The sequence below is a fragment of the Eschrichtius robustus genome, chromosome 4 (assembly GCF_028021215.1).
Source record: "Eschrichtius robustus isolate mEscRob2 chromosome 4, mEscRob2.pri, whole genome shotgun sequence".
NCBI classification, from domain to species: Eukaryota; Metazoa; Chordata; class Mammalia; order Artiodactyla; family Eschrichtiidae; genus Eschrichtius; species Eschrichtius robustus.
Genome location: NC_090827.1, coordinates 109,302,211 through 109,559,148, shown reverse-complemented (window position 1 = coordinate 109,559,148; position 256,938 = coordinate 109,302,211). Strand labels below are relative to the sequence as shown.

Sequence of the window (256,938 nt, the reverse complement as noted above, 5' to 3'; positions counted from 1 at the left end):
AGTGGAGGGGCCAAAATGGAAGAAGGGCACTTCCAACAGAGGGAACAATGGGGACAAAGCATGAAAGTGAGAGCAGAGACCAAAAAGAAGAATCCATAGGCCATATTTCAAAAGTCTCAAATATCTACCTGAGGATTGGGGACTTTATTCATGAGAAAGTGTGAAACCCCTGTGTGTTCCAAAGCTGGGTGCTACTATTATCAAGGGTGAAATTTACAATGATCAAGCAGCTGTACATAAGGCCAATACTTCCTTCTCCCATCTTGCAGATCTATCTTGCTTTCATCATCTTCCTCTGCCTACCATGCATTATCCATTTTTTTCTCTCCTTCTGAGTCAGGACATGTGTCTGGGAGACCAAGGGCAATAAAGATTAGACAAAGAACAGAGAGAAGAGGTGTTTGAGAGAGTCACCTACCTCTAAATAGCATCTGCACCTGGAATTCCAAACTATAAAGTATTTCTAAAAACACCCAATGGAAGAAGCCAATGTGGGGAACAACAAAATATGGGCCCTTTGAAGACTATCGGATTTGCTGGAGAAACTGAAAATGGAGAAGTCATTACAGACAGTCAAAACCCATAAGAGTATTATGTAATTTAAATTTTCTTCCGATCATGAATCTTTAATGCATTCATTTTTGGACGTTGTTTACTTACTTATCTCTTAAATGCATTTCATTACAAAACGTGTTTTCAGATCCAGAAGGATTTAAAGCCACTTACAAAGATTGATAAAATACAGAAAGAACACATTAGTCAAAAGCACATGAGAACAAAAAACACCCAGTTAGCAGAAGGAAAGAAATCATAAAGATCAGATCAGAAATAAATGAAAAAGAAATGAAGGAAAAAATAGCAAAGATCAATAAAACTAAAAGCTGATTCTTTGAGAAGAAAAACAAAATTGATAAACCATTAGCCAGACTCATCAAGAAAAAAAGGGAGAAGACTCAAATCGATATAATTAGACATGAAAAAGGAGAAGTAACAACTGAAACTTTAGAAATACAAAGGATCATGAGAGATTACTACAAGCAACTATATGCCAATAAAATGGACAACCTGGAAGAAATGGACAAATTCGTTAAAAAGCACAACCTTCTTAGACTGAACCAGGAAGAAATAGAAAATATGAACAGACCAATCACAAGCACTGAAATTGAAACTGTGATTAAAAATCTTCCAACAAAAAAAGTCCAGAACCAGATGGTTTCACAGGAGAATTCTATCAAACATTTAGAGAAGAGCTAACACCAGTCCTTCTCAAACTCTTCCAAAATATAGCAGAGGGAGGAACACTCCCAAACTCATTCTACGAGGCCACCATCACCCTGATATCAAAACCAGACAAAGATACCACAAAAAAGAAAACTACAAGCCAATATCACTGATGAACTTAGATACAGAAATTCTCAACAAAATACTAGCAAACAGAATCCAATAGCACATTAAAAGGATCATACACCATCACCAAGTGGGGTTTATCCCAGGAATGCAAGGATTCTTCAATATATGCAAATCAATCAATGTAATACACCATATTAACAAATTGAAGGGGAAAAACCATATGATCATCTCAACAGATGCACAAAAAGCTTTTGACAAAATTCAACACCCATTTATGATAAAAACCCTCCAGAAAGTAGGCATAGAGGGAACTTACCTCAACATAATAAAGGCCATATATGACAAACCCACAGCCAACATCATTCTCAATGGTGAAATAATGAAACCATTTCCTCTAAGATCAGGAACAAGACAAGGATGTCCACTCTTGCCACTATTATTCAGCATAGTTTTGGGTTTTAGCTACAGCAATCAGAGAATAAAAAGATATAAAAGAATCCAAATCAGAAAAGAAGACGTAAAACTGTCACTGTTTGTAGATGACATGATATTATACTTAGAGAATCCTAAAGATGCTACCAGAAAACTACTAGAGCTAATCAATGAATTTGGTAAAGTAGCAGGATACAAAACTAATGCAGAGAAATCTCTTGCATTCCTATACACTAATGTTGAAAAATCTGAAAGAGAAATTATGGAAACACTCCCATTTATTATTGCAACAAAAAGAATAAAGTACCTAGGAATAAACCTACCTAAGGAGACAAAAGACCTGTATGCAGAAAACTATAAGACACTGATGAAAGAAATTATAGATGATACAAACTGATGGAGAGATATACCATGTTCTTGGATTGGAAGAATCAACATTGTGAAAATGACTATACTACCCAAAGCAATCTACAGATTCAATGCAATCCCTATCAAGCTACCAATGGCATTTTTCACAGAACTAGAACAAGAAAATTCACAATTTTTATGGAAACACAAAAGACCACGAATAGCCAAAGCAATCTTGAGAAAGAAAAACGGAGCTGGAGGAATCAGGTTCCCTGACTTCAGACTATACTACAAAGCTACAGTAATCAAGACAGTATGGTACTGGCACAAAAACAGAAATATAGATCAATGGAACAGGAAAGAAAGCCCAGAGATAAACCCACGCACATATGGTCACCTTATCTTGATAAAGGAGGCAAGAATATACAATGGAGAAAAGACAGCCTCTTCAGTAAGTGATGCTGGGAAAACTGGACAGCTACATGTAAAAAAATGAAATTAGAAAACTCCCTAACACCATACACAAAAATAAACTCAAAATGGATTAAAGACCTACATGTAAGGCCAGACACTATAAAACTCTTAGAGGAAAACAGAGGCAGAACACTCCATGACATAAATCACAGCAAGATCCTTTTTGGCTCACCTCCTAGAGAAATGGAAAAAAAAAACAAAAATAAACAAATGGGCCCTAATGAAACTTAAAAGCTTTTGCACAGCAAAAGAAACCATAAACAAGACGAAAAGACAACCCTCACAATGGGAGAAAATATTTGCAAATGATTCAACTGACAAAGGATTAATCTCCAAAATATACAAGCAGCTCATGCAGCTCAATATCAAAAAAACAAACAGCCCAATCCAAATATGGGCAGAAGACCTAAATAGACATTTCTCCAAAGAAGATATACAGATGGCCAACAGACACATGAAAGGATGCTCAACATCACTAATCATTAGAGAAATGCAAATCAAAACTACAATGAGGTATCACCTCACTCCAGTCAGAATGGCCATCATCAAAAAACCTACAAACAATAAATGCTGGAGAGGGTGTGGAGAAAAGGGAACCCTCTTTCACTCTTGGTGGGAATGTAAATTGATAGAGCCACTATGGAGAACAGTATGGAGGTTCCTTAAAAAACTAAAAATAGAACAACCACATGACCCAGCAATCCCACTACTGGGCATATACCCTGAGAAAACCATAATTCAAAAAGAGTCATGTACCACAATATTCATTGTAGCTCTATTTACAATAGCCAGGACATGGAAGCAACCTAAGTGTCCATCGACAGATGAATGGATAAAGAAGATGTGGCTCATATATACAATGGAAAATTACTCAGCCATAAAAAAAACGAAATTGAGTTATTTGTAGTGTGGTGGATGGACCTAGAGACTGTCATACAGAGTGAAGTAAGTCAGAAAGAGAAAAACAAATACCATATGCTAACACATATATATGGAATCAAAAAATAAAAATAAAAAGTGGTTCTGAAGAACCTAGTGGCAGGACAGGAATAAAGATGCAGACATAGAGAATGGACTTGAGGACACCGAGGAGGGGAAGAGTAATCTGGGATGAAGTGAGAGAGTGGTATGGACATATATACACTACCAAATGTAAAATAGATAGCTAGTGGGAAGCAGCTGCATAGCACAGGGAGATCAGCTTGGTGCTTTGTGACCACCTAGAGGGGTGGGATAGTGAGGATGGGAGGGAGACGCAAGAGGGAGGAGCTATGGGGATATATGTATATGTATAGCTGATTCACTTTGTTATAAAGCAGAAACTAACACACCATTGTAAAGCAATTTTACTCCAATAAAGATGTTAAAAAAAATTTTTTTTTTAAAAAAAAAAGCAGTTGAGAAGAAAAGGACAAAACTAACCAAAGTGAGGCTAATACAAAACTGTGTGTACGTGAACATGCTTGTACCTATGTTACACATTTATAGAACCTGTGTATTTCCTTGTATCTGTGTGTGCAAAAGGGCATCCTCAGGTCATTCATCACTGTGAATGATGTTGTTTGTAGTGAAAAAAAAAAAGATTGCACAAACTTTAAGTATACTTTTTCTCTACCACTCAATGAAAAAGATCATGGACATAAATACATTTTAGATATTAGCTATTTGTTGTTTTATACCTTCCTCTCTCTCTCCTTCTGTAGTTCCACTTTCAGTGAATGGCATCACTACTCACCATGTCACCAAAGCCAAAACCGAAGAGATATTCTATATGTCTTCCTTCCCTTCCCCAGTGAATTTTGTTCAATGTAAATGTTTATGGTTCTAGCTCCTGTGTGTACATTTCTGAGTCATTGCAGCTTTCCATTCCCAATGCCAAAGTTTCATTCATATACTCATCATCTCTTCTCCAGGCTAGTAAAAACTTTTTAACTGAGCCTTTTCCTATGGCCACAACCCTCCAATCCATTCTCCGCATTAGGTTAGATCTATCCTTCTAAATTACACATATGGTCATGTCACTCCACAGCTTAGAAGCCAGCAATGTCCCTCCAATCTCTACAATATAAAATGTGTCTTGAACTTATTTGGGTTTTGCTACCTGATATGTATATCCTTTTTTTGGTATTCATACCCAATTTCCTCCTGAAGGACCACCATCCTTTACATGCTAAGTCTTTAAGCTTCTAAGTAGAATTGACTCTTGCAGTTTGTAAATTTCAGGCCTGATCAATCAGACATAGCATTCTGCTCACTAAAATAATTCATTCAGGTGACTCAAACAGAACCGTGAGACTTTGCTGGTAGGTCTGTAAAAGAGAATCTCATTCTTTCTCAGTGGACTTGAGCCTGTAAAACTCTAACACATCTTATGATAACAAAGCATAATACCATATGAGAATAGAACCACACACAGATGAAGTCGAAAAACAGAGATAAAGGGAGAAAAATAGCACTCGGAGTCATCACTTGGATCCTGATCTAGACATATCTATAATAGCCAGCTCTTCCTTTGGACTTTTCAGTTATGTCTGCCATTAAATGCTATTTTCACTTAAGCCCTTTTGAGGTGGGTATTCAGTCATTTACAAAAGATGTTATCCTACCTAATATTAATGCAAGCAGCCTTTAGCTAGGCACATTAGGCCCTTTGGGATCTAGCCTCTGCTGACTTTTATAGTCACATTTCCAAAAGTCACCCACATGCAACCTATAATCGAAGAAAATGCAGATAAATGCAGTCCCAGGATGCCTTGCTCTTACATGCCTCAGGACCTTTGCACACAGTTTCATTTGCTCATAATGTCATTGCTGTCCTTCTCTGCCTGGCCAGGTCACCTTTCAAAGCTCAGCTCAAAAGTTACTTCCTTTTCTCTAATCTTCCTATTCCTCTTCCCCTGTGCACAAGGGGAATCACAGGTGACCTCATGTGTCTTCCTTACCATCTGGGAACTAGTGCATAGTCACGGTAGCAATAGTGAACACTTACTGAGCACTATTTCAAGTGTTTCACGTGTATCATCTCACTCAGTCTTCACAATAATTATTCTCCCCATTTTACAGATGAGAAAACAGAGAGACAGAGAGGTTAAGAAATGTATAAGTGGCACAAGAAATAGTAAGTGGCACAGTAGGCCTAGGCAGTCTGGCTCCAGAGTCTACTTTTTTAATCATCATGCTAGGTCCTTGTCCTATTTCACACTCATTTCACAGCAGTGCCATCACCATATAGCTGGTCCTATATGATGTCTATTTCTACATCTGTCTATCTGATGGAGGTTTTGTCCTATCGTATTCACATTCCAGGACTGGACACAATGCCTGCCATAATATGTGCTCAATAAAAAATGGGATGAATTAATCAGTGACAAGTTCTTTTCAAATACAATTTTTGCATGTGGAGAGAAAGAGATCACAACAGAAAAGCCCTATGATCGTCCTGTGCATTAATCAAGACTCTTGAGATTACAACTGACAGAATCCAACTCAAACTGGCTCAAGAAGAGGGAATTCACTGAAGTCACATAAAATTCCAGAGCCATATCTGGGTTCTCATTCATTATCATCAGGATTTCATCTCTCCCCATCTCACAGATCATCTCTCCCCATCTCACAGATCACCTCTCCCCAGTGCAGACTTCACTTTCAGGCAGGCACCTGCCATTGTGGCAAAGACAGCCACCAACAGCTCCAGGTTTGCATTTTGCAGCCTCAGCAGGAAAAATACGTATACTTCTTTTTCTCAATAGTCCTAGCAAAAGACCTGGGGATGACAGCCCTTTCGTTCTGCTTGGTCCTGCTTGAGTCATGAGTATGCCCCGTAATCAATGATCATCTAAGGGGATGTGATGTTCCCATTGGCCGGGCCATGTCATATGCCCATCCCCAGAGCTAAAAACGGAATCAGTCCCACCTAAATCGTATGGAAAATAAAGGTGCCAGGTCTAGAAAAAGAGAGATTGTTGATGGTCAGTCAAAAGCAACAGGTGACCCTTGTGGGTTGATTTCATATAAAATCAAAACCACATTTATTTTGTCTGCATTATGCAAAATAAATCTGTTGCCAGAATGATTTTTCTCTGAGATAATTTAATTTTTTATAATATTTTGTCAGACGACTAAATATTGTATATTCTATGAACCTGGCATCTGTGATGATCTCTTGCTACAGGCTGTCTTAATGCTAGCTCCCAGTCAACACTTTTAATGAAAGAATGTATTATCCTCAATTGAAATCTTCTTCTCCCCCTCCAACCTTCAGATTTTTGACATCAATAGCCTAAAAGGTACAATAATCTACGCAGTTATCTTTGATAACTATAAAAAGAGGGGAGAAAGCATCCTTGGAGATTAGTCTCTTTGTAGGATTAAAAAATGGCCAGTAAATCCAATTCATTTCTTGGCCAACATAATAACAGCACTGAAATTGGGGATTGAAATGCTATCCTAGCTTATCGACTGACTGTATCGCTGTTCTCGTGTTTTCCTTCTTGTTTCTTGAAAGATCATCAATCGATGCCTAATGATACCAGCAGCTGTCATTTACTCTGTGTCTTCTTAGTAACCAGTACCATGCTGGGTCCTTTTAGCTTTGTACCTTATTTCATTCTCAGGAAAAACAGTGCCTCTCCACCTCTCTCTCCCCCTAGAAGGAGGAGCATAGTGTGAACATGTCAGGACGCCCAATCCTGAGATGTTGCTTAAGAATGACAAGGGATGAGGTCAAAGTTGAGGCCACATACCACAGTCTAAATGGGTTCTTCTCTCCTGGGAACATGTCACTCAGGGTCCAAGAAGGGAGCAGCAGGGCACACTCAAAAGGATTTCCCTATGGAGAGTTCAGTGGAATAACTGGATTCAGAAGTGCAGGCAAGGTTAAAAGAACCAAGCAGAGGTGTTGAGGTATCCAAGCACTAGCAACGGCAAGAACCATCACAACCCCGAGGTCTGAAGGGCAGAGGAGGCAAGACTCGTTACTGAGTGCAGCAGAGAGCGGAAGACTCGGAAGAAGACCCTCCTCCAGGAAGCACACCTGGAGAAGAGCCTGGCCACTGCTAGAACCAGGCAGAAGTGGAGAAGAAGCCAAGGCAGTAGATCTCTGACCATGCTCTCCTCCACCCTCCAGTCTCCTATCTGTCCTCCCCCGGCCAAACCCAACAGCTCCAGGAAGCAAGGGAGACTGGGTGACACCATGCACAGAAAGGGGATTCTCACATAAAGAGCAGTACAAGGAAGGATAGAAAATTGATGGCGAGTCAAGAATTAGGGTGGGAACAAGTGGAAATTAAACAGCACAGGGATCCTCTCTTTAATACCTTCCATCTCTAAGGTGTGGAGAGAAGGGAACCCTCCTCACTGCTGGTGGGAATGGAAATTGGTACAACCACTATGGAGAACAGTATGGAGGTTCCTTAAAAAACTAAAAATAGAGTTACCAGGTGATCCAGCAATCCCACTCCTGGGCATATACCCAGAGAAAACCATAATTCAAAAAGATACATGCACCCCAATGTTCATTGCAGCACTATTTACAATAACCAGGACATGGAAACAACCTAAGTGTCCATCAACAGAGGAATGGGTAAAGAAGATATGGTGCATGTATACAATGGAATATTACTCAGCCATAAAAAAGAACAAAATAATGCCATTTGCAGCAACATGGATGGACCTAGAGACTGTCATACTGAGTGAAGTAAGTCAGACAAAGACAAATATCATATGATATAGCTTATATGTGGAATCTAAAAAAAACAGTACAAATGAACTTATCTACAAAACAGAAATAGAGTTACAGATGTAGAAAAAAAACATGGTTACCAGGGGGTAAGGGTGGGGAGGGATGAATTGGGAGATTGGAATTGACATATACATACTACTATATATAAAATAGATAACTAATAATAACCTGCTGTATAGCACAAGGAACTCTACTCAATACTCTGTAATAGCCTATATGTGAAAAGAATCTAAACAAGAGTGGATATATGTATGTGTATAACTGATTCACTTTGCTGTGCATCTGAAACTAAAACAAAATTGTAAATCAACTATACTCCAGTAAAAGAAATTTTTTTTAATCCCTCCCCTCTCTAGATTCTCTCCAAAACTCCATAGATGGGGTGCAATAGAACTGGTGCCCCATGTTGTTAAGGGCAGAAGGGAAACCTTCTAGTGCTGCTTAGGGCTGCCTGTTAGTTCATGCACAAGGAGCCCTCCAGTCTCAGAGTGGTCCAGCTCGACTTACAAGAAAATTACACTGGCGTTTGGGGCCAAGACCTGGCAGTGCTGAAGAGATGTTGATGAAGTGTCCCCTCCGTAAATCCCTCTCCTAAACTTGCAAAGGCCACAGGCAGCTGGTTGTGCATTCAAGGGTTCAAGATTCTACCAAATAGCTTTCCAGCTCATCATGAGTTAACTGTTACCCCTACCCCATTAGAGATGAGAAAAGCAAGGCTTAGAGCCATTGAGCAAGGAGATCAGAGTCAAGCCTTAATACACATGGGGTTCGAAGTCCTGCCTACTCACCTCCAACCCCCATGCTCTGTCATTAGCACACACACCTCACTCCCCACCTCTCAACACCACTTCGTTGAGACACTGTTTCATAGATAGATCATTGCACTATGAGGGAAAAGCTTCCTTCCTCAATCCTCTTCCTTGGATGCTGGTAAATATCCTTTCCCTCCTACTTCAGCTGGGAACTAAGTTCATCACTATCAGGACATGCTCAAGCACGACCAAGATATTCAGTGCAGCTAGACCAGGCAAATTTTAAGAAGCTAAAACTGCACCACCTTCCCTTGTTCTGCAAAAGGGACAAAGACTGGCCCTAAGAGATTGGTGCTGGGTCCGTGGGTCTGGTTTGGTTCTGCCAAGGAGAACCCAGGCAATCGTTTAGCATCATCATTATATCACATGCTTAGAAAAATCAGGCAGCCTGAATGCCTCAGTTTTCTTTGCAAGACAGTCTCTATAGTAAACACACACACACACACACACACACACACACACACACACGTTCTTGTCAAGATTAATCCAAACAGAAGCCAGGAGCAAGCAGGACAACCCTTTTCACAGACCTCATGTGTCCCTCCACGTGGTTGTAGATCAAGTTTAAGACGTGCCGAATACACTGGGTAACTGAAGAGTCCTTTGGAGAAGATAATTTAAAAAACAAAAACAAAACATAAAATTTGCCATGAGGATGGCTTAAATGCTGTGTCATGGTTTCCAAGAGACACAGTGACATTGACACGCCTTTTCTTTCTGCTCTACATCAGGGTTTCCCAACCTCAGCCATATTGACATTTGGGGTCAGATGATTCTTTGTTCTGTGGGTCTGTCCTGAGCATTCTAAGATGTGTAGCAGCATCCCTGGCCTCTACGCTGGAGGTGCCAGGAGCACCCCCCTCCAGTGGTGACAATCAACAATATCTCCAGACACTGCCAAATGTCCCCTGGGGTCAAAACTGTCCCCAGCTGAGAATTTCTGTTCAACATGTTCATGGTGGCAGAATCTACTCAGTCCCCACAATGTACCTGTTTGCCAACAACCATTTTCCAAATGACTTTTTTTTTTTTTTTTTTACAGACATAACCACATGGCTGTTCACCATTTCAGGTAAGATATTTGCTCCCTTCTGAGAACCCCTAGTTGAACTGTACCCTGTCCTGAAAGCACATGAGAAGCAGCCAGAAACTCTACCCTCACCCAAATCCCTCTCACTATAGCCAACATATTTCTTTTTTGTTTTGTCTAGGATACAAAAATCACAAAGTCTCCAACTTCTAAGAATGTATTCCAAGAAAATAATTAATAATGTGCAAAGATTTAATTACAAGAAAGATCTTTGCAGCAAGGTTCATAATATAGAAAACTGGGAAATAGCCTAAGTGTCTGTTAATAGAATAATGTGTAAATGAGCTGTGATACATTCATCCAATAGAATATATACAGTGTCATTAAAAGTGATGAGGATGGAAATGCACTGGCACAATAAGACATTTATGAAATATTAAGAAAACAAAGTAGATTACTAAAAACATTCTCAGTGATTATCTCATTTTAAAAATATCTTTGCATGTGTGTATAGAAAAGGTCTGGATAAAAATTAGTTATTGATAGAGGCTTTTAAGTTTCTACATCTTGAATTTCAATTTTTATAATAAACATATTTTACATAAAACATTTTTATATAAGCTCTTGGATAATCAGGGTAGTTGTACATTATTACACTCCCAAAGGATTACAGAAAAAAAAAAGTCTAAGAGAAGAAAACAATCTCAACACTGTAGGTTGAAGTATGCACCAACATCATTCTTGAAGTTTTCTGGTGGCACATTTGCATGTATATTCCAGAGGATTCTTCAAAGCAAGAATAAAACAAAATAACCCTAGTTTATATATATTTTAAATTATCCCACCCTAACATGAACAGGGAAGGACATGAGACTTGAACTGACATCATTTTATTGAGTTTTTGTTGAGTCAGGAACCATAAACTCAATGGGTTAACCACAGTATGAAGTCATTTAGAACCGATGCATTTCTTGGATAGCAAAGACGTTTATGAGCAGCCATATGAAGAAGACTGAATTGTGGCTTTGCTCCAGTGCCATCACGGAGGTGGCAGGATTTATTGAAGCAAAGCCTTGCTCAACCTGGTCAGAATTCCAAGAAATGATCTGAAAACACTGAAAGTAGAAAAAATCATAAATTCTAAGAGGTTGCAGAGATGCTCTTAAATTACGGTGCTATCTTTTACAAGATTGCTTGTGAGATGCTGCCTTGGCTGAAATAATAGGAAAAAGCTGTCTCTATAATCTCTCCCTACCACAAATTCAGATAACATTCTTTGCACTGCAGTGTGTCCCTGTTATTATTGAAATTACTCTGAAACAATGACAGGGAGTTGCAGGGATTTTCTACAGAAAACACCCAGGTCTTACTGTGCAGTCACCCCTCGGTATCCCCATTCTGCTTCCGAGGATACCGCAAGCTGACTGGAAGGTACTGGAGCATCCAGGGATTTTGGTATCTGCGGAGGACCTAGAAACAACCCCATGTGGATACTGAGAACCAACTGTATTCAGAACTAAAATTAAAGTACAGCTGCCTGAAGTGTTCCAGTGGTCAGATAATTGGCAAAAAAATAATCAGATGGTTGGTAGGCGAGATCGTCAGAGCCCAGGATACACATACATCAATATATAAAGATAGGCATACACACAAGAAGTTCTTATCCACTTGACTCCTCCTAGGCACAAAATTCAGATTAAATTCAGGATGTCAAATCAAATTGAATTTCACATAGCACAACAAATAATTATTTAGTATAAGGATGTCCCAAACATTTAACCAGGTGCCTTGTATTTTTAAGTGTTAAATCTGGTAACTCTACACCCCCTAGAATTCTCCTGCAAAGGCATGATATGATTCCATGTGACCTTCAGAAGAGCTATGCCTTAATTTCTCCTATAAGAAGCAGCTTTTCTTATGAGAAGGGATCCTTAGCTTCCAAAAACAGTGACAAAGAGCCAAATTTAACTGAATCAGAAATCAGAAAGAGAGGATTGGTTCAAGATGGCAGAGTAGAAAGACGTGTGCTCACTCCTTACGAGACCACTGAAATCACAACTAACTGCTGAACAACCATCGACAGGAAGACACTGGAACTCACCAAAAAAATTCCCCGCATCCAAAGACAAAGGAGAAGTCACAAGGAGAAGATAGGAGAGGCACAATCACAATAAAAACAAATCCAATAACTGCTGGGTGGGTGACTCACAAAGTGGAGCAAAATTATACCACAGAAGTCCACCCACTGGAGTGAAGGTTCTGAGACCCACCTCAGGCTTCCCAACCTGGCGGTCTGGCAAGAAGAGCAGGAATTCCCAGAGAATCAGACTTTGAAGGCTAGCGGGATTTGATTGCAGGACTTCAACAGCACTGGGGGAAACAGAGACTTTACTCTTGGAGGGCACACACAAAGTAGTGTGCACATCAGGACCCAGGGGGAAGGAGCAGTGACACCATAGGAGACTGAAACAGACCTACTTGCTAGTGTTGGAGGGTCTCCTGCAGAGGCAGAGGGTGGCTGTGGCTCACCACGGGGACAAAGACACTGTCAGCAGATGTTCTGGGAAGTACTCCTTGGCGTGAGCCCTCCCAGAGTCCACCATTAGCCACACCAAAGATCCAGGAAGGCTCCAGTGCCGGGTCGCCTCAGGCCAACCAACCAACAGGGAGGGAACCCAGCCCCACCCATCAGCAGACAAGCAGATTAAAGTTTTAAAGAGTTCTGTCCACCAGAGCAACACCAAGCTCTACCCACCACCAGTTCCTCCCATCAGGAAGCTTGCACAAGCCTCTTAGATAGCTTCATCCACCAGAGGGCAGATAGCAGAAGCAAGAAGAACTACAATCCTACAGCCTGTGGAATGAAAACAACATTCACAGAAAGATAGACAAAATGAAAAGGCAGAGAGCTATGTACCAGATGAAAGAACAAGATAAAACCCCAGAACAACAACTAAATGAAGTGGACATAGGCAACCTTCCAGAAAAAGAATTCAGAATAATGATAGTGAAGATGATCCAGGACCTCAGAAAAAGAATGGAGGCAAAGATCAAGAAGATGCAAGAAATGTTTAACAAAGACTGAGAAGAATTAAAGAAAAATCACCGAGAATAATTAAAGAACAAAAAAATGGAGATGAACAATACAATAACTGAAATGAAAAATAAACTACAAGGAATCAATAGCAGAATATCTGAGGCCGAAGAACAGTGAAATGACCTGGAAGACAGAAGGGTGGAATTCACTGCCATGGAACAGAATAAAGAAGAAGAATGAAAAGAAATGAAGACAGACTAGGAGACTTCTGGGACAACATTAAATGCACCAACATTCACATTATAGGGGTCTCAGAAGGAGGAGAGAGAGAAAGGATCTGAGAAAATATTTGAAAAGATTATAGTCAAAAACTTCCCTGACATGGGAAAGGAAATAGCCACCCAAGTCCAGGAAGTGCAGAGAGTCCAAGGCAGGATAAACCCAAGGAGAAACACACTGAGACACATAGTAATCAAATTGACAAAAATTAAAGACAGAGAAAAATTATTAAAAGTAACAAGGGAAAAATGACAAATAACATACAAGGGAACTGCCATAAGGTTAACAGCTGATTTCTCAGCAGAAACTCTACAAGCCAGAAGGGAGTGGCATGACATATTTAAAGTGATGACAGGGAAGAACCTACAACCAAGATTACTCTACATGACAAGGATCTCACTCAGATTCGACAGAAAAATCAAAAGCTTTACAGACAAGCAAAGGCTAAGAGAATTCAGCACCACCAAACCAGCTCTACAACAAATGTTAAAGGAACTTCTCTAGGCAGGAAACACAAGAGAAGAAAAGGACCTTCTAAAACAAACCCAAAACAATTAAGAAAACGGTAATAGGAACGTACATATCAATAGTTACCTTAAATGTGAAGGGATTAAATGCTCCAACCAAAAGACACAGGTTTGTATCGCTGAATGGATACAAAGACAAGACCCATGTATATGCTGTCTACAAGAGACCCACTTCAGACCTAGGGACACATACAGACTGAAAGTGAAGGGATGGAAAAAGATATTCCATGCAAATGGAAATCAAAAGAAAGCTGGAGTAGCAATACTCATGTCAGATAAAATAGACTTTAAAATAAAGAATGTTACAGGGAGAAGGAAGGACACTACATACTGATCAAGGGATCAATCCAAGAAGAATATATAATAATTTTAATTATATATGCACCCAACATAGGAGCACCTCAATACATAAGGCAAATGATAACATTTAAAAGAGGAAATCGACAGTAACACAAGGATACTGGGGGAGTTTAACACCTCACTTGCACCAATAGACAGATCATCCAGGCAGAAAATTAATAAGGACACACAAACTTTTTTAAAAATTTAATTTATTTTTTATACAGCAGGTTCTTATTAGTTACCTATTTTATACATATTAGTGTATATATGTCAATCCCAATCTTGCAAGGAAACACAAGCTTTAAATGACACAATAGACCAGATAGATTTAATTGATATTTATAGGACATTCTATCCGAAAACAGCAGATTACACTTTCTTCTCAAGTGCACATGGAACATTCTCCAGGATAGAGCATATCTTGGATCACAAATCAAGCCTCGGTAAATTTAAGAAAATTGAAATCATATCAAGCATCTTTTCCGACCACAACGCTATGGGATTAGAAATAAATTACAGGGAAAAAAATGTAAAAAAACATAAACACATGGAGGCTAAACAATACATTACTAAATAACCAAGAGATCACTGAAGAAATCAAAGAGGAAATCAAAGAATACCTAGAGAGAAATGACAACAAAAACACAATGATGCAAAACCTATGGTATGCAGCAAAAGCAGTTCTAAGAGGGAAGTGTATAGAAATACAATCGTGCCTCAAGAAACAAGAAAAATCTCAAATAAACAATCTAACCTTACACCTAAAGGAACTAGAGAAAGAAGAACAAACAAAACCCAAAGTTAGCAGAAGGAAAGAAATCATAAAGATCAGAGCAGAAATAAATGAAATAGAAACAAAGAAAACAATAGCAAAGATCAATAAAACTAAAAACTGGTTCATTGAGAAGGTAAAAAAACTTGATAAACCTTTAGCCAGAGTTATCAAGAAAAAGAGGGAGAGGACTCAAATCAATAAAATTAAAAATGAAAAAGGAGAAGTTACAACAGAAACTGCAGAAATACAAAACATCCTAAGAGACTACTACAAGCAACTCTATGCTAATAAAATGGACAACCTGGAAGAAATGGAAAAATTCTTAGAAAGGTATAACATTCCAAGACTGAACCAGGAAGAAATAGAAAATATGAACAGGCCAATCACAAGTAATGAAATTGAAACTGTGATTAAAAATCTTCCAACAAACAAAAGTCCAGGACCAGATGGCTTCACAGGTGAAATCTATCAAACATTTAAAGAAGAGCTAACACCCATCCTTCTCAAACTCTTCCAAAAAATTGCAGAGGAAAGAACACTCTCAAACTCATTCTATGAGGCCACCATCACCCTGATACCAAAACCAGACAAAGACGCCACAGAAAAAGAAAACTACAGGCCAATATCACTGATGAACATAGATGCAAAAATCCTCATCAAAATACTAGCAAACAGAATCCAACAACACATGAAAAGGATCATATACCATGATCAAGTGGGGTTTGTCCCAGGGATGCAAGGATTCTTCAATATACACAAATCAATCAATGTGATACACCATATTAACAAACTGAAGAATAAAAACCATATGATCATCTCAATAGATGCAGAAAAGGCTTTTGACAAAATTCACACCCATTTATGATAAAACCTCTCCAGATGGTGGGCATAGAGGGAACCTACCTCAACATAATAAAGACCATATATGACAAACCCACAGCAAACATCATTCACAATGGTGAAAAACTGAAAACATTTCCACTAAGATCAGGAACAAGACAAGGCTGTCCACTCTAACCAATATTATTCAACATAGTTTTGGAAATCTTAGCCACAGCAATCAGAGAAGAAGAAGAAATAAAAGGAATCCAAATTGGAAAAGAAGCAGTAAAATTGTCACTGTTTGCAGATGACATGATACTCTACCTAGAGAATCCTAAAGTTGCCACCAGAAAACTACTAGAGCTAATCAATGAACTTGGTAAAGTTGTAGGATACAAAATTAATGCACAGAAATCTCTTGCATTCTTATTCACTAACAATGAAAAATCAGAAAGAAATTAAGGAAACAATCCCATTCACCACTGCAACAAAAAGAATAAAATACCTAGATAAACCTACCTAAGGAGGTAAAAGACCTATACTCAGAAAACTATAAGACACTGATGAAAGAAATCAAAGATGACACAAACAGATGGAGAGATATACCATGTTCTTAGATTGGAAGAATCAACATTGTGAAAATGACTGTACTACCCAAAGCAATCTACAGATTCAATGCAATCCCTATCAAATTACCAATGGCATTTTTTATAGAACTAGAAGAAAAAACCTTAAAATTTGTATGGAGACACAAAAGACCCCAAATAGCCAAAGCAATCTTGAGGGAAAAAACTGAGCTGGAAGAATCAGACTCCCTGACTTCAGACTATACTATAAAGCTACAGTAATCAAGAGAATACAGTACTGGCACAAAAACAAAAATATAGATCAATGGAGCAGGATAGAAAGCCCAGAGATAAACCCACACACCTATGGTCAACTAATCTATGACAAAGGAGGCAAAGATATACAATGGAGAAAAGACAGCCTCTTCAATAAGTGGTGCTAGGAAAACTGGACAGTTACATGTAAAAGAGTGAAATTAGAACACTCCCTAACACCATACACAAAAATAAACCCCAAATGGATTAAAGACCGAAGTGTAACACCAGACCCTATAAAACTCTTAGAGAAAAACATAGGAAGAACACTCTTTGACATAAATCACAGCAAGATGTTTTTTGACCCACCTCCTAGAGTAATGGAAATAAAAACAAAAATAAACAAATGGAACCTACTGAAACTTAAAAGCTTTTGCATAGCAAAGGAAACTATAAATAAGACAAAAAGACAACCCTAAGAATGGAGAAAATATTTGCAAACGAATCAATGGACAAAGGATTAATCTCCAAAATATATAGACAGCTCATGCAGCTCAATATTAAAAAAAACAAGCAACCCAATCAAAAAATGGGCAAAAGGCTTAAATAGACATTTCTCCAAAGAAGACATACAGATGGCCAAGTGGCATATGAAAAGCTGCTCAACATCACTAATTAGTAGAGAAATGCAAATCAAAACTACAATGAGTTATCACCTCACACCTGTTAGAATGATCATCATCAGAAAATCTACAAACAACAAATGCTGCAGGGAGTGTGGAGAAAAGGGAACCCTCTTACACTGTTGGTGGGAATGTAAATTGATACAGCCGCTATGGAGAACAGTATGGAGGTGCCTTAAAAAACTAAAAATAGAACTACCATATGACCCAGCAATCCCACTACTGGGCATATACCCAGAGAAAACCATAATTCAAAAAGACACATGCACCCCAATGTTCATTGCAGCACTATTTACAATAGCCAGGTCATGGAAGCAAACTAAATGTCCATCGACAGATGAATGGATAAAGAAGATGTGGTACAGATATACAATGTAATATTACTCAGCCATAAAAAGGACTGTAATTGGGTCATTTGTAGAGACGTGGTTGGACTTAGAAACTGTCATACAGAGTGAAATAAGTCAGAAAGAGAAAAACAAATATCGTATATTAACGCATATATGTAGAATCTAGAAAAATGGTACAGATCAACCAGTTTGCAAGGCAGAAATAGAGACACAGATGTAGAGAACCAACATATGCACACCTAGGGGGGAAAGCTGGGGCAGGAGAGTGGAGGAATGAATTGGGAGATTGGGATTGACATAAATACACTAATATGTATAAAATAGATAACTAATAAGAACCTGCTGTATAAAAAATTTAATTTAATTTAATTTAAAAAATTGAGAAATCAGAAAGACATAAGAAAAGCTGGATGGAAAGTCAGAAGACAGAAGATCTAGTCCTGGCAATTCCAGTAACCAGCTTTGCGTGACTTTTGGACAAGTCACCTAAATCCTGTAATTCTGTTTCCATATTATATCTGTAGTGGAAAATAAGCGGCTGCATTCCTTTCTCTGAATTCACAGCAGACATTGCCAATCGATCACAGCATTCCTCCCCACTGTGCCCAGGTACAGCCTCAGAATTCTTCTCAGCAAAGTCTCCAGGGAGCCACCATCTATTGACAAGACTTACAACCTTGAGAAAAAAATCTATTTATCTTCCTTGAATTAAATGAGCCAGCTCCAGTGAAAGTTTGGAATACTTTTTGTTCCAAATTCAACCCTAAAAGGCAAGATCATACCTAGTTTCGCACCTCAGTTAAAATCAAAACATGACTGCCTTCTGAAGTAGATTTTTTTTTTTTAATTCAGAGCAGGAGAAATGGTCATGGAGTCCTGCTTTGACCAGACCTTGTAGGAACTGTCCTCAAGGACCTCAGTGGAGGACGAGGCAGGTCCTGATTCCTGCCCTCAACGTTGACCTTGATTCCACTCCTCCTCGTGTCTGTTTCCTTCTGCACCCACGGGCTTCTCGTACTACTCCCTGGCTTCCTCAGCTCTGTGTATCTTTTCTACTTCATGGATTCTGTTTTCTCATCATTTCCACCTCTCCTAGCCTCTCGTGGTCCAGCGTAAGGTCAAGAAATCTTTTTTGCTTCAGCTCCATTTGCTCAATCTCTGCCTGATTCTCTTCCCATTTCCCAGTTCAGATGCCCCAGAGGGAGGGTCTCATGTCTTAGCCGGCCCCTGTTTGCCAAGGGGCCAGTCTGGGGACTGGCTGCACGCTGAGTCAGAGCCCTCCATTGGTCCAATCAGCTAGGACTCTAAGTACCTGTATAAAACATGGTTGCCTGGGCAAAGCCCATCAGCAGAAGAAGTTAGTGGGTTGTTGTTTTGTTTGTTTGTTTGTTTTCTCTCTTTCTTTTCAAAAGGGTCTGAAGGGCAGGCACCATGATGTTCATAACTTCATAGGGTCTTTTCAAGGACCAAAGGTGACCATGTATGTCAAAAGTGACGTTTTACCTGGTTTCTCCCAAAAACAGACCCTGAGGCGGGGACCTGAGTGTAAGTAGTTTATTTGGGAGGTGCTGGAAACACCAATAAAGTAGTGAGGAAGCGATTGAAGGAAAGGAAGACAACTCATAAGGATCTGTTACTAAGCAACTACCACAGTAGCTGACTGAAGCCTATCCCAGAGGGAAGTTAAGGGAAATGGGAGAAAACACACCCCCCAGAATGAGCTCACCCCAAAAGTGTGGAAGCTGAACTATTTAAAGACCAACTCCCAATAGTCCTTGGTGGAGGACTACTCCTGGGGCTGTTATTTTCCCAGCACTTGGGGCATACACTGGTGTTCCAGCACAGTGGCTTTCCAAGGTTCTGGAAAAAGGCCTCAGGCACAGAGAGGAAGATAAGACAGATGGATATCTTCCAGTGCACCCTGAACTGGTTAATGTCTAAGAAGTAGAGGAGAGGCGCTGACATCACCTGTAGCACTCTGTCAACTCTCAAATCAATGTCAGCTTTATGAGGGAGGGGAAACAGTGCCTAGCACATAATAGATGCTCAAGACATATTTAAGGGATAAATGAGCAAATGAATGAATTATTAAAAGTTCTATATAAATGAATGTAATGGTTATTATTGGGGCCATTATTGTGGATCCTTATTTGTTTTCCTCCTTATGCCAATGAAAGAGTTAATATGATTAGAGAAGGGTAAAACGGAGCATTAAACAGGACAAAGGACCACCAGCTGGTACCAGACAAGGCCTGGCTTTTTTTTTTTTTTTTTTTTGGCTGCATTGGGTCTTCGCTGCTGCACGTGGGCTTTCCTCTAGTTGCGGCGAGTGGGGGCTAGCTACTCTTCGTTTTGGTGTGCAGGCTTCTCATTGCAGTGGAATGAGAGTACGGGCTCTAGGCACGTGGGCTTCAGTAGTTGTGGCTCGTGGACTCTAGAGCACAGGTTCAGTAGTTGTGGCTCACGGACTTAGTTGCTCCGCAGCATGTGGTATCTTCCCGGACCAGAGCTCGAACCTGTGTCCCCTGGATTGGCAGGTGGATTCTTAACCACTGTGTCACCAGGGAAGCCCAAGGCCTGGTTTTTAATACCAACTCTTTTGGCACCACGACCATGACTTGGATGAAGCCTAAGAAATATCTTCCACCTACATACTATTCAAGTTGTATTTTAATAACTTCTTTTCTACAATTTGTCCTTGATATTCATTTCAGTTTGATTTCAGCTGTATGCAGTGATGATCAGTGGAGGAGGGCCATATTTGTCTTCTTTCCCCAGTCCTGTGTCCCCAAAGACAACCCTGCGCCCTACTCTTGCTTAAACCCCACCCTAGTCAGGTCACAAACAAGATTGCAGTAAAAAGCGTGAGGGGACAATATGAACCCACCTCCATTGATAGGATTTGAGAGATGCTTCCATGTTAGCCAGCTTCCCTCCTCAGACAGCACTAAGCCAATTGAGAAATATACTTGTAAGTCAAAAATGGAACCAAACACTGGCTTTCCTACCTGTAGCACAAAATCAGAGAATGCAACTTGGATATGAGGCTGAAAAAAACTTCCCAATGGTTGTCTCTAGGTCCAGACCTTGGGGAGCATTTGCCCTGCAGATCAGAAACTTCTCTGGTCCTCAGAAAGGACCAAGGTCTGCCTCACCCTAAGTCAATTTCATAGAACCCCAGATTGGCCAGACCTGCAAGTGGCCCTTTACACACAGCCCACTCCCAAGAGTGACATAAAGACCAGTGGTTTCTAGACTCTTGCCATCTCACCAAGCAGAGAAATTACTCCTCCTCCCTCCCACCATTGGAAAGGGTCATTGAAAGATAGAGATTGGCAATTTCAAGCCAGTAAGAGACTCAAAGTTCCTATTTTTCAAGGTGGCAGGAACTCAGGGAGAGGGAGAAAAATGACGCCTTCCCCGTGCTTCTATGAGCTGAAAACCTATTTCTTATCAGAAGAGCTGATCTGAAAACCTATTTCCCCTTTAATTCTCAGTGAATGGATAAGAGCAAGGCCGCCAGTGGATATGCAGAGGGAATTGCTCTACAGAAGAGTCATTTTCTATTTCTCTTTCGTCCTGTTACACATCACTGCATTTAGGTCTGTACAGAAACCATAAATGCTTCAGTAAGTAGGGCTGTATCTTCTGTTCATTCCGTCTCTCACACTTGGATTGTTAGTAAACTCTGCAGTCAGCGTTTAGCACGGGAGTTTAAGGATGTCAAGACCGAGGCTCTAATATGTCAAAAGTAAAACTGTTTCTTTGGGAATGTTTCTTCCTTCCCAAAACAAGGGGAGAAAATAGTAATTTTGCTTTTGATTCAAGGCTGACTTTGATGGCAGGAGAATGGAATGTAGCCAGCTTACTTTTAAGGGACTGACCTCCAGTGGCCAGCAATGGTAACTCCTCTGCTAGAGAACAGATTTTCTGAGAAAATCCAAGAGGGAGCTTGGAGAGGCTTTAGAGTTCATCTTTCTCTGCCCACTTCGTGATACAGAAGAGAAAACAGAGATCCATAAAAGATGAGGAACTTGTCAGTGGTCGCTAAGACAGGACTGGAGCCAAGATCTTCTGTCTTTCATTCGGTTCATCTCCTCCCATTGCCCAGCACGTACTTAAAAGCTACCCTTCCATATATACTACAATTAATAAGCAGAGTTCCTAAAAAACTAAAAATAGAGTTACCATATGATCCAGCAATCCCAATCCTGGGCATATATCCAGAAAAGACGAAAACTCTAGTTCAAAAAGATGCATGCACTCCAATGTTTATAGCAACATTATTCACAATAGCCAAGACATGGAAGCAACCTAAGTGTCCATCAACAGATTAATGATAAGAAGATGTTGTATATAAATACATATATATATATTAGACTATTACTCAGCCATTAAAAAAGAATTAAATAATGCCACTTGCAGCAACATGGATGGACTTAGAGATTATCATACTAAGTGAAGTAAGTCAGACAGCAAAAGACAAATACCATATGCTATCTCTTATACGTGGAATCTAAAAACATGATACAAATGAACTTATTTACAAAACAGGAATAGACTCACCGACATAGAAAACAAACTTATGGTTACCAAAGGGAAAGGGTCGGGGAGAGATAAATTAGGAATTTGGGATTAAAAGATAACACACTACTATATATAAAATAGATTAACAACAAGGACCTATTGGATAGCACAGGGAACTATATTCAACATCTTGTAATAACCTGTAATGGAAAATAATCTGAAAAAGAATATATATTTATATATGTATACACACACATATATATAACTAAATCACTTTGCTGTACACCTGAAACATTGTAAATCAACTATACTTCAATAAAAAATAAATAAAATAGACTAGAATAACAATGATAAATTCCAATTTCAGACAACCCTTCTGTGACTTGCCACAAACCTGATTGGATAAATGTGGATAGAGATTTCAACCTCCCACTAGATGGTAAACAGTTAAAAGGTAAGAATTTTTTCTTAATTATCTTTGACTCTCTAGTACTTTTCACCATACTTGCCACATGGCACATATTTAATAAATGTCAGATGGATGGGTAGATAGATGGACAGATAAATCTGAACTTGAAATTAGACATCAACTAAAACCAAAAGCCTCTTGCTTCATTTTCCAATTAGCAAGTGGCAGATCTAAGATTTGAGAGCAGCAGTTCAGTCTTACACTAAAAGCTACCATCCCAACCACTTGCCCTAGGGACCCCTGCTACTGAGGGTGGCCGTCCTAAATTTCACAGAAGCAGCCTTTCTGACTCTCTGAATTAGCACAGCTGATTCAAGAGGAGACTGTGTTTTTCAGATGCTCAGGCAAAAGTTTTTGCCCTCAAATAATGACCCAATAAAAACTTTCCTTCATGTGTTGATTTGTTTCTTCAATCACTCAACACATATTTACTGAGTGTTTACAATGTGTCATGAATTTCCCTTAGTAATGAGAACCCAGTGAGAAAGACAAAATGATGTCCCAACCACTATGCTAGTGATAAGTGCTGGGAAGATAAAGAAAGAAGGAAGTCTTGATATTGGTGATAGATCCTTCCCCAGTGTTAGTGGAGATGTGAATTAGGACATAGCCCTGAAGGTTTCGAGCATAGATCGAAATCTTCAAGAGTTTATGAGTAAACCTCAGCATCCCTTGGTAAAGTAACCCAGTTTGGTGGTGAAGGGAGAGAACCTTCATATGGTAAGGGACAAAACTCATGTCTCCTTTCCCCCAACTATTATTCCCAGAATTCACTTGGCTTTTGCGGATTTAGCATCTCTACTGATACCATCATACTGGCTCCAGAAATTCTTCTTCTTCTCCTTACCCTTCCATCCCAAGCATGGATATAAGCCCTTTCTGTAATTCCCCACAGCACAGATGAGACCATATTGGAACAATTACAAGATTTTACTGAAGTCTCAGAGAAAAAGGGGAGGAATTATAAGTTATTAAAAGATAGCAACTACGCATGATGACACTTAAGACCTACAGGCCACCCTCATGAGGTTGGCCAGATCCCTACAGGATTGCTTCCCTGTCTAGCTCTGGATAGACAGCATATGGCAGTGTCCAAATTTCCCTACTACCCCAGAAAACTCCTCAAGTGTGTCAAAGCCCCTCAGAGTCCAAGCCCAAGAGAGCAGAAAGGTTCATGATGACAAGGGTCCCATTTCCCTCTGCTCCAAATTCCATCTCTCACATTGTAAAAACACAGGCAGCTACCAAATTACAGATGGCTTTTACTCCAGAAATCTATTTGCTAGACAGTTTTTTGGAACCTCGCATGCATTTCCAAAATATCAACAGTGATTTAAAACAGAGGCAAGTCCCAGAAAGTTCTATGTATACCCTGGTCCATCTAAGGATGTAAGAAATACAGCTTCCCAATTTGGCAGAAATCAGGAAGCGAGCATAGATGCTCCTAGACACTCTCTATACCCAAATATCATCTGACCAATATAAGGACCCAAATCCCCTACCAGATTCCCGAGAATTCTGCATCAGGAGACAAAGCATAGTTGCCTCTATAGGGACCTGTGGCTGCAGAGACAAGATAACTGTGACCTGGAATCAGTAGAGAGATCATTCCTAAATTGAGTCTAGCAAACTGCCTGTTTCCCAAGTATCTTTAGCATTTGGTGCATTTGAAGGAAATGCAGTACAATTTGTGACATCACAGGACATGAGAAAGTAACAGACAGATCAGTGCAGAGTGAAGCCAAATATAATATTTTTTTATCAAGAGATATTGTCAGTTGCTCCTCTATCTAGTGAGCCCAGCAAGTCTCCTTGGATAAGATCTTGTTTCAGTGAAGTGTCACTTGAGCACCTCCTCTTGATTATGCAAACATAAGACAAGGGGACACTCACCGCCCTGGGAAAGGGAGATATCACAGGATTTTCTGTGACATGACAGATGCTGCCCTTTCCAAGTGCCCCTTGCAGTCCTTGACATTAGCAAATAAATCTACAAAATGTCCTGGGGACAAAAGAGATTTATTTTTTATTTTATTTTTTTAACATCTTTAATGGAGTATAATTGCTTTACAATGGTGTGTTAGTTTCTGCTTTATAACAAAGTGGATCAGCTATACATATACATATATCCCCATATCTCCTCCCTCTTGTGTCTCCCTCCCACCCTCCCTATCCCACCCGTCTAGGTGGTCACAAAGCACCGAGCTGATCTCCCAGTGCTATGCGGATGCTTCCCACTGGCTATCTACTTTACATTTGGTAGTGTATATATGTCCATGCCACTCTCTCACTTCATCCCAGCTTACCCTTCCCCCACCCTGTGTCCTCAAGTCCATTCTCTACATCTGCATCTTTATTCCTGTCCTGCCCTGAGGTTCTTCAGAACCTTTTTTTTTTTTTTTTTTTTTTAGATTCCATATATCTTCACTCTGTATGACAGTCTCTAGGTCCATCCACCTCGCTACAAATAACTCAATTTCATTTCTTTTTATGGCTGAGTAATATTCCATTGTACCTAAATAGATATTTCTCCAAAGAAGATCTACAGATTGCCAACAAACACATGAAAGGATGCTCAACATCACTGATCATTAGAGAAATGCAAATCAAAACTACAATGAGGTATCACCTCACACCAGTCAGAATGGCCATCATCAAAAAATCTACAAACAGTAAATGCTGGAGAGGGTGTGGAGAAAAGACAAAAGAGATTTAGATGCTGACCTCTTTCCTGCTGAATTTTGACAGCATTAAAACCTCTCTGATAAACTTGATGGTCCTAATTGAGTTGATTAGCCTGAAGAGATACTTAGCACCATGGGGCAGAATGCAACAGGAGTAGAGGGGGGTGTGGACTGGATTGGTGATGGGGATTCCAATCAGAACTCAGAAGGTCAGAAGTGGTGGGAGGGGAGGGGGAAGGACGAGGAAGGGGTGTTTGTTTGCTGATTTAAGCATAGCTGTGATTGAGGGCTGAAACCTCTCCAGAGGCTGGATAATATTGGTATAAAGCATATTGGAGAAACCAGGGTTCCTCAGCCTTAGTACTATTAAGGTTTTGTGCCAGATCATTTTTCCACTGGGGAGGTGGGGGAGGGGGCTATCCTGTGCATTGTAGGATGTTTAGCAGCATCCCTGGCCTCTACCCACTAGATGCCAGTAACATCTTCCCCCAAGTTGTGACAACCAAAACTACCCCCAAACTTTGCCAAATGTCCCCTGGGATGGCAAAGTCAACACTGATTGAGAAGCACTGTTATGAACAGAAGAAGGTAACTTTGAAAAATCAAATGTGAGGAATCTGGGTAGGGTGTTTGGACCAACAGACACATCAGTGCAGCTGAGGGCAAAAATGCTCAGACTTCCTGGGAGCCATTTCCCATGGTAAGCAGCTAGCTAGATGCCTCTGTTCTCCCTCCTCTGACATCTGGACATAGGACTGCCATTTGAATCGAGTAAGCCCCTCAAGATTTATGAACAACTTCAAGTGAAAATGGGGCTTCAAGGACGTCCTGCTAATAATTGCAAGCATTTTCAAGCAACTAATTAGAAAATGAGAGTGTCATGAAGATAATTGTTACCCTAAGCTGCTGACGCAGGTCATACCAGTGAGATGCATTTAAGGGAAGTAGCTAGAGAGAATAGAATGTAAAAAAAAATTCTAGGAAAGTAACTTTTCGATGAGAAAAATATGAGAATTCACTACTCATACTAGAGCAGCAGTTTTCTCTATGTAAGAGCATCTCCAGTAATTTCAAATTATGACATGAGTCTCTAAATAAAATGAATCCTACATCATTTTATTCTCAGTAGCTCATACAGCTCTCTTAGGAGGTGAAAATGGTGTGAAATGAAGCAAACGAGAAGAAAGTGTTGCGATTCAAAACAGGTTGAAAATCATAGCCCTGAAGAAAGAAAATTAAATGCTTTAATACCTATAAAATAAAAATAGGCTACCCAACCGATACATCTGAGTCAATAAGTGTTTCTCTCCATTTACTATAGAAACAAGAGGTTCAAATTTACTGGAGTTCAAGTTTTATTTCAGGAGGAGATGTATATAATTCAATAAATTGGAAAATATAAATCAGATATTGAAGAACACGGTTTTATAAAATTTATGATTCAAAGATGGTTCTTCAGCTTCCAAGTTGAGCCTTATTTTAGTGATGCATTTTCCCTTGTGAAACATTTTTCTTTCATGGAGAATAAATCAGCTACAATCAAAAATATTGTAAAATTCCAAGAGCTGAGTAAGAATGACACATTCATCTAAAGCTGAAATTGTGTTCCACATGTCCAGATGTAAAAAGCATATTTTAGCCATTTATTGATTTAATAATGCACCAGGGCTTCCCTGGTGGCACAGTGATTGAGAGTCCACCTGCCAAAGCAGGGGACACGGGTTCGAGCCCTGGTCTGGGAGGACCCCACATGCCACGGAGCAACTAGGCCCGTGTGCCACAACTACTGAGCCTGCACTCTAGAGCCTGTGAGCCACAACTACTGAGCCCACATGCTGCAACTGCTGAAGCCCGCATGCCTGAAGCCCGTGCTCTGCAACGGGAGAGGCCACCATGGTGAGAAGCCCGCACACCACAGTGAAGAATGGCCCCTGCTCACCGCAGCTGGAGAGAGCCCGTGCACAGCAGCAAAGACCCAAAGCAGCCAAAAATAAATAAATAAATAAATAATGCACCATTGCAGCTTTTCTCTATGTGCTTTCTTATACAGCATAATACTTTCATCTCAGGTGCTTTCATTTTTCCATGTTTATTCTAGTGTTCTAACCTCCCAAAGAGACTTCAAATGCATCATGTTTTAGTGACATTACACTTGAAGGCATTGAATGCATTTGTCTATTTTTTTAGGAATACATTGTAAAAATTATGCGCCTTGGAGTCCCACGTAAAAAAATAATGACTTTATTTTATTTATCAATTCATTCATTACTTCATCTATTTATTTACTTATTTAAAGATGTGACTGCTACAGTTATTATTGCTGTGTAACAAATGACCCCAAAAACACAGTGACTTAAAAGGATAATTTTATTATGTGCATGGATTCTGTGAGTCAGGAATTTGAACAGAGCAGAGCTGGTCAACTAATCTCTACTCCATGAAGTCTGGGGTCTCAGCTAAGCAAACTTGAACTCTGGGAAGTGACTCAGTGTTTAGGGGCTGGGAACATCCAAAGCCTTGTTCAGGTGCACATCTGGAACCTTGGCTAGGATAACTCAGTCTAAGCCTGCCAAACAGAGTGTGTACACATGACCTTTACAGATGGCCTGGGTCCCTCACAGCATGGTAGCTTCAGAATAGTCAAACTTCTTCAAGATTCTAAGCACAAAAGTTCTAGCAAACAACATGGAAACCACATCATCTTTTATGACTCAGCCTCAGAAGTCAGCCAGCAAGCCAGCAGCACTTCCACCATATTCTACTGGTCCATGCAGTTGTAAGGGGAGGGAAAATAGACACCACTTCTTGATGGAAGGAATATCAATGAATTTGGAGGTTTCATTTTAAAACCACCACAGGGCATATCATGATAGGTCACAGGATGTTTATTTTTAGGAATAATAAAAGGAATATAACTACTTGTATATTAGAGTTTAAAATTAATAAGGAATATTTTGAAAAACCTTATGCCAATTAATTTAAAAACAAAGAACAAGGACAAGTTCATAAAATATATAATATACTAAGACAAGAAGAAATGTAGAACTTGAACAGGATTATAAGCATTAAAGAAATTAAATCAGTGGTCAAAAATCTAATTACAACCATCCCCCCACCAATACACACGCCCACCGTTCTTCAAAGAAGATGTGCAAATGGCCACAAAATACAATGAATTACGGTACTCAGCATCACTACTCATAGGGAAATACCAATTACACTAAGTCCCCTATGTACAAACTTTCAGGCTGCGAAATTTCAAAGATGCAAACGTGCATCTGGTTCCAGCAAGGAACCAGAACCTGTGTCATCAATGTCAGGCATGAGTGAAATTGCAGCTTGCCCTCTGTCTCCTATTGCTGACGATCCTTCAGCTCTACCATCTCCCACCTCCTCTCCCTCCTCCAGTCAGTAACTCTTCTTGCCTGTTCACTCGGTGCCAGCCCCTGTATGCCAGCTGTTGGACTGTACTACTGTACTTTTCAAAGTACTGTACTGTAAGATTTAAAATGTTTTCTTTATTTTTTGTGTTTGTTTTTTATGTATTATGTGTGAAAAGTATTATAAACCTATTACAGTACAGTACTATACAGCCAATTGTGTTAGTTGGGTCCCTAGGCTAACTTTGTCGGACTTTTGAAGAAATTGGACTTACGAACGTACTCTCAGAAGGGAAGCTGTTCGTATATACGGGACTTACTGTAAAACTACATTTAGATACCACTTTACACCTGCTAAGATGGCTATCATCAAAAAATGGAAAATAACAAGTGGTGGTGAGGATATCCAAAAATTAGAACCCTTGTCCATGACTAATGGGAATGTAAAATGGTTCAGCTTCTTTGGAAAACAGTTTGGCATCTCCTCAAAAAGTTAAACATAGGATTACTATGTGACCCAACAATCCACTCCTAGGTGTGTAGATAGATAGATAGATAGATAGATAGATAGATAGATAGATAGATAGATAGATAGATAGATATGCCCAAAAGAATTGAAAATGGGGACTCAAACAGATACTTGTATGTGACTTTCATTGCAACATTATTCATACCAGCCAAAAGTTGGAAACAACCAAGTGTCCATCTGCAGATGAATGGATAAGAAAAATGTAGTATATGCATACAATGGATTATTATTCATCCTTAAAAAGGAATGATGTACTGATACATGCTACAACACGGATGAACCATGAAAATGTTATGCTAAATGAACAGCCAAACACAAAAGGACAAGTATTATATGATTCCACTTAGATGAAATATTTAGAATAGGCAAATGCATAGAGACAGAAAATAGATTAGAGGCTACCAGGGGCTAGGGGAAAGGAGAAATGGAGATTTACTGTTTAAAGAGCAAAGAGTTTCTATTTGGGGTAATGAAGAAGTTTTTGAAATAGATAGTGATGATAGTTGCACAACATGGTGAATGTAACTGATGTCACTGTATTGTACACTTAAAAGTGGTTAAAATGGAAAACTTAATGTCATTTATATGTGTGTGTGTGTGTGTGTGTGTGTGTGTGTGTGTGTATAATAAAAACATCTCACCAGACCCAAAGTTTTATGGACAAGTTCATAAAACAGATAGTGTGTGTGTGTGTGTGTGTGTGTGTGTGTGTGTTAAAGAGGTAGAGAGAGAGAAACAGAAACAGAGACAGAGGACAACAGGGAGAGAGAGAAAGAAAAAGATTAGTCTTCTTTTTAGATATTAGAAAATCCTTTATTCTCAAGAACAATACAGGAAAGGAAAAACAATAAGCCAAACTCAGTAATGAACATTAAGGCAAAAACAATCTAAATATTAGTAACTAAATCCAACAATTAATTTCTAAAACATCTTTACCAAGTTTAGTGTACCCCAGGAATGCAAGAAAAGTTTGACATTGTCACTGTGATCCACAACATTAAGAGATGAAAAAAGAAAAGTCTTATTTCATTACCTCAAAAGATGCAGGAAAAAAAAAAAAAGCTGTGATACAACACTCATTCATGATTAAAAACTCTTCAGCCACATAGGAACACTTAACCTAAAAGAATGAGATTTTTGCATTTTAATTTAAAACAAGTCTGCTAGATTCATTTATTTTGCTTGCATAAGAATTTTTGCAAGAAATGCCATATTTGAATGAGGCCTTTCAATAATTTTAGAACATAATGAGGAGATGTATAATTCTTACGAACTGCTTTAGTTTAGTTAAATATTAAAAGATAAGGGAGAGGGGACCTTCAAGATGGCGAGGAGTAAAACGTGGAGATCACCTTCCTCCCCACAAATACATCAAAAATACATCTACATGTGGAACAACTCCTACAGAACACCTGCTAAATGCTGGCACAAGACCTCAGACTTCCCAAAAGGCAAGAAACTCCCCACGTACCTGGATAGGGCAAAAGAAAAAAGAAAAAACAGAGACAAAAGAATAGGGACCTGCACCTCGGGGAGGGAGCTGTGAAGGAGGAAAAGTTTCCACACACTAGGAAGCCCCTTCACCGGTAGAGACGGGGGGGTGATGGGGGGGAAGCTTCGTAGCCATGGAGAAGAGCACAGCAACAGGGGTGCAGAGGGCAGAGTGGAGAGATTCCCGCACAGAAGATCAGTGCCGACCAGCACTCACCAGCCTAAGAGGCTTGTCTGCTCACCCACTGGGTCGGGTGGGGGCTGGGAGCTGAGGCTCGGGCTTCAGAGGTCAGATCCCAGGGAGAGGACTGGGGTTGGCTGCGTGAACACAGCCTGAAGCGGGCTAGTGTACCACAGCTAGCCGGGAGGGAGCTGGGAAAATGTCTGGAACTGCCTAAGAGGCAAAAGAACATTCTTTTGGGGTGTGCAGGAGAGGGGATTCAGAGCACTGCCTAAACGAGCTCCAGAGACAGGCACGAGCCTTGGCTATCAGCAAGGACGTCAGAGACCTGCATGAGATGTTAAGGCTGCTCCTGCAGCCACCAAGAAGCCTGTGGGCAAGCACAGGTCACTATCCACACCTCCCCTCCTGGGATCCTGTGTAGCCTGCCACAGCCAGGGTCACGTGATCCAGGGACAACTTCCCCAGGAGAACACATGGCACACCACAGGCTGTTGCAATGTCATACCAGACTCTGCTGCCGTAGGCTCACCCTGCATTCCATACTCCTCCCTCCCACCAGCCTGAGTGACACAGAGCTTCCAAATCAGCCACTCATTTAACCCCCTTCAGTCTGGGCAGGGAACAGAAACCCTCAGACAACCTACAAGCAGAGGCCAAAATTTAAATTTGGGGCCAAATGCAAAGCTGAACCCCAGAAGCTGTGCGAACAAAGAAAAGAAAGGGAAATTTCTCCCAACAGCCTCAGAAGCAGTGGATTAAATCTCCACAGTCAACTTGACATACCCTGCGTCTCTGGAATACCTGAATATATAACAAATCATCAAAAAATTTAGGCGGTGGATTTTGGGAGCGACTGTATACTTGGGGTTTGCTTTCTGCATCTAAATTGTTTTTGGTTTTATGTTTATTTTAGTTTACTATTTAGAGTTTATTATCTTTGGTAGATTTGTTTACTGATTTCGTTGCTCTCTTCCTTTTTTCTTAATATATATTTTTTCCTTTTTCTCTTTTTGTGAGTGTGCATGTGTATGTTTCTTTGTGTGATATTGTCTGTACAGGTTTGTTTTTACCATTTGTCCTAGGGTTCTGTCTGTCCATTTTTCTGTTTTCTTGTATAGTTTTTAGCGCTTGTTACATTGGTGGATTTGTTTTTTGGTTTGGTTATTCTCTTCTTTCTTTCTTTTTTTTATTACATTTTTAATTCTTTTATTTTTAATAATATTTTTCCATTTTTATTTTAAGGACTTTATTTTATTTTTTCTTTCTTTCTTTCTTTCTTTTTTTTTTCTCCCTTTTCTTCTGAGCCAAGTGGTGGACAGTGTCTTGGTGCTCTGGCCAGGTGTCAGCCCTGAGCCTCTGAGGGGGGAGAGCCAAGATCAGGACATTGGTCCACCAGAGACCTCCCAGCCCAATGTAATATCAAATGGCGAAAGATCTCACAGTGATCTCCATCTCAACGCTAAGACCCAGCTTCACTCAACAACCAGCAAGCTACAGTGCTGGACACCCTATGCCAAACAACTAGGAAGACAGGAACACAACCCCACCCATTAACAGAGAGGCTGCCTAAAATCATAATAAGGTTACAGACACCCCAAAACGCACCACCAGAAGCGTTCCTACCCACCCTAAAGACAAGATCCAGCCTCATTCACCAGAACACAGGCACCAGTCCCCTCCAATAGGAAGCCTACACAACCCACTGAACCAACCTTACCCACTGGGAGCACACACCAAAAACAATGGGAACTACGAACCTGCAGCTTGTGAAAGGCAGATCCTAAACACAGTAAGTTAAGCAAAATGAGAAGACAGAGAAATACATAGCAGATGAAGGAGCAAGGTAAAAACCCACCAGCCCAAACCAATGAAGAGAAAATAGCAGTCTACCTGAAAAAGAATTCAGAGTAATGAGAGTAAAGATGATCCAAAATCTTGGAAATAGAATGGAGAAAATACAAGAAATGTTTAACAAGGACCTAGAAGAACTAAGGAGCAAACAAACAATGATGAACAACACAATAAATGAAATTAAAAATTCTCTAGAAGGAATCAATAGTAGAATAATTGAAGCAGAAGAATGGATAAGTGACCTGGAAGATAAAATAGTGGAAATAACTACTGCGCAGCAGACTAAAGAGAAAAGAATGAAAAGAATTGAGAACAGTCTCAGAGACCACTGGGACAACTTTAAACAAACCAACATTCGAATAATAGGGGTCCCAGAAGAAGAAGATAAAAAGAAAGGGAGTGAGAAAATTTTTGAAGAGATTATAGTTGAAAACTTCCCTAATATGGGTAAGGAAAGAGTCAATCAAGTCCAGGAAGTGCAGAGAGTCCCATACAGGATAAATCCAAGGTGAAACACGCCAAGACACATATTAATCAAACTATCAAAAATTAAATACAAAGAAAAAATATTAAAAGCAGCAAAGGAAAAACAATAAATAATATACAAGAGAATCCCCATAAGGTTAACAGCTGATCTTTCAGCAGAAACTCTACAAGCCAGAAGGGAGTGGCAGAACATATTTAAAGTGACAAAAGGGAAAAATCTACAACCAAGATTACTCTACCCAGAAAGGATCTCATTCGGATTTGGCAGAGAAATTAGAAACTTTAAAGACAAACAAAAGCTAAGAGAATTCAGCACCACCAAACCAGCTTTACAACAAATGCTAAAGGAACTTCTCTAGGCAGGAAACACAAGAGAAGGAAAAGACCTACAGTGACAAACCCAAAACAATTAAGAAAATGGTAACAGGAACATACATATCAATAACTACCTTAAATGTAAATGGATTAAATGCTCCAACCAAAAGACATAGACTGGCTGAATGGCTACAAAAACAAGACCCGTACATATGCTGTCTACAAGAGACCCACTTCAGACCTAGGGACACATACAGACTGAAAATGAGGGGAGGGAAAAAGATATTCCATGCAAATGGAAATCAAAAGAAAGCTGGAGTAGCAATACTCATGTCAGATAAAATAGACTTTAAAATAAAGAATGTTACAAGAGACAAGGAAGGACACTACATAATGATCAAGGGATCAATCCAAGAAGAAGGTATAACAATTGTAAATATTTATGCACCCAACATAGGAACACCTCAATACATAAGGAAAATGCTAACAGCCATAAAAGGGGAAATCAACAATAACACAATCATAGTAGGGGACTTTAACACCCCACTTTCACCAATGGACAGATCATCCAAAATGAAAATAAATAAGGAAACACAAGCTTTAAATGATACATTAAACAAGGTGGACTTAATTGATATTTATAGGACATTCCATCCAAAATCAGCAGATTACACTTTCTTATCAAGTGCTCATGGAACATTCTCCAGGATAGATCATATCTTGGGTCACAAATCAAGCCTTGGTAAATTTAAGAAAATTGAAATCATATCAAGTATCTTTTCTGACCACAACACTATGAGACTAGCTATCAATTACAGGAAAAAAATCTGTAAAAAATATAAACACATGAGGCTAAACAATACACTATAAAATAACCAAGATATCACTGAAGAAACCAAAGAAGAAATCAAAAAATACCTAGAAACAAATGACAATGAAAACATGATGACCCAAAACCTATGGGATGCAGCAAAAGTGGTTTTAAGAGGGAAGTTTATAGCAATAAAATCCTACCTCAAGAAACAAGAAACATCTCTAATAAACAACCTAACCTTACATTAAAGCAATTACAAAAAGAAAAACAAAAAAAACCCCAAATTTAGCAGAAGGAAAGAAATCATAAAGATCAGATCAGAAGTAAATGAAAAAGAAATCAAGGAAAAGATAGCAAAGATCAGTAAAACTAAAAGCTGGATCTTTGAGAAGATAAACAAAATTGATAAACCATTAGCCAGACTCAAGAAAAAAAGGGAGAAGACTCAAATCAATAGAATTAGAAATGAAAAAGGAGAAATAGCAATTGACACCGCAGAAATACAAAGGATCATGAGAGATTACCACAAGCAACTATATGCCAATAAAATTGACAACGTGGAAGAAATGGACAAATTTTTAGAATAGCACAAACTTCCAAGACTGAACCAGGAAGAAATAGAAAATATAAACAGATCAATCACAAGCACTGACATTGAAACTGTGATTTAAAATCTTCCAACAAACAAAAGCCGAGGACCAGATGACTTCACAGGTGATTTCTATCAAACATTTAGAGAAGAGCTAACACCTATCCTTCTCAAACTCTTCCAAAGTATAGCAAAGGGAGGAACACTCCCAAACTCATTCTACGAGGCCACCATCACCAAAACCAGACAAAGGTGTCACAAAGAAAAAAACTACAGGCCCATATCACTGATGCACATAGATGCAAAAATCCTCAACGAAATACTAGCAAACAGAATCCAACAGCACATTAAGAGGATCGTACAGCATGATCAAGTGAGGTTTATCCCAGGAATGCAAGGATTCTTCATGGAGAAAAGGGAACCCTCTTGCACTGTTGTTGGGAATATAAATTGATACAGCCACTATGGAGAACAGTATGGAGGTTCCTTAAAAAACTAAAAATAGAATTACCATGCAACCCAGCAACCCCACTACTGGGCATATACCCCCAGAGAAAACCATAATTCAAAAAGACACATGCCCAGTGTTCATTGAAGCACTATTTACAATAGCCAGGTCATGGAATCAACCTAAATGTCCATTGACAGATGAATGGATAAAGATGTGGCACATATATACAATGGACTATCACTCAGCCATAAAAATAAACGAAATTGAATTATTTGTAGTGAGGTGGATGGACCTAGAGACTGTCATACAGAGTGAAGTAAGTCAGAAAGAGAAAAACAAACATCATATATTAATGCATATATGTGGAACCTAGAAAAATGGTACAGATGAGCCGGTTTGCAGTATAGAAATTGAGACACAGATGTAGAGAACAAACTTATGGACACCAAGGGGGAAAAGTGGCGGGGGGTGGTGGTGGTGTGATGAATTGGGAGATTGGGATTGACATATATACACTAATATGTATAAAATGGATAACTAATTAGAACCTGCTGTAAAAAAAAGTAAATTAAAAAAAATCAAAAATTCAAAAAACAAAAAGAGTCATGTACCACAGTGTTCATTACAGCTTTGTTTACAATAGCCAGGACATGGAATCAACCTAAATGTCCATTGACAGATGAATGGATAAAGAAGATATGGCACATATATACTCAGCCATAAAAAGAAACGAAATTGAGTTATTTGTAATGAGGTGGATGGACCTAGAGACTGTCATACAGAGTGAAGTAAGAAAGAGAAAAATGAATACTGTATGCTAACACATATATATGGAATCTAAGGGGAAAAATATGGTTCTGAAAAACCTATGGGCAGGACAGGAATAAAGACACAGGCATAGAGAATGGACTTGAGGACACGGCGAAGGGGAAGTGTAAGCTGGGATGAAGTGAGAGAGTGGTATGGACATATATACACTACCAAATGTAAAATAGATAGCTAGTGGGAAGCAGCTGCATAGCACAGGGAGATCAGCTCGGTGCTTTGTGTCCACCTATATGGGTGGGAAAGGGAGGGTGGGAGGGAGAAGCAAGAGGGAGGAGATATGGGGATATATGTATATGTATAGCTGATTCACTTTGTTATACAGCAGAAACTAACACACCATTGTAAAGCAATTATACTCCAATAAAGATGTTAAAAATAAAAAATAAAAAAATTAAATTAAAAAAAAGAAATCTCAAGACAGGGGAGAAAATTGCCAGAGAATCCATTTAACTTCACCCCAACTCTGATCCTAACTATTTTGTTTAGTCACATTTGGGTCTACTTAATAAAAGAATTTAACAAGTGCCCTCAAAAAAAAAAAAAAAAAAGATAAGGGAGGTCATAATCAGAAGGTTAGTTAGCACAAGCATAGCAAACAAATCCTACCTCTTATAAGAGTTGACCACTTGAAGTAGATGATCTCTCACAATAAACATCTACTACATTCCCCCAAAACTCATATGTTGACAGCTAACCCTCAATGTGATTGTGTTTGGAGATAGGGATTTTAGGAAGTAATTAAGGCCTAAATGAGGTCTTAAGGGTGGGCCCTAATTTCATATGATTGGTGGCTTTATATGAAAAAGAAGAGGGAGTTCTCTCTCTCTAATCCGCAGACACCAAGGAAAGGCCATGTGAGGACACAGCAAGAAGGCAGCCATCTACAAGTCAGGAAGAGAGCCCTTACCAAAAACTGAATCAACTGGCAACTTGATCTTGGACTACCATCCTCCAGACCTGTGAGAAAATAAATCTCTATGGTTTAAGCCACCCAGTCTATGGTATTTTGTTAAAGCAGCCAGAGCTAAGACAACATCCACATTTTTTTTCCATTAAACTTTACAGCATTTACTGAGTGCCAGGACTTGACAAATATTAACTTAATAAGCCTCGTCATGACCCTCTGGAGTAAGTAGTATTATGAACTCATTTTACAAATGAGGATGCTGAAACCTTGAGAAGTTAAGGAAGTTGACTAAGATCCCTCAACTCTAAGATCCAGCATCCAACGTCTCTCTCTTCTCTGCTCCTGGACTCCACTGGACATGGCAGACATGGTGGACCTTGTCAATTTCTCCTCCATGTCTTTCATCCACACTTTCCTATTTTCCATCTCTCTGTGCCACATTTGAATTTTTTAAATCTATCTTTTACATCACTCATTCTCTTTCCAGCTCTCTCATCCACACTTCACTTTAAAATTAAAAAAATCATGGATATATATATATATAGACACACACACACACATATATCTGATTCACTTTGCTGTACACCTGAAACTAACACAACATTGTAAATCAACTATACTCCAATAAAAATTTTTTTAAGAATTCATGACTTTATTATTCATTTCTAAAAGCTCTAGCTGATTCTTTTTAACGTTTGCCTGACCTTTTTGACAGTACCTCACTCTTCTTCCATGTTTTCAAAGCCTCTTTTTAAGTTCTTTTACACTCATTGTTTTTTCTGATTCTCCATATGATCACTGCATTAACAGAAGTTCTTGGGTATCTAACTACACCCTCTAATTGCAGACTCTTGACTATTTCCTCCTGTGTGTCTAATTTTGTATTGTGAATTCATCTTCAGGAACATTTATCTGTAGCAATTCTGAATGGACTACTTGAAGGTGTGTCCCTCCAGAAAAGTTTTGTATCTGCTCTTACCCAGCACCCCACAGGGATACAGTAGCCTGAGACCACTAATTAAAATGTGTCACTTAGGGAGTTCCTAAATGATGTAGGTAGCATGAATAAGGGAATTCAGCAGCATGGTGCAAGCCAATGGTTATGAATTCTCAGGAGATATTCTTCCTGCCACATGCAGAGTTGGTGAACAGAGACAGACAAGTTTTCTCATGGTCTCCCTGCACCAGCACTAGGTAATAGCCCCTTTCAATCAAAAGACTTCTTTCAATTCTGAAAGTCTTCTTTGTATTACTTCTTTGATACAGTCTACCTTTTCATTTTCTTGATTCTCTCTTTCTATATAACTACAAGTGTTGAATTTCTGTGATGCTCTCATTTTCTCTGTATTGCCTTTCTGTAAAGGCGATATGCTACTTCTTTCATTGGAAGAGCCAGAAATACCCATATCTGGGACCTGTTCTTTGTGACCACTCAGTTTTTCCAGAAAACAATATTCCACATTTTCCAATTTGGTTCCAGTGAAGGTGGGACAGAGGATCCAGGTATATGTGCGGGTGTCTCAGCTCTGTGAGAAAGGTGCGTCCTCCCACCTCTCCATTTCAGACCCAGTTTTCAGCCCTGAGACACACACACCTTCTGCTGTACCTGAACTTGAGACCAGTGTCTCTGGTACAACTTCCCTGGAGAAGAAACCCCCAGTTTTCTCAAGGTGGCAGGAGAAGAGGGGGTTGGGAAAGAAGGGTATTATTCTTCAGGCTTCCAGGGGGTCGGGGAGGGTCCTGAGGACCTAGCCCCTCTATATAGAGATTTTCACATTTTCTTGCATTCTCAGCCCCAGAGCCTCCCCACTTTCCTTGGTACCTGACCGTATTCATTTCCTGGGGCTGTCATACAAAGTACCACAGGCTGGGTGGCTCAAAACAACAGAACTTTATTGTCTTGCCATTGAGGAGACTAGGATAAGAAATCAAGGCTTTGGAGGGTTGGTTTCCTCTGAGGGCTGTGAGGGAGAGTCAGTTCCAGGCCTCACTCCCAGCTTCTAGTGGCCTCACATTCCTCAGCTGATAGACGATGTTCTCCCTGTGCCTTCACAGGTCTTCCCTCTGTGCATGGCTGTCTGTGCCCAAATCCCCCCTTTTTAAAAGGACATGGTGCTATTGGCACAGGGCCCACCCTAATGACCTCACCTTAAATTGACTACCTCTTTAAAGACCTTATCTCCAAATAAGGTCACATTCCGAAGTACTAGGGGTTAGGACTTGAACATATCTTTCTAGGAGACACAATTCAACCCATCACACTGCTGAGCCAAATCCGGAGCCCTCTCTGAAGTTCTGCAGAGCGGATCAGCTCATTTCCTCGTTTTCATGCCTACCTGGCCAGCCCACCTCACCCCCCACACACACAGGTACACACAGAGGCACACACACACGTACACATACAGACAGAAATGCAAAGACACAGACACACATACACATACACATACAGACAGAAATGCAAAGACACACACACAGACACACACACAAAGACACACACAGATACAGAGACACATACATACACCAACTTAGATACACACACAGACACAGATTCACATACGCATATATAGACACCCACACACATAGACAGACACACAGACAGACACACAAACAGATATACAGACACGCAGATATACAGATACACACACAGACACAAACACACACACACAGGCACACACAGATCCACACAGATGCACACACACACGCACACATGCTAGTATACTTGGAGGGTGGCTTTTTTGGTCTGTTCATTCCGTTACTCTGCCATCTGCTTTGCCTCTTTTCCCATTTCCTTTGCTTTTTGGGCCATAACAGTGATATCCTCGTTCAGTAAGTTCAGTGGGATTCAGAGAATAAGCAGAGATTCCTCTTGTACATTCAATTTTCCACGTTTAACCAGAAAACGCTCCAGAGCAACCTCCAGGGAGCCTGTGCAGCAGATGAGTTAGACATCCTTGCCCTGTAATGACGACCTTCGCTGACTCTAAGCCACCCACCTCTGAGCGTTGCCTGTCGTTGACCAGAAATGCCCAGCAACCAGGTGCTGTGAGGGAAGGGACAGCTCCGAAAGCTTGACCTCATTTCTGCCCAGCTCCCCCATGCTGATTCCCTTTGTGCTTCTCCTGTAAGCTGTGCACCTCTGCTCACCCCGTGCGTGTGTGTTCCTCTGTAGAGTAACCTGTCACTTTAAAAGAAAAAAAAAGCCACCTAGTGACCTTCCTTAGGAACGGGTTGCTAAGCGGGTGTTTTTGCTGAGACGTGGCTGCAGCTTCCCAGGGAGCAGCCCAGGGGCCGCCCCAACGTTCAGCCTTTCCCTCTGGATTTTTTAGAAGATTCAACAGTGAGACGCATTCCACTTTCCCTTCATCCCAGGAAGGAGAATCTGCAAAGTGCCTTGTAAAGTTCCTTAAGGTAAATCACTTCTTCCCGGGAGCTGGGCTGCAGCAGTGCAGTCCTGCTTTCAGCTACCAGGCTTGGAGTTCAGCCTCTCCCCTGGATATCCTGAGCCTAATGAATTGTAAATGTAGGGGTCCTCATCATTATTATTTACGTTTTACTTTCTGGAATGGAAACGTACAGTATGACTTGGGCTGCTTTGATTTGAGCCACTGCCTGGTGTCTGGTTTGCAGGAAATTAAGTCCGGCTCATGACAGCCCCTGGGTGGAATTTCTCCCGAAGTTGTCTCTGCTTCCTTCCTAGGATGTCCACGCCACCCTGTTGCATTCTGGTCTCCCAGAAACACTGGCTGCCGGTTGCATTTCTGGGCCTTTTAGTTCAAATTGGTTCGAGGGGCGAAATACTAGTTATTGCAAGCTTCACTTTCCTTGGCATTAGACAGAGGAAGATCCCTTACAGACAAAGGCTGGCTGCTCTCCCCGAAGACCCCGGAAATCTACCGGCTGTGTTTAAACTGAGTGTTTCCCTTTGTTGCAAAGAGGGGCTCTGAAAGGCTGATAAAGTCTAATGGGAAATACATGTACGTTATTGGATTTTCACATAAGCTTTCCTGCAAGTAAATTCAGGACCAGAATGAAATCTCTTTCAAATGGATCTCCTAGAGCTCTTTTAAGGAGTCATGCATTCAAACATGTATTGATCATCAACAATGCACCAGGCTTCAGTAAGGTGCTGAAGTTTCGAGTGTGCAAAAATGAACTAGAGCAGGTCGGAAGCTCAGAGTTCACTGGGAAGACAGACCTATAAACAGATAATAACAGTACAATGAGCTAAGCGCCATAAGAGATTTATGAAAGGGTTTGAGTGCTTAAAGCACAGCAGGATGACTCCCAGGGAGGGTCTGGGAGCACTCAGTTCATCAGATAAATGCACTGGGTATATGTCACATCACACAGCTCAAATGTGGTATTTATACTCTTTGAAGACAATATACATTATATGGAGTTGATGAAATGATTCTCTAAAGCTATTTTGTCACTCACCTTTTACAACAGGAAGCTGTGGCTGAAATAACTTGGAGAATTAGGAAATGAAATCAAACAGCGTGTGCATGGCACCTGCCCAGTGTTCCAGGATCTAACAGGATCAGACAGAAAAGGCTAAATGCTGTGCACAGGGAGAAAATGCTCATAGGTGTGAGGACAGGGGATGGTTTCAGAAACACCATAAAAGGAAACAGAAAAAAAACTGCCCTGGGCGCAGCTGGGGCATGGGAGAGAGGGCATATTGGTTATCGGTGCCACGAATTCAAAGTTGAGAACCAAAGATGGTAATGGGGACTTTGACGTCACCTAAGGTCTTTCTTACGACTCTCATTCCTGTCCCCTAACTGCTTTTTCCCTCCCCATTCCTTTCTTCTACATTCCGCCTCTACCGGCACCTTTTCTTAATAATAACACTTACTTCCCAGTATTGAGAGCCTGGTCCATGCTACGCATTTTACAACACATATTCTATCATTTAACCCTGATAAAATAATCACTCATTGAGGTAGGAATTATGATCACAAGTTTACAGGTACAGCAATGTATCTCAGAGGGGTGAAGGCATTGCTCCAAGATCACACAGCTGATAAACAGAGTTGGAATTTGAATCCAGGTTCACATAATTTTTTACAAAGGTCTCACTCTTTCTATAAACCCACGTCTTCACTGTTCTGGCGTAGGACGCATATACTGTATTATCTTCTAAGCGGCCAAGGTTGAAATGCATTGCATACAATGCCGCCCTTTTCATATACCTTCATTCCTTTTTCTCTGCTTCTTTAGAATTTGCCACAAGACCCTCTGGACAGGACTCTGATCCTCTGATGACCCTCAGAGATAGTCCATTTGTTTGGATGAAGGCGTCAGTACTTTCCTTGAAAAATATCTTTGGTTTTCTGCATTGAGTTAAACTAAATGCATCATTGACCTAAAGTAGCCAAAGCCCTTTCTCACAGGGGCAATGCTCTGTGCTTTTCAATTGTAAATATTTCGAGAATAGTGGACTAACATAGAAGAGTTACTGATATTGCAAAAACAGAATAAACGTTGAGACAGAGAGGTAGGGGGACATGGAGGAGGACACTGGAATCACAGATTCTCGGGGCCAAGTTCTGATTGTGACATTTAATAACCATAATGGCAAAGCATGGAACCTGTCAGAGGCTAACCTCAGAGGAAACCTGCATTCCCTCATGCGCAAATTGAGGCACATGCTACTAAGCTGGAAGTGTTTTTGTGAGCCCGAGTGATAACGTATGTCTAGAGAGAGAACAAAATAAGTCTGCAGTAAATCACGGCTCTTATTTTGCTGTTGCCAATAGGAATATATTAACAAACGTTCCGTGTACATGATGATGACAAGCTGCATATTAAAGTTGCAGAGTATTGATTTGTTTTCTTAGCAACCATGCTCATAAAAAGATCAATTTTGATGTCATTTGATTTCTTTAGAAACTCATTCAAAGGTAACGATCAGGAAAAAATGAGGAGAAAAAAATCAACCCCATTATATTTTTCATTTTCTGCTTCTGTTTCTTTCCATGTAACATTTTTTAACTTGTTGAGAATCTTTTTTTTTTTTTAGTTACTAAAATATTTCACAGTTCTTTTTTTTCCACTTCATAATTACCGCTGTTTCAGGGAGCTCCCTTGCCCTGTAGAATTGTATTTTTATTATCTGCCCCTTGATTCTCTCTAGATTACCTCCTCACCCTTTTAATATCTTAGCTGCTTTCACTATTTCCTTTCCTCCATATTTTACAGCCTGGGAGGAGTTCTGGACTGGAGACAATAGAATTTCAGATGCTTTATTTCCCTTTAAGGTGCTAATTCTCTGTTAGGGTAAATGAAACCTTGAAGGCTTCAGATGAGCTGCTTACATGACGAAGTCCCAGTTAAGATTCAGGTTCCATAGCTATTACAAGGGCTTACGATTTGTCAGCCTTGCTGTCGCTCCCCGTGTTCTCTCATTTAATCTTCACAGCAGCCCAAGGAGGACAGTGAAGCTTTGAAGGCCTTCAGAATGTGGCCAAGGAAGACACAGCCAATAAAGAGTAATTTAGTCATTCATTCAACAAAATGTATTGTGTCTACTGGGAGCCACAGTCCTAGGCTCTGGGGCTAAACAATGAGCAAATGTTCCTGCCCTCTTGTAGCTTATATTTTAATGAGAATGGGCAGACAATAACAAATAAATATGTATGTCAACTGGTGATAAGTACTATGGAAAAAGAGATCACTGTAAGTTGGTCAGGGAGCTCCAGGAGGGTGAGGGTGGGAGATTATCATTGTACTGTGGGTGTTCAGGGAAGATCTCTCTGATAAAATGAAATCTGAGCAGTCCTGAAGGAAATGAAAAGAGAGAGAACAGGGTAGATGTCTTGGGAAAGAGAGTTCTAGGCAGAGCAACTGCAAAGGCCCTGAGGCAATAAGATTCAAGGGCAGATCATGGAGGGGCTTGTAGGCCATTGAAGGATTTTGGATTTAACTCTGTTAAGAGAAGGAAGTCACTGGAGAATTTTGAGCGGAGGAAGGACATGATCTCACTTATATGTTAAACAATTCACTCTGGCTTCAATACAGAGAATGGATTGTAGGTAAGTGTGGTGGGAAGCAAAGACGTCAGGAGACTCTTACAAAAATCCCTGAGAGACAATGGTACTGGACCAGGGTGGTAACAGTGAACTGCTTAAAGGTGGTGGGATTGTCAATGTAATGTGAAGGCGAAGACGGCAGGGTTTCTGATGGATTGGATGTGGTGTGTCATGTGAGAGCCAGAGAGGATTCAAGAATGACTCCCAGGTTTCTGGCCTGGGAAAAACAGAGTTCTGTGTATTGCAACAAGGAAGGTTGCAGGACAAGCAGATTCAGGGTTGATGACAAGGAGCTTCGTTTGGAGCATGTTAAGCCAAGGGAAGGTGTCCATCAAGTGCTTGGATATTTGAGTCTGGAGTTCTGGGGAGACGTTTGGGCCCTGGGTGTAAATTTGGGGAGCATCAGTAGATTGACGGTATTTAAAGCTGAGAGACAGGACGATCTCACCAAGGGAATGAGGCAAGGCTGAGCCCCAGGCACTGTCACACGTGGTGCTCGGAAGATGAGAAGAAACCAGCCGAGGAATCTGACCAGGAGAAGCAGTGGGTAGGGGGAGACCCAGGAGAGAGCGTGTCTGAGAAGCCAAGTGAAGAAGATATTTCAAGAAAAAGAAAGCGACTGGTCACTTTCATTGCTAAACGCCTCTGACAGGGCAACTGAGGTGAGGGCTGAGGATTGATCATAAGATGTGGTGATGCGGGGGTCCTTGGAGATGCTGGCAAGAGCAGTTCCAGGGAGCGCTAGACTCAAAACACTGATTTGGAAAGAGAGGGTTTGCGGATTTTTCTTTTGGAGGGTTGAACAACTGAGCAACAGCTAGAAAGAGATGTGAAGCCCAGAGAGAGTTTTTTAAGGAACGGGCCTTTGTACATGGATAGGAATGAACCAAAAGAGCAGGAAGAAATGAAAGGGGGAAACTGTCCAGATCAAGGCCCTGGAGGGGGCGGGAGCAGCGCCCAGGCAGAAACCCTGGCCCAGATGGAAGCAGGGACAGACCACAGGAGCAAGGGGAAGCAGAGGGGGTGACATGACTCAGTGGGGTGAGACAGGGGGATGGGGATGGGGGAGGGTCCATCTCTGGCTTTATCTCTTTGCTCTTGAAATGAGAACAAAGGCCAAGGGTAGAGAGTGAAGGGGGATGGGAAGGTGAAGGTTTGAGTGGAGAGGAGAGGCTGTGAAATAGTCCTTCAGGAGTTGGATTCCTACCAGGGTCATCTGACACCAAGGGCAGAACCTTTTCCTGGCTTCCACCTCCTACACAGGAAAGCCAAGCTCTTTGACAGGCTCGTGGGGACAGAGGGTCCAGCCTCCTTCCTTCTCCTCTGGGGCTCATGTCCACCAATTCTGGGGCCTAAGAATGCACTCCTTGTGGATGCAACGTCTACTCAGTTCAAACACTTCACTAACCATCAAGGTCAGCTTCAGCGTTATCAGTAGTAAGAAGAAAGATGTTTCACTGAGTTCAAAGGGCCTGACTTCTTCTTTGGTCTTTGCCTGTCAGGGAGGAGCCATCACAGCTAAAATGAAGCCCAAGGAAGAAAAAGTGAAAATAATTACAGAGGTGAGTGATGGCTTAGATGTCTCCAAGGGATGTGTCTTTGTGTGTGCATGCTCATGTCACACGTGTTGGTGAGTGAGGAAGTTAGGCCAGCAACGAGCATTTATTGCACACCTACTGCATGCATGTGCTACCTTGGGCACACGGAGGAGAAGAGGGGTGCATGCAGCCCTGCAGGCGCTCCAGGATTGAGGGCTCTGAAGCTGCTTTGTCACCATTTCGTGAATTCCAACAGACAGCCGTTCTGAGTTACCACCTAAAGGGTCCAGTTCTGCTGAACCACATTGATGTCTTTCTTTTTTTTTTTTGGATTATAGTTGATTTACAATGTTGTGTTAGTTTCAGGTATACAGCAAAGTGATTCACTTATACATATACATAGATTCATTCTTTTTCAGTAAAGCACACTGATTTCTAAAGAAATTCAAAATGAGGATAACAACTGCAGATTATAACCACTTATAAAATCCTCATGGAGTCCTGCAATTTCTAACTCATTTTGTGCAAAACATCATTAAACACTGTCTGGACCAGAGGAGTGAAGCCTTCTCCAGTTTGGAGACCAGAGACCTCCGAACAGAAGAGAAAGTATTCCTCTCAATCCTCGCTTCTCTCTTGGCTCTAGGGCTCAGTAACTTGAGACCATAGAGGCAGAAATGGGGACAATATGCTATTTCCAATAGGAACTTCAAAGAGCCTGAAGGAACCCAGATGAAACCACACAGATTAACTTTAAGCAAGATATCAAGTACTGACAACTTACCTACATCTACCTGTGCTCATTCATTCACACAACAAATATTCATTGTGCCTCTGGTCCCTGGGGATAGAGCAGTGAAGAAAACCCTGAGCTCTCCTGGAGTTCACATTCAGTCTAATTTGAGGTCCTACTGGAGAGTTTTCCATTGACAGAGGATCAAAACATTATTGGAAAGCCAAAAAAAAAAAAAAAGCTTGATGTATATTTCTCACAAGTCCATTCTAAGCCAATAAGAATTTAGGCTTGAATTAAGAGCCACAGTTGCACACCTCAATATTATCATCTTATCTAAATCCTGATAGGCTCTGAAGAAGGACGCCTGAGTGAGGGTGCGGCTTGCACCCAGAGGATGAGTCAGAGCGATCAGGTCCCTTAGACAAAGAAAAAGCCCAAGCCACGCCCACTCCCTGGCTGGGACCTCAGTTCCTTCCTCTGCAGCTGAAGCTCAGGTCTTCTCTAAACAGATGGCCAAGGGCACTAATGAGTGGTTGAAGCCTAGCCCAGCAACCTGCATGCCATTTCTTTGAAATCTTATATGATTAAAACCCATGCTTTGTGTTCCAAGTTTGTTTCAGTATAAAAACAAAAATTTCCCAATTTTAGAAAAAAAAATGTCTAATAAATCTGGTACACCAGAAGAGGTTCTGGGTTTATCTTGCAACTTCTTTTATACCCCGAGGTGCTTGTGCCCTGGTTTGTAAAACTCAAACTAGAAAACTTTAAAGCTTCAAACTTAAGAGGCTTCAGCTCTAACATTTTATGACTAAAACTTTAGAAAGCATAATATGGAAAAAGAAACGAAGTTGGCACTGTTAAAGGATTTCTCCCTTTTCAGGAACACTCCCACACTGTTGGTGTGGACTTATTTACAACTTATTTGTAAGTTATTTGTAACTTATTTACAAAACAGAAGTAGAGTTACAGATGTAGAAAACAAACTTATGGTTACCCGGGGATAAGGGAGGGGGAGAGGAATAAATTGGGAGATTGGGATAGACATACACACACTACTATATATAAAATAGATAACTAATAAGAACTTACTGTGTAGCGCAGGGAGCTCTACTCAATACTCTGTAATGAGCCATATGGGAAAAGAATCTAAAAAAAGAGTAGATATATGTATAACTGATTCACGTTCTGTACACCTGAAACTAACAAAACATTGTAAATCAACTATACTCCAAGAAAAATTTAAAACAAAACACAAAAAGGATTTCTCCCTTTTCAAAAAGACCTGAAAAAATTTGCATTGAATACAAACTTCCACGGTGATATAACACGTATCCTCATTATTCTCTACCTGGTAGTAAGGCTGGGGAGCAGAGAAGCCCAACCCTGGAAACGCGTAGTGTGATTCTGATATCATCCTGGGCCAGAGGCCTCCATCCGGGTCAGTACATCAGTCCTGGCAGATTCACTTGTTCGTGGCCTTCATTAGATTATGACTTTTGAGGGAAGTCACCTCCGGTACCTCTGTGCGCCCAAGGCCTGGAACACAGTATGCAGTCAATAAATGCCCTAGGCATGAATGAGCACCTGGGTCAATGGAAGCTCCAACACCATCTCATTGACCATCTTTCCATTTGGATACAACTTCTGAGAAGAGTAGAGGATGATGTCTGTCCACTGTCCCTTCGCTCACACTCAACTTTAGTGGGTGGAGGCTCCAGGACAAGACAGCCATTTTAACACCTAAAAATCCCACCCCTCTTCCTCACTTATCATTTTTTCCCAATTTACACACACACACTAAGAGATAACTCTTCCATTTGCATCTTAACAAAGGAGTTCATTGAAGACAGTGAGGATGCAGATGAGGCAAGACAGAAGAAGACCGCGAAGGTTCCAAGACAAAAAGGAAAGAAGCAGGTAGGGAGCGACAGAAGCACTTGTCTGTCTACTGGGCTGTCAGTTAACAGCTCACTGCACCCCGAGAGGCCATACAGCCTCCTGTGGGTACAAGCACTTGGCCTTCTCTGGGAGAGGTAGGGATGCCGGTGGATGGTCCAGGTGAAGGACCCTATGTGGGGCCTCACGGATGACCCTCACCATGAAGCCATGGGCAGTATTTGGAGCATGTTTCCTCCAAGGTTTTTCCCATCCCCTGAGAGAGAAGTTTAGAAATGCTGAAATGAGCCCCTTTAGTGCTGTCATCAAAGGCCATAAACTAAGACCAGCGGTAGATGGCAGTGCAGGATTACAAATCTCAGGAAACTTCCACTTTCCCAGCTCCAAGCCCAAATTCTGCCTCAGTCCAAACCGAGGCCAACCCCCATCTCCCGGGCCTGCTGGCGGTCCCTCCCCCGGCTCTGCCTTCTGCAGAAGTTGCCCTCCTTGGCCGTGAGCATCGCTATACAAGGTCCACCTTCTCCAGGTAAATTGACGCCCTTGGAAAGGAGGCCGGGAAGATTTTGCGGAGGGGCGATTTGCTTGGAATAATCCAGTTGCCAGCAGGGGAGGGAGGGGGAAGGAGCGCCATTTTGAACCGGCAGCCACGTGATGGGTTCCCCTGGAGGGGGGGAGCCGGGGTGGGGGGGGCCGGGGGGGCCGGGACGGCGGGGAGGGAACCAGGAGAGCCGAAGTCAGGGGAGAAACCCCTTTTCAGCTCTCCCCTCGCCCAGCACAATCCCGTTGGGACAAGCTGGGACAAGGAAACTCCTTCTCTGTAGCTGGGATGGAGTGGCCCAGGGGAGGGCCCAGGGCGGCTGGAGGTGCTACCTGGCCTTGTGGCTGCGCCCTCTGGCCACTCAGGGACTTTAACCCCTTCCTGCAGGGTCAGCCGGGGGCTCTGCAGCCGGGGCCACGGGGCCCAACGAGGCGTCAGATGAGCCAGTACAAATGGAAAGAGCTCAAGTCCTTAGCTCCCAGGCCACAGGCACAGTAAGCAATGGTGACCGGGGCTAGGGATGTGGAGCTTGGACTAAACGGGAGAAAGGAGCAGGGATGGAAAGGAGAAGGCACTTTCTGTGTCCTAGGTGTGGCACTTTCCTGAGACATCATCTCATTCCTTGAACTGCACAAAGAGCCCTGATCAGACAACGAACGTGCAGTCTTTGGAGCTTTGTGAGAAATCTGGATAGTGTTTCTTAACCCCAGCGGCACTTCAGAATCACTTGGGGATTTTTTTTTGTAAGTCAAATGCCTCAGGTCCACTCCAGGCCATTTATTTAAGTCAGAATGGCTGTGCTTTACAAAGTGCCTATACATAGCTGCATCTCAGTGAATGGGCTGTTTTTATTTCCCTTCTTTTACGGGTGAGGAAGGAAGTTAGGAAGTTCGATAACTCGCTCGAGTCCCACAGTAAATCTCAGTTTGGAGGCAAGCCTTTGTCTGGCCCAAAGGCCATCACTCACCTGGGGCCTCCACTGCCCTTTCTGCTCACCAGTCTGCCCTCCTCTGAGAGTCTGGGGAAGGAACCAGAGGCTGTTCTTTGCCCTGGATTAACCAGGGACACTTTGACAGCTGTTTCCAAATGAGTTGGAGCTGGGATCAAATAGTTTGGTTGTGATTTTCCTGTTTCCCTTTTCCTCCAAGTTTCTACAGAGCTCTACACATTAAACCTAGAAAAAGTGAAAATATTCATTTTTTTTTAATTTCTTTTAAAATTCATTTCTTTATTTTATTTTTTGGCTGCATTGGGTCTTCGCTGCTGCTCACGGGCTTTCTCTAGTTGCGGCGAGCGGGGGCCACTCCTCATTGCAGTGCACGGGCTTCTCATTGCGGTGGCCTCTCTTGTTGTGGAGCATGGGTTCTCGGCGCACGGGGTTCAGTAGTTGTGGCACGTGGGCTCAGTAGTTGTGGCTCACAGGCTCCAGAGCACAGGCTCAGTAGTTGTGGTGCACGGGCTTAGTTGCTCCGTGGCACGTGGGATCTTCCCAGACCAGGGCACGAACCTGCGTCCCCTGCACTGGCAGGCGGACTCCTAACCACTGCGCCACCAGGGAAGTCACTGTGCCACCTGGGTCATCTCCCCAAGAACCTCTTAGAGAAAATCAGGATCAGCACTGCCTCCTGTGGGGATAGGTGATCATGGCCACAGTGACTCAGGTGACACAGACCACAGTTATCTAGATCTGAAGAGGATTAAGGGCTGTCCCCTTGCTAAGTGACCCACCTCATCCTGAGATAGCATCTGAGTCAACCGAAGCCCTGAGATTCACAACCTCTGACCATCTGCCCACAGCTGTCGGCTGCCGGCCCCAAGGAAATGGTGTCTGAAAAATCCCATCCAGACGACCAGCAGGAGCCCGCGCAGGAAGGTTCTGACACTCGCCTCCTGGGCATGACGAGCCGACGAGGCCCACGGAGTAAGTTCTGTCAACCAGTATTAATTGCCTCCTGGGATCAGCACAGAGCATCGTGGGGATTTTGCATGGGTATTATTTTTTGTACGCGTCCACTACCCTCCACAGCCCCAATTCTAGGCAATTTCTAAGTTCACCTCTGTCTGGGAGACAGGACACAACCCCAGGACATATTTACATAACCACAGAATTTTGAAGCATTCACTGAAATAGAAATGGTGCAAATAATCAAATAGGTAGACATTCAAGGGTGGGTGAAATAGGAAGGCATATTTGTCAATGAAATAGTACTAGAATCAGATGTTGGAAAACCTGAGGATGTTTCTGAGGCTCTCGGAGATCCTGCCCCTCGAGGACCCCTTCTCTTATCCATCCCTCACCCCGTTCCCCCCCCACCCCGACACACTCCCTTCCCCCTTCAGGAACTGTGGCCTGTATTTTACAGCATTACTTTTCTCCATCACAGTGACCATCATTCATTCTCTGCTCATTGTAGGGAAAATTACTACCCCTCACTTGTTGCTTTTCTTGAACAGTGGATTAGACCAGAGAAGAAGGCAATTGTTACATAATTATTACATAATTGTTACTCTATTTTTCTGCAGCTGAGCTGGGGAATAAAGTAACTATTGGAAATTAGAGGGCTTTGGAAGCAAGTTCATCTGAAGTCCAACCCTAAGAAAAATGTGGTTCCAATCCAAGAGCAATGACACAGTAAAACTGTTACCAGTTAGTAAAGTAGAACCAAACTTTATCCCATATATAACTTTATCCCATATAGTTGCTTCATTTTCTAAATGGGTAAAATTATTCATTATTGAAGACTACAGTTTGTCTTAGTGTGCTCAGGCTGCCGTAACGAAATATACCCTAGACTGGGTGGCTCCAACAACAGACAGTTATTTTCTCATAATTCTGGAGGCTGGAAGTCTAAGATCAGGGTGCCCGTGTGGTCAGTTTCCAGTGAGTCCTCTCTTCCTGGCTTGTAGGCAGCCGGCATCTCCCTGTGTGCTCATTTTGGTGTCTCTTCCTATAAGGATGCTAATCCTATTATATTAGGGCCCCACCATATAACCTCGTTTAACCTTCATTACATCCTTAGAGGCCCTGTCTCCAAATATAGTCACATTGAGGGTTAGGGCTTCAACATATTAATTTTGTGGGGACACAATTCCGTCCATAGCACAACTATTGAATATTTAAGTAGTTGTTTTAAAATCAAGAGAAAACAAAATGTCAGAGAGCATGGCCGGTAATAAAGGCTCTGTAGCATAATGAAAAGTGAATTCTTTCCGTCTTCCTAAAATGGGGGAAATACTCTTCACTGTCACCATGGGGATGATTGTAAGGATCAAATCAAGAAAAGGATGTGGAAATATTTTAAATAGTGTGCACAGTTTTAAATATTTAAATAGTATTTTAAATAGATAAATACACAGTAACTAAGGTGTGTTAGAGTGAGATAATAGACAATCTATGCATTAGTCCAAAAGGAAAAAATTAAAAACACAATGTATGATTTGAAGAAGGAAAGAACAGTACAAGGCTAAGATGTGCCTGCCTGAGCAAGGTCATGACCAGCCGGTCTCTGGGCAGCTCAGGGCAGAGCTGGAGGCTGTTGCTGATTTGGCAGCACTGGTGGGCCAAGATGTAGAGAAAATCCCTGGGAGTGAGGTGGGGGCACCTGATGGATTAGAAGCCTGGGTAGACAAGCATCAGTCAGAAACGAGAGGTCAAGACCAGCAGAAAGTCAGCCATGTGGTCGAGAGGGCAGAATAGGTCTCATTCAGCATGTCAACACACGTTAGAGCGAGAGTGCAAGGAATGAGCAACACGAGGAGTCTCGACCTGAGACAGGAAGGGCAAGGCACACAGCAGAAGCAATAGAGGATGTGCAGGTGTCTCCGTGGTAGAGTGCTGGCGGGAGAAGACTCCAAACAGAGGGCTCCAAAACACCCGAATGTGTGCAGAAAATAGTGCGTCCAGGAGCAGCCGTGTCTTACAGGACCTCGCCTGGGAAATCACCCACCCACTTAGCAGGAAACTAAGTCCAGCCCATCTTCAGGGGGAGGGAAATTTGGCTCCACCTTTAAAGAGAGGTGTGTCAAAGAAATTTATGGGCATATATTTAAACCACCACATTCATCTTTCTTTAAAACTATACTCAGAAATCTGTAATGAGCATCACATAAAATCCACACTCTTATTTGTTCTGAGTTCTGAGACCCTATGTGATCTGGCCCTTTCCAATTCTACTCCCACTCTTCTCCAATATGCCTCCACCCTGGTTGACTGCTACTGGCCTCTGAATGCCTTTTGGCCACCTGGGCATTCCCAGGCTTTGGTGCCCACTCAGAAAGCTCTCCACCCATCTCTTTATTAAGCTTGTGACAGAAAAGCAATACAGTTGTATCCGTTAAGGCCTCGGTCTTTGGCGTCAGACAAGTGTGTGTACCAGTCTATACCTGTTACTTTCTTACTTGCTTGGGCAAGTTTCCCCACCTCCTTAAACTTCAGTTTCTTTATCTGCAAAGTAGGGACAAGAATAAAAGGCCTTAATACCCCCACAGAGTTTATATTCCAGCTGGGGGGTTAGAGGGAAAAAGAGAAAGCAAATCAAAAAAAATATGATAAATATACAGTATGGCCAGTGGTGAGAAGTGCTACAGAGAAACATAAAGAATTGGCTGGACGGGACTACAGTGGAGGTGAGAGGAAGGGTTGCTCTTTTATGAAAGGTTATCGGGGGAAGCCCTCTCCAGTGAGAAGGTGTTTGTGCAGAGGCCTGAAGGAAATGTGAGACCCCTGAGGAAAGTGGCCTTAAAGCAAGAGTGTGCTTGGGGTGTTTAAGGAACAACAAGGATGCCAGAGTGGTTGACAGACAGTGAGCAAGAGGAAGAAGAAGGAAATTAGATCTGAAGGGAATTGCAAATATTTTCTCCCATTCTGCAGTTGGTCTTTGTATGCTATTGATTGTGTCCTTTGGTGCAAAGAAGTTTTTAAGTTTGAGGTGGTCCCATTTGTCTGTGTTTGCCTTTGTTGCCTGTGCTTTTGGTGTCACATCCAAGAAGTCATTAACAAACTCAATGTCATGAAGATTTCCTCTGTGTTTTCTTCTAGGAGTTTTATAATTTTAGGTCTCACATTTAGGTCTTTAATCCTTTCTGAGTTTATTGTGTAAGGTAAGGGTCAACTTCATTCTTTTGCACGTGGATAGCCAGTTTCTCAACACCATTTGTTGGAGATACTGTATTTTTCCCATTGAGTGGTCTTGGCATCCTTGTTGAAGATTATTTGACCACATACACATGGTTTTACTTCTGGGTTCTCTATTCTATCCCATTGGTCTATATGTCTGTCTTTATGCCAGTACCACACTGTTTTAATGGACGTAGCTTTATAATATGTTTTGAAATCAGGACGCCTGAGCCTCCAATTTTGTTGTTTTTCAAAACTGGTTTGGCTATTTCAGGGGACCTTAATATTCTATGTGCGTTTTAGGATGAACTTTTCTTTTCATAAGAAAAATGCCATTGAGATTGTGATAGGGATTGCATTAAATCTGCTGATTGCCTTGGGTAGTATTGACATTTTAACAATATTAAGTTTTCCAATCTATGAACATGGGGTGACTTTCCATTTGTTTGTGTCTTCTTTAAATTTTTTCAACAGTTTTTTATAGTTTACAGCATACAAGTCTTTTGCCTCTTTGGTTAAGTTAATTCTTAAGTGTTTTACTCTTTTCATGCTATTGTAAATGGAATTGTTTTCTTAGCTTCCTTTTCAGATGTTTCACTGTTAGTGTATAGAAACACAACTGATTTTACATATTGATTTTCTGTGCTGCAACTTTGCTGAATTTGCTTATTAGTTTCAACATTTTTTGTGTGTGGGAGGGGACTCTTTAAGGTTTTCTCTATATAAGACCATGTCTTCTGCAAACAGAGATAATTTTACTTCTTCCTTCCCAACCTGGATGCCTTTTGTAACTTTTTCTTACTGTCTTAGTCTGTTTGCTCTGTTAATATAAAACACTATAGACTGGGTGGCTTATAAGCAGCAGAAATTTGTTTCTCATAGTTCTGGAGCCTGAGAAGTCGAAGATAAAGGCACCAGCAAATCTGGTGTCTGGTAAGGAGGGCCTGCTTTTTAGTTCATAAATGGCTGTCTTCTTGCTGTGTTCTCACATGGTAGAAGGGGCAGAGTAGAAGCTCTCTGGGGTCTTTTTCATAAAGGAACTAGTCCCATTCATGAAAGTTCCACCCTTATGACCTAATCACCTCCCAAAGGCCCCATCTCCAAATAACATCACACTGGGGCATACACTTCAACATATGAATTCGGGGAGGACACAAACATTCTGTCTATAGCACTTGCTTAATTGCTCTGGCTTGGATTTTCAGTACTATGTTGAATAGAGGTAAAGTTGGGGGAGGAGGGGGCATCCCTGCCTTGTTCCTGATCTTAGAGGAGATGTTTTCAGTTTTTCACCACTGAGTATAATGTAAGTTGTGGGCTTTTCGTATATTGCCTTTACCATGTTGAAGTAATTTCCATCTATTCCTAGTTTGTCAAATGTTTTTTATCATAAAAGAATGTTGAATTTTGTCAAATGCTTTTTCTGTATCAATTGAGATGATCATGTGGTGTTTGTCCTTTGTTCTGTTAATGAGGTGTATTACATTGATTGATTTTCTTATGTGGAACCATCCTGGCACCTCCCACACCCCCAACTTGGGCTAAGACTAATAAATGGTTCAAGAGGCTGTCTCTCATGACCATTTTATAAACGCTACTTACCTACATTTTTCTAGGCAAAACCTCAGATTCGGTGGTTTCCCTATCCCAAGCAAGAAAGTTTATGCTAAGAAAGCTGTGGAACTTTTTAAGCTCATATGATTTCATTGTATTTTTCTTCTCTAAGCACTTATTGGTTTACCTGAGGCATCCTCCTCTCCCCCAGAAAGAGAGAGAGAGAGAGAGAGAAAGAAGGAAGAAAGGGAGGGAGGGAGGAAGGAAGGAAGGGAGGGAGGGAGGGAGGGAGGAAGGAAGGAAGGAAGGAAGGAAGGAAGGAAGGAAGGAAGGAAGGAAGGAAGGAAAGAGGGAAGGAAGGGGGAAAGAAAGAGAGAGAGAGAAGAAGGGAGGGAGGGAGGGAAGGAGGAAGGAAGGAAGGAAGGGAGGAAGGGAGGAAGGAAGGAAGGAAGGAAGGAAGGAAGGAAGGAAGGGAGAACACCAGATGATAAATCTGCCAACCTTGAACTCTGAGAGCTTAATACCATGTTCTGAGGCACACAGCAAGCTTTCTGATAAGATTTCCATCAAGATTCCTCATTCTCTTTCTTACTCATATCCCAGTACATAGCCCAAGATTAAGAGAAATAAACAACATTTCAAGTCAGCAAACATTCCTTGAAACCCATAGAAACTGAAATCAGACTCACTACTACTCGTTACTACTTTCAGTCATGGGACCTTGAGCAGCAGCCCAGTCTCCCTCAGCCACAGGAGCCTCGTTTATATTGATAAAAACGAGGATCATAAACGCCTTGGCTTCGTGCAGCTGTTACGACAGTGAAATCAGATGATACACAGAAAGCACCGCACATAGGGTCTGGCACATACCTAGTCGCCTTCTCCAGCTGGAAGAAGAACTTGATGCTAAATAACTAACAAAAACGATTACCTCCTTTGAGTGTTATGATATGGCTGGCACCATGCTAAGGTCTTTACATACATTACATTACTCAGAACAGTCCTGTCATCAGGCATTGTTTTATAATTTAGGAAACTAAGGTTTAGAGAGAACCAACAGCTAGAGGTGGTGGAGCCAGAACTCAAACTCCAGTCTACAGACCTCAGGAACCTGTGTTCTTTTTTTTAATTTATTTCATTGAAGTACAGTTGATTTACAATGTTGTGTTAATTTCTGCTATACAGCAAAGTGTTTGTCATATATATATATATTCTTTTTCATATTCTTTTCCACTATGGTTTGATAATCCAGGATATTGAATATAGTTCCCTCAGATTATCATACTAAGTGAACCTGTGTTCTTAATTGCTGCACTACAACATCATTCTACACCGGCAAATCTTAACTCTGATTGGTCTTTAAAGAATGGTTTACAGTTGCCCAGGGAAGGTACAGTGCTCTCTGTATTCTACTCACAGCCACGCTCTGGTTTCCGTCTGCTCACTTACTACCCCCATACCACACCCACCACATCCTTCCAACCAAGTCTGCTCACCTGGATCCAAATCTTTGACTCCCTCTTGATGGTTCATTCCCCATACCTCTCATGGGTTTGGCTTGTTGCTCAGTGCTACCACCCCAGCTTCTGCCCTTGAACCCATGACCCTCTCTATCCTATAGCATTCCTGCGGGGCTCCAGGTGTTGTCAAGTCCAGACTGTAGTCAGATGCTCAGATACCAGCACCCTTGAAGACATGGCCTCCCGCACTGCACCAGGCACACGCCCAGGGGGGCCATCTCCCTGATGAACAGCAGTGTAAATCCATGCACTGAAAGCTTTGGCTTCTAATCTGCTATTCAAACATATACATAGTCATGACTTTCCAAATACAGAAAGCATTTCACCGAATAGGAACATAGCTCCCAATCAAATAAACATCTAGGAAAAAAGTGCACACATTTCCCCCAGGATTCCAACTTGCACCGTCTCTTAAGGGAGGAACTATTGAATGCTAAGCAGTTTCTTATGAACATAAGTTTCTTCATTACTGACATCTGTTTTCCATTCATTCCTGTTAGTTTCTCTGATTAAAGCATCATTTCAGAGCCAATTTCTCAGTATTGGTTGAAAATAAAGTTCAGAATCCAGTGAAATTTGATGCAAATGAAAGGAAATAGATCACTTATTTTAGGCATACTTTTTAAAAGTCACCAAGACCTGGAGAGACTGACCCAGGAAACAAATGTTATAAAGTTCAGTATAAGACAAGAGGAGAATGGCCCAAAGGAGCTGGTCTTGGGAGTTACCTTGGAACCCAGCAGGAAAGAACATTCTAGTCAGAGGGTGCACACTGGGGAATGTAGGAAGTATCAAAAGTTCACCAACACTGGGGTTTACTACCTCACGCGGTACTGGGGGGACTAAATTACAGTACCAAGTAAAATATTTATCTAAGCAAAAATAAATTGTATGCTGTATTCAATACAATTTTTTTCTGGATACTATGATTTTTGATATCTTAAAAAAAAAGCACCCAAACAAACAAAACAAAAAAACAAAAACAAAAACCTTTCTGGTTGGGGAGACAGTAGCCAGTTGTTAAAGACAGCAAAGAGTCAGGACTGGAGCATGACTTTAATGCAAAATAACCAATCCAGAGCCCTACCTCCTCTGTCTGGCCAGTACTGAAACTGAGCGGAGGTCCCGTGGGACGCCCGGGCATGGAGGCCTTTTTTGTCCCCCGTTTCTTGTAGGCAAGACTCCAGCCTCCATGGCCTTCCTGGAGTTCCAAAACGTGGATTCGAACTGTTGCTAGTCAAGGGAAGAGCAGCCAAGAAACCACCTGAGGCCAGACTAAAGGGACCAAAAATGCTCAAGATTAGGAGACCCAGCACCTGAGATGAGATGCAGGGAGTGCAAGCCCTTCACACATCCTAATCTTGTCAGCAACCTCCCCCCTGAGCTATTGCTATAAAACTTCTCATCAAATCCTCTGGGTTTGGGACACATAGTTTTTTGAGGCGGGAGCCTGCTGTGGCCCCCTTTGCCTGGCAAAGCAATAAAGCTATCTTCTTCTACTTCACCCAGAACTCTGTCTCTCAGATTCGTTCTGGTACTAGTGCAGAGAACCTGAGCTTTTGGCGTCAGTACAACCCCAGGAAGCAAGATTCCTCTGCCTGGATCATTCCAGGGCCAGGTACCAGGCAACTAGGGACCACCCCTATAGCTTAGAGCCCCCCAGAACTACTCAAACCAGCCAGTCCTAAACTGCTTACCCTGCCCTGCCTTGTCTTTCCCTCAGAAATCCCAAGAAAGGCCGTGACCTGAGCTCTCAGCCCCTCCTGTCTTCTGCTCCTGACCACCTTGGTGTCTTTCCATGTGCCCTGCGTGGCATGTCCTGCCCCCTGGCTCCAAAACCTGAGAGTTTATAATCAGCTTTGTTTCCTGAGCCTCTCCTCTGTCTCCTCTTGCAGCCCCACCTGACTGACCATCTCATGAAAGAATACAAAGAATAGAAAACAAACCCATCATTATTATTAGTTATAAGGAAAGACATTTTCCCCAAAACTCCTTTGTAGCAAAATTCCTCCAGAGTCGTCTGTTCCCATCCTGGCTCCAATCTTGAACCTACTCCTCTAACTCACATCCCCATCCCTGTCAAAATTGTCCTTGTTGAGGTCCCCATGAACCGCACATTTGCTAAATTCTGTAGTCAGTCCTTCATCTTTACTGTCCTTGACTTTCAGTCGCGTTCCCTGCAGCTCACGCTCCCTCCTCTTCTGTACATGGCGCCCCGGACACCACGCTCCTGGTTTTCCTTCTCCCTCGCTGGCTGGACCTCTCCATCTCCTTGCTAGTTCTTACACCCCAGCCTCTAAATCTTGGAGCCCCCAAGCTCAGTGCTCAGCCCCCTTTTCTTTGTCAACACTCATTCTCTCAGTCATCTCAAGACTTTAAATTCTATCATATAGCTATCTCGTATGTATAACTGAGCAGTCCCCAACTTTTATCCCCAGTCTGGGCTTCTTTCAGACTAAATGTGCAACTACCAACTTAACACCCACTTTTGCATATCACATAAGACAGCTCACATTTTTAATAGATTTATTGAAGTATAATTTGCACATCATAAAATTCACCCATTATAAGTATACAATTCAACGATTTTTAGTAAATTTGTAGACCTGTGCAACCATCACCACCATCCAGTTTTAGAACATTTTCATCACACCAAAAAGTTCCTTTATGCCTGTTTGCAGCCACTCCCACCCCCAGCCCTAGACAAACACTGATTTGTTTTATATTCCTATAAATAGGCATTTTCTAGACATTTCATGTGAATAGAATCATACAATATGTAGGGTTTTGTGTCTGACTTCTTTCACTTAGCATGTTTTTGAGATTTATAAGCATTGTAGCATATATCCACATTTTCTTCCTTTTTACTGCTGAATTATATTCCATCATATGGGTATACCACATTTTATTTATTCATTCACCTGTTGAAGAATATTTGGATTATTTCCAGTTTGGGGCTATTATAAATAATGCTTCTATGAACTGGGTCATATGATAAATGTATATTTAACTTTATAAGAAAGTGCTAATCTGTTTTACAAACTGGCTGTATCATTTTACTTTCCCACCAACAGTTTGTGAGAGTTCCAGTTTCTCACTTCCTTGCCAACAATTGATATTATCTGTCTTCAATTTTAGCCTTTATAATGTGTATACAGTGGTATTTCGTTGTGCTTTTAACTTGTATTTCCCTAGTGATTAATGATATGGAGTATTTTTTCATATGCTTATTAGCCTTTTGTACATCATCTTAGTAAAATGTCTCTTTAAATTTTTATACATTATTAATTGGATTTTTTGTCTTACTGTGGAATTGTAAGAGTTCCTTATATATTCTGGATACAAGTACTTTATCAGGTATATAATTTGCAAATATTTTCTCCAAGTAAATGTCTAATCTTTTTATTTTCTTAATGATATCTTTTGAAGTACAAAAGTTTTTAATCTTGGTGGAGTCAAATTTATCACTTTTCTTCTATTATGGATTGTATCTAAAAATTCTTTGCCCAACCCAACATCATGAACATTTTCTCCTATATTTTTCTTCTGGAAGTTTTCTGTTTTTAGCCCTTACATTTAGTTAGGTCCATGATCTATTTTGAGACAACCCAAATTTTACTCGCCTTAAACTAGGCTTCTGATCTCCTTCTTCCAACCCTAACCTGTTTCTCCTACAAAAATCTTCCAATTTCAGAAACTTTACGTACCATTACTCTTCTTGGAAGTTTGCGAAGCTTGTTAAAGGATGTCATGAGGGTGGGGAAATCCTTGTCATCCCCATTTCACTAAATAGACATTTCATTTTTTCTGTTGCTTGGGTCAAAAACTTATGGTCATCCTTAACTCCTTTCTTTCTGTCTACCCACATCCAGTCTATCAATAAGTCCTGTTTGCTCTACGTCAGAATAGATAGAAAGTATGACCATTTCTCACTTCCTCCCCCACTACCATCCTGATCCAGGCTGCCTTCAACTCTTATCTGAAGTGCTGCAATTATTTTAAAAAGTGTCGCCATAGCCTCCTAACTGATGTCCCTGCTCCTATTCTCACCCCGCATTCTCACCCCAGCAGCCAGAGTGGCCTTATAAAAGTAAGGTCACGTTACTCCAATGGTTCTCAATTGACTCAGAGTTAAAGTCAAATTCTGCAGAATGACCTACGCAGTTTTTCTCCCTCTTATCTCTATGACCTGCTATCCTATATTCCATCTCCTACCCCTCATGATTCCCCTTTCCGCTCTGGTCTCGCATTAGGATGGCCATGTCTCAGAGTCTTTGCACCAGATATGACTTATAGCTAAAATGCTCATCCCCCAGCTACCCACCTGGCTTGACCCTTCATTTCCTTCCCCTGATCCAATGTCACCTTGAAGGTCTTGCTTGGCCACTCCAAACTACAATACACCCCTTCCTCCTGGCCCTCCTTATCCCCAAGCCAGCTTTGTTTGTCTCCATACACCTACCACCATCTGACATACTCCATATACTACTTCACTCCAGGAAGGTGGGGATATTTGTTTTGTTCACTCATATCCCTACTGCCTTGTACACATAATAGGTGCTCAATAAAGATTTCTTAGTGGAATGCTTGAACTAGAATCTCTAACCTAGCACTTCCAAGAGTGGGTTGGGTAGAACATGTACTAGTATCTTGTTAGAGATTAACTCCCGCAAAAATATTCCAAGCTCAGAAGCTTTACCTATTATTTCCTCTCTTAAAAGTTTGAAAAGCTTGTTCTGAGACCACTCACAGTTACCCTGGCATCTCCCAGGCAGTACCTGGCCCTCCTGAATGCTGTTGATGTTTTTTCCACTCTGCCCAAGGCAATGTGGAAGGTTCAACCTGAGGCAAAATTGTCATGGCAAAGTATATCTACAGTGTTCTTTACCACTGTTCATTGTCTCAGTTCTGTTGGAAGCCCCCTTGCCCCGTGCCATCACCATGATGATGCCGGAGCACAGGGACAAACGGCAGGGCTGGCCAGGCCCGGTCTTGCCCAGACTGATGGTCCCTGTCTCAGGTGGCTCCAACTGCTATAACGAAATACTGTAGACTGATGGCTTGAACAGCAGACATTGAGCTCTCATGGTTCTAGAGGCTGGAAGTCCAAATCAAGGTGCAGGATGATTCAGTTCCTAGTAAGAGTCTTTTCCTGGCTGGCCGATGGCCCTTCTCACTGTGTCCTCATGTGATGGAGAGAGAGAGAGAGAGCTCTGGTCTCTCTTCCTCTTCTTACAGGGACACTAATCACATTATGGGGACCCCACTCTCAATGACCTCATCTAAACCTATTTACCTCCCAAAGGTCCCACCTCCAAATACCATCACACTGGGGGTTAGGGCTTCAACATGGGAAGTTGTGGATGATGAAAACATTCAGACTATAATAATCTTCAAGCCTGGGAGGTGTGCTGAAGCACAAAGAAGCAGGAAAGGGCAGCAGGCAGAGCCAAAATCCTGAGGTCCAAGCCCCCCTGAGTCAGAAGGAGACTTATATGCCAGAAAAAGACCCTGAGTTTTCAGTTAATATAAAATAAAAATGTTAATGGAACTATGAAAGAAAGAACCAGAAAAGAAGAAATTGACCAAAGAAATCCCTGTAGACCCTCAGCACAGGTGAACTCTCAGCAGAGCTGGGGCTGGAACCCAGGGCAGAGCCTGCAGTTCTCAGCGTGTTTTGACCTCCATTTTGTGTAGTAAAATTTCCACAAATGATACTCATCCATTTAATGAAATTAGAAAATCTGGAGAAGGAAATAGAAGAAAGTAATCACCCACCTTCTTATACCCTAGGGACAACCACCACTAACCTCAGGCCCTTTTCTAATGCTGAGTTTTTCCTGCCTGACCGCTGAGGAAGTCATGTGTTGACAGAGGGCTGCTAAGGCTGAAAGGGTATCCCAAGCTCTTACATCCAAGTGAAGTAGGTTAGAAGTTGGGGACAGTCCAACTGATTGCCTCACTCATTACGTTTTTCCTCTCAAGCCTTTAAGATTATTACCTCTGCTCCTCTCCAAGTTTTCCTACTGAAGTCAAGCTGGCTTCCATCCTATGCTCTCCCTACCCCTCAACTCCATATTTACATTCTACCCCTGGAATTTTACAACAGTGGGAAATTATTTATCATGGGAGGAGAGAGGCAAGAGTGAAAAGGCAGTTCAGGCCAGTGTACTCCCAACCCTTTTGTCCACGATCACTACAAGAATGATGCTTATATGAACTTGCCATCAAGAGTCTTTATCATGCTTTTAAATATTTACAAAAGATTTTATTGATGTCATATTGTAAATATTAATGTTTTAAAATAAAACTCTTATGTCACTTTTAAAGCATCCAAAGGAATCTAAATGGCACAGTGATTTGAGAAGCACCATCATCTGTTTCAAAATAATAAACAAACTCTCCCTGAACAGTTAGAAATTTCACATCATTCCCTTTTCTTCTCCAACTCCTTCATTCCATTTCCCCCACAGAATTTTAAATAATGTATTACTATGTTAAAAAATCTTTTATTGAGATTGGTTCAAGATGGTGGAGTAGAAGGACGTGCTCTCACTCCCTCTTGTGAGAGTTCCAGAATCACAACTAACTGCTGAACTGTCATCGACAGGAAGACACTGGAACTTACCAAAAAATATACTGCACATCCAAAGACAAAGGAGAAGCTGCAATGAGATGGTAGGAGGGGCACAATCACAATAAAATCAAATCCCATAACTGCTGGGTGGGTGACTCACAAACTGGAGAACACTTATACCACAGAAGTCCACCCACTGGAGTGAAGGTTCTGAGCCCCACATTAGGCTTCCCAACCTTGGGGTCCGGCAACAGGAGGAGGAATTCCCAGAGATCAGACTTTGATGGTTAGCGGGATTTGATTGCAGGACTTCAACAGCACTGGGGGAAACAGAGACTCCACTCTTGGAGGGCACACACAAAGTAGTGTGTGCATTGGGACCCAGGGGACAGAGCAGTGACCCCATAGGAGACTGAACCAGACCTACCTGCTAGTGTTGGAGGGTCTCCTGCAGAGGCAGAGGGTGGCTGTGGCTCACCGTGAGGACAAGGACACTGGCAGCAGAAGTTCTGGGAAGTACTCCTTGGCGTGAGCCCTCCCAGAGTCCACCATTAGCCCCACCAAAGAGCCCGGGTAGGCTCCACTGTTGGGTTGCCTCAGGCCAAACAACCAACAGGGAGGGAACCCAGCCCCACCCATCCACAGACAAGCAGATTAAGGTTTTACTGAGCTCTGCCCACCACAGCAACAGCCAGCTCTACCCACCACCAGTTCCTCCCATCAGGAAGCTTGCACAAGCCTCTTAGATAGCCTCATCCATCAGAGGGCAGACAGCAGAAGCAAGAAGAACTACAACCCTGCTGCCTGTGGAATGAAAACCACTTTCACAGAAAGATAGACAAAATGAAAAGGCAGAGGACTTTGTATCAGATGAAGGAACAAGATAAAACCCCAGAAAAACAACTAAATGAAGTGGAGATAGGCAACCTTCCAGAAAAAGAATTCAGAATAATCATAGTGAAGGTGATCCAAGACCTCGGAAAAAGAATGGAGGCAAAGATTGAGAGGATGCAAGAAATGTTTAACAAAGGCCTAGAAGAATTAAAGAGCACACATCTAGAAGAATTAAAGAACAAACAAACAGAGATGAACAATACAATAACTGAAATGAAAAATACACTAGAAGGAATCAATAGCAGAATAACTGAGGCAGAAGAATGGATAATTGCCCTAGAAGACAGAATGGTGGAATACACTGCTATAGAACAGAATAAAGAAAAAAGAATGAAAAGAAATGAAGACAGCTTAAGAGACATCTGGGACAACATTAAATGCACCAACATTCGCATTATAGGGGTCCCAGAAGGAGAAGAGAGAGAGAAAGGACCCAAGAAAGTATTTGAAGAGATTAAAGTTGAAAACTCCCTAACATGGGAAAGGAAATAACCACACAAGTCCAAGAAGCGCAGAGACTCCCAGGCAGGAGAAACATGCCGAGACACATAGTAATCAAACTGACAAAAATTAAGACAAAGAAAAATTATTAAGAGCAACAAGGAAAAAATAACAAATAAAATACAGGGGAACTCCCTTATGGTTAACATCTGATTTTTCAGCGGAAACTCTACAAGCCAGAAGGGAGTGGCACGATATATTTAAAATGATGAAAGGGAGGAAACTACAACCCAGATTACTCTACCCAGCAAGGATCTCATTCAGATCTGATGGAGAAATCAAAAGCTTTACAGATAAGCAAAAGCTAAGAGAATTCAGCACCACCAAACCAGTTCTACAACAAATGCTAAAGGAACTTCTCTTACTGGGAAACACAAGAAAAGAAAAGGACCTACAAAAACAAACCCAAAACAATTAATAAAATGGAAACAGGAACATACATATCTATAACTACCTTGAATGTGAATGGATTAAATGCTCCAACCAAAAGACACAGGCTTGCTGAAGGGATACAAAAACAAGACCCATATATATGCTGTCTGCAAGAGACCCACTTCAGACCTAGGAACACATACAGACTGAAAGTGAGGGGATGGAAAAAGATATTCCATGCAAATGGAAATCAAAAGAAAGCTGGAGTAGCAATACTCATGTCAGATAAAATAGACTTTAAAATAAAGAATGTTATAAGAGAGAAGAAAGGACATGACATAATGATCAAGGGACCAATCCAAGAAGAAGATATAACAATTATAAATACATATGCACCCAACATAGGACCACCTCAATACATACAGCAAATGCTAACAGCTATAAAAGAGGAAGTCAATAGTAACACAGTAATAGGGACTTTAACACCTCACTTACACCAATGGACAGATCATCCAGACAGAAAATTAATAAGGAATCACAGCTTTAAATGACACAACAGACCAGATAGATTTAATTGATATTTATAGGACATTCCATCTGAAAACAGCAGATTACACTTTCTTCTCAAGTGCACATGGAACATTCTCCAGGATAGATTACATCTTGGGTCACAAATCAAGCCTCGGTAAATTTAAGAAAATTAAAATCATATCAAGTATCTTAGCACAACGCTATGAGATTAGAAATCAATTACAGGGAAATAAATGTAGAAAACACAAAAACATGGAGGCTAAACAATACGTTACTAAATAACCAAGAGATCACTGAAGAACTCAAAAAAGAAATCAAAAAGTACCTAGAGACAAAATGACAATGAAAACACAACAATCCAAAACCTATGGGACGCAGCAAAAGCAGTTCTAAGAGGGAAGTTTATAGTAATATAATCCTACCTCAAGAAACAAGAAAAATCTCAAATAAACAATCTAACCTTACGCCTAAAAGAAGTAGAGAAAGAAGAACAAACAAAACCCAAAGTTAGTAGAAGGAAAGAAATCATAAAGATCAGAGCAGAAATAAATGAAATAGAAACAAAACAATAACAAAGATCAATAAAACTAAAAGCTGGTTCTTTGAGAAAATAAACAAAATTGATAAACCTTTAGACAAACTCATCAAGAAAAAGAGGGAGAGGACTAAATTCAATAAAATTAGAAATGAAAAAGAAGTTACAATGGACACCGCAGAAATACAAAGCATCATAAGAGACTACTACAAGCAACTCTATGCCAATAAAATGGACAACCTGGAAGAAATGGACAAATTCTTAGAAACGCATAACCTTCCAAGACTGAACCAGGAAGAAATAGAAAATATGGACAGACCAATCACAAGTAATGAAATTGAAACTGTGATTTAAAAACTGCCAATAAACAAAAGTCCAGGACCAGATGGCTTCACAGGTGAATTCTATCAAACATTTAGAGAAGAGTTAACACCCACCCTTCTCAAACTCTTCCAAAAAATTGCAGAGGAAGGAACACTCCCACACTCATTCTATGAGGCCACCATCACGCTCATACCAAAACCAGACAGAGATACTACAAAAAAAGGAAATTACAGACCAGTATCAATGATGAATATAGATGCAAAACTCCTAAAGAAAATACTAACAAACAGAATCCAACAACACGTAAAAAGGATCATACACCATGATTATGTAGGATTTGTCCCAGAGTTGCCAAGGATTCTTCAATATACACAAATCAATCAATGTGATACACCATATTAACAAACTGAAGAATAAAAACCATATGATCATCTCAATAGATGCAGGGAAAGCTTTTGACAAAATTCAACACCCATTTATGATAAAAACTCTCCAGAAAGTGGGCATAGAGGGAACCTACTTCAACATAATAATGGCCATATATGACAAACCCACAGCAAAACATCATTCTCAATGGTGAAAAACTGAAAGCACTTCCTCTAAGATCAAGAACAAGACAAGGATGTCCACTCTTGCCACTATTATTCAACATAGTTCTGGAAGTCCTAGCCACAGCAATCGGAGAAGAGAAAGAAATAAAAGGAATACAAATTGGAAAAGAAGTAAAACTGTCACTGTTTGCAGATGACATGATACTATACATAGAGAATCCTAAAGATGCCACCAGAAAACTACTAGAGCTAATCAATGAATTTGGTAAAGTTGCAGGATACAAAATTAATGCACAGAAATCTCTTGCATTCCTATACACTAACAACGAAAGATCAGAAAGAGAAATCAGGGAAACAATCCCATTCACCACTGCAACAAAAAGAATAAAATATATTGGAATAAACCTACTTAAGGAGGTAAAAGACCTGTACTCAGAAAACTATAAGACACTGATGAAAGAAATCAAAGATGACACAAACAGATGGAGAGATTTACCATGTTCTTGGATTGGAAGAATCAATCTTGTGAAAATGACAATATTACACAAAGTAATCTACAGATTCAATGCAATCCTTATCAAATTACCAATGGCATTTTTTACAGAACTAGAAGAAAAAATCTTAAAATTTGTATGGAGACACAAAATACCCCGAATAGCCAAAGCAATCTTGAGGGAAAAAAATGGAGCTGGAGGAATCAGACTCCCTGACTTCAGACTATACTATAAGGCTACAGTAATCAAGACAATATGGTACTGGCACAAAAACAGAAATATAGATGAGTGGAACAGGATAGAAAGCCCAGAGATAAACCCACGCACCTATGGTCAACTAATCTATGACAAAGGAGGCAAGGATATACAATGGAGAAAAGACAGTCTCTTCAGTAAGTGGTGTGGGAAAACCGGACAGCTACATGTAAAAGAATGAAATTAGAACACTCCCTAACACCATACACAAAAATAAACTCAAAATGGATTAAAGACTGAAATGTAAGACCGTACCCTATAAAACTCTTAGAGGAAAACATAGGCAGAACACTCTATGACATAAATCACAGCAAGATCTTTTTTGACCCACCTCCTAGAGAAATGGAAATAAAAACGAAAATAAACAAATGGGACCTAATGCAACTTAAAAGCTTTTGCACAGCAAAGGAAACTATAAACAAGACAAAAAGACAACCCTCAGAATGGGAGAAAATATTTGCAAATGAATAAATAGACAAAGGATTAATCTCCAAAATATATAAACAGCTCATGCAGCTCAATATTAAAAAAACAAACAACCCAATCAAAAAATGGGCAGAAGAATTAAATAGACATTTTTCCAAAGAAGACATGCAATCGCCATGAGGCACATTAAAAGCTGCTCAACATCACTAATTATTAGAGAAATGCAAATCAAAACTACAATGAGGTATCACCTCACACCAGTTAGAATGGGCATCATTGGAAAATCTACAAACAACAAATGCTGGAGAGGGTGTGGAGAAAAGGGAACCCTCTTGCACTGTTGGTGGGAATGTAAATTGATACAGCTGCTATAGAGAACAGTATGGAATTTCCTTAAAAAACTAAAAATAGAATTACCATATGACCCAACAATCCCACTACTGGGCATATACCCCCAGAGAAAACCATAATTCAAAAACACACATGCACCCCAGTGTTCATTGAAGTACTATTTACAATAGCCAAGTCATGGAAACAGCATAAATTCGTCTGCCCATTGACAGATGAATGGAAAAAGATGTGGTACATATATACAATGGAATATTCCTCAGCCATAAAAAGGAATGTAATTGGGTCATTTGTAGAGACGTGGATGGACCTAGAGACTGTCACACAGAGTGAAGTAAGTCAGAAAGAGAAAAACAAATATTGTATATTAAACGCATATATGTGGAATCTAGAAAAATGGTACAGATGAACTGGTTTGCAAGGCAGAAATAGAGGCACAGATGTAGAGAACAAACGTATGGACACCAAAGAGGGAAAGTGGTGGTGGTGGGATGAATTGGGAGATTGGGATTGACGTATATACACAAATATGTATAAAATAGATAACTGATAAAAAGTAGCTTTTAAAAAAAGTCTTTCTCTGCTCACCATCTTAACAAATTGAATTTTTGATTGAGTTATTTATTATCAATATCAATAATGCACAACTGATGAAGACATAAAGGTACTGTAAAATTTCTTCAATATGTATTAATCATAAGAAGTAAAATAAATAAATAAAACCTTTTAGAAGCATAGTCTTTAACTAGCATAGAAAGGTAGAAGAGTGAGGTAATTAACCAAGAATCATAGGCACACTCACCTATTCGACAATCTGTGATTTCAGATAGTACCAACTCAAATCCAACCAACTTAGTCATTCCTCAGTATCCACAGGGATTGGTTCCAGGACCACTCCCCGCCCCACCCCACCCTATGGATATCAAAATCCATCGATGCTCAGGTCCCTTATATAAAATGGCATAGAGTTTGCATATAACTTACATATATCGTCCTGTATACTTTAAATGATGTCTTCATTATTTATAATACCTAATACAATGTCAATGCTATGTAAATAGTTGCTGGTTTGCAGCAAATTCAAGTCTTGCTTTTTGGAACTTTCTGGAATTTTTTCCAAATGTTTTCTATCCGTGCCTGGTTGAATCAGCAGATGCGGAACCCATGGACACAGAGGGCTGGCTGAACTGCATTTCTAATTTTATGTCAAGTCCTTGGAAAGTCCTTGTACACCCCAATGTATACAGAGAGCTCTGGTCTGGCAGTGTGATTCACAGAACAAATGGTCTGTCAAGACGTGTGGGAATGTCTGCAAAAGTAAGGGAAAGAGGAGAACACTTCCAGATTGTGGACTAAAGACTTTGGAAAATGACTTCTCTTTTAAAAAAAACAACATCACATCAACTCAGGGACAGTAGATGAGAAGATTGGAAAATTATTTCAAAATGCAATGCCTATTTTATTATAAGGTGGTTGTGTTTTCTGAGGGGTCACGTATAATGGAAGTGGTTTAAAGAAAAATGGAACATGTCCATCTTGTGATGAAGTCAGTAAGGAGAGAGAAATAGTGAGTATGGGTGACAGGAAAAGGTGACAGCGCGAAGAAGATCTGGAAGCAACACGAGGCTAATGAAGCTTTGGGATTCACGGCTTTGCTGAGCAGCCAGTGCAGTGTTGCTGAATTTGTAATCCCTGCTGCCTCTGATGAAAAACATCACATGGCCAAGGACATCCATATTTCATACTAATGGACATTATGTATATATTTTTATTGGAATGTCTTGAAATTCTCTCATTACCCATAAGTTCTTGCATGTCCTCAACTCAAATCTTTAATAATTTAAACAATTATTTTCATTGCACTCTTGGATACTGTGGAAACTTTATCCGTGCCAGGTTTTCTTAGCTGTGTCACAGAGCCTCTTTAGTAAATGTGAAATCACATCACACCCTTTTTCAAGTTTGGCAAATCACTTCTTAGCCCCAGGGCAGGACAAATAGAGACAGTTTGGGACCACGTAGCTGATTAGTCATGTAGTGGAGTAACTGACAATAAGGGGGAAAAATGTCTTATGAGGATTGTCTTCGTGTTTCTAGCTGTTTAAAGACACTCTGTTTGCCATAGACTACCAACATAAAAATGAAAGTCCCTAAGCTCTATTAGTTATTATGTCAAAGGGAGTGAATTAGTACGCTTGGTTTCCATGGTTATCATGGTAGTAATATTACCTTAAAAAGAAAAAAGTTGTCATCATCTGATTTCATCCAAATGAGGATTACATTTATTTTGTTTGAAATCCCTCTTTAAGTATAATATCTCTCACACCCTCATGGTTCCTTCATGTGTTTTCCTTCATTGATACAGTGCTACAAGGTGCCAGGTACAAAAGTCACCAACATGGTCCTTGCCCTCAAGCAGGTCACATTCTACCTGGGAAAATAACATCTCACCACTAGTTGTACAGATCAGATTTGGAAATCTTTATGCCCTCCAAATGTATTTCACTAACACAGAGTTTTGAAAAAATCAGGCAAGAACTACTTTTGACCACTTCAGAATTTTTCGAGTTTTTTAAAACTAATACGTACTAAAGAAGCCCCTTTGGTTTCTTTATTCAGAAGAGATAGTGTTTAAATAAAATATCTTGTCTCTCTTTTAAAGAATAATTCATAAAATTATTCTAGTGAGCTCCATTTATGCAATAGCTATTTTAAGTCAACTTGAAAAACTAGATCTCTTTTTAAAAAAGCAGGGGGAAGGGGAGTAAATAAACAAGATATTTTTTCACGTTCAAAGGCATGCCTTGTTAACTCTGAAAGGGCAGCTCTCTGGGGGCAGAAGCAAAGAGAGTGATCAGCCAGAGAACAAGGTGGGCAAGCCCCAGGGGGTCCAGTCTAGAAGCCCTTCTTTATCGGCCTAGGTGGTCCACACACACTTAGTGACACTTACCTGTGCCCGCCCTTTGTGGCTGAAAACCAGAGAACCTGGGAGAGGAAGGAGGTACTCATCAAATAACCACACAAATATATAAATTCAAAATGTGACAAACGCGGTACAGGAAACATCTTGGGACTTTGACATGGGGATATGATCTACCATGGGTAGATGATCTTTAAAATAGGAAATAATGACTTGATTTTTTTTTTTTTGATTCCAGCAACTTTTATTTGTTATAATTTATCTGAAGATTCTTTTCGATTTTCACATATGTAATTATTTCATCAGAAAATAATGAGAATTTTGTTTCTTATCTAATGTTTAACATTCACATGTCTTTTTATTGCTCTGTCATGCTGTTTATGATATTCGTACAACGCTGAAAAATAGTGGTAACAGCAGCCATCCTTGTCTTGGTGAGAAACTCTGAGAAGATAATTAATGGTAAGAAAATCAACCATTAATTATATTTCTAGCAGGGTTCTTATTAATATAAACCCTCTTATTAATGATATCTTCTTCGATTTCTACTGATAAGATTTTTTTTTTAAACATCTTTATTGGAGTATAATTGCTTTACAATGGTGTGTTAGTTTCTGCTTTATAACAAAGTGAATCAGTTATACATATACATATGTTCCCATATCTCTTCCATCTTGCAGCTCCCTCCCTCCCACCCTTCCTATCCCACCCCTCTAGGTGGTCACAAAGCACCGAGCTGATCTCCCTGTGCTATGCGGCTGCTTCCCACTAGCTATCTATTTTACATTTGGTAGTGTATATATGTCCATGACACTCTCTCACCCTGTCACATCTCACCCCTCCCCCTCCCCATATCCTCAAGTCCATTCTCTAGTAGGTCTGTGTCTTTATTCCCGTAATGACTTGATTTTTTACATGAGTTGAAAAACAATGCCAAAGGACCTTTTATCGAGCTAATGGAGATTCTTCTAAAGAACTTGAACCTCAATCCACACATGCAAGACTGTGATCTTCACTACAATTATCTCATGCTTTCCTACAGGCATTGAGGAGATGGCATGATTGGTGCCTGATAAAGTAGGATTTTACATCTCTCTATCACACAGAAGGAAGGAAGCCCAGCCTCAGCACTGAGCGGCCAAGTTGCAGAAATAGCTCCGAAGCCCAGGATCGCTTTTCTGCGTAAGCGGAGGCCGAAGGGCCAGCACAGCAGCCTCTGCCCGTCATCACTTCCTCTCTCTGCCACAATTCCTTCCACCTGCTAATAAATCATCTTGGCTTCTCTTTTTCTTTCATTTGTTAGCCTTCGTCCCTTAACAGTGCCAATGGCTACAGGGTCAGAAGCCTCCTGTCTCTGCACTCGCTCCCTCGGGAAAGGTTTTCTCAAGACGTTAACATCACCATGGTAGAAACGCTTCCTAAGTCTTCATCTTGGGGCCTGGACCCCTTCCCGGAGCTCAGGTGCAGGACAAGCACACATTTCCATATCCTGCCAGCACCTCAGACTCGTTCCAGCTGCAAACTGATCCCCTTCAGTATCTCCCAGACCGGCTTCCCTCCTCTTTTCTCTTTCTCAGGAACCCCAAACCCCTACTCACCTCAGTCAAAACCTCAGACACCTTCACCTTCTCTTTCTCTTTGCTCTAAACCGGGGGTCCTCCGACTTGAGTGTGTCTTTAAATCACCCAGATGGTGGCTCCACCCCCAGGTTCTGATTCACTGAGTCTGTCTGGGGCCTGGCCTGAGTGTTTGCCCGTCCACCAGGTGCCCAGAAGATGCTGCCACTGCTGGGAGAACTAGTGCCCTACCTCGCCATCGTCACTAGGGACAACTGTACCATTTCTCTTGTGGCGTCTTCGCAATTATTCCCACGGGCTCCCTCTTTATTATCTCACCAGGGTATCCCAGCTGGGGTCCCTGGTGCCTCCACCCCAACCATGCTGTACCTGCAGGCCCAGGAACAGCTTCAGAAAATGCTGCTTCACTTCCTCCTCTCTCCACATCCTTCAAGACATCCCCACCGCATGGAGAATATATTCCAGACTCCGTCATGTGACATCAGAGGCTCCCCATGACTTGACCCCAAGCTCCTTCTGCAAGCTTATCTTCTACTTCATCCCAGTAGAGCCTCTCTGCTCCAAGCATAACATTCTGTTCCCCCAAATGCTTTGTTCTATTTCCACCTCTTTCATAATGGTGTAGAGCATTTGGGACCGAATCCCAAGCAGTCCACTCACTCGGTGTGCAATCGTAATGCCAGTCAGTTATCACAGAGGGCCTCGGGGTCTTCATCTTCAAGGTGCCAGGTGGTCCCTCCTAGCAGGGATGGCGTAAGATTGACGAGAAGATGCATTCAACACATTATCACAGAGCCCGACACAAAATAGCTGAACAACATTTCATGATATTTATGTATAGGTTCAATAATACGTACAAAATATGTGTTGTCTGTATGAGATAGCCCGGGGCTATAGAACCTCTCATAGAAAAGGTTTCTCTGACTGAAGTTATCAGTGCTGTTGAAAGTTGAACTCAGAAATCAACACCCATCCATTCATCCGACAAGCCTGTTTCTCAAATCAACAAATTCGAGAACCTCTTCCCAATGGTAATTGAATTGGTAAGTGTGTCAGTGCCTTGAGTAGTCAAATGTCATTTGTTTTATTCTTAGTTAAGTTGATGTAACAGCCTTAATAGGACCGAGGTTTTCACTGTCCATCTTAAAGAAGCCAAGGCATGTCCTTAGTACATCAAATGGACGGTTATCAATATTATCTCATGATTGCTTATGTGAAGTTCTAAATTTGCAAAATAAAATTACATTCTCTTGCTATTTTTCAATCTAATCTTCCCTTTGGAAGAAAAAAAATGTTTTAAAGTAATTTTCTTGTATTGCTCTAGGCTTACCTCCAATTCCTTCAGCTTCCAGAACAGGCTTTGCAGAATTTTCCATGAGAGAACGCATGAGGGAGAAATTACAAGCTGCAAGGGTGAGAGAAACCACAGGAATATTTTGTTCGGTGCTGATTGCAATGCTTCTGGTCTTGTCTAGCTTGCTTTGTTTGCTCAAAACTGCATGGATTTTAATACCGTTAAATTTGTTTTTCATGTTCTAAATGTTAATGCAGTATTTGATATTGGCACAGATGAAAATTATACTTAAGAAGAATTTAACATCCTTTTTCTAAATCATTGTTCTTATCTCTTAAAGAAGTATAACATGTATTTTTTACTGATTTATTTTCTCCTAAGATGGTGACCAAGATTTTCATAGCATCACTGACATGATGTAGCAATAATTTTCTGTTTGACTTTTTAGTCCAAAGCAGAAAGTGCGTTGCTGCAGGAAATTCCCACCCCTCGGCCCAGGCGCTTACGAAGTCCCAGTGAGAGAGAATTGGAGACTGAATTTGGCACAGAGGTGAGAAATGGGCCATCCCTACTTTGTGACCAAGGACAGTGAAGCAGAATATAAATTTTCCAGCAAAAGTTCTAGAACAGAGCATGCACAGAGGAGGTGTTAAATGCTTATTATTTATAATAATAGCTACTATTTATAGAGTGCTACTCGGTGCCAGGCATTTTGCCAAGTCTGCCCCATGTTATCACATGCCCTTATCCCAACACGCCTATGAGGTGGGTACTATTATTTCCATTCACATTTGATATATGAGGTTCAGAGGGGCTGCAAAGCTATCCCTAGGTCACAGAGCATGTATGTGGAGGAGTCAGGATTTGACCCCAGCTCTATCTCATTCCCAGTCTGTCTCAAGGGTCAGTGTTGCTGGGTCCATGGATCTTGCTGGGAAACAGAGAAAGAGATGAGAATAGAATCTGATCGTGGGGGCCTTGAGTGTTACACTAAGGAGCACTGATGGTTTTTCATAAGCAGTGGAAAGCAATTGACAATAGGATCGGGAGGTGGTTTGAATGCCCTGGGTTGATTTTTGTTTGAATCTGAGAGGCTGGTGAAGCATCACAGCATGTGTTCCTCTGGAGATGCACATAGAGGAAGGGACCTGGGCCTGGAGAAACAGATTTCGGAGGCATTTCTACTGTGGTGAGTTTTGAAGTTTTGAGAGTGCCTTTGCTTCCTGAGGGAAAGAAGACTGAATGAAGACAGTCTTACACTTGGAGAAAAACTGACAGTAAAAGCCCATGAAGCAGAGTGGAAGCCAGTAAAAGATAGAAAGACGTAGCAGGGATGTTGCTGAAGGACAAGCATGTAAGAGGGTAAAAGAAGGAACAGAAAGAACAGAGCAAATGGATCAATGAAGTGTTTGCAAGTCTAATCCAATGGTTTGTTGTTGATGATGATGGTTTTGGTTGTTTTCAAAGTCTATGCTTTAGGGATATTTCTGAAACACAACCACTGATTTCTTAGATGATGCCTTTTCTTTTTCTATGATGAGATGCTACAAATTTTTACCTATATTCATCCCAAACAAGCCAGAGATTGCATGATGACAAGGAAAGTTGTAGCCATCCTCATAGGTTGTTGGAACACTCAGTCAGTTCCCTAAAAAGGCTTTATGACAATTTGCTACTCCATTCTACTGAGGACACATTTCTTGTTCTTTAATTCCAATTTATTTTCTTCTGTAAGAGCCATAATTGTAAGAGCTATAATTCTAAAGTATTGCAAAATAAAGAAAAAGTCCCTGAAATCCCATCGTGATGACGCATACACTTTGATTGTTTCAGCAGGTGTGTTAGTCTCGCCTTCTGGTCAAGTGGGCTAAGTGATAGGAGGGTCTGGTCTCCTATATCTGGCCTTGTCTGTACCTTCTGATGGATAATCATTTCACACAGTCATGGTAGTTCTCACTTGTCCATGGGCCATGAATATGATATCCAAATCAATCTGGAAGTTTTAGAAGTAAAAGTGTACTCCCTAGCCTCATAGGGTATTTATTTCTCCTTGTGAGCAGGACCTTGACCTGTATGTCTGTCATAGTCTATCTCCCCTAAGAGCCATTCTGTGGATTTGAGGCAAACATCAACTGCCTTGCCCTTAGACCTGATCTCAGGTTGCTAATGGAACATACCATTCACAAGCACATTTCTTCATGTATACACCTCAACCCAGAAGGAATATCTAAAAAGTGGTCCATTTATATCCTATGGAGCAAAGAACAAAGCAAACGAAGAACCCAGTTGCTAGACCTCAGCTGCCCAGCATTCAGTGCTGGCAATCTCACACACTAGCTGTGTGACCTTGGACATGTAACTTATCTATTCTCTGGACCCCACTTTCCACCTCTGTAAAAATAGGGGTACTACTAGAACCCAATTCTTGGTATTGTTTTGAGGATTAAATGATCTCATACATGCTACAGTGTTTCAGACAGCACCTGGCACATGGTAAGCCCTCTCTCTGTAAGTGTTAGCTAGTGTTAGAGGCTGTAGGGTCAGAGTGAAAAGGAGAAACCAGTTGGGAATATGGTGGAGAAACCAAATTATCAACACAAACCTGTGCTTAACTCTTGTTTGCATTTCTATTTACTTTATACTCAGCAGACTTGTGATAAGAGAACAAAGCCAAACACAAATCTCCAAGAACATGTCAACATCAAAGTGGAAATAACACAGAACTTTTGACTACTTGCTCTCCACTAGACATGACCATAATGTCTTTATTTTCTGGGCCTGGTTCTCTGTCCCAGGTGACCCAAGTTCTGATCCCTTGACACACTCTACCTGTTGCCCAGCCAGCATCTACAGGAGACTCCTTCCTGCCAGGTGCCCACTGGGCTCTGAATACACAGGGATGTCAGTCACAACCTACTCTCAAGGATCCCAGTAGGGATGACAGGCAGGTTATCAGACAATGGAAGTACAGGATGATTAAGATCTGTGGTGGGTGCTATTAGAAGCTCATAGAAAGGGCCCTTGGCTCCAGCCTTGGAGTCAGGTTACGTAAAATTTGAGGAGTCTTGGCTTAGGCAATGGTTTCTTATCTCTGACTCCGAATCACAAGTGGCAAAAGAATAAATAGATACACTGGACTTCTTCAAAATTAAACATTTCTGAGCTTCAAAGAAACCATCAAGAAAGTGAAAAGACAACACACAGAATGGGAGAAATTATTTGGAAATCATATATCTTGATTAATATCATGACTGATATCAAGAATGTATAAAAATCTGAGGTATCTGCAAGACAATCCAGATTAGGATGTCTTTTAAGGAATTAAAAACATTGATTAACAGTTTAGAAGAGAGATAAGGGCTAGAACTAGTATATTTTGTAATTATGGTATGGTAAAAGTAATGAGACTTGGGGCTTCCCTGGTGGCGCAGTGGTTGAGAATCTGCCTGCTAATGCAGGGGGCACGGGTTCGAGCCCTGGTCTGGGAAGATCCCACATGCCGCGGAGCAACTGGGCCCGTGAGCCACAACTACTGAGCCTGCGCGTCTGGAGCCTGTGCTCCGCAACAGGAGAGGCCGCGACGGTGAGAGGCCTGCGCACCGCGATGAAGAGTGGCCCCCGCTTGCCGCAACTAGAGAAAGCCCTCGCACAGAAATGAAGACCCAACACAGCCAAAAATAAATTAATTAATTAATTAATTTTTTTAAAAAAATTAAAAAAAAAAAAAGTAATGAGACTTGATATTGCCTGGTTCAAGCTAGAAGAGGGCCATAGAGCCTTCTTGGAGGATACAACAAATTCAAGGGTGAGAAAGAATTCCTAGCTGGACACATGCACATATCATGATAGGCATTCAAGTTGAAATTAAATGTCAGTATTACTTTAAGCTTATATAAAGATATTATAGATAATAGTTCTTTAAAATTTAATTCTGCACACTCAATCCTTTTAAATATATTTAATAGCTTTTAATATGCTAGTATAATTTACTTTTAAATATTTTTAGATTTTAATAAAAATTAAATTACAAGCTTTTCAATCAAGTCCATAAATATCATAATAAAACTGTCAATATTACAATAAAAGACACCAATGAAATTATATTTTCGGAACTTAATAGCCTCTATGCCAAGCAAGTATAGAAAGGGATGGGAAGAAACAAAAAGAATAAAATACTAATCTCCACATACACATATTTGCCACATGGAATTTAACCTACTTATTTTATTTTCTAAACGGCTAGTGTTTCTGCCTGGTCTTGTGTTTTAGTATCATCATCTTTACAGTTCTCTAAAACCCAAGGCTGGCCTACACACAGAGTCAAGCTTCTCTTCTCTCTTTTTGGTTGACCCCTTGGCTTGTTTTCATGCTGTCAAACATATCAGTCTCCCTCATGGGCTATCGGAGGTGGGGGATTCTGAGGCAGGCAGCAGCGGAATGGCATCCTCAGCAGTGAACGAGAAAGCTTTAGCCCTGTTTTATGAGAAGACTAAACTTGGAAGATCCTTAGAAAATCTTCCTGATCCAGCACTGGAACCTGATCTTTAGTCTACGCTAGTTTTTTCAGTTGTTTCTCCTTACACTAAGTAATACCCACCTGCTTCTTTCCTCATCTTCAAAAACACCATTTAAAATTCTGGAATTTACCAAGACAAATAATAACTCTTTGCATTGCACTGTGAAATTTATTCATTAGCACGCCTTCAACTTCTATATAATTGAGTACTAGTATATAACTACTTAACCTTATACTGCAAAATGAGAAAATGGAGGAAAAGCGTAGAATTTTACATAAATTGGAAGTGTATGTATTCTCTTGCTAGTATGATAGACTATACCCAACTGATGTCCTCATTTTTATTCTGGCCATTGCTGGACATCTAGCTGCATTTGGGTGAAATTTTATAGCACCTTATCTTAGCTGTTCCAAGTATTTCTAGCTTTCATCACAGAGGTGTCTCTGGGTAAACGCCTGAGGAGACTCAGTCAGCCATTCTGAGATTTACACAAAACTGAAAGGCCAGGGCCTGGGGCAGCCCTTGCCCACTTGGACTTATTTATAACCAAACATCATTGATACTTTTCATCATAGACTGTTTGGAAATGATGCTTTGTGAGCTGGATAATCTATTGATCTATAGGATGAAATAACACTTGCCATTTTCAGGTTTATTGACTATAAAATTTTATATTTGTTTAGTCTTGAGAGAGATAGAGCTGAGTAAGAAAATATTCAGCCACGTTAACATTCAAATATATTTGAAATTTGTAAACATTTCATTCCTTAGAAATGGTGAGATGCATCAATGGTCAGAAAATAAGACTTTTGAAGGTTAATGCTTGTTTTAGAACATCCTTAGTTTCTTGATTTAAATGGTGTCTCTATCATTTTTTTCTGCTCGTATAGCCAGGTAGAGAGGTACAAAGGACTCAACAAGAAGATGACTCCCAACGTTTTTCAAGAGTAAAATTCCATGATTCTGTGCGAAAAATCAAGTCTAAACCCCCGGTGAGAAATCCTATCTTTTTAAATCGTTTGTTTTAAATCATGCATTCTTTAAATCATGTATTTTGTTGAATTGTTTGTTTTTGAAAAATATTCAAAGAGAAATGACTATACACACAAGCTGACTCCTATTGCATGGAGTATGCAAGAAAAAGTATGAGAAATGATTCCTACTTTTGAAATCCTAGAATCAGGTGGAGAGATTAGAATACTGCCTACTTTGGGGAAGGGAAATGCATGGAAGGGCAGGAAGTGTTCATGATAAGACTACTTGTTCAGCCATGAAGTTGCACCAGCTTTTACTATGGGGAAAAAAGGGGATACTAACTCAAGAAGAATTAAAACAAACTCAAAAATGGTCTTTTTTTATAAAAAAGTTTAACAAACGCTGTATTGCTCAAAATTAAAAGTATCTCAGCATTGGCCTATAAAACACTGAATCCACTTTTTTGCATTTTAATCATCTTTTCTAAAGCATCTACTGATATAAATAATGTATTTATGTGCGTGTAGGAAGGTAAATAATGGCTGATTTATAAAAAAAAGTAACTCATTAAAGTTACTTAACTAAGGAGGCCTGTTGCATCTGTTAAAGTTCACCACCTTCAACAAAGGTAATATGCTTAGGAGGCCTAGAATGTGCCTGATGCTCTCAGCATCCAGCCAGCTGTCAGTGAACCGTGCAGAGAGCTTAGCTCAGTTTAGATAATCCCAAATTCTATTTCGTGCTGCTTCTCTGTAGGTTCTGCCTGGCTTCCCTTCTGCTGAGGAAGCTTATAACTTCTTTACTTTCAACTTTGATCCCGAACCAGAGGAATCAGAGGAAAAACCAAAAGCAAAAAGTAGAGATGGAACTAACCAAGAGGAGGAGGAAGGAGAGGAAGAAGAGCCACCTGTGCAAGAAGGAGTAAGCAAAATGGTATTTAGTATTAGGATGGTAATGAGGAGAGGGATGATGATGATGATGATGACGATGGTGATGATGGTATTGGTGATGATGGTGATGATGATGATGATGATGACGATGGTGATGATGGTATTGGTGATGATGGTGATGATGGTATTGGTGATGATGGTGATGATGGTATTGGTGATGATGGTGATGATGATGATGATGATGACGATGGTGATGATGGTATTGGTGATGATGGTGATGATGGTATTGGTGATGATGGTGATGATGATGATGATGATGGTGACGATGATGGTGACAGTGATGGTGATGATATCCTAGCCAGGAAGAAAGTGGCTGGGAACAAACTCACCACCCCCACACAGAACAACTCATCCATGTCCTATCTGAAAGCAATAAGAATACCAGATTCACATTACTTTCTTAGCCCTTGATTTTACCCCATAATTTGGGGACTAAGGACCTTAATTAAATCTGTCCATCTTTCTCTTGTGGAAAAAAAAAAAAAGCATAGCAACATGGTTTACAGATTTTTCTTGCTAGACTCCACACAAGGATTAGTATTCATTTCATATACAAAATGTTTACCTCTCCAAGGCAAATGAAACCTATCTCTCTCTCTCTCCCCACAACCTTACAGGTGAGCAGCTTTTTGTGCCCCATACCACACCCAAGCTACAATTCAGATTCTGTAATTGTGGGTGGGATGTGTGAAATCAAAGAAAACATGCTATTAAAAATGGGCAGAAAAAAAAAAAAAATGGGCAGAGGGGGCTTCCCTAGTGGCGCAGTGGTTGAGAGTCTGCCTGCTAATGCAGGGGACACGGGTTCGAGCCCTGGTCTGGGAAGATCCCACATGCCGCAGAGCAACTAAGCCCGTGCGCCACAACTACTGAGCCTGCGCGTCTGGAGCCTGTGCTCCGCAACAAGAGAGGCCGCGATAGTGAGAGGCCCGCGCACCGCGATGAAGAGTGGGCCCCGCTTGCCACAACTAGAGAAAGCCCTCGCACAGAAACGAAGACCCAACATAGCAATCAATCAATCAATCAATAAACCTTAAAGTGTACAGTGGTTTAAAAAAAAAAAAAAATGGGCAGAGGACTTGAATAGCCATCTCTCCAAGGAAGATATACAAAGGGCCAATAAGTACATGAAAAGATGCTTAACAGCATTAATCATTAGGGAAACGCAAATCAAAAGCACAATAAGATACCACTTTACACAGATTAGAGTGACTATTATAAGATAGATAGATAGATAGATAGATAGATAGATAGATAGATAGATAGATAGATAGATAGATAAAGGAAGGAAGGGAGGGAAGGAGGAAGGCAGGCAGGAAGGAAAAGTACTGGCAAGTATGTGGAGAAACTTGTGCATCGCTGATGGTGATGCAAAGTGCTACAGCTGCTGTGGAAAATGTCTATTTCTGAGGTTCCTCAGAAATTGAAACATAGAACTAACTACCATACAATCCAGCAATACCCAAAAGAACTGAAAGCGGACACTCAAACAGATATTTGTACTCCTGTTGATAGAAGCATTATTTACAATAGCCAGAAAGGAAGGAAGTTCTGACATATGCTAAACATGGACGAACCTTGAAGACATTATGCTAAGTGAAATAAGCCGGTTACAAAAGGACAAATATTGTGTGATCCCACTTTCATGAGGTACCTAGAGTTGTCAAGTTCATGGAGAAAGACAGTACAATGGTGGTTGCCAGGGACTGGAGGAGGGGGAAACGGGGAGATATTGTTTAATGGGGACAGAGTTTCAGTTGGGGAAGATGAAAAAGTTCTGGAGATGGATAGTGACGTTGGTTGTACGACAATATAAATATACTTAATGCCACAGAACTGTACATTTAAATGTGGTTAATATGATAAATTTTATGTTATTTATATTTTACCACATTAAAAAACAAAAAGGAAAACACACCAAAATGTTTCAGAATTTGCACAGTTGGCCTATTTCTGTGCTTAACTTTTAGTCACCTCCCTTGAAAAATGACTCCCAGAAATGGAATTTCTTACCTAGGTCTATGAAAGCTTGGGAATACTTCAGCGTGCTCTATAATAATTGTTTTACAAATCTATATTCAGCTAGTTCTGGCTCAGGATCTCTCATGAGGTTGCAGACAAGGTGTCCAAGGCTGCATTCATCTGAAGGCTTGACTGAGTTGGGAGGGTTTGCTTCCAAGGTGGCTCACCCATCTGCCCAGCAAGTGCTGGTTGTTGGCGGGAGGCCTCAGTTCAGACCTTCCTGTAAAGCTGCCTGAGTATCCTCATGAAATGACAGCTGGTTTCCCCAAAGCAAGTGATCCGAGAGGAAGCAAGGAGGAAGCCAGGATGCCTTTTACGACCTAGTGTCAGACACTACATAACCGAACTCATATTCTACTCATAGAAGCAAGTCACTAAGTACGGCCCACATAGAAAGGGAGGAGTATCAGACTCCACTTTTGGAAGGCAGGACTGTGAACAAATCTGTGGGCTTCTTAAATCAGGACATCTCTCTCCAAAAGCCACTTCTCCTTCCTTTTGCATTTTTTTCTCCATGGAATTTCTGTTTCTAAAACTGCCCTTTTGAATCATGCATACTTTGAAGCTCCTCCCCTGTAGCCTGTAGCCCAGGCTCTGGTCTGCCCAGACACTTTTTTAGTATTTTCATACTCAGAGTGGGTTTAGTCTTTCTGGTGGAGGTTTTGGACCATCTGCAGGCCCCATCACTTGCTTCCCTCTTCTGTCTTCTCTGCAGTTTTCTCAGCCTGTATTTGCCCAAAGCAGAGATGGGGCACGAGCAAGAAAGACCACACACTATTATTACCGGATATTTCTCTTTTCACTTTTTTGAAGTTTTTGGCATTCTCTGTCTTCAGTTTATGCTGAGAGCTTGGTTACCATGTAGATTTACTTTACCCTTATTATCGTTTTGCATATTTGCGGAGGAAATATTAGGAGGCAGGAAGCTAGGCTGCTGCCATTGTCTTCAGCTACCTGCCAGCCTCCACAGGATTTTTTTGCGGATTCAGTTCCCTGACCAGAGATCGAATCAAACCCATGCCGCCTGCAGTGGAAGCTCAGAGTCCTAACCACTGGACCGCCAGGGAATTCCCTCTCCACAGGATTTTAAAAGGTGTTCCTCATAAATGGATGTCAGGTTTAAACTTTAAAAAGAAGAACAAGAAGGAAAAAGAAAAGAAGGAGGGGGAAAAAGAGGGAAAAGGAGAAGAAGGAGGAGGAGGAAAAAGAAAAGGAAAAAACGTTTGGAAAATATTCAAACTAAATTAACATGCTTCAGCTGACAATTTGCAATTACAGGTCCTGTGCTTAGAATTTTTACATGCATTATTTAATTTTATTCTCACAAAACCCTAAGACGTAAAATCTATTAATACCCCAGTCTTACAACTGAGAAAACTGAGGATCGGAAGGGTACGTAAGTTCCCCACAGTCAACCAGGCAGCATGGGGTGAAGCTGGGATTCAAGTCCAGGCAGTCTAAGCAGAGTGTGTGGATCCCATGCTTGGTGCATTTGCCCTGGGGTCAGTGCTAGATGGAAGGTTAAAAAGCTACATAACTCATGAACCCAAGTTCTTTGAGTTACTGTGGAAGAACAGGCACCCTCGAAGGAGGCCACAGTGATTGAGATTTCACTTGCTTTGCTTTGCTTTGCACATCTCTTCTGACCTCAGTGCATTCTGATTTTTCCAAGTATGTGGAAGAGTGAAAAAAACAAAGCTTATTAAATAGGAAAGGCCATATAGTTTTATGCTTTCATTTAGAAAAAGATAAAAAGAAAAGGTAACTTTATTGTAGAAGTTGTTTGGTGCATTTAATATCACTGATTATTTTTGCAAGAAAATTAATTATTTTTGCCTGATTGTTTCTTGCTGTTTTTTAATGAAATGCAGGATGAGGAAGAGCTGCTCGATGGCAGGGATGCTGAAGATCTCCTATTGGGCTTAGATCATGCGGCTGAAGATTTTGTGGCAGTCAGACCTGCGGATTATGAAAGTGTGCACATTCGTCTGCAGATGGAAAAAGAGCTCCTGTTCATACCCAGCAGGCTGACAGGTACTTGCTCTCTTTATCGTCCTGCTCAACTTAGGCATCTTCGTTTTCCTTCAGATGAAATGTGGCTGGTGTATAAGGATGCCTGATTTCCACAGCTGGTCCCAATTTCTAATCTGATTTCGTAATCAAGAAATATGTTCAGACAAAAAAATACAGAACATGGAAAAATATCCATTCAACAACACTTATCGATAGACTAGCAGAAGAAATACCAGGATGGTATGGGAACCCCTCCACCAAATCCATGACCAGTTCTGGGGCTGAGAGTGTATGAGACTCTCAGATTCAGGCTGTGAAAAGGAAAAACTCAGTTTCATCCTCTACTTACACTCAACACTTCTAGAACTCTTCTGTGACCAGGTGTGTGGGTTTCTTCCCACAGCAACCAATTCTCCAACACCAGCTAGGTGTCCTACAATTGAATTCTGACAGCGTCTACCTGGGGTTAGCGCAGAACCCACAGATCTAGGGCTCAGTCCCACAAGACTTCCCCCTACCTCCCATGCCAACCCTAGGTATTGGGTCACCAGGTTACCCACAGCTCTATTTGACTCTACTACAATGAGATGGTTCCATGACACCATCTTCAGGTTGAATAATTTGCTACAACAGCCTGTAGAACTCAAGGAAACACTTACTTATATTTACTGGTCTATTATACACTAAAGAAAATGATAGAGGATGCAGATGAAGAGATGCACAGGGCGAGGTATGAGGGAAAGCTTCCATGCCCTCTCCAGGCACACAACCTCCCAGCACCTCCATGCGTTCACCAACCAGGAAGCTCTCTAAACCCCTCCAGTGAGGATTGTTACGGAGGCTTCAGTTATGTAGGCATGACTGATTACATCATGGCCACTGGTGATGGATTCTCTCTCTAGACCCTCTCCTGTCCCGGAGGTAGGGATAGAGGGAGGCAGATGCTGAAAGCCCCAGCCCTCTGTTCACATGCTTGGTTTCCCTGGCCACCAGCACCCATCCTGACAGGAGCCCCAACCACCTGTCATCTCATTAGCATACAGGAGACAATTACCACTCCAGAGATTCCAGGGGTTTGAAGAGCTGTGTGCCGGGAAGCCAGCTGGCCAAGCTTCCTCCTCCATGGGGAAATGGCCAGGCTACTGAAGCCAGGACCATCTGACTAATTCCCAGGTACATCTCCTTTCTTCCTCTCTTTCCTGGGTCTCCCTTTGCTCTTTTTTTTTCCCCTGGAATTTCCTTTCCTCCTGAGAGTTCCTGAGGGATTCCCCCCCCAGTTCCAGTGAGTCCTGCAGGAGTGCACCCCTCAGGCTGGGAAGGAGGCCCGAGCTTACCCTACTTGGAAGTCGGATTTCTTTTCATTTGTCCTGTTCTATTTAAATTCCAATTAAATGCTGAGCCAAAAGCAAATTATTGTTTCTTTTTGAGAGGTCATTTTGAATCAACTATGTTCAAAGTATCATAATTTGTTGGCCATCCCAAGTTTCTTTTTCAAATAGGTAGCTGGCAAAAGTACCCAAGGATTTTAACTTTGCAATAATAATAATAGTAATAATAATAGTGAATGCATTCTGTGCATTGATTCCACCTGGTACTTTTCCAAATGCTTGATGTGTATCAACGAACGTGCCTCACCCACCCACCAGGGCTGGAGAAGTGACCATTTTTCATGCCCATTTTACAGATGAAGAAGTAGAAGCTCAGAGGAGTTAGGGATCTGGTCCAAGACCACGAGGCTAGTAAAGCAAGGCAGGTTTCCAATCTAGGTGACCTGCTCCAGAGGCCACCCACGTGCACATGCGTCCTGATGCTTCTTCAGGGAGAGAGGCACTGCAGCAGCCTCAGCCAAGGAGGAGCTTTGTCACTCGGGTTTTTGCTCAGAGGACTCACTGTTAGGCCTCTCCCTGGAGCCCACCTGAGTTGGGGATGGAGGTTAGACCCCAGGGGCTGTCTCAGACCGGGCCAGAAACTGGGAGTCGGTAGAGGCAGTGGAAGAGGCTTAGGGGGTCCTGGTTGCACTGCATTTGCTCTGAGCAGGGAATCAGGGCATGGATTGGGCTTCCACTCCCTGGAGGCGACCCCACGACCAAGCACACAGACCTGGCTTTTCCTTCCTGCGGTATGACCTTGAGCATGTTCCTCTATTCTCAGGTGCCTCACCTGAAGACAGGAGACAATGAAACTATCCTGCAAGGTGGCTCTGGGCATTTATTTTTATTTTGAGCATTGAGGAAATAATATGAGTGAAGTGCCTATGTTGCGACTAGCACTTAGCAGGGGATCAAAAATAAGAACTTCTATTACTGTTGCTGTTTTCTTGTTACTGTTTAGAGAATGGTCTCCAAAGCAGAGTGAGTTCATCCCAGGGGTTTAGGAAGAAAACATCAAGACTTCTACTTACATTTATTTTTAATCTCATCCTTTCCTAATTTAATTTTGTTTGTGCCATAGTGCATACATAATAAATAAACATACATATAACGAACAAGTGCCCAAAAATGTTTCGATGAAAAGTTTTGAAGATCATTGGACTAGTGGTGGACTGATGTTTAGACTTGTGGATAGATGAGGTGGGGGACAGAAAAAAAGGTAAAACAATAGTTTGCTCCACATTTTCTAAGGACCCAGAGATAGGTTTTCCTAGGAATACTGGTATTAGTTGCTTCTTGTGGATGGGTTTGGGATGCAGAGTGTCCAAATGGCCACACGCTGGAAAATTAGCAGATTCAGGGATTTTGGGTGTTTTAGAGTGAGATAATTATAAAACGAAAACAAGTCTCCACCTTTCATTGCTCATTGCCAAATTACATCCTGACCTTCATGTCAGCATCTGCCAGCTTCTCCTCTAGCCCACTCTGCTGAAAAAGCAGGCCCAGAGGTCTTTTTGGAATTGCGGATCTGCTCAGTCACTCCCTGGCACAAGGTCTTCAGTGATCCCACCCCCTTGACCAGAACCCAAGCTCCTCTGAGACCTGCAGGGCTCTCCCGGCTCTCCCTCCTGCCCTCTGCTGACATTATCTCCAGGCACTGCCCCTGCCCTCGGCACCACTGCATTCTGGGTGTTTCTGTTTCCCACTCAGCACAGGCTGTTCCCTTGGGCAGACACACTTGCTTGTCCCATCACCAGCTCTTTCCTTCTCAATCTTCAGGAGTCAGTGCAAATGGAAAAGCCTTTTTTCACCGCTCCATCTCAAGTCTATCCCCTTCCCGCCCTGCATTATTATCACAGGTGTTCTTTTCTTCACCGTGCTTACCATTCTCTGAAATCATCTTGTTCTGTCCTTTGCTGGCGGTTGCAGCCTGTCGGTCCCACTGACCGCCCAGAGCCTCCTGAGCACGGGGCACAGGGAAGCTGTCAGCAAAGATCTGATCTATGAACAGATCAAAGAGGGAAGGAGTAAATGAAGTCACGTTGACTCAAGTGAACTTTTTAATTTACAAAGCACTTCCTCATACTTTACTTCATTTAATTCTCCCAAGACCCCAAAGAAATAGATATTATCATCACTTTTGTATGGAAGGAAAGAGTTCAAAGAAGCGTCTGGTCCAAATTCACTCCACTGACGAGCCCAGGAGCAGCTCCCCTGATTTGGGTACCACACTCCTCGCAGTGTGTGAGGCCACGTGGGCGAGTTAGGTGTAGAATTATTTCATGATTCTCCAACATGATACTGCGGGTAAACACATCCATGTTTCCCTTGGTCCTGCTTCTAGAAATCAGTTTGGAGCATTTGCAGTTTCCAAGAACATAAATAAAATCTCCGGTGGTGGTTTTCATTTCACCAAATGGCGGTTTGAAACGTTTAGGTTGGCACTAACGAGGCTCGTATTTATTTATGAACTGTCTAGTGCCTACGTATAAAAAGCTTCCTGAGAATGTGCAGCCCAGGTACCCGGAAGACGAAGGCCTTTACATCGGGGCAAGACTGGAGGTGCCGAGAACCAACCAGAACATCATGGAGAACAGGTTGCTGGTGCAGGAGCCCGTAAGCTCTCAGCCCTGCTCCCTCACTGTAGCCCAGGAGGGATTCATGGATGCTGTCTATCCTGTGGGCCATCACTGCAGCGTGGTACTCGTTTCCTCCTGAGAGTGTCTGCAGAGCGGTTCATTCTTTTTTTTTTTTTTTTTTTTTAATTTGTCCTCAAACATCACACCCTGTCCTCTGCTCAAATCCCATCTTCTGCAAGCTGGATTCAGGCTCCTCCTGCTAAATCTGATATTGGCAACCTTTTCCCAATTCCCAGAAATTTTTAATTGTCCGAAGATAGAATGTTCTCAATTGTTTTTCTCCTTGGTTGCCTTTCTTAAATTTTTGACGAATAGAAAATACATTTTTCTTAAGCAACCCTTTAATATTTTCTTAAACTTTTTTTGAGGAGAGGGGGTTGAAAACTATATCTTAAATGAATTCTGGGGGCATTAGTGAAAACTCAATTTCTAATAGAAACAGAGACTTTAAAATATTTACGGGGCAGGGGGAAGGTGCATGAAATACGTATGTTGATAGAGAATTTCCCTGCAAACGCTGTTTATTTTGTAAACCATTTTCTGTCCCTCTGCTTGATCCCCAGGGGAGGAGATGGTTCGGAGATGATGGAAGAATCCTAGCGCTGCCAAACCCCATCAGGCCATTTCCTTCAAGACCACCCATGCTGCCACAGGAGCAAGACATTAAGGCAGAACTCAAAACACTGTATAAAAAGGTAAACCTCCCTCCCCATTTTTAATACATGAATTTGCTTGAAAGTGCTTTGCTTTTTGAATAGCTTGGAATGATGAATTTGCAGCATTCTATTTTGACTTTCTTTTAATAATTCACTATCTTACACATGCAAAGCAAACAGCAGGCATATTATATAAGAGTGAGTCTCCTGCCCTCACCAAATCCCTTCTTAAACAAGGAATGAGTTTCCCATGTAGGAATGGCTAGGTCAGCATCTTTATTCACATATCCAGGTTAGCTGCCCTGATTTTTTTTCTTTTCTCTGTGTCATCTCACGTATACTGCAGGATTATTTCCCCCTCATTTTCTCTTTATTATATAACTGGAGATTTTCTATCCTTGCAAATCCTTTTTATGGTATGTTCCTCAGCTCTGGTACCACGCTGCCTGATTTGAGTCCTGGCCCTGTCACTCACTGGGCGAACTTGGCTCTCCCCGTCTCTGTGCTGCGATTTCTCCATCTATAAAATGGTAGTCATAATAGCATCTGCCTCCTAGGATTGTTGTGCAGATGGTTAAGATAATACATGAAAGTGCTTCAAACAGAGCTCAGCAAGGGCTGGCCGGTGTTGAATAGACAGTTGCCTGCTTTCAAATTTAATTATATTGCTCTTGCTTTCCTGAAGTGTCCAGCAAGGATCACCTCCTTCAGAAACTCATGTAATCATTTCAACACTGCTAGTGTGAAAGAGAATAAGGGGATATAAGATCATTCTATATAGCTATAGAGGGGCGTGTTGAACAGGGAAGACACAGGCCCAAGTCAGAGAATCTGAGCAGAGTCGGGTGTCCTACTGGGTTGTGCTTCGGGAAGCTCCCCTGACCACTCTGGAGCTGTTTCCTTAATTGAAAAAATCATCATCATCTCTACCTCATACGATTTTTGTGAGTATTGAGGTGATGTATGTGTTTGCACTTTTTTAAAATGAATTTCTATAAAATATTGCTATTACAGACAAATAGTAATGAGTGACTACTTTGTGCAGAAATGTGACCCTGGGAGTAGGCTTACAAAACAAGCATAAACCAAAGTCCTAGTCCGTGAGGGTTTTATCATCTATTTGCTTATATGACAAAGATGCATAATATAATTAGTGATCCAGACAATATCATCTTATGCATGCGTAATAATCCATCACTTTATCTCTTCATCCATCCAACCATTTCAGCAAGAAACACTGATATAATGAAGCAAAAAATTATGGGTTAAAATTAGAAAATAGAAGAGCAATTACTATGGAGAGTAGGATCTTGAGGGAGCCACTTAAGGTTCATCTTATATGTCTCCTTTAAAAGTTCTGAGCTAATTGGGAAATGCACAGGAATCAGAGAGGGATGCAGATTTCAGTTGCAACTAAGGATAAAGCTGGACAGCAGGAGGCTGCTTGGACACAAGACCAATTGGGCTTCTGGCTCCATCTCCCAAGAGTTCTGTCCCCCCATCTAGAGAAGGGCCCCAATGAGTTCACCACGTGGACTGCCACGGAGAACCCACGGGGGCAGTGAGCAGGCTGTCGGGAAAGAGCTGAGAAGGGACAGCTAGAGGCCACCGGTTACTCTGCCCAGCAAAGAACTTGGACCAATGGATCCTGGGCTCCAGTTGACTCTCTAATCAAACAGTCTTCCTTCTCTTTTGAGAAGGAGCCAGTGGGGATGGGAGAGTGGGGAGAGCACAGAGAGTTTCCTCCCAATACTCTTGAGAGGGGAGACCTTCCTATCTTGTGGGCAGAAATAGGAAAGTAGAGGAAGATAATAGTTCCACTACGAGGGGCTGGTCATCCTGCATCACAGAGCAAAAGTTAGAGAAGGGAGAAATCTAAAGGGGCTGAAGTCTTCCAAGGTCATTTCATAGAAAGTTAGGCTTCAAACATAGTAAAGCATAGAGACTCTGCCAGCGTGCCTAAGAAAGAAGCAAAGGTTATATTAGAGGTTATAAAGAGGTAGGAATAACCTCTTTGTTTCTCCTACCTCTTTGTTTCCTACCTCTTTGTTATTCCTACCTCTTCGTTTCTCCGTAACAGGTTGCCTATTAATTTCACTGTTGATTTGTATACCTCAGTCTTTTTTTTTTTTTAATGTGTTTATGGAACTTTCTAGTAATTCAAAAAACAATGCATTACTTTCAGAGTTAATTTTTTACAGTTCTATTGATTTACTAACTTTTACCTTTTCTTACATTTATTCAGGTCTGTCTAATGCCAAAACTCATTTTTTCTCCCCTCTGTTCCATGTAATAGGCTTGCCTTTAAGAAGCAGTGTTAAATGCATCTGGCCTATATTTTCAGTCTAATGTCCAAACATACCTTATATCTGGGAGTTTTGACACGATGCAGGAGCAGAGAAATAGATAAACAGGCAGTGATTGTTTTCTTTATAGATTGTTAATCTATCTTCTCTCTCCTTCCTCCACTACCCTGAGAGTAACGAAGGGCAAATACTGTTTTATTCCTCTTCTAACCCTCGCACTTAGCAGGAAGCCTGGCATGTAGGAATGCCTCAGTAAAAGTGTGAATTGAATATCATTTAAATGACTTAGTTGAGCTGAATGGATCTAGAAGAAATTCCTTGTTTTCTACTCCTCTCCTTAACTCGGCTGTCTCTCCTATAAAACAGTAGCCCTCTTAGCGCCTGGCTTCATCCTGGCAACCAAATGATGGAAAACCAAGTCAGTGTGCTAGATCAGGAATTGGCAGTTCCTTGAGCCGTTAATGGAGCTTGATGAATTTACACTTCAGAGCTCTCAGGTCTGATGCTAACCCAGCAGGACTGACCAAACCCATCCTGGATGGGAGTCAAGCCTGGCTCTTCTTTGGTTAGACTGCCAATTCAAATGAGGGAGTGTATGTCCTCCCATTAGGTAAATTAGGAGGTTTATTTAGAAGGGGGTTGGTATTCAGCCCTCCTTCTTTGAACATTTTCCTTAATTACGGAGGGAAAAGAAGGAGTTTTTAAAAGCGAAATATGCTGCTGCTCCTAAATTGAGATTCTTTTTTAGAGACCATTAAAGATAGAGAAATGCAAAAAGAGATTAGATATTGTGCAAAGAACAAAGTTAAACCTCAAATGAGAAAGATTGCAATTTAATACCTCATAAGTAGTAACTAAATAAAAAAATAAAAAATAAAAATTCCAAATGAGACATTGCAGGTAAAACATAAACAATATTATGCAGTTTGTTAAGCATAATAGCAAAGTAAGTTTAGGGTTGCTGAAAGCAGTTCCAACAGCCTCCATCCTTCCTTCTTTCCTTCCTTCCTTCCTTCCTTCCTTCCTTCCTTCCTTCCTCCTGCCTTCCATCCTACCTTTCCTCCTGCCTTTCTTCTTTTCTTTTTAATTCTTTCCATCCTCAACTGAGTCTACTATATTCTTAGTTGTGCTAAACTCTGGAAACTCAGAGGTAGCAACATTCAAACTTGGCCTTAGAGAGACTTTGTGCCTAGTGGGGGGGAGACAGAAATGTCATCAAGTGTTAGAGGCACAGTGATTAGAAGTCAACGTGGCATTCCCAGGGACATATGTGTAGCTGCCTCCTCTTTTTTCAAAACTGCACACTAATCTGAGGAATTTAGCAAAATTCCAACCTCCTTGTTAATCACGACTTGATAAAACTATCACTTTCCCCTTCCACTATTCTCAGCCATTTTTCACAGAAGCATTGGTCCCCTACTGTGTAATGAGCACCGCAGTAGTCAACACTCTTTGGGTTGCAAGTGACAGAAACCCATTGCAAGCTAGCTTAAGCAAAGAGAGAACTTGGTGGCTTACAAAACTGGGAAGGATCTGGAGATAAATCACAAAATGAAGGAGGGGCTTTAGGAACTAGGACTCTGGGACTGGGGACTCGGTGCCAGCAGGTCTCTCTCTCTGCCTCTCTTTCTTCTGCTTCTCCTTGAATGTTGACTGGTCTCATTCTCTCCTGTTGTAGGCAGGCCAGAATTCTCCATGTGTTAGGACCCTTGATAACCTAAGCTTAGAAACTCCAGAGGAAAGGGATCATATCTTTCCCCAAGGTTCACATTATCAACACCAAGGACAAACTAGTCAGTTTTAAGTGGGACATATGCCCCCCCACCAACCTCATGTCCTAGAGATACACCCAGAAGATGGAGAATGAGAAAGCTTCCCAGAGAAGACCAGAACAACAGCTATAGAATCTACTGCAGGCTCTGGGCTGGATTCAGGTTCTGGTGCTACTATTTTCCCAGGACAAATATAGAAACTTTTATTTTAATTCCACCAATGATTGTTCTTTTTCTGTCCAACCTTAAAAATTTTTTCTCCATTGGCAAGCAACTCTGAACACACTGAGAACATCAGCAGATAATCCACGTGCATCACCTCTGATAGTTTTCCACTGAAGACCGAAGAATCAAATCAATTTTGAAATTAAAATAATATACCCTATAAATATTATTTATTTTTAGGAGAAATTTTTTGTACTGGTTTCATGATAGTTTTCAGAAAAGAAAACAGATACAACAGAAAGAAAGACAAGGAACTAGGGGTCTTTCTCCCTAATAGGAAGAGAGTTGGGGGTCTTTTGAGCAGTCTAACACAATGCCCACCAGGAGTTCTGGAAGCTTTTTCACTTGGTTGAGCTGAGCTGAAGGCAGAGACCAGCAGCAATCATTTAAACATGGGCTAATGAAGATTTGGGGGAGGGGACACAAAGTACAGCTGACCTAGGTAACATTAGGACCATACTACCGACATTACTTACTCATACTAAGAAGAGTACAAGATGGAACCTGAGGGCCACACCCTGAGCGACTTCAGAACTCTGCAACCCATGGTAAGAGGAACAGTAAAGCAAGGACCAGCAGGAGCCAAACAATTAGAGAGGAATTTTCCGTTAAGTCTGTGGATTGATGTTTAGTGGTACACATCTTTGTGAGGTGGGAATTTTTTAATTCATCCAGGTGGTCAGTGTGACAGTAAGACACAGAGTCACCACATGCAGATTAAAAGCCTCTAACACGAATGCAGGTTATAACTGGATACTTTTGCTTGAATAAAAGAAAAGAGATGGGCCTCCATTGTTGCGGTGTGAAGTGTAAGGATATTAATGTCAAAATTAGGACTTTGATAAGGTACAAAATATTGGAATATGACCCCTGTAGGGATGGGCTTTCCTCCCTGTAAATCCAAATGGAAGTTCAGTTCAGCATATTTTGGAAGGTACTGAGGTATAGTCAATGCATTCTTATTCAAGCATAGCATATTTGTAAACACATCCCAGTTTTACAAGAACAGTTTTAAAAAATAAAAAATCTATAGGTCTTCTCATCAAAGACAGACTTAATGTTATTTTATAGAAGAAACTTGTTCTTTTATGAAAGCATAGGGTACACTGTACAGGAGTCCTGTAGGAAATCGTAAGTTCTAAATATATATTAATTGTCTACTAATTTGGGGGGAAATAAGTATGAAATTGAATGGCTAAAAGGAACTAGACTCATATATCCTTACTCGTGAATACTGGTACAAAGCAGGCAACAAGACAACCCAACAACAAATTTACTGGTAAATGAAGACTCATGTTTATATGCTTTACTGTAAGTGCAAATGTTGGTACTATTTCAATGACTAATAGTAACTGAAAAGCAGATCACACTATATAACAAAGGTGAATACATTATTGGACATGTATACATGTACATACACACAGTGTGGCCTCCGTTTTCCGTGCTTAGTCTGATGGGGAGAATGTTAGGATCTTGTGATCTAGGATTCTAACTCTGGAGCCCCCTCTTCCAGTTTCCATCCCTCCCTCTGCACATCTCAGACTTCATCCTTCCTGCCCCAAGTTATAAAGATCACACCCCATTTTTCCCCTTTCAATCTATTGCTGCTCACAGACAGGCCTCACTATGTTGTAGGCAACCAAAACTCTCTATGGAGTTGTTGCAGGAAGGGGGACCCCTTCCAGGGCCCAAGCATGGGCTCTTGTCTAATGGCCAACAGTTCCCTAACAGAATGAACCAGGTGATACGTGTGAAGTGCTTTATATGATGCCTAGTGACCTACAAAATGCCAACTGGATCTTCTTCCTCAGCCTCCCATTTGTAAGATAAAGAGATAAAGGCACGGAGATGTGTAGTGACTTGCCCAAGGTTCCAGAGCAAGTTAGAGTTGGAGCCACAGCTAGAATCCAAGGCTTCTGGCCCCAGTTCAGCATCTTTACATAATACCATGAAGACGAATTAAATGAAGAGACTCCTGAACACGTTACCCGCAATTAACATCGGATAGACGCTTTACTTCTGACAAGAATATTTGCAGCTTCCAATTTATCTCATAACTTATAAATAATACATTTGGGCCACACAATCTTTTCTAGATAACATAAATAGCTTCCAAAAGCTCCTCTCTGCAAAGGGGAGGATCGAGTGAAGTGTGTCACACCCCACAACCTGACTGTAGTCAATGTCTAGGACAAGGAGAGAACATGAAGACACAAAATCAAAAAGGTGTCCTCCCCACTTTGGAGCTCTGCAACCTCCAAAACTAGATTCATCTACGAGCAGCAGCGATCAACATAGAATATCGTGATGAGTTTAAGGAAGAAAAACAGAGATTTATCTGACACACTGTACACCAAGTGATCCAGGAAAGTCCCGGTGGAAATTTCCACTCCTGTTTTCTACACACTCAGCTGCCCCATCTGTCTCTTCCTCTGTTATTTTGCAGACTGACTTTCTTCTTCCCAGGAAAACTAGGTGCCAGCATGAAGCTCGGTTCAGAATGTTAGTCTCTGGCTGCTGTCTACGAACTAAAAACTTCTCCACGTGGAGAGTATATCTATGATCCAAATCATGGTCAGTTTGGATTAGAATCTATGCTTCTCTCATTAAAAGAATTTCAAGGTCACCAGCTGCAAAACCCAAGATTTCCAGGAAATGGGATAGTCGCATGACAAAGATTAGGGCTATGACTCAGTAGAGATAAACCCTAAAAGACCTAGGAAAGCAAGATTGAAACTATTTCTTTTCTCACTCCTTGTCCTTCATTTTACTTTTCAAGTGTTCAGAAAAGGGCAGGCCCCTAAAACCCCAGGGAACAGGGAATGCAGCAAGGTCCTCCTGGCTTGATTAGGGTAGGAAATAGTTTGCATCTGACTTTTCCCATTGCACATCAGATCAGTACCTAGGAAGTGCGTTAACTGTGTTCCCTCTACACTCTGCTCTCTTTGGCAGGCAGTAAAATACATCCACAGAAGTCAGCATTTGATTGGATCTGGAGACCCTCCTGGAAATTTCCAACTGGACATTGATATTTCGGGTTTAATCTTCACACATCATCCCTGTTTTAGCCGAGAGCATGTTTTGGCAGCCAAACTGGCCCAGTTATATGACCAGTACCTTGCAAGACGCCAGAGACACAAGGCACAATTTCTTACCGACAAGGTACCCGTGATCTCTTCCATGCCAGTTGTTGAGGGGGTTGGTTCTCCTGAGGAGCCTAAACAACAAAAATACCTTCTAGCAGCAAATGCTCGTGTGCTTCCTTCATGTTCCCTCTGTCTAGGATGTGATGTGTTGACCTACCTAGAGGCAAAAGAAAGGATACGACCATGTACATTTAACGTGTGCAAATTCAGTGGCACACACTTGGTTGAAAGAACGATTCCTGCAAAAAGAGCAAGGAATCTCACCCACCGGCAGTGGGTAGCTGTGTCTTGCTTACATGATCTCATACGATGAGACCATTCATGGCCTGAGAATCTCTGTGTCCTTAGAGACATTCTCATTGTTATATGTAATTTACCCTAACATGGTACCTAAACAAAAGTCAGTTGTTTCAACTGATGCGTAAGGAAATGTCTATCCATTTTGGATTTACTTCTAATGTGACACTGTCCCGTGGAATTTCCATGGGTAGTTTTGACTATAGACAATTTTTGCCCTGATTTTAAAACCTTACTGCCCAAATAAGAGATAACTCCACAATATCTCCTCCTATAAGTCTATAATTTTATGCTCTCTTTATATCACAAGAATGTCATTGTACGTCCAGGCCCCAGAGAGACCCACCCCACCCCCACCTTGAAAGAAAACTTGTTTCTGAGACAGTAGAGTAAAAGTAGCATCTGTCATGAGCGGCTGGATCTGGGCCACAGAACAAGGATGGACACACACAGTTCTTTATTATTCCTTTTTTTTTTTTTTTTTAAAGAATAGAAGCAATAGCTCTCTGTCAAAATTCACTTCGGTGAAAGCATGGAGACAGCTGGATGCTTGCACATCCCTTCACAGGTTGCTGACATCATTTTGCCCTGGAGAAGTGGGTGGGTCCAAGCACATCACTTGTAGTAAGGAGTAGAGCTTCTAACTCAGATCTTGTATCCATATCTTTTCTAGCTCCAAGCTCTAAGAAATGCTGTTCAGATGGGCCTTAATCCAGCAAAGACTCCTAAGTCTCTCGAAACAACCCAAAAAACCGTCAATGAGTATAAATCTGAAATTCGGTGAGTAAAATCTATCATTATAACTACTGCTTTTTTTTCCCTATACTTATTGAGAGTTTATTTTTTCAGAGTTTTTCTGAATGCACTGAATACATTAAGCCAAATGAAATAACGAGATATGTCGATCATATTAACACCAAATTTGAAGTCCAAAAAATGAATGAAGATGGGAGGGGGCACAGGGGGAATAGGGTAACTTGCACACTCTGCTAGTGTAAACAAATATTGCTACAGCCACCACTTCAGAGAGCAGCTTGTCCAGAGACAAGCAAGGAGTTGAAAATGCCAGCAGACTAGGACCCGGCAATTCTGCTTCAGACACATGTACTCCAAGGAGCTGTGTGCGCATGTGCACCGGACACGTGTGCAAGCATTCCACACACCGGACATGTGTGCAAGCATTCCACAGCATCACTTACAAGAGTAAGAAGCTAGAGATAACCCCACACCAGAATGAACCCATCTGCTTCAATCTTATAATGAACGTCCCTCCCACAGTTAGAAGGACCAAATTAGATCTGCGTATATCATGGTTAAAATAGTGTTGAATGAAAAAATCCAGTTGTCAGAGGAGACTCGCTGTGTGATACAGGTCACAAGCCCTAAACAGCACGTGAAACAATACTCATGTGTTCCAGGTACACACATGTGTGTTACATACAGACGGAAAAGACACACATGCCAGTTTCTTCCTCCAGGGAGGGAGAGGAGGGGATGGAATGGAGAGGTCTTCAAATGGAACTCTAACATTGCAAAACAAACAAACAAACAAACAAAAATTCTGAGTAAATGTGAAAAAATGTTAGTAAGTGTCATATTATTTATTATATGTGCTCTTCTATATCTTGAAATTTTTCATAATTAAAATTCAAAACTTAAAACCCTGATCATTGCCAAACAATAAGGAAACATACAATGTAGAATGTGAACATTGATTCTAGAGTCCTATTTCTCAGGGAAAATCACGGTTAACAGTTTTTTGCTGGTTCTTCCACATATATATACATGTGTGTATACATATATATATACACAGATGTGTTTATGTGTATATATGTTACTTTTTTAAAGAATCACATTGCATCTACCACCTTGCAACTTGCTTTTTTATGTAAAATGCATCTGAGACCTTTTCCTATCATAGTACATCTAGGTCTACATCATTGTTTAAAAGCTGAACATTATATAGATTTTACATTCCCCATTAATAGGTGTTTGTATTATTCCTATTGTTTATTACTTTAAATTGTACTCTAACACTACTATATGTATATATTTGTGTACCTGTGTAAGTATTTCCACAGAATAAACTCTTAGAACAGGAATTAATAAATCAAGGGGTTTATCTTTTTAAATTTTTATTGGAGTATAGTTGATTTACAATGTCATGTTATTTTCTGCTGTACAGCAAAGTGAATCAGTTACACATATACATATATCCACTCTTTTTCAGATTGTTTTCCCATATAGGTCATTACAGAGTATTGAGTAGAGTTCCCTGTGCTCTACAGTAGGTCCTTATTAGTTATCTATTCAAGGAATTTAAATGTATACTTTTCTCTTTACAATCTACCCTTGAGTTGGAAGTTCTCCTACCAAAGTGAAAACTAGTGATGTTTGTATACTGTAGTTGTAAAAGTATGAAGAGTATGTTTAAAAATGAAAATTCTTACTTGTGTCAAAAGAAAAGCATATATCCTCCTCCTTGTGAAAGTAATTTTTGTTTTAGTATACACTGAGTAAGAAAAAGTGACAAAAAGCTACTCTGGATACAATGAAGGTTTGATATGGAATTGCATTTATTAATCAGTATTTGAGAAACAGTGGCAGAATTGTGTGTGAGTCCTACAGACCATGCCAGGTGGACCCATGGATCGCAGACCCATTGCAGACCTCCTGCCACCCCTGGAGACGGAAACCACTGAGATTCAGCATTTCTGATGCAGTGAAAGAGTGGATTTTAGTCCTTTACTGACTTTTCACGTGGTGGTAAAGCCAATTCTAAGCAGGTGGTCTGTTCCGGGATATCTCATCAAGGGGACCTGTTCCCTGAAGCCCCCTGGGAGCTGCTGATGGGCCGCCTTGGAGCCCACCCCTGGGTATCTGATAGGTCCCAGGTTGGGGCGGCTAACCTCAGCCAGTGACGCATTTTCCATCTTATTTTCCGTAAGTGGCATCATGACCACGTTGCTCGTCCTCTGCACTGGAACCAGGCTGTATTAGGAAAGGAAACATGGGTGTTTGTGCAATACAGGGGGACACTTTTTATTTAACCCTCTCCTGGAACTTCACCCTCACATACGCTCAATCTTGAACAAATAAAAAGTCTAGGATCTCAGATCCCCATCCAGCTACCGCTTTATCCCTGTATTTCGCTTCACAGCCAAACTTCTGGCAAGTGTTTACTAGTAAGTATTTTAGATGTAAATTTGGTCAGTACTGCTGTCTCTACTCCCTCCCCTCCCCTTCGCTGTCCCGTCTAGCCTCTTTCCTGCACCCACCTTTGCCCTGAGGCTGATCTTGCCACAGTCCTGGGGAAGCTCCGCGTTGCTAAGCGGAAGGGGACCTCTCAGCCCCCCTGGTACTCGGCATTGGGCACTGTCCCCACAGGGTGCCCGTTGAGACATTCTCTTCCCTTTACGTCCACGCACCACCCTCTCTCTCAGATGCCCTCACCCCTCTTCGGCCACCTGTCCTTCCCGCTATCCTTTGCCTAATCTTCCTTCTTTGCCCAGCTTCTAAATGTTCAGAGTTCCTCCCAGGACTTTTTTCTTTTTAATCTTTTGTTAATCTGCATTTTCTCCTGAGATGAATCCAGTCCTGTGGTTTTAAATATCATCTAGATGCCAATGTGGCTCCCAAAGTTTCACCTCTGGGCTGGACCCCTTTCCACACTCCAGACCCCATCTACATCAGGCTTCAGAAAAGCGTTACCGGGCTCCCTAATCACAGTTGCTTTTTCCTCTTCCTCCATAGGCTGGCAACAACCTGTAATTAAATATTCTTTCGTGATTCTTTGCTTCTCTAGCTCATAGGTCAAATTTTACTTGCTAAGCGTTCTTTTTAGCATTTCTAAGAAACTATCTTGTCAGGGACTAAAAAAGGAAGAAGAAACTATATCAGAAAGGCTTAAGGTGTCATATAACTCAGTAAAATAATTTTATATTGCACTTTTTTTTAAAGGAGGCAGGGGAGATAGCTGCTAAAGGCATGAGAGAAGAACAGACCACTTGGTAATGACAGATAATATTTGTGGACCACTTACCAGATGTCAGACATGGTTCTAGTATTAATTAACTCGTTTACTCCTCCCAGCAACCCTGTGAAATAAATTCTGTTATCATCTCTACTTTACAGATAAGGCATGTAGAAGTAAAGTAGTTTGCCCAAGGCCGGCTAGAACCAGCATTTAAATCTGGGTATCTTGGTTCCCACATCTGTGCCCTTAACCAGAATGCTTTACTGCTCCTCAAGAAGAGTGTTCCTTATTCTAGGTCATTGCCTCCTAGCTTTTTTAAGGTCTTCCGAGAGTCCCAAATCTTGGCTACCCAACCACCAACTGGCCACCAGCTTCTGCCTGCCACCTGCCTTTTCCATGACACCAATCGAATGATCAGAAACCTAGAGCTCTGTGTTTCTCTGCACCATCTCCAGACTAAGTCATCACAAGTACAACCAACTTCCAGACACAGGCCTTCCTTCTGGAGTTCAGGAGGTCATGATTCATGAAACACTGTGGCTATGGTTTCCTAGGGCACTCTGTCAGTCGTTTATCTATGTGTCTGTCTCCTGAGCTAAGCTATAAACTCCCTGAGAACAGAGACACCTACTATCTCCTAGGAACCACTTCTGAATCCCCTGGAATGACACCTGATACTTGCCCAAGAAAAAAAAAAATCTAATTAATTAACTAACTAATGGCATAATAGAGTACATTTGGATTCTGGACTTGGCTATTATTTGTAGAGGGGGCTTAAAGTAAGGCATTAAATAATTCCCAAACACTTTAAATAATATCAATCACAGTGAAAGCATTTTCACATGAAGCCTCTTCAAAGCAAGCCAAAAATATCGCTAATCTAGTCAGCACTGAAAACTCACCAAGGGATGTAGTAACATTACTTCATCTCCTAAATGTAGGACTGGTGATTAGTGTTAACACAGGCAGACTTTAATATACTTGTTAACTGGGACAGCAACATACTTTCCTGTTTATCATAGTTTAGTCCATGAGAACTACGTTTACTGGGCCCCTTATTTTCATAACTTCAAAAGTGGCTGTTTAAGATTACACAGTATTAATGGGAATTTTAAATGGTAATTTAGTTTGATTGAAGTCAGATTCTACTGGAGAAAACAAAATCAAATAACCTATAAAAACAGACCAGCATCCTATTGACTTCAAATTTGCATTCATATTTTTGGTTTTCTAGTACTTAAGAAATATCGTAGCTGTGAAATTAACTATACAATCACTATAGCATTATTAGTTTCTTTTCCTAATTTGCAAACACACCTAAATAACTTTTAAATATATATCCATGTATTATATCTTGTAGGCAAACAAGAAAACTGCGTGATGCTGAACAAGAAAAAGATCGAACATTGCTTAAGACCATCATAAAAGTCTGGAAAGAGATGAAATCCCTTCGAGAGTTCCAGAGGTTTACAAATACACCCTTGAAACTTGTTTTGAGAAAGTAGGCTTTTTCAAAAATTGTTTTATTGGGTTATATCATGCATAGGGGGAAATGTTTTAAACATAGATACAATTTTTAAAATAATTTTAAAAATAATAATTACAAATGAATAACCATGTGCAACTCCCCAAGTTAAGAACTAGAACATTACTAGTATCTGAGCATCCCCCATGTTCCTAACCCCAATTACATCTCCTCCGTCCCAGAAGTAACCATTTTCTGGACTTTTATGATCAGTGTTTCCTTGCTTTTAGTTAGTAGCTTTGCCATCTATGTGTAATCTCTAACAGTCTAATATTGCCTGTATCTGACTTTTCCATAAGTGAAAGTATATTGTGTTGTATGAACACACACCTGTTTAGTGACATAAAGGGAAGAGAATGTCTCTTTAGTGAACACACACCTGTTTCTTTTCTTCAATACCACTGCAGATTCATCTCCTTTTTTGGCACACAGTTGTAGTTAATTCTCTTTGCTTTATAACACTTCATTATATGAATATAACAAAATTTGTCTATTTTACTGTTGATGGACATTTAAGTTGATTCCATTTTTCAGCTGTTATAGACAGCACTTCTTTTTTTTTTTTTTTTTACATTTTAAAAGAATGAATTTTATTTCTCAAAATTGTTATAAAAATGTTACTCGGTTTTCAAGTACAATTCATCATTTCTTAAGTGCCCACTCTGTCATGCATTGTGCTAGGCTCTTGGGCTACGCTGATGAAGGAGATAAACATCATCTCTTTCCTCCCAGAGCTTCCAGTTTGGGAGTGAAGGGGACACAGATGATAAAATTAGACAGCACTTCTATAGACGTTTTTGCATGTGTCTTTTTAGGGTGCATGTGCCTAAGTTTTCCAGAAATATACCTGGAAGTGGAATTGTCGAGTCTTAGGGGATGTGCTTCTCCAAATACTTATATGCTGATTGCAGACACTTTTCCAGCGTGTTTGTGCTGACTTACAGTTTGACCAGTGTTCCCATGGGTCCATGTCACCCGTATCAGCCATATCACCTGATGTTGTCAAACATTAACATTTTGCCAATCTGATGGCGTGTTTTAATTTATATTTCTTATGCATGAATTGGCCATTTTGAATTCCTCTTTTTCAAAGTGTCTGTTCAAGGCTTTTGCCAATTTTTGAACTGGATTGTTTGTCCTTTTGTCTTTTCCATAATTTGTAGAAGTTTGGTATATATCCTGAACATGAGACCTTTGTCGATGTGTGTTGCAGAAATCTTCTGTAGTTGTCTTTTTAGTAGTTTGCTGCTTTTTGAAGAATAGTAATTCTTAATTTTAAAGAGATAGAATATATTAGTCTTTTCTTTTCTGATCAGTGCTTTTTGTTTGAAGAAATCCTTCCCCTGAAACAAGTAGATATACTACTATATTGTCTCCTGTAATCTTCATAGTTTAATCTTTCAAATTCACCTTTAATCTATTTGGAATTGATCTTTGTGTGTGGTGTGGAGAAAGTATGCTTTGATAATATTTATGCAGCTGAACTGACTAGACTTTGGTACATAATTAAGAGTACAGTTATCACCACAAAACCATGTTCTGCATATTAATTCAAGAGCATCTCCGCTGGTTTCGGTCCCTTCCTGTTTGTTTCATCTGCATAAGTGATGTGCCCATACATCTACATGAAAAGTGACACATGAGGGCAATTATCTGATACTGTGCTTTGAAAACAGTCAGTTTTTAGCCAAAGATAGCTGCAAATTGTGATGCTGGGGGGTTGTAATTATCATAAAACTGAGAAAACATTCTGCAGTTTCCAGGACAAACACAAGACTGTGCTTTATGAGGGCAGGGACCTTGTCACCACTGGATATCTGGTCCCAGACAGCACACCTGCCACTTAGTATCTGCTCAGTTAATATAAAATATATAATATAATATGAAAACAAATTCAAATTCTGTCTGTCCCACAGAAATCATGGATGTCTTCCAGAAATCCCAGTGTTTTGGCTTCCATATTCCATCTTCCAGGCCATCCCTCCCATCCAGAAGCAGAACATAAATATTTACAAGATTGTTTTCTCCTTCCTTCCTTAAGTTTAGGATAAACAAAAATTTATAGGAAATTTACCGCTAAGGTCACCTCTAGGTTACAAACTTCCTTTTTGTGATACTTCACATCCCTTCCACCCATAAGTAGCTGTGTCCTAAATTCTTTCGGAGTGCCCTTTCTTCACATTCTTGATTCATCTAGCTACCTTATGATACAGCATTATTTCTTCCTGCAAAAATATTTAAATTTAAACTAGTTTATTCATGCCTCTGATTAACAAGGAGAAAAGCGAATGAATATATATCAGAGATGGAATATAACTTGGGGGCCAAATTTCTCTGATGTTTATAAATTTCAGGTGTTTCCCAAGTGATTTCTTCAGTAGTAGCTTTGTAAGAGTCTGCGCCTCGGGGGGCTGTTAACTGCTAACCCACCAGGCCACACGTGTACATACGCAAACGTTGGTCAGCTCTAGGCGCTTGACTAAGTTTCTCTAAAAAGGAGCTGGAACTTTAGGAGAGTTGAACCTGCAGGCCAGACCATACTGACCACATTAGGAGATAAGCACAGGGGATGCGTTGAAACAACTCTGAAGTGCTGGGTGGGATGTGCTGGATACCATGCTTGCCCTCCCCCGCCCTCCTGGGGAGTCACACTGTCCATCCACATGTAAAGGGCTCTGCGAAGCCCTTTACAAAGCAACACGGAAACCTTCACATTTGTTCAATCTCGTGTTGATTTGGCCACAGCACCTTTTTTTTTTGTAGGGCACCTCATAGAACCAGCACTCTACAGAACACACCGTGGGAAGCACTGCTCTGGGTCAGGCTGAACATTAATGCACTGTCAGCAGAATCATCAAAGGAAAATTCAAATTGTCAACCCAAAGTCAAAAAGTAGTTTCAGGGATTTGGTAGCAGCGTAATGAAGTGGTTCCTCAGAGACTTGAAGAATTAACAAAATAACTACAATGAAACTGCTGCCCCTGTCAGCTGAGAATTTGCAGGCACTGTGTCAGGGTGCCATCTGGATCATCTAACTCAGCGTGGCTTTGTTGCTTAGTGTAAATAGATTGGGCTCATATTGCAGCTCTTCCATTCACCAGCTGTGTGTTCTTGGGAAAGTCACTTAACCTCTCTGTGCTGCAGTCTCCTAGTGTATAAAATGCTGAAGGTAACAGTATCTGCCTCACACGGTTGTGTGCTCACCTGTGCAAAGCTTTTAGGAGAGGAGCTGCCACAGAGCAAGCCCAATACAGGTATTTGCTGCTATTATTACTCTATCACTTAATTTCAAGAAATAACTAAGGTGCTATAAATTATTTTAAAGGGAAAAAGTTGACCAGAAAGCTGATGAAGAAGCATATGAAGCAGAAATTCAGGCCGAGATAAGTGAATTGTTGGAAGAGCACATGGAAGAGTACGCACAGAAGATGGAGGCATACAGAAGTGCACAGCAGCAGCGGAAAGCCTGGAAGAAAGCCCAGGTCTGCAAACAGCCTGGAACAGAGCTGACCTGGGGGACAGGAAGGGTCTAGGTAGAGGCACCTTGAGACAGGAGGAGGGAAATGGGCAGGCGGACTGGGGTCCCCTGCCTGCTGCACTCTGTCTCCCTCCCAGCCCCCTCGCCAGGGGACAAAAGGATGAGAGAATGAACTGATGAATGCACTTGTTGAAAAAGCCACCCAGCCTGCTGATACCAGAGAAAGTTTTTTCCAAAAACAGTTCTCTGTATCATCCTGTGGCTGTTTGAGTGAACCAGCAATAACCTGGTAATCACTCACGTGCCTGTCAAGCTCTGTGATACATATTTTACTATTTTACGTGGCTTACCCTATCTGATGTAGGGTATTGGTGCTTCTGGGCTTCCCCCAGAAAATTATATAACTTTATACGTATGACCTTGCAAAACTGGGACAATAAGTAATAAATAATCCAGGGACACAATAAGTAATAGATCAGGGTGACCTGCAGTGTCAGTTGTATTCACAAGCCTTACTTTAATTTCAAGATGTATCCTTGGGACTTCCCTGGTGGTCCAGTGGTTAAGACTCCGCGCTTCCACTGTAGGGGGCACAGGTTCGATTCCTGGTTGGGGAACTCCCGCATGCTGCGTGTGCAGCCAAAAAAAGATGTATCCCTGGTCTTTAGAACCAATACTAATGAGCAGATGAATAGTTAACTTTTTTAAGCTCTCTCTAGGGACCAGGCACTGTGATAAGTTCTTTCCAGACATTACCTCATTTCAAGAGCCCTGGAAAAAGTTTCCTGTAATTGTTCCCACTTTGTAGACGAGAAAACTGAGGTATGGAGAGGTCAAATGGCTTAGTGAGCTGCCTGAGTGCACACAGCTGGTTGAGGTGGAGCTGGGTTTGCATCCAGGTCTATCCGATTCTGAAGACTGTGCTTTTCAAAGAAATTCCAAAATTCCTGTTTGACATAAGGTTGCCTCTTACCCAACAGAGGGCCAAAAAGAAGAAAAAGAAACAAGCAGTCGAAGAACATCCTGATGAGATGAAGGAGCCAGATCCCGGGGAGGAGCCTGTGAAACCCGTCCCTCCAGAGCCCACAGATCGGGCTGTGATAGAGCAGCAGGTGAGGGAGAGAGCAGCCCAGAGCCGGAGGAGGCCCGGGGAGCCCACGCTGGTCCCAGAGTTGAGCCTTGCGGGGAATGTGACACCCAACGACCAGTGTCCCAGGTGAGCAGATGCTCCAACCATGAATAAGGTTGACATGTGACACACACACTGCACCATTTGGAGTGTACATCTCCTGACTGACGTGGAATGATCAGGAGAATCGTGAAGTCTCTGTAGATATTTATTAGGTTGGACGATATGAAATTGCAGGTATTTGTCCAGATTTTGGTGATTTCATATGGTTCACCCGCCCAACGCATCCCCACTGGCCACTCAGGAGCTCATTACCAGAAGCTGCCTGTAGGGGGCACTCTGCACCGTGCCTGCCTGCATGGCTTCTGGTTTGGAGCCTTTATCTGTAACCTCAGTGTGTCTTTTTTGTCCACTGCTGGCACACCCCCCCCCGTCCCTGGCACAGACACCCAGATCTCTCCTTGGCCCTTGATTTCAGCTGCTCCGTAGGCCAGCTGCTCTCTTTGAAGGCCTCACAGAGCCTCCCAAAGGAATTGTGGATATTCCCTATAGCTTGAGATAAAGTCAAGGCCATCTGAGGCACACCCTCCAGATCTGGTAGAATTGCATCTCTAGTCATTCGTATGTGATCCCTAAAAGTTATATAACGTTTATAAATCTATACATATAATAAGTTCATAAACACACATATGTATGTTCGTCCTTTTTTTAGAAATTTATAATTTAATAAAAATATTTTAAGTTTGCTATTTATTTCTTTCCTATACTTTACAGAGATGGGTCTCAAAGTGTAACCCCAGGACCAGCACCATCAGCATCCCTGGAGAACTTGTTGGAAATTCTCAGGTTCTACTGAGACCTGCTGAATCAGAAATTCTGGGTTAGGGCCCAGAAAACTGTGTTTTCACAAGGTTTCCAGGTGATTCTGATGCATGTTAAAGCATACTGCTATCTATTAAAGGAAATATATTGAAATAATCATTACCACCAGATCCCAGGCCTAATGCTCCAGTACCCAGAAGACCTATCATGAACACAGGGAATATCTCAGACTTGAATCTTCAATATTCCACCATAGAAAGTGAGAAGTCAGCATCGGAGATATTAGGATGCAGGGCTTAACTAGGATGTCTTTATAAGACCCCACAGTCTTCTTAGTTTCGAACTTCTATTAATATGCTAATAACTTACTTTTACATTGTAGCTTCCTGTGCATTTTCATGGGTTCTCTCAACTTCGTAGCATTCAGATGCTATACATAAGTAAACTGTTCCCCAGCACTAAATTAGCTACTTTCAGGCCACAAATACCATACCATATAACTTCGTTATGAACATTCAAAATATGTGATTTTGAGCATGTTTTTTAAAGGGAAAATTTAGGCTTGATTTTACAGTCCTTTATGGTGAGTCCCATTTTGACCAAGAATGTATACCTCAGTCTGAAGTTTCTGGGTTTTCACTAGGCTTGGGGACTATAAACCAGATTGCCCCAAGCCAATGATTATAAGCTACCCTCTTCATCAGGCCATCAGGTCAAAGGGGGCCATGCAGAAGACGGAGATGTTTTAGGTCTGTTGGTGGCATGGGGTTGAAGTATTGGGAATAAGCCTTTAAAAAACCCTGAGTGAAGTCTTTGGGGGTCTTGGATATTTCTCAAGATTTGTTGTTAAATGTCTTTTATAGAAAAAAAATATATATTCAAGTCAACTGAGCAATTTCATGCCTGGGATGGGCCTAAATTATGGAGAGGTAAAAAGTTAAAACTACCCACTCAATTTAATGAGTACAGAATTTCTATTTGGGATGATGAAAACATTCTAGAGAAGGATAGTGGTGTTGGTTGCACAACATTGTGAATGTACTTAATGCCGCTGAATGGTATACTTAAAAATAGTTACAGTGATAAGTGTTATGTTGTGTCTATACATCATAATATAAAAAAAAAAAAACTACCACCCAAAAAACCCTGAGTGTGTTTTAGATTTTTATGTTCTAACCTTTTAATTTCCTTAACAAACTTGAGTTGCTATTGGCTTAACCAATAACTGGAGTTTGTAGTGGGCATCTCTGCAAATATGTACAATAAAACTAAAGACCGCTCTTGAAGGTTTTGATTTTTTTTAACTTCCTGGCTATAAGAATGATATGCTTGGAGAGACCTTCAAGATAGTGGAGGAGTAAAACGTGGAGATCACCTTCCTCCCCACAAATACATCAGAAATACATCTACATGTGGAACAACTCCTACAGAACACCTACTGAACACTGGCAGAAGACCTCAGACTTCCCAAAAGGCAAGAAACTCTGCCACATACCTGGGTAGGGCAAAAGAAAAAAGAAAAAACAGAGACAAAAGAACAGGGATGGGACCTGCACCTCTGGGCCAGAGCTGTGAAGGAGGAAAAGTTTCCACACACTAGGAAGCCCCTTCACTGGTAGAGATGGGGGGTTGGCGGGGGGAAGCCTCGGAGCCACGAAGGAGAGCATAGCAACAGGGGTGCGGAGGGAAAAGCAGAGAGATTCCCGCACAGAGGATCAGTGCCGACCAGCACTCACCAGCCCGAGAGGCTTGTCTGCTCACCCGCTGGGGCAGGTGGGGGCTGGGAGCTGAGGCTCCAGCTGCAGAGTTCAGATCCCAGGGAGAGGACTGGGGTTGGCTGCGTGAACACAGCCTGAAGGGGGCTAGTGCACCACAGCTAGCCAGGATGGAGTCCAGGAAAAAGTCTGGAACTGCCTAAGAGGGAAGAGATCATTGTTTTGGGGTGCGCGAGGAGAGGAGATTCAGGGCACTGCCTAAATGAGCTCCAGAGATGGGTGCGAGCCGCGGCTATCAGCGTGGACACCAGAGACGGGCATGAGACGCTAAGGCTGCTGCTGCAGCCACCAAGAAGCCTGTGTGCAAGTACAGGTCACTATCCACAGCTCCCCTCCCGGGAGCCTGTGCAGCCTGCCACTGCCAGGGTCCTGTGATCCAGGGACAACTCCCCCGGGAGAACACAGGGTGCACCACAGGCTGTTGCAACGTTATGCTGGCCTCTGCCGCCGCAGGTTCACCCCGCATTCCATACCCCTCCCTCCCACCGGCCTGAGTGAGCCAGAGCTTCCAAATCAGCCACTCCTTTAACCCCCTCCTGTCTGGGCAGGGAACAGACACTCTCAGGCAACCTACAAGCAAAGGTCAAAATTTAAATTTGGGGCCAAATGCAAAGCTGAACCCCAGGAGCTGTGTGAACAAAGAAGAGGAAGGGAAATTTCTCCCAACAGCCTCAGAAGCAGCAGATTAAATCTTCACAGTCAACCTGATGTACCCTGAATCTCTGGAATACCTGAATAGATAACAAATCATTGCAAAATTGAGGCGGTGGACTTTGGGAGCAACTGCAGACTTGGGGCTTGCATTCTGCATCTAATTTGTTTCTGCTTTTATGTTTATTTTAGTTTAGTGTTTAGAGCTTATTATCACTGGTAGACTTGTTTATTGATTTGGTTGCTCTCTTCCTTTTTTTTTAATATATATATTTTTTTCATTTTTCTCTTTTTGTGACTGTGCATGTGTGTGTATGCTTCTTTGTGTGATATTGTCTGTATAGGTTTGTTTTTACCATTTGTCCTAGGTTCTGTCTTTTTTTAGTTTTTATTTTTTTAGTATAGTTTTTAGCACTTGTTATCATTGGTGGATTTGTTTTTTGGTTTGGTTGCTCTGTTTTTTCTTTCTTTCATTTTCTTTTTCTTTTTTTTAATTACTTTTTAATTTTTAATAATTTTTTTAATTTTAATAACTTTTTATTTTATTTTATTTTATTTATTTATTTCATTCCTGTTTCTTTTATTTTTCCATTTACTTCTGAGCCATGTGGCTGACAGGGTCTTGGTGTTCCAGCCAGGTGTCAGGCCTGTGCCTCTGGGTTGGGAGAGCTGAGTTCAGGACGTTGGTCCACCAGAGACCTCCTGGCTCCACGTAATATCAAATGGCAAAAGCTCTCCCAGAGATCTCCATCTCAACGCTAAGACCCAGCTCCACTCAATGACCAGCAAACTACAGTGCTGGACACCCTATGCCAGACAACTAGCAAGACAGGAACACAACCCGCCCCCCCATTAGCAGATAGGCCACCTAAAAGCATAATAAGCTCACACACACCCCAAAACAGATGACCGGACGCAGTCCTGCGCACCAGAAAGACAAGATTCAGCCACATCCACCAGAGCACAGGCACCAGTCCCCTCCACCAGGAACCATACGCAACCCACAGAACTAACCTTAGCCACTGGGAGCAGACACCAAAAACAACGGGAACTATGACCTGCAGCCTGCGAATAGGTGACCCCAAACACAGTAAGTTAAGCAAAATGAGAAGACAGAGAAAAACACAGCAGATGAAGGAGCAAGGTAAAAGCCCACCAGACCAAACAAATGAAGAGGAAATAGGCAGTCTACCTGAAAAAAAAAGTCAGAGTAACAATAGTAAAGATGAGCCAAAATCTTGGAAATAGAATGGAGAAAATACAAGAAACATGTAACAAGGACCTAAAAGAACTAAAGAGCAAACAAACAGTGATGAAAACACAATAAATGAAATTAAAAATTCTCTAGAAGTAATCAATAGAAGAATAACTGAGGCAGAAAAACGGATAAGTGACCTGGAAGATGAAATAGTGGAAATAACTACCACAGAGTGGAATAAATAAAAAAGAATGAAAAGAATTGAGGACAATCTCAGAGACCTCTGGGACAACATTAAACACACCAACATTCGAATTATAGGGGTCCCAGAAGAAGAAGAGAAAAAGAAAGAGACTGAGAAAATATTTCAAGAGATTATAGTTGAAAACTTCCCTAATATGGGAAAGGAAATAGTCAATCAAGTCCAGGAAGCACAGAGAGTCCCATACAGGATAAATAAAAGGAGAAACACGCCAAGACACATTAATTAAACTATCAACATTGCTAATCATTATAGAAATGCAAACCAAAACTACAATGAGGTATCACCTCACACCAGTCAGAATGGCCATCATCAAAAAATCTACAAACAATAAATGCTGGAGAGATTGTGGAGAAAAGAGAACCCTTTTGCACTGTTGGTGGGAATGTAAATCGATACAGCCACTATGGAGAACAGTATGGCGGTTCCTTAAAAAACTAAAAATAGAACTACAGTGTGACCTAGCAATCCCGCTACTGGGCATATTCCCTGAGAAAGCCATAATTCAAAAAGAGACGTGCCGCAATGTTCACTGCATCACTATTTACAATAGCCAGGACATGGAAGCAACCTAAGTGTCCATCGACAGATGAATGGATAAAAAAGATGTGGCACATATATACAGTGGAATATTACTCAGCCATAAAAAGAAATGAAATTGAGTTATTTGTAGTGAGGTGGATGGACCTAGAGTCTGTCATACAGAGTGAAGTAAGTCAGAAAGAGAAAAACAAATACCGTATGCTAACACGTATATATGGAATCTAAAAAAAAAAAAATGGTTCTGAAGAACCTAGGGGCAGGACAGGAATAAAGACACACACGTAGAGAATGGACTTGAGGACACGGGGATGGGGAAGGGTAAGCTGGGATGAAGTGAGAGAGTGGCATGGACTTATATACACTACCAAATGTAAAATAGATAGCTAGTGGGAAGCAGCTGCACAGCACAGGGAGATCAGCTTGGTGCCTTTTGTTCACCTAGAGTGGTGGGATAGGGAGGGTGGGAGGGAGACGCAAGAGGGAGGAGATATAGGGATATATGTATATGTATAGCTGATTCACTTTGTTATAAAGCAGAAACTAACACACCATTGTAAAGCAATTATACTCCAATATAGATGTCAAAAAAAAAAAAAAAAAAAGAATGATATGCTTGCCAGGATACCTCCTATCTTCTATTGGGATTCAAATGACCTTTAAGAATAGGAACATTTCTTAATCCCCTGCAGCCAGTGAGCAGTGACTCACCATCGGAAAATGTTAAGAAAAAGCTTGGATCTTGGAAAAGCAGAGTTGACCCAACTGCTACAATATGCTATTATATTTTTTGGTTAAAACATCCTACCCAAACATAAATCACTACTAGCCTTTATGGTCTGAACTCACTCCATTTAACAAATAATATAATTCTGTTTACTTTAAACTTTGGGATACAAATGTAAGGATTGTTTGAAATAATTAAGGAGACCGTAGCACAGTGATGCTTGAGCACAGTTCTAAATCCCCTGTGGCCTTTTCAGGGCCTCTTATTTCATATCACACATACTATTATATTAAGCTCTGCGAGACCTATGGCTGCCTTGGTTCAATGAAGGCTAAAGTGACTGAAACTCCAGCTCCAGTGTATCTTATTCTGGTCAGTGCTCATTTGTCGAACACTCCAGTTATACTTAGTAAAGGAATACTGACCCACCAGTGAATGGTCTCACTCTGCAGGGTGGAGGTCTTGCGAAGGGAAGATGTCAAGAGGCGCTCGCTGTATTTAAAGGTGACCTTCAACAACAAGGAAGTGTCCAGGACCGACAGTCGGCCGCTTGGGGCTGACTTCCGTGTTCACTTTGGACAGATTTTCAACTTGCAAATAGTCAACTGGCCGGAGAGTTTAACACTGCAGGTACATATTTTAATTATAGTCACTGCCCCAAGAATTTTTGGTCATCACAGGTGCGAGATGGTTTTAAATCATCCATTGGCTATGCTGGTGTCCTGATAGATTCTCAAGGGGAACAGAAGGTCAGCTCCTTCTGGGCACGTCTTAAGGTCTTGGCAGAAAAGATCTGTTACCCCACTTGGCTCCTAGAAATGCTGGCAGAGTAACTGGCCACAGTGCTCAAGTGTGTGTCTCTAGACAAGGTGGGGGGATGAGGGAGGATGGGGGATGGTGGAGAGGTCTCTGGCTCATTCATCGGAGAACTTCAAGGTCCCGCTGTGCCAAGATCCTAGCATAATATACCAGAGAAATCAACTTCTATAATCACAGGTGGTTATAATGGGGGGTTGGGGTACAGGTGCTAGGATCCCCCAAAATAAATAAAGCTCCCCACTAGCCTAAATGCCACCATTAGCAATATATTTATTTGTGTCTGTTTTAGTTTCCTAAGGCTGCCATAATGAAGCACCACAAACTTGGTGACTTAAGACAACAGCCATTTATTCTCTCACTGTTCTGGAGGCCCTGAAGTCTGAAATCAAGGTGTCAGTAGGGCTGTGCTCCCTCCAAAAGCTCTAGAGAAGAACCCTTCCTGCCTCTTCAGCTCCTGGTGATTCCAGGTGTTCCTTGGCTTGTGGTAGCATCACTCCCATCTCTGCTTCCATCTACACATGGCCTTCTCATGTCTGTGTGTCCTTTTTGGTCTCTTACAAGGACACTCTCGTTGGACTTAGGACCCACCCTAATCCAGTATACGCTCATCTGGATCTTTAACTAATTACTCCTGGAAACACCCGATTTCCAAATAAGGTCACATTCTGTGGTTCCAGGTGGACATGAATTTTTAGAGGACACTATTCAGTCTACTACAGTGTCTTAGGCTTGCTGTTCTTCTGGCGAAACCTCTTTTATGATGCTGACAGATTCTCTTTTATGATACTAATAGGCATGTTACTTAGGCTTGCAAATATGTGGCACAGGTGCCTTTTTTTGCCATCTACCACCCATGCAGAAATCACTTATCCTCATCCACCACTTGTGCAGAAATTTCTCATTCTTATCCACCACCCTTGCCAGAAATGACAATTGATCATGCTTATTTTCCCCCACTGAGCCTGGATATAACTTCAGAATCCTTCTCAACACTGTACTCCAGGCAGCCACTACCTACTGATTGTAACTGACATTAAGTCTGCAGATACAATTACAGCTATGTAATTATTAAAATATTTAAATACTTCCCTACTGAATAGCAAAGAGTTTCCATCCTGGACCCCCAAAATGCCACCCTGGCCACATAGACCCCACTTCCAAGACCCTCTGGACCTTCTTACAGTGGACCAGTTAAAGGGTATGTCTGAACAAGGTTAATGCCTCCAGGACCCTGTTCCCTTGTACGGTAACAGCTCTTGTGATTGGTTAGCACTTGGCTGTGAGTACTGTTCAACGTTTTGAATATCAACCCCTGTCTAGACTCAGGTAGTTGAAAACCTTCTAAAACTGGTAGAGGAAGTTTGAAACAGCTAAGATAGGGGGTTATTTTGACAGTGGGAAGGAAGCACAGTAGAAATGCTCAGAATGAAGTAGGGATGCCAAGAAATGAGACGGTGACCCTGAACGGGTCAGCACTGGGCACCCAAGGTCAACCACCTGGGTTTGGGGCTTTCCAGAGACTGTGGCAATTTTGTCCTTCTCCTTTCATCCCTGATCTGGGGGTGGTGAGGGCTGAGGGTGATCCTCATGTACAAAGCACCTAGCATCATGACTCAAGCCAAATTCCTTTGCTGTGCTGATAACGGCATTGATAGCTACAAAATTGGAAAATGTTTTTCTGGAAAGTTTAGTGCTAGGCTTAGTCCAGTCACTCATATAATTCTGCAAAAACCCATCTGATTTTTAAGAAAATGTCTATGTATTTGGGAACTTAAGAAAACCAGAACGAACTTACTTTGCTGCTCAACTTAATATGGGTGAGAGGAGAAAGTAAGGAGATTTTGTTAAAGTAAAGAATGATAGGAGAAAGGGGATTGAATGCGGAGGTTTGGTGAAAATGTGAGTTTTTCTTAAGCCTGAAAATTCCCTATGAATCTCCGTGGGAAAATAATCTCTACATTTCTGCATGATGGGGTGATGGTACCTGAAGGTGAGAGCAGAGAGTCACCCAGCTCTGCACTGGGAAGGGAAGCCAAGGGCACCTCCAGGGGGATGGCCGGTGGGCTTGCCTGGTACTAACAACCCTGCCCGTGGTGCCAGGTCCACGCCGACTGTCTGTCCGCTTTCCTCTGGAGCCCCTGCTAAGCCTGACTGCCTACGCGGAGGGCTCCTCTTCCTCCGTCCTCTTAGCAAAGTTGTGTCTGAGGGCCTCTGGGATCCTGCTGACTGGGTTTCATCCCAGCATCTCTCCCTGTGAGAGGCACCATTATTTGAGTCACTTAACTACGAGGCACCATGGATCCAAAGACACAATCCCATTTCAGATTTGTTGAAATTAGAAAATCTGGTATTCTTTGTACCACTAACACCTGATTAAGAGAGGCCTTTCTTAGCCAGAGGTTCTCTGCAGTGCAGAGCCTGAAGGCAGTGTCTTTCTGTTTGCATGGCGAAGGGCTTTGGAACATTTAAAATCCAACTGCCTTTGGGCGGAGGGTCACACCCTGCTGGTTCTGAAGCCCCACATCTTTGCTGCTTCCCACATGAACCCTCCTGCCCTGGCCCTGCACACTTGTGTGTGCTTAAGCTACAGTTTAAAGCAAGACTTAACTGCACAGGGAAAACTGTCTAAGTGAAGAATAAAACTTGATGGAGAAAGTAAATAAACACAAAAGCCAGCTCGATGCTTTGCTGTCACCTGCTCGTCACCATGAGAGGTTGCTGGGGGGCCCTTAAGAGTCTTAACCTGTTCCACATCCACAGAATAGCAAAGATTTCAGCTATGCAGAGTTTGCCCCCTTGTTTGAGATTCATCCTTGACTCCTCCTCCCCTTCCTCCCCTGCAGAGGAAAAACTGATGTTGAGGAAGACCGAGATTCACGTGAGAAGATCAGATAGAGAGCTAGAGTGAGGCCGGGGAGAGCAGCAGACAGAACACGGCAGGTAGGAAGGACTGGGGGCCTCGGAAAGAGACCCTCCCACCCTGAAGCTAGTGCGAAGGACAGGAGAGAAGGCCCTGGCATCCGGGTGTCCAGCCTGCGTCCCTGTTGGTTGGTGAGAGCTCAGACCACCTGGCCAGTCTGTGAAACCCTCTCCCACTCTGGGCCATTCTAAATGTTCTGAATTACCGTGTAAGGAAAGACATCCTTCACCTCCCACTAATGTACCAGGACTTTATTTCACATATATTCTAAAACATAAAGGAAGCCTCCTATACTATCTCCCATTGACTCTCTTGAATATTAACTTGCTATGGATGTTACAATCGAAACAATTTTTTAAAGTAATGTGAAAAGGGTATTCTCTAAAATATTATGAAATGGATTTTTAAATAAAAAAACAAAACTTTATCCTACAATATTAAGAATATACTTGTAAGCTATTATCTTGGCCTTAAGAGCTGAATCATGTCATCTTCTTTAAAAAATTACAAATTAAAGGAGTCTTGGGTAAGTTCTTAAACTATCCATAAAGATTTGATAACTGATCAAATTACATATCATAATGGCTCAATGGCCTAATTTTTTATAATTGAGTAGTGGTTATAGATGAAATTAATTTAGAGGATATTGTATTTCGACTGTCTAGGAATAGTACTGTGCCATTTGGAAATTTTCCATATAACTGCAAGTTTTGAATTAGGGAAGTTTCAAGGATTACTGGCAACTTCAGGAGGGTAAGAAAAATCACCTTAAATGCATCTGTTTATGCCAGTGCTATCAAATTTCTTTAGAGGGTAATGTGTTTCAGAAAATGTTCCAAGATTGTCAGAACTATAATGCGTCAGTTGATGACTCAACAACCAAGCCCTGAATGTTGTGTAATTGTTGAGAGCCAGCTGAGGGTCTGATGCTGAGCCAGAAGTGTAGTGGAGCATTGGAAGCCATGTATACAGGGAAGGGAGGTACACACGGCCCTGTCTCAGGGAGCTTTAAATCCAGCTAGGAGATGCGAGAGAGACAACTTACAAAGAAGCAACGCTCAGCGCAGTACGATACACAGGACTGTTGAAGGGAACTGTGTTGATTGTGATGTTTGACTTCTTGCATGTTTTGAACCACAAGGCTCAGTGTTTCCTAGCCAGGCTTGAGATAGGAAAGCCAGGGCAGCCCTACAAAGCAGAAGATAAGTCCACAGGCTGGCCCAGAAAGCCAGGAGTGAGGGGATGAGGTTGGGCCCTCACAGCGGAAATGGGAGGAAGGAATTAATTAGAGCAACACTGCAGCCTTGAAAGAAGGATTGACAGGACTTGATGATGGTTTGATTAGAGGGAGTAAAAAGAAAAGGAATCAAAGTTGGCCCCAAGGGAAGGGTGAGATGGGACTTCACAGGATGGGAGCTGGAATGGGACCAGAGCCCTTCCAGAAAGGTCTTGAAAAGGTCTGGCTTCTGAGGTCATTCCAAAATAAATGCTTGGTGTTTCACAAAAATGAAGTTTGATTTAGAAATAAAAAAGCTTTGTGATAATGACCTTCACTTCCTTATCATTCACATCTATAATATCACCCCATATTCATCTTCTTGACTCCCCAAAACTAACAGCTGTTGTATAATACTGCTGGGTGGCTTTGAAATATCTTAGCATTATTATTTTTTCCTTATGAATTAGTCCTGTTGAGCTTTCATATTCCTGGCATGACGATTGAGATAGGGAACTTTTCCTTTTAACCAAGTTGGCAATAACTCGAGTTTCCCTTTCCAGAGCCTCTCCTGATTTCTCTGGCTCTTCTGCAGAATTGCACTCTCCACGTGGGAAAAGCAATCCTCTTTGGACAAGTGTCCTTGATAACCCTCCTGTAGCTCACTGGGACAGGGGGAGAGAAAATAAGGATACCAAAAGGAGACTCCCTCCCAGAAGCCTGGCAGGGAAAGGAAGGAGGGAAATGGATCAGGGGTCTGAAAGGAGACCGTGGTTTACTTTAGGGTGTAGTTGACTGGAACACATTTGTCAGCTGTGGGAAAAGAAGCCAGTCCAGAAAAGATTGATGACTTGGAAAATAAAAAGGAAGGTTGTAGGGGGAGTGGGTGGGAGAAAGGAAGGAAAGAGGGTGGGAGTGTTGAGGGAAGGAATGCCACAGGATACTGGGAGGGGTGGGATCAAGACAGAATAGCATGGTCCTTCGAGTCAAGAGTGATGACACAAGGGACGGGGTGGAGGGCTGGCCGTAAGGGGGTTCACCTCCAATGCCCACAGCCTTTTCAGTGAAGGAAGGGAGTCTGTGGGCACAAGAGTAAGGAAGGTTTGATCCAACACTGAAGGGAAATGGGGACATCAACCAAGAGACAATTAACAGACTGGACGATAACATCACCGGTGGCTGAGATTACAGGACAGCCACTTATACCAAATCCAACACCACCATGTGCAAAATATGAAACTGCTGTGTTTTGTTTTGCTTTGTTTTGTTTAGGTTTTTAAATAAGAGAAACATGACTTAAGACCATGCAGTATAAACTACTTCACGATGGATTCTTTTTTATCTAAACTTAATGCCCCTACGTTTCTAAGGTTTGTCTTATCTATACAGTTCTAAATACCGTTAGCAGGTAAATCTGCACCAGAGTGTTGAGTTAAAGCAAACACCATTCCAAATGCAGGAGAAGTTAATAAGAATCACATAAATAGTTCCAATTTGGTAGCAGCTGATCGAATTGCTATTCTGAATTCACTGCTGCCTTGCTTTATATAACAGGAATTTTTGAACAGTTGAACATAAATTATATTTCCTGCCTTGTTTCTTCATTAACATTCCACCTTCAAACACACACACACAAACATTCATTTTGCTTAGAGCAGTGCTTCTCAATGGAGATTATGTTGCCCACCCCCCTGGTGGGGGGTGCCTTTGGGCAATGTCTGGAGACATTTTAATGATCACAAGTGGTGAGGAGCTACTGGCACCTCTAATAAGTCGAGGCCAGAGATGCTGTTAAACATCTTACAGTGTACAGGACAGTATACTGCAACAAAGAATTGTTCAGCCCCAAATGTCAACAGTGCTGAGGTTGAGAACCCCTGACTTAGAAAGAAAACGAAAATTAAACTTAATTATACAAAAAAAGCGATTTGCAAATACCTATAAAGCCCAAAGTGCCCATTTTCTGATTTTTAAAAATAGCATTTCATCCTAGCATTAAATAGAACTGCTATTTAAAAAGTTAGGGTGTCTTGTAAAGACAGATCTTACATGTTAAAGTTTAATTTAAATAAAAGAAATTCTTATTTTACAAAACTTACTAACATCAACTGGCTACCTTAAAAAAGTAGGGTAAAAAGTTTAGGAAATTTTTGGATTTTTTTTTTTTTTTTGGCTTTGTGGGATGGTATCCATTTTTCCTTATTTAAAAAAAAAAGTTGATAATTACCTTCTGAGACAGTAGTCCCAATCAGCAAACCCTCCATTCCCCCAGAGTTTGTAGTTGCCTCTGTCCTACAGACTCAGCACCAAGACTCTCCAATTCATTTCCTCTCTGACACTAGACAGGAATGTGTTTCCGGAGATGGGGAAACAGACCCTTCCACTGACATCTACCAGAAATGCCCTTTATGTAGTAACTGCTGTTTTATTGGCCATCGTTAACCGTGGTGACCAGCACAGGCACATCCACAAGGAATTAAAAATCAAAACAGAAGCTCAGAGACATCTCTTAAGGTCCTTCCACAATAAAATACTTGATAAACTATTAAAGTCTAGCAGGGATATTTTTGCAAAGGCACTGGAGTCAGATAATATAGAAACTTTGTCCTGTGCAGCTGAGTAAACAAACACTGAATTCTATTATGGAAGGGGATATAAGGAATCTGAAAAATACTTGGATTTGTTTTTATTTTTAGATGTGTTTCACACCCTGATTTAGTTGCCCTGGGTGTTGGGCTGTTTGGGAATTCATTAGTCATAGGAGTGGTTAAGAGAGACACAAAGTCAGGCAAAATTTAAATACTAAATACTGCATTTATGTCATCTTGTGAAGCATTTTACCAGCATAAATGGTATTTTCTGACAGTTGGTATGGTTTCTATTGCCTTAACTTGAAGGGTTTTATTAGCTCCTGATTTTTTTAAAGCATTTAAGGTTTAATGTAGTTTGTTTTTCACCTCCTTGCCTTTGGGTTCCCAGAAATATAGACGATTTAATTATAAATATGGAATATGCCATAGAATTCCTATAAGGCCTCAGAAACTTAATGTCTTCCTTGAAAAAAAATAGTGTGTCTTGAAAAGACATTCTTACAAGTTAAAATTTATGTTAAATAAAAGTCTTTTGTCATAAAGCTGAATAAAATCAATTGACCAACAATATTTAATGAGATATTTGGGAAATGTAATCATGTTTATGAAAGACCTTTGTAAACTTCAAAGTATTATAAAAATGCACATGCTTGTTGTCAATTGTATGCCCAAACGAAGAGGGAAGAAACATTTATTGAGCTCATACAGAGGGAAAGAGACTTTTCATCCATCTCAGCTAAACTGCACCACTGCCTTCCTGCTGAGCTTTGGGTAACATCCTCATTTTACAATGAGAGCAAAAGTGAGGGGGATGTCATGCCCAAGGTCACACAGCACAGCCAGTAAGTTGCAATGTCAGGATTCAGTCCCAGACCAGTTGAACCACAAGGCTGCCCTGTCTTGTCCACCACACTGCCCTCCGCAGGCTGTGGGAGGAGCTGACAGTCACGTGGGGAGTAAAACAAGTCAGGTAAAAAAAATCTGAGAGCCATACTACACCCAAGTCTACCAGCCGTTCAGAGAAGAAAACAATTCCATTCCACGGATTTATCATCTAACAACTTACTTCTATTAACAGTTCTATGTTTAACCTTTTGAGGAACTGCCAGATTGCTTTCCAAAGTGGCTGCATTATTTTACATTCCCACCAGCAGTGTGTGAGTTTCCATTTTCTCGACATCCTTGCCAACACTTGTTATCATTTGCCTTTTTGATTGCAGCCCTCCTTGTGGGTGTGAAATAGTATCTCAGTGTGGTTTTGCTTTGCATTTCCTTGACGGATAATGATGTTGATCATTCATACAAGCATTATTCATAATAGTCAAAAAGTGGAAACAACCCAAATACCCATCAAGTAAAATGTGACATAGCCACACAATGGAATATTATTTGGCAATAAAAAAAGAACGAAGTACTGATACATGGTACAACATGGCTGATTCTTTAAAGCATTAAGAATGAATGCTAAGTGAAAGAAGTCAGTTCAGTTACAAAGAATCACAAGGTGTATGAGTCCATTTACTTAAAATGTCCAGAATAGGCAGAGCTATAGAGACAGAGTATATTTGTGGTTGCCTAGGGCTGTCAGGAAGGGGAGGTGAAAAGGGAAATAATGGCTAACGGGTATGAGAGTTTTGTCAGGGTGACGAAATGTTCTAAAATTGATTGTAGTGTTATTTTTCTGGATTTTGTGAGTTTATAGCATTTGTCAGCTTTTTAAAATTTATACTTTGTTGTGATTTGTTCTCATTCTAAATAAATAGTCTCTTCTGTAAAAATAAATAAATAAATTTTGTCCACAAAATCAGAAAAAAAAAAACAAAACATTTAACCTGCTCCCTTCTAAATATATTAATTCACAGATGGTAGGTACTGAGCAGTCAAAGGGAAATCAAACAAGATCCCTACTCTCAGGAATCTCACCATCCAGTAAGACAAATGATGCATAAACAACGAATTTCAATAGAGGGGATAAGCATTCCCACAAGGAAATCACAGGGAAAGGTGGTGGCACCTAAGGAAGTATGGGTGGGCATGTGGCAGGTCTCACTCAGTGTCCAGTACAGCAGGGGCACCTTCCAGGGAGGTAAAGCCCCTGCACGAAGTGGGCAGTGCACCCTCGCCTTGCTGAGAGACCAAGCCCCTTGAGAATCTGAGAGGAAGTCAGAGACAGGAAGAGTTCGGTGGTCTTTTGATCACGATGGCCCATGCTAAGGTGATCCTTTAACCTTTGATTGTAGCCATTGTTTTTATAGCACTTCCATGTTTTGTGGTTCTTTCATTCAGATTTTAAATTATCTTTCAGTCATTATTTCTCACCAATCTATCTAAAGTAATTATACTTTATGGATCATGGTTATGGCTTTAAAAGGTTTCTTAATTGTTTAATCACCTTTCTGATTTTCCTTGACCAATGAGGAAGATGTAAGAAAAAGTGTACGAGTTTTGAAGTGAAACAGTTGTAGATTCAAATCGCAGCTTTGTGACTTAAGAGATGAGGGACTAAGGGAAGTTTCTCCCCTTTGTCGAGCCACACACATCCATAACCTAGAATTGCTGGGTCTGTTATCTCTCTTAATCTTTACCACAAACCGTCCTTCATAGGATTGTGGTTAAGATTAGACGAGATAACAGACGGCTTCATACAAAGGAATGTCTCAGTGAATTAAAATTTGGGGGGAAGTACAAAAAATTTTAAAGAAAAACCCACCATTTTCTCAGACTGAAACTTGATGCCGGTGAGTTCATAATTGAATAGGTCAAACCAAGGTCTCCTGTGCAATAAACAACAACCCGCTACATGTTCTTTAAGGTCTGTGATATTATAAAACGGCAGGTTCTTATGAGAGGTTGAGGTAAGCAAAAAAAATGGCCATCCTTTCTCCATTAGAGTTCTGAGCCAATACAAATATAGAGAAAAAGTGTTAAAAAATGTAAAAAGAGAGGGGGATCACCTATAAATTAATAGAGCCTTGAGGGACATACCAATCAATTGCAATGTATGGAATAAATTGTGATATTAATTCAAAGTAATTTTTTGAGACTCTAAGGAGCATTTGAAACTTACTGATATTTGACGTTATTAAGGAATTGCTGTGATAATAGTATTATAATTATGCCTTTTTATATCCTTCTCTTTTAGAGATACGTATTGAAACATTTACAGTAAAATGATGTCTGAGTTCAAAATACTGGTCGAGAGTCAAATGGTTGAGAGTGTAGATAAAACCAGATTGGCCATAAATTAATGGTAATTGAAGCTAGGTAGGTGATGGGTTCATGGTATATTATTCTTCTAAGATTACATATATTTGAAATTTTCCCTAAAAGATGTTTTTAATAAGGAAAAAAAATCACCTATTTACTGATAAAGATGAATTTGGAGAGCATGGCTTAAATGTGCCACTCATGGGCTTCCTGCTGAGCCCCTGAATTAGGCAGAGGTAAGCCCTGCACAATCACAGGTTTCTTGGTGCACCCAGCCTGTTAGAATACCTCACAGTGGTACTAAGTCTGGGGTTTTGAGTTCAGTTCCTATGCAGTCTCTGCTTTGTCTTTGCCCCAGTAGCCCCTCAAAGCTCAATCAGCCATCTTGCAAATGTGAGCTGGTAGATACCAGGGAGATGAGGCCAGGACAGCAGTCCAGTACAAATCCATCCTCATCCTTATCCTTGGAAAAGAATTCATATCACATGATACGGAGAGGGTAGGCAGAGAGGCTCCATAGTGTCATTTTTGTGCATTCAGGTGGTAAATGGAAAGTATTAATCAGAGGGAACTCTATTGCATAAGAAGAAAAATAGGAGTACTTAATTTGTAGAAATAAAAGAGTAAAATCTGCATTTTAGAGAAATGTGTACCAGCCAGAGAGGCCTCATGGGAAGAAAGAATAAAACATAGAAAGGAAGCCAGCAGAGCTGTGGAATATTTTATCTTTTACCACAAAAGAAATGACCCAAGAATACAGGGGAAGAATACAAAAGAAATGACCCAAGAATACAGGGAAGCAGAGGGTCCTACTGAGACTGTATTGTATATTCATAATCTGTGGTTGCCCTGGCAATGGGTCCTTCATCTCATGGTGATGGCATTACAGTAAGACACACCACAGTAATTAGTATCAGAGCTACAGGGGGTCAAGTTAGCTCCATTTTGGGAGAAGGCCTGAGAAGAAGCTGGATAGGATTTCAGCAACTAACAAATAAAATGAGGTCTTGAAGGAAAGAACTTTGAGAGATTTACCCAATAACAGATTTGAACTTGATACCCTAGAGTACTTCTAGGTATGGTGCGTTTCCTACTGACTTTGAGGTTGGTGCAGATGATAAACCATCTAGTGGCATGTCCATATTGTCCCACCTTTCAACCTGATGGCGTTTCTCTCTGAAATAATCTGAACCAGGAGAAAGAGGAAGCCCATTCTCCAAACTACTGTGTATTAGTCTGACATAGAAACAATTGCAGTCGCCTGATAATTTGATTAACCTCTCTACCCCAGGAGATTAGGCCAGGCAAGAGGACAGGGTGCCAACAACGTGACCATAAATAGGGTATAACCTGGTCTCCATGGAGACCATAGCAACACAACTCAACTTTCCACTCTGAGATGGGCGCTCTTGACTAGAACAGTGACCAGCACAGAAAAATGTACTCATTATCTGGGAGTGAGCACCCTTTATTGCTGTTTTTATTTGGCTGTTTCCCTTCCTCAATTTCAGGTATATGAAACAGTTGGACACAGTGGTACCACCTTGCTAGCAGAAGTGTTTCTGCCTATTCCTGAAACTACTGTTGTCACTGGAAGAGCTCCCACTGAAGAAGTGGAGTTTAGCAGTAACCAGCATGTGACACTGGACCACGAGGGAGTTGGCAGCGGTATGGAAAGCCTCATTGGCTCACGGATTCCTGGTCAAATTTGAACATATCTTTTTTTTTCACTTATCAGACAAGCATACAATTATAAAATTGCTATCAGAAACTTAAATTAAAGCAATAATCATATACAATTTTTGGCAAAGTCATTTTTATATACTATGGGTGGCCAGAAAATTCATATAACTATGCAAGTGTAAAGTAGTTTTACCGTGTGAATTAAGGGCCTTTAGATTGCCTTTGACACCTTAATTCAACTTCTAGGAATCTTTCCTAAGAAAACAATTTGAAATGAAGACAAAACTTTGTGCATAACAAAAATGTACCTCACAGTGTTATTTGTAAGGCTGAAAAGTTTGAAATAAATAATAGGAGGATTATTAAATAATATTCTCTCTTATCTTCTTCTACAATTCTGATTAAATATATGATGGACCATCTCACTCTGTCCACCATGTTTTTTAACCTCTCTTTAATATACTTGACATCTCTTTTTTTCACTTTTATATTCTGTGCAATTTCTTTAAGTCAGTCTTCCAAATCATGAATTCACTTTTTGGCTGTGTCCAGTCATTGAAACTCATCACTGCATTTTTCGTTTCAATGATTATATTCTTCACCTCTAGAAATTCTATTTAGTTTTTTTTTTTTTTTTAAGATCCTGTCATTTACCTGCTTAAATTTATTTATTTATTTATATATATATATATATTTTTTTTTTTTTTTTTGGTTGTGTTGGGTCTTTGTTTCTGTGCGAGGGCTTTCTCTAGTTGCGGCAAGCGGGGGCCACTCTTCATTGCGGTGCACGGGCCTCTCACTATCGCGGCCTCTCTTGTTGCAGAGCACAGGCTCCAGACACGCAGGCTCAGTAGTTGTGGCTCACGGGCCTAGTTGCTCCGCGGCATGTGGGATCTTCCCAGACCAGGGCTCGAACCCGTGTCCCCTGCATTGGCAGGCAGATTCTCAACCACTGTGCCACCAGGGAAGCCCCCTCTATTTAGTTTTTTACAATCAGTGCTGACAACTTTTTGTCCTTTTCTGACACTGTCAATCATTTCTTTTATTCATTAATTCATTCATTTATTCTTTAAAACACATTAAAATATTTTTCAATATTCTGTATCTGATCATTCCAACACCTATCTGCTTATTAGTCTGATTCTGATTCTGTTTCCTCACGTGCCTGGTGATTTTTTATTATGAGAGCATATCTGGAACTTTATCTTCAAGAATTCTTTGAGTCTCAAAACTGATCACCAGTCTAAAAGTCTGGAGGCTTAAGCTTTTAGTTGCAGCTCTGCTACTGACAAGGTGTGTGATCCTAGTAATCATGTAACCTCTTTGAATATCATCTTCCTCATTCATAAAATGGATCTAATAATAACACCCTTAATGTCATATAGGGTTATTTTGAAGATCCAAGATGGAGTGTTCAGTATGAAGGAAAGATCTTTGAAAAACACAAAGATGCTGTTACAGGGTTAACAGTGGTAGAGTTTTTGTGTTAATAATATTAACTGGAACTCCCCAAAGCATGAAGTTGCTATATTTCATGCTTGAAAATCTTTACTTAATTTACTTGATTAAATGCCCTGCCCCGAGACTTTTTTTATCACTAATGTCCAATCAGTGAGGGCCAAATCAGTGAGGCTTTACCGTCGCTACAATAGCTAAGCAATAGCATCTGTGGAGTGGTCAGTGTTTGCCAGGCATGTCTGAGTCTTTGCAAGTTTTACCTCACTTAACATGCTGTTCCTCACTCCAGGCACACTCTGACCTTAGGGCCTTTGCCTTTGTTCCTTCTGCCAAAAAGGCTCTTTCTCAAGATAACTACATGCCTCACTTGCGCTTTCTTCAGGCCCTTATTCAAAAGTGACTTCTCATGGAGCCCTCCCTGGCCACCCCGTCTGAAAGTTCAACCCCTGCCTCCTCCAAACACACATTTTCTATACACCTTCCCTAATTTGTTTCTCTTTTGCATTTATCACTCTTTAACATACTGCCCATGTCTCTTACTTATCTTGCTTATAACCTGTGTCTCCTACTTGAATGTAAACTCCATGAGAACAGGGATTCCTATCAGTTTTGTTTCTTTACTGCTATCTTTGTGACCAGAATAGTGCCAGCATGAAGTAGGAGCTCAAAGAAGTATCTACTGAATGAATGAATAAATGAATGTCTTCACAGTAATCCATAAAAGGGGGTACTATTATGTTCCCTATTTTATACACAACGAAACCAAGGTTCAGAGAAGTTAAGTAATTTGTCCACACAGCTGTTAAGTGGCAGAACCAGAATATACATGCAGTTGGTCCCACTCGAGAGTGCATCGTTCATTATAATGCCTACACTCTGCTGTCAAGAGATAGAGCCAAGTGGCTGATGGTGAGCGTCATTCCCTGAAGAAGTTCAGTGATGTTGATTTGAATTATGTGTTCCATCCCCACCACTCCCACCCACTCTGTTCCATTTGTCTACTTTCTGCTTTCTTACTAGTACTGGGCTCACTCCCTCTTTCTAAACAACATCCTATTTAATCTGCTGTTTCCCCAGGAGTACCCTTCTCATTTGAAGCTGATGGTAGTAATCAACTGATTCTAATGACCTCAGGGAAAGTGTCCAACAGTGTGGCATGGGCCATTGGAGAAAATGGGATTCCTTTAATTCCTCCATTGTCACAGCAGAATATTGGATTTAGAAGGTAATGTATGGCTAGAATAAGCTGATGGGCAATGTCAGAATTGGCATGAACAATATCCAGTGGGAAAAAAGCTTGCAATATCACATTCTTTCCTTTTATTGTTATGTGCCAGTATTTTCAGGGTTGTTTTTTTTTTTTATCAGTAAAGCACTTTACCTTATTTAATCTTCACCAATTAACTCTGTGAAGTATTCTTTTCCCAATTTCACAGATGGGGAAAGTGCATAGCACATACCTGTATATATCAATATTTGGCCCTAAGTAAAGGTTCATTGTGAATGATGATTGGTGTAGAACCTTCTGGTTATGTGAAAGTCCCTATTCTCAGTCCCCTTCCTTGATTGCTAGTGCTAGGTTTCTACTCAGAACAGCAGAAAGGGACTCTGGGCCTCACCAGTTCACTCCAGATGGACGGGCCCTCTCTCTTTGTGGTTGATGCCTGTCCAGGCAGCCTGGACTGTGTCTTGCTTCTGTCCTTCCCCAATAGATGTGTCTTGAGTGGATCATCTTACCACTGTTGTCTCAATTGCCTCCATAAAATAAAAGGACTTACCTTGATCACCAAGAAGACACTTCCCAAGTCAAAGACTGTCATTTTCAACGTGTGGAAAAACAGACTGGGGCTGGTTTTGTTCCCTTTACACCCTCTCCATTCAGTGCAAATGCTTGTATCCATGCGATAAAAACAACAAGGCCTTTCTCAGCCAGGACCCTGGCAGCATTTCCAGTGGAGGCTCGTTTATGCCTTTGAATATAAGCCTTTTGCATTTGTCTCATTGAGTTTTATGCTGGAGAAATTTCCTGGGGATGAAAGCTCCAGCTGCTCAGGAGAGGAGGTAAAACAGTGTGAGTGATGAGAGATGCGGCCCTGTTAATAAAGTCCCAACTCATAGAGGGAACCTACCTCAACATAATAAAGGCCATATATGACAAACCCACAGCAAACATCATTCTTAATGGTGAAAAACTGAAAGCATTTCCTCTGAGATCAGGAACAAGACAAGGATGTCCACTCTCACCACTATTATTCAACACAGTTTTGGAAGTCCTAGCCATGGATATCAGAGAAGAAAAAGAAATAAAAGGAATACCAACTGGAAAAGAAGAAGTAAAACTGTCACTGTTTGCAGTTGACATGATACTATACATAGAGAATCCTAAAGATGCCACCAGAAAACTACTAGAGCTAATCAATGAATTTGGTGAAGTTGCAGGATACAAAATTAATGCACAGAAGTCTCTTGCATTCCTATAAACTATTGATGAAAAATCTGAAAGAGAAATTAAGGAAACACTCCCATTTACCATTGCAACAAAAAGAATAAAATACCTAGGAATAAACCTACCTAGGGAGACAAAAGACCTGTATGCAGAAAACTATAAGACACTGATGAAAGAAATTAAAGATGATACCAACAGATGGAGAGATATACCATGTTCTTGGATTGGAAGAACCAATATTGTGAAAATGACTATACTACCCAAAGCAATCTACAGATTCAATGCAATCCCTATCAAATTACCAATGGCATTTTTTACAGAACTAGAACAAAAAATCTTAAAATTGGTATGGAGACACAAAAGACCCTGAATAGCCAAAGCAGTATTGAGGGAAAAAAAACGGAGCTGGAGGAATCAGACTCCCTGACTTCAGACTATACTACAAAGCTACAGTAATCAAGACAATATGATACTGGCACAAAAACAGAAACATAGATCAATGGAACAAGATACAAAGCCCAGAGATAAACCCACGCACCTATGGTCAACTAATCTATGACAAAGGTGGCAAGAATATACAATGGAGAAAAGACAGTCTCTTCAATAAGTGGTGCTGGGAAAACTGGACAGCTACATGTAAAAGAATGAAATTAGAACACTCCCTAACACCATACACAAAAATAAACTCAAAATGGATTAGAGACCTAAATGTAAGACTGGACCCTATAAAACTCTTAGAGGAAAACATAGGAAGAACACTCTTTGACATAAATCACAGCAAGATCTTTTTTGATCCACCTCCTAGAGTAATGGAAATAAAAACAAAAATAAACAAATGGGACCTAATGAAACTTAAAAGCTTTTGCACAGCAAAGGAAACCATAAACAAGAAGAAAAGACAACCCTCAAAATGGGAGAAAATATTTGCAAACAAATCAATGGACAAAGGATTAATCTCCAAAATATATAAACAGCTCATGCAGCTCAATATTAAAGAAACCAACAACCCAATCCAAAAATGGGCAGAAGACCTAAATAGACATTTCTCCAAGGAAAACATACAGATGGCCAAGAAGCACATGAAAAGCTGCTCAACATCACTAATTATTAGAGAAATGCAAATCAAAACTACAATGAGGTATCACCTCACACCAGTTAGAATGGGCATCATCAGAAAATCTACAAGCAACAAATGCTGGAGGGGGTGTGGAGAAAAGGGAACCCTCTTGCACTGTTGGTGGGAATGTAAATTGATACAGCCGCTATGGAGAACAGTATGGAGGTTCCTTAAAAAACTAAAAATAGAATTACCATATGACCCAGCAATCCCACTACTGGGCATATACCCAGAGAAAACCATAATTCAAAAAGACACATGCACCCCAGTGTTCATTGCAGCACTATTTACAATAGCCAGGACATGGAAGCACCCTAAATGCCCATCGACAGACGAAGGGATAAAGAAGTAGTGGTACATATATACAATGGAATATTACTCAGCCATAAAAAGGAACGAAATTGGGTAATTTGTAGAGACATGGATGGATCTAGAGACTGTCATACAGAGTGAAGTAAGTCAGAAAGACAAAAACAAATATCATATATTATCGCATATATGTGGAACCTAGAAAAATGGTACAGATGACCGGGCAGGGCAGAAATAGAGACACAGATGTAGAGAACAAACATATGGACACCAAGGGGGGAAAGCGGTGGGGGGCGGGGATGGTGGTGTGATGAATTGGGAGATTGGGATTGACATGTATACACTGATGTGTATAAAATGGATGACTAATAAGGACCTGCTGTATAAAAAAATAAATAAAATAAAATTCAAAAAATATAAAATAAAATAAAGCCCCAACTCAACCAAGGTGACCACACTGGCCCCCTTGGAACTCAGTCATGTCCAAAGTTGGTGCTTAAGTTGGTTGCATAAGTGTTTATTTTTTCTCTTTTATTTTAGCTACAAGTGGTCCCCAGTTATCTGGGAGATGAGGCCTTCTGGGCATCCTGCACCAGATGCAGAGGCACCTGTCACTAGTCTGGATCCAGGGACTCAGGACACTTAACGCACTGGGAAGAGTTGTAGGAATGCAGGGTCACAGTTGCATTCCTTCTATTTATACTTCTTTTCTCCCCCAGTTTTACTGAGATATAACCGACATACAGCACTGTATAAGTTTAAGATGTACAACATAATGACTCGGTATTTGTACATACTGCAAAATGATTATCACAATAAGTTTAGGTAACACATCCATCACCACACATAGTTATAATTTTTTCCTTGTGATGAGAAATTTTAAGATCTGCTATCTTAGCAATTTCCAAGTATACAATAGAGTATTATTAACTATAGTCACCATGCTGTACCTTAGATTTCCAGAACTTATTCATATTACAACTGGAAGTTTGTACTCTGGAGTCCCTTCATCCATTTCTCCATCCCCGTCACCTCTGGCTCCACCAATCTATTCTCTGTTTCTATGAGTTTGTGTTTTTTAGATTCCACATAGAAGTGAGATCATCTCACTTAGTATAACGCCCTCAAGGTCCATCCAGTTGTTTCAAATGACAGGATTTCCTTCTCTTACGGCTGAATAATATTCTGTATATGATATATATATTATACATATGTATCATATTTTATTTATCCATTCATCCATTGATGGACACTTAGGTTGTTTCCATGTCTTAGTTATTGTAAATAATGCTGCAATAAACATGGGAGTGCAGATATCTCTTTGGGATACTGATTTTGTTTACTTTGGATATATCCCCAGATGTGGGATTGCTGGATTATATGGTTGTTCTACTTTTAATTTCTTGAGGAGCCTCCATACTGTTTTCCATGGTGGCTGCACCAATTTACATTCCCACCAATAGTGCACAAGGGACTACCTTTTTTTTCATATCCTTGCCAACACTTGTTTTCACTTGTCTTTTTGATTATAGCCATTCTGACAGGTGTGAGGTGATATTTCATTATAGTTTTGATTTGCATTTCCCTGATGATTAGCGATGTTGAGCATCTTTTCATGTGTCTGTTGGCCACTTGTACGTCTTCTTTGGAAAAATGTCAGTTCAGATCCTTTGCCCATTTTAATTAGATTATTTGTTTTCTTGCTACCGAGTTGTATGAGTTCCTTATATTTTTTGGATGTTAACCCCTTATTAGATGTGTGCTTTGAAAATACTTTCTCCCACCATTCAGACTTCTTTATTATGCTTGTAACATATTTAATAGTAACCATCAAGTAAAGAAAAATGTCAAAAGTCCTTCCTTATGATCAGATTTTCTCTCATAGGGAATAGCCTCCTTAAGCAGTGCTATCCCTGGGATTTTGTGGTCTTGATGCAAACTGCTCTGTAATAAAGTCGGTCTCATGGAATCAACTTTCATTTTCAGCGCTTTGAAGAGAGCAGATGCCATCTCATCCATTGGCACATCAGGACTGACAGACATGAAAAAGTTGGCCAAGTGGGCAGCAGAGTCCAAGCTTGACCCCAATGACCCCAGCAATGCCCCTTTGATGCAGCTCATCTCGGTAATGTGGCAGGAGATCTGGACACACACCACTTCTCCACTTGGTGTGATAATAACAGAAATGGCTGGTCCTTGACACACATTTTCTTTCCCATATGTTCTCCTGCACAATAGTGTTTAAGAGCATGAAGCCTGGGTTGAATGACAGGTTTAAATTTTAGCTCTGTACCTACTGGCTGTGTGATGAAGGCAAGCACTCATGCCCCTAAGCCCTGTGATGCCCTCACAGTGTTGTCAGGAGGAAACGAGCTTCTGCGGATCAACATCTAGCTGGGCACACGGTCAGTGTGCAGTCAACGTCAGCTGCTGCTGGTGTTGTTACTCTTACCTCTAACCTCTGTAAAACCCCTAAAGAAAAGTTTCAATTTGCCCCTTCTGTGGAGAGACACTGAACCCAGACACTCAGGGTTCCTTGCTCCACATCCCAGAGATGGTAAGGACACGGCTCCAAGTTGATGTGATTTCAGGCCCTGTGGTCTTTCCATCATACCTTGAAGGGCTGATGGGGCATTTTCAGAAATGGTGGTTCTGTTTGTGTTCTTGTTGGATGATTAATTAGATTACCTTTTAGGTTTCACTGAAGTGTTTTTGATATAAACTGCTTGTATCTACCATAACATTCAAAATTCTTTCTTCAGTGAATTTGTAAATAAAATGGAACATTAGTCAGTAAATGATTTCTCTTGGTGACAAATACAATTGCTTTTACTCCCAAGTTCATAATTCCCACAGAAACCTAATAACCAAGTAGATGATCCAGAAAGTGGCCATAGCAACACATTCCGTGATCACGTTTCTTAGTTCGAGTTCATCAGTAGGGTAACTATAACCAGGATGAAAACTTTCATTTCTCCCCTAGTGATTCTAAGAGAAGCCCCAAAGCAAGCTTTGGTTTATTCTGACTTTTATCTTCATAAAATCTCCTTCCAACATGATACTTAGTACATGTTGATACTTACTTAGAGAATTATTAGAAAGAATAAATTATCTTATTTAACCAAAACATTTCTTGCATAATTGGTGAATGAGTGAAGTCCCAATATATGTCTTCATTGTTTCATTTTTGTTTTATTAATTAAAATGAAAATATCCACCTTAAAAAAAAAAAGAAAGAAAGAATAGGCCATATTACCTGAAGTGTAGCCTATTCCATATAAAGCTTTCAAATTATTGATATGTTTCAATGACTAGCTTTAAATTGACAATAATACAGTGCATATGTCCCCTGCATTTTTTTTTTTTTCTTTTTAACTATTTGCTTCCCATAGAAGGACAAAACACAGAGTTTGCCTTCCTGACTGGCCTCTTTTTTACGAACCAGGATTTTCACAGCAGTATCACCTTTCCCATCGCAAAGCTCCATCAGATCTCTGCTCCCTGAGGAGGAGCAGAGATCTGCCCAGGAGGAAGTTGCATCTAGCAAAGCACCCAGCAGAGGCGCAAGCAGACACCTGGGCAGAGTGCAGCCCACACCTGCTAGTCTCTCAGTGGTGCTGAAGCCGCACTTTCTGTGCCAGGGTACAGGGGCATCGGAGGCTGGTGCTTGGGTCCATCTCTGGTTCACTTTTCTCAGTGACCAAGGCCATGAGGTGCTGTGCAGGGACAGGAGAGCATGGCTGTGGAGCCAAGTGAAGCTGATCAGCCTGACTCTAGGGCCTTTATCTACATTTGTGCATAAAGTCCAAAAGTTATATTTTAAAAATATTTTAAAATATATTTAAAATGTTAAAGTGTAAAAATATTTAGATATTTAAAAAATACATTTAAAATACATACACTTTATATTCCCTATGTATATGAATAATCTTATTTGCAGTAGGCACTTGGTAATACACTGATATAAATCTCATATTTTTCAGTCTGTATATTTTCGTGACAACTGTTAGAGGAGCGTGCATACCCAAAATGAACCTTTTAACTTTTATTTCTCTGGAAAAATGATTCATGATACTTTTTATAGCTACTAAATGAATATTAGTAGCTATAAAAGGCAGAGTAGCGTCTGTCTCATTACCATAATATTTTAGTGTATTTTCTCTTTAAATGAAATGATGGATGTTTCAAGTCTCTCTGTCTAAAACTGTTAAAACGTCATTCCCAAAAGCTCAGTGCCAAGTTTCTTTGGGTGAAATCTGCCTGTTATCTAGAGTTTTGTATTTCCTGGTTTTTATAGGTTGCTACCAGTGGTGAATCCTACATCCCTGATTTCTTTCGACTGGAACAGCTACAACAGGAATTTAACTTTGTTTCAGATGAGGAATTAAACAGATCCAAACGATTCAGGCTTCTTGGTCTTAGAAGCCAAGAGGTGCCAGAATTCCGAAATTATAAACAAATTCCAATGTATGACCGAGAAATTATGGAAAAGGTATTCCAGGTGAGACATTGCCTTATTTTATTATTAATAAAATAATAAACTATCTGCTGTGCCATTTGGTATACTATTATGTATGTATTTTGTTGTTGCTATGTTCTCAGTAGCAATATTGGTTCCTCTTTTGTAGTACTTTACATAACCTTCCCATTATGTTTCTTGAATCCAATGTTTAAATAATATATTTGTCTCAGTATAATGACATCTAAACTAGGAAAACTTAGAGTTGTAGGGTTGAAGAGTCTCTTGAGTGTTAATGTGGCAAAGGATTGTGCCTTAGTCAGGAATTCAATGCCATTTTAATCCAGTAAGTATTTACTAAGCACAAAGCACGGTGGTAAGCACTGCAGGGAAAATAGGTGGGTAGGATTTGAGCAGCCTTGGGGTGGGGGGCCAGGAAGGAAGTGGGGAACAGTTCTGGGCACCCTAGACAGGCAGCAGGATGCACAAAGCCTTGGCAGAGGAGGGAACGTGGCGGGCGTGGGAGCAGGGAGCCTTTGAGGAGTTAACAGGTAATAGGCTTGCGTATATGGGGCAAGCCCGTGAAAGCCAGACAAGTCTGTGTTTGATGAGGTAAAGGGAGAGCCATTAGAAGTATATACCAGGACTGTATGATTTTTCATGCAGAAATTATTCTGGGAGAATATTTTTGGTTATTTGGTTCTTTATATTAGTTTGGACTTGTGATTATAAGTGATAAAAACCCAATTTGAACTAGCTTATGAACGAAGGGGAGTTTATTAGATAATGAAATCACAAAATAGAGTTAAACATCTAAAACATGTGAATGACAGGAGTTCATCTGCGTCTCAAAGACACCCAACTATTGCCAGGCCCCTTCGCCATCCTGCTTGGGCTTCCCTTGGTATGGTGACTTCATTTTCCCCCATTGTAGACAGATTTCTCTATTTGATCACTTGGTCACCAATATCATCCAAGTTCACGTCTAGTAGCCTCAGCCAGGAGGGAGAGGTGTGTCCTCTTGTCCCGAGTTTAAAAATCTTGGGGACAACTTTTGAGCCACCCAGCCTGGGTTAGGGGCCACCCTGGGCATTCAGCTGTGACCAGGGAAGGAGTGAAAGGGAACATGGCAGCTCCCTAGGTACCCCATGGAATTTTATTGATAGAAAAAAGAGAAAAGTGCAGTGGCCTAAGAAGACAAAGCCAAAGGCAGCCATTCCTCTCCTTCAAGTAGGTGACCCAAGTCAGCTGCAGCCAGACACTATTTACTATTTCTGTAATTGCTTTACTTGAAATATAAAAGGCAAAAATTAAGCAGGGGCTTTGGCCCTGCTTAATTGTTTGGGTGAGCTTAGCATCTTGTTTGGGTGAGCTTAGCATCTTGAACTACAGTGACTCTACTATCTCTATTTCTTTCTGCATGAGCATTGTAACTTGTAATTACAGATTTCTCTTCTACTTACAAGGCAGTTCAATCAACTAACTCCAAATCCTGGATACTGCATCAAAGATCAATTCTGAACCAAAAGTTCAGAGGGAAGCAGAAGGAACATTTAGAACCATAATTTGTGACTTAAACCACATGTGATAAATAATTCTCTAATCTCAAAAAGGGCATGAGAGAGTACTGGTATTTTAGAATCATAAAAGTATGGCTTCCTTTTAATTTTAGGACTATGAGAAACGGTTACGAGACAGAAATGTAATTGAAACCAAGGACCACATAGATACCCACAGGGCCATAGTAGCCAAGTACCTCCAGCAGGTAAGGAAAACCATTTTAAACAGTCCTCATAGGGGAAAAATAGTCAACATCCTAAGGTTGGAGGAGGGAGGTCTCTATTCTTAACCCCTGTAGGCTTATTTTCTCATAATTACAGATTAAAATTGATTAACAGCTATCTTCAACTTTGGGACACGGTTACTTGGTTCTCCTTTGTATTAGTTTGGACTCATGAGTATAAGTGATAAAAATCCAATTTGAACTAGCTCAGGAACCAAGGGGAGTATATTCAATGAGGAAACGCTGAAAACACTAGGATGTGTCTCAGTTTATTATTAGTGGTTATCTTAAGAGTGGGTATGATTACAAGGAACTTAACTTTCTAAGTCATGATTTTTTTTGTTAATATTTGAATGTTTGCATCTTATTACCTTTGTAATAAAAAAAGAAGTTTTATAAACGACATACTAACTGCCCTTCTGCACTAGAAAGTCAAAATATCCTTTTGTCCTTCTTCCTTTAATTTAACTTATAAGAAACGCCCTAGTGGCTAGAGTACATTTTTCTCATCCGATTGATCTACCCTGTAGCTCATGTATAAAAAAAAAAAAAGAATATTTATGACATTTAAGAAGTCCTCTATTTAAAGAATAATTAGGTAGCAAGTCAGTTTGAATAGGGGAAGAACTTCAGAATCAGTTCTGAAGTGTGTGTGCTTCGAGACGTGTCCTGTTTTTTGTAGTTGTTCATTCATTCATTCAGCTAAATTTTACGATCTTATCTGCCAGGAATTTTCCCAGGTCCTGAGAATATAGCAGAGAACAAAATAGAATCCCTCTGCCTTAGGGAGCTTATGCTAGTGAGGAAAGCTGGATGATTTATAATAGGAAGAGGTCAGAGCTGCGGAGAAAAGTAAAGGTGGTCTGGAAAGCTGCACTGAGGTGACATTAGAGCAGTGAAGTGTGCGTTCATAGAACAAGAACATTTTAAATAAAACATATTTCTTTCCTCAGGTTAGAGAATCAGTGATAAATCGTTTTCTAATTGCAAAACACCATTTTCTTCTTTCGGATTTGGTAGTAGAAGAAGAAGTTCCCAATATCAGGTAAAAAAAAAAAAAAAAAAAGAGACCTTTTTGTTATTTCTTTTAAAATTATTTGTATTGTATTAAAAATTTCATATAAATATAAGATTTTTGTCAGTGTATAGTGTGCATTTGGGCCCCTAATAATACTGGAAACTGGTAAAGCCTGATTAATGCCTAATGTTACACTAGTTGGGGCGTTTCTGTTAGAACAAGTCACACGAGATCCTCTCCATCACATCCAGTGGACCCCATCTCACCTCCCACCACCTCCAAGTGAACCTCACCAGCCTTGGCTATCTTCTCATTCCAGTCACATGAAGTTTTGACAGCATCCCCTCCAGCAGATCATCCTCCTGCTTTCCTCACCTCCCTATGCCGGGGTCTCCTTTATTCTCCCATCACAGGGCAGTGGGGGTGGCCGAGAACTTGCCCACTGAGATTCTGGGTGGCATGGAGAGGTCTGGGTCCAGCACCACAGCTGGGAGACACAGAGCTGCCATGTGTTTGGTGAGGGGCAAGGGCAGCAGGGAAAAATGGATATTTACATGGAAGTTGGGAATTGACTGTGTTTATTTGCTTGATTGTCTCCCTATCATTTAGAATAATCCTCAAATGGTCTCAACTCGAGGTGGATGCATGAAAGATGAAAGAGAACTTTCTATACTGGTGGGCTTGCACAGTCTATTAACCTCATGACCCTCCCTGTGATTAAATCTCTTGGTCTCCTGAAAAGGTCATTTCCTATGCATGTACTTCCTCTCCACCATCAAGTTGGCAAGGAGACAAAAAACTGTGCAATCCATGGCAGTCCCTTATTTGGCTTTGCCTCCATCCTCGTACAGAAGGGAGGCTGTGCCCACATAAATTCATGCAAACCCTCTCTCTTTATTCCAGGCCCAGAGCCCAGTCATTGAATTTTTTTTTTTTTTTTCAGTCATGAAAATTACACTTTAGAACAGATGATGATTTTTCATGCTGTTTTTCCATTTCTTTTCTTTTTCTTTTTTCTGCTTTACTTTCTGCATTAAGTTCTGAAGGCTCAGGGTATGTTCTTCCTTCTTTTAATTCTGGTTTGTTCTTGGCTTTAAATTAAAATATTTCTGTATATAATGGTCCCAGCCACCAAGGTGCTCTCAAACTGACTGTTAGGGAGGCAGCAAAGTCTCATGATAGGAGGCACCTCTCTGAGAGGGAGAAAGTATTGAGAAAAGAAGCGTTGTGCCATGTCACGACCCCCAGCAAAGGTTTCTCTCCGAGGTCCCCAAGTTTGGGTTAGGTGGCTGTCCTGGCAGAGGGAATAAGAAGATGAGCTATAATTTGTAACAACATGGATGGACCTTGAGGGCATTATGTTAAATGAGATGAGTCAGACAGAGAAAGACAAATACTATATGATTCTCACTTATACGTGGAATCTAAAAAAAAAGCCAAACTAATAAAAACAGAGACTAGAATGTTGGTCACTAGGGGTTGGGGGCGGGGGAAACTGGGGAGATGTTTAAGGGTACAAACCTGTAACCAGAAGATAAATCAGTCCTGGAGATCTAATGCACAGCATAGTGATTATAGTCAGCAATACTGATTATAAACTTCAGAGTTACTAAGAGACTAGATCTTAATAGTTCTCACCACAAAAAAAGAAATAATAGTTATGTGAAGTGACAGATAGAGGTGTTGGTTAATGCTACAGTGGTAACGTATTGCCATATATAAATGTATCAAACCAAGACATTGTACACTTTAAACGTATACAGTGTTATATGTCAATTATATCTCAATTAAAATAAAAAATAATTTAAAACGTACAATAAATCAAAAAAAGAGATTTGCAAAAATGTAAAACAGTGTCACTCTCCTGACACTCTTTGTGTTGGAAAGGATAGTTATTTTTCATAATTTTATACCATATTAACATGTAATGGGCTTATTCTTGTCTTAAATGAGTGAATGAATAAATATATGCAAATATTAAAAGAAGCAGCAGCTGGGCTGTGTAGTCAGGGTGATCTGATCTTGAACCCCAGCTCCCTCTCCTCCTATTTAGCAAATTCTATCACCTCTTGGAGCCTCCAGTTTCTTCATATGAAAAATGGGATAAATACACTCGTAAGGATTAGAAATATTATACATAAGGCACCTAGCACTCCGCTTGAACCAGAGAAGTGCTGGTAAATGGTGACTCCTCTGCGCTCTGTGGGACGGAAGACCTTGGGAAGCAACTGGGAACAACAGCCCCCGGAAGCCCGTTGGAGCCGTCATCTCCCCGGCTGGCATGTGTGTCTTGGAAAGAGGGCTCGGGTCCAGCAGGCCGCCTGGGCAGCTCTGATACTCACAGGGAAGCAGAGCAGCGTGAGGGTTGCCGGCCCGAGGCCGGCTCTGCGCCGCTGGCTTTGTTCTGTGGCTCTTGGGCATAGTCATCAACGTCAGCTTCCTGATACAAGTCACAGTTGTGTTTCTGTTTAGTCTCTGGGGCAGAATTAAGTTATTTTCTCCATGGCCCTTTCTCCCTCGTGATTCACCGTGTCGCTTTCATCTTCCAGGAAGTGTTAATGGAGGTCATCTCAGTGAGAGGTAGAGAGATGTGAGAGAGGGATCCCCCTGCCCCGCCTCCCCCTCCCTTCCTCCTGTCTCCATCCCCTCCTTTCTCCAATATAATCACTGGCATCATAATCATTGCCATTGCCCCAACAGTCACTACGTTAGGGCATCTAATGCTAGACCAGTGCCAGGGTGCTCTGTACACACCTCCTCACAAAATCCTCTCAACAACCCCAAGAGGTAGGTATTTCCATTTTGCAGATGATGAAACAGAGACTCCAAGAGGTGAAATAATTTGCCCAAGGTGAGCAGGATTCACACCTAGTTTTGCCTAACTCCAGAGAGTGAGGTATCCCTGGAAGGGCCTGAGAAGGCTGTGAACATCAGCTGCCATGTGAATGCAGCAGGCTAATGAGTGCTGCAGGGACCCAGGAGAGGGAGCCCCCCTTCGGGCTGATGCGGCTGGGCCTCTGGGGAAGGGGAAATAGTGGCCCTGAAAAGTGGTAAAACTGCAACCGAGTGGGTGGATGAGGAGGAAGGTGGAAGGAGGCATTCAGCGTGCAGGACTGGCATGAGGGAAAGCGGACAGTAGGAGAGCACAGGCCACGTTTGAGGGGCTGGTGGATAAGCAAGGCAGAGAGCCAGCAGGAAGTGCAGGGAGGGACCAGAACATGAGTTTCACCCTCTGATTGGCAACAGCTAAAATGAATGTTAATAATCTACACAGTGGGCTCTCCCCCATCTTGGGAGAACTTCTTGAAAAGACAAGGAGTTTTTCAGGGGCTTGTGAGGGACCTTGGGGCAGCGTTTGGGAAGTTGTCTCAAGACTTTCCAGATCTTTCTTTTCCCTAGCATCCTAATCTTGTTCTGTAATCATTAGCATTTTGGGCCTGAGCCTTTTCAAGCTGGCAGAACAAAAACGACCACTGAGGCCAAGGAGAAAAGGTCGGAAGAAGGTGACAGCCCAAAACCTGTCCGATGGAGACATAAAGCTGCTGGTGAACATTATCCGGGCTTATGACATTCCAGTGAGGAAGCCAACGACAAGGTGAGAGCCCTCCGAACAGCCCTGGGATGGAATGTGCAGGATCCAACCGCTTTAGAGCATGTTCACTCTCGTTTTTAACATAGTTGTTACTCTGTGGGGGCCGAGGGCAGGGATAGTGGGGAGGAAGAGAGTTCTTGATGAAGTCAGGGCCCTATTGGTTGCAAGTAACAGAACCAAGTCAGTCAGTTTAGGGTAAAAAGGGGATTTACTGGGAATATCTCATAGAACTCAAGAACAAGAGGTACAGTAAACTGCATGGTAGACAGTAAAGATTAAAATGGCTTTTTCAGAGGCCCCATTGTCTCTCTTGCTTGCTTCCCTTTGTGGGTTTGCTTCATTCTTCTCTGTGTGATGGAAGTGGTCCATCCTGTCAAGGTACCACCCACCAGGTGTCAGCTTCCCAGGAGTGAATCTGAAGGTCCTAACTTGGGTCAGGTGTTGATCCATGTCTAGTCACCTACAGTCAGAGAGGCTGGTCACAAGGACCTGTCCTGAAGATGGGGGACAGTTCTCAGAAAAGTGGGTGAGAGCTGGGCAGATACCAAAAGGTGTATATTCTAGATTCTGAAACATGTGTTTGAGCACAAAACTGTGACTTCTCTTTTATCTGCTCAGAGAAGTGAATTATGTCTACTGTATTTCATTACATCGGGGCAATGGGGAAACCCCTCCCCATAGGTAAGGTGAGCCAAAGTTTCTTATCCCCTTAGAGAACAGAGATGGAAGGACCAAGAATTACTTCTCTTTGCTGGTGCCCTTGTCAGTGTAACGAGGGAAACTGTAATTTAGTGTACATTCACCGTGTTCTAGGCACTATGCTAGGCACTTTCATTTATATTATTTCACTTAACTTCTCACTACTATTACTGTCTCCATTTTACAAAAGGGAAAATGGAAATGAAGGGAGCATAAGTGGCTTGCCCAAGGTCATCCAGCTCTCTGATCACAGAAGCACACCCCGCTAGCCTCTGGCATCTTTTGCCCCTAGGGTCTTCCCTTTAAATTATCCACCCCCTATTAGTTTACCCTACTTTATTTTTCTGCTGACTAACTCTTCCACCCATTACAGAACATCTGATCATCACCAGCTATTCTCAGTGTTTTGTTATATGTAAATGTCCATTTAAGTTCTTGAATCTGTGCCATAGCATTGCTTCCTTAAGCCACAGCCCAACATTCATCTTGACTGCATTAAAGCTTAACTGTGGGGTGAAAAGCTGTTTTTTTAAAAAAAGATATATAGGTGTTTCTCTTATTTTTGGTTTCCATGAAGTTTTTTAAGAGTTAAACCATTTCATTCAAATAATTACAGGGAAGCATAGTTGATCCTATATGTTATACATTTCAGTGTAAATTCATCAAGTCAGTTCAAATATCAACTCTTGCACTAAACCCACGCAAATCTTAACCTTCTACCCTTGCAAATAAACTAAATAGGATTTTTCAACTCCTTCTCTGCACTCTTATGGCCCATGCCCACCCCTCTAATCTAACATATATCCCACTATATTGTGATTATTTGTTTATCTAGTTTGAGCCGAAGTTTATCTTATTTGCCTTTGCAGCCCCAGTGTCTAACACAGGGCCTAAAATATAGTAGGTACTTAACAAGTGTTTGTGTAATAATGTAATTGACAGTGTTCCAAACAGGAAAAGGTTTTCTCTGGCAGCTGTTGTGTTAAATGTTCTACGTTCATTGCCTGATAGTTTGTCTGAAACCCTTTCTGTGAAAAGGTAAAACAGTCTGGTGGAAAAAGACAATTTGTACTTTGCTAAGCAAATGAATGTGAAATACTTGGCAAACCATAAAATTAAAAACAAATAGGCAGGGGCTTCCCTGGTGGCACAGTGGTTAAGAATCCGCCTGCCAATGCAGGGGACACGGGTTCGAGCCCTGGTCCTGGAAGATTCCACATGCCGCAGAGCAACTAAGCCCGCGAGGCACAACTACTGAAGCCTGCGCGCCCAGAGCCCGTGCTCTGCAACAAGAGAAGCCACTGCAATGAGAAGCCCGTGTACCGTAACAAAGAGTAGCCCCCGCGCCCCGCAACTAGAGAAAGCCCACACTCAGCAACAAAGACCCAATGCAGCCAAAAATAAATAAATAAAATAAATAAATTTATTTTAAAAAACTGAAAAACAAATATGCAAGTGGGTTGTTGGGATGAGGGGGAAGGTATCTGGGAGAGGATCTCTGGACATGACCTTCATTTCTTCCCTTAAGAATGGCAGCTCAAAAGGGAAAGAGGGCAAGACTCATAGATCCTAACTCAAGCTAGGAATCCCTGACCACCTTTCCCATGGATGCTTGGCAGGCCCAGAGAGAGATGTCTTACCTGGGATATGTAGCTCATGCTTACTGGAGAGCGCATGTTCAAAGAAAATACAGTGGGAAAGGACCAGAATTGGATGGAGGCAGGGCAGGCTGGTTAGGAAGCTCAGGATTCTGCTACCTGAGAGGGATTGAGCTTCTCAGTTACGGGGGAAAAGGCACCCATGAGAGAGCAGAGAGAAGAGGTCCCTTTCCTCTCTTCCAGCCAGACATGCACGCCTATGGATGAAAGTTGGGAAGGCTCTCGTAATCACTAGGTGACTGAGGAGGACCAGAGCATGCAAAAAGACTTCTGAAGCATCAACAAGCTTAGAGAGTATGTCTGTCACCATAGCCACCAACACCATACAGCTTTGGAGAAACCGTCTGCAAAGTATATAATTCGACTTTGCATGTCATTTATTTCTTTCATACATTTTCTCTCCTAGCAAATTCCAGCAGCCATCGAGATCTTCAAGGACTTTCAGCGAAAAGCATGCTGCTTCCCCAGCCACACAAAGCCCAACCCCCAGTGCTGACTACCCCCTCGGCCAGGTGAAATACCCCAGTGCTGGATCTCCACTTAGAATCTTGCCCCTTCTATTTTTAAGAATTGCCTAGAAAGTTCATAGTCTGTTTTCTGCCTAGTTTTCTTTGGAAACACACTATTTAGAAACATATTTTACCTCTGTTAGGATCGAAATAATTCTACTAACTGTTACAGACTCTTTGCTCTTGATTTTAAGGTTTTAGTACGTCCTTTTGTAGAAGTTTCATTTCAGCGAACAATTTGCCATACAACTACAGCTGAAGGTCCAAACCCCAGCTGGAATGAAGAACTCGAACTTCCATTTAGGTAAGCATATTTTCCTCATTCTACAAGTGACTCCAGTCAAGAATAAAATGGGAAAATATCTAACTTCTGAAACTTGGGTTCATTGTTGGGACACCCCACTACTCTCCAGGCTCTGGCTTCTTACAGCCCAAGCTTCCCAGTCCCTCAGTCCCACAGCCCCTACACTGCTTTGCTTTTCTTCCCCATCTCCCCAACTCTGGAAGCTTTAAGTAATTTTGAAGCTCCCTAGTTCCCATAAATTAAGCTTTCTCCCTCGTCAGAAATACATAGGCATTTAAAATTTTTGATGAAATGATTTTACATATTTAAAAGACTCATTATTTCAGATCTTGAAGCAACCCAGAAATTATCTAGTCTAGTGCTCTACTTTTATAGAAAATAAACTAAAACCTAAAGATGGAAGTGACTTGCTTAATGCCAAATAGTAAATTAGAGACTGAGCAAGGGTTAGAACTAGTTACGTCAGAAGGGAGAAACAGATACCACTCTTATACATAGTACAAGCAAAAAGAATGAGAAAAGTTAAAGGCAAATGCTCAGCAAAATAGATGCAGTAGCCTGGTCTCGAGCCATGCCATGGAGAGGCCTGCTTGGGCCAGGCCTGGCTGGACTCAGAGCAGGTGGTGTTATAGGAGATGAACCTCACCCCTCCCTTGCTTTACTTATCTGTGGGGAAAGTGAGTGGGAAGCAGGGACCATCCAACCAGCCACATAACAATAGGAGGTTTATGACCAGGGAATGGTCTGACAGAGAAGCACCTTCCAGAGCCCAGTTGCTTAGGAAGTCCACATACCAGCACCAATATCAGCTGGAGACCTTGTATGTAGCCCGTCCGCTGAGCCAGCTCAGCCCTGGCCAGCTGGCTCCCTGCAAAGCTCACCATGGTTGGGAGATGATGTGAGACTCACCAGGACAAGCCAGCAAAAGGGTTTGTCTGTCTGCACGGAGCCTGCAGTCTATTGCCTTGCCATTTGAGTATAGGTACTACGTTATAGGGTCTCTGTGCTAGAGAAATCCTTTAAATGAGACAACTGCCATTAGTCCTCCTATCTATGCTCATATTCAGGTATTTTTCCAGTTTGGACATTTTAGTACTCATTATTTCTCTTTTGCTCTTTTCATGCTCCCTGATCATGGGTGCCCATTTGCAGGGCCCCCAATGGGGATTACAGCACCACCAATTTGCAGTCAGTGAAAGATGACGTGTTCATCAACATTTTTGATGAAGTTCTATATGATGTCTTAGAGGTAAGTTCACGTTTTTGAGAAAGATGTCTGTATTCATTTTCCTATCCTCTACCCATCGTGTAAGTCCTGTCAGGGAGGAGAAAATTTCCCCTTAAGCTTGTGTGTTCTTTTGGCTGGTCTAATAATTAAATTGACACAAGACAGATTAACAGGGGAAAAATAAACAACTTTTAATTTTGTTATGTACAAAGGTCTCATAGATACACGATCTAGGAAGTGACCAAAACAGACAGCTTTTACACCTTTTAGACAAAGAAACAATAAATTTGTGAAGAATTGACAAGACATAGATGTTTGGTTTTGGGTAAATTAGTAAAGAAATAACAAGGTTTGTTTGTACAGCCTCCTCAGCCCTGGATTCCCTGTCTCTGGTGATAAGGATGCCTCTCTCTCTCCCCCCAGGTGCAGGGAGGGCACCTTTCACACAGGAGATTTATTTCCTGCTTTCTGCAGACAAAGGAGGGTCAGAGTGTTCTTGCACCAGCTGCTTTTCAAGTAACTTGAATTCAAAGTAATCCATATGCCACTTTGGCATATTTGGGGGCAGCCTGCCCTGAGCCCCATCAATCCCAAAATTTGGAATGTTTGAAACCTGACCTGTATAAATGGGGAAAGAAAGAAGGGAGGAAGAGAACCAGCTTTTTTATTTTCAACTTGACTGTCTGCTATGATCCAGGAATTGTACTAGGAGATTTTTATACATTGTCTTAATTTTAAAATACCCCTACAAAGTAGATTGTTAAATCCCTAATTTATTGATGAAGAAACTGAGGTTCGGAGAAGTTCAATGACTTTCCTAGGGTCACAGAGCTATTAAGTGTCTTAACCAGAATGTGACTTAGATCTGCTTAACCTAAACCTACCGTGCTTTCAGCTAAAATCCTGCTGCTTTCCTACTTCCTATCCGGAGTTGTTAAACAATTATTACTTCCCGCCCCTCCTTTAGGACGACCGTGAAAGAGGAAGTGGAATCCACACCCGTATTGAGAGACACTGGTTGGGATGTGTGAAAATTCCATTTAGCACGATATATTTCCAGGCAAGGGTAAGCATCAAAAGTAAGAATTTCACAGGAATAGGGAACTGCTCTATCCATTTTTCCTGTTAAAGGTTTTTTTGTGGAAGTATACCCTTAACACTGAGAGAACCTATGTGCAAGGCCACTATTGGAAAGATAAAAATCACTATATAAAGCCATTGATCTTCTGTCATATTTGCATGACTTATTAAAACATCTATCTTCCTTACAGTTAGTAGTTAATGTACAACTTTGCCGATCTGAGAATTTTTTAACTTTTAAATGAAAGTGAAGAAGGTAGGACAAAGTAGAAACTTGTCAAAAATGACAAAAGTGGAATGGATAGATGCCTGAAAATAACTTGAAGAAAACAACCAGGTCAGTTGATGGCCCATTTTAATCAAATGCTTTAATGTTTCCAGAGTCCTCAGTATTTCAAAAATGAAAAATGGTTGGTAGAGACTTGCTCAACTAAAATACCATTCTTCAGAGTTTAACAGTTTTGCTTAAGGGGATCCATTAGGTTAACAATTCTTGAATGGCATAGTAGCGCTAATCTGAGACAGTTAAAGATTCTGAAATGGCTTTAATATCCCAGTATTAAATCCATAGCAACAGGAGGCTTTGAGCCAAAGACTGTGTTAATCTCACACAGCTACAGAGGAAACAGTTTAAATCCACATGTGATGACCACATAGAGCAAATGCCGCCTGGGTCACAGTCTCAAGCAAGGCCAAGAACAAAACTCAGGTGTGAGAGGCTTGGATTGGTTGGAATTTCAAGAATCATTTGGAATTGCAATCCTCCCTAGACCAAAGGGACTGTCTACAGGTGATGCTGCAGCTATATGTGTGCCAAAAATTTTACATTTCCCACTTCGAATAGATTTGAAATGAAAAAAATTTTAAAGAGCACATCATTTTGCAAATCAAACTGCCCATGTTATTTGACATCACATTTGGAAGGGTACTCAGAAGTAATTACTCCAAACTCCTTCTTGATAAATGAATCTCCTTTACTATATCCTAGTAATACCCATACTCTCTAGAAGTAGGGACCTCACTACCTCATAAGGTAGCTTGCTCTCTTTCCAATATCTCTGTCATAAATTTCTTCTTTAATCTGTGCCATAAGCTAAATTCCTCCCTGGGACCCCCATTCCTAGGTCCTGGTTTGGAGCTACACAAAACAAGGAGACTCCTAATTCGGTAATAATAATAGGAATAACTATATTTATCAGGTGCATATTATTGATATATACCATTTCTAGCTAGTTTATATGTCACCTTAATTAAACCTCACAACAGCTCAATAGACATTATGATCCCCATTTTATAGATGAAAAAACGGAAGCCTAGAAGGGTAAGTAACTACTCAAATCCCAAAGTTTACAGCAGATCTGGGATTCAACTTTTACCAACTTCCAACATTTTACATTGGCTTATCCTTGAAGAAGGAGATTGGTAAAAGTAGAGAGACCTATTCAACTTTTGAGTTTATACATCTCAATATTGCTTTTGAGAATGATTTTATCACATTTGTCATTTTAAAAGTTTTGTCTGATTCCAAAGCTCACGGTCTTAAATGAACCGACAGGGGACATTTGACAATATCTGGAGACATTAGTAGGGGTGCAACTGGTATCTAGTGTATTGAGGCAGGAATGCTGCAAACACCCTACAATGCACAGGACAGCCCTCCGTAACAAAGAGTTCTCCGGCCCCAAACATCAACAGTGCCCAGGGTGAGAGACTCTGTCTTAAATTCTTACACTTCAACTATTTGGAGACAGTGTCCATTCCCTCCTGGCTCATCTATCTATTCTACAGACCATATGTCCCCAGTTATTTCAGCTGTACTTTATACGGCGCTGTATTTATACTCTTCTTCTCCTTGTACCCTCTCATCTGCCTGGGTAAAGGCTTTGGGGGAACTCCACCAATGTAAAGAGGAAAATAAATAAGAGCTTCCTTCATTCCTCTCTAGAGGGCATATTCACTGAAATAAAGATTGGATTCTTTGAAAATCTGTGAATTTCAAAGTCTAGCCCTGAGTAGTTTTGTAGTACTAGACAGTCTTCCATAAACTTACTGTTGCTTTGACTACAAAGGAGTAAAAACTTCTGCCTTTTTGAACCTCTACATAATTTAGGTCATTTTATGTAAGAGGCTTGTAATTCGTTCAGCCTACATTTATTGAGCACCTCCTGTGTATACAAAACACTGCGATATACTGGAGACAGGTGATACAAAAAAGAGCACAATACAGATTCTATTTGCAAAGAACAATTATCTAAAAGAACATGATAAATATGCACACAACAGTGAAGTCTGGCAGAATGTGTCAATGCAATAAATGAAAGAAGCAAGTTGTATGTAAGGCTGGTGGAGATAAAACAAATCACGAAGGAGATAACATCTGACCTGAGCCTTGAAAAATGATTAAAATTCTAAAAGGTGGAGATGGGAAGCTGAGGCATCCCAGAAAAGGGGACTGGCTGCCAGCTAACACTTATTGAGCACTTATCACAGGACAGGCATTTTTCTTAGTGTTTTACATCTATTAATCCATTCAGCATACATAATTACCCTACAAAGTAGATACTATTATTATCTCCTTTTTACAAATGCACAAGCTGAGTCACTTCGAGTTTAATCCAGGATTTGAACACAGGCACCCTAGTATTGGAATCAACTTGCATAACTAGCACATGTTCTACTGAACCAAGCAAAGAAGGCAGGGAAAGAGAGAGCCCTTGCTGTGACAGCTTAAGGAGACAAGCCTGGAGAGACGGGGTGGGCCCTGAATACAGTCTGAGCAGTTTTTACTGAATTCATCAGATGATGATGAGTTGACACTTACATTTGAACTTCTGTTGGAAAATCACCAGGATGTTTACAGAATTGTATTTTCTTCACAGATTGATGGGACATTTAAAATCAATATTCCCCCAGTTCTTCTGGGCTACAGTAAGGAGCGAAGTGTGATTATTGAGCGGGGTTTTGACGCTGTCCGAAGCCTGAGTGAAGGCTCCTACATCACCCTGTTCATTACCTTGGAGCCTCAGCTGGTTCCCGGGGAGTCGGTTCGAGAAAAGGTAACTGCGTACTCTCTGGAATCGCATGTCTGACGCAGACGGAACCTGAGAAATGCTTGCTAGGCCATGCTTTTATAAAGTTGTACTGAATGGCACAAGGAGAGGTTTCCTTACTTCAGTATCCATTCATTACTCTTTCGGTTTGGACAGAATGAAGGTTAGAGAACAGCTGTGTGGGTTTGTACTTCATTGAGTCAATAATTAGGTCAATAAGCAATTTAAACTTTTAGCAAAGCAAAACAAATATAAACATGCTCTACTTTTAGAAGAATTTTCTCATTGGGTAGAAAATGAAATATGAAAGTAGAAAAGCAGATTGCTTTATTATCTTGACACTTACTGGCAAGCGTGCCGAAATGCATTTCTAAATCTGACCTCAAGTCCCTGGTCACGTTGTATATTGAATCAATTCATAGGATCATAAAACCAGGTGACCTTCAGGGGTCACCACAATTTACTTCAGTGCCTTCGGACAGAAACAAGTAAGTATACGCACAAGTACTCTAATTTTGCACAGCTCTAGAGAAAAAGAATTTCTAGAACTTCTATTTGTTAGCAACTGCTTCCCAACCTTCAGAATTGGGAGATACTTTCTTAATGTAACATACTTGTGCAGCATTGATGCATACTGCCCTTATCAGACTTGGGAGAAAGATTGATCATGACCTCTTATTATTATAAACTAATACAGTAATGACAACCACCAACAACATGTGCTGAGTTGTCACTCTGTCCTGAGCACTCTGTCAGACATTGACATGTGTCCTCTCTCTGAATACTCACAGTTGTCTTGTATGGTGGGTCTTCAACTAGGAGATGAGGAAAATGGGGCTGAACTGTCCAAGTTCACCCCGGGGAAGTAAATGGCAGCGCTAACAATTAAACATCTGTCTGACTTTAAATCATATATATTCAACAAATATTTACTGAGCATCTTCTGTGTGACAGGCATTTTTTAGGCACTGGGAATATAGCTGCCTAAAAAAGCAGGTAAAAATTCCAAATTGTTAACTACTAAGCTATACTGCCCAAATTATTATGCTGACTCTTTATCCACTGTAATTAAGACTCAGACAGAGATGAAAAAAAATGAGCACATTCCTGTTTCTTTTTCACTATTACAGTTTGGGTCACAGAGAAAAATACTATCACTATTTCCTATTTGCAAGGCATTTACAGGAAAACATGAAGGACTGTTGGAAAAACAAATCTATGAAATTCAAATTAACCTTATATGCTAGCCTTTGTCACTAAAGCTGTGACAAATATGTTCTCCAAAAAACATGTTAGAATATATACATTTCAAAATATTTCTAGGAAGGGAAACACGTTCAGAATGCTTTTCTTCATGTACAAATTCAAGAGAAAGTCAAAAAGCATGTTTACACAGAAAAATGCTCCCAGAGAAAAGACGATTTTGCTAGTTCTATGTATTAACAGAAGCAAAAGCAGTTAGTACTCCACCTGGAGATGAGCTTCCAAACCACGGGAGAGCAGTCTGTGACTGGGGCTGAAAAGCTGAAAAGCTGAAAACCAGAGGTGCCTTTGCACTTGGCCTTCTTCCCAGGCACTGACCTCCTACTGCAGGAGTTTTAAGGGTCCTATGGCCTTCCTTCCTTAAAATGAGATATCTAGGCTGTCAGCTGCTGCCTTCGGTGGCTTTTTACTGCCCCGCTGTGGCTGTATGTGGCATTTCTCTCAGACCTCCAAAATGAGGGCGTAAGAAAACGCCTCTGGAAGGCAGACTCTGCTGCTCCTTGATAAGGAAGACTTGTACACTGACAGGATCCTGGCGTCCTAAACACACAGTGGCAGAAAGGAGAGAGAAGCTCTTGCCCTAAATAGTAGGGACCACAACCTGGAATTGTTTTTCCACTGAACAGCAACTGCCAGGATTAGCCCATTGGAGTCTTCCCTCCACCATCATCCCATACTGAACCATTCCATATGATTTTTTAAAGATATTTACTCATGGAACTGTCTAAAAAATCAGTAGCAACTCCTGAAACTCTTAACACCCCCTACTTTACTCTGTCTCGATAAAAACAAAAGTTTTTAAAAATAGATTATATCTGTTTACGAAGTCTTCCTTTTATTCCTTTTCTTTTTTCTTTCTTGCTTCTGATAGATGAGTGACATGCTTAAAAAGGTACCAAGCATTTTGTTTTACTATTCATCAGCCAATAGTTATTAGGCATTAATTACCTGCTTCTGTCCTCTGCCACCTTAAGGAAGCTGCTGGGTCCCAATGTATGTGTGATCCCTTGGCAATGAACTACAGATGTCTGCAGTTCATGAAGAATAACTACCTTTGTCTTTTGGCCCATTTCATTTTGTCAGAAAGTTTCTTATTTAGCTCTGAATCAGGAAGTCACATGTCAATGTCACCTGCATACGGGGAGCTACCTCCACTGTTTCCACGTCCATAAAATCCATGAGCTGCTTCTTACATAAGCAGTGTGGCTGGGACAATTATTTCTGGTCAGTGGAGCTGCCACAGTGTAGGTATTCAAAGGGAAAATAAACCCATTCAGTTTTCTGTAAATATTTACATTAACCTAGAAGTTAAAGAATTGAGCCAGTTAAGAATCTTCCAAATTTCATGTTGAATCTAATTGTGAATTTGTCAGTTCCACCTTTATTTGTTTCATAATAAACAACCCAAATCCTTTTAGTATTTAGCTTTTGCTTGGCACTTCTTAGATTACCGACATGGCATACTACCCTTAAATTACGGTTTCAATCCATTAAATGGCATCCTTGTGGTCTAAACAAGTATTAATGATCATTAATAGATACCTATTAAATGCTTACATTATGCATGCTCAGTGCAGAGAAGAACACAAAATGACTGAAACATGGGCCCTGCTCCCAAGAAGCACTAACTACAGAGTCAAAATACACAGCAGAACATCCAGGTCCAAGTGGCAGAAAAAGTTTTACACATACTTTTTTCAATTTGGAAGTAGTCAGTACTGATTCAAGATTTTTACTGTTCTTTCTGGACACTGTCTATAGCTGCCTCTCTTTAATGCTTCCATAGCATACGGTGTCTATCCCTACAGGATCTCTGGTCAAGTGTTTCAAGAACCTGATTGCTTATTAATGTTCTCCTCCAGACTAGAAGTTTCTTGAGGGGTCTGTTTCATATACATTTATCCAGACTGCCTAGAACCCTTTAGACTTTCAGCAAACGTCTTTCAAATAATTGGATGCATCTGTAAATTAATGAGTTTAAAAGAAACAGGGATGAATTCAAAAGGGCGCTTTTCTTCACACCACCCTTGTTTCATAATTCTCAATCTTTCTAAAGTTACAATTATTTATACCCTAGAGTCTGCATACATCCATACCAAAGTCCTGTGAGCTCACCTTTTTCATTTATTTATGTCTTCATCATACCACCTATTCGGTAGCTACCATGTCTTGGCACTGTGCTGAGTAGGTGGTTATAACGACGACGATGATGATAATGTTAGGATTCAGATGTCAGGGCACATCCTATGAAGAATATACAGGCTTTTGGAAATGCCTCCATCCTATCTATCCACCACAACCGCTACCTCAATTTCTGAGGATACAGCAATCAAATTAGAAACAGGAGCCACAGTCCAGCTCCAATATAAGAGAAGCCAAGAACAATTCAGTATTCTAGATCCTATTAAAAGTCATAAAAAAATAACGGGATGTTCTCTGTGCTCTCATTCATTCATTCAACAACATTCGTTAAACACTTACCATGTGCCTACTATGTACTATGTACTATGTGTGTAGTATCCTTGATACTGAAGGTAAAAAACTAGATCAAAACAAAACCCCTGACTTCAAGAATCTTACTCTATGAGGGAGACAGAGTAAACAAATATATCAGCAGTTTTAAATGCTAAAATAAGTAAAGCAGAGTATGAAGGGGACATCTAGATGTATTTCCCTCCTCGAAAACAAACAAACAAAACTTTCAAGCACTGCCTAGAATGTAAATCTTACCTAAAAATTGATTTTCTAATAAAATTTTGAGTTTGTCTTAAAATCCTTTGAAACGTAAGCAACGATACATAAATTTTTATACTAAACAACAAAAATCTTGTAGAAACATTTAAATATCTGCTCTTTTCCATGCTACGTTTCAGCAATGGCTTGAAGGAAAAATGACACCCTAGGTCCAGAGACAATTGAAATCTGTTCTGTTTCAGCTGCTTTGAGTTACTTTAAAAAGTCTGGGAATTGGCTTATCTTGGATCAGAGAACCACTTAAAATAACTACTATACATTTGACGTTTCGAGTTCTGCTTCCCTTTACCTTGAGACCCATTACTATTATTTAGTACGTTGGTTATGGATTTAAAACTTTTTAACACATCCATATATACTTGTAAATTTGTTGTCCTTTTAACATGAGTTGCTTTACCTTTGCATTTGAGATGTTTGATTTCTGAGCCCTCTCCCCTCTAAAACCAACATCAAAATACACATAAAACTATTGCTTGGTCTCATCAATCAGAAGTAGTACATCATAGTTTAATTTTTATATGTTGCTTTATTCATCCAATAATTTCCATATGGCTGCTTGCCTGTTGACTACTTTCTTTCAATGCTGGTGAATATATTTTAAGTGTTTAATGAATCCATATAATTTTTAAATTATAAATATAATTAAATAAAGCTTCAGGAACACTGGGGCCTGACAATTTTGTAAGGGGGTCACTAAATCATACTTCCTGAAGCACACATTGAGTTCACGTTGACTGTGGGATCTGAACAGGTTCTACTGTATCTCCTGTAATGATATACAAACTCCATGGAGTCTTTATTTTTGAAGTTTGATTCTCAGGAAGATGAGAAATTGCTTCAAGCAACTGAGAAGTTTCAAGCTGAATGTGCCTTAAAGTTTCCAAATCGTCAGTGCCTGACAAGAGTGGTTGACATTAGTGGGAAAACCGTCTTCATTACTCGTTATCTCAAGCCTTTAAATCCTCCTCAGGAGCTCCTTAACACTCACCCCAACAATCCACAGGCAACAGCAGTAAGTATTTCACAGCCAATCGGTGTTGGTGCTAAAAAGGTTTTAAAGTTTCAGTATATCGCCCTCTTAATTACCATATTTCATAGTACCTAGGATAGTAACTAGATCAAGATCATTAATGATTAAAGTAATGATTGAAACTCCTTTAGTGCCATGAGGCTTACTTTCTTTAGAAAAGTCTGGAGGTACCAGTGAGGATAATAATCCTTAGTCCATTCTTTCAGGGAGCAATTAATTATTGAGTGCTTACTGTGCCCCTGACATTACATTGGCTGCTGGAAAACTAAAATTTGGAAGATGCTCTACACTTTCACAATGTCTTATACAAACATGTTTACATTATGTATTCTCTATAACTCTGCTAGAATTTGAACCTAGGCCTCTGACTTAGAACTCGTGCACGTTCTATTATACCAAGATAACTACTCAGTATTATATTTAATGCTGTAAGCATCATTAAATTCAAATTAAGCAAAAATTATTTCCAAGCTTTAAGTATGTATAGCATGTAGGCCATCCCCATAAAGCACATCCATACCAGGCCATTAAATACTCATGCATCATTCTCTGCCTGCAAAGCACCATACCTATTGCAATCTCACATGAACAGAACTGTACGCTGAATGGGCTATTCTTAAGTGGACAAGGTAACCCATAACTGTCTTTGGTGAGTGGATAGTACAGAGAGTAATTGCTGCTAGTAAGTCATTAATTTAGTAATTTAGGAACAGGGTAATGATATGCCTATTTGCAGATATAGATATATATAAAAAAACCAAATAAACATTGTGTTCTACATTTCATTTACTTTTTTTATTAATCAATTTTTATTAAAAACCTTAACAGGGACTTCTATTCTCTCTAGCAGAGTAGATGTGCAGAAAACTTCTCCCAGTAGAGAACACTTAAGAGTGATGAATAAAATATTTAAAACATGTTTTAAATCATGACTGAAATAGAAATAAGATGAGGAGGAAAACCCAGAGACAGGAAACAACAGGAAAGCAAGACTCCACAAGGGTGAGGGCTTGAAATAGTGTTTGCTCTGGGGTCACCCGTAATTCCTAATGCCAAGAGCTGGGTTTCAATGGGCCTCAAGGTTGCTGGAGATGGGAGGTAATGCATGGTGCTGGAGCATTGGGTTAGAGACTCAGCCTCGGAGCTGGGACCCTTGAAGTGTAAACTCACTTGTAGGTAAACTAGGAAATACCCTACCCTGCAGAAGAAAACCTGCCTGTCTCAGCCTTGACTCTGGATGGAAGAGAAAAAAGAAAGTCTCTCCTAAGAATTCCTAATCACTAAGCTGTACTTATTCACACTTGGGACTGAAATTTACACTACCTGTAGGACCTCAAAAAACTTCAATCGAAATTTAATTTCAAGAATTCCCTGTTGGTAATGCCCCTAAGTCCCTGTCAGAGCAAACACAAATTCTTCTAGGAGAACATCCTTTAAACTCAGCCTCAAAAAAATTCCACAGAAAAAGTTCCAAGCAACATGAACATATAAAAGATCATCAATGAAGAAATAAGTCACTATGAAGAAGGTAGGAGTTAGCAGAAACAACATTCTGCAGAATCGGGACACAAATTACCAGATTCAGAATATAAAATAGGTATGTTTAATAAGTTTAGAAATCTAGGGAATTGAAAATATAACAAAAGGACAATAGACTATTAGAACTGATACACAGCGTGTTAAAAGTACTACATGGAACTTGTAGAAATAAAGAATAGTTAAAATTAGAAACTGAACAAACAGTTTAAACTTAACATCAAATATAGTTGAATACAGAGTTAAATTAAATACAGTTAAATACAGAGATAATTCATGAATATACAGGCAAAGAAACTACTTGGAGTATAGCACAGAAACCGAAAAAAATGGAAGACATAAAGGAATGGTTAAGAGACGATGGAGGATAGAGGGAGGAGGACCAAATTGTGTTTAAAAGGAGAAAAGCAATATTCAAAGAGAGAGCTGAGAATTTTCAAGATTTGATGAAAGACAACAATGATTCAGGAAGCCCAATGAATCCCACACAAGATAATATGAAATTAAAATCCAGGTGTATAATTGGGAACAAAAAAAACAAAGATGATCTTTAAAACAGCTAGAGAGAAAGTGCAGATTGTCTAAAAAGGAACAGTAGGGCTTCCCTGGTGGCGCAGTGGTTGAGAATCTGCCTGCCAATGCAGGGGACATGGGTTCGAGCCCTGGTCTGGGAGGATCCCACATGCCGCGGAGCAACTAGGCCCATGAGCCACAACTACTGAGTCTGCGCGTCTGGAGCCTGTGCTCCGCAACAAGAGGGGCTGCGATAGTGAGAGGCCCGCGCACCACGATGAAGAGTGGCCCCCGCTTGCCGCAACTAGAGAAAGCCCTCACACAGAAACGAAGACCCAACACAGCCAAAAATAAATAAATAAATAAATAAATAATAATTTAAAAAAAATTTTTTTTAAATAAAAAGGAACAGTAATTAAAGTAACAGGTTTTTTAGGGGCACAAATGAAAGCCAGAAATGGAATGACATCTTCAAAAGGCTAAAAGAAAATAGTCATCAAACTAGTAATTTATATCCAGTGAAACTATCTTTCACACAAACATTGGGAGCATTTACAACCGAAAGATTCTCACTTAAGGAATTTCTAAAAAATATAAAGAGAAGGAAGGTTCTCAGAAAATCCTAGATGCAACACATAATGATAGGTAAAGAAAATGGGAAATTAGTGAATAAATCAACAAGCATTGTCTTCACAGTAATAATAAAAGCAATGTGGTTGAAAAATCAAGATAAAACAAAAATCCTGAAAAAAAATGTATACATGTCAGGACAGGATCTATGAGAGTATTTTAATGCCCTTGTATTTTCCAAGATGAAGGCAAAGATATTTATTAACTTTAGAGTTTAAGTTAAATATTCATATTGAAATTTCTATATTAACAACTTAAAAGAATCTTAAAAAGTGAGTAAAACTTCCGAACTAGCAGAAGATAAAATAACAAAATGGGGTAAAGAGAGTGTGGAGGGGAAGAAACATAGAAAAATTATAGAAAAATAAAAAATAAAAAGCACAGAATAAGGTAGTAGAAATAGTCTAAATATTTACCAATAATCACAATCAAAGTGAAGGGACTAAACTTTCCAGTTAAAAGCCAAAGACTGTAAAACTAGATTTTTAAAACAGTTTGTAGTGGAACTTGGCAAGCTGATTTCTAATATTTATACAGCAGTGCAAAGGGCAAAAAAATAGCAAAGACGATCCTGAAGAGAAAGAAGAACTCAGTGGGAAGATGTGCCATGTCATATCCAGATACTTATGAGACTGTAGTAATTAAGGTAAAATGGTATTGAACACAAATAACAAAGAGAAAAATGGAAGAGAATTTAAAAATCCAGAATGGGTCTACTCAAATATTAACCCACTCAAACCTGATGTATGACAAAGCTGGCATTGGAAATTAGTAAAAATTGACTATTACATAAATTGTATTGGGATCATTGATTTTACATATGGAAAAAAAAAAAAGATTCTTGCTTCACACCATTCAACAGATAGATTGAGGACTTAAATATAAGAGGCATTTTTATCTTTATGACCTGAGGTAGGAAGTTCCTTAAGCAAGCCAGAAAAAAGCACTATAGTAAGTCCGCTACATACGAACCTTCAAGTTGCAAACTTTCAGAGATGTGAACGTGCATCTGGTTTCAGCAAGGAACCAGAACCTGTGTCATCAGCATCAGGCGTGAGTGAAATTGCAGCTTGCCCTCTGTCTCCTATTGCTGGCTATCCTTCAGCTCTACCACCTCCCACCTCCTCTCCCTCCTCCAGTCAGTAACTCTTCTTGCCTGTTCACTCAGTGCCAGCCCCTGTATGCCAGCTGTTGGACTGTACTACTGTACTTTTCAAAGTACTGTACTATAAGATTTAAAATGTTTAATTTTTGTGTTTGTTTTTTATGTATTATGTGTGAAAAGTATTATAAACCTATTACAGTACAGTACTATACAGCCAATTGTGTTAGTTGGGTCCCTAGGCTAACTTTGTCAGACTTATGAAGAAATTGGACTTACGAGCTTGCTCTCGGAATGTGTTCTTATGTAGGGGACTTACTGTAACTGTAACCAGAAAGAATAAATTTGACCATATTAAAACTGAGAACTTGAGTTAACAAAAAACAGCACAAAGGAAAGGAAAAGACAAGCCACAATCAGTAGAGGACATTTACAACATATGTAATAGACAAAGGAATAGTAACTAGAATATATTTTTTTAAAACTACAAATCAATTTAAAAATGTACAAAATATTTGAATACAAGTTCACAGAAGTGGAAACATGAAAGGCCAATAAGCATATAAAAAGATGTTCAACCTCCAGAGCAATTACAGAAATAATGAGTTACAACCACAATGATGCACCCATCTTGGTTTCTAAATACTACTGCCCTCTAAACGGAACCAGGACTTCTTAGAGAAATGGCTGCTTTCAGGACTGGGCTAGGGAAAATACAAGATGATCTTGGAGAGTCTTGTTATACCAGAAAGTAAGGGGGGGGGGGGTGGGTGGGGGAAGAAGATGAGAACATTTCAAAGAGACCCAAGAGCCATTTTCTTCATCCGTAAAAGATGGATAATAACAATCTTCCTCAGGATGTTTGGAGAGGATTAAATGAGATAATATTAATACAACACTTAGTAAGCACTTGTGAGCGAGCATTTGTTTCATTTTGTTCACATAAATGTTTGTGATATATGAAACTTTCTTCCAAGAAATGAGATAGATGATCCAGCTTTCTATTTTATTAGAAAAATGATTACAGCTAATTTTGTTTAAACAGGAACTGGTGGCTCGATATGTGTCTTTGATTCCTTTCTTGCCTGACACTGTTTCATTTGCTGGTATCTGTGACCTGTGGAGCACATCTGATGTAAGTAGTTCTCCCTCACAGACTTACTAGTTTGAGCTGATTTCACAGAACATTAGTAAATGGCTTGCATAATTTTAAATTGCAACACTCATTAGTCATTATAAGAATCTACACAGCCATCTGTTTAGCAGGATGAGCTAAATTCTGAGGTACTTTTTTCTTCCTGGTTCAATTTGCCCAAAGTTCAGAAATTAAACAAAAATATTAATTATTTGCACACACACACACTCGCACCCACACACACAAAACCACTTCAGATGTCTTAATGCTACTTTATCCTCCCAGTGTTACCTAAACAACATCCGAATTTTATTCATAAAATAATCAAAATCACATTCTATATTACATTTGGAAATTGCATATTCCTTAATTTATGGGCTTCTAAAGGCATGTCATTATTCAGTATGTATTTCTTGGTTACCTATCACGTGTCAGACACTGTACTTAGTTCTGGCTATGAGCAAAATAAAATGGCCTCTGACCTCATGGAACTTACAATCAACGTATGCTACATAAACTTCCAAATGAGTCTTCAGTAGAATGAAACAAACATGTATTATCACTGGTATTCATTCTGCTTCTGGATCTCATGTTGTACTGTGTTTGCATAAAATTGAACTGTGGTATACAACTCCCTTTGAAGGATAGCTCTAAAAGGAAGAAGCTGAAGTACACTTTAAATTTCTTGCTCCCCAATATATTTTGGCAACATAATGTTGACAATTTTAGAGATAAAATTTCCACAACCTCAAGATATCTATAAGAAGATATACGAAGAATAGAATATAGTTCATGTGCTCTAGAGCCAGAATGGCTTTTCCACTTCCTAGGTATTGCCTCGTCTCTCTGTGCCTCCACTTCCTCATCTGTAAAATGGGAAGATGAGAGTATCGCCCTCAAAGGTTTGTTCCAGGATCAAATGAATTGATGCATGCAATGTGCTTAAAACAGTGTGGTGGCCAGGGTGGGAGGACAGGATGTGAACAGGCAGAGCACAGAGGACTTCTAGGGCAGTGAAAATACACTGCATGATACTGTAATGACAGACTTGTCAAAACCCACAGAACGTACAACACCAGGAGTGAACCCTATGTATAAGCTATGGACTTTGGGTGATCATGGTGCATCAGGGTAGGTCTGCCAGTTGTAACCCACGTGCCGCCTGGCGAGGGATGTTGATGGTGGAGGAGCCTGTACCTGTGGGGGGGCAAAAAAGTGCGGGGAATCTCTGTGCCTTCCTGCCAGCTTTGCTGTGAACCTAAAACTGCTCTAGAAAATAACGTCTTCACAAAGAAAAAGTGTTTCGTACACAGGGAGCTACCATATGTAAGTTCAAAATAAAACGTGGAACTTTGAAATTTGTCTCCCCCACCTCACCCCATAATTGATTCTAGAAATCATGTCATCGATGTCAGAGAAAATACCATGTCCGACTAAAAGTGTTGCGGTTTTTTTTAATTTTAGTGAATTAACAACACAGTACCAACATTTGGAAAAATCTTTTTTAAATAGATCTTATCCTTGAAGGTACTAATTTTAACAATGACTTTTTAAAATCCTATACAGCCAATATAGAATAAAGCGGTCAGTCAATGCAACATAATTTTTTGTTTTTAATTTTGGTCAGCAATTTCTTGATCTCCTGGCAGGAGACGAAGAAGAGCATGCAGTATTACTGTGTAATTACTTTCTCTCCCTGGGTAAGAAGGCCTGGCTGGTGATGGGCAATGCTATTCCTGAGGTAAGACCACGTAGGTTGGCTCTAACAAAGTGTCCTTGGGTAACATGGATGGCTGTGTTATGTTCCAAATCATGGACAGGACTTATTTTCATAACAATTCTTTGAGTTGCAAGGGAAGTAGCCCAGAGATTCCACAATAGGAAGAGAGAACCAGCGATAAAACGTGAAGTGGCTTTTAGGGTACTCGGGCCCTGCACAATGCTTCAGGGTGTTTTTGGCAAATCGGAGCCCTTTACCACCCACAGCCCCCACCTAGCTCTGTCCTTTTAGCAAGAGGCCCCTCCTGCCCACGCTACTAAGAATTCTGATTCCCTTAGTGATCTACTGTTATTCATGCCAAGGATCGAAGGGGATCTGAAGAAGAGTGGCAAGGACAGAGAATCTTTCACGCCTGCTTCATCCACAGGCATCTGCTACTAACCTGGCAGGCAAAGGGCAACAAGGCAGATAACCACAGGAACAAAGAAAAGAATGCTCACAGCTATAGTTTGGTATCACCATTGTTATTTTTATTAGACTGGAGATAGTGACTACTAAAATTTGTTTCCCCAGCCCACTGCAAATATCCCTAAATTTGGGGCACGTTTTGGGGGTAATTTTGGGTACAAATTTAGAAAAGTCATATGGATTGAAGCAGCTTATCCGAAGAGTGTTTCAAAAAGAGGGGTTCTAGGAATCCTTAGGAATTAGACAGCACAGGTTGCTACTAGACAGGTAGTATCATATCTGAATCCTAGTTCATGCTCCATCATTATCTTCCAGATAGCCTGGTACAAGGAACAGAATACTGGGCTAGGAAGTCACAAGGCCTGCCTGGGTTCAAGGCTATGCCCACTCCTCATGAGCTGTGTGACTTTAAGCAAGTCACTTCACAACTCTGAGCCTTATAATGAAAGTGGGAGAGTAAGTTTTGCCCTGCCTTCCCCAGAAGCCTATAGTGAGCATCAAATGAAATCATACGTGAGAAATAAGTGAATGAATAAATGTTCATTGTAAAAAGAGAATCTAATAATACATAAGTATTCTGAATTAAAAGTTAAAGTCCCTCTTCAGGCTCTAACTCCCAATCCCACCCCCTCCTTGGGTGTACTCACTGTCAAGAGTTTAGTAAGTATCCTCTCAAATTATCTTCTATTCATTTACATAATTATAAATGTATATCAAATATTAATTACTGTATTAGAAATAGAAGTAGTATTCAGATATAATCAGCCTTCTAAATACTTAAAAAGCAATCTTAACTGACTCTAAAAAGAAAATGCAGTGACTACTTATTTCCATCAATAATCATTCTTCAGCCAATCATAAGATATCTTGCCATTTGCAATAACATGGATGGACCTAGAGGGTATTATGCTAAGTGAAGTAAGTCAGAGAAAGGCAAATACTGTATGTGGAACCTAAAAAACAAAACAAATGAACAAACATAATGAAACAGAAACAGTCATAGAGGGCTTCCCTAGTGGCGCAGTGGTTAAGAATCCACCTGCCAATGCAGGGGACACGGGTTCAAGCCCTGGTCTGGGAAGATCCCACAAGCCACGGAGCAACTAAGCCTGTGCGCCACTACTGAGCCTGTGCTCTAGAGCCCGCGACCCACAACTACTGAAGCCCGCGCGCCTAAAGCCCGTGCTCCGCAACAAGAGAAGCCACTGCAGTGAGAAGCCCCCACTCGCTGCAACTAGAGAAAACCTGTGCATAGCAATGAAAACCCAATGCAGCCAAAAATAAATTAATTTAAAAATAAAAAAGAAACAGTCATAGATACAGCAAAAAACACAGGTGGTTGCCAGAGGGGAGGAGGGGGGAAATGGGGGGAGGAGGGGGGAGGAGAGAAATAGGTGAGGAAGATTAAGTACAAACTTTTAGTTACAAAATAAATGTTACAGGTATGAAATATACAGTGTGGGGAATATAGTCAGTAATTATGAAATATCCTTGTATGGTGACAGATGATAACCTAGACTTTTCATGATGATCATTTTGAAATGTATAGGTATTATCAAATAACTATGTTGTGTACCAGAAACTAACATAGTGTTGTAGGTCAATTATACTTCAAAAACAAACAAATTCATACAAAAGAGATCAGATTTGTGGCTATCAGAGGCAGGGGACAGGGGGAGGGGGAATTAGATAAGGTAGTCAAAAGGTACAAGCCTCCAGTTATAAGATATGTAAGTTCTAGGGATGCAATGTACAACATAATAAAGATAATTAACACTGCTGTATGTTATAAATGAAAGTCATTAAGAGAGTAATCCTAAGAATTCTCATCACAAGAAAAAAAAATTTTTTTCCTATTTCTTTTAATGTATCTGTATGAGATGATGGGTGTCCACTTAAACCTACTGTGGTCATCATTTCATGATGTATGGAAGTCAAATCATTATGCTGTACACCTTAAACTTATACAGTGCTGTACATCAATTATATTTCACTAAAACTGAAAAAAAACCCCACAACATACCCCATTTAACTTAAAAAAAAAAAAAAAAGATATGTTGGTTGAGTAACATGACCACTATTCCTATTTGGTCGCTATATCACACTAGTTGCAGATGCAAGAATTTTGCAAAAATAAACTTTGGATTTTATTAATTCAGCATAATCTAGAACTGCAAAATAATTTTCACCATTAGCCATGGGGTTTAGAAATTAGGGGTCCAACTAAAATAATGAACTGTCTATACAAACTACTCTTGACCCTAATAGCATAATTAATCGGAAACTGGTTTAATGGCTATTTTCCTTCAGGGTCCAACTGCCTATGTGCTAACTCGGGAGCAAAGTCACTATTTAATATGGAATCCCTGCAGTGGACATTTTTATGGACAATTTGATACATTCTGCCCCTTAAAAAGTGTGGGCTGTTTAATAGGTCCCGATAATGTAAGTATTACCATTTCCTCTTAAATGTGGTTGACTATTACTTTTTTTAATTGACCTACTGATTTTAATAATATTTTGTGTCAAAAAAATCTACATAAACATATATAATACCAATTAAAGAAATGCAGTGTCAAGCACAGTGGCAGAACTGTTCTAAATAAAAACTTTTGGTTGAATTAGTCACCTGATCTTCGAGAAGCAGACTGAGGTTAAAGAAAGAATTTAGGATTTAGATTCAGACGACCTGAGTTTGTATCCTGGCTTGTCCTGTTTTCCCTTCCAAAGTAAGAGTTTACAATGCCGAACTCCTAGTGTTTTCAGAACTAAATGAGCCAAATTTATCACCTGAAAAGATTGTCTTTCTTTTCTTCCTTTTCTTTTTCTAAGAGATTCCCAGGTCCCATCAGGTGATTCTGCTTGCACCCAGTTTGGGGGGCCATTTAACTATGATGGGTACTATATAAGGCACTGGTCAAAAACATGAGTTATGGGATCACACTGCCTGAGTTTAAATTCCAACATCATCATTTATTAGTTATGTAAGCTTAGGAAAGTTTCTTAATCTTACACAGCATCAGTTTCTTCATTGGTAAAATGAAGGTATTTGTTAGTAACTACTTTACAGAGTAGTTGTGAGAAGTAAATGAGATAATCAATGCAAAGCAGCAGACATACAGTAGCAACCCTGTGTTGGCTACTGTGACTGTTTTTATAATCATTATCTACCTGAGTGTTCTCTGAACTTTATCTGTCAGAAAAATCATTTGAGCATATATCCCCAATATATGTATTTTTATTTATAAATTATATATATATATATATTTACTTATGTATCAATATATTATTTATATTACACACAGAAGAAACTCTTAAAATAAAAAGAAATAATTAGAAGATATAATATTTCTTCTCATATGTCTGTGATGTGCACCCTACCTTGAAGACCACTGGTCTACGGGTTGCTACTATAATTAGAGATAACATATGCCAAGCACTCAGCAAAGTACCTGTCTTTCATAGGTATTCAGCAAATGGTAACTATTATTAATTACAAGTGTGAAAAGAGCAGTGTAGTGTACAATTTGCATGTTATTATTTTTAATTAAAAGCATTATCATAATCATAAATGATCTGCTAAGCTCCATCCTTTAATACATGTAAAGAACCATCTTAAGGTCATACTAGTAATCAGGCAGAGTCAACAGGCATTGAAAAAGCCTACAGAGAACTCCATTCTTTGTCAAAATTATTAGTTCTCAAAACAATTACTGTATGGTTGACTAATTCACACAAAGCCCAAGTTTTGTGAGGAAGAAAGACCCCCTTTCCTCCTCTTCTAACAAGACAGGCAGCAGTGGCTCATGATGCCAGCCATCCCACATGGCAGCTGCTCTGAACCTGCTCTAAGCCTTGGCCTCCCTCAGGAGAGGACCTCAGGCTCGCTTTGCAGGCCTGGCACTCTGAAACTTCAACTGCTCTACCTCTACCCTGCTCTACCACACCACCTCTTTGGACTGTCAGACTTTTTCCTCCTTCACTCCTTTGCCAAGAAGTAAGTCTCCCCTTTCCACCCATGTTTGTGTTTCCACTCCTGTTTCAACACTTGGCTCCACTAACTGTCCCAACTTGCCTCTATATGTTTTCTCTCTCCTTCTCTATCAATAGGCTCAGAAGTCCAGCAATTCTAAAATATGCTTCTCCCAACCCGGCTACAGCCTAAACTATCATTGCCCCTCCTTCCTTTCCTTCCAAAATTCTTTAAGTACTAATTATTTGCCCTGCTTCCACTTCCTCAGTACACTCAGACTTTAACCACCTATAATCTAGTCCTCTTCCCTGACCATTCTACAGAAATAACCTCTGAGAAGTACCATTGTCTTGCTAATGGATAAATAAACCCAATGGTTTACTCCCATTCCTCACTCACCTGTCCTTTTCTATGGCACATGACACAACTAATCACCTCTTCATGGAAAAAACACTTTCTCATCCTCAGTTTACTGATAAAGGACTGTTGGTTTTCATTTCTCTGCAATAGTTCCCTAGGTTTCTTCCACTGGCTTTTCTTTCCACACCTTAAAAGTAGATTTTCCTGAAAATTCTATATTTAGATTTCTTGCAGAACCACAGATTATTTATTTTAGCTCTATCTAGTTTATCCTGGCAAAAAGAGTCATCATTCTGTCACTAGCCCCAGAATCTTTGGGTCCTGAATTTTCAACTGTTTGCTAGACACCCAGATGCTTTATCAAAATCGCAAACTCAGGCCATCCGTAACTCGTATCATTTCTCCTTTATCTCTAAAAACAGCTCCGCCTCCTGGCCTTCCTACTTCTGTGCATGTCAGTTACCCAGATTCAAACCCCAGGATTGTCCTTGATTTTCCCCCTCCCTTAGTTCCTCCTACTTCAATCCTTTTGATACCAAATCATATAGATTCTACCTCTTCTGTTTCCAGGTCATATCATTACTCTTTCATCCTGCATTATTATAAGTAGCCAACTAAATAATTTGTCTCCAATTCAGTCCATTATTTGGTACACTGATACCTGATTGTTTCTGAATGTTCAGCTTTCATCATTCAATGGCTCAAAAAGTATTGAGGGTACCTCACTGTATACAGATTTAAAAATAAATGTCTCACCTTGGATTTGAAAGCCCTATGTAATCTGACTTCTTTTTTTCCAGTGCTATTTCCCACTACTTTCTGCACATTCCCTACCCTACAGCCAAATTGTAGTTCTTAAAGACCTTGCCTTCTTTAAACTACTTGCCCCTACCCCCTTCTGTCTAATCTCAAAAGAGCAAGGAATATTCCTGTTAAAATAGAAGGAAATTATGTCACTCATCTGCATAAAATACTCCAGTGGCTTCTTGGCTCACTCAAGAGTCAAAGCCTCAATCTTTAAAATGGCCCACAAGGCCTTCTATGATCTGACAGCTGCCCTGCCCCCATCATCTTCTGCTGATCTCTTTCTTGCTCTAATTTGCTCACTCCTCTGAAGTCACTTTGTGTTCTCTGCTGTCCCTCAGACACATCAAACACACTTTGCATTTGCTATTTCCTCTGCATAGATGACCCTTCCCCTGACCAGATATCTTCATTAATTTCTCCCTCACTCCTTCATGCTCTTTCCAGTAAATACGTCTCTGCCTACCCTGAAATTTCACCTCTTCCTGCATAGTTTTCTCCATAGCCCTTGTAAGGTTAGCTTTTGCCACAACAAAATACCAAAAACCCATCCCCAAAAGAAATGGCTTCAGACAATTATTCTCATGGATCTGTGAGTCAGCTGGGATGGTTCTGCTGACCTAGGCTGGGAGAGCCCTGCTTCATGCATTTTTATTCTGGGACTCAGGGCAATGACAATTGGCAGAGGCACAAGAGGGCAAGCAGGAACACACAGAGCTTCTTAAGCTTGGACACAGAAGTCACACAATGACACTGCTATCCCATTCTACTGACCAAAAGTCAAGAGGCAAGGAAATACATTTCTGCCCTTTTAGTGGGAGTAACTGCCAAGTATCAGGGCAAAGGCTGTGGGTATAGGAAGGGGTGAAGAACTGGGGCCAGTGATGCAATCTACCACATCATGTATCATCTGATATCCCATGTATTTGTTTGTTTGCACTGTCTTCTCATTAGCTACTGCATGCTGGTAGAAACTATTTTTCATTCACAACTTTATCCACAGTGATTAGAACTGAGACTAAATATAAGGTACTTGATTATGTTGAATGGACAAATTCACCACCCATGCACACAGTTACTCAATATGCCTACCATATGCCAACCAGGAGCTGTGCTGGATGCTAATGATACAATGGTGAATAAAGCACATGGCAAATGTCCTCAAGGCAACATCTAACAGTCTAGTGAGATAAACAATTATAAATAATGATAAATACTAACAATAGTAATAAAATAGCTAACAATTATTGAGTACTTCCTATGTACCAGGCATTGTTCTAAGAGGTATAAATACTTCCTATGTACCAGGCATTGTTCTAAGAGGTATAAATGCATCAACTCATTTAATGTTATCATCATCCTTATGAGGTTAAGTACTATCATCCCACTTTTATAGAGGAGGAAACTGAGGCATACGGTAATTAAATAAACTGTCCAAAGTCACACAGTTAGTAAATGTTGGAGCCAGAATTCAAATGCAAGTGGTCTGGTTCCAGAATTAATATGCTGCAGTGCCTCGACAAGACAGGTGCTATCTCAGAGGTTACAGAGCACTGTGGAAGCAAAGAGATGGACACCTACCACAGTTAGGAGGCTGGGAAGAGCAAGGTTAGGAAAGGCTAGCCCGAGAAGAAAGTAGCCTTGTCTGTCTTCTTCCAAAAGACTCTAAGTGTCTCATCACCAGGAACTACCTTATTTCATCAACCTGCAATTAATCGTAAGGTGCACCTCAACTGCAGGTATAAAAAATGTTAAAAAAAAAAAAAAATGGCCGGTGACAACTATATGATGCCACTGATCGTAAAGTGCTTACCAGTTTTAAAAATCAAAATGACAAAAAATGTGCAAGCTACATGTTCCCTTTCTGTCTCTCTCTGCTGTCTCTCTTTATATAACATACATACACACACGTATACACATACATCTGCTACCATATATGCTAATGTAGTCTTGTCTTTTTCAGATTTGGTTTAATATTCAACAATATGATTCCCCATTAAGGATAAATTTTGATGTCACCAAGCCCAAGCTATGGAAATCTTTCTTTTCAAGAAGCCTTCCATATCCTGGCCTTTCCAGTGTTCAGGTATAATTTTTTTATTAACAATTCAATGTAGATATAGGAAGTGAGGAATGTGATATTGTTATATTGGGTAGCCAGATATATTTTGACCCTTAATTCCACTCCTAGATATTTAGTCTAGAATAATATTTTATTTTCCAAGTTAGTTAAGCCCAATAAGAAAGACCATCACATCATGAACCAGTACACAAATATGTGAAAGAATAAGTTTTGATACAGAGTCCCATGACCCAAAAGAATACCACAAAATATTATTTCATTTAATTTTTTCAATGCTGGTCTCAATTCACTAAAATTTCATCACTGCTATTGAAACATGAAATCAAACTGCAGGGCATGATCCAGGAGGGGCTCATAACATTAATTTAGAGGGTCCTGGACAGTAGTAGATTATAAATAGTAAGCATGAGAATTGTTTACTAAAACTTTAAATGTGATAGCTGTAGATATATAGATAGATACTGTGTGTGTAATATAAAAGGTATTTTTTACTGTGGATCAAATCTTTCCAAAAGAAGTTTTAAGAAAAATCACCCTAGAGAAATTCTCCCATGTATACAAGGTAACATAACAATTTTCATAGGAGCACTGTTTGCAAAAGCCTAAGAACTGGAACAGAAGAGATAAATTATGGTATATAGTAGAATATTTTATAGTAGTTACACAAATGAATTAATATTCATGAATCTTAGTAAGCACACTGAAAATACATATCTGCTATTCTAAATATAATGTTAAGGGAGAAAAAATTGCATGTTTACAGTATAAAATTATTACATAAAGCTCAGAAAACATGCAGTACAATATATTGTTTAGGGATACATACATCTGTAGTTAAATCATAAACACATTTCACTAATTTGCCTATCTCCACTGACTATAATGTAAACACCATGAGAGCAGGGATTTTATTCACGGCTCTATCCCCTTCACTTGCATAAGTGCCTGGCACACAGTAGGTATTCAGTATATGTTGAATGAAAGAGTGCTAAAAAACAGATTCAGATCATGGTTACTTCTGTGACAGAAAAGGGTGATAAAACTGAGAAAGAACCACAAAGCATTATAATTTATTTGTGATGCTTTACTTAAAGTAGGTCTTGGGTACATTTGCATCTGTTACATTATCCTCGATGTCTAACTGAATGTCTGAGAGTTCATAATTTAAAAAAAAACAAAAAATTTAGAAAAGGATGTATAGCTATTGAAATTAAGTGTAACTGATTTCTAAAATTCCTGAACTATTTTTTCTTTTATAGCCAGAAGAGCTAATTTACCAGCGCACCGACAAAGTGGCTGCAGCTGAACTACAAGACAGGTCACTTGATATCCATAAATGCATATGCAGTCTGTCACTAGGAGTGTTAATATCCAACTAAACAATTCTCAGCCTGGATCAATGTGAAATAATTTGGGCAATTAAACTTTAATTCATGTTTATAGATGCAAAGTACCAATATGATCTCTAAATCCCAAGGCTCAAAAGAAGGCTTTAGCATCAGCATGGTGTGAGACATACAGCAGTGAAATCCAGCAATGATTAAGTAGTTCTCCAAAAACTTTACCTCAGATTAGAGTTCAACGTCATGTTATTTGTGGGTCTTGTTCAGACAATATAACCCTCAGCTTAAATATGCCTATTTTGTCCAATTAGTGCTTAAGTGAACTTCAGCTATTTTAAAAACCTAACACATGTAGAAAGCTAGTAAGAGCCTATTTGAGCCCCAATAATCCTTATAATGCTGTAAAATAGAACTTATTTCCCCAGTTTCACACATGTGGAAACTGAGGCTCAGAGAGGTCCACATACTTGTCAAGTGTTAAAGTGGGCTTCTGAGCCCAGCCAGACCTTTCTAGTTTCAAAGCCTGTGTGCCCTTTCTACCGTCTCAAGCTGTGTGAAGAGCAGCATGTCAAACTGCACAAGATTAAATGTGACCCTTTTTAAGGTATTATTACTAAAAAATACCAATTTACTCTCAACTGCAAATTTCAAATACAGCCTTATTTTGGATCCTAAGAACAACAAATTCCCAAAAAAAATCTTGTTTCTTCTAATAGTTTCAGAATACTATTTTTTATTTTTGTTTACAAGGGAAAAGTCAAGTCACCAAAAAATGGAGCTTATTTTTTATAAACAGGATTGAAAAAATACTAAAAGAAAAAATCATGGACTGGAGGCCTCGCCATCTGACGCGGTGGAATAGGTACTGTACCGCTACTCTGCGTCACTTCTTGCCTCTGTTAGAAAGAAATCATGGAGAAGATGTGGAAGACGACCACAGAGCCGAACTGCTGAAACAGCTAGGAGACTACAGGGTAAGTAGTTCATTTCAAATTGGAAATTGCTCAGTACTATGGGTTTTTGGAATCAAAATGCCTAAATGACTCCCCGAAGTACACAGATGAAGCAGCACAGACTAAAAAATGTGATTAGAAGTTCAAATCTCAAGAATGAACCTACCATTAAAGAGCAAAATGCCTCTATAAAACCAAAACACCACCTTTTTTTGTAGGAGGATCCTATGAAAAATAATATCTTTTATAAAATTGCAAGAGTATTAAATAAAATGAAAATATCTGGTTAAATCATGTTAGACTCAACTGAGCATAAAGATGAAACCAACCATTCTTGGTCAGATTTTTTTTTAAAGGATATGATTTTATACTAATTGCTTTTCATTGCTAAGAAAAATTCTCATTAATAGGCTTTCTCTACTGCCTGTCAGCAGTGCTGTGTGTTCACATCATTTATCTGGATCCTAAAACCTAGAAAGTAGTCTCAAACTAAAACAGTAAGCCTCATTGGCTAAACAGTATGAAATCAAGTTGTACATTTAATTCTACTCACTGACTAAAAATTACCTTTACCTTATAAGGCTCATTTTTCAGCTGGGATGTTTTCAAGTAACAGAAAACTTACTTCAGACAAGTTTGAACATTAACAACTTCTGGGCTTATTTAGGTAAAAGTTAGGGGTGAGTAGCTATCAGGGCTATACCACATGTCTGCAAGTCTTCCCACTCTGCCCTTCTCCATGTGATGGCATCACCCACAGGATGGCTTTTCTTGTGGTACCAAATGGCTGGAATAGTTCCTGGCAGGACTCACATCTGCACACATATTGCTCTGAGCAGAAGACAGCATCTGCGTGCCACTATCCCTTGCAAGTTTCCTAGATTATACATTCTTTCCTGTAGATCAACACTGAGGCCAAGGGGATAGAAGGTATTAACTTAACCTAGGTCCCTGGAATTGTACGGGTTTCTATGCAAACTCGGGGCTATCAGGAAGAAGGAAGGAAACAGTGGAGAGTGCCTGGGTGACTAACAGGTGTCTTAAACACCAAGTCAGTATGTTAGCAACTAAAACAAAAAAAGACATTTAGCCTCTCTCCATTTTCTGTATTGCTAATATATAGCTGGATAGAAAAACAAAACTAAATAAATGACTTTAAGATCCAAAAGGAAGACTTCCTATTTATTAAGAACTGCACTTACTTACTTAGGGAAAAAATATAGTGAAAACTTCACATTCACTAATGACTAAAAATTTTGTTTTGCTTTCCTTCAGTTCTCTGGATTTCCCCTTCACATGCCATACTCTGAAGTGAAGCCTTTAACTGAAGCTGTGTATAGCACTGGAGTACATAATATTGATGCGCCTAATGTTGAATTTGCTTTAGCTGTATATATCCACCCATATCCCAAAAACGTTTTGTCTGTTTGGATCTATGTTGCCTCCCTTATACGCAACAGATAGTTTTTTCATTGTATGTTTTATATGTAAAAATGATAATTGAGAATATTTTTTAAGTGCTCTTGATCAAAGGGAAGAAAATACTTACAAATAATGAAATAAAATTATCATTTTCAAAATATGCAAAATAAGTGTTTTTATTTAGTAGACTGCCATGTCTCTGCCACTTTGACCCTAAATTCAACTGTGACAACTCAAGAGTTCCCACTTACCCTATGAGCTTTATTCCTCTATGCTTTTGTACCTGCTCACCTTCTATTTAGAATGTTCTTCTTCTTTGCCAGTAAGACATCCCATGCTCTTAGATTGGAAGAGTACTGTTAAAATGGCCATACTACCCAAAGCAATCTACAGATTTAATGTGATCCCTATCAAATTACCCATGACATTTTTCATAGAACTAGAACAAATAATCCTAAAATTTATATGGAACCACAAAAGATCCAGAATTGCCAAAGCAATCCTGAGGAAATTGAACAAAGCAGGAGGTGTAATCCTCCCAGACTTCAGAAAATACTACAAAGCTACAGTAATCCAAACAGCATGGTATTGGCACAAAAACAAGACACATAGATAGAATAGAGAGCCCAGAAATAAACCCATACACCTATGGTCAACTGATCTTTGACAAAGGAGACAAAAATATACAATGGAGAAAAGACAGTCTCTTCAGCAAGTGGATGCTGGGAAAGCTGGACAGCCACATGTAAATCAACGAATATAGAACCCTCCCTCACACCATACACAAAAATAAACTCAAAATGGCTTAGACTTAAACGTAAGTCGTGATACCACAAAACTCCTGGAAGAGAACAAGGGCAAAACATTCTCTGATATAAATCGCAGCAATTTTTTCTTAGATCAGTCGCCCAAGGCAAAAGAAATAAAATAAACAATAAACAAATGGGGCCTAATCAAACTTATAAGATTCTGCACAGCAAAGGAAACCATAAACAAAACAAAAAGACTACCTATGGACTGCAAGAAAACATCTACAAATGGCGCAACCAACAAGGGCTTAATTTCCAAAATATACAAACAGCTCATACAACTCAATATCAAAAAAACAACACAATCAAAAAATGCGCAGAAGACCTAAATAGACATTTCTCCAAAGACGACATGCAGATGGCCAACAGGCACATGAGATGCTCAATATCACTAATTATTAGAGAAATGCAAATCGAAACTACAATGAGATATCACCTCACATCGGTCAGAATGGCCATCATCAAAAAGTCTACAAATAAATGCTGGAGAGGGTGTGGAGAAAATGGAACCCTCCTGCACTGTTGGTGGGACTGTAAATTGGTGCAGCCACTATGAAAAACAGTCTGGAGGTTCCTTAAAAGACTAAAAATAGTTACCATATGATCCAGCAATCCCACTCAATCCCCTGGGCATATACCCAGAAGAGACTAAAACTCTTAACTCGAAAAGATACATGCACACCAATGTTCACAGCAGCACTATTTACAATAGCCAAGACATGGAAGCAACCTAAGTGTCCACCAACAGAGGAATGGATAAAGAAGATGTGGTGTGTATACATATACAATGGAATAATTACTCAGCCATAAAGGACAATGAAATATTGCCATTTGCAGCAACATAGATTGACCTAGAGATTATCATACTAAGTCAAAGACAAATATTATATATCACCTATATGTGGATTCTTAAAATTAATACAAATGAATTTATTTACAAAACAGAAACAGGCTCACAGACACAGAAACCAAACTTATGGTTACCAAAGGGGAAGGTGGGGGAGGGATAAATTAGGAGTATGGGATTAACAGATATACACTACTATATATAAAACTGATGAAGAACAAAGACCTACTGTATAGCACAAGGAACTATATTCAGTATCTTGTAATAACCTATAATGTACTGTATTGTAATGTACCTGAAACTAACATAATATTGTAAATCAACTATATTTCAATTAAAAAAAGAGAGAGGGGCTTCTCTGGTGGCGCAGTGGTTAAGAATATGCCTTCCAATGCAGGGGACGCAGGGTTCGATCCCTGGTCAGGGCACTAGATCCCACATGCATGCCGCAACTAAGAGTTTGCATGCCACAACTAAAGAGCCCACGAGCTGCAACTAAGGAGCCCACTGGCTGCAACTAAGGAGCCCACTGGCTGCAACCAAGGAGCACATGTGCTGCAACTAAAGGAGCTGGTGAGCCAGGACTAAGGAGCCCACGAGCCACAACTAGGGAGTTTGCCTGCAGCAACTAAGACCCAGCGCAACCAAAAATAAAATTTAAAAAAAAAAAGAGAGATAGGTAATTAGGGAGTTAATTAGATCATAAGGATACAGTCCTCAAGATGGGATTTAGTGCCCTTTAAGAAAAGACAGGCGAGAGCTTACTTCCCCTCTATGCCATGCGTGGATACAATGAGAAGATGGCTGTCCACAAGCCAGAAAGAGTCTTCATTAGACAGTAGATCTGCTGAAACCTTGACTCTGGACTTACCAGCCTCTAGAACTGTGAGAAATAAATTTTTGTTAAGCCATCCAGCTTATGGTACTCTGTAACAACAGCCCAAACTGATGAAGCCAAAGTCAGATAATACTAAAAGGAATTAAAGGTATGTACTGACATGGAAAGATGTACACAAAATAGAAATATGTAAAACAGGATTTCTCAGTAGCGGCACTATTGACATTCTGGGCCAAGTAATTATTTGTTGTGAAGGGCTCTGTAGGATGTTTAACAGCATCCTTGGCACCTACCCACTAGCTGCCAGTTGCATTCTTCCCCTCTGCCAAGTTGTGACAACCAAGAATGTTTCCAGTCATTGCCAAATGTCTTCTATGGGATAAACTGCCTCAAGCTGAGAACGACTGATGTAGCTGGAATACAGTCTCACTTAAAAGCAAAACAAAACAAAAAACATAAAGACAGAAGAACCAAGTTAAGGAAAATGTTTTATCTTTATTCCCTTATGCCTTTCCCTATCAAATTATGATTATGTGTTTACAAGCCTCTGATATTTATACTATGAACCCTTCAAAGGAGAATTCAAGGTCTGACCCATAATAGTCATTACCAATATAGCAATATAGAGACAGGATAGTTGAGTGGTTAAGAGCATGAGCTTTGGAGAAATACTAGTTCTGCCACTTACTAGCTGGGTAATCCATAGGCAAGTTACTTAACCTCTCTGTTACTTAACTTTCCCCATATATAAGATTGGGATGATCACATTACCAACTTCACCACATTGTTGTACTGATTTTAAAAGTCAGTATATTTAAAGTACTTAAAACACTATCTAGTATGTGGCACTTGATGTATGTCAGGTAACACAAGGCATTTTACTTGTTGCCTCTTATTCTAAAAACAGTTTCAATATTTCATAAAATCCATCACAAAACCCAATATAAATTTAAACCAAGTGTATATATTGTTTCATTAACCATTAACTATCCACAGAGGTGTGGCCAAGATGGTGGAATAGGAAGACACTGAACTCACCTCCTATCACAGGCTCAGGAAAATTACAACTATTTACAGAGCAACCATCTATGAGAACAACTGGCAGAAAGATTGTCCACAACTAAAGATATAACAAAAAACCACAATGAGATGGCTAAGAGGGTTGGAGACACAGTAGAGTCAAGACCCACACCCCTGGGTAGATGACCCACAAATGGAAAGATAACCTCAATTACAGAGGTTCTCCCCAAGGAGCAAGGGGTCCAAGCCCCACATTGGGCTCCCCAGCCCAGGGGTCCTGCACCTGGAAGACGAGCCCCTAGAATGTCTGTGTTTGAAGGCCAGTGGGGTGTGCATATGTGAGACACAAGTGGGCTCCACTCTTAAAGGGTACACACAAAATCTCAATCAGTCAGACAAACTTGCAGATCCTGGAGAGACTCCCTGAGAGGTAGGAGGGAACTGGGACTCCCCACACAGACATAAACACTGGGGGTGCCATTTTGGGGAGCTCATTCTACCATTAGGACACTGGTTCTGGTAAGCACCATTCTGGAGTCCTCTCTCTAGTCTATTAGTGCAGGGGGCTTAACAGCACACCTGGTGTTGGACCACCACCAACACAAGGTACCCCCAGCCCCTGCAGCCAGCACCAGCCCCAGGACCCCCTGGGACACGCAGCTTGCCATTGTGGGACTCAGCCCCAACAACCAGTGAGCCAGCAGCCACCGCACAAGGCAAGGCCCAGCAGCCAACTGGGCCAGGGGCCAGCCCCACCTACCACACACCCAAAGTAGTCAGCCCCACCACAACAGAAGGGCCCACACAGCCCACAAAGAGAATACCCCCTAGAATATATAGCGCTAGTGAGCAGAGGGGAGGGTGCTGCTGGGCTCCATTAGATGTCTCCGACAGACGGCCACTTCTCCAAGATCATAAAAGCTAAGTGACCTACTAGATACATAGAAATAAACAGAGAGTTAGGCAAAATGAAGAGACAGAGGAATACGTTCCAAATGAAGAAAAAAGACAAAACCCCAGAAGAAGAACAAACCAAAGTGGAAATAAGCAATCTAACCCATAGAGAATTCAAGATAATGATCATAAGATGCTCGACGAACTCAGGAGAAGAATAGACGAACACAGTGAGAAGTTTAACAGAGTTAGAAAATATAGAGAAAAAATAAACAGAGGTGAAGAATACAATAAAAATAAAAAATACACTAGAAGGAATCATCAGTAGATTAAATACAGAGGAACAGTCAGTGAACTGGAAGACAGAGTAGCGGAAATACCAAAGCTGAAAAAAAAAATAATTTAAAAAAATGAGAAAGTTTAAGAACCTCTGAGACAACGTCAAGTGCACTAACATTCACATTATAGGGGTCCCAGAAGGAGAAGAGAAAGGGGCAGAGAACTTATTTGAAGAAATAATAGCTGAAAGCTTCCCTAACTTGGGAAAATAAACAGACATTCAGTTCCAGGAAACAGAGAGTCTCAAAGAATATGAACTCAAAGAGGTCCACACCAAGACACATTATAATTAAAACAGCAAAAAATTAAAGATAGAGAGAATATTAAAAGCAGCAAGAGATAAACAACTAGATACATACAAGGGACCTCCCATAAGACTAAGAGCTGACTTTTCAGCAGAAACCCTGTAGGCCAGAAGGGAGAGAACTGATGGAAAAAAAAAAAAAACTTTAAACCAAGAATATTCTATCTGGCAAGACTATCATTCAGATTTGAAGGAGAGATAAAGAACTTTACAGATAAGCAAAAACTAAAAAGACTTCAGTACCACTAAAACAGCTTTACAAGAAATGTTAAAAGGACTTCCCTAAGTGGAAAAAATAAAAGGCCACAACTAGAAATATGAAAATTACAAAAGCAAAAGTCTCATCAATAAAAGCAAACATACCATAAGGTAGTATATCAACCACTTATAAAGCTAGTAGTAAAATTAAAAAACAAAAGTAGTAAAATTATCTATATCCACAATAAGTAGTCAAAAAATACACAAAACAAAAAGATGTAAAATATGGTATCAAAACATTAAATGTAGAGAGGGAGGTAAAAATGCAGGGTTGTTAGAATGCATTCAAACTAAAAAAGATCAACATTAAATAATCACATATACCTATCTATGTATCTTCCTACCTACCTCATGGTAACCTAAGACCAAAAACCTATAATCAATACACACAATAAGAGAAAGGGATCCAAACATAACACTAAAGATAGTCATCAAGTCACAAGGGAAGAAGACAAAAGAAAAAAAGGAACAAAACAAACTACCAAAACAACCAGAAAACAATTAACAAAATGGCAAAAAGTACGTTACCTATCAACAATTACTTTAAATGTAAATGGACTCCAGTCAAAAGACTTAGAGTGGCTGAAGAGATTTTTAAAAATAAACAAACAAAAAAGTAACCATATGTATGCTGCCTGTAAGAGACTTATTTCAGACCTAAATACACACACAGACTGAAAGTGAGTGGACATAATAAGGTACTCCATGTGAATGGAAATGAAAAGAAAGACAGGTTAGCAACACTTATATCAGACAAAACAGACTTTAAAACAAAGACTATAACAAGAAACAAAGAAGGATATTACACAATGATAAAAGGGGTCAATCCAACAAGACGACATAACAGCTATAAATATATATGCAGCCAACAAAGGAGCACCTAACAATGTGAAGCAAATATTAACAAACATAAAGGGAGAAACTGACAGTAACACAGTAATAGAAGGAACCTTTAACACCCCACTTACATCAATGAACAGATCATCCAGACAGAAAAGCAATAAGGAAACACTGGCCTTAAATGATACATTACACTAGATGGATTTTAAATATATAGAGAACATACTATCCAAAAGCAGCACGACACACATTCTTTTCAAGTGCACATGGAACATTCTCCAGGACAGATCACGTGCTAGGCCACAAAACAAGTTTCAGTAAATTTAAGAAGACTGAAATCATATCAAGCATCCTTTCCAACTACAATGCTGTAAGACTAAAAATCAACTACCTAAAAAAAAAAAAAACCCCACACAAGCACATGGAGGCTAAACAATATGCTATTAAATATCCAATGGATCACTGAAGAAATCAAAAAAGAAATTTAAAAAATACCTGGAGACAAGTGAAAATGGAAACACAATGATCCAGTGTCTATGGAACTCAGCAAAAGCAGTTCTAAGAGGGAAGATTATAGCAATACAAGCCCACCTCAGGAAACAAGAAAAATCTCAAATAAAAATTTAACCTTATATCCAAAGGAACTAGAAAAAGAAGAACAAACAAAACCCAAAGTTAGCAGAAAGGAAGAAATAATAATGATCAGAGGAAAATAAATGAGACAGAGACTAAAAAACAATAGAAAAGATCAATGAAACTAAGAGTTGGTTCTTTGAAAGGTAAACAAAATTGATAAACCTTTAGCCAGACTCATCAACATAAAAAGAGAGTCCAAATAAAATAAAAAATGAAAGATGAGAAGTTATAGCTAACACCACAGGAACACAAAGAATCGTAAGAGATTATATTGAGAACAATTATATGCCAATAAAATGGACAACCTAGAAGAAATGGAATAAATTCCTAGAAATGTACAATCTCCGATGACTAAATTAGGAAGAAACAGAAAATATGAACACAACAATTACCAGTAATGAAATTGAATCAGTAACCAAAAAAACTCCCAGCAAACAGAAGTCCAGGACCAGATGGCTTCACTGGTGAATTCCACCAAAAATTTAAAGAGGAGTTAACATCCATCCTTCTCAAACTATTCCAAAAAACTGCAGAGGAAAAAAATGCTTCCAAACTCATTCTACAAGGACAGCATCACCCTGATACCAAAACGAAAGACAACACGTGCAAAAGAAAATGACAGGCCAATGTCACTGATGAACATAGATGCAAAAACCCTCAAGAAAGTATCAGCAAACCAAATTCAACAATACATTAAAAGAATCATACACCATGATCAAGTGGAATTTATCCCAGGGATGCAAGGATGATTCAGTATCTGCAAATCAATGAATGTGATAACCTTAAGAAACTCAATAAAAATCATATGATCACCTCAAGAGATGCAGAAAAAGTTTTTGACAAAATTCAACATCCATTTAAGGTGGGTACAGCTTGGAAAACTATAAGACACTGATGAAAGAAACTGAAGAAAACACAAATAGAAAGATATACCAGACTCATGAATTGGAGGAATTAATATTGTTAAAATGACCATACTATTCAAGGGAATCTACAGATTCAATGCTATCTCTCTCTATCAAAATACCAATAGCATTTCTCACAAAACTAAACAAATAATCCTAAAATTGAATGGAAACACAAAAGACCTTGAACAGCCAAAACAATCATGAGAAAGAAGAACAAAGCTGGAGGTATCAGGCTTCCTGATTTCAAACCATACTACAAAGCTACAGTAATCAAAACAGTATGGTGCTGGCATAAAAAACAGACACACAGATCAATGGAACAGAATAGAGTCCAGAAGTAAATTCACACTTATATGATCAATTAATCTATGACAAAGGAGGCAAGAATATAAATGGGAAAAAGACATCCTCTTCAATAAACAGTATTGGGAAAACTGGAGAGCTACATTAAAAAAGAATCAAACTGGACTACTTTCTCACAACAAATACAAAAATAAACTCAAAATGGATTAAAGACTTAAATGTAAGGACCCAAAACCATAAAACTCCCAGAAGAAAACACAGGCAGTATGCTCTTTGACACTGGTCTTACCAATAGCTTGGATATATCTCCTCAGGCAAGGGCAATAAAAGCAAAAATAAGCAAATGGGGCTACATCAAACTAAAGAGCTTTTGCATGCAAAAAAACAAAAAGAACTCTCAGCAAAACAAAAAGGCAGCCTACTGAATGGGAGAAGATATTTGCAAATGATATATTTGACAAAGGGTTAATATCCAAAATATACAAAGAACTCATACAGCTTGACATCAAAAAAAACAAACAACCAGATTAAAAAATGGGCAGCAGACCTGAACAGACATTTTTCCAAAGAAGACATACTGATGGCCAACAGACACATAAAAATATGCTCAACATCATTAATTACCAGGGAAATGCAAATCAAAACCACAATGAGATAACCACCTCACACCTGTCAGAATGGCTGCCAACAAAAAGACAACAAATAACAAGTGTTGGTAAAGATGTGGAGAAAAGCGAACCCTCATGCACTACTGGTGGGATTGCAAATTGGTGCAGCCCCTATGCAGAACAGTATGGAGAAGCCTCAAAAAATTAAAAATTGAACTGTCAGCAATTTCACTTCTGAGTATTTATCCAAAGAAAACAAAAACACTAATTTAAAAAGTTATATGCACTCCAGTGTTCACTGCTGCATTATTTATAATAGCCACGAGATGGAAGCAACCTGAGAGTCCACGGAAAGATAAATGGATAAAGGTGAGATATATATATATATATACACATATATATATACGTATATATGATATTACTCAGCCATTAAAAAAGAATCTTGCCACTTGAGAAAACATGGATGGATCTAGAGGATACTAAGTGAAATAAGTCAGACAGAGAAAGACAAATATGACATGATTTTACTTATATGTGGAATCTAAAAACAAAACAAAAACAGTCCCATAGATACAGAAAACAAACCAGTGGTTGCAAGAAGGGAGGAGGGTAGGGGAAATAGGTGAAGGAGATTAAGAGGTACAAACCCTGTTATATAATAAATAAGTCATGGGGATGTAATATACAGCATAAGGAATATGGTCAATAATACAGTAATAACTTTATGTAAGTAGAGGTGGTTACCAGACTTACCACAGTGATCATTTCATAATGTATGCAAGTGTCAGGTCATTACGCAGTACACTTGAAACTAACATAATATTGTACATCAACTATATTTCAATGAAAAATAAATTTAGAAGAAATTTTAAAGCATTAACTATCCTTAATAATGGAAAAGCAGTAATATTTAAAAATTAAATGCAGATTATGCCATCTCCCCATGAAATGGGTGGGGGTAGTGGGGGTGGTAGAAAAACAATGAGTTTCCACATGCAATGTGCTCACACGTTGAAGTCAGTTTGGTTCAAGACTGCCAAGTCCTATTTAATGGTTTTCTAATATCAAGTAGCACAGGACAAAGCAAAAGGGGGGCACCTCAATTACCTGGAACCCCTGGGAAATAAGCTGCTCAAATTAATTAATTTATGAAGAATAACATTTAAGCCAAGTCCCAAAATATCATTTAATCATGATTTTTTCCATTAAGTATTATCAAAAATTTTACTCCCCAAATATTACACTGTTTTCTGATTACATGAGTATAAACTTGAGTACTCCCTTGATGACTTGGGACCTGGTTATAGAGATGACTAATTTTACCATGCAGTTGGATGGGACTCACTCCAGAAGACTTATTTTAGTTTGTTTTCTTGAAATAGTCCCTGAGGTCAACTTTTCAAATAAACTTTATTAAACACTTCAGGAAATAAAAGTACAGTAACGACAAAACAGTCAATCTACAAAATAAAACTTCTGACCCTGTAACTGCTCACTAAACTCAGATTTCCTCTCAAGTTCTCTAAGGGAATCCAGAACGTTTTTTCCTTTGTGCTTAGGCCAGACTTTTAAAGGAGGCAGCTAGGCGCAGTAGTGCCAACAAGAGGCATGAGGACTTAAGCTAAGAGACACAAACTTAAAGGGTAAGATGGTCTGCTTCTACAGCTGCCTTATCCTCCATACAAGAAACTTGAGGGGTTCCATCTTATATTTCACAAATGTTAACAGCAATGGAATCAAAATGAGAGAACTCTTAGAGAAAGGTGAAATTTCACAGAGCCATTAGATGTCCTTCCTTAGAGGTGATCTTCCCTCACAGTATTTAGTTCAAATGTTAGTTAAATTTAAAAGCAGAGTGACTCTCCTTATTTATTTTCTCATCAAATGATTCTTCCTTCATCTTTAGACAACTCTGTGTAAAACAGTTTTCTCTTAGCCTGAACTGAAATCTGTCTATCTATAGTTTGTATCTTTCCTACTCTTCCTCTTCCTCAATAAAACAAACAAACAAAAAATACCTGGGACCACAAAGAACATAATTGCAAGATTACCTTCTCTTCCACAGCCTTACAGATATTTATAAAAATAGATGGCATGCTGCTGACTATTCTCTTCTTTGTGACATAAATTATACATAACATGACATAAAATTGACTCAATATGTGCCTTTCTGAATAACAGGTCTCCATTCCAATTATTATATCAAACAGCAATGAAGACAAGCTTACAAATTCAAATTCTGACTATTGCACAATAAATTTCAAAAAGACAATTCAGCTCAATAAAATCAGGTATCTGTCTAAAACTATTCATTTGTCAGGGTCATGATTTCATGGGAGTTGAAAAGACCTATTTAGTCCTATTTCACAGTAAAGTAACCCTGGATTGAGATTTACAACAAAATCAAAACACAAAAGAAATTACTTGGTAAAGTCCTCAAAGTAGATTTTATTTATACATTTCTTCAAATGACTGTGGAACTTTTAAAAACCCCTCCCCCAAATGTGACAATTTACGGACAGTGGTGGGAACCAGGGGTCTTTGAAGAAAGCAAATACAAAGACACTGGTGCTGTGCCAGCTCCCTGAGCTAACACCAAGAAGCCAATTTATTTTATAATCTTAAAGAATCTTATATGTGGATATGTTTGAATTGGCCCTCTGAGAATTGTTCAAATAAAGGAAACATTACGGAAAAGAGACTGGTTTCCAAAATGTGCAGTCTCTGAAAATAAAACTTCAAAAATGTATATCTGAAAAGATCTGCAAGGCTTGGTACAGTGTTTATCTATGAAGAGAACCAATAACCCATTAACTTCAAAACTCAAAATAATCTAAAAAGTACTTTAAATGGCATGGCATTAGTGACATTTTTTTCAAAATATTTAGTTTAAAAGAAATCTGATAAAATTGTTCTCACCCTATGAAAAGACCTAATCCCTTTCTAAAACAAAAATATGATTTGCAAGAGAAACAACACTGTACAATTCACTGGTAAATTAAGATTTCCGAGGCTGTAAGAAATGGGGCCAAAACAAGTCACACTCAAAAAGGGATGATTAACACAAGAAATGTGCTATAAGTAAAGTGCATGAAAGGAAGCCTGCTCAGCTAAATGAAGTAGACAAAGGTCAGAAGTCAAGGGTCATTCGCCAGAGCGGCAGCAGGCTCGAAAACCACACTGCAAATTCTGGCATCCACTGGCGGTGTCAGCATGAGGACCTGTATGAAAACAGAAAAGTGTGAAAGGAGGAATTTCTTATCACACAAAAATAATCTTGCTAATGAAAGAAGTAAAACTTATTTTTTTTTAACTAGTAATACATTTGTAACATAGAAGTAAAATCCCACAATGAGCGTATAAAAAATTATTCAGCACAAAAATCGCCAACAGCAGTTTGACTTTAACTAATATAGGTAAATGAAAAAGAAGAATGAAAAGAAGTAATTTTTTGGCAACAATCTTACAAAATAAAAAATCCAAGAAGAAAAGAGATAACCCACAGAAGCAAGACTGCCAGGATAACTTCACAATGGATTTCTTGTATCATGAACATCTTTCCTAGAAATATAATTAAGGCAAAAACAACCTTATCTGTAATAGATAAGCTGAAGAATCCAGTATTGAGCAATTATAATAAATATTATACTCAAAATTTTTGTTAAAAATAAACTACGTAGATATAGCCTTAACATATTTGCCATATTGTTATTTAACATCTGTACCCAAAATAAGTCATGTGATAGGGTTAGATGAAATTATCTTCCAGAATTAAATATGTAATGAATGAATAATTAAAAACATATCTAAGACATAATAAAAATTATGATTCCATTACAAAGAAAAGTAATAATACATTTGTGGAATAACTGACATTTTATTCCAATCACATTATGTTACCCAGACACTAGATTAAAAGATCCATTAGGGAACATAGCTGAGAATTAGAAAGTATCAAAGAGATATCATGGCGCATATTCAAATGTCAAGTACTCTGAATGAATCACAGTTTTCATAAAGGCAAGCAAATGTGGAAAAAGACATTTTAACTATATTGAAGCCTTTCAGTATGTCTGCACCATGAACAAAGTTAATTAGTTCTTTCATCAATTAGAACCAAAATACTTCCATTTTTGGTACGTAAGGACCATAAAAGTACATGAAATATAATTTTATTATAGAAAATAATATTTATTTTATCAAATGGATTATAATTGAAAAATCATAGTACCCTGGAATGATATCAAGACTTTAACTCAGAAAAATATGTTAAATTAGCTTTGTTTTGTTTTTTGAAGTAGCAATCCATTGCAAAAGAAGGCAATTATGCTAATACCAACATAAGAAAATAACTACTTGCAAATAAACACATAGAACACGCTTATTTACCAGAATTTAACTTTTTTGTGTGTTCCTGAAATGGCAATACACAAAATACAAAGGACTAATTTCTTAGGATATACAAGCAATGAAGTATAGCATTCATATATTTCACTAATGGAATAATAATGTATCTTTAAGAAAAGAAACTAATGAACTTTACAAGCATAGTGGAACTGCAATAGCTTATGATTTCATTCATTTTCAAATACTTATGCTTAACTTTTAAAGTAACGTAATGCCTGGGATACGGGGAGCAGGTATGGGAATGGGCAATGGTATATGAAAAAAGATTGGCCACAGGTTTATAACTGCTGAAGCCAATGATCCATAAAGCTTCTTTATATTATTATGTTTATATATTTGAAATGTTCCATAATAAATGTTTAAAGTCATTTCAAATATAAAGTTGAATTACCACGAGCTCATTTTTTATTTAATCAAAATTAAAATCTATTCCATTTTGAAAATGAAAAGTTAAATGTGTCAGATACTTAAAATTCATAAAGTAGCATTTTTGTTAAGACTACTTTCTCTTAAAATAAGACACAATGCTAGTCATCTTAATCAAAGAATCAAAATGAAATTTCTTAGTACATATTATCAGATATTTTTTAGAAATGCTCTAGTGGTTTGAAATCCTGTGGTTTGAAAATCTTCTCGCACTGACAACCTCTGACCAGGTTTTCCCTTTGAATACATTTTCAGCTTTAACTGATATTCCCCACCTTCCCTTCTTAGCTTGCCTTTCCTCACCCCTTACACTGGTTACTGCTTTGCCTGCCAATCACCTAGTAGAGCCTTTCTCCAAGAGCCAATCTCCTACCTCACTATCATTGCCCTGCCCTGACACAGTCCCTGTGATGAAATGCTTAAACTGGTGGCTTTTGCAACAACATATCTACCATTTTCTCAGTATATAATTCTATTCTGAAAGGGAGAAAATGAGGAAAGAGACATGGAGACTTTGGTACAATATTCCAAACTGACACTCCCTACAATATTTCAAAATGTCTATACTCCTATTTTTAAAAGGACAGAAAGGTAAGGAAGAAATTTTATACTGAAATCAGTGGCCTAGGGAAAAATCGTAAGCGATGGCTGAAAGCAATCAAAGTAAAGTATGCTACTGGTTTTCAAGAGAAAATTAAAAGGGAGCCTCAAAGGAGCCAATTGGATCAAGGAATCTAATCAAAAGATTCATATTTTTCCAAACACAGGCATACTTCATTTAATTGTGCTTCACTTTATTGCACTTTGCAGATACTGCATTTTTTACAAACTAAAGGTGTGTGGCAACCTTGCACTGAGCAAGTCTATTGGCACCATTTTTCCAACAGCATTTGCTCACTTCTTGTCTCTCTGGCACATTTTGGTAATTCTCACAATATTTCAAGCTTTTTCATTATTATTATATTTGTTATGGTCATCTGTTATCAGTGATCTTTGATGTTACTACTATGACTCACTGAAGGCTCATATGATGGTTAAAATTTTTTAGCAAAAAAGTATTTTTAAATTAAAGTATGTACATTGCTTTTTTTAGACAATGCTTTTGCACTTAATAGACTACAGTACAGTGCAAACGTAACTTTTATATACACTGGGAAACCAAAATATTCATGTGGCTCACTTTATTGCAATATTCACTTTATTATGGTGGTCTGGAACCAAACTCAAAATATCTCCGAGGTATGCCTGTACCACACAGTTTTTCACCAACCTCCCCAAAAAACAGAGGCCCAGGATCCTCAGTCTCCACTCCAGTGACCTGAGTCACTTTTTGCTCTCAAAGTCTAAGGGATGGAAGTAGGGATAATACGGGAAGAAAAATGTAGGAATAAAAATATGTGTCCTATATTAGGTAGAAAGTAACCCTATCCTGGTATCTGTCAGCATCTCCTTGTTCATCACAAAACAAAGTTCACGCTCATATTGCTATAAAATGTGCTCCCTTTCTCAGATACACATCAGAATATCTTAGTTTCAATGGAAATCTAAGGGCATAAATTGTACTTAACCAACAACTGTAATACTAACTACCTCAAAACTACAATCCCATCATAAGGTGAATGACATTCCAGGTGACTGATCCTAAAAATCCATAAAAGTGATATCATCCATGAATGGGTTTTATTTTGTTGAAGGCCTAGGGCAAAGCAAAAGTGAAGACAACCGTTGTTTGTTAAGTTAGTTTCATACTGCAGAAAACAGGGGAGAAAGCAATTTCCAAAGCATGGAAATCATAAGCAATGTTAACAGTTAAGACCCTTAAGCATCACAGAAGGACTACTTAGAAAAGGGAATAAATGGACAACAGAATAAATAGGCAACAGAAAAAGTGAGGTAGAATTAGAAAGAAACATGACTAAGATATGTTGGGTTGCCAAGTATCTCAAGTAGACAGCTGTGCTTCCACAGACACGGAATTTCAAAGGTAAACATCTGACTTATCACCAGTAAATGTCAATCTTGATATGAGATAATAAACCCAATGGTTATAATAGATGAGGGCTAAATTACAGTAAAGGATAATAAAGAAAACAGAAAAATAACATTTGCATAATCATTTAATAAAATCTGTAAATGCATGGTAAAAATAAATTTTGTAAGAAAGCTTTTTTTAAAATATTAGTTAAGAAGAGCTATAATGGTAGGTATTGTTATTTTCCCAAATTTTTATTACTGAATTGTTTGTTTTTCCTAGATTTTAAGCATATTACTTATGCTGTATATCTGCACTTACCTTCACTTACCTTTAATTCCTCTTTAACTTAAATTAGAAACATAAGAGAGCAAATCATCTGAAACTGTGTCACCTACTATGATCTAATCTATCTTAATTCATGAATTAAACATACATTGAAATGCAAATCAGTACAACAAGTTTATTTGCTATCATTGTTCAAATGTTCTTCAGAGCTCTAAAACTAGGCAATTCCATCTAACACTTCTTAAATGACAAGGAATTTTTTAAATGTTATGGCTAAGAAGCCTTTTTTTATACTTAAATCTTAACTTTTTTATCAGTCAAATAACAAATTTAAATGTCATGAAGAATCATTAAGAAGAATAAAAATGGCATTTTATGTTAATGCTTAGTACAGTGTCTTGCTCACAGCAGACACTATTTGAATATCTGATTACTAATTTATCTTCTCCAAAATCTCTGCTAATGCTTAGGAAATAGAAAATTTTGTTTTACTTATCACTTTTTAGTTAATAAATATTATTTATCAGCATTTACTTATTTTAGTAAGTAACCTGGTAGTTAACTAAGTAAACTCTCTTTTGACAAAATACATTTTTAATTAAGTGTTACTCTCAAATATTAAAATACAATGTGTCACCTAAATATGCTCTCTATTAGTTTAAGAACATGTATAAAAATACTGATTACTTTCAGAAATAATAAAAATAATAATAAAAAGGGAGCTAAATATTTACAGTCACTAAGTATTTATTGTACAAGTTGAATTGTAATGAAAGACACTGGATGAATCCCGTGTCATCTTGCAAAACTGGATACAATGCAACTTTATTCTAACACTTTCTAGTGTCCATATGGCCTTTTAAGGAAAAGATTGTATCAGGGCATTGCTTTAAGAGCAACTGGCTGGAACTCTGGAACATAAGTTCACATGACAAGTCACCCTGTAAACTTTAAAGGATTTCCATTTCCCCCAAATCATGCTTTAAGAAGCTGTAAAAGGAGACTTGGTATTGAATTATACAAGCACAGTCAATTTCCTTTCAAACATTTTAAAGTCAGATATGTTCATTAAAATTCATTTATTGAAAATTACCACTCATTTGTCAAAAAAAATCTTAACATTCAACAAAAAGAATGTAGCAGCTCCTTTGGAACACTTTAATATTTATATATTCAAAACCAGTCAAGATGAAAGGAATTCTAACATACTAACAAAGTGCAAATTTTTAAGTATTTAACTTTATCCCAACATCTAAATTATTTCAAGAAGTTTTTTAAAAAAAACACACACACACAAAAGTAGTAGGCAGATCATAAAAATGAAGTGAAACCCAATCCCCCCACCAACCCAATAACATCTATATAGCCCAAAATAAGTATAACAAATTAGGTTCTGAGATTTATTCCCACCAGCATAACCTACGCTGAAATCAGTGTAGACAACTCAAATGCAACCTACCAATAAGGTGTTTTTCTTACAAAAAATAATTGTTTACTGATTACTTTTCATAATATATCCTATAAGCCTTAGTAAGTACACCAGTGAACCTAGAATGACATAACCGTGTATTAAAAAAAAAAAATCTCTTCATTGCATCCCCAAAAGAAGCAAGTACTGCACTGTAGCACTCACACTTTTTTTTTGTACACTTGGCAGGTTGCAACTAAAATGACATTAATTTTCCCCATTCCTTCTTATACACTAAAGGCAACAGAGAGCAAAGTAATGCTCAAAGTGAGTGTTGCTATTTCAAGAACATGGGAGGTCATCTCCTGCATCACCAATGTGATTCAAGAAACAAAAGAGCTGCTATCTCCTGTCTCTTCATATACATTTTAAGAAAAATCTAATCTCTGAGAAACAGCAGATTTGCTAACTTCTCTGCCTACTGGTATGTCGTTAAAGAAGATAACTATTCCTCTAGTCTTGCTGGCATCTGTCAATTTTTCTGCCTGAGAGACTCCGTTTATCTTCCCATATCTTAAGGTGAACTGGACTCTCAAAAATAACAATACATGATGTAAAAAGGCACAGTAGAATCTGAACCATGTAAATTTTTTCCAATTATAAATACAGAAGGTTGACTTGCTTACTAATAATTGAGGAGCAGCTTTTTATGCTTCAGGACTTCAGTCTCTACCAGTGATTATCAAATGCCCAACAGGGCACTGAACGTACTTTGAAAAAGCACATTAAACAGTCCCATTGCAGGGCAGGAATAGGCTTAAAAAATAAAACAAAACAAAAAAAGCAAGAAATGTTACCTGATAATTGTTAAAAGTAGGTTCAGGGCTCAATCTCCATAATACTATAGGAATTTTAATCACATTTAAAGCACCTCAACCTCTTCCCAATACCACACTCACCATCCTCTTCAATCTTCCAAGAGATTTATTTGGAACCAGATTCAGGGTCCCTGAGGAGTTCACATTACCAAAGTCCTCCTTTTTCTACTACATTATGAAGTTTTCTTGTCCTACAAGAAAACTGACTCTATCATCCCTAAGAATTAGGTGTATCTAGAACAGCAATACTCTGTATTGTTAATGAGTGCTCTTTCACTCTAGAGGAATTTCCCAAAATTTTATAAGAATTTTAGTAATTCTATAAAAACCTGTCACTTTGGATTGATTAAACTATTACATATTTCTAAAATCTGGCAGAATGGATAGTTGAGATATCTCTCCAAAAGAAAACTTATCTTTAGAAAGATAAGAAAACTTATCTTTAGAAAGATAAGAAAACTTATCTTTAGAAAGATAAGAAAACTTATCTTTCAGGCTAAACCTGAAAGTAAAAATGTTTGGTAATTAGAAATCTAGAAAACAAAATAGAAACCCTAAGAATTTGCAGAACTGTTAAAAATTTTTAAATCAACTCCTCCAAAATTATCCCATTGTTAAAAGGCATTACCGTTAATGTTGTCACAGTAGTAAAAGTATTCATCATTTAGAGAAGGACATGCTGAAACCAAATCCTGCAGGCCTGCACCAGTTACAGTAAGACAACCAGAGAGATTAAGGTGCTCCAAATAAGGTAGCCCTCCTCCCAGAGTCAAAACCCTGTAAGAGAAGCAATTCAACAATTAGAATTTATTAACAATTAAAATGTATTATAAAATATATGAAAACTTACGTATTCCTATGGCCCAATGGACTATTAACAGACCTTTCAATCTGGTAATGAAAAATTAAAGTATTTCTATAAAACATGACAACTAACTTCATCCTTAGGCAGAATACATTTAACAGAGGCATTTCTGAAGACATTCAATAAACAAGTCTATGAAATGTTCTTAATAAGAACATTATAGTAACTCAATTCTTACAGGAAGGAAGTAATGAATCCTGGAATTGTAATCTTCACTCTCCTACTAAACTGTCTAAGTAAAAATTATCAAGAAAATTACTAAACAGTTTGGCAGTTCCTCAAAGAGTTACAGAATCAGCATATACCCAAGAGAAGTGAAAACATATGTTCACAGAAAAACTTGCAAACAAATGTTCACAGCAGCATTATTCATAATATCCAAAAAGTGGAAACAATCCAAATGTCCACTAATGCATGAGTGGATAAACAAAATTTAGTATAAATATCATGTAGCCATAAAGTACTGATACATGCTACAGCATGCATGAACCTTGAAAACACCGTGCTAAGTGAAAAAAATCATACACAGAAAACCACATACTGGGCTTCCCTGGTGGCGCAGTGGTTTAGAGTCTGCCTGCCAATGCAGGAGACACAGGTTCGAGCCCTGGTCTGGGAAGATCCCACGTGCCGCGGAGCAACTGGGCCCGTGAGCCACAACTACTGAGCCTGCGCGTCTGGAGCCTGTGCTCCGCAACAAGAGAGGCCGCGACAGTGAGAGGCCCGCGCACCGCGATGAAGAGTGGCCCCCGCTTGCCGCAACTAGAGAAAGCCCTCGCACAGAAACAAAGACACAACACAGCCATAAATAAATAAATTTAAAAAAAAATGCAAACCTTAAAAAAAAAACAAAAAAAACCCCACATACTATGTAATTCCACTTATATGAAATGTCCAAAATAAGCAGAAAAGACAGACAAAGTAAATTAGTGGCTACCAGGGGCTGGGGGCAAAGAGGAATGAAGAATGACTGCTAATGAGTATATGGTTTCTTTTTGGTTTAATGAAAATGTTTCTAATTTGATAGAGGTAATGGTTGCCAACCTTGAAGTATACTAAAACCACTGATTTGTACCCTTTAAAAGAATGAATTTAATGTGAATTTCATTTCAGTGAAAATGAAAACATTACTTTTCATGGCATACCCTAGAAGAATTTTAAAAAACAATTTATATAAAAAGGGTAAAATGAGAAATTGACTGAAATGACAATGGCAGAGCTGAAAAATATCAAGAGCAAAACTAAGAACATCAATTTTCTGTATAGAACAGCAAAAACTGGGAAAACTAGAGACAGTCTATCTTGACAGCACTATCCAAAAACTAATAATACAATAAATTTAGTAAAAAAACAAATAGTATGATTATGCAGATACCTGGAAATTAGGAAGTAAAGGTAAGTAAAATTATGTAAACTACTGAGATTAGAATAAACTATGGAAATATTTATATATTCAGTGAGAGGCACTGATGGACAAAGATTAGTACATACATTTTAATGTTTTGTCATTGCATGTTTAAAAGAAAAACCTGGTCTATCAAAAAGAGCTTATCAAGACCCCAATACACGTGAGAGATTTAAATGCATACTTCTCCTTATATTTTGACTCAAAAAGACTGACTTTTTCTTAAATCAGATTCCCTGATCCATTCCTACAGTTTCAATTAATAACAGTGGCAGGTCAGAACTTCAGTGGCTTGACTGGGTCACAGTAATTACAGATAGACATCTTTAAAGGAAGACTATTGTTTAAAGTTTATTGACTTTTTTTCCTATAAAGTTGAATAGCTCAGAACAAAAAATAAAACAGCTTCTAAAAAGTGGTCTAAAAGATCTCAGAAGGTATCTCAATGCAGAAACTGCTTCATGTTCTAAAACTTATAAATTTTCAGTACACTGAGGACAGACTGCATGGAATATAAAACTTCATATCACAAATACACTTGAGTAAACTGTATATGCATTCACTGGCCTCACTGAGTCTAGTGGGATATCAAACAAGACAAAAGTAAACAAGCAGTTATAATATCATATGATGAATGCTCTCCTGGGAACATATTTAAGGGCCTTGGTGGAGGGAGGGGGACGGGGGTCACAAAAGGTTTCCCTTAAAAAGTGACATTTAAACTGGAATGGAGGTAGAAACGAACAGAAGTTAGCCAATAAACGTTTGTTAGAGAGAGAGCAAATGCAAATGTTTGAAGACAGAGAAATACAGTACAGGCATACCTCAGAGATATTACAGGCTGAGTTCCAGACCACCGCAATAAAGTGAATATCACAATAAAGCAAGCCACACACATTTTTTGGTTTTCTGGTGCATATAGTTATGTTTACATTATACTGTAGTCTATTAAGTATGCAATAGCAGTATGTCTAAAAAACTATATGCATACCTTAATTAAAAATACCTTATTTTATTGCTAATTGCTAAAAATACTTATTGTATCATCTGAGCCTTCAGCAGCAAGTCATAATCTTTTTGCTGGTGGAGGGTCTTGCCTCCATGTTGACGGCTGCTGACTGATCGAGGTGGTGGTTGAAGGCTGGGGTGGCTGTGGCAGTTTCTTAAAATAAGACAATGAAGTTTTTTTTGCTGCATTGACTGACTCTTCTTCCTTCCATGAATGATTTCTCTGTAGCATTTTACCCTACTTCTTTCAAAATTGGAGTCAATTACTTTCAAACCCTGCCACTGCTTTAACAATTAAGTCTATGTAATATTCTAAATCTTTTGTTGCCACTTCAACAATCTTCACAGCATTTTCACCAGGAGTAGATTCCATCGGAAGAAACCACCTTCTTTGTTCATCCATAAGAAACAGCTCCTTATCCATTAAAGTTTTATCACAGATATAATTCAGTCACATTTTCATACTCTACTTTTAATTCTAGTTCTCTTGCTATTTCTAATCTGCAGTTACTTCCTCCAGTGAAGTCTTGAACCCCTCAAAGTCATTCATGAGGGTTGTAATCAATTTCTTCTAAAATCCTGTTAATGTTGATATTTTGATATGTTCCCAAGAATCACAAACGTTCTTCATCGCATCTAGAATGGTGAATCCTTTCAAGGTTTTCAATTTACTTTGCCCAGCTGACTCAGAGGAATCACTACCTAAGGCAGCTACATAGCCTTACAAAATGTATTTCTTAAATAGTAAGACTTGAAAGTTGAAATGCCTCCTGGATCAATGGGCTGCAGAATGGATGTTGCATTAGCAGGCATGAAAACAACATTAATCTCAGGGACTTCCCTGGTGGCGCAGTGGTTAAAAATCACCTGCCACTCTGTATGACAGACTCTAACTCCATCCACCTCATTACAAATACCTCCATTTCATTTCTTTTTATGGCTGAGTAATATTCCATTGTATATATGTGCCACATTTTCTTTATCCATTCATCTGTCGATGGACATTTAGGTTGCTTCCATGTCCTGGCTATTGTAAATAGAGCTGCTATGAACATTTTGGTACATGACTCTTTTTGGCCTATGGTTTTCTCAGGGTATATGCCCAGTAGCGGGATTGCTGGGTCGTATGGTAGTTCTATGCTAACACATATATACGGAATCTAAGGAAAAAAAAAAAAAAAAAAAAAGGCCATGAAGAACCTAGTGGCAAGACGGGAATAAAGACACAGACCTACTAGAGAATGGACTTGAGGATATGGGGAGGGGGTGGGGTGAGATGTGACAGGGTAAGAGAGTGTCATGGACATATATACACTACCAAATGTAAAATAGATAACTAGTGGGAAGCAGCCGCATAGCACAGGGAGATCAGCTCGGTGCTTTGTGACCACCTAGAGGGGTGGGATGGGGAGGGTGGGAGGGAGGGAGATGCAAGAGGGAAGAGAAATGGGAACATATTGTATATGTATAACTGATTCACTTTGTTATAAAGCAGAAGCTAACACACTATTGTAAGGCAATTATACTTCAATAAAGATGTTTAAAAAAAAAAAAAAAAAAAAATCACCTGCCAATGCAGGGGACACGGGTTCGATCCCTGGTCCGGGAAGATCCCACATGTCATGGAGCAAGTAAGCCCGTGCACCACAACTACTGAGCCTGCGCTCTAGAGCCCACAAGCCACAACTACTGAGCCCATGTGCCCCAACTACTGAAGCCCACATGCCTAGAGTCTGTGCTCTGTGACAAGGGAAGCCACTGCAACGAGAAGCCCACGCACTGAAACAAAGAGTAGCCCCCGCTCGCCACAACTACAGAAAGCCCGTGCACAGCAACGAAGACCCAACGCAGCAAAAAATAAATAAATAAATAAATTTATAAAACAAACAACAACAAAAAACATTAATCTCATGGTACATCTCCATCAGAGCTCTTGGGTGACCAGGTACATTACCTCTGAGCAGTATTTTGAAAGGAACCTTTTTTTTTTCCTAAGCAGTAGGTCTCAACAGTGGGCTTAAAAATTCAGTAAATCATGTTGTAAACAGATGTGCTGTCATCCAGGCTTTGTGGTTTCATTTACAGAGCACAAGCAGAGTAGATTTAGCATCATTCTTAAGGGCCCTAGGATTTTCAGAATGGTAAATAAGCACTGGCTTCAACAAAGTCACCAGCTGCATTAACCCCTAACAAAAGAGTCAGCCTGGGGGCTTCCCTGGTGGCGCAGTGGTTGAGAGTCTGCCTGCCAATGCAGGGGACACGGGTTCGAGCCCTGGTCTGGGAAGATCCCACATGCCGCGGAGCAGCTGGGCCCGTGAGCCACAGCTGCTGAGCCTGCGCGTCTGGAGCCTGTGCTCCGCAACAAGAGAGGCCACGATGGTGAGAGGCCCGCGCAACGCGATGAAGAGTGGCCCCCGCTTGCCGCAACTGGGGAAGGCCCTTGCACAGAAACGAAGAATAAATAAATAAATAAACAATAAAAATAAAGGAATTCCTTTAAAATAAATAAATAAATAAAAACAAACATTAAAAAAAAGTTTGGTTTAGCATAAAAACTTAATTTAAAAAAAAAAAAAGTCAGCCTGTCCTTTGAAGCCAGGCACTGACTTCTCCTCTGTACTCACCTTGCACTTTTATGTTATGGCTGCTTTCCTTAAATCTCATGAACCAACCTCTGCTCGCTTCCAACTTTTCTTCTGCAGCTTCCTCACCTCAGCCTTCACAGAACTGAAGAGAGTTAGGGTCTTGCTGTGAATTAGGCTTTGGCTTAAAAGAATACTGTGGCTAGTTTGATCTTCTATCCAGACCACTAAAACTTTCTCCTTATCAGCAAAAAGGCTGTTTCGAGTTCTTATCATTCATGTGTTCAATGGAGTAGCACTTTTAATTTCCTTCAAGAACTTCTCCTTTGCTTTTACAACCTGGCTGTTTGGTGCAAAAGACCTAGCTTTCAGCCTATCTTGCTTGGCTTTTGACGTGCCTTCCTCACTAAGCTTAATCATTTCTAGATTTTGATTTAAAGTGAGAGATGTGTGACTCATTTTACTTGAATACTTAGAGGCCACTGTAGGGTTATTAATCGGCCTAATTTCAATACTGTTGTGTCTCAGGAAATAGGGTGGCAGGAGAAGATGGAGAGAGATGGGGGAATAGCCAGTTGAAGCAGTCAGAACACGGACAGTATTGTCGATTAAGTTTGCCATCTTATATGGTTTGTGGCACTCCAAAACGATTACAGTAGTATCATCAGAGATCACTGATCACAGATCACCATAACAAATATAATAATAATAGAAGTTTGAAATACTGAAGAATTAAAGTGTGACACAAAGACATGAAGCGAACAAATACCGTTAGAAAAATGGCACTGATAGACCCGCTCAATACAAGGTTGCCACAAACCTTCAATTTGTATAAAATGCAATTATCTGCAAAGCACAATAAAGCAAAGTACAATGAAACAAGGTATGCCTGTATGTTGGAGGAAACGAAAATAACTGAGTATGGTTAGAGAAAGGATGGTTTTGTGTGTTATGTTTACCTACTTGCTGTCTTTTTTTTGGCAGAGGTGAAGATGTGAGGAAGTAAAAGAGATTTAAAGAAGGTAACAAGATATAAACTATAGAGGCAAGCAAGGGCCAAGAATCTGAACTTTAACCAAAGGGCAATAAGACTCACTGAAACGCTTAAAGGAGTAATAACAAGTAATAAGAAATGCATTCTAGAAAGATCACTCTAGTCTACTTTTTATCACCAATACCCAAGTATGTCAGGCACAGGCCTACAGAGTAAAATGCAAAATACATTCTCTGCCCTCAAACAAAGAAAGAAACATTTAAACAAAGTATTAATAATGCATGCAATAAGAAAAAAAGTTTTAGAAATATATACAAGTTATAGAAATAATACAGACCAGGGAGTGATTCAAAGTAGTAATCTTTAAAAGACTAGAACAAAATCCAGAATTCAACAATGTATAATTCACATTACCTGGTATCCAATCAAAAACTACTAAGCACTCAAAGAATCAGAAAAAAAACATCACTAGAAACAGACCAATAAATGATAAAGATGATGAAATTAGTAGATAATGACTTTAAAACAGATTTTATATTTTAAATATGCTCAGGGATTTAAAAGAAAATACGAACATACTGAAACAAAAAACATGTCTATATATTAGTATTTTTGTATGTTTTAATATATTTACATACATTATTGATGTGCTTATATGTGTGTGTATATGTATATATCAGGGAGGATCACGAGTGTACCAAATGAAAGTTCTAGAGGTGAAAAATACAATATCTGAAATAAAAAATACACTGAAAGAGATTAGCAGTGATTAGACATTGCAAAAATTAGTGGACTTGAAGAACAACCAGATTAACCAAAATGAAGCACCAGGAGAAAAAAGAACAAAAACAGTAAGGAAAAAAAAAGCCCTGGTGTTATGGGTTGAATTATGTCCCCTCCCTCCCCCATCAAAAAAAAGATATGTTGAAGTCTTAACCCTCAGTATCATAAATGTGACTTTAGTTGGAAATACGGTCTTTGCAGATTTAATTAAGTTAAGATCAGGTCATTAGGGTGGGACTTGATCCAATATGACTGATGTCCTCATAAGAAGAGGGATATTTAGACACACACATACACACACACACACACACACACACACACGGATAATGCCACGTGAAGATGCATAGATATACAGACACAAAAAGGAGATGGCCATATGAAGACTGAGGCAGAGACTGGGGTTATAGTGCCACAAGCCAAGCAACACCTGGGTCTATGAGAGGTTTTAAGAGTTAAGAAAGGATGCTCCCTTAAAGGTTTCAGAGGGAACATGGTTTGGCCAACACCTTGATTATAGAACTCTAATCTCCAGAACCTAAGAGAATAAATTTCTATCATTCTAACCACTTAGCTTGTGGTACTTTGTCATGACAGCCCAGGGAACTATTACACTAAAGTGACATATAGTACAGTATCAAGAAGTCTGACATACATGGAAGTCCCAGCAAGAAGCAGGGGTAAGAGAATAGGGAGGAGAGAAAAAGTATTTGAGGAAATAATGGCTGAATTTTGTTTTTCAATTTTATGAAAGCTAGGAATAACATATCCAAGAATCTCAATAAACCCCGAGCAAGATAACAATGAAGATAACCACACCAAGGCATACCATATGCAAACTGCATTAAAAACAGAAATAAAATTTTAAAGCAGCTAAAGAAAAAACACACATAATATGTGGAAGAACAAAGATAAAAATTTAATACAATTCTCATAAATGATGCAAGCTGAAAGACAATGTAACATCTTAAAAGTGCTAAAACAAAACTACCAACTTAGAATTCTATACACAGTGAAAATCTTTCTAAAATAAAGGTGAAATAAAGAGTTTTTCAGACAAGAGCTGAGAGTTTACTGACAAAAGACTTATAGTACAAAAAACTACAGAGAACTCTGCAAGCAAAAGAAAAACAATACCAAATGGAAACATGAAACTGTACAAAAGAATGAAGAATGTCAAAAAAGGTGAAATAAGACTTCTTTGTTAATTTTTTCTAAAAGACAATTGTTTGGGACTTTCCTGGTAGTCCAGTGGTTAAGACCTCACCTTCTAATGCAGGGGGTGTGGGTTCGATCCCTGGTCAGGGAATTAAGATCCCACATGCCTCGTGGCCAAAAAAAAAAAAAAAAGACAATTGTTTAAAGAAAAAATATTAACAATGTATTATGGGGTTTAAAACATATATAGAAATAAAATATATAACAAAAACAGCACAAATGGGGAGGGGAACAGGCGATTACTGTTTTAAGATTCTTACATTCTATGTGAAGTGGTATAATACTGTTTGAAGGTAGAAAGCAATTAGTTAAAAATGCATACACAAAAGCATAAAACAGTAATTATAAATCTACCTTAAAAGGGACACAATGTATAAAGGTGTAACCTGTACCAATAACAATATAAAGGAGATGAGACAGAGATGTCAAGAGTAGAGTATTTGTACATGATTGAAACTAAGCTGGTTGTCAAACTAGGTTGTTTTAAGTTCAAGATGTTAATTGTATCCCTAAAGTAACAACTAAAAAAATAACTTTAAAAAACAAAGAAAATGGAGAAAAAGGGAATCAAATGGTATATTACAACAAAACAAAACATAAAAAGAGGAAGTCACTGAGAAAATGAGGAACAAAAGCATGTAAAACATAAGGAAAAGAAATAGATAAATGGTATAAGTAAAGTCTCCTTTATCAGTAATTACTTTAAAAATGAATCCATCAAATTCTCCTTCTGAAAGGCAGAGATTAACAGACTATATTAAAAATTTTTAAACTTCAGAATTTTAAAAACATGATCCATCTACATACTCTTTATTAGAGCCTCACTTTAGATGCAAAAACGCAAAGTGGTTAAAAGTAAAAGCATGGGAAAAGATACTCCAAGCAAAAAGTAACCAAAAGGGGGGAGTTCCCTGGCAGTCAAGTGGTTAAGACTCCATGCTTCCACTGCAGGGGACACGGGTTCAATCCCTAGTCAAGGAACTAAGATTCTGCATGCCACACAGTGAGGCCAAAATAACAAGGTAACAAAAACAGAACGAGAGTGGCTATAACAACTGCAAAACAAAAACGACTTTAAATTTTTAAAACTTTACAAAAGGCAAAGGTAAGTATTAGGATATTATATATTGGTAAAAGGTACACTCCACAAAGATTAAAAAGAACTGAGAACATATACACACTTAACAACAGAGCCCCAAAATATATGATACAAAATTGATAGAACTAAAGGGAAAAATAAAAAGTCCTACAAAAATAGTCAGAAATACAATACCCCAATTTCAATAATGGATAGAACAAGTGGACAGAAGATCAAGAGGGAAATAGAGAACTTGAACTACACTATTAACAGATTAGTCCTACCAAACATATAGAGAACATTCCGGTTAAAAACAGCAGAATACACATTCTTCTCAAGTGCACATGGAATACTCAGACCATGTTTGGCCACAAAAAAAGGCTTAATAAATTTTAAAAGGTTGAACTCATAGAAGGTATAACTTTGTTTCTTTGAAAAGATCATTAAAAATTGACATTTAGTTAGTATAACTAAGAAAAAAAGAGGACTCAAATTACCAATGTAAGAAATGAACATTAGGGGACTTCCCTGGTGGCACAGTGATTAAGAATCCACCTGCCAATGCAGGGGACACGGGTTCGAGCCCTGGCCCAGGAAGATCCCATATGCCACAGAGCAACTAGGCCCGTGCGCCATGACTACTGAGCCTGCACTCTAAAGCCCGCGAGCCACAACTACTGAAGCCCGCACGCCTACAGCCCATGCTCCGCAACAAGAGAAGCCACTGCAATGAGAAGCCTGCGCATTGCAACAAAGAGTAGTCCCTGCTACACTTCTCTACTCTAGAGAAAGCCCATGCGCAGCAATGAAGACCCAACACAGCCAAAAATAAATAAATAAATATTAGAAATGAAAGTTAGGACATTACTACCGATTTTACAGAAATAGAAAGGATTATAAAATAGTACCATGAACAACTGTATGTCAACAAATTGTAAAACCTAGATGAAGTGGACAACTCCCCTAGAAACACAAAAAGTAACAAAACTGACTCAAGGAAAAAAAAAAAAAAAAAAACAGAAAATCAGAATAGACCTACAACAAGTAAGGAGACTAAATTAGTAATCAAAGCTTCCCAACTAAGGAATCAAAATCAGATGCCTCACTGGTGAATTCCACTAAACATTTAGGGGAGAATTAACAATCCTTCTCAAATTCTTAAAAAACACTGAAGAGGAGGAAGACTTCCTACTCATTCTATGAGGCCAGTATTATTACCCTGATACCAAAGCTAGACAAAGGCACAAGAAAAGAAAACTACAGGCCAAATGTCCCTTACAAATATAGACGCAAAAATCCACAACAAACACGAGCAAACTGAATACAGGAGCATATTAAACAGATTACACACCATGACCAAGTGAGTTTTATCCCAGGGATGCAAGGGTGGTTCTCAATCAATTTAACATACCACACTAACAGAATGAAGGAGAAAAACATACATGATCATCTCAACTGATGCAGAAAGAGCATGTAACAAAATCAAATACACTTTTATGATAAAAATACTCAGTAAACTAGGACTAGAAGAGAACTTCCTCAACATAATAAAAGCCATATATGGAAAACACACAGCTAACACAGTCAATGATGAAAGACTGAAAGCTCTTCCCCTAAAGTTAGAAACAAGATAAGGATGCCCACTATGGATGCTTCCATTTAATACAGTACTGGAAATTCTAGCCAGACCAATCAGACCAGAAAAAAAAATTATTTTAAGGCATCTAAGTTGGAAAGGGAGAAGTAAAATAATCTCTGTTTGTAGATGACATGATCTTATACGTAGAAAACTCTAAAGAATTCACACCATAAAAAACTGTCTTAAGAGCTAAAAAACAAATGTGGAAGAGTAGCAGGATACAAAATCCACATTCAAAAATCAGTTAGGGGCTTCCCTGGCGGCGCAGTGGTTAAGAATCTGCCTGCCAAAGCAGGGGACACGGGTTCAAGCCCTGGTCTGGGAAGATCCCACATGCTGCAGAGCAACTAAGCCTGTGCGCCGCAACTACTGAAGCCCATGCTCCGCAACAAGAAATGCCACTACAATGAGAAGCCCACGCAATGCAACAAAGAGTAGCCTCTGCTCTCCACAACTAGACAAAGCCCACGTGCAGCAATGAAGACCCAACACAGCCAAAAATACATAAATTAATTTTTTAAAAATCAGTTATATTTCTATATGCTAGCAATGAACAATCTGAAAAAGAAATTAAGAAAATTCCATTTAAAATAGCATCAAAAAGATTGAAATACTTAAGTATTAACAAGGCAAAAGACTTGTACACTGAAAACTGCAAAACACTGCTATAGAAATTAAAGAAAAAATGACAACAAGGACTCAAATACTTGTATACCAATATTCACAGCAGCATTATTCACAACAGCTAAAAGGGAGAACAATCCAAGTGCCCATCGATGATGATATCAATGACAAATGGATAAACAAAATGTGGTATATAAATACAGAATATTATTCAGCTATTATAAGGAATGAAGTTCTGATATATTCTACAACATGAATGAACCTTGAATACATTATGCTAAGTGAAATAAGCCAGACACAGAGAACAAGTATTGTATGCTTCCAATTACATGATGTATCTATGTTGTATAAATGATGCAAATACATAGAGACAGAAAGTAAAACAGTAGGGAGCCTGGGACAGTTGGAAAAGTAAGGAGTTATTGCTTGATAGTTACACTTTCTGTTGTGAGTGCTGAAAAAGTTTTGGAAATGTTTGAATGTTACACAACATTGTGAACTCATCGAGTGCCACTGAGTTGTACACTTAAAAATCATTAAAATGGGAGGATTGGTTCAAGATGGTGGAGTAGAAGGACGTGCTCTCCCTCCCCCTTGCGAGAGCACCGGAATCACAACTAACTGCTGAAAATCATCAACAGGAAGACACTGGAACTCACCAAAAAAGATACCCCACATCCAAAGACAAAGGGGAAGCCACAATGAGACGGTAGGAGGGGTGCAATCACAATAAAATCAAATCCCATAACTGCTGGGTGGGTGACTGACAAACTGGAGAACACTTATACCACAGAAGTCCACCCACTGGAGTGAAGGTTCTGAGCCCCACGTCAGGCTTCCCAACCTCGGGGTCCAGCAACAGGAGGAGGAATTCCCAGAGAACCAGACTTTGAAGGCTAGCGGGATTTGATTGCAGGACTTCAACAGCACGGGGGGAAAGAGACTCCACTCTTGGAGGGCACACACAAAATAGTGTGCGTATCGGGACCCAGGGGAAGGAGCAGTGACCCCATAGGAGACTGAACTAGACCTACCTGCTAGTGTTGGAGGGTCTCCTGCAGAGGCGGGGGGTGGCTGTGTCTCATCGTGAGGACAAGGACACTGGCAGCAGAAGTTCTGGGAAGTACTCCTTGGCATGAGCCCTCCCAGAGTCCACCTTCAGACCCACCAAAGAGCCCGGGTAGGCTCCACTGTTGGGTCACCTCAGGCCAAACAACCAAAAGGGAGGGAACCGAGGCCCACCCATCAGGAGACAACCGGATTAAAGTTTTACGGAGCTCTGCCCACCACATCAACAGCCAGCTCTATCCACCACCAGTCCCTCCCATCAGAGAACTTGCAAAACCCTCTTAGATACCCTCATCCACCAGAGGGCAGACAGCAGAAGCAAGAAGAACTACAATCCTGCAGCCTGTGGAACAAAAACCACATTCACAGAAAGACAGACAAGATGAAAGGGCAGAGGGCTATGTAACAGACGAAGGAACAAGATAAAACTCCAGAAAAACAACTAAATGAAGTGTACATAGGTAACCTTCCTGAAAAAGAATTCAGAATAATGATACTCAAGATGATCCAGGACCTCGGAAAAAGAATGGAGGCAAAGATCAAGAGGATGCAAGAAATGTTTAACAAAGACCTAGAAGAATTAAAAAAAAAACAAACAGAGATGAACAATACAATAACTGAAAAGAAAAATAAACTAGAAGGAAGCAATACCAGAATAACTGAGGCAGAAGAACTGATAAGTGACCTGGAAGACAAAATGGTGGAATTCACTGCCACGGAACAGACTAAAGAAAAGGAATGAAAAGAAATGAAGACAGCCTAAGAGACCACTGGGACAACATTAAACGCAACAACATTCACATTATAGGGGTCCCAGAAGGAGAAGAGAGAGAGAAAGGACCCGAAAAAATATTTGAAGAGATTACAGTAGAAAACTTCCCTAACATGGGGAAGGAACTAGCCACCCAGGAAGCACAGGAGACTCCCAGTCCAGGAAGCACAGAGACTCCCAGTCAGGATAAACCCAAGGAGAAACACAACGAGACACATAGTAAACAAATTGGCAAAAATTAAAGACAAAGAAACATTACTGAAAGCAGCAAGGGAAAAACTAAAAATAACATACAATGGAACTCCCATAAGGTTAACAGCTGATTTCTCAGCAGAAACTCTACATTCCAGAAGGAAGTGGCATGACATATTTAAAGTGATGAAAGGGAAGAACCTACAACCAAGATTACTCTACCGGGCAAGGATCTCATTCAGATTCGATGGAGAAATCAGAACTTTCACAGACAAGCAAAAGCTAAGAGAATTCAGCACCACCAAACCAGCTCTACAACAAATGCTAAAGGAACTTCTGTAAGTGGGAAACACAAGAGAAGAAAAGGACCTACAAAAACAAACCCAAAACAATTAAGAAAGTGGTAGTAGGAACATACATATCGAACATACATATAATTACCTTAAACGTGAATGGATTAAATGCTGCAACCAAAAGTCACAGGCTTGCTGAATGGATACAAAAACAAGACCCATATATATGCTGTCTACAAGACACCCACTTTAGACCTAGGACACATACAGACTGAAAGTGAGGGGTTGGAAAAAGATATTCCATGAAAATGGAAATCAAAAGAAAGCCAGAGTAGCAATACTCATATCAGATAAAATAGACTTTAAAATAAAGAATGTTACAAGAAACAAGGAAGGACACTACATAATGATCAAGGGATCAATCCAAGAAGAAGATATACCAATTATAAATATATATGCACCCAACATAGGAGCACCAAAATACATAAGGCAAAGTTAACAGCTATGAAAGAAGAAATCAACAGTAACACAATAATAGTGAGGGACTTTAACACCTCACTTACACCAATGGACACATCACCCAGACAGAAAATTAATAAGGAAACACAACCTTTAAATGACACAATAGACCAGATAGATTTAATTGATATTTGTATGACATTCCATCTGAAAAGAGCAGATTACACTTTCTTCTCAAGTGCACATGGAACATTCTGCAGGATAGATCACATCATGGGTCACAAATCAAGCCTCAGTAAAGTTAAGAAAACTGAAATCATATCAAGCATCTTTTCTGACCACAACACTATGAGATTAGAAATCATTACAGGGAAAAAAACGTAAAAAACACAAACACATGGAGGCTAAACAATACATAATTTAAATAACCAAGAAATCACTGAAGAAATGAAAGAGGAAATCAAAAAATGCCTAGAGACAAATTACAATGAAAACATGATGATCCAAAACCTATGGGATGCAGCAAAAGCAGTTCTAAGAGGGACGTTTATAGCAATACAAGCCTACCTCAAGAAACAAGGAAAATCTCAAATAAACAATCTAACCTTACACCTAAAGGAACAAGAGAAAGAAGAACAAACAAAACCCAAAGTTAGTAGAAGGAAAGAAATCACAGACATCAGAGCAGAAATAAATGAAATAGAAACAAAGAAAACAATAGCAAAGATCAATAAAACTAATAGCTGGTTCTTTGAGAAGATAAACAAAATTGATAAACCATTAGCCAGACTCATCAAGAAAAAGAGGGAGAGGACACAAATCAATAAAATTAGAAATGAAAAAGGAAAAGTTACAACAGACACCACAGAAATACAAAGCATCCTAAGAGACTACTACAAGCAACTCTATGCCAATAAAATGGACAACCTGGAAGAAATGGACAAATTCTTAGGAAGGTATAACCTTCCAAGACTGAACCAGGAAGAAATAGAAACTATGAACAGACCAATCACACGTAATGAAATTGAAACTGTGATTAAAAATCTTCCAACAAACAAAAGTCCAGGACCAGATGGCTTCACAAGTGAATTCTATCAAACATGTAGAGAAGAACTAACACCCATCCTTCTCAAACTCTTCCAAAAAATTGCAAAGGAAGGAACACTCCCAAACGCATTCTACGAGGCCATCATCACCCTGATATCAAAACCAGACAAAGATACAACAAAAAAAGAAAATTACAGAAAAAGATCACTGATGAATATAAATGCAAAAATCCTCAACAAAATACTAGCAAACAGAATCCAACAACACATTAAAAGGATCATACACCATGATCAAGTGGGATTTATCCCAGGGATGCAAGGATTCTTCAATATACTCAAGTCAATCCATGTGACACACCATATTAACAAATTGAAGAAGAAAAAGCATACGATCATCTCAATAGATGCAGAAAAAGTTTTTGACAAAATTCAACACCCATTTCTGATAAAAACTCTCCAGAAAGTTGGCATAGAGGGAACTTACCTCAACATAATAAAGGCCACATACAACAAACCCATAGCAAACATTGTTCTCAATGGTGAAAAACTGAAAGCACTTCCTCTAAGATCAGGAACAAGACAAGGATGTCCACTCTCACCAGTATTAGTCAACATAACTTTGGAAGTCCTAGCCACGGCAATCAGAGAAGAAAAATAAATAAAAGGAATACAAATTGGAAAACAAGAAGTAAAACTGTCACTGTTTGCAGATGACACGATACTATACATAGAGAATCCTAAAGACGCCACCAGAAAACTACTAGAGCTAATCAAGGAATCTGGTAAAGTTGCAGGATACAAAATTAATGCACAGGAATCTCTTGCATTCCTATACACTAATGATGAAAGATCTGGAAGAGAAATTAAGGAAACACTCCCATTTACCACTGCAACAAAAAGAATAAAATACCTAGGAATAAACCTACCTAGGGAGACAAAATAACTGTATGCAGAAAACTATAAGACACTGATGAAAGAAATTAAAGATGATACCAACAGATGGAGAGATATACCATGTTCTTGGATTGGAAGAATCAATATTGTGAAAATGACTATACTACCCAAAGCAATTTACAGATTCAATGCAATCCCTATCAAATTACCAATGGCATTTTTTATGGAACTACAACAAAAAATTTTTAAATCTGTATGGAGACACAAAAGACCCTGAATAGCCAAAGCAGTCTTGAGGGGAAAAAAACGGAGCTAGAGGAATCAGACTCCCTGACTTCAGACTATACTACAAAGCTACAGTAATCAAGACAATATGGTACTGGCACAAAACTAGAAATACAGATCAATGGAACAGGATAGAAAGCCCAGAGATAAACCCACGCACCTATGGTCAACTAATCTATGACAAAGGTGGCAAGAATATACAATGGAGAAAAGACAAGTCTCTTCAATAAGTGGTGCTGGGAAAACTGGACAGCTACATGTAAAAGTATGAAATTAGAACACTCCCTAAAAACATGCACAAAAATAAACTCAAAATGGATTAAAGACCAAAATCTAAGACCAGACACTATAAAACTCTTAGCGGAAAACATAGGAAGAACACACTTTGACATAAATCACAGCAAGATCTTTTTTGATCCACCTCCTAGAGTAATGGAAATAAAAACAAAAATAAACAAATGGGATCTAATGAAACTTAAAAGCTTTTGCAAAGCAAACTACAAACAAGACGAAAAGGCAACCCTCAGAATGGGAGAAAATATTGGCAAACGAATCAACGGACAAAGGATTAATCTCCAAAATATATAAACAGCTCATGCAGCTCAATATTAAAAAAACTAACAACCCAATCAGAAAATGGGCAGAAGACCTAAACAGACATTTCTCCAAAGAAGACATACAGATGGCTAAGAAGCACATGAAAAGCTGCTCAACATCACTAATTATTAGAGAAACGCAAATCTAAACTACAATGAGGTATCACCTCACACCAGTTAGAATGGGCATCATCAGAAAATCTACAAACAACAAATGCTGGAGAGGGTGTGGAGAAAAGGGAACCCTCTTGCACTGTTGGTGGGAATGCAAATTGATACAGCCACTATGGAGAACAGTATGGAGGTTCCTTAAAAAACTAAAAATAGAATTGCCATACGACCCAGCAATCCCACTACTGGGTATATACCCAGAGAAAACCATAATTCAGAAAGAGTCATGTACCACAGTGTTCACTGCAGTACTATTTACAATAGCCAGGACATGGAAGCAACCTAAATGCCCATCGACAGATGAATGGATAAAGAAAATGTGGTATATATATACAACGGAATATTACTCAGCCATAAAAAGGAATGAAATTGAGTCATTTGTAGAGACGTGGATGGATCTAGAGACTGTCATACAGAGTGAAGTAAGTCAGAAAGAGAAAAACAAATATCATACATTAACGCATATATGTGGAATCTAGAAAAATGGTACAGATGAACCAGTTTGCAGGGCAGAAATAGAGACACACATGTAGAGAACAAACATGGACACCAAGGGGGGAAAGTGGCGGGGCTGGGGTGGTGGTGGGATGAACTGGGAGATTAGGATTGACAGATATACACTAATACATATAAAATGGATAACTAATAAGAACCTGCTGTTTAGAAAAATAAAATTTTTTTAAAAATCGTTAATATGGTAACCTTTATTATTGTTTGTATATTTTACCACAATTTTATTTACAAGGTACATACAAACCCTAAAGCAAACACTAAATAAATGATATACCAACCAAGAGTAGAGATAAAACAGATACTAAAAAGTACTGGGTTGGCCAAAGAGTTTGTTCGTTTTTTCCGTAAGATGGCTTTAGTAGGGCTCAGCTGTATTTAAGTTCATTTGAAACAGTTTTGTTAGATTGTCTTGTGACAGCTGTCATATCAGCATGCATTTAAGAAAAACTTATCAAAATTAGTGAATTTTTGTGTAGCCACTTTAAAATTGAAGATGGAAGAAAAAGCAACATTTTCAACATATTATGCTTTCTTATTTCAAGAAAGTGAAAACGCAACTGAAACACGAAAAGAAGACTGTGCAGTGTATGGAGATGGTGCTGTGACTGATGGAAAGTGTAAGTGGTTTGCGAAGTTTCGTGCTGCAATTTCTTGCTGGCTGATGCTCCACAGTCAGGTAGACCAGTTGAGGTTGACAGCTATCAAATGAAGACGTTCACTGAGAACAATCAACGTTATACCATGCAGGAGATAGCCGACATACTCAAAATATCCAGATCAAGTATTGAAAATCATTTGCACCAGCTTGGTTATGTTAATCGCTTTGATGTTTGGGTTCCACATAAGTGAAAAAAACCTTCTTGACTGTATTTCCGCATGCAATTCTCTACTGAAACGTAACAAAAACGTTCCATTTTTGAAGCAAATTGTGAGAGGCAATGAAAAGTGGATGCTGTACAATAATGTGGAACGGAAGAGATCGTGGGGCAAGCGAAATGAACTGCCACCAACCACAACAAAGGCCGGTCTTCACCCAAAGAAGGTGATGTGTATATGGTGGGACTGGAACAGAGTCCTCTACCATGAGCTCCTTCCAGAAACCAAAAGATTAATTCTAACAAGTACTGCTCCCAATTAAACCAACTGAAAGCAGCACTCGACGAAAAGCGTCCGGAATTAGTCAACAGAAAACGCATAATCTTCCATCAGGGTAACGCAAGACCGCGTGTTTCCTTGATGACCAAGCAAAAACTGTTACAGCTTGGCTGGGAAGTTCTGATTCATCTGCTGTATTCACCAGACATTGCACCTTCGGATTTCCATTTATTTCGTTCGGTCTTTACAAAATTCTCTCAGTGGAAAAAATTTCAATTCCCTGGAAGACTGTAAAAGGCACCTGGAACAGTTCTTCGCTCAAAAAGATAAAAAGTTTTGGGAAGATGGAATTATGAAGTTGCCTCAAAAATGTCAGGTAGTGGAACAAAACAGTGAATATGTTGTTCCGTAACGTTCTTGGTGAAAATGAAAAATGTATTTTATTTTTATTTAAAAACCAAAGGAAATTTTTGGCCAACCCATACTTAATAAATCCAAAACAAGTCAGGAAAAGACAAAACAAGAATAAAGAAAAGAGAAACAGGGGGAAAACAGTAAGATGGTAGGCATAAATTTAACCATATCAGTAATTACATTAAATGCATATTGTGAAACCGAAAGATTAAATGACAGACTGTTTGACTGCAAGACCCAACTATACATGCTATCTGCAAAAGACTCAAGAGCAGTTGCCTTGGATTCAAGGAGAAAAGGAATAGTTTGTACCGAAACAATAATGGCAATGTGAGGGGGCCAAAGAAGGCTGAAAATTTAAACAGGCTACTTCTACTCAATGACAGCCAAAATTTATTTTATTTCATTCCTATGAAAACCAGATAATGCTGCATGAAGACTACACACTACACTATATGTTCCCTACGGCTTCAATCTAGTTTAAAACTTTGATTTTCAACCTACATTTTTACAGTGAATGCTCTTTTAACAAGCCCCATAACCAACTTGCCAAAATTCATGCTACCCATCCCTGAATAAAACATAATGACTATTACAGAAGGATACACAGAATACTCCCAACTAGCAACTCTGTTCCCCCAAGTTGAGGTGAATGCTTGCACAAGTTGTATTTGTTCTCAAACCTGAACACCAGCTGAACTTATTAAGTTAACTGAAATACTTTTTAAACCAGCAGAATAAATGCAAAAAAGAAAGCTGTTTCTAAAAATCAAATTTGTAGTTTCTATTTCCTTAGCTTCTCTCCCAGGAAATGCACACAAAATTCACTCTCTAACTTCATCCCAATCTCTACTCAAAAAACTGCTTCTCTTCAAGGCCTTTCCTGTCCATCAAATGTGAAGGAGCATTCTCTGTATTCTCTATCCCATAAACGTATTTCACTTTTCTTCAGAACATTCAGTCTGATATTACATCTTTGTTGTCTTATTTCTACCATTAGATTATAAACTCTATGAAAGCAGGAAATTTGTCTCATTTATTCTGAATCCCTAGCAGTTAGAAGAGGGCAAGTCACACAATAGATGCTCAATAAATATTTAAATGATTAAGAAAGACTCCTTCAAGATAATCTGATTAAAAGGAGTTACACTTTTAAAAATCTGAGCTGCACTCAGATTGAGCTTTTTTGACGAGCTACCAGTCCAAATAATATCAAGTAAGATAGTTCCTGTGTTCCCCATTCCCCAAATGAATTCTTCCCTGAATTCAAACTCTGTCATAGCCTTATTTCCCACTATTCCCCAATACACATCCTTCTCTACAACCAAACGGGAATACTCCTCTGAACATCCCCACTGAGTTCAATTAAATCTGCTAAAGATCATACTTAAAAGACAAGAGGGGTAACAGGCTTTATGCTGGATGAATTTTCATTGTTTAACATGCCTGACACTCCATTATTAAGGAGCCCTAGTAAAATTCAAGTCTATTACAGGGTAAAAGAGAAAACATAAAATCAATTTCTGAAGGCTCATGTCACAGATAATCAAACAATTATTAACGCTGAGAACAACCATAACAACAAAATACCCTAACAACAGTTAAACAGTGCTTTACTGTGGGCTCAAATGATCCCTACTGCTTGGAATGGTCTCTTCTCCCTCTGCCACCTATCAAAATCCTTCGTCTATCTTCAAGGTTCAATTAAGGGCCACCTCTTCATTACATTTTATTTTATCTTTTTTTTTTTAAAGATTAAAAAATTTTTTTTTGATGTGGACCATTTTTAAAGTCTTTATTGAATTTGTTACAATATTGCTACTGTTTTACATTTAGGTTTTTTTGGCCACGAGGCATGTGGGATCTCAGCTCCCCGACCAGAGATCGAACCCACACCCCCTGCAACAGAAGGCGAAGTCTTAACCACTGGACCACCAGGAAAGTCCCTCTTCATAACATTTTCTGATCATTTGCTGCAACTGGATGAGAAGTCTCTCTCTCTCTCCTTTGATCCCCATAGAATCTTTAATTCAACATCCCTTAAAGGAGGTACACAACTAATACACAGAATATAGTATACATATTTTCTTCTCTGTTACAAGTCCTAGAGGGTAAAAACTGTATCTTATTCATCTTTACATCCACTAAAGCACCTTAGAAAATGTGTTGCATGTATTTATTGTGTTGTAAGTATTTATTAAACTTTTAAATTTATGGTCTTCCACATTACAAAGGAATTGAACTGACTGAAACTTCATGCTGAAGTTGTATCGTTCCAAAATTTTGAAGTAGGACAACTCTTTGAAGTGGTTAACTCTTTCGGTTAAATAAGTCAGCTGAAAGGAATGACTTAGATTCAAAATTTTCCACTCCATTTGAGAATGAGAACATGTCCATTTCCTAATACTCTGCAACAGATTACTTACCTGAGACCATGGTCTGTGATCTGATAACATCCGGACAGACTGAGAAACAGAAGTACACGCCCAGTCTCTTGATCAGTTTTTTCACTCCCAGAGTAAATTAAGTCTGTTCCCCTAAGCAATCTAGTCCTTGATGCTTTTCTACACAATGCAGAAGACTCTGGGAGTGCTGACATAGTTCTTAAAGCCGTTCCTGTACAACAAAATGAATGACCACAATACGTGAAGGCTGGAGAAGCACAATGCTGCTGCCAACAGACACTAGTCCTTAGTCCAACAATATCCTTACTGTAACAACCGGAGGAGGAACAACTAAAGTTGGATGCTGCTTCCATTACACACAGACTTTCAACATTTCTATGTCTCCATTCTACAGCATCTTCAATATCAGCCAAATCTTCAGCATCTAACATCCACACATAAGGAGAAGTGAAATTTTCAGAAGAAATAGGTTTAGTCCAGGGGTGTTCATTATCTATTTCTTCTCCGATGCCCTTGTTAGTTATATCGTGCAAACAAGCATACTGCTTGGTGGACTGCATGGTAATGTCTTTATTTTTCCAGGTAGTCGAAGTAATTTTGCTTGCTGAAGTTTTCAAAAGGCCACTCTGATGAGATGTCAAAATTCCAAGAGCTCTAGAAATCTTCTCTAGAGCCACATCTGTGATTTTTTCACATCCAGACAGATCAAGATGCCGAAGACTCTGGCAGCAACCAAGCCAAGACCAACTGTAATTAAGAGGTAACAAGACTATTAGTGGATATTGTTAAATTCTTCAAAAGCATTTGATTATACGTAAGTAAATGGAAACTACAAGAAAGATTTTAAATCTAATATAATCAATCATTTACTGAATATCTGTTGTTAGCCACTACTTTAAATGCTAGGAATATGAAAAGACAATAAGAGTAATTAGGAACTAAGAGTATTGCTACCCCAAAAGAAGAGTAGGAAAGGAGAAGGGTATGGAAGGGAGAGACTGTTTTTCATCCTGAAAATAACCAATAGAGGAAAGGCTGTACACACATGAAAGAAAGAAAATAATAATTAGAGGAGAAAGATCCAGAAGAACAAGCTCTAGGAATTGGTAGAGAATTAGCCTTAGCCAGGGAAGAATACATTTCTCCCTCTGAAATAGGAAAAGAGGTGCTGATATAAATGCTAGGGTGGGAAACAGCAGGGCGAGGTAGACTAAGAAGGAAAGTAGCAGCATCCAAGGAAATAAAACCTGAGGGTAGCGTGAAGAAAGTGTTAGAATTGTAGAATAACTATGAAGAGGGAGCTTTGCCAAATGGTACTGGGAGCCCAACAGAAAATGAAAACTTCTTTAAAACACAGTACCAAGCTACATGGTTACACAGCAAGGCTCAAAAGCCTAGGCACAGTACAAGATTATAAAGATGACACATATGTAAGTTTTGAATCAGTTGGGACCTAAGGACAAGAGCAAAGAATTGGAGGGTGCTATTACCACAACATGACCAAAATCCGATAGTAGAAAGTAAGGGTATGATTAAACTGCAATTATGTAAATGAAAAACTACAGAACAATTCTACTGATTCACAGTTAAGAAATCATTAAATTTATATATTCAAAAAGAACTAACCTGTCAAATGCAGAATCTGAAATGTCAGTTTGGGTAAGATCCAAATGCTCCAAGTTAGGACAAAGCTCTAAAATCTGCCTAACCTAAGAGGGAAAAAAAAGTCACTGTGAAGACCTGCAGAATTTAGTTAGGTTAGAGACATAACTTTTAGTGTAATATTTCCAGTGGTTCTCACACTTTTCTGCATGTAAAAAGCACTTCAATTCTGCCTTACAAATATATATTGTGACGAAACCCCAGAAAATCTATTTTAGTAATTCTAAGATTAGACCCAGGAAATTTACATTCTTAAGGAATACCCAAGGAGATTCTAATGTAGGACATCACAAGATAGTCTTTTATAAAACTGTGATTTAATTTCACCTGCCCATCTTACCATGTCTTACACATTATAAAGAATCACATAAAACTGGGCTTGATCACTTAACATCTGTGAAACTAAATAAACTGTTTAACCTCTCAGTCTATGTTTCCTTTTCTATAATGTATAGACAATGATATCTATGTACAAAGATTACTATGAGAACTGAAATGAAAAAAGATGAAAATTAGCAGTGTATGCCTACCCATGGGAAGGTACACTCATGGGTAAACTGTTATTTTTTTTTAATTAAACTCAGGAATAAGCAAACAAAATGTAGATCATTGCTACTTTTTCTTAATACCCAAACTAGTGCTAATTTATACATACCATTTTGCTGGAAACTGCACAGCTGTACGCTAATACTAAAGTTTTTACAGAAGTACCAACATATGGTAGAACATTATGAATTAAGCCATGGAGTAAACGTTTTTCCATTTGTGCAATGCTGATGGCAATCAATTCCTCTGCAGACTCTTCTGTAAAATGAATTCAAAAGTCTAAGAACTTGATACACTAATTATGATTAGGCTACTCAAGGAATCACCAAATCATTAAATACGAAATACTTTTTGCTCTCCTTTTAAACTCCCCTATATATGCAAAGCAAATTAAATGGACAAGTTCTCATTTGCCAGGACTTAATATTTAACAGGTCTGACGTCAACTAAAAAGAGACAAAAGAAAAAAAAAAAAAGGTTTAAATGGGAATGAAAGGAAGAATTTTTTAACATGCTTCAAGGTTGAAGGTAATTTTCTTCTCAAGCTAATTAGCAGAGGGAAGATAAAAATAATTCCAGTTTCAGGCACTGAAAAACTTTTGGAAAAACCTTTTACTACTTGAAGAATAGTATAAGTTCTTCAAGAGAATAGAGGATATCAAGAAGAAAATGAACCATAATAAAAATGATAAAAAGTGTCAGTCATTATTTTGCATAAATATCAATAAAAGGGACACAGAGCTAGAAGAGATTTGAAACAATTAAGTTAGGCTGGTCATAATGAATCAAGCAAAGAAAAGTACCTTAGAATTTTTAAGAAATTAAAAATGAGCATGGCTTTTGTTTTCTGCTTAATAACTTCTGCAGAGTTTAGATGTGTACAACAGGATGCACTACTGTAACAACAAGTAAAAAAAAAAAAAAAAAAAAAAAAAACCCTACAAACTCCAATCTGATATAAGGAAAAAAAACACACTACACCAAAAAGAATGAACTAATAATTTTATCACCTTTCTCAGGATCCTATTGCTTTTTTGCTTACCTGAAGACCTAACTCAAATGTCTCCAAACATAAAACAGTTTAACAGGATAAGCTGAGGAAGTCTCATTTAAAACAAAACTGAGTGTAGCTGACAAAAGGAATATAAATAGAAACAATAATTCTGAATTTTTGACTGTTTCCATGTTTACAGATATTATTCTAAATTCCTCCTTTAGTTAGACATTTATGTGAAATATAGGGGTAAAAGTGACTTTTAGTGAACCCTATTTATTCTACTACAATTTTATTTCCAAATGATTCTTTTGTTTCTGTGGCTCTATCTAAATGTGTACTGTTTACTGTGAAATCCTAAAAAAAAGAAAACTAAACATCCTATGAAGAATAATAACTTCTCTACAAGACTAGTAAAGACAGCTAAGCTGAAAAAGCACTAACATAGATGACAGATCCAAAGTTTACTCTTAGATACACTAAACAGCTAAACAGATATATGACCTTAGAAAGGCTCCATCACTATAACCTTAACCTTTCCCTCTCAATATGAAAGAAAACAACAGCCGTCTCTTTCTCTATCTTTAAGTGCTGAGATAAACACATTAAATTTGATAAAGCCTTTAAAACTCAACACAGGTATTATGAATTGATTTTTTAGAATGGATAAATCAAGTCTTCCCTAAGGTGACGTCTGAGTAAAGACCTTAACTCCTTGAGGTCTTTGCTCAAATTTCTCAAGGGACCTTAACTACTCAATCTATTGAAAATGGTAACTTCTTACCTCTCTTCCTGGCACGTTTTTCCTTTATTTTTCTCCACAGCACTTAACACTATCTAATACAGTATATATTTTGCCTGTGTTTACTGCCTGCCTGCTCCCCCTCCAAATTTTAAGCTAAACAAAGCCAAGGATTTTTTTTTTTCCATTTTGTTCATTATTAACCTCATGCCCAGAAAGTGCCTGCCACAGGATAAGCAAATCACCAAATCTAACTGGAATAGACCTCTTCCTTATATGACACCTTCCAAACATTTAAAACTATACCAAGGTGTTTTGCACCTTCATTTCATAAAAATAAACTTGCTGCTAAAACAATAATCTTTGTATTTATATTCCTTACTTTCCACAAGTTTAGTTCTTTTGCCAGACCAGCTTACTATAAGTGGGCAACTTCTAAATAAAAAATTCCTACAGGTTCAGTTTTATGAAGTTGAAGAATATCTTATTAATTTTTTTTTTTACTATTTTCATCATCTTTTAATAATCATTATCTAAAGTAACATCTAAGATAGAATTTGTGTCTTTCTCCTCCATATTCCCAAAGAGCATCTTTCTGCACCTCTATTACAGCATTTTCCAATACGTACCTTGATTAAGAATCATGTATTCTAAATTCTCTTGTTTGTGAGTTCTTTGAGGGTAGGGATAAAGTCTTCGTCACCCTTGAATTCTCCCACGGTGCTTAATGAATAGCTACACTAGTTTATATAATCCCTTACTGTTTACAAAGAATTTTCATATATATTACTTCTTAATTCTATAACCACCATGTGAGGCAAGTGGCATGACTGTGTACAAATTAATAAACAGGTTCAACAGCTTTATGCTCCTTCCTCTGGGCCACAGACGACTCAATATATACTACTGAGCTGATCAAATAAAGTGGCCCTAAAAACACACTGTAAACTGCATGGCACTATAATGAATGTATATTATTTCAATAAGGAAAACAGCCATCATTTTCTGATTTTTTTAAAGTGTTTAAATAAATATAAAAACATATGGGAAACAAGCCTATATACATTTAAAAATTACTTTAAACAGAATTTTAAATATGCTTACTATTCCGTGAAAGTTTAAAAAGTAGTAGGCTTAAAAACACCAGTTTTTTTAGAAAACACAAAATACATAAATCCTAGCACCTAAGTACTTGTTAAATGTAACAGTAATTATTAAAGCACCATGTAACAATTTTAATTCCAGACATAGCTTACCAGATTCATCTATATCGGCATCTTCATCCCACTCCTGAAAAGCACGACTTTCATCTTTTCTATTTTTCACCCATTCCTCGTCAGGTTCAGTATCAAGTTCAGTTGCAGGACCACTATACCAGTCACCTACTCAACAAATAAACAAAAGGAACAAAATAAGATTAGATTGGCTACCATTACAAAAAAATAACCTATTTATAACAAAAATGTCTGCACACAAAAAATATGTGAGCCATACACAATGAGCCATCTATTGTTAGAAACAATTGTGGTTTAAAAAATTACATTTAAATAAGCACAGAATTCAATTTCAGACATACCAAAAAACTATGAAGAATAATTATCAACAGTCTTAACATGAAATTTCATAAATCACTGAAAACAACCTAACCTTTTTCCCTACTGTGGCTTCACACTGGCTCCAGCAATACCCCCATTAAGACAATTGCTAATAAACGAAAGGAAGCAAGACTTTCTGCTCAGTAGTGAATTAGCAATTCAGAAGTAGGTGGGAACAGAAAAAGGGAAAGATTAAGGTAAAGTTAAACCATAAATTTAAAGATCCTGGAGAATACGCTGCAATTAAATTACATGATTGTGAAGTGCAAGACAATGCAGAATTACTTTACTGAATTCCTAACATTACATCTAAGTGAGGGCTCCTCAACCTTAACACCATTGATATTCTGGGCTGGGTAATTCTTTGTTGTGGAGTGCTTCCCTGTGCATTGCAGGGTGTTTAGCAGTAACCCTGGCCTCTACCCCCTGGATGCCAGTGTAATACTCCAAAATGGGACAAAAATGCCTCCACAGGCATTTCAAAACATCCCCTGCAGGGGGTCAAATCAATTGTGATCAAGAATCACAGGAAACAAATACCATAAATAAATTAAATTAAAACCATTTTTATTGGAACTTTTTGTTTAAGCATATTAAAAACAGAAAAAAAAAGCAGCATATTTAATATCTGGTTAATTTCACACAAATCTAGCATAGCATTATCATATTTGATCTTCATATCAAACAGTACCTAATTACGTATTACTACCTAATAAGTAATTCTTCATAATCAAAAATACAGCTAATAAAAAAGTATGTGATATATCCATACTTGCCTTATCTGACTTTTCACTTAATATATTATCCTACAATAAGAAAAATTATTCCGCATAAAAATAATTCTAATCATTTGGATCATATAAGTCTACCCAATACTCCAAATAGCTTCATGCAAAAAATATTATATATCTAACAAAAGCTTATTTAAAAGTGCTACATATTGATATAAAAAATAAAACAATTTTTAAATCAGACTCATACTTTAATTATGTAAAAAGTATATATTTCCATGTCAAAGTGACAAATTATAAAAAACTAAAAAAAATTAATGTGAAATTTGAGGTACTCACCTAGAAAAACTGTTTTAATTCAGTGACAGAATATATGCCATATTAGTTGTATTTATCCCATGACTGCATTATATGCTCATGAAAGCAAAATTTTCTTTAATTGTTCACATGTAAAACTAACTTACCACAATGAAATTAACTAATATGAAATTGTAATTTATAGAATGAGGCATTATTAATCACAAAAAAATATGCTAAAGACAAAAATACATTCAGTTATCTTGAGCTACCATCAAAAGGGAAACGTAACAGTGCCTCATCTTTAAATTTTATAGAACTAATTTATTTTGTATTTTTAAAATACTCATCTAATTATTTAAAGCTGTTCTGACAACCTATTAATTTTATTTTTAACGTTTTGTTATGCAAAATTACAAATATAGTCAAAAGTAGGAATAAGCAGCATTAAACAAGTAGCATAATGAACACCTATGTACTCATCACCTATCTTCAACAATTATCGGGGCTTCCCTGGTGGCACAGTGGTTAAGAATCTGCCTGCCAATGCAGGGGACACGGGTTCGAGCCCTGGTCCGGGAAGATCCCACATGCCATGGAGCAACTAAGCCCGTGCGCCACAACTACTGAGCCTGTGCTCTAGAGCCCGCAAGCCACAACTACTGAAGCCCGTGCGCCTAGAGCCCATGCTCCACAACAACAGAAGCCACTGCAATGAGAAGCCCATGCACCACAATGAAGAGTAGCCCTTGTTTGCCACAACTAGAGAAAGTCCGCAAGCAGCAACGAAGACCCAACACAGCCAAAAATAAATAAAATAAAATAAATTTATTTAAAATAAAAAATTATCAACATTTTGCCAGTTATTTTTCATTCCATCCCCAACTATTTTTTCCTAATTATTTGAAAGGAAATTGCACACATCGCGTAATTCACTCATGAATACTTCAGAATTGTTAGCTTTTAAAAAATGTATACAAAGACATATAATCTAACTATGAAACCTATTTTTAGTCAACCTTTCAGAGTTTCCCTCCCTGGCCTTGCTTATTAATGTCTATGAGTATATACCTAAAAAAAAAAAAAAAAATAGATTGAAATATTTTTAAAACAAACTAAGCATCCCATTTACCTACCTCTGGCCCAATGAACAGGGTAAAGATGTTTCCAAAGTGATCCAGTTTTTGCCAGCTGAGACCATTTAGTGCTTACTTGACTGCATCGACATAATTCTTGAGGATTAAGATAACTGAAAATTGACAGCATTACCTCAGGAGGAAGATGAGCTATACCTGTGGATTGTTCTGACACTTCCGCTTCTGAAATAAAAAAGAAAACCTTTAACATTAAAGGCTATAAGAGCAAATGCAGTAAGAAATTACAATCACATTTCTATAAATAAAATCCAGTGCCTAAAGTCCACTCCTTCCTGCTTGCAAGATGTGAAAAGGAAATAACATGGATTAGAGGTAACATGGAGATGTTAAACTTGTTAAGAACCTGTAGGGTTAAACTATCGTGGTCCAAATCATACTTCATCAGTGGGAGCTACAATAATGAACACAGGATTTACTTCCTCTTACAAAGGCGTCGCAGAAAAAACAATACTCACTTTGTAGCATAAGAAGCATCATTTGAAAAAGGAACCCAACAGGTTATACAGCTTTAAGTCAGCAAGTGTAGAGTCGGTCAGATAATGAGAAATCCAGGGCATTTTTAATGATGCACACAAATCTCACAATGTTTTCCATTCATGCATTACAACTCCAGTCAGCATCTTCCTTGTGTTCCCTCTTTGATTTTCACGTTTCATGTAAGAACTCTGAAATCTGACCTCTATAACCTTTAGGTGCCTCAACCTTATCCTATTTATGAGCCAGTTGAGACAATATAATGTAAATATTTCTAATGCTGGTATACATTTATCAGGAATCTTTTGTTAGCAGCTATTATAGAAAACAGTCATTGGATATCCAATTTCCTATAATGGGTTATTTCAGTAGCAACTTTCCAAAGGAAAACTGCAAATGAGGTGCACAATAAAGAATATAAAATATAAAAGTTTCATCATTAATGTACTAAAAAGAATCTGAGTACCTTATATATTTGATTTGTCTTCACAAAGCAACTTAAATATAGAAATGCTATGATCCAATTACTTTAACCTAACCCTTTACAAATGGCAAATATTTTAAACATAATACAGCTATAATTTACTTTGAAGGAGTGGAAAAATTCAATATAGTAAGTGTGACGCCTTTAAGTCCCATGTTATAATTAAAATTAAACCAGATACAACAGGTCCTGACTTGATGTCTAAAGCACAAGCTGCATTTCAGAGTGAAGCACACAAGCGTTATGGGTTTAATTATAGCTTAACCTATAAAAACAATTTTGTTCCAACATGCATCTCACCTACTTTATTAAATAAAAATAAGAAAAAAGGACCAATTTCAAATACTTTCAAGCAATTTTAACAGGAATGTCATTGCTATTTCTCATCTAGCAAAAGCAAAGGAATTTTTACTAGCCTCAGGATGCCAATAATTTTATTTAATGATGTTTTAAAAGGCAAAGCTATCAAACAAAAGAAAGAATAAAAATGAGGAAATAGTCTATCAATAAAAAAGCAGAGATATTTTATTTACATTTGTCATTTGTTTTCTCAAAGTGACTATACATAGAAAAACTATGCCTCCCATACTCACTCCCCTGTGTATTCCTGGATATAAGCTAAGAGAATGAGAAAGGGTCGAGATAAAACTATAAGCATTACATGATTTTGAAAACTGATTTTTTAAAAAAAAGAAATAACAAGGAAGGATAAAAACAGCCACTATGGTCAGTGGAGCTCAGAAGATTGGATGACACTGCAAAAGTGCTCTGTATATGGTAGTTTTCAATAATTTTGATTGGCCAAAATAATAATTATTATTAATAATAAAATATTATTATTAAATTATCATTATATATTTATATATAAATAATATTGATAGTTATTCTCACTAATCAAAATAATCATTATTATTATATAGATAGAAACTCCTTCAAGAAACACTATACTGCACATGGCCCAAGTATATGAGCTGTTAAATTACCATAGACAATACTAAATTCTAAGATAGAAACTACTGTCCTCAATTAAATTTACTATACTTGAAAACAGATGGCCTAAATTATTCTTCAAACAAAATATAAAGGTCATATCAACAAGAAGTAAATGGCCTTGGAACGAATAAATCGCTAGCTACCTAAACATATGACTCTCACCTTTATCTGACTTTTCATCCACAGAATATTTAAAAAACTTCTGCCGCTCCTCAGCTTGATTCCATAGGCTCAGACCTCTAAGGAGTTCTGCAGTATCCTTCTGAGAGCAGTGTTGAGCAATCACTTTCTTTTTAATATCTTTAAGCTCTTCATAGGTAAAATATTCCATTAACATGGGCTGAAAAACCTAAATTAAACAAAATACTCATAAGGAAATATGCTTAATTAGTTTTGTTTTACTCTACATCTTTTAAAGTATTAATGGCTCAAGTGTAGTATTATGACCACATATTTGGAAAACATAAAAATTTAGTTGTTACCACCAAGTTAGTTTACCCAAAAATTGCAAAGAAGAATACCACCACCAAGATCCTTCTTCCTATGGCTTCTCCAGTCAATCTCGAAACAATTTAAAAGCATCCAAACCAGGAGGTCCTCCTGTACAGAGCTTATCATACACTAAATCACTCTCCTATGGTGAGACATTTAGGTCAGGTAACTGCTTTCTGCTACTACAACAACTGACCTCTACCCAAACAGGGCCTCTAAATCATATGAGAACCGTACCCAGTGTACTGCCAACCATAAAAGTCAGAGCTCTACTGATACCTTCAACTATTCAATATTATCTAGGAGATTTCTTCTTTGAAACAGATGCTTAGTCCCAACTTCCAACTGACAGAATTAGAATCTTTAGAGGTGGAGCCAAGGGCTTTTTTTTTTTCTTTGTTCCATAGATAATTTTGATGTGCATCACAGGTTAAGAAACACTGCTCTAGTAACTCAGTGGTTTCAATGCTGGTTGCATATTACAATGACTTGGGGAACCTTTAAAATATATCCATGTCAATATCTATCTCCCACCTGATTTAATTGGTCTGGAAAGGGCTTAAAAGTAGATTTTTTTAAATGGCCATCTGATTATAAGGTGAAGCCTTTTTATAGTGAGAATCACTATAATAACTGATTTACAGCTGAACAAGAATCCAGTTCCTCATAAAATATTTTCTCTATTCCTTACCCTGATACTCATCCCACTTTAGAGAAAGAGAATGAGAAAATGTTTTGCTCATCCATTCAGGGATATCCTAATACATGTGCACTAGGCATAAGACTGATAAGTTTAACACCACCATTTAATTACTAAAATCCACTACTAAAAAAAGAACACTAAAAATTCTTTAAACTTAGAATGGAAATACAGAAAACATTAAAAAGTTTAAAGAATCTTCTAAAGGTTCAGAAAAGACATTAGGGTACCATAAAAAGTTAACATTCAATACAGTGCCATCCACATAATAAATAAGACAATAAATATTTTTTGAGTAAATGAATTAAATCAATCACTCAGTCAATGAAAAGCAACAAACTCTCTAAGGAAACAAAATTAATGCTTTTTTTCCTTGGGTTTTTCTTCATTTTCTAAAATGATCTAGAGGTTCATCTTCCTATGTATTATTTTGAAGACTCAAAGGAAAAATAACATTTCTCCAATTTTATAAAGCAAAATCACAAAGAGGAAAAATTATGCTTACCTCCTCTTCCTCTTTCATGTGAGGAAGAAAATCTCTTGTAAAAGCCTCCAGTCTCTCTTTCAGCTGTTTTGCATAATTTAACTGCTCATATTCATTCTAGAAACAAACAAAAAAAACTGTATTCTATAAAAATTGTGCTTCGTAATTTATACTGTATCTGATCCTAGAAAGTCAGTGTGAAATGTAACTTGAAACGTCAGGGTAAAAAATTAGACTAACAAATAGCAAAATGGTCTCTGTACTTTTCTAAGCATAAAAGATGGCCTCAAAACATCTCTTAAAAGAACCTTGAATTCCTTTAGTAATGTGATCTCATACTTCTTTTTAAAAATGTCATAAAAAGTCTAAAAATAGCAAGTATTTGCTCAAAACTTCTACTGATTTCTAATGCATATATTTATACAATTTCAATGTGTCCGTTTTCCTAATAATATACCTCTGAGCAGTTCACAAGAGCCTGTTGGACTATATCATTACAGAATCCCTTTAAGGTCATCTAGTGTATCCTCTACTAAACAATTCAGAATACCTGCTACATTATCCTGAAGAAGACCATATACATTTCTAAAGGCAAGGAGCTCACTGTACCTTGAGGTAAATCATTCTAACTCTGCACAACAGCTAAAAAGTTCTTCCCCATATGAGCTATGGTCACATCTCCCTGTAACTTATCCATCACTTCTGTATCAGCCCTCTCAACTTAGTACAAGTGGAAAATTTACAAAATAATGAAACTTTTAAAATGTGGGAATATCATAACCCTGCTGAGTCCTCTCTAGTCTCCTCCTTTTTGAACTAATTTATTAAACTGCTTCCCAATAGTCTATCCAATGTCCTATTCTCTTAGGATTTTACACATTTTCCTTAAGCATGCCCAAGTGGCTTCCATTTCTACTTACATGCTGATAATTATCAAATTTGCTTTTCCAAACCAAATTACCCTTCCAACCTTGAAGCCCAACTAATGCCGCCTCCTACTTATAAATGCCCACCTGGACTGCACAAGCAGTTCAAACCCAACCTGCCCATAATGGATCTTTTTAGCCTCTTCTATATTCCCTAGAAAGTCAAGCTCAATTCTCACTCTTATTTCCTTTCTCTTTCTCCTTTCCTCCTTCCTGTATATGCAAGCACTACCTTCTATCAATTTTAGGTCCTACACTACTCTCAAGTCTGTCCCTTCCCTTCTGTCTCCACTAGTCACTACTTCAGTTCTGATCTTAATCATTTTATTGCATAGGTAATACATGAACATGATATAAAATTCAAACAGTACAAAGGAGTATTCAATAAAAAATAAATCTTCCTATACCATCTTCCCTCCCAGTACCCTATCCCTACCCAATCTCCTACCTCCCCACCAAATAGCTACTGTGTATTCTTCTAGAGACTACTACAATAATTTTTTATAACAATCTTCCTGCTTGAGTCTTTTTTTTCCCTTCAATCCATCCTCTTCCCTGCTTAAGAACAGTCTTTCTAGAACACAAATCTATCAATGAAAGGTGCATGGTGGTTTGACAGAGTTACAACTTAAGTCTATGTTTCACCAAGCCAAAAGGGGGACAAATGAAGATCAAATTTCCTATAATACGTAAATATAATTAATAGGGAAATTTCTCTACACCATTATCCTAAACTACACCCAAAAATATCTTTAATTTTAGGTCATACAATTAAAAATTATTCTTTGTAACCACCACATGGCCCTGTTCATTCTAAGTAACAATTCTACCTTTAGTCACCAGTAACTGCATTTATTACAGATTTCTTTTAAGAGTTCAGCAAATGTTATCAGAAAGTAAAATTTTTACAGTAATTGAAATTTCAACTTACAAAAACACCTTTAAGATTTGGAGAGCAGCATTCATGATAGAATTTTACATATAGTAACAAAGAGGTAACTGATAAAGATTCTCATCAAACCTGAGTCAGGCTCCACTGAGTCTTCTCAGCCAGGCCCTGACCTTGAGCTCTGTCCTTGGCCCACTTAGTCCAGTTTTACCAAAATCATCCTGAATCAGTCTATCAACCCCACCACTACCACCCTTGGCATTTGATAACCCTCAATATCTATCCACCCTCAATATCTTGTCACCTTGGTCTGCCTTCAGCAAAAGGAAGCAAGAGTCAGTCTAGCAAGAATCTCCCAGCCTTGATGTTTCCTCTTAGTAATTTTCCTGACCCTCACCCCTGCTCCCTGGCTGTAAGAATTCAGCCCAATCTCTCTCCCCGACTGCAAAACCCCACTGCAGTAATCCCTTGAATAAAGTCTTGCTTACCATCTTTAACAAGTGTCAGAGTAATTTGTTTTTCTTTAACATACATTTACTATACTATAGTAACATCATTTACTATAAAATGCTAACAAGTTTTGCCAATGACATATCAGAAGATGGCACAAGCTGTGATAAATATCCATTTTTGCAACTCACCTTAACATTCTTCAGACCCTTTTCAAAGAGGCTAAGCATCTCAGAGAGTTTATTGTCAGAATGCACATTATAAATGGTCTGGCTGCGTTGTTGAAGCAAACCAATAATGTATTCATTTTCAATCTGCTCATGCATTTTGAACTCCTTAAAAGTAGCATACAGAGACTGCAGAAGAGCACGGAAATCATTGTTGTTGGAAAAGTTGGTTTTAGAAAGCTGAATAAAAATTTAAAAAGAAAGGCATAATAAATACATGCAAATATGCACCAATAGGAAATACTCAAATGCATTCCTATTTAGTTTTGTACATATCAAAATACTTCCCTTATACTTTGTTAAAGTAGGAAAGGAAATTCATAAAAAACAAGTTATAATGGTATAATAAGAAGTGCCCCAGGCCAGGAAGATGTTGGTTTGAATTCTGAAGGAAAGGATGTATGCACCAACAAAACACAGTTTCTTTAAATAAAAGAGATTAAACCAGACTCCCTCGAAACCTAAAATTCCATTACTCTGTGCACATACTAAATACAGATACTCCATAAAGTTACATGTAAACATTAAAAGAGCTGTGTTAGGATAATGTGATGCACTTTTTTCTATGTTCAAATGTTCTTTATGCTATTATACTACTTTTACAATGTAAAAAATTCAAAAACTTTCTATTATAATTTCTTTAAACTTTAATATCAAGATGAGTCTGATCTGTTCAGAAAACATTGACTGAGCTACTAGAACATTATTAGATAATTTTAGAAGAACTGATTTTCTTTTTTTTTTTTTTTTTTTTTTTTTTTGGGGAAAACAGCAGTTTATACAAGGATCATGTACTTCCTAGAGTGGAAGCACTGCAATAATACAATGTGAAAAACTTGTATATCGGGGCATGAGAAAGTAAATGCACTTGAAGGAAAGATAAAAATCAATGAAAATATAAAGAAATATATACACTGTCATTTTCTTTAATTCTACTATTCAACAAGAGAAAATGACTATTCTGATATAATTTTATTTTTTTACATTTAATGTCAAGTTAAATTCTCATGTTCAAAGCACATATATTATCGGGAAACTTGACTCAAGATGAAGTTCAAAGTAATATTCAAACCTTCTATTACCTCCACTGTCATATTAAATCTATCTTCTATTATGTCAATTCCAGTTTCAAAATTCATTTTAAGAGGGAAAATCTGATTAGGTTAAAAACAACAGACAGTAAATGGAGAAAAAGAAGCTACAAACACCATACTTCCTAGAGTTGTTCTGTAAAGTCTGATCTAGTATTCCTAAAATGGAGAAGAGTCTAAGTTGTCTTAGTTGCCTGTTCTGGGCAGGAACAGTCAGCTCATGACAAAGCACCAGAAAAGACAAACTCCTAAAGCAAGACTATTCCACTATATAACTTAACCAATGATCTACTGGAAAAAGCAGATGGATTGGGTATAAGAGTCATTTACAGAAAACCAGACCTAGAGCCAGATTCTCTAGGATTAGGTTCCAGTCCTACCATTTATCAGCTGTGTAACCCTGGGTAAGCTACTTTTCTCCTTCAATGTCTTAGTTTCTTCTTGGTGTTAAATGGGAATAATAAAACTGCCTGTACTTCACATGATTGCTGTGAGTTTTTTTTTTCCATAAATTTATTTATTTTTATTTTTTTTTACTATGTTGGGTCTTCGTTTCTGTGCGAGGGCTTTCTCTAGTTGCGGCGAGTGGGGGCCACTCTTCATCGCAGTGCGCGGGCCTCTCACTGTCGCGGCCTCTCTTTTTGCGGAGCACAGGCTCCAGACGCGCAGGCTGAGTAGTTGTAGCTCACGGGCCCAGTTGCTCCGCGGCATGTGGGATCTTCCCAGACCAGGGCTCGAACCCGTGTCCCCTGCATTGGCAGGCAGATTCTCAACCACTGCGCCACCAGGGAAGCCCTGCTGTGAGATTTAAATGAACTGGTGCTTAATATATATTAGCTAGCATTACTTTGAAAATTAATCATTCATTTTTATAAATTCATGGGGTTTTTTTACCCTATTCAAATATTTAATGAGCAGTTATTGTAAGCCAGGCACTGTTTCTGGTACTTGGGATACCTCAGTGAACAAAACAGACATCCCTGCCTTTACAGAGTTTACAATCTAGTGAAATAAGACAATGAACAGTAACCACAATAAATAAATTATCTATGGGTTGGCCAAAAAGTTTGTTCCGGTTTTTCCATAAGACATTATGGAATTTTTTGGCCAACCCAATACAACAGGGGTTAGCAACTTTTTCTGGAAAGGGTCAGATATCTTAAGTTTTGTGAGGTATACTGTCTGTAGCAACTATTTAATTCAGTTGTTGTAGCACAAAAGTAGTCATATGAATGACTGTGGCCATATTCCAATAAATTTTATTTATAGACACTAAAATTTAAATTTTATGTAACTTTCACATGTCATAAAATATTATTCTTTTTACTTTTTCCAACTACTTAAAAATGTAAAAACCATTCTTAGCTCCTGAGCCATACAAAAATAATAGACAGGACGGATTTGGTTAAACCAAGGTTGTAGATTTTATCCTAAGAAATGTCACACAAAATCACAACAAAATCCACTAGTGGCTAATCTCAGCAAATACTATCATGTGCCATTATATTAAAAAAAAAAAATTAAAAATAAGTCAGTAGAAATAAGAGGTAAATCAAATGAAAGCATTAATAATGGCTATGAAATTCTTTAAAAACAAAAAGGATGGCAAAAAACTAAATAATGTCTTCACGTGAGTTATGGAAAATAAGGAAAATAACATCGTAAAAGACATCCAGGAAGTTTTGCATACAGTCTCACTGGACTATTAGAAAATCCTTCGGATTTAATAACAAGCTAAGGTAAAGACCAAGTTCATGCTACAGACTGAGAATCAAATTAGACAAAAGGACTCTCCATTATGCAGAGTTAATCCCGCAGAGTGGTTAAAAGTGCTGACTCTGGAGCCAGACTGCTTAGGTGTGAATCCATCTCTGCCATCAAGTCACTAAGTTGCTACGTACCTCACTCAATCTCTTCATCTGTAAAATAAGACTAATAATATTAACTACCTAATAGAGTTCTTGTGATGATTTAATAAGGCAATATATTTAAAGAACACGGAGTACAACATATATAAGCCTACTTAGGTTTTTCTGTTATTCCTATATTTAACCCAAACAAAACTATCATTAGAAGTCCTTATCCTACCCAAGTCAGTTTTTCTCCACTTCAAAAGAGCAACTGTTTTTAACCTGGTACCTAAAGTCAGTAAATTTAGCAGTGAAAAGAATAACCTGAGCATATACAGTTTAACTTTTAAAAATTTGTGTATGTGAATCATTTTTTTAAATTGTTTGCCTCTAGAAAGTTATTCAATCATAGAGACTTGATTGAGAAAAAAAATAAACCTAGACCCTAATAATATCTGGGACATACTGAGGCCTACAGCGTGCTAGGTACTATACTAAATATTTTTAGATATTACTTAATTCTTAACAACAATCCTAGGAAGTAGATGTTATAATTCCCATTTTATAGGTGAAAACCCTGAAGCTCAGAGAAAATAACTTACCCAAAACCATACAACTGGTAGACAACAAAACAGAGGTCAAGTCTCTCTATAAAACCTACTTACCTTCCACAAGATGCAATGTTAGTCCTAATCATAAAGCTATCTCTTCAGAGCCAACAGAGTAAATTGTCAGAAAGAATGCTTGCTCTAAAGTATTAGTTCTCTCCAGGGGTTCGATTTTGCCCCCCAGGAACTAATGGACAAGGTTTAAAGGCATTTTTAATTGTCACTACTGCAGAAGCACTGCTGCCATCTTAGCGGGTAAACGGCAGGGACGTACTAAACATTCTACAACGCCCGGGACAGCAGCCCCCTACAACAAAGAACCGTCTGGCCCAAAACGTCAACAGTGCTGCAGTTGAGAAATGCTGCCCCGAAGAAGTGTTTTTTAAAACATGTTTAACCATGACCTTTAGTATGAAATACAGCACGATCCAGACACACACATCACAAACACTTCAAACAAATTTCAGGAAACAATATTTCCCTCCCTAATCTGTGATGTACTCTATTGTTTACTTTTCCACTTCTTTTTTTTTGCTGCACCACATGGCTTGTGGGATCTTAGTTCCCCGACCAGGGATCGAACCCAGGTCTACGGCAGTGAAAGCCCATGTCTTAACCACTGGACCACCAGGGAAGCCCCCTCATTTTTTTAATGCTATTTCTGACCCACAAAATCGATTCCATGACCCACTAATGGGTCACAGAACACACTTTGAAAAACACTGTTCTACAGTAGGATTATAAAAGTTCCTAAGTGACCTATAAGCGTGTATCCTCTGATGCCTAGCAGATTCAACAAGGAACCTACATAGAACAGGATACACATAATCAACAAGTAGTAACAATCAGTAACATGGTATCTCCCATATTTTAAAAAGAATTTATAACTGACTTTCTGGGACTCCCCTGGTGGCGCAGTGGTTAGGAATCTGCCTGCCAATGCAGGGGACACGGGTTCGAGCTCTGGTCCGGGAAGATCCCACATGCGGTGGAGCTAGTGAGCCTGTGCGCCACAACTACTGAGCCTGCGCTCTAGAGCCCTTGCTCCGCAACAAGAGAAGCCACCACTAGCCGCAACTAGAGAAAGCCCGCGCGCAGCAATGAAGACCCAACGCAGCCAAAAATAAATAAATAAATTTATAAAAAAAGAAAAAAGAGTATCATGTAAACAATTTAAAAAAACTGATTTTCTGTCTCAGACATTCTACAACTTAAAATCATACTTACAGCCTGGCTTCAAACTGATTTGAAGTTGTGTGTCACTTTAAGACTAGATTTTAAGTTCAGAAACAGATATGAAAAACAGCATAACAAAAACTCAAATACTATTACCCCAAATAAGTTTTTACTTTTTCTCTCCTCGGCCAGACAATGCTTTCATTTAATCGAGGGAGATACACTCAGGGAAGAAACCTTAATAACTATCTGCTCAAACTAACTTACAGATAGAAAAACGTATGATCCACAGGTGAAATGTTCTGCATAAAATCTTATAGCTAGTAGTAAATAGCAGAACCAGTAAGGTAATGCAAAAAACATGGGCTTCAGAAAGGAAACAAATTCTAAACGTTAAAAATTCGGGCTCCCCTAATTACTAGTTGAGTGAGTTGGGTAAGTTACTTAACCACTAAGCCTGTTTCCTCATCTTTAAATAAGGGATAATACTTGTCTCACATGGCTCTTGTAAGGATTAAAAGTAAGTAAGCATGTAGTAAGAACTCATTAAATTCCCTTTTCCTTCCTCTCCTTAGCTCTCAATTAAAAACGTATTCTCTCCAATAAATCAATCTTCCCAATGCCAGTCAATAACAGTTTTTACAGGTATGCAGAGATACAGAAAATCGAGGAAAACTAAATGAATTATTCATAAAGCTATACTCATTCAATTTTTTAAAAATAATCTATACGAATTATTCTGAGCTTATTTTCTCCCTATGGCTTTGCTCATTAAATGTCCTATCTTTATAAAATGATAAAGTAGATGTCACTTCAGGTAATATCCTTACCTGAAAAACTTGGGCACTCCATAAAGCCTCCACCACTTGAATTTTTTTATAGCTGGTTTATTGTAAAGTCTGGAAAGCTCTGTACTATGCACATCTTTACAACCATCACCTACCTTGTTCTCAGAAATGAATTCAAAGAGACTGTAAGCCCACTCCTGACACTTTAATGCAGAGCTGACCAAATACCTCCCTTTGCTCCCACTGTCGGGCATTTGGATTTCCACCCTAACACAAATGTTAGACTGTAATCTCTTAAAGAATAGGAACTACATCTCGCATGGCCAATACAAGCTACTACAGGGCCAAATGACAGTAGAAACTCCATGCTCACTGGCAGAATTAATGTTGTCAAGTTTTGAGGATTAGAGGAAAAACTGAGGAATTGGAATAAACTGGAAAAAAGGATGTGATCCAATGTAAATGTTGCCTAAAATCATCCTAATTTGGAAGGTCAGTGAATTAGCAGAAAGATTTCATAATAGACTGTCACCAGAAAATTTTTTCAGAAACTACTCTGGTTTTATACGAAGAAAATTAAACTAGGAATCATGATCCTGACTTGGGTTTCCATCTGGATCTATCACTAACTGCTTATGTAAACTCGGTCTAACTAATCTAGGCCTACAAATCCCCAGCTATAAAACAAATATCTCTGCCTTTGCGTACCTAAAAGGACTGCTGTCTGGATAACAACAGTGAAAAACGTTTCCATAAAACCTTTTATAAATGTAAAAGGAAACCCATGAGCAAAGCATTAAATTAGATATAATATAGCAATATTTAAAATGGCCCACAACTTCAGAATAAATTATTCTAAATAAACTAGTCTAAGCACATAAATAATTGTTGTTGCTAATAAATAAATGGATGCTTCTAAAATATATTGTACTTGAAAAGTCAATATTCAAAATAAAACTGACTTCTTTATAATTACTGGGCATTCAGAGTCAACATATAGAATACGATGAAATAACATATTTTGTATCTTTCTTCGTTTAAGCACAAAAACTAGTTCTCATTTTGTAAAGTTTTAGTATATGCTGTTTGGGCTGGATACCCTTGGTCTGTACAGGCAAAACATGGTAAAGGCAAAAGTTGAGATGCCAAATGAATAAAAACATATACTCCTGGGCTTCCCTGGTGGTGCAGTGGTTGAGAATCTGCCTGCCAATGCAGGGGACACGGGTTCGAGCCCTGATCTGGGAGGATCCCACATGCCGCGGAGCAACTGGGCCCATGAGCCACAACTACTGAGCCTGCGCGTCTGGAGCCTGTGCTCCGCAACAAGAGAGGCCGCGATAGTGAGAGGCCCGTGCACCGCGATGAAGACTGGCCCCCGCTCGCCGCAACTAGAAAAAGCCCTCGCACAGAAACGAAGACCCAACACAGCCAAAAATAAATAAATAAATAAACTTATTAACAAAAAAAAATATGCTCCTTTAAGACAATCTAGCCATTATAAAATACTTTTTTCCCCTTTAGCTCCCAAAGGGCATCCTAGGAGAGATTCCAATTAACTATCAGTATCAAGAAGAAATCCGGATGTATAATTCCTATGCAGTTCTTTTTTTTCCCCTAAATCACCTTGGTCTCTGATCCACAGTTCAGAAAATTGGAATTTTTAATCTTCCTGATGAATGTATACAACAATCTCATTAACTACATCTAATTAACTCAAAATTAGTGATAATTTTAACTTCTGCTATGTCAAATTGAAAATGCTTTCCTACTTATTTCAAAAGGGGACATTTAACTACCAAAAAGAATCTTATTTGACTCAAATATTGTTTTTAAAAAGGGCACTGTATTTTCAAAATTTGTTCTAACGTTCTCAATCACCAGGTAATGACACACAACATTAGTGACTGACTTCTTCAATTTTTTAAATACGGTGGTTAGTCTAGCATGTAGCTAGATAATGTTGTGATTCTTAACCATTTTGGGAGGGTCACAATCATTTGGAAACCTGACGAAAGCCACAAACCTCCTAGAAAAATGTACACATGCACCAAAATTTCCATAACAATTTCAGGTGGTCCTGGACTACCTCTCCCCAGTCTAGAGAGAAGACCTCAAATTCTATTACTCCTCATTAACTTTCCCTTTTTGGTTTTGAGAAAGTAAAAGAACCTCCCCATTTTTTTCTTTCCTGCAATTAAAGGATACTGTCAGAATAACTAAGTTCCAAAGCCAGAGCAGGTAAAAACACTACGGTAAGCTAACTCAAAAATCTAGGGCTTCCCTGGTGGCACAGTGGTTAGGAATCTGCCCACCAATGTGGGGTACACAGGTTCGAGCCCTTGTCAGGGAGGATTCCACATGTCGCGGAGCAGCTGGGTCCATGCGCCACAACTACTGAGCCTGCGCTCTAGAGCCCGCGAGCCACAACTACTGAGCCCACGTGCCACAACTACTGAAGCCCGCGCGCCTAGAGCCCACTCTCCGCGACAAGAGAAGCCACCGAATGAGAAGCCCGGCCGCCGCAACAAAGAGTATCCCCCCGCTTGCGGCAACCAGAGAAAGCCCGAGCGCAGCAAAAAGACCCAATGCAGCCAAAAATAAATAAATTAAACAAAATTTTTTTTTTTAAATTCCAGAGTTACACAGCTTAACTAACGGCTTACCCATTCATTATGTTTCTCCTGGATAAGTGTTCTCACCCTTGGCTGCACACTGGACTCACCTGGAGAGCTTTAAATTATACTTGATGCCTCGGTCCCAGTCTCAGAGATGCTGACTTTACTGACTTGAGCATCAGCATTTTTAACAGCTTTAGGGTGAGTCTACTGAGCAAACAAGGTTGAGAACCACTGTCCTAGACTGCTGTGGTATTTAAACCTGTATCTGAATCGGGTATTTTTAATTTTCAAAATGGAGGGAGGGAAAAGATGGTTGTGGGTGCTTTTTACGTGTGGCCTGGCACTGAACACTGGGCATCCTCCAACCACCTCCCTGGGCTCTAAGAACACCTCTTTTCTCGCAACAGCGGTTCTGCTTAGTGCTATTTAATTTCTGAAAGTTCATCAAAGTTGATTTCCATGCTTAAGCAATAGGTCTTTAAATGCTTTTTGTTTGGTTCATTTCTACATGAAGCAGGATTGCCTGAAGTTCTCAGAATATCCGTATGTGGACTCTCCCCAACATAAATTTTTGACAAAAATGTGGATTCAAAAAAGCATTAGCAAGAAGCCCTGAACTATCTCCACAAAAGTGCTTTTTCAGCTTATGCTGCACCAATTAAGAGTGCAAAAAGGTTCTCGCAGTTAAATCAACTTGTTCCGAGGCCCTTTTATTCGAGCCCACGTAAAGAATTCCAGCAGAGAATAGCTGTCTTATAACAAAATAGACATCTAGTAAATGCTCCGGACAATAAAGTTGCAAGGAAAAAGATGACTACAAAAGAAGAGTGAAGGTTCTCTGGTTCGTAGTCCACGAAACCTGAGTTTTCTCCCAAATCAAACCAGGGAAAAGCTGGGGCGTAAAATGAGCAGGGAGGAGTTGGGAGAAGGTGCTCGTTGAGCCAGAAAGCGGGCCAGAGGTTCAGAAGAATGGATGGGTGTTCGTAAAGAGAATCGGGGAGGCCCAACACAGGCCGGGGGTAGGGCGGGGGGCAGTGTTGATGGGGGAGGTGGCGGACAACTGCACAAACAGCCTGCGCCAGGGGGAGAGGAAGCCACCGCAGGTGGCCGGCCCGGGGTCCCCAGAGATCGGTAGGGGCGAAAGGGCCCCTATCCCTCAGGGGGCAGGGACGGGAGGCCCGGCGCAGCCGCGGGGAGCCCGCCCCGAGGGCGGCGGGTGGCCAGGCCCTCGGCCGGGAAGGGGCCGCGCCGCGAGCTCCGAGGGCACGTCCGAGGCCGCCAGCCGGGCGGGGCGTGGACTACCCGCGAAAGGTGCGGGTCAGCGAGCACGGAGCTGACAGCTGCGCAGGCTGCATTTCGCCCGGCGCGGCCCCCGGGGGCTGAGGGCGCCGCGCAGGCCCGGCCGCCCAGGGACCCGGCCCGCTCTTCCCCTCCGCCCGCGCCGCCCAGAGCCAGAGGCCCCGCACACCGTTACCTTGTCGCAGTAGAGCCCCACCAGCTGCTTCATCCGCCAGTGTGGGGCGGTGAAGACGTCCACTTCTTCGGGGAAGGGCGCCATCGCCACCGCCTCAGCCTCCGCCTCAGCAGGCGCGGCCACCGCCTCTCCATAGACACCCTCGCCGCGGGGCAGAGGCGGCGCGCCCCCCTGCGCATGCGCCCGCCCCGTCGGAGCGCGCGCCCGGGCTGCCCGGCCGGCCGGGACGCGGGGGCGCGCGGGTCGCCGCCATGCGGTCCCTGCGGCACCACGTGACCGGGCGCGCGGCGGAGGCTCGCGCTTTCACCTCCCCGCTCAACTCTCGTTCCTCGTCCTCCTTCTGCGCCAGAAAGAGAAACCAAGTCATTTCCCTGTTTGTTTGTCTGTTATGTTTTGCAACAGAAAACACATGATCTGAGGGGGGGGGTCGTTTTAGGGTGCTGTCAGCGCCTTTTGCCGCTACGCCCACCAGGTCTTGAGGCCGAGGCAACCGAGTACAATGGCCGCGGTCGGCCCCACCGTCCGGTCCGCCTGGGCGACTGCGCTGTGCGCGCCCCGGCCCTCCTGAGCAGCCCTTCGCCTCTCTGCCCATGCCGATGCCGGCCCGAGCGCCGACCTCCCTGCCCGCTGGTCAGAGGCCCCAGCGATTGGGGGAACCAGGACTGGGGGCTCCCAAAACTTGCGCCCCATGAGGAAAACAGGGACGTGGGACAAGACCGGACAATGGCGGCCCGTGGGCTCGGGGCGGGCTCGAAGCCTGGGTCTGGAGGCTGGGCGGGGACCATGCGTCTCCTCCGGGGCGGGCGAAAGGGAAGGGCCGCGTGGAATTCTGGAGACTCCAAGGAGGGAAAATGTCTCCTGGGGATCAAGGAGGTAGGAATGTACCTCAAGCACAGGGACGCCGGGTCAGGGATGTCAGAAAGGCCCTGGGTGCTGGGGAGGAGGGTAAATAATCAGAGAAAGTGCGGAAAAGACGTTCGAGACACATCCCTCCGTTTTAACCCGAGGCTCAGAGAGAAAGAAGGAGACAAACCAGGTCACTGCCAAGAAAAAGGTCAGTCTGGCTCTTCCCGACAGGTCACCTCATCCTGGCCCCAGCCCTCCAGGAGACCTAGGAAGACCCTATTACGGGCTTTGCTCATCCAGATCAACCCTGGACTGTCTGGCTGGAGGATTAATAGACACGGAGAAATGGGAGAAAACAGGGAAGGCTGAGAACCTGGGAAGGGTTATGTTATTTGCTTAATGACAATAAACTCCAGGAGAGCAAGAACCGGATGTTCTGTTCACCCCTTGTATCTGTATTATCTATCACAGTTCCATGACAATATAAGGGCTTGATAAATATTCAATAAATGATGGAGTAGAAGGTTGTAAGAAAGAACTTTGGAGATGAATTGGAGATGAAGTTGGATTCCTCGTTTGCCATATACTACATGTATGACCTTGAGCAAGCTACCGTGACTTCTCTGTGCCTCAGTTTCCTCTTATATAAAATGGGGTTAATACAGCCATGAACTCAGTGCTTGTACCCGCCTCAAATTCAAATGTTGAAACCCTACCCCTCATGTGGTGTTATTAGGAGGTGGGCCTTTGGCAGATAATAGGATTAGATGACGTCATGAAGGTAAAACCCTAATAATGAGTCCCCTAGAGAGCTTGCTTCCCTTCTCTGCTCTTCCCCATGTGAAAACAAAGGGAGAAATCAGCAGTCTGGCCCTCACCATGCTGACACCCTGATCTTGGACTTCCAACCTCTAGGACCGGGAGAAACAAATTTCAGCTGTTTATAAGCCACCCAATCTATGGTATTTTTTTATAACAGTCTGAGCTAAGACAAATACCTACCTCATAGGATTGTTATGAGAATTAAGAGAGTTCATACATTTGAATTATTTATAATAGTACCTAGCACATAGTAAGTACTGGCTGTAAGCTATCATTATTAAATAAAACAAATCTGTGAGGTAGTACTACAGGAAACTAAGTATTAAAGGCATTCTGGTAATTACCTAGCATCCCACAAATTAGCGAGTAATCCGGACATATAAATCTAGGTCCAGTAACACCGTCCCAGGCACCCTGTTAGTTGTGTGGGATACAGAGATGACGGTTTATACACAGTCTGTCCTAGAAACAGGAATAACACCCAAGTAATAGAATATAGATAAGGTCCTTGATATCGCTCTCATTTTCTCCCATCCTATCCCCTTCTCCTTTCTTTTAAAACTCTACTCTTTCACTATGGCTTTGCCTCTATATTTTTTAATACCCCCCAGAAGACATTTTCTTATTTTCCGTCTGTTTCTTTACTTCATTCTGATCTGTCACTCTAGCTGTCTTGGAATGTAGACCCAGACCTCAGTTCAACCAGTTATATAGAGCAATGAGCTCCATGAGAATATGCACATAGTTTTATCCTCAGCACTTAGAACAATGCCTATCTTACATACACTTAGTACTCAACAGTTGTTGAATAAAGAAAGAAGGAATGAGGGAAGTTCATGGCATTCTGTAATTTCCTCATTTTAACTAGCTTTTAATACACCATGTTTTATTTCCCAATACCTGTTTGTGTCTGTTGTTCACCAGTGTACCCCTAGAACCAGGCACATTAAATATGTGTTTAACAACAAAAAAGTCCATCCACCCACAGTTTCACTGTAACCTAGAATTTGAAGCTGTGTAGTTAGCTAAACTACAGCCACGTTGGACTGGCCATTTCAGGGAATTTAAGATGACAAAATGAAAGAAATAAAGTAATATAAAAAAATAAGTCCTGTGGGTCATTCTTCCCTTCAGAAGAAGTTATTAACATTTGCTCCATATGCTGAGTAAGATAATAATTAATCACCTGATATATCCAGAATAAATGATTGATTTACATTAAACTTTAGCCCCAAAAAGAAGACATTGATCCCTGTAGTATCGTTTTTATAGGTTCTTAGAACTACATCAGATCAGGAACTGTTATTAAGGCTAAGGTTGTCGGTTTAATCACGCCTTTATGATTTCTTCTGGTAAATGAAAGCGAAGGAATTCTAATAGACCATCTAGCTGTGGGTAACAAGGAGACTAGATAAGGCATATGAACAGAGCAGTGAAAATCCAAAGTGTATAGTTCCTGGTGGACTGGTAATTCGTTCTTTCCTTCTCTCATTCTCTCTGAAAACAGCATGCTACAGGGGAAGAAAATGCCAAATCATTCCCTGGTGACCTAAATGTATGATGACATGAGGCCTCTTCACTGGTATTTTCCAACCCTGGTTTTGAGGGCCCTGGAGAGGGTTACTGGTCAGGGAAAGTCAGTTCTAAGGCATTTATATTTAACTCCATTTAGCTGAGTATGTGACACAGCACTTTTCCCTGCAGCGGGTTACTTGTGAAAGCAAGCAATGAAAAGCTGTTGCTATCCCCAACAGCTGGAATCCCAGTCCTAACTCAGTACCAGAGCTGATGCTTACTGTCAGTCAAAATAGCCAATCAACAATCGCTGCAGCACACTAGGTTGATTTAGTTGTAAAGCTCTTAGCAGGGATGATGGCATTATTAAAAGAAAAGATAGCCACTGAGTTGGAATGTGAGGCCAAATGCTATGGTTTGTTTTGGTTTTTTGGGGTTTTCTTTTCATTTTCCTTTCAGATACTTTATATGCACATGGACCTCAGAAAATGAAATATACATAAGCCTGCATTTTGCCCCAAACTCTTACTTTCTTTAAACTTAAATAGTGAATGCTATTTCCCCCTTGGTTTTCACTATATACAGATGAGTGCCTGTGTGTATTCATTTGCTGTGGCTGTCGTAACAAAATATCACAGACTTAAACAACAGAATTTTCTCTTCTTGCAGTTCTGGAAGTCCAACACTGAGATGTCAGCAGGTTTGATTTCTTCCAAGTCCTCTCTCCTTGGCTTGCAAATGGCTACCTTCTCACAGTGTCCTCACATGGCCTTTGCTCTGTGCTTGTGTATGTCTGGTGTCTATGTCCTAATCTCCTTCTCAAATAAGGACACCAGGAAGATTGCATTAGGGCCCACCCTAACCACTTCATTTTAACTTAATCACATCTTTAAAGGCCCTATCTCCAAATACAGTCACGTTCTGACATACTGAGGATTAGGGCTTCAACATATGAATTTGGGAGGAACACAATTCAGCCCATAACACTATGGAAAGAAAAGCTTGTCACAAAAGATATAATAAAATCTTTTGCACAATGACAAAAATAATTGGAAACAACTAGCTGTCTATCAACTGGATATTAGATAAATAAATTATAGTACATTCATTCAATGGACAAATAGGCATCTCTTAAAACGTATAAGGTAGATCTATGTTTGCTGATATGGACTGAAACCAAGACGTTCTAAGTTAAGAAGAAAAACAATGTAGAGAACACTTTGTTAAATATGTTCTCTTCTGTGTTTAGAAAAGAAAAGTATAGTATGTATTTCTAGAATAAGACAGCAGAAATTTGTGAGCAGGGCTTCTAGGATGGGAAACAGTTAAATGCCTTTTAAATACATACCCTTTGATACAGTTTTAATATTTTACTGTGTTCACCTATTGTTCTTACAGTTATAAAAATTTGTTAATAATAATGCATTTTAAAAGACTTTTAAATCTTTAAAAATACTAAAATGTTCGATTGTATATAATCAGTAGCAACCGGGCTAATTGCAGGTAGAGCCATTTTATGTTTATCCCAAAATTGTATCTAATCTGCTCTGCCTCTGGTTACTCTGCTTATGACGCCCTTGGGTCCGCATCAATTTTCCTGGTAGGACTGGAAGCATCTTTGAGGGTAGGGATAGTGTTTTTAATGATCTTGGAGAAACAGGTATGATACAAGGTTAACTGAAAAAAGCAGAATCAACATTGCACATAATCCATAACAAGCTTACAAAAATGCATAAAAAGGATGGCATAAATGACACAAAGCCTTAATGTCTCCTCTGATTGACAAAAGTTATAGATGAGTCCCTCCCTCCCTTATATTTTTCTATTCTTTCCAATGTTTTAAATGAGCATGTTTACTTTTAATGTCAGAATACAGAAATGAATATAATACAAACAACCTTATGGCAACTGTATTTTATAAATGCATTTGAAAGGGGATAAAAGGAAATATATCAAAATGTTGCCACTGGCTGTCTTTTGGTGGTGGGACTGTGGCTGATTTGGGGGAGAGGGGAGCTACTTTTTTCTCAAAATTTTAACAAAACTTTTTTCCAAATTTTGTATTTGAGAAACAAAATTAAGTTTTTTTTAAAGATTTCAGTTTAATTAATATCAATCACCATTAGAGCCATCATTTCAGAGCTATATCCAGTCTCTCGGAAGCCCCAGCCTACTGCACAGACATATAGAGTCCTGGGATGCTTCCTGTACCTGTGCCTGGAGACTTGCGCCTTCATCTCCTGCCACGCGGTCCCTTCCTTCTGACATGGGCCTTTCCCAGCTTGTCAGTAAGAAGCCATTCCAGTGAGTTCTAGCTGACTTCTCTTCTTTAGACCACCAAGCCCCTGTTGCACTTCCTATAGGACATACACACAGGACCGTCTTCACTTTGGCTAGGCCGCCCTAGCTGCCAGATCTTTTTAAAGTCCACATAGTTGCTAGAAAGTTGGGGTGCGGGGAATCTACCACATTGGGCATTTTCCTGTTCCGTGGCCCTCTGTGCTCACAGTGAGTCTGTGTCCATTCCCAGAACTTTAAGTTTGCATTTTTGGAGCACGTTCTTGACTAAAAGAATAAGGCATCAGGGACTTCCCTGGTGGTCCAGTGGTAAAGAATCCGCTTTACAATGCAGGGGACGCGGGCTCGATCCCTGGTCAGGGAACTAAGATCCCACATGCCACGGGGCAACTGGGCCCGCGCGCCACAACTAGAGAGAAGCCCGCACGCCGCAATAAAGAGCCTGCGTGCCACAACAAAAGATCCTGCATGCCTCAACAAAGATCCTGCATGCCACAACTGAGACCCAACACAGCCAAAAATAAATTAAATAATAAGAATAAGTCATCAGATTGGAATACGGGTGCTACTTAATGTGCCCTTTTTTTCAAGGTGTGGAGCTCTCTCCCCTAGAGGTGATTCACTGATGCCTCATACATGAAAAAAAGAAATGCTTGGACATACACAAAGGCACAGGATAACAGAAGAGCTGAGAAGAGGAAGAGGCATAAAAGAAAAAGGGACAGATAGGACAGAAATTAAAAGATGAGGAAAAGCCGAGTGGGGGAAGGATTAAAGGAAAGAGAAAAGGTACAGGTGGAGGTAAACAGAAGAAAATAATAATTAAGATGTACTGAGGTCTTAACATGTATTATAAGTGCTTTACATGAATTGTCATGTGTAATCCTCACAACTACCATATGTGGAAGGTTCTACTGTTTTTCCCACTTGACGGGAAAAGGAAAATAATGTTTAGAGTTATTGACTTATCCAAGGTCATAGAGCTAGTGAGTGGAAAATCAGGGATATAAATCTATGTCTTCCTCATCCTACAACCTGTACTTAACCTTACACTGAAAGACAGCTCTCTGTCATCAGTTTATGTCAACAAACTAAATGCCTAATATGTGCTATTGACCTCTGAACAGGAGAGAAAGGTGACAAAGAAGAATGTAGGCCACTCCACAAACTATATGTGTCCAAATATAGAGTACTTCAGTTCCTTAGATTATCTTTGGAAAAGAAACAGTTTAGGTAATGCGAAGATCATAGTTTACTCCAGTAGAAATGTGGAGATAAGATGTACACAGTGGTCCATAATGGTTCTTTGCAAAAGTTCCAGACAGGTAAGAGCCTTCCATTTCCTAGACATACCTGTGTATCGCTTACCTGTTCTTAATAAATATTGCCAAGTCAACACCAACTCCAATCAAAGGCTCTATTATGAGCTAACTTGCTGAATGGTGCAGTGAATACGGCCCAAGGGAAAGGTGTCGACTACTATCACAGACAACTTGACTTAGCTGTTTGCAACATGTAGTGAGGGAAAGTATCACAAGTTTCTGGAATGGAAAGGAACAATAAGTTTCCTGTAAATTGTCAGGCTTACATTCATTGTACTGATGAAATCAGGCCGGTGATTGCTTAATCTCTGCCTACAGAGAAGGGAAAAAAGTATTTAGGGAAGTATCAGTTCTGTTTCCTTCCTTCCTCATAAACCCAGAACACGGTACAAAAAATTTCCCCAGCTACATAAGGCAACTCCCAGGAATTTTTAAAATGCTAAGAGCTATGTAGGCAGAAAGAAACAAGAGTGTCATATATACCTCTGATTTCCATTAATTGACTAATAGCTGGGTTTGGGGGGAACAACTTGTTTAATACATAAAACATTGGCCTGAGTTCTAATTCCATCTCTGCCACTAACTACCTTTCCATGGGACCTTAGGCAAATCAGTGGCCCACTCTGGGGCTTCAGTTTTCTCATCTGTACAGACACTTTTGAGAGCGATAAGGGGTGATAAATAATTAATACATATTGATTAATCTATGACACATGTAAAAAGGACTCTGCCAGGCAAGTGCTTCTCTATTATGGGAAATCAGTCACCAACAACTCAGATCAAGAGTTAATTGACCTTTAACCAATCATTATTTTCTTTATAACTAGTTTGTGATTCGTTCCAGTCGCTTTTCCTAAAATGTCTCTACCAGGATGATTCTTTGGATGACTACAGATTTTTTCCCTTATGTGCAAGATTGTAATAAAACATTGGCATATGCTTGTGATAGAACTGTTTGAAAAGTATTCTTTAACAATAGAGAGACAGTAAGGCAAAGTGGGTAGGAGTGCGGACCCAGTTTCCTCACCTGTAAAATAGGACAGTGAGTCTCTACCTCACAGGATATCCTGAGAATTACATGTTATATAGAACTTAGCAAAGAGCCTGGCACAGGAAACACTAAATATTAGCTGTTACTTTCACCTATAAAATGAAGAGATTGGACAAGATGCTTTCTTTGGTCTCCTCCAGTTCTCAGTCTCTGGGACTCCAGAAATAGCACCTTGAAAGACTTTTTTTTTTAGGTTAATTCTACAAATTAATTTAACTGGAGAAAGGAGGGACTCGGATTTGGCTATTAAGTGACAATATACAAAATGACAGTGGCTGAAACAAGATAGAGGTTTTCTCTTTGTCTCATGGTATTAGTTATCTATTGCTGTATAACAGAGTACCCCAAAACTTAGTGGCTTAAAACATTTGTTTCACAGTTTCTGAGGATCAAGCATCCCAGAGTGGCTTAGCAGGTCATTCTAGCTCAGGTTCTTTCATGAGGATACAGTGAAGCTGACAGTCTAGCCACGTAAAATAAAATAGGAAGTCATATTGACCAAGTCTGCAGGGAAATAATAAGTAAGAGATGGTTGTGTAATACTTACCAAATGTAAATGTCCAATTTGAGTCAGCTTTAGGATGGGTCGAAATAAAAAGAATGCTATTATTCATGAAGAATCACAGACTTACACATGTTTAATCTTGCCTGTCTCTAACTGAACATTCCTGAAAAATGATATCCCTTTTTTTTTTTTACACACAACTTAATACTTCTATGATCTTCCTCTCCAAACGTAGGGGTAAATTACGCATTGATGATAGCCATCAGTCATTGAAAGACTAACTGTATACCAGGCACCACATCATCTGACAACATTGTGAACTAGGTTCTGCCAACCCAGTTTTACCGACGAGGGGATCAAAGCTCAGAGGTACAAGCTGAATTTGAAGCCAGATCTCTCATTTTCACTGTACTGCGATGCTCTTTCCCTCTTGTACAGCATCACACTTCACTTTCTGTTAAACACAAGTCCTACCACATGGCCTGCCTAGAGCTTCATCAGTGAAAAGGGGTGCAGACAGTGGGAAATAATATGTGGCAGAACAGGAGACAGAATACGTACTGCTTCAAGGTTCTTAGCTAAGTGCTTGCTCTCAGCTAAATTAACGAGAGAAGCTCTGAAATAATAATTAAGAGTTAATAAACTGTATGGTGCTGACAATGCAAGTACAATAAGACTTCAACCAGAGAGCTCAGATGCCAAGGGTACGTGAACTGGCCTCATCCCTTACAGTGTTCTTCAGAATATAGCCCTCTGGGAACCTGATTAAGAACACATTCCATCCTTTTAAAGATCTGATTTCTGAGACTCACCCTTGGAAATTTGATTCAATACATGTGGGGCAAGGTCTCAGACCTGATACACGATTCCTATGTAACTAAAGTTTGAAAAATACTATCCCAGTTTTTAACTACACATCCATAATTAAAACTGATTCTCAAACTTCATAAGGTGGTTGTAGAATTCATGGAACTCATGGTATCATTTGGAAAACACAATGACATGATACACTAAATGTAATATAGCTAAATTTGCATGATAGATTACTACATGAATGATACAGAAATGAAACAGACTTCAGGAATAAACAGAGCAAAGCTCAAATCTCTCCATAATTATGCAACTATGGGCAAGTTCCTGAACATTTCTGAGCCTTAGTCTCCACTGCAGTAAAATATCGATTATAATACCCTGACAGGTTATTGTGGAGCTTGAAGATTATACATATAATGCTTGGCATATAGTAGCCATTCACTTAATGACAGGTATTTTTATTATTAAACATTTAACACTACATAAAATAGGATATTAATAGACTCTAGTGTTAAGAGATATTAGAAGCCAGAGGTTCAAAATGGTTTGAGCCATTATAGTGGTTCAGCATACCAGCATGGGAATCAGATTGTCTGGGTCCAATCCCAGCTGATCTACTTTCTCACTTACTACCAGCAGAGTAAATCAGAACTTCCTTTGCCTTCTGGGAATGAGGTGGTTTTTTTTTAAATAAATTTATTTATTTATTTTTGGCTGTGTTGGGTCTTTGTTGCTGCGCGTGGGCTTTCTCTAGTTGCGGAGAGCGGGGGCTACTCTTTGTTGTAGTGCGCGGGCTTCTCATTGCGGTGGCTTCTCTTGTTGCAGAGCACGGGCTCTAGGCGCACGGGCTTCAGTAGTTGTGGCACGTGGGCTCAGTAGTTGTGGCTCGCAGGCTCTAGAGTGCAGGCTCAGTAGTTGTGGTGCACAGGCTTAGTTGCTCCACGGCATGTGGGATCTTCCCGGACCAGGACTTGAACCCATGTCCCCTGCACTGGCAGGGGGATTCTTAACCACTGCGCCACCAGGGAAGCCCCGAGGTTTTTGTTAATATTGTTAAGCCACCAGCCTGTTTATTCTTTTGCTAAATAAACTGTAAAATGGAAATAATACAAATTATCTGACAGCACTGTGTGAGAATTAAATGGGATTATACAGGTAAAGAGTTTATAACAGTGCCTGGCACATAACCAAAGTTCTTTAAAAAACAAAAACCCACTCATTTCTATTGTTATTCAACAAACACTGTGTGTCAGAAATTCCAGACTCAGTATATCCAAAAGTGAACTCACCATTTTCTCTGTCCTCTGAGCCTGCCAAGTCTTTGTATTCTCATCACCCTGACTTTTATCACTGTTCATCTAGTCACCCCAGCTAGAATAACAATAGCAAACAAAGTTGAGTACAAGGCCCTGTGCTAAGGACTTACGGTATTAAATTATATCTTTTCACAGAATGACTGTATGGAGTGTAGGTACTATTATCATCCCTACTTTACAGATGAATAGACTGAGATGGAAGGGATACATAATTTGCCCAAGGCTATCCCGTTAATGGCAGAGCCAAGATTCTAATGTAGGTAGTCTAGCACCAGAATCTGTATCTTTTAATGTATGATACAGCCTCTAGAGATTTTAGAGTTATTTTAAAAGCTCTCACTCTCTATCACTTGAGTATCTAATAAAATACACAGTCCTCTTAAAGATCTCTAATCCAACCCCTTCTCTACTCACATTGATATGGACCTAGTTTAGGCCCTACTTACCTTTTGCTTGAACTACCAGTCTCCCTGATTGTAGCTTCTTCTCATTCAATCCTTCTGCCAAACCAGCTAGCCAGAAACGTTTCTAACGTAGATCTGATAACTCTCCCTTAATTAAAAACATTTAATGGTGCCCCAATTTCTACAGAATAGGATGCAAATACTCACATGTGTCATTCAATAAGGTACCTGGTGTAGTACATCACTTACAATATTGAATATATTGCATTTTACTTTTATCCATATGACCATGTCTTTTTCCCCACTAAAGTGAGCCCTTTTTGAAGGTAGGGACACTGTTTTATTCATCTTTATATAACCCATATTTCCCCAGGCCCCAGCAGCCCACAGATACAGATGAGGTCACAATACCATTAATATGTGAATCTAAATGATTCATTGCCCCACCAGCAAGTGCAGAACTTGCAGCTTCAGGAGAACCTCCCCATCATTACTAAGAAGTGCTCTGAATCCCCAGGGATGTTTCTCACAGGCTCAGTAAAAAAGTCACTCCCTTTATAGCGATATGGCTACCCCAGGTGACAAGTGAGTCACTGTGTCTCTTCCTTTCTTCCCCTGAGCCCTCTATTCTCATATCATCATGAGCTTAGGTGCCAAGGTAGTAAAGAATGGCTTTCTTCTTTGTGACATACTGTTAAAGAGGTCCCAAAGAAGGTTACTTGAGCATCACGTATTTAGTGAAGTAGCTTTCAACTCTATTCACTTAGAGCCCCCTAGCTCCCTGGGCATCAGATATGCTCTTGGGAGTCTGAACGAGGGCAAATTTGAGGTACAGCCATACCATCACATTCAAAATCCCTCCTTCACTCCAACAATGGTTTTAGTATTGGTCCAGTTCGTTTCTTTTTCCCTTAAGATGATCTGCCTTGCATAAGTTACCTCAGTAAATTTCGTAAAACTTTTCTGGGGCCACCGTACCAGTATGCCAGATGTACCAAAAGTTATCTGAATCCCAGAGGGCCCACAGGGAATGCCCAAAGTATGCACTCCAAGCTACATTTGTCTCACCCCTTCCCATGCCCCTCACCAACTCCATTGCCTAGAATGGAGCTTTGTGCATACCAGAGCCTCAATCAGTGTATTAAAACATGTAATAACAATTGAAATTTTATACCACTTGAGCAGAGCTAAAATTTATCTGAGGAAAGGAACACAAACTTAGAATGAGACTACCTGATTTTCAGTCAAAACTACACAGAAATCCTGACATTAAGGAAAAACCCAAAACTAAACAAAAAAAATGAAAACAAAAACCATGGGCTCTCAGCTGAGATGGATTTAGCGGCTGCTAAGACTCTGATGATTACAGTATAGGACTACAGTATACATGCACTTATGTCCTCTAGAGGAGTCCTTCAAAGAAATCTGGGTCACAACTTAGTTGTTCAAGACCACATGCCACACCCTTGGGCTGAAGCAAGAGGAAGTTGATTCACTTTCCTTGTGGCCGATTGCAAACAGAATTGCATCAAGTTCCTATTGACACACTGTTTCAAAAAGACCATTTAGTTATCTTGTTCCTGTAATGCAAATCTTTTAGGCTGATTTAACTTTTCAGATTTTAGATATATGAGATTTGTTGTTGTTGTTGCTCTGATGACGATGCAGCCTGTTAGGCCACGTGGTATTAGTGGAGAAAATTCACCCAATTGCTACCTAGATTAGGGTTTTAAACACTGGTAGTGTTTTCAGCTTATTAAATAAGCTTCATTTTAAAAGAAATTACTAGATGTTGAATACTTTCTGGTTTAATGTGAAAATTTAAACCATAATAGTACTGTTACAAATTGCAACTATTAATTGTGAAAATCTCATTCCACTCTTAATGATTAGAATCATGGTATAGTGCAAAGGGCCCTTGAATGCATGTCATAGTACTTTGGTTCTACCCTTTGGCTCTTTCACTAAACCACCACATGATCATGGGCAAGCTCCATAACCTTTATGGCAATCTATGAGAAAGCAAATGTAAAAGCGCCTAGCATCACACTTGGCATATTGTATAGGCGTTCAATATTTGTTAAAGTGAAAGTTTCAACACATATTAAACAACTTATACTACTCATGAATTACATACTAAGTATGTATTTGACCCTCCTATTTGACATGTAGATATGGAAAGACTCAGCATAACATTCAAATGAGACTAAGCAAAGTCTCATATTGCCTCTAAATGCAAATCAAATGGCGTAATATAGTGCTTTGAAAAACAACAGGTCACAAGCTAATTGTGGACTGAAATCAGCAAATCTTTTTCATAGAAAATGCCAGAGCAATTTACTCAAAGTGTGAGCAAGGACTGTACCTACTGCCACAAATACCATGCTCAGCAGTGGCAACTGTTACAAGGAACAATTAATGGAGAGAATGTGATAAATAAAACATGAATTGGTTGCTGTCTTCTCATTTGATTTGAAAGATGGTCAGGAAACATCTAGTGTGATATTTTTGAACTTGTGAATTGTAACATTTTAATAAAACTAATACAAATTGCACTTAAACCATATTTTTTAAGCAAAAAGAATAAAGAATGATGAAAACTGTTCAAGTTCAATTGCTGGATCTGGGGTGTAAAATAGTGGCAATAAGGAGAAAAATATTTATTTTAAACAGTAAATTTTGATTTCAAGCAAGCCACATTCTAAAGCGAAAAAAAAGAAAGTACACGAGATTATAATGAAGATAATTTAATATGTGGGTTTATTAAACTGCCAATGGTATTTTTTTTAATTATTTATTTTTGGCTGTGTTGGGTCTTCGTTTCTGTGCGAGGGCTTTCTCCAGTTGCGGCAAGCAGGGGCCACTCTTCATCGCGGTGCACGGGCCTCTCACTATCGTGGCCTCTCTTGTTGCGGAGCACAGGCTCCAGACGCGCAGGCTCAGTAGTTGTGGCTCACGGGCCCAGTTGCTCCGCGGCATGTGGGATCTTCGCAGACCAGGGCTCGAACCCGTGTCCCCTGCATTAGCAGGCAGATTCTCAACCACTGCGCCACCAGGGAAGCCCCCCAATGGTATTTTTTAAATAAAAGCTTAAAATCTTCAAAATTAAATCTCCTTGGAAACAACCTGCTGAATCTATTGATAAAGAAAGGGGAAAAATACATTCAAGTTTCCAGTCTAATTTCTTAGTCTTTCCACCATTGTTAGTGATAAAATCTTACTATCATCATTAAAGCATATTGAGAGACAGAAAATGCTTCACATATTTTCTTACAGCATGTTTGGATATGGTGTGTATAACTTTATATCTAATTAATAAAAAAAATATGCAGAGTGCCAGCACAGTAGCTCATTTATGTTTTACTACTGCAGAACATTTAGAAGCAATACTCATCACAAGTCTATAAAGATTTCAAAATCCAATTTGATGATAATAAGCTGCATAGCTTTTAGTTTCTTGGATATACGTAGCAAGATCAGTTCGCACAGGATATGTTATGTTGTTTATATATAACTTCACACAAAACTGAATTAGATATATTTAGAGTAGATAATATATTGCTGGGTAATATATGTTTTAAAATGTCTTATGATGAAAAATTTCAAACTAAAATAAGAATAGAGACAACGGTATAATGAACATCACCATGCACCCAATACCAGCTTCAGTAATTATCAACTAACGTACAATATAACAAAATTCTGTTATCCAAAGACATTCTGGTGATTTCACTGAGGTATTGAAAAACACAGTGAAAGTTTACTTTTATTAAATATTTAGTACTACTTGGTCAACTATTCTTTTTCCTAGTTGAAAAGCAATTGCTATTTGTCAGATAGTTCCAAAGACAATATCTAAGTAATAACATGACATACTTAACTGATATTTTCAGCATTCTCGATGAACTATCTTAACAACTACAGGGATTTATTTCAACATTCAAACACATCTGAAAGTTCCAAAAGGCATTGCTGTCATGGCAGTAATCACCCTAGCTATTACATGCTCCCCAAGTTTTCACAACATATGGAAAACATTAAGATATTCTGAAAGAAATAAAGATATTGTACATTTAACTTTTCTGGCACAAACTTTTGTAAAAGCTTTATGGAGGTATAACTGACATACCGTGAACCACACATATTTAAAATGTACAATTTGATCTTTTATAAACACAAGAAGCTTTCACCTGAATCAGGATAATGAATATCCCCACCATCCCCAAGTTTCATGGTATCCTGGGTAAGCCCTCCTTCCTGCTCTCCCCCACCCCTGCCTTTCTGTGGCAATTACTGATCTTCTGTCTCCATATAGTTAGTTTGCATTTTCTAGAATTTCATATAAATGGAATCATTTGTCTGACTTCTTTCACTCAGCATAATTATTTTTTAAACTCATCAATGTTCTGGTATATATCAATAGTTCATTCCTTTTTTATTGCTGTATAGTATTCCATTGTATGTTTTCTATCATATACCACTTTATTCACTTGTTGATGGACACTTTGGTTATTTCTAATTTTGGTTATTACAAAATGATAGAGCTACTATGAACATTTATGTAAAAGTCTTTGCATGGACAAATATTTCCTTTTCTCTTGGGTAAATATCTAAGAGTAGAATGGCTAGATCATATGGATGCATGTTTAACTTTACAAGAAACTGACAAAGTATTTTCCAAAGTGGTTGTATCATTTTACATTCTTTACACCTGGCAGTATTCTTTGTTCTGAAATCTACGTTGTCTAATAACAATAGTCACTCTAGATTTCTTTTGATTGGTGTTACCATCACATTTCTTTTTGCATTTTTTTGTTTTTAACGTATTTGTGTCTTATAAGCAGCATATAATTGGGTCTTGCTCTTTTATCCAGTCCAACAATCTCTGCATTTTAACTGGGGTATATAGAGCCAGTAGTTCTCAGCTGGAGGCGGTTTTGCACCCCAAGAAGCATTTGACAATCTCTGGAGATATTTTTAAATGACATTTTAAAAATGTAAACACTATTCTTAGATTGCAGGCAGTAAACTAACAAGGTTGCAGACTATAGTTTGCCAGTCTCTAGTGTATTTCTTTCTTCCTGAAAGACTGGACTTGCTTTAACATTTCTTGCATTACAGATCTGCTAGTGATGAATTCTTTCAGCTTTGGTCTGAAAAATTATTTTGCCTGTTTCTGAAATACTTTCTTTGGGCATAAAATTTTAGATTGACAGGGTTCTTTCTAATACATTAAATAAGTTTGTCTATTGATGTCTCAATTGAATATTTTCTAAAAGAAATCTGATGTCATTCTCATCTTGGAAACAATGCCTTTTTTCCTTTGGTGTTTTTTAAGATTTTATCTTTATCACTGGTTTTAAGCAATTTGATTATGATGTGCTTTGATGTAGTTGTTTTCATGCTTCTTGTGCTTGGGGTTCATTGATCTCCTTAGATTGGTGGGTTTACAGTTTCTGTAATTAAAAAAAACTTTCAAGCTATTTCCTTAAATACATTCTTCAGATTTCTTTCCCCATCTCTTAGTCTCCTATTACAGGCGTATTAGACAGTTGTGCACAGCTTACTCATTGTCTTGTTTCTGTGCTTGATTTTGGATAGTTTCTATTGACACGTCTTCACACTCATAAATCTTTTCTTCTGCAATGTCACATCTGCCAATAATCCCACCCAGTGTTTTATATTCTGCACATTGTAGTTTTCATCCCTAGAAGTTTGGTCTATCTTCCATGTCTCTACTTAACTTTTTGAATATATGGAATAGTTACAATATAATGTCTGCAAATTTTAACATCTGGATCAGTTTCAATTGATTTGTCTCCTTACTGTGGGTCCTATTTTCCCACTTATTTGCATCTTTGGTAATTTTTGATTGGATGCCGGACAATGAAAGATTTACCTTTCTAGGTACTGGATATTTTTGTATTCCTGGAAGTCTTTGTTCTGGCACAGTTACTGGGAAACAATTTGATGTTTTCAGATCTTGCTTTAAATACAAGACAAGACACAACAGTGCTCGGCCTAGGGCTAATTATTCCCCACAACTGAGGCAAGACCCTTCTATGTACTCTATCCACTGCTCTGTGAATGATGCTTTTCCAGTATGTCTTGTGGGAACAGCCATTACTTCCAGCCCTCTTTGAGCTGGGGTCTATTACCTCTAACACTTTCAGGTGGTCCTTTTCTTGGCCTCAGGTAATTTCCTCACCTGCATGCCCTGATCAGTACTCACCTGAAAATTCAAGGGAGATTCTTTCCAGATTTCTAGAGTTCTCTTTCTGTGCAGCTCTCTCCTCTCTAGTACTCTGTGCTGCAAACTCTAGCCACTTTGGTTTCACCAGGCTCTCAGCTCTATCTTATCAAACGAGGGACCCCACCAGGCTCTTCCTGTGGTCCCCATGGCTGTGCTGAGGCCTGGAAATTCTCTCAAGGCAGTAAGCTGGAGTCATCACAGAATTCACCTAGTTTGTTTCCTCTCACTCAGCATTCATGTCCTTTATTGCCTGTTCTTCACTGCCTGATGTCCAGTGTCTTTAAAAACACTGTTTCATAAATTTTGTCTATTTTTTACTGTTTCCAGCCTGTCTCAAACTTTTAACCATTATATCCCAGAAAAAAAAAATTGATGCATTCAAGAAAAAAAATCTGGTTAGAATCACCGGCTTTCTAAGACTCTGAATCAAAAATTGAGTTATACACACTTAATTAAAGAATATGAAATATTACAGCTTACTTTTCATAAACACTAAAGAATGATTATGAGACATTAAATGTATCATCCTCTTGGATGAAATAAGACTGTCCACTGAAAAGCAGAATTAGTGTAGTACTACTCGCTAGTGCTTTAATAGTTAATCCAATTAAAAACAAAGGAAAGAAACAGGGTTAATCGGATACGTGAGAACTGCCCTTGTGTATCTCAGACTGGAATGAACAGACAGCATACTAATCACATTAAATAAAATGTTCCCGATTTTTATTTGTATTGTGTTTATTTGGGATTATTTCTCTATGTTGCATTTAAACATTAGTGAAATTGTATGTAATAACGTTTTTCCCTTACAAAGTAAAGGTATTATTTCATGAAACTTTTATTTTAGTCCTAAACCTTCCTTTCTCCATATCAGCTCATTTCTATTGTATTAAAAAATGATCAAGGTAATGGCTTTAAATGATAAATTTATTTGTCATATACCTACAATCACTGTTTTTGCAAATTCCCATCAGTTCACTAAAAAGAAAGCAGTGAGCCTGCCACTACAGTCCACTTTTACACATCAAAAGATGAAGCAACTCAAGATATTTCTGTGACGTATAACCAGTTTTCTAGAAGATTTTTCCCATCACTGATTTCACAGCATCTGTTCAGTTAGGTAAGCTGTAGAGGAATGTAACTTCCCTCTAGTTTTCACTTCCTATATTTTGTTACATTAATTCATTTTCTTCAAATTAGTATGAACTTACAGCTAATGTTTATAAGACAAGTAAAAACTAAAATGGGAAACAAAGCATACCAATACAAAAAGAAATGAAGGGGCTTCCCTGGTGGCGCAGTGGTTAAGAATCTGCCTGCCAATGCAGGAGACACAGGTTCGAGACCTGGTCTGGGAGGATTCCACATGCCACAGGGCAATTAAGCCCGTGCACCACAACTACTGAGCCTGCACTCTAGAGCCCACGAGCCACAACTACTGAGCCCACGTGCCACAACTACTGAGGCCCGTGTGCCTAGAGCCCATGCTCTGCGACAAGAGAAGCCACGGCAGTGAGAAGCTCACGCACCACAAGGAAGAGTAGCACCTGCTCACCGCAAGGGGGGGAAAGCCCACACGCAGCAATAAAGACCCAATACAGCCAAAAATAAATAAATAAATTTAATTAAATTTAAAAATAATAATAAAAAAAAGAAATGAGGGCTTCCCTGGTGGTGCAGTGTTTAAGAATCCGCCTGCCAATGCAGGGCACAAGGGTTCGAGCCCTGGTCCAAGAAGATCCCACATGCCGTGGAGCAACTAGGCCCGTGTGCCACAACTACTGAGCCCATGCACCACAACTACTGAAGCCCACATACCTAGAGCCCATGCTCTGCAACAAGAGAAGCCACCGCAATGAGAAGCCTGCGCACGGCAATGAAGAGTAGCCCCCGCTGGCC

The 256,938-nt window shown here is 39.5% G+C and overlaps 2 protein-coding genes across 9 annotated transcripts; one reads left to right on the top strand and one right to left on the bottom strand.

Annotated features, from left to right (window-relative positions):
* Positions 1–40,597: 40,597 nt before the first annotated feature.
* CC2D2A (coiled-coil and C2 domain containing 2A) lies at positions 40,598–174,135 on the top strand. 8 transcript variants are annotated; one of them, XM_068543200.1, is made up of 37 exons: positions 40,598–40,735; positions 45,864–45,923; positions 48,469–48,552; positions 50,867–50,990; positions 74,889–74,977; positions 75,307–75,408; positions 80,266–80,367; positions 81,107–81,271; positions 85,194–85,356; positions 89,185–89,321; positions 89,908–90,039; positions 97,256–97,465; positions 98,420–98,526; positions 103,083–103,223; positions 106,573–106,729; positions 107,706–107,941; positions 114,282–114,459; positions 126,094–126,250; positions 128,801–128,948; positions 133,582–133,720; positions 135,893–136,096; positions 137,727–137,819; positions 138,791–138,882; positions 142,283–142,450; positions 145,211–145,316; positions 145,508–145,617; positions 146,770–146,866; positions 147,813–147,911; positions 150,805–150,981; positions 155,801–156,004; positions 160,849–160,938; positions 162,566–162,679; positions 165,437–165,571; positions 170,227–170,349; positions 171,606–171,664; positions 172,486–172,663; positions 173,918–174,135. In XM_068543200.1, the coding sequence occupies exons 2-37, from the start codon at positions 45,885–45,887 to the stop codon at positions 174,104–174,106; spliced, it is 4,848 nt and encodes a 1,615-aa protein (XP_068399301.1). In that variant the 5' UTR covers positions 40,598–40,735; positions 45,864–45,884; the 3' UTR covers positions 174,107–174,135. The 8 variants fall into 8 exon arrangements, with proteins under 8 accessions (XP_068399301.1, XP_068399300.1, XP_068399305.1 ...); XM_068543199.1 differs by having other exon boundaries at positions 81,107–81,283; XM_068543204.1 differs by lacking the exons at positions 162,566–162,679; positions 165,437–165,571 and having other exon boundaries at positions 81,107–81,283.
* Positions 174,136–185,096: 10,961 nt separating this feature from the next.
* FBXL5 (F-box and leucine rich repeat protein 5) lies at positions 185,097–238,071 on the bottom strand. The gene is made up of 11 exons (XM_068543198.1): positions 237,895–238,071; positions 228,251–228,466; positions 225,816–225,911; positions 224,281–224,467; positions 222,147–222,329; positions 219,644–219,769; positions 216,761–216,909; positions 216,070–216,152; positions 214,465–215,190; positions 192,676–192,824; positions 185,097–185,889 (listed from the first exon to the last, which is right to left on the bottom strand). The coding sequence occupies exons 1-11, from the start codon at positions 237,976–237,978 to the stop codon at positions 185,813–185,815; spliced, it is 2,076 nt and encodes a 691-aa protein (XP_068399299.1). The 5' UTR covers positions 237,979–238,071; the 3' UTR covers positions 185,097–185,812.
* Between the last annotated feature and the right edge of the window lie 18,867 nt (positions 238,072–256,938).

What these genes read in the sequence shown, in the direction of transcription:
- CC2D2A (XM_068543199.1), top strand. Translation starts at nt 45,885, where the DNA reads ATGAAGCCCAAGGAAGAAAAAGTGAAAATAATTACAGAG. An exon ending in CATACCCAGCAGGCTGACAG is followed by an intron (nt 85,357 to 89,184) that starts GTACTTGCTCTC and finishes TGAACTGTCTAG; the next exon opens with TGCCTACGTATAAAAAGCTT. An exon ending in TTCTATATGATGTCTTAGAG is followed by an intron (nt 146,867 to 147,812) that starts GTAAGTTCACGT and finishes CCCCTCCTTTAG; the next exon opens with GACGACCGTGAAAGAGGAAG.
- FBXL5 (XM_068543198.1), bottom strand. Translation starts at nt 237,978, where the DNA reads ATGGCGCCCTTCCCCGAAGAAGTGGACGTCTTCACCGCCCCACACTGG. An exon ending in CCCTGTTCATTGGGCCAGAG is followed by an intron (nt 219,770 to 222,146) that starts GTAGGTAAATGG and finishes TTTGTTGAGTAG; the next exon opens with GTGACTGGTATAGTGGTCCT. An exon ending in ATCACAGACCATGGTCTCAG is followed by an intron (nt 192,825 to 214,464) that starts GTAAGTAATCTG and finishes CTTCTCTTACAG; the next exon opens with GGTTTTGACTCTGGGAGGAG.